At 38.5% G+C, this 273,677-nt stretch overlaps 8 protein-coding genes across 17 annotated transcripts in view; 4 read left to right on the forward strand and 4 right to left on the reverse strand.

Moving 5' to 3' along the window:
- Nucleotides 1-14,333, reverse strand: part of LOC128227513 (methionine aminopeptidase 1D, mitochondrial-like) — a 19,535-nt gene extending 5,202 nt beyond the window's left edge. The window contains exons 1-5 of the mRNA XM_052938137.1: nt 14,298-14,333; nt 7,586-7,745; nt 4,730-4,845; nt 3,198-3,389; nt 1,231-1,394 (exon numbers count right to left, since the gene is read on the reverse strand). Coding sequence (XP_052794097.1) covers nt 1,231-1,394; nt 3,198-3,389; nt 4,730-4,845; nt 7,586-7,739 — 626 coding nt within the window. The 5' untranslated portion in view covers nt 7,740-7,745; nt 14,298-14,333. The remainder of the gene's footprint in view (nt 1-1,230; nt 1,395-3,197; nt 3,390-4,729; nt 4,846-7,585; nt 7,746-14,297) is intronic.
- Nucleotides 14,323-19,368, forward strand: LOC128227512 (uncharacterized). 3 transcript variants are annotated; one of them, XM_052938135.1, is made up of 2 exons: nt 14,323-14,403; nt 16,845-19,368. In XM_052938135.1, exon 2 carries the CDS (start codon nt 16,867-16,869, stop codon nt 19,039-19,041), a length of 2,175 nt encoding a protein of 724 aa, XP_052794095.1. In that variant the 5' UTR covers nt 14,323-14,403; nt 16,845-16,866; the 3' UTR covers nt 19,042-19,368. The 3 variants fall into 3 exon arrangements, with proteins under 3 accessions (XP_052794095.1, XP_052794096.1, XP_052794094.1); XM_052938136.1 differs by having other exon boundaries at nt 14,340-14,425; XM_052938134.1 differs by having other exon boundaries at nt 14,350-14,499.
- A 4,785-nt stretch (nt 19,369-24,153) lies between these two features.
- Nucleotides 24,154-38,043, forward strand: LOC128226375 (prion-like-(Q/N-rich) domain-bearing protein 25). The gene is made up of 15 exons (XM_052936253.1): nt 24,154-24,559; nt 29,288-29,362; nt 32,103-32,234; nt 32,438-32,566; nt 32,755-32,886; nt 33,195-33,326; nt 33,502-33,630; nt 33,825-33,953; nt 34,415-34,546; nt 34,716-34,847; nt 34,972-35,094; nt 37,116-37,223; nt 37,426-37,551; nt 37,650-37,778; nt 37,910-38,043. Exons 1-15 carry the CDS (start codon nt 24,154-24,156, stop codon nt 37,930-37,932), a joined length of 2,037 nt encoding a protein of 678 aa, XP_052792213.1. The 3' UTR covers nt 37,933-38,043.
- A 9,349-nt stretch (nt 38,044-47,392) lies between these two features.
- Nucleotides 47,393-70,435, forward strand: LOC128227106 (conserved oligomeric Golgi complex subunit 1-like). The gene is made up of 28 exons (XM_052937313.1): nt 47,393-47,435; nt 50,421-50,505; nt 50,691-50,735; nt 52,240-52,306; nt 52,742-52,851; nt 53,948-54,017; nt 54,294-54,473; nt 54,768-54,809; nt 55,483-55,569; nt 55,710-55,842; nt 56,027-56,083; nt 56,356-56,418; nt 57,004-57,085; nt 59,067-59,172; nt 62,330-62,434; nt 62,630-62,721; nt 62,959-63,117; nt 63,212-63,388; nt 64,175-64,261; nt 64,713-64,817; nt 65,134-65,247; nt 65,498-65,591; nt 67,605-67,682; nt 67,859-67,935; nt 68,807-68,972; nt 69,179-69,310; nt 69,554-69,754; nt 70,087-70,435. The coding sequence occupies exons 1-28, from the start codon at nt 47,417-47,419 to the stop codon at nt 70,249-70,251; spliced, it is 2,898 nt and encodes a 965-aa protein (XP_052793273.1). The 5' UTR covers nt 47,393-47,416; the 3' UTR covers nt 70,252-70,435.
- Nucleotides 70,436-70,567: 132 nt separating this feature from the next.
- LOC128227107 (thrombospondin type-1 domain-containing protein 4-like) lies at nt 70,568-172,378 on the reverse strand. Of its 4 annotated transcripts, XM_052937314.1 has the most exons (16): nt 171,685-172,378; nt 158,286-158,343; nt 156,412-156,536; nt 156,241-156,298; nt 156,047-156,149; nt 153,556-153,692; nt 123,238-123,442; nt 112,748-112,923; nt 109,647-110,262; nt 83,275-83,401; nt 82,586-82,790; nt 79,888-80,058; nt 77,388-77,555; nt 76,967-77,152; nt 76,646-76,799; nt 70,568-73,606 (listed from the first exon to the last, which is right to left on the reverse strand). In XM_052937314.1, exons 1-16 carry the CDS (start codon nt 171,711-171,713, stop codon nt 73,449-73,451), a joined length of 2,676 nt encoding a protein of 891 aa, XP_052793274.1. In that variant the 5' UTR covers nt 171,714-172,378; the 3' UTR covers nt 70,568-73,448. The 4 variants fall into 4 exon arrangements, with proteins under 4 accessions (XP_052793274.1, XP_052793277.1, XP_052793278.1 ...); XM_052937317.1 differs by lacking the exons at nt 156,047-156,149; nt 156,241-156,298; nt 156,412-156,536; nt 158,286-158,343; nt 171,685-172,378 and adding an exon at nt 155,501-155,556; XM_052937318.1 differs by lacking the exons at nt 156,047-156,149; nt 156,241-156,298; nt 156,412-156,536; nt 158,286-158,343; nt 171,685-172,378 and adding an exon at nt 155,467-155,485.
- Nucleotides 172,379-175,328: 2,950 nt separating this feature from the next.
- LOC128229405 (ELKS/Rab6-interacting/CAST family member 1-like) lies at nt 175,329-187,700 on the reverse strand. Of its 5 annotated transcripts, none has more exons than XM_052941316.1 (12): nt 187,502-187,700; nt 187,081-187,250; nt 183,502-183,658; nt 183,216-183,323; nt 182,869-182,947; nt 182,522-182,636; nt 182,106-182,290; nt 181,356-181,511; nt 180,851-181,012; nt 179,210-179,368; nt 178,768-178,935; nt 175,329-178,555 (listed from the first exon to the last, which is right to left on the reverse strand). In XM_052941316.1, exons 2-12 carry the CDS (start codon nt 187,247-187,249, stop codon nt 178,313-178,315), a joined length of 1,701 nt encoding a protein of 566 aa, XP_052797276.1. In that variant the 5' UTR covers nt 187,250; nt 187,502-187,700; the 3' UTR covers nt 175,329-178,312. The 5 variants fall into 5 exon arrangements, with proteins under 5 accessions (XP_052797276.1, XP_052797275.1, XP_052797274.1 ...); XM_052941315.1 differs by having other exon boundaries at nt 183,502-183,691; nt 187,081-187,306; XM_052941314.1 differs by having other exon boundaries at nt 183,502-183,691; nt 187,502-187,699.
- Nucleotides 187,701-187,761: 61 nt separating this feature from the next.
- On the forward strand, nt 187,762-203,751 carry LOC128228678 (vacuolar protein sorting-associated protein 11 homolog). The gene is made up of 25 exons (XM_052940121.1): nt 187,762-187,824; nt 188,461-188,535; nt 188,897-189,076; nt 189,329-189,379; nt 189,492-189,655; nt 193,149-193,296; nt 193,479-193,568; nt 193,809-193,945; nt 195,817-195,964; nt 196,284-196,363; nt 197,268-197,421; nt 197,668-197,814; nt 198,100-198,291; nt 198,444-198,549; nt 198,721-198,854; nt 199,616-199,699; nt 199,920-199,970; nt 200,143-200,231; nt 200,477-200,551; nt 201,420-201,508; nt 201,744-201,951; nt 202,151-202,249; nt 202,411-202,470; nt 202,985-203,117; nt 203,290-203,751. The coding sequence occupies exons 1-25, from the start codon at nt 187,807-187,809 to the stop codon at nt 203,347-203,349; spliced, it is 2,772 nt and encodes a 923-aa protein (XP_052796081.1). The 5' UTR covers nt 187,762-187,806; the 3' UTR covers nt 203,350-203,751.
- A 162-nt stretch (nt 203,752-203,913) lies between these two features.
- Nucleotides 203,914-240,081, reverse strand: LOC128228924 (lachesin-like). Its single transcript, XM_052940483.1, has 10 exons — nt 239,755-240,081; nt 218,582-218,786; nt 214,346-214,455; nt 211,604-211,808; nt 209,323-209,472; nt 208,630-208,758; nt 207,979-208,117; nt 206,339-206,499; nt 205,985-206,146; nt 203,914-205,724 (listed from the first exon to the last, which is right to left on the reverse strand). The coding sequence occupies exons 2-10, from the start codon at nt 218,664-218,666 to the stop codon at nt 205,588-205,590; spliced, it is 1,278 nt and encodes a 425-aa protein (XP_052796443.1). The 5' UTR covers nt 218,667-218,786; nt 239,755-240,081; the 3' UTR covers nt 203,914-205,587.
- Nucleotides 240,082-273,677: the final 33,596 nt, after the last annotated feature.

Below are 273,677 nucleotides of genomic sequence, written 5' to 3' on the forward strand. Positions count from 1 at the left end.
GATAGCCAAGCCAATATCACAGAAGCTTGACCATACCCACCTGACGGCCATGCTAATGTCACAGAAGCATTACCCTACCCACCTGAGGGCCATGCCAATGTCACAAAAGTGTTGACCTACCCACCTGACAGACATGCCAATGTCACAGAAGTGTTGACCTACCCATACCCAGATTGCGGCCATGCCAATATCACAAAAGTGTTACCCTACCCACCTGACTTCCAAGCCAATATCACAGAAGTATTGCCCTACCCACCTGACAGCCAAGCCAATGTCAAAGAAGTGTTGACCTACCCACCTGACGGCCAAGCCAATGTCAAAGAAGCGTTATACTACCCACCTGATGGCCAAGCCAATCATGAATGTCAAAGAAGCGTTACCCTACCCACCTGACGGCCAAGCCAATGTCACAGAAGTGTTATCCTACCAACCTGACGGCCAAGCCAATGTCACAGAAGCGTTATACAACCTACCTGACAGCCAAGCCAATATCACAGAAGCTTTACCCTACCCACTTGATAGCCAAGCCAATATCACAGAAGCTTGATCATACCCACCTGACCGCCATGCCAATGTCACAGAAGCATCACCCTACCCACCTGAGGGCCAAAACCAAGGTCACAGAAACGTTACCCTACCCACCTGATGGCCATGCCAATGTCACAGAAACATTCACCTACCCACCTGACAGCCATGCCAATGTCACAGAAGCATAACCCTACCCACCTGACAGCCAAGCCAATGTCACAAAAGTGTTGACCTACCCACCTGACGGCCATGCCAATGTCACAGAAGTGTTGACCTACCCACCTGACAGTCAAGCCAATGTAACAAAAATGTTATCCTTCCCACCGGACAGCCAAGCCAATGTCACAAAAGTGTTGACCTACCCACCTGACAGCCAAGCCAATGTCACAAAAGTGTTGACCTACCCCCCTGACGGCCATGCCAATATCACAGAAGCGTAACCCTACCCACCTGACCGCCATGCCAATATCACAGAAGTATCACCCTACCCACCTGACAGCCAAGCCAATATCACGGAAGTATTACCCTACACACCTGACAGCCATGCCAATGTCACAGAAGAGTTACCATACCCCACTGAAAGCCAAGCCAGTATCACAGAAGTTTTGACCTACCCACCTGACATCCATGCCAATATCACAGAAGCGTTACCTTACCAACCTGACAGCCAAGCCAATATCACAGAAGCGTTGACCTACACACCTGATGGCCATGCCAATGTCACAGAAGCGTGCCCCGGGTCTACAAACACTGATCCCTCTGTGGAGACACTCTTTCCCAACCTTCAGTAGACGCTTTGCATCGTCATCAATAGTCCCTACTGCAAACGTCTCAGATGTGTCACCATGAAACCCACGGAAGAAGACCTAGATTTATAACATCCAAAGATCTGTCCACTTTTCTTTTATTCAAGGACTTTTGCTATGTATTTCAATGATTTGAATAAAAATCAGAATCCTAAAAACTGTTATATTTAAACATGTTTAAGTTTGTCTTGACAAACAAAGTGAATGTTTTTCTGTACATATCAATATTAGTTTAAAAACGGCTGGTAGCTAATTCTTGCTTTCAATACAGCTGAAAAGTAACCTGAGAGTGGTCTAGTGGTATAGATGTCCTCCTCTCACCCAAGAGGTCATAGCCTCTCAAAGTGAACACCAGTACTGGTTTATACCCAGAGAACTACCTCCAGCATGATTCTATAAGCTTTCAGCTTTCAGCTTTCCCGACAATCAAGCTAAAGGAAATTAGTAAAAACTAGGGATGGAAGCGATTAGCCGAGTATCCGAGTATCCGGATATCACGCAAGTATTCGGATACCAAAATGGGTATTCAAATATTTGTTAAGAATTAAAATTTCAATGAAATAGCTTAGCAGAGACATAGCAATTGTTATAAAACTTTTCAGATGAAATATTTCAGGTGATCAACAGTGTCTGTCGTGAAGTGGGTATGTGTCACAAATCGTCTGCTAATTGGGTGTTTGCACAAGACGTGATATTGTGTCCTTGTGCAGCACCGTGTGAATTTCTATGACCTTGTTTACAATGACAAGTGTTGTTTAATGATCTCAGATGTACTTAATTTACACTAATTGGCACTAGTTGGTATTAATGGGATTGATCATTAATCCGTAGGAATTGATCGTCCAATCACAAGATAAGGGTCGTGCAATAAAAGCTATTAATGACTAATCTTATTTTTGATGAATATGCATGAAGAAATTATTGCTATCTGAACAATAAATACAAAAACAAATTTGTTTATCTTTTCACTTTTCAATCAAATTTCCATCATTTTGCATCTTGTAATTGTGTTTTGAACTATTAATCGTTATTCCTGTATCACGACTACGGAAATATGCCTCCAACATCTGTTCCATCCGAACGAGTGTTCTCATCCGCTGGTCTGGTACTGAGCAAACTTAGAAATATTTTATTTTTCATACGATATGTAAACATGTTTAGTTTATTGATAAATAAAAAAGAACATGCATGTAAATAAAGAAAAATCAGATCGGCTTTTTGTCTTCTTATCTTTTCCACAATTATATCCTTCATTACAAAACACCGCAGAAATTGTAGGTATTGCATTAAATCAAACAATGTAATGAAATAAAATTACAATCGACTATCAAATAATCAAAGAGTCATTTAACCTGAAACCTGCTGATAAATAACAAACTCGAAAGCACGTGGCAGTAACCAAGCAACCGCCTCGGCCGAAGTGACTATCAAATTTGCGAGGTGTTTATGTGGTATTCATCATGAGTTTTATGATGTAAAATGCGTTGTTTAGCTTTGATTATAACATTATAAATTATTAAGATTGAGAAAGAATGAATGAAAAAGTGAAATTGCCATATGACGAATTATAAATTAAGTGGACAATTATGTCAAATGACAGAAGGTGGGTGACATATAATAGGAAATTTACTTATTATGAAAACAATTTGATACGAGTATCTGGATAGTATTCGAATACTTGATACGAATATCCGGATACCGATTTGGTATCCGGTTTCCATCCCTAGTAAAAACTAAAGGAGTTTAAAGGTTCCGAAAATGATTTGAATTCAACATTGACAGCAAACCTCTTCCAAGCAGCAGCTATTAAGAGAAGAAGCAGCTATTAAGAGAAGCTAAGAGGAAGACAAAGTTGCCACTTACACTGATATCGACATTAACAATGTCTCCATCCTGCAGAGGCCTGTTGTCCGGTATCCCGTGACAGGCAACGTTGTTCACGGAGGTACAAACTGATTTTGGGAAGCCCTTGTACTTAAGGGGTGATGGGTACGCCTTGTGGAATAGGCACAGCTCATGGACAATACGGTCTATCTCGTCCGTCGTAATACCAACCTGCAACGAAACAACCCTTCATATCAAGTACACATTAATTTTCTAATAAGGTAAAACAAGAGGCCCAAAAGGGCCTATGCTCTACTGGCATGGCTTTTGTGGTCATATCAATCCAGAGCATGTATGTATGGGTAAAAGGCAACAGACGTATAGTTTATGTTTTGTGTTTGGGTTACCTGAAAACGTAGCACGTTCCACATCTGAGCCCAGAAAGTATTTTAAGCAGATAAGTTGCATGAACTATTTTAATATGTGCCAAGTAAAAGTCATCTGACCAAAAAAAAATGCTTTCAAAACTGTACTCATAGTAAAAATTTCTGTAGTTTTAAAAGTTAAAAAAAGTTGGTCAAAGTCAAGGGCATCCTAGGACAACATTGATCAATTTGAACAAACATTCACAATCAATTGTGCTGAGATGGATGCACGAACACACAAAAAGATTTTCAAACCTTTCCAGATTTATGTTTACCAAACCTGTGAACCCTGGGTGTGGCCAGTAATGACACCAGGTGCATAACTTAAACATTCACAACCAATTTTGTTAAGATGAATGCGCAAACTACAGAACTTAAAGCTAAAAAATGGCCATTGGGCTTTCAACAAGAACAAGGCAGAGTATTTCACAAAATCAGCTGCAGAAGCAAAAAGCAAATTGTCTCTCAAAATCCTAGACTTGCAAATTGTCTCCCTTAACTCTAGACTTGAATTTACATGTACATGTAAACTTGGCTAAAAATAGAATTCGCTCATGCAGACCTGGCTAAAAATAGAAAGGATTTCTTTGAAACTTTCATGGCCCATAATCTAGGCATTCATGGGCGGATCTGGCAGGTTTTCGAAAGGAACCAAGCTCTAATTGATATCTAGATACTGTACAAGTTTCATCGAGATACAATCAAAACTGAAGACTGTATCGTGTTCACAACCAATTGTTTACACAATAGCATTTTTTTATACTATCAAGGGCCATAATCTAGACATGCATGGGCGGATCTGGCTGGTTTTCGAAAGGAACCCAGCTCTAATGGATATCTAGATACTGTACAAGTTTCATCAAGATACAATCAAAACTGAAGACTGTATCGTGTTCACAAGCAATTGTTTACTGACGCACGAACGCACGACCGCACGGATGCACATACTACGTACACATTACCATCGCATAAGCTCTTCTGGCCTTTGGCCAGTAGAGCTAAATACTATATTAATTTTTTACAAAAAAATTATCAACAAATTTGGTCAACTCATTGACACTGTCTTTAACATAATTGCTTTGAAAATGTTTCTACGTTTCATTGTGTTTAGGGTCTTATATAATAATGTTCTCATTGATCTCTCACCTTAATTGACTTTCCAACCCTGTTGAGTACTTTCCTGGCCAGTTTACAAGCTGACCACATACCATTGATCTGTGACTGGGTTTTTATCTCTGGCTCTGTGATTCGTGGTAATTCCCCTAATTAAATAACCAATATTTTGTAACTACATTTATAATTACATTTTAAAGTTTGTCATGAACAGCACAGACAAGAGTAAGGGAAAAGAAGGACCTTTTTCCTTCACTTGGCATAAATATCAATTTTAACAAACATTTTCAAACATTTTGACAAAGTTTCATGAAGACTTAAGAATTTGACTGCTTCAGTTGAATCCTGCATAACGGTCTTGAGTTGTCCAGATGATGAGAGATGGATAACAAGCAATCAGAATAGCTCACAGTGCATACATTGTGCCCCAGTAAGTGTCAAGTCTTCTAAACTTATAACAATGATTGGTCAATAACATACAGAATTAATGTTTGTTTCAGTGTAATTTCATGATAGAGTACCAAGAGTTATTTGTCATGAGCGGCGTAGCCACAAGTCAAATATTTACTTTTGGTATTCACAAGGTGATATGCTTTGTAATCTTACACTAAAACCACATATTATATATATATATAATTATATATACATATGCCTAAAAATAATACAAGATGACATTTAATTGTAGTTTTTTCAGAAAAGCAAGTCAATTTGAATGCGAATGTAGCATCATTTCAGAAATTATGTCGTTCAATTTGTGTCCAAGCCTTGTGTGTGCTGATGTTTAATTTAGGGTTTGAAAGCAGGTAACAATTTCTTAACAGTGAAAAATATCAAATTGATAATTTCACTGTTTCATACAGTGGAATATCATTTTTATTTCACTTTCAAACCACCAGAAAGCATAATTTTATAATAAATGTGGATACTTTAATGCGTTAAAATTTACTAAAGGAAAAATAATGTAAGAACAAAAAAGAGTGCCATGTGGTGAACTCAAACGCTCAAATGTTGTATTATAATTCAATATTGATTTTTGGTCAAATAAATGTCAATGTAAAAAACTGCTGCCAGTCAGCCATCTTGAATATATATGGCAAAAAAACATAAAAAACAACAACAACGTATACTAGTATTACTTAAAATTAATTGATAGTCAAAGTAATTTGAATACAAAACTAGGCTTGACACTTATCTTTGCTGTGTAGTTTCATCAAAATCTTTCCAGCAGGTTTGGAGATTTTGAACCGACAAACTTAACGCTCCATGTGCAATATGTACAAGATGATAACTCTGTGAAAATTTACCCTGGCAAAAATGTCAAAAAATGTAAAAGCTTAACAAGGGTTGAAACTTATTATTCCTGCGAAGATTCATCAAAACCCAGGGGATAATTTTGGATATTTTGTGCAAACAAACTTATGATATATGTTGACAATATGTAAACAAGAGATGTTTGTCAAATATTATGCCCCCCTCACCACCATTTTGTCATAAATATTTGGACAATTTAATGAATGCATGGACCAAAATGACAGCTGATTTGTCATTGATATTGGATGTGTTTGAGGAAGTTTTAAGATTATGACTATTCAAAGTGTGAGGATAGTAGGTACAAATTTTAATGATGTTCAGATGATTACGGATATTTGCAGATAAACATGAATCCTCTTAGCAGCAGGGAATATGTAAATATGATGTAAATTTTATTGACCTATATGAGTTATGACCTTGACCATTGACTCTATGACCTCAAAATCCATAGGGGTCATCTACTGGTCACCCCACACCTGAATGTCAAGTTTAAAGGCCATGGGTGCAGGCATTGTTGAGTTATCACACAGACAAGCTTTTTGCTTTCAATGTCTATCATCTACTGGTCAGGCCCAGCCTCAAGTCAAGTTTCAGGGACATAGTCTTAGGAGAAGAACAACCTTTTCATATTCAAGGTCACTGTGACCTTGACCTTTGACCCCTAAAATCAATAGAGTTCATCTACTTGTCATCTACTGGTCAGGCCCAGCCTCAAGTCAAGTTTCAGGGACATAGTCTTAGGAGAAGAACAACCTTTTCATATTCAAGGTCACTGTGACCTTGACCCCTAAAATCAATAGAGTTCATCTACTTGTCAGGCCCAACCTTCATGTCAAGTTTGATGGTGACCTTGACCTTTGACCCCTAAAATCAATAGGGGTCATCTACTGGTCAGGCCCAAACTCCAAGTCAAGTTTGAGGGCCATGGGTGCAGGCATTGTCGAGTACCAGATGACCCCTAAACTCAATAAGGGTCATCTACTTGTCAGGACTAGCCTCCATGTCAAGCTTGATGACCATAGGTCTAAGCATTGTTGAGTTATCACTGGACAACTTCGACAACCTTTTCCCATTACAGGTCACCGAGACCTTGACCTTTGACCAGATGAACCCTAAAATCAATGGGGGCCATCTACAGGTCAGGCACAACCTTCATGTCAAGTTTGATGACCATAGGTCCAGGTTTTGTCGAGTTATCCCTTGGACAAGCCTTGGTCTACAGATGGACTGACAAACCAACCTACTGACCGACATGTGATAAGCAATATAGCCACTCTTCTTTGAAGGGGGGCATAAAAGTTAGAGGGCAATATCTCACTGAAAAATAACTTGAGCAGAATAATTATGCAAGTATTAATGCACATCTAAGCTTGGTACTTATCATTCCTTTGAATTTTTTTTATCAAAATACCTACAGCACTTTTGGAGTTTTTGCACGAACAAAGTTCATACATCCATACAGACAGACAGACAGATGGCCAGCACAACATGAAAAAGAATCCTATCCCTTATGTGAGTAGACATAAATAGTAAAAGTATTGTTATTACTAACTTTTATTATATAGTTATTGAATATACCTGAATCTGCATATGGAGGTTTTGTGATGATATTTGGTACAATCCTCAGAGGACTGACATTTGCTGGCCTTACAATGCTGTACTTCGGCTTGGCAGGCTTTCTAAAGCTGGCCTTGATATGTTCGAAGAAACACTTAGAGCAAGTGACCCTCATCTTTTTCTGAAAATAAGTAGAGACAATCATTAAATTTTGAAGGTTCAATATTGAAAACAGATACAGGTACTAATACAGTGATAAAGAAATAACATCTGAATTAATCGCATTATGAATCCAATTATACAAAAGCTTAAAACAGACTTATGCTAGCGTCACAATTGCTAAATACCGCCGGCCGATTTTAGACATCGGCAGAGTCGTGATGTTGGCTGCCGCCGGTCGATATTTTACACATCGCTGAGAGAAGTCACATATAACTGCCAACAAAATGCCGCCGACAATTTCAAAGGCTCGCGGGAAACGTGACACCCCAAAATATCCGGCAACTGGCAGTTAGGTGGCAGGGCAGCGGCAGCTAGAATTAAACTGCCACCGCCCTGCGACCTGGCGGGGGACAGCCCATTTACAACTGCCGCCGGCCGGCGATTGAGCGATCTAGCTACCACCGCTCTGCGAAGAACAGCAAGAACAAACTGCCGTCATCGTTCATTTCTTCGAAGCCGCCATCTTAACTCCGCTATTCTTAAGTCTCTTAGTCGATCTGGTGCAATTAAGAACGCCATGGAAACTGTTATGTATGGTAATAGTCAATTCATTATAAACTAATGTCTGGTAGTCTGAAATCGGCAGATCGCAGTCCTGCCACCTACCGACATTGACTGCCACCTCCCAGCCTCCGCGCTGCCACCGGCCGATATATTGAAATCGGGCGGTGGCATGTTGGTGGCATGTCGGTGGCAGAGCGGTGGCAGGCCGGGTGCTGGAGAGTGGCAGTTAGTTTCTAGCAGTCACCGGCCGATTTTTGTAGACTCTTGAGGTCTCGATCGCGGAGGAAAAATCGCCCTGCGACCCGCCTGCCACTTGCCTGCCATCGCGCGAACAAAAAATGCGCCCGCCCTGCCACCTGCTGATTTGCAAAAATAGAAAAAATCGCCACGACGTCGCCAGAAATTTAACTTTTTCTTAAAATCTCGGCTGCTTGCTGGCAACGTCTAAAATGCCGACTGCCGCCGGCCGATCGTAACTGCCACAGTCCTGCCACTGGCCGATATTTAGTGAAAACTGGCATTTACAACGTCGGCCGGTGGCATTTAGTGATTTGTGACGACAGCATAAGTATATGACTCAAGAGTAGACCAAATATTGATCTTCATCACTAATTGAGCTGGCATCTTCTGAATCTGTTGTTTTCAATTAATTCTTCACATTCAAAATTCTGACTGACATGACAGATGCTGACAAATTATTGATGACATTTGGATTTTTTCATCTTTTCACATACATGTAAATATTAATAGTTCCATACAATACCAGCTGTGGTTGTTTTTACTCTATACTGTTAGTAGTCTTCTGAACACAGACATCAGAATTAGACATTTGGATAAACAAGCTCGTTATTCTTACAATCTTAAAACTTGCCATTGTTTTGTTTTATCAAGCGCAGCTTTTTAAAATCCAGATCTTGAGAAAGCCCAAAAAGCATTTAACATCTGCAGGACTTTCATTCTTATGCTTATTTCGACCACTGTAGACATTTCTTTGAAAAAATTTCAAAACTTTTCCCTAAAATTGGAATATTTGGGGAAAGTGGACCATATGACCTATTGCTGATATGGCCTAGATAGGCAGATGTTCCAGCTCAGTTTGGCAACCCTACAAAGCAACATGGAAGTATTATGCCAAGGAGGCGTATGTGTCCCCAGATGCCATGTACCTCAGCGTAATCGCAAGCTTTAGGCCAGCAGAAAGGGCATTACGGAACTTGGTGTTCTTTTCTGAATGCGAGGTGTTAGACGCTGGAGTATGTCGTCAAACATTGTTGGCGTGATCCTGAAAACCGAATACTGAAGCCTTCTGTTGTCTGTGAGCCAGGGGCGGACCCACCATCGATGACGACTTCTTCTTCTCTATCTCAAAAAACAATGCAATGGCAAGCAAAGCATCCAAATCAGCTTGGATTTGAAACTGAAGTACAAGGTGAAGGCCTCAAACATCCATGCCCCATGGTGTGCCACTAGCAACTGATAACAAGATAGTTTGTTTATTTGAGCTTATCAAGGTCTGCCCGCACCCATTGGCTGCATTATGGCTTGACCCTGCCCTGACTCCATCACAACTTAAATTGTGTTTAAATGTCATAAGTGACGGAATATCATAATAAATGCACATCTGCCTCCTTCAGCGGACCGTTACACTATGAACGCACATCCGCCGCCTACAGCGGACCGTTACATTACTTTCCCCTCCGAGAAGACTCGTCCCGAGTCTTGGTCTGGGAATCTTAAGGGTAAGGCACCTCCGTTCCGGCAATTGTCATAATCCCACTGCTCCGACCATTTATAACGTGCGGCGGCGTCTAGATAAACACCAACAGATCCCTTCAGAGAAAAGCATGCTCGACCCTGAAGGGGTCCACTGGTCTTTATATACACTAAATTCTCTATTCACACAGAGCCCGGGTTTTGCTAATTTGCATAATACCAAGTTTACATACGTACTACGAACGTACTTCTGTTTATAACGGAATATCATTATAAACGCACATCCTTGGCCTTCAGCGGACCGTTACACTATGAACCCACATCCCCAGCCTACAGCGGACCGTTACAATAGTTAACTGATGGCAAGGAGGTGTGTCAGCCGTATAACTGGGTGCTTAGCTGCTATTGTAATGTTTGGCTGATCAACCAGAAGGTGTGTCAGGAATATTTCGCTTGACACATCATCCAATCACATTTGTGGCTCTCTCCAACTCCTCCCATAATAAACTGGCATTAGGTGTGAAATGCAATGGATCTTCATCTTTCCAATCAAGAACATTATTGGCCTTTGATTTCAAATTAAACAATGATGTGTTAATTGATGGGAAACTAGTACTCCATTTGCGAAAAATTCACGCCACACACAGCCTGCATTGTTCAACAGAATTTCCATCAAGTTGAAATTTTGGCCAGATTGCATCTTTCAAATACAAGCAAATCTTAATTTTCACACATGTAGAAGCAGAAAAATAGCTTTTTAATAGACCGAGAAATATTTTCATATCTAAACTGTCAAAAAGTTCTTTAGAATTTAACGTCAAACGTTTCTTGTTTGTTCACATCAGTTTGACCATTGTGGTCCATGTGAGAACCCCGTTGAAGCCACGTGACTCCTCACCCTGACATTGCAATTGAGTATCAGAACTCAAGAATGCCAATTTAAGTTAAAGGGTCGATTGAAAGTTTACAACAACAAAAAAATCATTCTGTTTAAGAATTTCAACATGTCTAAATGCAAACTCTTCATGCCTCCTATGAGTCTGGATATCTCATCATTATTCAAGCAAATACATGCGTGTGCGGGTGATGTTAGCCAGCTTGAAGGTGACACTCGCAATATTGTCGCCGTAATATAATTGAATATAGAGGTATTTTTTTCAACTTGATAGGTCCTTGTTCAATATTCATTGACTTTCATTCAATTATTATTTGCGTACAATCGCACGATTCACATGATCCCCGGTAAATATGTTAAAGGACAGTAGACTCCAGGGAGGCCGTATTTTACACATTTCAATGGGTACATCACCTGTGTCAATATAAACATTACCGGTACTACTCACTACCTTGTTAAATTGTTTAGTAAATAACTTAAACTTCAAAGAATACAAAAAAATTATGAAAAACAGAAATTTTATAGTTGGACTATATAGCAAATTAGTTCAGCTAAAAATGCAGCAAATTGCACCATTTGCACTACAATTAAAAAAAATATCTTGACTGCAATTATAAAAAATATCTAGACGAAAGGAATGGGACATCCCTCCCACCTTTCCAAGAGTGAAACAGGTATAAAAATTGGTCAATTAATTTAGGAAATATATGATGTTGTTTAGAATAATGTGCTAAGGGGAATTTCTGGACATGTTTACCTGATCTATATATAGTAATAATAGACGTGTTATATGGGATTCTTTCAATCCCTAACGTCTAAATGGGTTTGTGCAAAAACTGGGTAGGTTTGAAAAATATTGAAATTGTATTTAGTGAAGTATTTTATGTTTGAAATGGATAATAAAGGTTTATATTCATATTTTACCATGTAAGTACAAAGCTATTTTGCAAACAAGCATTAAACACATGATCTACCGTTCCAATAAAACGAAACTTGGCTGACATAGACAACAATTATGCCAAGCAGAACAAATCGACCCAAAAGTAATAACTTGGCCACCTCCGACAAGCTTCGTGATAGACCTTGTAAATACAATAGTTACAACTCGGCCAGGACCGAAGTGCTCCGATTGTTGTAAAACTGTGAACTCCAGTCTTGCGTTATGTTTTGACAGAATAAAATGAAGAAAACCCCATCAAACTCATAATTATTCCTTGAATATTTATTTTTAGTGTACAAAAAAAATATAAAATAACATTATCTAGTAATATTTCTTGTTTTTATGATATTTTATGGACGCAATATGCTTTAACCCGGAATCCCGATCGGAACAACTACCCACTATTGGTTCAAAACAATTTCTATCCCAGAACAACCTGTTTTCGACCGGCTAAGGATTATTTACATTTCAATCATAAATAAGTGATAATAAAAGATAAATGTTTGTGTGTACCATTTAAAGCAATCATTCATCTTTAAAAAAAAATAAAAAAATAAAATCTGTTTCAATTGTCTGTTGTTTACATTTTGAATCCAAAATGGCGGCTGTCACATGTTGTATTTAACCTAGATACCTGTTTTTGACCATGACCTTTAATTATACTTCACAATAAAAGTTTGTGCACAATATTTTTCATATCAATTTGTATAACTTGTTTTAACTGTTTAAAGTATTTTATATTTTTGAAAAGTAATTAAATGTTTACATATTTGCCATACAGTCATTTTATAGTTACTTATCACCACAAGTGGGACAAAGGAATGCATCATCCCTTCTAATGGCTTTCACATGGGTACAAAATGATAAATTCACCCATCATGAACCCTGGTATCACTGGTCCAACTTTAAATGAGACTCATATGACCTGCCTAGGCTGCAATATGTATAATTTTATTCAATATAGTTAGTTACCTGTAGATAAAATTTCATTGATTTTAGAATAAGCAATATACCATTTTGATGCGCTTTTAATGTTTTGCACTATATACTTACTAAACTATAAGGCATAGGTTTTAGGCTCTGGTAGAAAACTTAAAACTGGTCAACAAAATCAATACGATTTTAAAGAAGTATTTTACACTTGAATTCATTCTAAATGAAGGGTTTCATTTGGCATTAATTAAAAAGGACTAATTAGTGTTGTTTCAAGTAAAACTGATTTTTTTTTTAAAAACTAGCATTTCCATTCTTTTTCAAATGAAATTTTCTGACAGTTCTACTGTTATGGTTAACAATTGGAGGTTATTTTTTACCGAAAGTGACGCAAAATAGAAGTGTTTTACCTATGTTCAGGGGGCGTTCGAAAATAGGTTGTGGTCGAAAAAAGGTTGTTTCGGAAGGATTTGCCATATCAAAAATCGTAAAAAAATCTGCCAATGTACATTTTTTTTTACTAATCTGTCTAATGATTATTTCATAATATCACTTTTATAGCAATATCAAAGGACTGAAGGTCCATGTTTTAGTGTCCAGGCTATGCAACAATCACCTCTGCCAAAAACTGTTGGCTGCCACCAACGTAGTCCAAATAATTGTACGTTGACGGATTTTTTTAGATTTTTGATATGGCAAATCCTTCACGTACAAATTGTTTAGTATCAAAAGTGGGTAGTTGTTCCGATCAGGATTCCGGGTTAAAGCATATAGCATCTATAAAATATCATAAAAACAAGAAATATTACCAGATAATGTTATTTTAAATAATTTCCGTACACAAAAAATAAATATCCAACTTATAATTATGAGTTTGACGGCTTTTCTTCATTTCATTCTGTCAAAACATAACGATATATACATGAAGGGCACCTGCAAGGCTTCAGGGCACAGTTTTAAATCGCTCGGAACATTTCGGCCATGGCCGAGTTGTTACGATTGTATAACGAGGTCTTTCTCGAAGCTTTGTCGGAGGAGGCCGAGTTCTTACGATTGTAAAGAGTTGTCCCCCTTCGCATAATTGTTGTCAGTGTCAGTCAACTTTCGTTTTGTTGGAAAGGTAAACAACTTGTTTTAATGCATGAAATGCTTGTTTAGTGCAAAATAACATTTCACTTACATGGTAAAATATGAAAATAACTCTTTATGATCAATTTCAACCATAAAATACTTCACTTAAAAGAATTTCAATATTTTTAAAACACCCCCGTTTTTTGCACATTCCCGTTTAGACGTTAGGGATTGGAAGAATCCCGTATAACACGTCTATTATTTTAGACTACCACCAACGTTACCGCGAAAATATGTTACGAAACGCAAAACTCTGACCAATATCTGAAGAAACATATTTTAAGTTCATGTTTTTTAAAGATAACTGTAAAATTAAAGATACGAATTAGTTCTCATCTTTCGCAATTAACTAAACGGTGATAAAACAACCGTTTATTGTAAAATGATTGTATTACCTTGGGACACCCGGAAGTAATAGGAGCGGTGTTGACATAAAATTTACGGCTGTAGGTACTGACAGGGAGAGTTCGCTAATACTGACATGTAAAACTTACACTTTCTGTGAGTCCTGTATTTATCCATAGTAAGATTAATAGTTACCTAATTTAGTATATATCGTTTATAAAATCAGACTCTTCATACAACCAAGGACCAAAGGTAATAGAATAAAAATTTAAAAAAATATTTTTTTTGCCAGTTATCACAAGTTACAGTTACCACATCATATTCTTACTAAAAATGATAAAAAAACGGGCGGGGGAAGGGTGTGTCAAAACAATGCAACCTGTCCTTGTGATCAGACCTCATTTGACATCAATTCATGAATACGTATAATGTTATTAACATTATTTTTTTTAATGTATTCATTCCAACTGATGTTTAAAACTGGCAATTTCTTTTGCATTAATCAGTGTGAATTAGTTGTAATTGTGGCCCATAATTATCGGCGGTATATCATAAAAGAAACAAACATTATACTGACAACCTTTAATTGGCAATCATGAAAGTGTGAAAACCCAGTGTGATGGCGCACTTTCACTGAACCATTCAATTAAAACAAATGTAACGGAAAACAAACAAATATGACAAACCAAGGTTTATTTCAGAAAGCAATTGATCACCTATAAGTACAAATAAATATTCACATTCACAAATTTACAGAAGTTGTATGTAAAATGATAAATCATTGCCCATAATGACCTAAAATATGGCATTTCATAAATTTAGTTCTCAAACAAATTGTGAGTGATGTATAGTTCATGGTTCATAATGTCCCGAAATATGGTACATTCTAAAGTAAATACAAGCTGTGAGTTAAATTATATATCATTGTCTGCAAATATGGTATGCGATAAAATTAAAACAAACTGTGAGTAAAATTATATATCATTGTCTGTAATGTCCCCAAATCTGGTCCGTTGTGTCTGGTCCGTAATGTCCATGGTCCGTAATGTCTGTGACCCTTCATCAGCCATGCACCTTTCTTCCAAACGGTTTATTTCCTCTGAATCTGCTAACTTTTTTATTTTCAAAGGATTTTTTTAATGGTTGTATTTGTATGAAAATTATGGATTATTCATTTCTTCTTAAAGCTGCCCTCTCACAGATAAACGTTTTAACATTTTTTTTTATTTTTTGTCTCGGAACAAGCCATTTTCTGGCGAAAGTCCATGGAAACCAGTCATATAAGACTATTGACAAAAAATTGGATCGCAGATGATGGTTTTATCCATAAAACATTAATTTTTGAACGAAAATATGAAAATCTGCGATCAGATCTTTTGTCAGCAATCTTTTATCATTGGTTTGCAAATTTTTACGCAAAAATGTGTTCTTTCCAAGACAAAAAATAAAGAAGTTGTAAAAATGGTATATCTGTGAGAGTGCAGCTTTAATGCATGTTTAAAGTAAAAGAATCTATGCAGGTTAAATAAATATAACACTCTAAAACTCATTCTGGCAGTGGTATTATTCTGGTATAATTATGCAGATGACAATTTGCTTTCTGTGTTTGATAAAATCCTGATGTTGTTAAGACCACTCTTGAAGAAAGTAACATTTGGATAAACTGGTAAACTTGCAATCAAATGCAGGCTTTTTCAAGCAATAATTCAAAAAAGATACTCTGAAACACTTTTCAAATATAGTATTTTTTTTAGAAGAATGCCCTTCCAGCAACAGTGATAACAGCACCATCAAAAACTTGCTAGATAGCTACATGCAGGATGAAATATGCATGTATACACAGTTTTCCGGATAATACCTGTGTATCTGCTCATGAGGGAGTTAGATAAGTTTAACCAACTTTCAACCCTAACTGCAGGTGATGATGAAGTAACTAAGAATATCAATAATGTTAAGATGATATAACATGGCATTATATCACATTGGAATGAAGCTATATGTAAACCAATTTTCATGTGAAGGGACTACCCATTCCCGACCCCCCATTTTACCCTATATCTGTGGCCAGTTTTTCAGTATTAGCAAAGATTTTTAATAATCTTTAATTGCTATGTCTTATCAGATGTTAACAATGTGCATAAAGCATGTGCATTGTTAACGTAAACATGTATACAATGTATGTACATTAACATACGGTATATATTCACAAGATGATATTACAGGGGTATAGCTAGTGATATGATACCACTAGCTATACCCCTGTTTTATCATTTTGTGAACATATACATGTATACAGTGTATGTACATTATGTATACTACTATACATGCCCCTGTAATGTCATCTTGTGAACATAAACATGTACACAATGTATGTATATACCACTAGCTACACCCATGCAATGCCATGTTTGAACATATACATGTATACAATGTATGTACATACCACTAGCTACGCCTCGGTAATGTCATCTTGTGTACATATACATGTATACAGTGTATGTATTTACCTCTAGCTACACCCCGCCCCTTGTGAGGATATACATGTATGTCAGAGAGCAGGTCCTTCTATTAACATGACATTGTTTCTTTATTTTCAGGTTTTGGTGACTTGGGGATGAAATGGACTACATCAAGTTTAACCTTACACTTTTTAGATGTGAGGATAGCTCAAAATTAGAAATTTCACCCACATTGGAAACAAGCAAGGATGACGTTGTTACAGTGGTATCCAGTGAGGCACATGTGATCAAGAATGTTTTGGGTGATGACTTATATTCTAGTCTCAGAACCTTCTTTAGGTTTGAAGGGCAGAATGAAGCGGAATCAGACTTTGAACCAGAAATTGAAGATATACAGCAAAATCATGTAGAATTACAAAAAGACCCCTGCAGTGATATCATTTCAAGTGTAGAACTATACTTAACATGGAATACTGTTATAGTGATAATCTCAGTGTTAATAGGACTAGTGTTTTTTGTTCTTTTGGCGTGTCAAAGCAGAAGGATATTCAAGGCTTTGATATCCAGATACAAACATTCCAGCCAAGTTGAATACACTGATATAAACCAAGATTCCACAGTATTCGTCTCCAATGATCATGAAGGCTTGCAAACATGTGATCTAGCATCTTCGCTAGCACAACAAACAGATGATATACACAAGGCTGCGGGTGTAAAACTGTTCTACCAACCTTATATCAGACCAAAGACTGGTCTTGTTGAGACAGATTTATCAAAGTTTCTCGAAGAAACTACTGCTAAGCTTTTCTCCAAGTTGGACCGGCTGCTTCTGAAAGGTGGTACAGCTGACCAGACCCAGTCAGCTCTCGCCACACCCCGACTGGCCCGCCGTACCCTGGTGCGCAGACAGAGGGTGGGCAGCTCACCAATGCTGTCCAACACAGCCACTTTACAGGAGAATGATTCTGGCACAGGACAGCGATCAAAAACATGGCAACAGTTCAGAATGTTTGAATCTCTAATGGGTTGGAACTTGTCAAGACAGTTTTCTTTTGATGAGACGAATTCTGGTAGAAGTTCTATGAAATTGATGCAGTTCTTTCAAAGAATTTCATCCCTTACAGAGGATCATATTAGGGCTTCTTCCTTAGTTGTGAACTATGTCTTGTATCTGGTTAAGTGTGAGTTAGAAAACATTGGTGCAATTCATTCTGATGTGTATAGATTTGTGAAATTCATTCCATCTGGGTCCACCAAATATGGAACTAAAGTGTCAAGAGTTAACACATGTGATTTTCTTATGTTGCTTCAATCACCACTCAAGCTTGATGGTGCCATTCATGAAGTAAACTGTGACCACCAGCTGGTACCACCTGGAATGGTGGTCATTACATTAGATAAGGATGCCACAGTGAAAGGGTCACAGAGAGACATGGTCATTCACTGTGATATAAATGGTGATACCCTACAATGTCTTTCTTCAAAACATTTGCTAAAGTTCTCTGAGGAGGTTATTGACATATGCATTCAGAATCTGTATACAAGGTGGAGATCTGATATGGATAAGTTACCATTTACTGTAAAACGATCAACAACAGCCCAACTGCAGCTCAGCATCGACACCCGAGCCATTGTTGGCCTGGGAGAAGCAGAGGTCAAGGTCGATCTAATCCCTGTTGTTGCCATGGCAACAGAAGGACCTCTTCAGTCACCATTGTTGTATGGGACACCTAGAATGGAAGACAGTGAGCCTAAAACACCTTTGGGTAGCAACTCTGGATTTGTAAATCCAAATTGTTTATGGAAGGTCCGATATGATGACTTTGATTCTGCTTTTGCAGTTGCCGTGGACAGACGAAATGCAGAGAGCTATAATCAGTCATGCAATAAAGTGTGCTTGATGATAGTGAAGGCTATATTGACAGCCTGTGACCGGAAAAACCTGCTAGACCGGGGCATATTTCCCAGCTACCATGTTGAGACTGTCATGAACTTTCTCCTGTCTGAGAGCGAGCCTTTTCAGTGGGCACCTGATTGCTTGGCTGACCGCTTCTCTGACACAGTCCACTTCCTGCAACAGTCGTACACGAATGGCCGCCTCCCGGCATTCTTCATGAACAACCAGCACCTGAACAAGAAGATGCCACAAGTTGGGGGAAACAAACTGTTGACAAGGAGAAGGCAGCACAACCTCCTGGCTGAGACATCATGTGAAGGCCGGGAGAAGTGCCTGGTTTACATGAAGGAGCGAATACGAGAAGTGGGTCTAACTGACTGCCTCAATGAAGAATACTCCCCAGATATGTGGGAATATGAATTCTTCCTGTTCAACTAACAGTAAATGATGAGATGAAATTTTAAACAGAACTCATGTGTTTATATATATTGATTGTGTGATATGGCTTTAGAATGCATTATTTTTAAGCTTTCAAATAGTTACTTCATTAAATTGTTTCATCAGTTTGATGCTGTAATGCTTAAAGTTTAAATATTAGTATAATGTGCATGCTGTAACATGTTAGTATTTTTTTCACACACATATATATTGCTAGATCTATAGATGTCACACACCGTGTGATAATTGGTTGAAGTGTCTATTATATGGATTATTTTTTTTACATATGTTGTAGTCTTAAATAATTCATTAAATGAACAAAAAACATGAAGTACAGTATTTACTTGTATTTACAATAACCAGTTGATAGTAACACTGGCTAATATCAGGATTTACAAATGAGCATTTGGTCAACACCTTTTAGAGTGTAGCCTCAATGTTCAGCCAAAGAAACAACCCATCAGCCCATACTAAGATCTCACGTAACTTTTCTAATTGATTACAATTTCAACGTCTAGCTGGCTTTTCCAGGTCTGCCTCCTCGGAATCTGTGTCAGCAATTACATACTGTTCTAGTTGATGCCCTTCTTAAATATGTTGGCTTTCATAGTAAAACTAAACCAGAAGGACATGGAGGAAAAAGGTGCTTCAAAGTCTAAATTGTCACAAAAATCCTTCAATTAAACCTGCAATATTTATTTATTTATTTATTTATTTATTTACAAGAATTTAGGTTGATTAAATTGGGTATCCTGACAAGTAATTAAAAATTAGACTTCTGATAAACATGCCTTAATCCTCATTTAAGGCTTGCCATAAGAAAATCAAGAAGATGTGCTAGGCCAGATATGTTTTTAAGAACTTGAGCCAGCCCAGAAAGTGTTCTATCAGTGCAGGGCTTGGGGGCTTGTGCCAGTTTAGTTCACTACTCATGTCTAAACAAGTGTTCTATCAGTGCAGGGCTTGGGGGCTTGTGCCAGTTTTGTTCACTACTCATGTCTAAACAAGTGTTCTATCAGTGCAGGGCTTGGGAGCTTGTACCAGTTTAGTTCACTACATATGTCTAAACAAGTGTTCTATCAGTGCAGGGCTTGGGTGCTTGGTGCCAGTTTAGTTCACTACTCATGTCTAAACAAGTGTTCTATCAGTGCAGGGCTTGGGAGCTTGTACCAGTTTAGTTCACTACATATGTCTAAACAAGTGTTCTATCAGTGCAGGGCTTGGGAGCTTGTGCCAGTTTTGTTCACTCCTCATGTCTAAACAAGTGTTCTATCAGTGCAGGGCTTGGGACCTTGTACCAGTTTAGTTCACTACTCATGTCTAAACAAGTGTTCTATCAGCGCAGGGCTTGGGAGCTTGTGCCAGTTTAGTTCACTACACATGTCTAAACAAGTGTTCTATCAGTGCAGGGCTTGGCAGCTTGTGCCAGTTTAGTTCACTACACATGTTCACTACTCTTGTCTAAACAAGTGTTCTATCAGTGCAGGGCTTGGGAACTTGTGTCAGTTTAGTTCACTACACATGTCAAAACAAGTGTTCTATCAGTGCAGGGCTTGGGAACTTGTGTCAGTTTAGTTCACTACACATGTCAAAACAAGTGTTCCATCAGTGCAGGGCTTGGGAGCTTGTGCCAGTTTAGTTCACTACTCATGTCTAAACAAGTGTTCTATCTTTGCAGGGCTTGGGAGCTTGTGCAAGTTTTGTTCACTACTCATGTCTAAACAAGTGTTCTATCAGTGCAGGGCTTGGGAGCTTGTGCCAGTTTTGTTCACTACTCTTGTCCAAACAAGTGTTCTATCAGTGCAGGGCTTGGGAGCTTGTGCCAGTTTAGTTCACTACTCATGTCTAAACAAGTGTTCTATCAGTGCAGGGCTTGGGAGCTTGTGCAAGTTTTGTTCACTACTCATGTCTAAACAAGTGTTCTATCAGTGCAGGGCTTGGGAGCTTGTGAAAGATTTGTTCACTACTCATGTCCAAACAAGTGTTCTATCAGTGCAGGGCTTGGGAGCTTGTGCCAGTTTTGTTCACTACTCATGTCTAAACAAGTGTTCTATCTTTGCAGGGCTTGGGAGCTTGTGCAAGTTTTGTTCACTACTCATGTCTAAACAAGTGTTCTATCAGTGCAGGGTTTGGGAGCTTGTGCCAGTTTAGTTCACTACTTATGTCTAAACAATTGTTCTATCTTTGCAGGGCTTGGGAGCTTGTGCAAGTTTTGTTCACTACTCATGTCTAAACAAGTGTTTTATCAGTGCAGGGCTTGGGAGCTTGTGCCAGTTTAGTTCACTACTCTTGTCTAAACGAGTGTTCTATCAGTGCAGGGCTTGGGAGCTTGTGCAAGTTTTGTTCACTACTCATGTCTAAACAATTGTTCTATCAGTGCAGGGCTTGGGAGCTTGTGCCAGTTTTGTTCACTCCTCATGTCTAAACAAGTGTTCTATCAGTGCACGGCTTGGTAGCTTGTGCCAGTTTTGTTCACTCCTCATGTCTAAACAAGTGTTCTATCAGTGCACGGCTTGGGAGCTTGTGTCAGTTTAATTCACTCCTCATGTCTAAACAATTGTTCAATCAGTGCAGGGCCTGTGAGCTTGTGCCAGTTTAGTTCACTACTCTTGTCTAAACAAGTGTTCTATCAGTGCAGGGCTTGGGAGCTTGTGCCAGTTTAGTTCACTACTCTTGTCTAAACAAGTGTTCTATCAGTGCACGGCTTGGGAACTTGTGCCAGTTTAGTTCACTACACATGTCTAAACAATTGTTCTATCTTTGCAGGGCTTGGGAGCTTGTGCCAGTTTTGTTCACTACTCATGTCTAAACAATTGTTCTATCTTTGCAGGGCTTGGGAGCTTGTGCCAGTTTTGTTCACTACTCATGTCTAAACAAGTGTTTTATCAGTGCAGGGTTTGGGAGCTTGTACCAGTTTAGTTCACTACTCTTGTCTAAACAAGTGTTCTATCAGTGCAGGGCCTGGGAGCTTGTGCCAGTTTAGTTCACTACTCATGTCTAATCAAGTGTTCTATCAGTGCAGGGCTTGGGAGCTTGGTGCCAGTTTTGTTCACTACTCATGTCTAAACAAGTGTTCTATCAGTGCAGGGTTTGGGAGCTTGTGCCAGTTTTGTTCACTACTCATGTCTAAACAAGTGTTCTATCTGTGCAGGGCTTGGGAGCTTGGTGCCAGTTTTGTTCACTACTCATGTCTAAACAAGTGTTCTATCAGTGCAGGGTTTGGGAGCTTGTGCCAGTTTAGTTCACTCCTCATGTCTAAACAAGTGTTCTATCAGTGCAGGGCCTGGGAGCTTGTGCCAGTTTAGTTCACTACTCATGTCTAAACAAGTGTTCTATCAGTGCAGGGCTTGGGAGCTTGTGCCAGTTTTGTTCACTACTCTTGTCCAAACAAGTGTTCTATCAGTGCAGGGCTTGGGAGCTTGTGTCAGTTTAGTTCACTACTCATGTCTAAACAAGTGTTCTATCAGTGCAGGGCTTGGGAGCTTGTGCCAGTTTTGTTCACTACACATGTCAAAACAAGTGTTCTATCAGTGCAGGGCTTGGGAACTTGTGTCAGTTTAGTTCACTACTCATGTCTAAACAAGTGTTCTATCAGTGCAGGGCTTGGGAGCTTGTGCCAGTTTAGTTCACTACTCATGTCTAAACAAGTGTTCTATTAGTGCAGGGCTTGGGAGAGTGTGCCAGTTTAGTTCACTACACATGTTCACTACTCTTGTCTAAACAAGTGTTCTATCAGTGCAGGGCTTGGGAACTTGTGTCAGTTTAGTTCACTACACATGTCAAAACAAGTGTTCTATCAGTGCAGGGCATGGGAACTTGTGTCAGTTTAGTTCACTACACATGTCAAAACAAGTGTTCCATCAGTGCAGGGCTTGGGATCTTGTGCCAGTTTAGTTCACTACTCTTGTCTAAACAAGTGTTCTATCTTTGCAGGGCTTGGGAGCTTGTGCAAGTTTTGTTCACTACTCATGTCTAAACAAGTGTTCTATCAGTGCAGGGTTTGGGAGCTTGTGCCAGTTTTGTTCACTACTCTTGTCTAAACAAGTGTTCTATCAGTGCAGGGCTTGGTAGCTTGTGCCAGTTTAGTTCACTACTCATGTCTAAACAAGTGTTCTATCAGTGCAGGGCTTGGGAGCTTGTGCCAGTTTAGTTCACTACTCATGTCTAAACAAGTGTTCTATCAGTGCAGGGCTTGGGAGCTTGTGCCAGTTTTGTTCACTCCTCATGCCTAAACAAGTGTTCTATCTTTGCAGGGCTTGGGAGCTTGTGCAAGTTTTGTTCACTACTCATGTCTAAACAAGTGTTCTATCAGTGCAGGGCTTGGGAGCTTGTGCCAGTTTAGTTCACTACTCATGTCTAAACAAGTGTTCTATCAGTGCAGGGCTTGGGAGCTTGTGCAAGTTTTGTTCACTACTCATGTCCAAACAAGTGTTCTATCAGTGCAGGGCTTGGGAGCTTGTGCCAGTTTTGTTCACTACTCATGTCTAAACAAGTGTTCTATCTTTGCAGGGCTTGGGAGCTTGTGCAAGTTTAGTTCACTACTCATGTCTAAACAAGTGTTTCCAATGCAACAGAATTGAAAGATCCAAAATTCAAACACACTAAAATCTTGTTGTCAAGGTTATGCTCTAAAGTCAGCGTCCAATCAAAATATTATATTGTTAGTCAGAAGTTATTAAGTACAATTTAAATCCTTAAGGTTAGGTTTAAGGGTTAGGGTTAAAGTCCTAAGTTGAGCTTGGCTCCCTCATGTATTTTGGCCTTTCCAGGTGCCATGTAGTAATCATCATGTCTCTCCGTCTGTCTATCAATATTTTTTTCTTAAAAAAACTTTAAAACTTTTCAAGATATTATAGTCTAACTAGATAAAAGGCTTGGTTCACGAACGTTACAATGAGGAATATCAACCTCCAGTATCAAAGAAAATCTCATTTGCTAGCCCTCCATCCGTTAGACTGAATATCCCCTCAACACCCAAATCTCATTCACGGTGCTTTATTTGTAAGAGATCTGAACCCAAGCTTATAGTTGTGCCATCAGAGGCAAGATTCACAGCTTTTGTTTGAGCGGAATGTAATCATCAAAAGTGGCACAAGATGCTGTCCGGTCCACATGGATGAATCCCAAATAAAAGATGAAGCCCTCCAATCTGTCAAGGCATCTGAATCTGCATTTGTAAACCGTGCAACTGTGTTGGAACTATTGAACAAGTTGAGGGCATCATGTAATCTTCCGCCACTTTCATCTTCATGCTCTGATGATGACAGACTCGCACAACATATGCTGCAGTTAGCAACTCAAGAGAACTCTCTGAAAACTGAGATTAAGGAGAGCAATCTCGACAAAAGTCGAGCCGTGTGGGTTCCAGTTTCTGACACTGATCTTGAAGACTTTCCTCGTCTCACTGAGGACATACTACGGACCCTCACATGTGGTGTCTATCAGTTGAAGCTTTGCCATGGATACATTCAAGAACACCTTGAGGGCGATGAAGACATTCGTGTACATAAAGAAAGAAGTGGCTGATTCGTGTGCGTTTACAAAGTCGTCATGTCTCGGCGAAACAATACAATCTTTGGATTAAATTCAACAATTATGAAATTCTTGGTTGGTATTGCAAATGTAGATCTGGTTCAAGGATAGTTGGAATGTGTGCACACTGTGCAGCAGTGATTTGGTACTTGGGTTATGGAAAGCACAGATTTTTGGTGTTCGTGACTGGAGTGAATATGTTGATGATGCTAGTGTTGTTCCACCAACAGTTGATAGTTCAGACTCGGACAGCGATTAAATGGCGCAGCATTTAAACAGCCAACAAACATATGCTAATGTTCTTTTGAAGGATAAACTTTATGACTTAGTGTTCATGTTTCAACAGTTGTTATTTTGCATCAGAAATGCTTAATGGTAATTTATATGAATAGACTATACAAAGTCCATATTGGGAATTGTTAAGTTGTTTTTATGTCCAGTTAGCTTGCCATTTTTAATGAATTAGTACTTTAAAATATGTTTTTTTTCTAAAAGGTACTCTAAATATTCATTACCAATATAATTCAAATGCTTTAGTTTGTTGTTTATATAATTATATTTACACAGAGTAAAATGAAAACTATGAAACAAATTTTAAAAAACATGTATTACAACAGCTTTTGTCATACTCACAAAAATCCATATATGAACTGTAAATTCATATTGTTACCATAGCAATCATCATACAACTATGTTGTAAATGACATGAAATATTATCACTTCATCTGAAGTAACAATTTATGCAAAATATCAATATAAAATTACATATTTGATTAATTTAACATATATAAAGAATGATTTTACTGCAATTGTATCCATGGTAACATCCTAATTCTTAATTGAATTAAGTACAGAAATCTGGTATATAACATTTTTTTATATATATGTTGCAATAATGCTTTAGAAGTAAAATGTATCATCATTCATGTTCAGGGTATTGTCATTTATATATTTTAACTGAAAAATACCCCTTGATTGATATGTTGCCATGGCAACCGAAATGTTGATAGAATCATCATATTACATTTCATTCTTTAACTGCCATTGGTTGTTCTACCAAAATTCACGGGAATCAAGCACATTACAGATGGGGCCATTTTTTACCTTTCGTGAACCAAGCCCTTTGGACACAGTAACAGTATTCCTATTTTATGGCGAGTTATCAAGCTCGTGACACCTTATTCAGCACACCAATTTAAAATTACTTTCATCAGAACTTTTCTTGTTTTGTTTTGAAAGGAGCTTGAAGCATCAACATACACATTTAATGATCGCAATATGAACTTGGAGTGTAAAGGGGATTTGCAAGTGGATTTACTTTTCACCAGAACAATGTTAGATGGGAGTGAACGACACTTGAAGCATCAATTGGCGGCAATGAGATCGTGTTGGTTGTACAAGAACCGTAATTCGTTAACGTAACAACCAAAACCTCTCCTTCAATGTGATAATACATGCGTTATTTAAATATTTCAAAGTGAAAGAAAAGTGAAATATTGCTTTACAGTAATATGCAGTGACTTGTGAACGGTTAAAAAAAACAACAACAACAAAAAAACTGCCCCTTCTTAACAGACAAGTATGTTATATGAAAAAACAAACAATTTAATTTCTTTTTATAGTAAAAAAATGCGCATTTTCCGTTTGTGTATAGATGATTATGATTCGAGCAAATATCACAAAATACATAATTTTGGTAACTTTAAATTTTTGAACAGACCACTCTTCGTGACGTTTTACGCGTTGAAAATCCGCCCACTGCAATAGGTCTAAACATTTTGGACACTGGTTTCTATATAGCACCCGGTTCAACGTTTACTTGCCGAGTGTAAACGACACCTGTTTGTCAAATGTTTGACCGATATGTATTTAGCTGATACACTTTGTTTGCTATTGCACAGACATAAATAAGTACACTGATACTTGGTACATGTATTCATTTATGATTGGGTCTCGGCATAAGTATTTTTCGTTTTCCTTTCCTTAAACTGTTCCCTTAGCCCCAAACTATTGTATATTATGATCCATTTAAAACTCATTCGTTTGCGGCTTTCCACGAACAAATCTTTCCTCAATCAACGTGGGTGATTCAGTATTGATCTTCATGTGAATGTAAGTAAATTCACAACATTCTTTCTTGGTCACGGGTGTTCAAAGTACAATTCAGGTCACTAATGTCCACCGTTGCCTTGTCGTAGTTAGGACTATAAGTAATAAGTAATCAATTTGTAGAAGAATTGACGTAGAAAACGCACTTCTGTACATTTCAACATAAAGCGCGTGCGACGTTGCTTATTGACGTCATAAAGCGCAGTAATTTAAAATTAGCATTCACGGGGGGGGGGGGGTAGGGGGGGTTTTCCAGCACTGGTAACATGACCGGAAACACGCGTTCTGTATACAAAAATACCAACAACAATAAATACTTTTTTGCAAGTTACTCTGTAGTGTGTAACTTGTCTGTGCGTATTTTCCATTCAGTATAAATTTGACCGTAATCCCAAAATAGGCAAAATAGGACGTATTAATATCATTTAATATCGAAGATGTAAGTACAAACTATTCATAATATCAATATAAAAATGCAATGTTTCGGTAGCTGAGTTAATTGTGTTTACATTTAAATCTGTTTGCGACTGTACTATAATTAACTGATCGAAATATTTCTGTTCACTGCCCGGCAAAGGGCGAATCAAAATCACTGAGAGGATGGCGACATGCCTCGAGCTGCACATGATTCAGTAGGGAAAATGCCCTTAAACCACACAACTTTTCGTAACTTCTTATTCGCTGGCATATATAAGGATCTCTTTCAATATGGATAGCATTTCTAATTTTCCATTTCGAAAAGACAAGATGGATTTTACGAAACGCGCCGTGTACTTGTACGTTACTCTTCTGGTGTTTAGATTTTCTAGTGGTCAAAGTAAGTTGCTTCGTTCTCTAAAACTGTTGGTACTTTTTCAACATTTTAAAATCTAATGTTATCTTTCTACAATATCTGTTTGTCTTGTCAAATAATTACACAATCCATGTATCTGTTACTCGCGAACAACAGTCATAAGATAAAATTTGTGTTTGATTTATACAAATGATATTGTTCTTTCTTCTGCCATGGGATTCAACCCTGCTAAACTGCTCAGCATGAAAGTGAATGAGCACTTCAAGAACATTGATGCGAACAAATGAACAAAGCTTGTATCTAAACACTTGAATCCCTGTGTGTATACCACGTTGCGTCATAAATGCTACGTTGGAAGGCAATATTTTGCTCCAAATGAAGACTTAAAACAAAGATAACTTTAATTTCTTCACCACTTTAAATGAAACGTAACGCAGTCTACGGCGTTTACGGAGCCCCACCTTCGGACTTTTACCAGAGTTTGATTGAGAGTTTAGTTTCTTCAAACACTTCGACAAAACTTTTCACATTACGGCCGTCTGACGGAGCACTGTCAAAACAGCATTTGGAAACAGGTTTGTGGAAGTGTTTGGTGAAACTAATCACTTTATCAAACTTCAGTAATAACTTGAAACGAAGGCGGGGCTATTAAAGCTGCATAGACTGCCCTTTGTTTTATTTAAAATGGTGTAGTAAAGGAAAAAATATCTTTGATTTAAGTCTTTATTTTAAGCAAAATATTGCCCTCCAACGTAGCATATATGACGTAATTTATCACGCGGTATACACACACTGAATGTAATTTGGAAAGAAAATATGTCAATATTGTTGTGAATGAAACATTAAAAGCGTGACATTTTTATGAACTTTCATTTTTGGTGAACCATATTATAAAACAATACATTTTATCACAATGAGGTTTAGAAACAAGTCTGTAAATTTAAATCTTTTTCAGAACAAACACACAACAGTCTTAGTTAGGACAGTGGTTATTTTTAGTTACGGCGCCGACTTGTTTTTTGTCTAAGTGTTCAGTGGGAAATTTTCCGCGAATTCCTTTATATTAGCCAATGCGCATGTGCGAGCTTATACATTTATAACAACTTATAAACGAATTAAGTCGTGATGGCGTCACGGCGGGGTCAAGCCATAATTCAGTAAATGGGCGCGGGCAGACCTTGATAAACTCAAATAAAACGAATTATGACCAAATGAAAATGAGACGGCATGAAAACCCATAACCTATTTATGATTTATTTGGCATGATAATCCCCTGCTGGCAATTAGATTAAGATCAATACACAGTTTACTATACACGTATGTTTGTCTGTCTGTTTGTTTGTTTGTTTGTTGTTGTTTTTTTGTGTGTTTTTTTGTTGTTGTTTTTTTTTTTGGGGGGGGGTCACTTATAGAAGGATTAAACTAGGCCTTTAAACGAGGTCATGTTGAAAAGTCGCGAGTGTAGCAAGATGTTGCAAAATGTTATTTTTTTAAATAAAATGGAATTACGTAAGATGTGTTTTATTTATAGTTGAATTATTGAAGAATACTTTATGGTCATATTTAGCGTACGGGGCTACATTTAAGTGTTCTTTCATCGATAACAAGCTCGCTTGGTTAAAAAGTTTGGCTTTAACATTCTTAAAATGGCCAAAATCAAAGTCGCTTTTATAGTGATCTTTTTTAATCACACATAGTAATTAATTAGCAAAGAAAACATGCACGACACTTTGTTAAATAAGGTAATACAGTTATGATGTTCTGTTGGGTCTTGTGTGATGTTCATACGCATTGATGTGTGGTGTGCTTCAGTGTGTGAAAACCCGTCCGACTGTCCAGCCAGCGTGCTTTGTGGTCAGAACGGCGAGTGCCAGTGTGAGCCGGCAGGTACGTTAAATACATGTTCTCAGTGTTAGTATGTTACAATTCTTATTGTGCAATTGTGCTTTGCCGTTATCGACCACATACTTTGTCGTAATCGACAGTATACTTTGTCGTATTCGACAGCATACTTTAGCGTAATCGACATCATACTTTACCGTAATCGACAGCATACTCTACCGTATTCGACATCATACTTTACCGTCCATCAATAGCATACTTTATGGTGTATCAACAGCATACTTTACCGTGCATCAACAGCATACCTTATGGTGAATCAACAGCATACTTAACCGTCCATCAACAGCATACTTTACCGTCCATCAACAGCATACTTTACCGTGCATCAACAACATACTTTACCGTGCATCAACAGCATATTTACCGTCCATCAACAGCATACTTTACCGTGCATCAACATCATATTTTACCGTCCATCAACAGCCTACTTTACCGTGCATCAACAGCATATTTTACCGTGCATCAACAGCATATTTTACCGTGCATCAACAGCATATTTTACCGTGCATCAACAGCACATTTTACCGTGCATCAACAGCATACTTTACCGTCCATCAACAGCCTACTTTACCGTGCATCAACAGCACATTTTACCGTGCATCAACAGCACATTTTACCGTGCATCAACAGCACATTTTACCGTGCATCAACAGCACATTTTACCGTCCATCAACAGCATACTTTACCGTGCATCAACAGCATATTTTACCGTCCATCAACAGCACATTTTACCGTGCATCAACAGCATACTTTACCGTGCATCAACAGCATACTTTACCGTGCATCAACAGCATATTTTACCGTGCATCAACAGCACATTTTACCGTGCATCAACAGCATACTTTACCGTGCATCAACAGCATACTTTAACGTGCATCAACAGCATATTTGACCGTCCATCAACAGCATACTTTAACGTGCATCAACAGCATACTTTACCGTGCATCAACAGCACATTTTACCGTGCATCAACAGCACATTTTACCGTGCATCAACACTATACTTTACCGTGCATCAACAGCATACTTTACCGTGCATCAACAGCATATTTGACCGTCCATCAACAGCATACTTTAACGTGCATCAACAGCATATTTTACCGTGCATCAACAGCATACTTTACCGTGCATCAACAGCATATTTGACCGTCCATCAACAGCATACTTTAACGTGCATCAACAGCATATTTTACCGTGCATCAACAGCATATTTGACCGTCCATCAACAGCATACTTTAACGTGCATCAACAGCATATTTTACCGTGCATCAACAGCATATTTGACCGTCCATCAACAGCATACTTTACCGTGCACCAACAGCATACTTTACCGTGCATCAACAGCATATTTGACCGTCCATCAACAGCATACTTTACCGTGCACCAACAGCATACTTTAACGTGCATCAACAGCATATTTTACCGTGCATCAACAGCATATTTGACCGTCCATCAACAGCATACTTTACCGTGCATCAACAGTATACCTTATGGTGCATCAACAGCATATTTTACCGTGCATCAACAGCATATTTGACCGTCCATCAACAGCATACTTTACCGTGCACCAACAGCATACTTTAACGTGCATCAACAGCATATTTTACCGTGCATCAACAGCATATTTTACCGTCCATCAACAGCATACTTTACCGTGCACCAACAGCATACTTTATGGTGCATCAACAGCATATTTAACCGTGCATCAACAGCATACTTTACCGTGCACCAACAGCATACTTTATTTAACGTGCATCAACAGCATATTTTACCGTGCATCAACAGCATATTTTACCGTCCATCAACAGCATACTTTACCGTGCACCAACAGCATACTTTAACGTGCATCAACAGCATATTTGACCGTGCATCAACAGCATATTTTACCGTCCATCAACAGCATACTTTACCGTGCACCAACAGCATACTTTATGGTGCATCAACAGCATACTTTACCGCCAATCAACAGCATACTTTACCGTGCACCAACAGCATACTTTAACGTGCATCAACAGCATATTTTACCGTGCATCAACAGCATATTTTACCGTCCATTAACAGCATACTTTACCGTGCACCAACAGCATACTTTAACGTGCATCAACAGCATATTTGACCGTGCATCAACAGCATATTTTACCGTCCATCAACAGCATACTTTACCGTCCACCAACAGCATACTTTATGGTGCATCAACAGCATACTTTACCGCCCATCAACAGCATACTTTACCGTGCACCAACAGCATACTTTAACGTGCATCAACAGCATATTTTACCGTGCATCAACAGCATATTTTACCGTCCATCAACAGCATACTTTACCGTGCACCAACAGCATACTTTACCGTGCATCAACAGCATACTTTACCGCCCATCAACAGCATACTTTACCGTGCACCAACAGCATACTTTAACGTGCATCAACAGCATATTTTACCGTGCATCAACAGCATATTTTACCGTCCATCAACAGCATACTTTACCGTCCACCAACAGCATACTTTATGGTGCATCAACAGCATACTTTATGGTGCACCAACAGCATACTTTATGGTGCATCAACAGCATACTTTACCGTGCACCAACAGCATACTTTATGGTGCATCAACAGCATACTTTACCGTGCACCAACAGCATACTTTATGGTGCATCAACAGCATACTTTACCGCCCAGAAACGTAAAATTTATGAACCAACTTGCAGTAAAATACCACCTATTTACAGCTGAGTTTTTCGGTGGAACCTGTGCGGGAGCCGCAAATTCCCCGTGCGCCGGGGACATTAACGCCATATGTGTTACCGGCGTGTGCGTGTGCAAACAGGACACGAGCCCCTTCAACGGATTCTGTGTCTCTGGTACACCATATGTTCACGTAGATATAACTTCTTATATGTTCTGTCCAGATTGTTTTGTATTGACTTCAAAAGTAAAGTGGTACTATATATGACTCAACTGTTGAACGTGAATAGTTATAGCGGTTTGCATTTTTCACGTAAACATAGTCAAATGTGAAAGAAAAGGTGAAGTTTGTGTTAATCGTATGCATATAAATGGACAGATGAGAGGCTGAACGGACTGTGTGTGAGCGATGGTATGCCGTGTGAAAACGACAAAAACGCCGTGTGCACGGCGGGAATATGCATCTGTGGCGCGAACACCACCCCGTTCGAAGGGTTCTGCATCAGAGGTATGCGACATCTGTAATATCCGGCGAGGTTGTATTTTCTCTTCTTTTTCTTTATTTAAATCTGTCATGACATAGTCAAATTCTAATCAATTCGATGCTTTGAATGTATGGTTTCAATGTGCATGTTCAATATGAGTTTTAAAAAGGTTGTTTTTTTTTCGTTAAAAAATACGTCTCTCATGTTGCAGACGGTTTTCTGAACGGTGCGTGTAATTCGGCTGACGGCACTTTCTGCACGGGGGATAAGAACGCCTTGTGTATGAACGGGAGATGCACATGCGACGACCCCGCAAAGCCCTTCAACGGCATGTGCTTTCTCGGTGAGAGCTCTGTACCGGTATTCTTTGCATGTTTTCCCAATAAAGACCACGCAATTACGCGTTTGAGGAACATCTACCCTATAGAGAATACGTCAGTTTCGTTATTAAATGTGGCATTCAAACGATCAGCAAAAGATATTTGACGTTTTAGGAAATTTAATAGTAATTGGAATTCTTTTAAAGTTTACGTCAACCTATTCTGAAAATAAATTGTGTTTGCAGTAATAGTATTAGTACTCGTCGTAAAATACAGATTCAGTACTCATTCAAATGTGTAACTGAATGTTTATTAATGTTGTTTCCGGTAGATGAAACGCTGGGCGGGCAGTGTACGGGTGCGAACGGTACTCCCTGTGACGCCGACATAAACGCCGTGTGTATGGGCGGCATGTGCATGTGCGCTGCTGGATTCAGGGGCTTCCAGGGCGTCTGTGTCAGTGGTGAGCTACAGTTAATACACCACCATCGTTCATGTTATAAAGGAACGTTGTAGCAAACATGTCTATTCAGGAAAAAGTTGGTTACTTTCTTGTTATGAAAAGAAAATTAAAAATATTTGTATCAATTTCAATATTGAACTGTTTGTTTTTGTTTAAGCCGATTGTTTCATTTCAGACGGGACACTGAACGGATTCTGTGCTGTTGACGGCATGGAGTGTGTGGGCGATCAAAACGCCGTATGTGACGAAAACGTATGCGTGTGTAAGCCTGGGTTCAACCCATACCAGGGCGCGTGCGTGCAAGGTATGAGCACTTCCTGTTTCATGCCATTCGGACTGCCATAGCTTTACATGTATCTGTCTAGCTATGATTATCATTTTTCCACTGTCTTTACTCAACCAGTAATTTCTGTACATTTGCCGTAAAATCATCAAAGGTGTACACCAGTACATATAGTAGCAAAACTAAGTCTAGTCAATGAATATTTACTATTGCAGATGAGACGCTGAACGGCCAATGCGCCATACCCGGGGCCCTTTGCGAAGTGGACATAAACGCGATGTGCTTGAACGGCATGTGCATTTGTACCGGAGGGTCTGTCCCCCTAAACGGCATGTGTATCAGAGGTCGGCATCAGCTCGCTACATCCGCCTTAATAAGTTACTTTTTGAAACTTGCGAATATTGCATGAGAAACTCTTTATACCCCTTCATTTGTACGGGGCATGGAAAACATGTGTACATGTATACAAGTTCAGCAGAAAAATACAATGTAGAACATTGAAAATAGTTATGATGGTAACCTCCATAATCAATTTTATAAAGCTATCATGCATCTAAACAGTTTTCGTATGATAAATAATCCATTTCCAGACGGTTCCGTGTACACTACATGCCTCTTGAAATGTATGAGAGTTAATTAAATAAACATATGAATGCGGCATAAATATGTTATTTCGATTCGCGTATTTATGTTCAAAATTCACTTTCCTCCTGCCTCTCTCATTTCCTTGGTATTTCCATTTTTCATGTACTGTCACGCTGTATACATGAATAATGTAAGCACTTCAGCTTATTTTCCAATTCAGACGGCACATTAAACGGGCTTTGCACTGGCGCAAACGGCACGATATGTTCCGGCGACATGAACGCCGTGTGCATGGGCGGCATGTGTATGTGTGCACCAGATACTTCTCCCCGCAATGGTGCTTGCGTTAAAGGTAAACGAAGCCTTGTAACAATCCAACAAAATTATAATGCTAAGACAATGTGTTAATTTAACTTTCGGACTAGGTAGCAATTTTCGATTGCAACTTCATGAAGGGACAAAGCATAGTATTCTGTGTACATGTGTATATCTAACACTTTACCTTATGATCCTGGTTTCAGACGGGACAGTGCGTGGCCGCTGCAGCGGCGCGGACGGGACGCCTTGCAATGTGGACATGAACGCCGTTTGTATGGATGGATCTTGCCGCTGTCCTGGGGGATTCGGTGTCGTAAACGGCGTCTGTATGAGAAGTACAAATGAAGTCTTCTATATTTATAAGACACTACATTCATTTGCGTTTTGGTTGCCACATACTTGTATTTTATTGGGCGCCCTTCTCACTTATAAACAATAATGACATAGTTTTTGTTTCAGGTGAGAGTCTAGGTGGGAAGTGTTCCGGCGCGGAAGGCTCAATGTGCACGGGATTCTCGGGCGCTGTTTGCATGGGTGGAGTGTGCAGGTGCCCCGGAAATACAATTTCCATGTGCAAACCTGGTCGGTATTTGTTGTTTATACAGTTCATTACGATAAATCAAATATAGTTTTTGAACAGGGTTGTTTTCAACAACAACCCTGTTCAGTGTAGCCACAAACTCGACACTCACACCATAAAATGCCTATTAATAGTAACAAGTGTCGTCTGCCTCTTTACCACCAAAAATATAGTTTGAGAAAGTGCGGACTATATAAATTACAAGCTATGTTCCCAATAACCGAGCTATATTTGACAAAGCAAGAAGCATTCATAACGCAATATCTACTTAAATAATTTAATTTGTTGAAATTTAATGAAGATAATATTAAAGTAGTATCCCTGCGCCCAAAAATTAATGAACATCGAAACGTAAACAAATAATTACTATCCACTCAAAGCGCATCATTCCATCACGTGACACAATTATCTCATTGATCTCAATGGTCGCACAGTTTCCACAGGTGTTCGTCACATAGCCTGGATACAGTAATACATTCTTTTTTAAATATTTTTTTATATTTTTATTTCGGTCAAGATAGTGAATACATGTCATTTAAAAAATTATTCCACAATTTTTCATGAAAGAAAATTAGTATAATAATATATAAAAATATATTTTATTTATATATAATACTAATTTTCTTTCATGAAAAATTGTGGAATAATTTTTTAAATGACATATATTCACTATTTTGACCAAAATAAATAATAATTAAAATTTAATTTTTTTTTTTTTTTTTTATAAAAAACTGTAACCAGGCAATGTGACGAGCACCTTTGGTTTCCACGGTTAAAACATCACGTGATAGCCCACGTGGGAATAACAAACGCACGCCATTTGACATGACCTCCCCCGACACCCAAGTACTAAAGTGCCGACGAGTTAGCTGACGATATAGAAATAGAAGAGAGTTGCTGACAATGAAGGAAAAAGGTTTTGAAATGAAAGATTTTCAAGACTTATTGTTAAATTTATTGTATATACTTTTTTTAGTGTACGTATAGACGGATGTTTGTGTATTTATTTTTGAAAATGGCATTTCATTGAAATAAATTGAGTTATATGTTTTGCTGGTTTGGTGTAAATATGAAATAATATCACGGATTTAATTACTGTTTTAGGTGTTTCATCTACAATTGTTTGAAATCAATTATTTAATTTTGATCATTTTAATTAAGAAATTATTTCTTTTTAATTTGTTGTATTTTCGAAGTTGTTTTGTGAATAACAAGGCAAACATAGGCAAACTTTTGCTAATGAGTAAAGTTTGATTAGTATATATTTCATTTTCTTGGTTGGGAATAGCACAAGTATTCACCCTTTTTTATATTCTCATTTTCTATTATTAAACCCCACACATTTACGGGGAGGAAGGCTTCGTGGAGTTTGTTTCTATGATGTTTCAATAATTCACCAGCCGTTGCATATTATCTTTTAATCGTTCCTCCCGGCTGAGAATCCATTTTTTATTCAAATAATGTATATTTATATCATTTTAGAACACTATTTAAAATTTCAACAGTGGCCCTGAAAAGGATCGTTTTCAATTTCATAATTAGTATAATCTGTGTTAATGCCAACATCTAATTACCAACCGGAAACGGTGTTAGTGTATATTTTAAATTCACCCTGGATGATCAACCAATTTCTTTTTTATTTCTTTGGCAAACCTAACTCATAGTGTAACACCATATGATGAAGCTATGCTGGGATTGGTTACATTCTCCATCCTGGTTTGCCTGCTTACACAGCGACATTAACTTTATTGTCAATTAAATATAAATTTGTCATTTACCATCATGCTTAAATAAATCTGGGGCGGCCCCTGTGGTTATTTTACACGGGAACTCTTAGATTCACTTTGCTACATATCAGCACCTTATTAATACACACATGATCGTGAATCATAGTGGTGAAAACCCTGTTCATGCAGCGCTATCAGCGCTTTGATTCAGTGTGTTGGAGAAAGCTTCCATAGTACTTATACCGGTTATTACTTTAACAGTACATGTTTAGACTAGAACTTGTTTCGTTATTCAGAAGAAATGTGTATGGTGGACAGCGATTGCCCAACAATGGCGACGTGTGTGTCCGGAATGTGCATGTGTCCGCCTGGGTTTTCACTCGTCCACAACACGTGCAAAAAAGGTGAACTGATTAAATTCTTCTTTCCTCTGTTTAGTCAGTTAAAAGGCACTGCTTTTGCCAACGGGAGTACCAATTTCATAATGTCCCTGCGCTGTCACGTCCGTTTCTATGCCAGTGAAAACAGTTTTGTCTTTTTATGTATTAAGCAGCATTATTTTAATTACATAAAACATGTCAATTGATAGTGCCTTTTTTATATTAGTGGGCAAATATGGCGGTGAGTGTTTTAACGGAAGGTGCGCGGGAAGAGATGTCGTCTGCAACCAAACTTCCCGTATATGCGTCTGCAAGTCCGGCTCCGTCGGTGTGAATGGACGATGCACTAAAGGTATGGTTATTTTTATATATTAATGTTAAAAAGTACATTCAAAGATATCTAAAAAAAAAACACTAGAAGACAAATTGCTAGTACGTATTTTATTTCAGTGGGCAGATATGGCAGTGAGTGTTTGAATGGTAGGTGCGAGGGAAGGGGTGTCGTCTGCAACAGAACTTCCGGTATGTGCGTCTGTAAGTCCGGCTGTGTCAGTGTGAACGGACGCTGCATGACTAAAGGTAATTTTATTTGATACATAAGTTTAAAATGCTTTCAAAAATATCGAGGAAAACACAGTTAGACAAATAAAAATTCACTTGTTAGTGCCAAAAATGCTGTACCAATGTTAATGATGTTTGTTTCATTTCAGGTGAACGGCGTCGCCCGTATTAGAATGTGCACTATTCGTTCCTGGGCCATGCGTGCTTTGACACCCTGAACCACCCTCGATTGCACTGCGATATTAAAATGTACAGAATGTCCTGATTGCGACCATAGATGGCGTCTGTTGTTAATGGTCGATTTATAATGAAGGCCTGATGTATCGTAATTCTGCAGGGCAAACAACCTTAACCACCATTTTGTGTTGTATAACTGTTTTGATTAGAATATAAATAAAAAGAGTCTCACATGCATGGTACTTTTATATCTGTATTCAATCGTGCGTAAAATGAACATAAGTAGGACGTTTTCAAACGTCGCAGTCGCCGCGAACTACGGGCAAATCTCAAAGGTTTAGTTTAAACATGTTTTATTGCATGACGAGATTTACACAGTCTAGGATGATGATAACAACAAAGAAACAGAAACAGTGCAATGTAACAAAGCTTGCGTTCATTTGAAAAGGACATGCAAAGGGATTGGGCCAAGAGTTTTTCCAACATCAGTTACGGCCCTTTCCCAATCGCAAAGGTCATATTATAGCAAAACTAATACATATTTAAATAAGTATTATCCGCATGGGACGGGACGATATGAACGTGCGGCACGTCAGTAATCGCAAGGTGTTAGGTACCGTCGTACGTTCTTTAGAGGTCGTAGGTTTAGGTCAGAGATGGTGACGAAAATATAAAAGTAAACGTGCTTTTCGCTGATAAACATCTACATTTATTGTTTAAGCAGTGCAATAATCCACGTTTATATAATCCACGTTTATACAGTTGGCTGTGTCATACTGTTTTGAAGCGTTTTCTTAAAACTAAATGAGTGAAGATTTGATTTCGTATACATGTATAACCATAAGAAATAAAAGCAAATGCTCGATCATAAATTCGAAGATATATCATCTATCTAGGCCTAATGCACTTACAAACTACATGTCGAACTTCATATTACGAACAATTAAAGGGGCTCTACGCCGTATGATAAAATAGCGGAATAAAATAGCGGAAAAAAAGTAATTTGTCGAAAACTGACATAAACTTGGCATCGATGTGTACAATGCATTGAAACTTACTAACTGAAGTACCACATAGTTTACAATTAATTTATATTTCTCAGTTTTTTCGTATTTTTCCATTAAAAAAGATTACTAGGTATGACTATCTAGTAGAATTCATTCCTTATGCGTGATTGGCTAGTCGATGTTATCACGTGATATTACCAAGTCAGGTATATAGCTTAAATATACCTACTGTTCAGGGCAAACCTCCTCGCAACACTTTCTTGTCAATGAACTGACCGCGAGTCTTGCCCATCCTTTAAAAAAATACGATTCTTACACGTAAATGTTTTTAAAGATACAACGCAATATCAAATTTACAACTGAAGTTAAGACTAGAGAAATGAAACCATATCCAATAGTCAGAGCTATGGGACCACTCTAGATGTCATTCAGCGCAGGTTTCGCGGCATTTTGGGTACAAAATTACTCCCTTGGCGAATATCCCTTCAACCGATGGGGGTAAAACTCCCCCTTTGGCTTCAACATTCTGTTTAAGTCACACTTTGGGATGTGACGGGGTCAAGCCATAATGTAGCCATTAAAGAGCGCGGGCAGACCTTTAGAAACACAACAACAACAACAGGCAAGCCTTCGTAGCACAGTGGGTACAACACTGGACTGCAATTTTGGCGACACCGGTTCAAACCCGGTCTCCGATTCGATTGTTTTTTTACATTTTGGCATTTTTTTTACAATTATGATATCAAAGAGTAAAACATTTTATTTAATTTATTTAATAATTGTCCTGAGATTCCTTACAGAAAAAAAACTCCTTTTTTGGTGCCAATCTGGTGTACAGTCCCTTTAAAGGAAATACCCACGACAATAAACTGACCCTAGCGTAATCTGAAACATGTCTAGTGTAAAGAATGAAGCGTGATGTTCACTTCGACCCATCTACAGGAGTGAGCAGTGGCATAGCTACATATATGCCATGTATGCCTGGACCTACAACTTTTTTTAATCAAAGCACTGAAGGACGCTGATGAACGGAGGCCCCGAGAGTAAATCTATATGTTAATTACCATTACCCTATATGATGACAGAATATCGCAGCAATGGTTTGATAGGGATACACTTGCGAACTGGGGAGGAAGGATTCATATGTTTCACGACAAACAGATGTCCGAGTTTGAGGACTTCAAATATGCATGTTTTTCCTTGTACAAGGTGAAGATCATTAGCGCATCATTTTTTAACATAAATATTTGGGTAGCAGGTGCAATTTTTAATCATGTTGATATCCAAAGCTAACCGAGACAAAAGGAGGGGTCTCTTCAAAACATCTATACTGAGAAGCTTATATTTAGTGTTACATAATAAATGGATGACACCATATGTTCGGCATATTTCTCACATTTCAAATACCCCTAAGTTAAGCGGAAAAAAATACTTTTTAGTATTTTTCTGTCTTTTTATAGATATATGCATATAGTACTTTCTAATTTGCAGCAGGTTTAAAGCTAAAAGAAATAAGATAATTTTAACTTCTGTGCTCACTTTCAACGATTCTAAAGCAGGCCTCTGGTTGGCTGACGGAAAACCAGATCGTCCCAGGGTGACTTGCTAAACATCAACCTCAGATCTTCGTGCAGAGCGTATTGTAGGTTACAGTGCCTCGGCGCTGGCATTTGAAGCTGTGTCTTCTGTGAGTTATTAATATACTTCGGGATTCCAATATAAATACATAATGAATATTCTTCCAAACAATGACAAGCTTTACACGTACAATATTGTTGCATCAAGGTTATGTGATTTTGTGTAATGAACATCGACCCAAGCATCCATGTGTTTTGGGAATGTCATAGTTCGCAGGCGTTTTGGGGGTGAATTTAGTACATTCATAAGTGAGCTTTAGAAAACTATCATATAAAACCATAACCTTTTGTGATTTAATGCCAAACAAAGAAAATTTTGGTTATCAAATAAATTTATGATACTTTTAGGAAAATATTTCATTTTTAAATCAAAATGTGAAGGGAAGATACCAACATGTGCCATGTTTGACCAATATCTTAGTAAACGACTAAAAAATAGAGAAAACAATAGCAACAATGAATAATAAAATCAACACCTATAAAAGACGATGGCAACAGTTAGAACACTTATCATCTTAGTAAAACAGTTAGTATATATAGTAGTATTTAAAGCGCATTTGAATGGAATATCCACCAAAGTACTGTACTTTATAAGATCCTTGTTATTAAAGTCAGTAATTTTTTTTTCATTTTTAGATTTAACATTTTTATTAGGAACACTATTCCGAAACAACAAACACACACCATTTCTCCCATTTGTCTACCTTATATACATGTATATATAATGTTTTTAAATTAAAGCCAACTCTCAATTCCAAATCAATCGTCAGTGCGCACAGAGCCCGGCTGAGACACAAATTCAACAAAGTTCCGAATTCCGAACGTAATTGTTGATGACACTGTTAATTACTGCTTCTGTATCTCTGAACGCGGATATGCAAAAATATCCCAATGGGCTGCGCAATAGTTAGTTTCGTTTAACCCACACAAAACAGAATCCCTCATCATATCTCGTATACATAACAAACCATTTCATCCTCCTGTCTTAATGAATGAAAATCACATACAAGAGGTTTCCCCGCACAAACATCTTGGGCTCACTTTTTCAAATGACGCCTCATGGCAAAACCATGTTCTAGCTATTGTAGAAAAGGCTTCGAAGAGAGTACATGCTCTTAGATCACTCAATTTCGCCCTTGACAGGAAATCCCTTGAAAAAATGTATAAGACGTTTATAAGGCCGACTCTTGAATATGGTGACATTGTATGGGGAAACCTCACCATTCGAGATGAAAATCTACTCGAACAAGTTCAGTTAGAAGCACTCAGAATTACTTGTGTCACTAAGCTTGTAAATTCTGATAAGCTTTATATACAGACTGGGTTCAAACCACTTAAGTCACGACGAGAGCAACATAGACTCACACTGTTCTATAAGATGATAAATTCCATGAAACCAACTTACCTTTCAACTCTCGTCCCGAACTTAGTACAGAATGTTACGTCCTATAATATACGGAATTCTGCTTCTACAAGAAATTACTTTTGTAACAGACAAGTTTTCGCTAAATCATTCATCCCATCCACTATTGCCTTATGGAACGCTCTTCCATCCGGGAGTCTGAAACTGTGTCGATTTTTAAGTCACGACTATCCACACTTTATCAAATATCAAACCAACCAACCTATTATTATAAAGGCAATCGTTTCGACAAACTTTTCACAATACTGCCCTCCAGGACGGAGCACTGTCAAACCATTAATTTGGAAACAATTTTGTCGAAGTGTTTGATGAAACTAATCACCTTAACGAAGGCGGGGCTCTTTAAGCGGCATAGACTGCTCTTTCATTTATTTAAAATGGTGTAGTAAAAGAAAAGTTATCTTTGATTTAAGTCTTTATTTTAAGCAAAATGTTGCCTCCCGACGTAGCATATAGACGTAATTTATCACGTGGTATACACACACTGTGTCAACCGAGATGGATATTTCCGGGATATGTAGGTAGAGTCATGCATTGCGCATGCCTATTCTATATAGTCTAAATAATAGACGTGTTATACGGGATTCTTCCAATACCTAACGTCTAGCCTGGGTTACCTGCCCTTACCATTTCATTATTATTACTCTTGTTGTGCAGAGTACGCTGGGAACCAGACAACCCTAACGTCGTTAAGGATTTGCCATATCAAAAATCGTAAAAAAAATCCGTCAACGTAAATTATTTGGACTAGCTATCACCCCACTGCGGCTCAGGATGAAGAACGTGGTCAGCCAGATTCCAGGTGAGGAAAAAACTTTCTTTAGAGATGGAAACGTGCATTGTATTTTCAAAAAGAAACATTTTAAGCTTAGTTCGCCCGATGACATTTTCAAGGAGTTAGGTGTGGAGATGACGGACGGTACGCTGCGTGACCTTGACCTTGATAAGTATGTCTAGGATGGGTCGGAGAGTGATCGTGCCACGGTTGTGAAAGAAGTTGTCAGACATTTTCAGCCAACAGAGAGCTGCATCACTACTTCTTGTACTGGCTCTAATGTTCACAATACTAGTGTTGATGTTCAACTTGTTGAATCTAATAATCTTACTAGTCAAAATTTTAATTTAAATGATGATATTGATGCTTCTAGTCATAATTCTAATATTATTTTAGAACATAACTATTGTCATTTGTCAAATAATAATATATTAATGTTATTAGTCTTGCATATGTAAATGTTTGTGGTTTATGCTCAAAATTGAACAATCCAGATTTTAGAGCATTTGTTAAGCAGTTTGACATTGTTCATTTTGCTGAAACTAAGTTAGACTGTTTTGATAGTCCTTCAGTTGATGGCTATCCTTTTTTTGGCAAAAATCGTGAAGTATTTAAAAGGAAATCTGGAGGTGTTGGTATTTTGATAAAAAATAGTTTACTTAAGCATTTATCTGTACTCATGTTAGTAATGAAAATACTTTATGGTATAAGTTTAATTATGCTGACATTATTTTTGCAGTTGTCTATATTCCTCCCGAGGGTCCACCCTATAGCTCATTAGAGATTTTTGATAGCATTGAAAGTAACATTGTTGATTTACTTACACAATATAACAATGCATCATTTACTATTTTTGGTGATTTTAATGCACACTGCAGCAAGCTGTTAGATTATGTTGAATTTGACCCTTATGTAGCAGATAATAATTTAGATGATATTGCTAGTCGACAAATGTCAATTAAGAATCTTTTGGATCTGGGTATTTCATTAGAAAGATTTTCATTGAATCAGAGTAATATTAATAACTATGGTTATTGCCTGTTGGATCTGTGCAAATCTGGGTAAATATGTACATGTAAAAACACGAGTTTGGTTGACTATTTGTTATTGTCACATTGTAATTTCCCAAATGTTAATAACTTTGTTGTAAATGACTTTGATCCTATCTTATCAAATGCACACTCGTCTATTTCTTTAAAGTTTTGTTGTCATAATTTATCAGATATTACTGATAGTCAAGAACATGATAATGACTTTGATGTTGACTTTATAGAAGATGAAGTTCAAAAACCGATCTGGGATAACACTGCAAAAGAGAGATTTTTGTCTAGCTTTGATGAAGATACCTTATTAAATTTACAATCAGAAGTTGATTCTATTTTTAACAATAAAATGTATTCTGAAGATAGTATTATTAGTTTAACAAATAAAATATCGGAACTCTTTGTTAATGCTGCTGATAACAGTAATCTAATTTTTGCTAAGAAGATCTCTATGTACAAACCACATACTTTTAAGAAGAAACCTTGGTTTGATGCTGACTGTGATACTGCTAGGAAAAGATATTTACATGCTAAGAATTATTATAGAAGGATAAAAACTGTGGATAGTTATAATATAATGGTTAATAGTAGTAAATGTTATAAAAATACAATTAACAAGAAAGTAAGATTGTTTAATAATGATGTAAATAAAAAACTTACTAATTTACGCTCTAATGATCCTAAAGCATTCTGGAATTTGCTAAACAAGTATTCTGATGATAGGAAAGATACCGTTTCAAAGATTTCTAGCCAGGTATTTTATGAACATTTTATCAAATTGAACCAGTCTGTTGTTGATGGTAATGATGTTGCATCCGAAGACTTTGATGATACTTCAGTTGAATATAGCAATGAGTTTTTAAATGCTGTAATAAGCATTAAAGAATTAAAAAAGTTGTTAGACTGTTGAAAAATAACAAATGCCCTTCTTTGTTTGATAATGTTCTGAATGAGTTTATAAAACATGCAGACAGAGATGATATTTTATCTATCATTTGTCAATTTTTTAATGTTATTTTGGATTCTGGTATTTTTACCGATGACGGAGCCGCGGAGTTATATTACCTATATATAAGAATAAGGGAGATGTTAAAGATCCAAATAACTATAGAGGTATTACTATTTTAAGTTGTTTTGGCAAATTATTTACAAATATTATTAATGAAAGATTAAATTGTTATTTAGAAAGTCATAATTTACTTTGTGAAGAATAAGCTTGGTTTCGTAAAAAGTATAGCACAGTAGATCATATCTTCTCATTAAAATTACTTATTGACTTTTACCTAGGTACAGGGAAAAAGTTACACTGTGCTTTTGTTGACTATAGAAAGGCCTTCGATTCTGTGAATCGCATTCATATGTGGCAAAAACTCCTTGCACATAATATTGATGGGAAATGTATTAGAATCATTCGTAATATGTATGCTAAGGCAAAATCATGTGTTAAGGTGAATAATACATTGTCTAACTTTTTTAGTAGTCATACTGGAGTACGTCAGGGTGAGAATTTGTCTCCAATTTTGTTCTCTATATTTTTGAATGATTTATACCAATTTATGTCTACAAAATTTGAAGGATTGGCCACTATGTCTAAAGTTAATTTTGAATGCCTTAGTGATGATGATGTTGAAGTTTATCTTAGAATTTTTATATTGTTATATGCAGATGACAGGGTATCAATTCCTGAAAGTAATCATGACTTACAAAATGCTTTAAATGCTATGTTTGATTACTGTACGTTATGGGATTTGCAAGTCAATGAGGATAAAACAAAAGTTGTTCTGTTTAGTAAATCAAAAGTTGAAAATAATGTAGTATTTTTCTATAACAATAAAATACGAGCTTGGCTTGTCTGATTATTTTAGAAGTCAAACAGTCATTAGTCCTGTTAATTTTAAGTCAATTGTTAAAAGTAGACTGTATGACCAATTCTTACAAAACTGGACTAGTACTGTTGATAGCTCTTCCCAATGTCGTGTATATAGAATGTTTAAAAGTAATCATTGTTTTGAAGATTACCTTGACTTGTTACCTAGTAACCTTTGTAAAATACTTTGTAAGTTTAGGACCATAAACCATTCTTTGCCAATTAAAAAAGGCAGGCATTTGAACATGGAGAGAAATCAAAGATTATGTCATTTATGTACTAAGAATGTTATTGGTGATGAATTTCACTACTTACTTGAATGTAATCATTTTTCAATCATACGTAAAAAACTTATTGTTCCTTATTACATTCATCACCCAAACTCTTTTAAATTAGATGAACTTATGAACTGTAACAATATACCTAAATTAATTAAGTTGGCGTTGTTCTGTAAAATCATCTTACTGAAATTCAGATGACTCACTCTCCATTCTCCTGTAACGTGTAACGTAATGAAACAAACACCAAAAGATACCTTAAGGGAAAAGCATGCTCGACACTGAATGGGTCCACTGGTCTTTATATACACTAATGTCTCTATTCTAACAGATCCCGGGCTTTGCTAATTTGCATACTACTACGAACGTACTTCCGTTTTATACGGATTATTATTATGAACTCACATCCGCCTACAGCGGACCTTTACGTAATTTTCCCCTCCGAGAAGACTCGTTCCGAGACTTGGACTGGGAATCTTATGGGTAAGGCAAGTCCGTTCCGGCAGTTGTCATTATCCCACGCAGTTGTCATTATCCCACCGCTGCCACCATTTGGAACGTGCGACGCCAGACAGCCGAGCAGAAATTTCTGGCGTAATGAAACAAACACCAACAGATCCCTTCAGGGAAAAGCATGCTCGAACCTGAAGGTGTCCACTGGTCTTTATATACACTAATTTCTCTATTCTAACAGATTCCGGGCTTTGCTAATTTGCATACTACTACGAACGTACTTCCATTTTATACGGATTATTATTATGAACTCACATCCGCCTACAGCGGACCTTTACACTCCGATTAACCAAAGATCTATTGATAAGTACAATACCATTCCATTGTGCCTTATTACTTCATATTTTCACTGATGTTGTTTAGTAAAGTTTCTTTTTTTCCTGTGTTTGACATGTTTGTTCACTGTTTTATTTGATGTTAATTAATATGTGTTTCATTGTTTTGTTATGTCACATGCATATTACTGTATACTGTATATGCCTTGACGAATAAAAACTTGAACTTGAACTTGACTAGCCTATTCTATAGTTAAGATTTACCAAAGAAGCGAGAGAATGAATGTAACGTGAAAATGCTCCTTACATATAATTACAGTAAGTTTGATCAAGACTGATTCAATATTTATTCATATAATACTGACACGTAAGTATAATATGGATTATAATTTTGATGATGATGATGATGATGATGATGATGAGGATGAGGATGAGGATGAGGATGAGGATGATGGTGATGATGATGATGATGATGATGATGTTGATGATGATGATGATGATGATGATGATGATGATGATGATGATGATGATGATGATGATGTTGATGATGATGAGGATGATGATGATGGGTGCTTTCTTTGATACTTACTTGTAAGGGATAGTAACTGCATCGATAGTCTAGAACCGTTTATTTTAATTCGAGAAAATAACGGCTGCCAACATGTCAACAGACGGAAAAAGTAAACCGATTTGTATCCTTTTCATAGTTGCTGTTTTTGTCATTTAACAAATGTTAAGAGATAAAGGACTGTATGGTTCTTATATGTATGTGTTCACACCGGTTTCGCAAAAACACTTGTAATATCTTAGTTTTACAGTTGTTGTTTTTTTATCCGAATAATGTGTCCGAATGGTCCAAACTATAATAAACACTTCGATCAAAACTATGTTAAATACTGTTTTGCAACTATTTTTACGTATGTTAAGAAAAAAAATAACAAAACATTTAACAAGAACATAACAACTACTGTTTCGTAATCAGCAGAGGTCGAAATTAACACAAGCCCGCAAGCAAACAAAATTGTTGTTGCTGTTGACAGTGTTGTTGTCTCCGATGGTCTAAATGCAGCCCTTTTTCCCCAAAGTATGGCGGGCCTTTTGACAGGGGAAATTTAACTTGTATATTGCAAAATTAGGGAATTTACAAAAATTATGTTACCATCATGGGAGCTAGATTATCGATTGTTTGAAACTTAACATGGTGCCCACCTGATCTTTACCTGTTTTCACAGTTTGACAATGAAAATATGACTTCTACAAATAGAAGTAAAATAAAATTTCCACAATGGGGGAATTTTTGACACAACCTGGGGAAAAATATATACTTTACTCCATGGGGAATGGGGCCCAATATCGGCCCCAAATTTGCCATAAAAAAGGGCTGAAATGTGCTGTCAACTATAATTTTTGTTAATGTCTCTGTGCAGTTTTCTCTTATAGTTTTGTTATGACATCCAAAAGTTGTCATTTCATATCAGCTCTTACTTTAAATGCCATTTTAAATGTCATCTTTTTCCAAGTCAGTACCTTTTTGTGATGACAGAGCTTGAAACATTGTGCCAACCAAGAATTTCATTGGTGCAAATTTGTAGTCTTTCTTGCTACAGTGTACTTCAAGCAATATGATATTCTGATGTGTATGAGAATTGACATATTTCACAGCAGATGTCTGTATGTTCAGGAGTGATAATTATGTGAAATCATTTATAAGATAAAGGAAAACAAGTCTGACAGATAATTAGAAATATTATTCAAGATTTAGGCATACAGGATCACAAAACATTTAAAGAATAGAATATATCAAGTATCCCGATATCTGTAAATCTGGGACAAGTCTGACAGGTTATGTACATGTAAAAAATGGTATTCGTGAGGCAGAATATATTAAAGTAAAAATAACAACTCTGATGACAAATTCAATCCAGGTTAGATCACTGTCGGGTGTATATTGAACAATTTTGTCATTATTATTCAACATCGATGCCTAATATTACTAAACATTATTTCGCCTGGTGTTCAATGGTAGAGAGTTGTAGCATTACAGGGATAAATAAGAAATGTCAAAATAATAAAAAAGTATTCCTGATTGCTCATTATTGTAGCTAGGTTATTATCATTTAGGGTATTGCCAAATGTTGGTGTTTTTGATAAAGCAAACAGAAGGAACAATATGTATGGCTTGTGAAATCTTTTAACTGGCTTTTAGAAGAGCAGCTGATAAATTAATCATACTGCCAAAAAAGGTCTGATGCAGTGTAAGTGCATACGATGGCAGATTTGTGTGCATTAATTGTACACCAGATTGGCACCAAAAAAAGTTTTTTTCTGTAACGAATCTCAGGACAATTATCTAATAGAATGTGTTACGCTTTGACATCATAATTGTAAAAAAAGGTACCAAAATGTAAAAAAAAAAATTGTGTCTTAGACCGGGTTCAAACCCGTGTTGCCAAAACTGCAGTCAAAGAGTCGTATCTACTGAGCTACGATGGCTTACTCTTATTGGGTGACATAATTAAGCTATACACCTACCTCGGTAATATCACCTGATAACACCGACTAGCCAATCACGCAAAAGGAATGAATTCTACCTGGTAGATATACCCAGTAATCTTTTTTTATTGGAAGATACGAAATAACTGCTAAACTTGAATAAATTGTAAACTATGTGGTACTTCAGTTAGTAAGTTTCAATGCATTGTACACATCGATGCCAAGTTTAAGTCAGTTTTTGACATTTTTTTTTCGCTATTTTATCATACGGAGAACAGCCCCTTTAACATTTTAAACATTGAACAATTTTTATCTTACTCCCATATTAAAGATAATTAATAATAATTTTGGAATTTATTTCATTATATTTTTTAAGCATTATGATTAGTTTTTAGATTAACAAAGAATACTGAATAGTAGGATGCCAATTATCAAATATTGCTTATCAGTAGGATGTCTGTCGTTTGTGCCGTAACTTAGCAATGATCATGGTCAAGGTGTCAAGACATTTATTGCACCATTTTCCTGAAAGTGACAGATTATAGGGTATTTAAGCATGGTTTTTAGATTTTTATTTTGGGTTATTTTAGCATGGTTGTTAGATTTTTATTCTGGGGTATTTTAGCATGGTTTTTAGATTTTTTAAGGTTTTAAAATTAAATTTAAAGGCCAAAAATAGTTTTGAAGAATTTGGAAATTTTGGAAAGATTGAGACGGATAAAAAACCTGACCAATCAAAGGGTTATACTGACAATGTTCTAAGGAGAAGGCTAAGTCTCACAAAACACTGAAGGAATCTGATTTAGGCTTGCATTTTTTTGGACTACCAGAATTTTTGCTGGACTACCTGAATTTCAGATCTAGTAGTCCGAGGGACTACCTTGTGAAAAATGTTATGGTCTAACCCTGTAGACCTATGAACTTTTCACTGTACTGAAACAATAAATCACAATTATATTTCATCTTTTCGTCAAAGTATTGATTCACACTGGATTCTACGAATCAGCTGGACTCATGCATTATGAAAGTATGAATCCATGCCAAATCTGGTTGTCTCCAAATACCTGACTACTGGTAGCACACTGCTGACATACATGTATACTAGGAACTTGTAGGAAGCATATGAAAAACTATTTAATACTTTTTGAGTAAACTACCCATGTATATACCAGGTCTGCCCCTGGCAGAGATGGACACAAACCTGATGTTTGAGCAACACACGGTGGAGGAAATCCGGGGCATAGAGAAGAGGACCAGGTAAGGGTTATCTCAGAAAAAATATGTTTACAGAAAATGACATGTGGCTTGCTCTGTCAAGTTTGTCAGTCGTTTTTAAGAATTTTGAAGTACAAAAAAAATGTTTTATTTGTGAAAATAATCCTTCACTTGAATTTCAGATGTCTTTTATCCCATATGACATCATTATGTAATTGTGCTTTCAGGGCTGACATTGAAAGAAAGAAGGAAGATCTAAGGACAATGGTTGGGTGAGATTTATGATTGTATTCTTTGCCTTTTGACATCCACATTTGAATAGCATGCAAATGTCTCCCTTTACGGTCAAAGTGTAAAGTTTGCAATATTATTATGCCCCTCCCCCCCCCCCCCTTCGAAGGAAAGGAGGTATATAATGCTGGTCAGTTGGTCAGTGGGTAGTTTGGTATACCATAGCTTGTCCGAGTGATAACAATGCCTGAACCTATGGTCCTCAAACTTGACTTGGAGGTTGGGCATGACCAGCAGATAACCCCTACTGATTTTAAGGTCATCGACTCGAAAGTCAAAGTCACAGTGACCAATTAATGTTAATGGCTTTTCCGAGTGATAACTCAACAATGCCTATTGTCCTCAAACTTGTCGGAAGATGACCCCTATTGATTTTGAGGTTATCAGGTCAAAGGTCGAGCTCACAGTGATCTTGAATGTGGAAAGTTTGTCTGAGTGATAATTATACAATGCTTGCACATATGACCCTTAAACTTGACATGAAGGTTTTGGGTGTGACCAGTAGATCACCCCTATTGATTTTGATGTTATCAGGTCAAGGTCACAGTGGCCTTGAAACTTGGCATGAATGTTGAGTGTCACCAGTAGATGGCCCCTGATTTTGGGGTCATTTGGTCCAAAGGTCAGGGTCATTATGTTCATAATGACCTTGAACATGAAAATCTTGTTCTAGTGGTAACTTGACAATGCCTGCTCGGATGGTCCTCAAACATGACGTGGAGGTTGGGCTTGACAAGTAGATGACCTTTAATGATTTTGAGGTCATCAGGTCTAATCAGTTTCAGTCCTTTCAATATTCATTTGTCCAAATAATCCTGACAACTTGGCATAATGTTTGACTAACAATTCTTGTTCATTTTGAACTAAAGTCTTCTTAAGGGGTTATCCTATGAATAAGGATATGACAGAATATTGTCTGTCAGATGAATTAAAGTATTATGTCCATGTTACAAATTATCTGCAAAATGAAATAAACCTTATCTGAACTAATGAATCAAACAATTATTTTGAAAATGGATAAAACCACTCAGAAATATTCATTTAAAAAAGTGTATGTAGGATACATTCATTGATAAGATGTGGCCAAGGGGACTGGTCGCTGTTACTACAGGTCCAGGCTTGTACTCATAATGTATTATTGGTCTGCAGTATTACTCCCAAATGTTTTGAGGATTTTCTATACAATATTACTTTAATATTGATAGCGTTGAAAGCATTGGAATTATGAATCAATTTTTGCCTTCACGCATCCCACGGAAAGTGTGGTTGGATAACTTAATATACACAGACAAACTCACCTAAGGGTTAAGAAAATGAAATAGCTAGTGAACACATGCATTTTTGAATGTGGCAAGTCTACCACATTAACCTTGTTTTAAGTTGAGGTATACAAGCAGCAGACTCAATAAAATGAGCTAAGTGGAGATACTTTTACCACTTTAAACATGGTTGGAATGTCAGGTAAAACATTAGAACACATTTTAGGGAGAGATACCGTGACTTGATAGAGGCAGCTGACACAATTGCGGATATGAAAAACAGTGCTCTCAATGTAAGTTAATAAGATTAAATCCTCCTGTTTCTGCTCTGCAATAATACTGTAAATATATTACAAACATGTAAGAATGTTTATGTCATATCAACTATTGTATTGACTAGGGAGTTCCATTTCAATGTGCTTGTGATTCATCACTCCCTTTAGGGCAGCTAAAAGTCAAATTGGCTTTACAATGTACATTTAATATAATAATTAGTGGTTGATTAAATATCCAGTTACATAGATGTTCCGAGTTTGTTCAGTCCATTGTATGTTTTTATACATTGCAACTGATCAAATATTTTCAACTTGTCAAATCAGTCCCTAAGTAAAGTTTAATTGTTAAATATACCTAAGATGCCCATTCAGTACTCTAATTAGAGTATCTGTTATTTGTAGGTTTTGCTGTGACATAAACAACATAGTTTAATGATTTGTATGTTGTCGCAGGTGATGTCTACAATTGGTCGTATAGAAGGCCTGTGTGCGGACCTGCGTTCAGCCCAGCTGGCCCCTAACTCTGGGGGCCCGGCACGGAAGAAACAGGAGCTGGACAACAGGTCCGTCCCACCACCCGGTCATTTGGACCGCCATCTACAATAGGGTCTAGAATAGATTTTAGGACTGACATTATATTGAGAGAATAATCTTTCAAAAACTTTCTCGTTTAAAAAAAGTAACTACGGTTGAACACCGCTATTCTGAACACCGTTTATCCGAAAATATTTTTTGGTCCTGATATTACTCCTTCTTTGTTTAACTAAGTTTTCAATCTTCAATCTGTATTCGCTAGTCCGAAATTATCGCTAGTCCGAAGTAAAAATTACGGTCCGGATTTGGTATTTCACACCTAGTTATCAATGATTATTTCGAACTTGATCATGTCATAGTTTTTCACACCATACTGCGATGGCATTCGGGCATCGGATTGAGGTGACAATGGAGCACAGTTAGCGTTTGTTAAAAAATGATGTTGAGCACGCGTATGTTACAAACATCAATGTCAGAAAATGAGCGATTCATTTGGGTGATGTAGTTTACAACTTTATTAACAAACTGGATGGATACGTGACTGAGGAAGACATCAACCGAATAAACAGGGTTCAGCGAGACATCAGATCATTCTTTAGAAAATAAACCGAACAATACTGATTAAACAACATGTTATTTCAGTGCTATTTAAACATGCTTTTTTATATATTGTGCTATGTTTCGAATGCATAAATGTGCTGTCTTTTTGTTTTAAATGTTGTTTTAATAAAAATGTATTACAAATTATTTCTCATTTATTAAACAATAAATTAACAAATAATTTTGTATACGAAAGATCACTCAAACCCAATGTATCATATTGGAAACGTGTAACTGACAATGCAATATTTACGACTTAATATTTCACGTCATCTATAATTCGCGAACGCTGTCATTTTCTGACAATTGTTAATCCGAAATATCGCTATTCCGAAATAATATTTTTCGGATTAACAGTGTTCAATTGTATTCTGTTTTCACTTAGTTAACAGTTTTGAAAATACATTCATTTGAGCATTCATTCCCAATTGAAATGTTTTAAACACGTTATGTATAGGTTCTAGCTTGATGACAAATGAACCAATTTTAACCATTTTAATCTGAAAACAGTTTTTTTTTATTTAGGCGTAAAGAGGAAGCAAGGTTCCATGAGGTGTCAGCCCAGATTAAATTGCTGCTTGATATCCCGGAAAAGGTAAGCTTTTTTACACTCCTTCAGTGCCTTAAGGCCAAGTACACACTGACAGTTTCTCATAGTGAACAGCTAAACCAATAATCATAGTCCAAAGTCCTTTATATTTGTGAACATGCCTAGATGGAGAGATCAGCCTGTCTGCCAGCTGCCTATTTCTGTTGGCCTTGCACCAGTCTACACATGGATTAACTTCCTGTTAGCCAGCTGTATGTTTCTACTAACCCAGCACAACAAAACCAGTCTGCACATGCATTCACTTCCTGTTCTATTTTGCAGGTGTGGACATTCCTCGATGGGCAGGATTTCCTGTCAGCCAGTCGCCTGTATCTGCTGGCCCAGCACATCAACACCAGCCTGCACCTTCACTCCCAGGGCACTCCAAACTTCCTGTATTGGTTCCCCGTACTAAACAGACAGTGGGCGGCCATCTCACACTTCAAGTTCACCATTCTCCAGGTAGGGTGTGATATGTTAATATTTTACAAATTTATTGTTATCAAATTTTCATTGTTTTAAGTCACATACGGTAAGGATGATTATTTTGTTTTATTTATTCAAATTCTATTTCCATATAACTCTTCATGTTTGCAATTGCTTGAACACAATTTATTGATGAGCCCATTACTACACCTGTCTGCAAAGCATATTGATTTTATTCTTAGTGAACGGTTGAAATGATTCACCTACATGTCATTATGCTAGTGTGAGAATTTGAAGTATTTCAAACCAACTATGCATGATATATCACAGGGTTGCAGACAGCTCATCAAGGAGGCAGCTGTCACAGACCAGGTACGCAAATTAATACTTATTTTCTTTATGCCTTTCACAACACTTCATCTAGATTATAGATTTTGAAGGCATTACAAGTTACTGTAATACAAAGGGGATATTATGCCTGGATGCATTTTTGATGTCCCGTATCATTTTGAGTTTAGTGTGTAAAGGGGTATGCATGTTTATACATCCACGTGATACAAGTCCTCAGGAAAGCACCCTATCATAATGTTCCTTTTATTATATGTTTCTTTTGATTATTTCCATGTTAAAGGCACTGCTATTAATTTAAACCAATGAATTCAATTAGATTTTACACAAATTTCCTGGAATTTCTGTGTCTGAAATGTGTCATGAATCGATCAAATTAATGAATTGGAATACTTGTATTACACAATTTTAGAGAACTTTTTGAAGGTACCGTGTTGACTTTTGTAAAGGCAAATGTTTGGATTGATAATGTTTATAAGTACGAACATTCAACACAAAGTACAGATGAAAACAATGCAGTCATTAAAAACAAAGAATAGAAACAGCAATTGACAAACATCAGTTCATTGATAATTTCAAATGAATTTTTTACAAAATAATGAATAAGTTTTAAACGAATGCCACAATTTTAATTTCCAATTAGAAGTGTTCTGAATTCTTTGCTTGTGAAGTACATGCCATCCTGTATTAACTACAGAAAGTAGCAGAAAGCCTGTGTGTCATCCTCCTGCTGGAAAACTCAAACCCTCGACAAGTCTTCAATGAATTTCTTCTCGCTAGAACAGTGAGTTGTCATTTACTGTTTTGCAGATTAAATTTTGTTAGATAAATGATTGAACTCAATACAACTTATATCCATGGTAACTGTTGATTAGGCTACTCTGTATGTTGCATGTGTATAATACTATCCTCACTGTGTTACAGTCAGCGATCCAGGGCGTGTTGAGCTCGGGTACGGAGAGCACGAAGGAGCTGGTGTGCTCCGTGGTCCACCTCATTACCACCACAGTACACCAGATATACTCCGTCTTCTACACGCCACAGGACGACCAGAATGGTGATACACATACATACCTATCCCTGCATCTTTGAGTTGAGCCTGTAGCAGATCACTCTATAATTGTCATGCATTTATTTTGAGACAATAACTTATTGTTCATAAATCTTTGTCTTCTCAGTACTGTTTAATGACGTATTTTGCATTTCTTGTATATTGTAAGTGAATATGTGTTTGTTTGCAGATGACACAAACCTATTACTGAAGGTCCTTTCCAGAGTCACATCAGAGAAACAATGTGGTATGGAGTAACAGTTTCAACATTAACATTTCATTTTCAACTTGGTATCCAGATAATTTTGAGAACCAAAATATTCTTGTGAACCGGACTATTGTTGCGAACCAGAATAATGTATTTTAGCTATTATAGAAATGTAATATTGTGTAATAACACATCAGAATGAAAAGAAAGTATTTTCTTCTTGGTGAAATCGGATGTTTACACAATGATGTAGTGGACAGTTCATTATTGATGTAAGATGTATGAGAGTTATATATATTTGGTTGTTACAGACACAGGTCTCATGGATCTCCACAGCTCCGTATCCTCCAGATGTCTCCCAAAATCTATCAAGGGTCAGAATTACATCAGCTATTCTATTTTACATAGACAAGACTATTGATTTTTCTTCATGTATGTAAGATAGTGTTTGAAAATTGGACTCCATTTGCTATCGATAATCAAATCGAATCAGACCAAGTATTTCGATTTACTATTGGAAAATAATCAAAAGTTCATAATATCATTTAAGAATACATTCTTTATACATAGTATACTCATGATCATTTAAATGGTTTAACTTGGAATCAGTACGTGTGATACTATAGTCATGCTTTTTGCAACAGTAAGTAAATATCCATAACCTTTTTCTTCTTTAATAACTTAACGAAAAAACATAACAACAAAACACATACTTAATGATTGCCCATCAATTGCAAAATGATGTACACCGCAAGCAAGTTATTTTAGCATTTTATCCATGTAAAAGCAAATTAAATATTTGTTAACCAGCTTAACATTCAATAACCTGTTATATTGATGATTTCATTAAAATATCTTACTCAACATATTGTACTAAAAATAATTAATCATATTGAGGCAATGAATTGCTACTCACATCAAGAGAAGCTGATGTAGCTTTTTCCCTATGTATTTTCTAGAGTTTTGTCCGAGCCACAAGTCTGTCACCGTAGGTGTGTCCCAATCTCATCTCCATGACAACTGCACACAGTGGATACAGACGTATGTATTAGGCTTGTTGTATAAAATGATGTCATGTGTTACACAATAACTTGTATGTAAGTGGTACTTTTCATCACAAAATATTTATCTGTACTTGTCTATGAAAGTACACAGCTCATGGTTGTTATATAATGGTAATGTTCATATTTCTGTTATCAGACAATTACTATCATGTTTTATAAACCCACATGCTCCTATCTTAATTTGGTATAACCATGTATTGTAAACTCCTAGTGTTGGCAGGCATTGTAAACTCCTAGTGTGGTAGGGGTTGTAAACTCCTAGTGTGGCAGGGGTTTAGGGGTCATAAACTCCTTGTGTGGCAGGCGTTGTAGGGGTTGTAAACTCCTAGTGTGGAAGAGTTGTTAACTCCTAGTGTGGAAGAGTTGTTAACTCCTTGTGTGGTAGGCATTGTAGGGGTTGTAAACTCCTAGTGTGGAAGAGTTGTTAACTCCATGTGTGGAAGTGTTGTGAACTCTTAGTGCGGAAGTGTTGTGAACTCCTAGTGTGGAAGTGTTGTGAACTCCTTGTGTGGTAGGCATTGTAGGGGTTGTAAACTCCTAGTGTGGAAGAGTTGTAAACTCCTTGTGTGGAAGAGTTGTTAACTCCATGTGTGGAAGTGTTGTGAACTCTATGCACGGAAGTGTTGTGAACTCCTAGTGTGGAAGAGTTGTTAACTCCTTGTGTGGTAGGCATTGTAGGGGTTGTAAACTCCTAGTGTGGAAGAGTTGTTAACTCCATGTGTGGAAGTGTTGTGAACTCTTAGTGCGGAAGTGTTGTGAACTCCTAGTGTGGAAGTGTTGTGAACTCCTTGTGTGGTAGGCATTGTAGGGGTTGTAAACTCCTAGTGTGGAAGAGTTGTAAACTCCTTGTGTGGAAGTGTTGTTAACACCATGTGTGGAAGTGTTGTGAACTCTTAGTACGGAAGTGTTGTGAACTCCTAGTGTGGAAGTGTTGTGAACTCCTTGTGTGGTAGGCATTGTAGGGGTTGTAAACTCCTAGTGTGGAAGAGTTGTAAACTCCTTGTGTGGAAGAGTTGTAAACTCCTTGTGTGGAAGAGTTGTTAACTCCTAGTGTGGAAGAGTTGTAAACTCCTTGTGTGGAAGAGTTGTTAACTCCTAGTGTGGAAGAGTTGTTAACTCCATGTGTGGAAGTGTTGTTAACTCCATGTGTGGAAGTGTTGTTAACTCCTAGTGTGGAAGAGTTGTAAACTCCTTGTGTGGAAGAGTTGTAAACTCCTTGTGTGGAAGAGTTGTAAACTCCTTGTGTGGAAGAGTTGTAAACTCCTTGTGTGGTAGGCATTGTAGGGCTTGTAAACGCCTAGTGTGGAAGAGTTGTTAACTCCTTGTGTGGAAGTGTTGTGAACTCCTAGTGCGGAAGTGTTGTGAACTCCTAGTGTGGAAGTGTTGTGAACTCCTTGTGTGGTAGGCATTGTAGGGGTTGTAAACTCCTTATGTGATAGGCATTGTAGGGGTTGTAAACTCCTTGTGTGATAGGCATTGTAGGGGTTGTAAACTCCTTGTGTGATAGGCATTGTAGGGGTTGTAAACTCCTTGTGTGATAGGCATTGTAGGGGTTGTAAACTCCTTGTGTGATAGGCATTGTAGGGGTTGTAAACTCCTTGTGTTGAAGAGTTGTAAACTCCTAGTGTGATGGGCCTTGTAGAAGTTGTAAACTCCTTGTGTCGAAGAGTTGTAAACTCCTAGTGTGGAAGAGTTCTAAACTCCTTGTGTCAAAGAGTTGTAAACTCTTTGTGTCGAAGAGTTGTAAACTCCTTGTGTGGAAAAGTTGTAAACTCCTAGTGTGGAAGAGTTGTAAACTCCTCTGTGTGGAAGAGTTGTGAACTCCTTGTGTGATGGGCATTGTAATGGTTGTAAACTCATAGAGTGGAAGAGTTGTGAACTAGTGTTGTAGGGGCATTTCGGTTACATAATCATATTTAGTAATTATATAATGTCACATAATTATACATATTTTGCAGATGTAGCTGTGATGTGCAGTCTGGTGTGGGAAAGCTTCTACACTTTGTCAACACCGTCAAACATCTTGCCACTATTCGCAACACTGTCTGGGATATCATGGCACAGGTATGGAAATATCAAAGTATAGTTATGGCGATATTATGGGACGGGTATAGGAATTTCATGGGATATTATAGCACCGGTATGGAAATATCATGGGATATCACGGCACACGCAGGGCTCTCACTAGGCTGAAAATTTTGGGAGAAGTCACTTCTCCCTCCAGTCAACTTAGGGAGAAGTAGGAAGACTTTTGGTAGAAGTGATACTTATTTTAAGACCTGATACAAATACTATGCCATACCACAGATAATATTCACATTCAAATTGATTGCTTTTACTATATGAAATGTTCATAAAAGAATGTATGATTTTTGGCTCAGCAAAAGTGTATTTGTCTATGTCACATAGTTTATCTCCAAAAAGCATTTAAAATGAAACAAAAACTAAGACATCTAAGCATTTGGAACAATCAGAATGACCTCATAAATGAAAAAAATGTGCAGGGGGAATCTTTTTTTGGTACAATTGGGATAGGGTATGAATGTCACAATTCAGCTCTGCTGCTATTTACTTGTCTTTGCTTAAATAATATTCAATATATTAACATTTTAGAACCAAATGACATTTAAAATCACTGACCTTGATGAAAAATTTACCGATACATAGTAGAAGGTTGAGAAATAAACTCTGAAAATTGTTTTGACAGAATGGCGATTTTGCCGTATTTTATGACATCGTTAACATGAGGAAATTTCCATAAATAAACTCTACATAAAGCAAAATAAAAATATTTATGTGATGACTAAACAATTTTTTTTTTCATGAACATTTCACTAAAACCAATCAAATATTTGTAAATACATCCTGTTATTGATTTTCTTAGAGCCACCTTGCCAATGGCCAGATGGCAATTTCTGTGTTCTTCAAAAGCAACAATGTTTAAAATGACTTGCCATGTTTGTACAATACATATATCAATTTTTTTTTAAGTTGGTTAATGCTTGACAAGTTATTTCGCTTTTTCTATCACATTTTAACAAACTTATGTCATTTGATCACGGTCTTCTCAATGTACATTCTGAATGATTGGTTGACTTTTAATAGCTTCGCCTACTGGCGATGTTTCGGTAATTGAAGGATAGACGGCTCAATTATCGGATTAGGAGATTACCCATTATGATTGGCTTATTGCGATATTTTGACTGATGTGCCAGTGACCAAATACTCGCTGATTGACAGATGTACAATGTACTAAAATTGTTGGCGAAATCAATGTCGCTTTGATGACACAAATGGGCTAGGTCTGAGAATTTAAGGCGGTCACTTCGGCCAAGTCGCCCCCTCGCGAGAGCCCTGACATGTATGGGAATATCATATGATTTCATGACACAGGTATGGGTACATCATGACACAGGAATGGAGATATCATGACACAGATATGGGGATATCATGACACAGGTATGGGGATATCACAACACAGATATGGGGATATCATGGCACAGATATTGGGATATCATGGCACATGTATGGGGATATCACGACACAGGTATAGGGATATCATGGGACAGGTATGGGGATATCTTGACACAGGTATGGGGATATCATGGCACAGATATGGGGATATCTTGACACAGGTATGGGGATATCATGGCACAGGTATGGGGATATTATGACACAGATATGGAGATATCATGGGAACAAGTATGGGGATATCATAGTACAAGTATTGGCATATCTCGGCACATGTATTGGGATATCATGGCACATGTATTGGGATATCATGGTACAGGTATTGGGATATCATGGTACAGGTATTGGGATATCATGGCACAGGTGTTTCATTTCTTTCACAGTGAATTTACCACATATTTTAATATGTTATAGATCTATCGTGCACGATGTGTTTGAGCACATAAATGAAATGACACTGTTTCACTATTAAAACCACAGTACAGAAAAATATTCAGTTTACAAAATAAAACTTTTTCTGTTGGATATGGCGTTCAGCTTTTTTGCAAAAAACTGTACAGTAGCCCGGGTTTTGGACTTTTATCAAGGGAGATCAGTGCGTTGGAGATTGAATTTTAAAGCATTCACTGACAAGGAGCGAAATATAAACAACTTCGTCATGACTGATAAAAATAATAATAAAGATGAATACAAAATGGTCCAACCAATAAAAATTGAAATGGATCCTCTTGTTTGGTGGAAGGAGCATTGCTTCTACTATCCTTTACTTGCCAATCTAGTTAAAGCTCGGCTTTGCATCCCAGTGACCATCCGGAAGCGTGTTCAGCACAGTGGGAGATATAGTTACCGTCCAGAGATCTTGCCTATCTTCAGATCTTGTAGACATGTTACTCTTTTGTAAGAAAAACTGTCAGAAATGTGACTAAGTCACTAAGGACTTGAGACAGTCTAATTACTATGTGTGGTCTTAGTGTTAATTGTTTACATATTTGTAGTCCAAAGTTAAAGACTGAAATGATGTAGAAGTTTTGAACTCCAGGATGGTTTTATTGTTGTGTTTGGTTCATTTGTTTTTAGTTAGATATGTTCTAGTCAACATATGGTATCATCATATCTATGAATTGTTTAAGCAGTTTGCTGTTTTGAATAAAAATGTTCCAATTCAAAACAATATTATTAATACACAAAAATATCGCAGTACGTATCGCGATACGCTGCTCTTGTATCGCAATATACCACGATACGGTCTTGGCGTATTGTGGCAGCCCTAATTCTAGGAATCATCATGGAATGGCATCTGTTACCTGGGTTATCTTGTCTCTTAAATATACACTCTTTTGATATCTTAGCTCAGATACATTACTTATTTTTCACTGATTATCTAGGCTATCATGACATTGATACCTTCAAATGATAGCACATGTTCAAAGATGGACTTGTAAATAATGACAAATATATGTTCCAAATGATATCATAAGTTCAGTTATGGTCTAGAATACATACCATGGTCTATGGCATGGATGTTTGGCCAGAGATTACTTGCCTTTGGTACATTTTTTATTTTGAATCAAAATATTCTATTCAGTTTATGCTAATTTGCTCAATTGTGATAGTCATTTTACATATGTGTATTTGAATAAAAAATAAGTCTTATTGTATTGATTCATGACATAACTTACTATCATGAATGAATAATATCCTATATGCTATAAATGGTAATTAACATTGTATGTATGTGTGTGGTTTGTAGGATGAGAGCCTGGAGCATTGGGAGGAGGTTTGCCAGCAAGTGTTGAACGGACCCCTCCACATTTGGCATGACTTGCTAAGGCCATTGTTTGTTGACAGAGTTAAGGTATACCATCCATCTAGCTTTATGAGAAATTATTCTCATTCTCATATAATATTTACTTGAAACTCCTTTCAAAGTCCCCAGAATCATTTGAATTTGATAGAATAAGTTTCAATTGTGGTTTTGAAGATTTTTTATGAGTATGACTTTGTTCTGGTCACCATGCCTGATATTCCTCCTGTCCGCTGGTCACTTCAGGCCCTGATCCAGTATCAGCTGAATGCCACTGTGGAACTGACCCAGAGACAGGTCAGCAAGGTCATTATAGAGATGGACAATCCCCACTCCAGGTATACAGTTATGCCTTGTCCTCTTTGTTTTCATGGATGATGAAACACATATTTGTGCCAGGATTAATTTGTGTTAAAGCATTTCTCTTCCATTGTGTGGTTCATTCAATTTGAGCAAATAATTACCCGGTAATAATATTGCTGATTAAAGATCTTCTCCAGGAAAAGCTTAATGTTTCCAGAGGATAAATAAGTTGAACGTTATTCAATCTGACAACGCTTCCTGTATTTTTGCAGCCCACTGGTGTCAGAGATTGACCTGGGCTCTTATGTGTGGTCAGAGAGCCCCGGGGACATCGCGCCCCACACAGCCTGGAGCCCTGCAGGCACCCGGTCACTCGTAGAGAGTGGGGGCCTCATGATGAAAGCCAAGGCTTACACACCCATTGTGCAGAGGTAGGACTGATGCTTCCATTGTGTGTCTGTTGTTTTTTTCGGGTTGTTGGTGACAAACCACTATATTTTAACACATTAAACAACTATATTTTAGTTTCTGCAAAAACTTTGATGAGAAGTTGAAGAGCGTGAGTGAGGACTACAAGTTCTACATGTTCTTGGACCCCGAGGGGTTCATTGTTCCCTTGGAGACGAAGCCCTTCAACCGATGGGCAGACTCCGCCAGCCTCCTCACTTTTATACAGACCTCCTGTGTTGCCAGTGTCAACAGGTGTGCTCTCTTTGATATGTTGCTCAACATTCCTCTTGCCAAGTATTGTTTTCCAATAAACATGTTAATGTGTTTACTTCAAAACATATATATGTACTATTTTGCTTATGTAGCTGGTTTATGAAACAATTTTAATGAAGAGATGTATTGTGAAAAGCTTTACAGTGAAATTACTGTATGTTTCACATGTATGATTGAAACCTAATAACCACTATATAATGTCTAATTCATTATTCCCTTGCAATTTAAGTGGAAATGATAATTTTATTAGTAAAAATGATCAAAAGCAAATCCTGAATGAATATTTGGGAAATGGAAGAAAGAAACAATATAATATTTATTTTATTCTGAAAGTCATCATTTTTGATAGTAAGCAGAATTTATTAATTGACTTTGGAGGATAGTCAACCAATTAAATTGTCTTGAATATATATTTTTTCTATGACATATTTTGTTCTGCAATTGCATTACAGTAAATGTACAAAAATTTGCATTTGACGTCGTAGTGTCTCATAAGAATATGATGATTTATATAGAAGCATAAATAAAATACTTCTGGGTGAACAAAGGTAAAATGATGCTTGCACCATAGCACCATTAATTGGTCCAAATCCCCTTGTCTAATGTCAAAATTCCCTGGAATTCAGAACAAAAATGTCAAAGTCCCCTGGAATGGTATCCAGAAATATGGCATGGACGAGGTCTTTACTTCCATTTCATATCTAAGGGGCTATAAATTTGAACAACTTGATGGCCCCTTGTGATATTTCCGTGTGAATGTTTCAGCCTGTTGGAGTTTCTGGGTAAGATGAGAGATGAGTGCCAGTCTGCCCTCACCACCTCAGAACAACGCCTCAGCAACATAGGAAACAAGTAAGGGCTCACGGAAGTTAGTTGGATTTCAAAACTAAACTGTCATTGACCATTACAGCCAACATGCTTATATAATGTTATGCAGAAAAAATACAGCAAAAGTTAGCAGTAGGTTCTTGTGATAGTTTATCTAAAAGTTGATGTCAGCTGTAAGTGTAGAGCTTTCTGGAATACTTAAATAGTATAGTAGACATTGATATGAAAGAATCAATTACAATGAATGTAGTTAAACAATAAGATGGCCTTATGTTTCTAAACAAGTCACCTGATATATTCTATTTTGCTTTGCAAATTATTGTAATGGCAGTTCAAAATAATTCATATAACAGTTGTTCATTTATTTAGCTTGAAAGATGATGATCAAATCACCAGACGGGAAGGTATCTTTCACCATTAGGTTATTTCTCCTTGTGTTAATGTAAATTAATGATGTTTACTTCCTCGTGCTCAGGTTGTTGTTGTCTGGGCGACTGTGTGCAGCCATGTGTGACCTGACCCCGCACCTCCAGCAGTCCATGCTGGGTAGGGAGCAGATTGCCAGGGCAGATGGAGCCAGGTACAGTATCCATACACTGAAGCCATGTCCGGGTATGGGAATGAAATATTAATGTTAAGAAGTAGTACATGGCTCTTTGCATGTACTTGATTTCCCAACATACATGCACCTACCGGGTATATATTACCAGTTGCTTTACAATGACACAATATGACATTTTTCATTGTGAAAATACCAAGTCCATTAGAGATAAGACCACACAAGTACAGATTAATATAATTGTGCCACTGATTTAACCTGACATTTTTAGAACTGAGAATGTATCCAATTTCAGCCACTGTACAAGCCTGTCTCACTCTATGGGGCTTTATTGCAGGTCAGTGTTGAAGAAGTCTAGCAGTGGGCGACTCACTGCAGGGCGGCAAGAGGTCAATTCTGCCTGGGAAGAAGTGAAGGCTCAGCTCACAACTGTCCAACACTCTGCTTACAGGTACTCAGTATAATGTGGGCCAGGTTTATAGACTCATGAACTGTTGTGTGGTTTAATGCAATGAAAGTAAAGGAAAAAGTCTTCTTGCAAATACATGTACACACTTTCCAATAGAGTTCTTCATCATATCCAAATAAATGACCCTTTTAAGTTTTCAGTTTTTTTAATTACATTGAATTATAAGAGATATTTTTCCAGTTTCTATTTATTTTGTAACAATCATATGACTACAGATATGTTTTGATGACAGATTGTGGATAGACCACCTAGTGAAGATAACCCTGGCGAGTTTCTGTGTAGCAGTAAATTCCAGCTCGCCTGCTGATACCATCAAAACATGCTCTGTAAGTCCTTATAGAAATGTGCTCATTTCTTGTTGTTTTATAATTGGTTGATGATTTGGTATTTTGTTTAAATATAAGGGGGAAGGGGCAAATGGATTTAATCCTATCCACCTGTCTGTCCAACGTATAGGGTTAATGGGTTTTACTGTTATAAGGATTTGGGGCTTTGTTGTATAGTTTTCTATATGAAATGCTCATTAAAACTCCTGCTTATACGAGCTATTTTTAAAGTAGAAATCTCATAAACTGTAAATCTGTCCATCCAAGCCATGGTGATTACAGGAATGTTTAGCAGCATGTAAATTTGTGCACCTGGGATTTTGTGTGTGGTTACACCCAGTAATCGCAGAGTCATGGCACTTGACTTAAAAAATACCCTATAGAGCTTGGAATCCTGTGTCACGTGCATCTCCATAAGTATAGAGTGATAAAACTTGATGTTAACCAACATGTGCAGATGTGCACCAATGGTTTTGTGTTTGGCTGCACCCAGTAAGCGCAGAGCTATTTTCCTTGACTTTGTGAAAATATGGCATATAGAGCATGCAACCTTGTGCCACACATTTCTCCAAAAATATGAAAGCAATAAAACTTCACATGAATATTAAGCAGCATGTGAAATTATGTACCTGGTGTATAACGTATGGCTGCCTCCAATAAGAATAGAGTTAATTCCCTTGACTTTAGTGAATAAAGAGTTGTATTCTCTTCCCAACTGTGATCGAATGTTGAGCATATACAAGAGTTGTATTCTCTTTCCAACTGTGATCGAATGTTGAGCATAAACAAGAGTTGTATTCCCTTCCCACCTGTGATCGAATGTTGACCATAAACAAGAGTTGTATTCCCTTCCCAACTGTGATCGAATGTTGACCATAAACAAGAGTTGTATTCCCTTGCCAATTGTGATTGAAAGTTGACCATATACAAGAGTTGTATACCCTTGCCAACTGTGATCGAATGTTGACCATATACAAGAGTTGTATTCCCTTCCCAACGGTGATTGAATGTTGACCATATACAAGAGTTTTATTCCCTTGCTATCTGTGGTGGAATGATGACCATATACAAGAGTTGTATTCCCTTCCCAACTGTGATCGAATGTTGAGCATATACAAGAGTTGTATTCCCTTCCCAAGTGTTATCAAATGTTGACCATATACAAGAGTTGTATTCCCTTGCCAACTGTGATTGAATGTTGACCATATACAAGAGTTTTATTCCCTTGCTATCTGTGGTGGAATGATGACCATATACAAGAGTTGTAATCTCTTGCCAAGTGTGATTGAATGTTGACCATATACAAGAGTTGTATTCCCCTGCCAAGTGTGATTGAATGTTGACCATATACAAGAGTTGTATTCCCTTGCCAACTGTGATTGAATGTTGACCAGATACAATAGTTGTATTCCCTTGCCAAGTGTGATTGAATGTTGACCATATACAAGAGTTGTATACCCTTGACAACTGTGATTGAATGTCGACCATATACAAGAGTTGTATTCCCTTGCCAAGTGTGATTGAATGTTGACCATATACAAGAGTTGTATACCCTTGCCAACTGTGATTGAATGTTGACCATATACAAGAGTTGTATACCCTTGCCAAGTGTGATTGAATGTTGACCATATACAAGAGTTGTATACCCTTGCCAACTGTGATTGAATGTCGACCATATACAAGAGTTGTATACCCTTGCCAACTGTGATTGAATGTCGACCATATACAAGAGTTGTATTCCCTTCCCAAGTGTTATCGAATGTTGACCATATACAAGAGTTGTATTCCCTTGCCAAGTGTTATTGAATGTCGACCATATACAATAGTTGTATTCCCTTGCCAACTGTGATTGAATGTCGACCATATACAAGAGTTGTATACCCTTGCCAACTGTGATTGAATGTCGACCATATACAAGAGTTGTATTCCCTTGCCAAGTGTTATTGAATGTTGACCATATACAATAGTTGTATTCCCTTGCCAACTGTTATTGATGGCGTTTGTGTGTTGCAGCGTTGGGAGGAGGTTTCCATTGAGGAGGAGACAGAGGAAGGGAGGAAGATCATGTCCAAAATTGCTGTACCCATGCAGGTATTAACATACAACACCACACTGGAAATATTATCTGGTACTGCAAAGATGTTGTTTATCAAGGAAGCATTATTGAGTTGGTTATTTAACCAAGAAATTAAAAATATGTAGTTTCAATGTCAGCTGATGTGTTATTTGTTGAGTGTAAGTAAGATAAAAACATTTTTTTAAAACAGGCGTCCTGGTATTTGATGTCAGCGCTGTATGGTTTGTGCTGTGACCTGAACAATATTGGAGGACATGCTCTCGCAAGGTAAACACAACATCTGCATTTAACCCCCTCCCCCCACCCCCACCCCCAATCAAAGATTGAAGTGGGGTATATTGGATTCACCATATGGTTGGTCGGTTGGTCATGTCTTCATAGAGATATGTATTCTTGAATACGAGTTGTTACATATTAGTGTGCCAAGGGTAATAACCAAGGGAAACAACAACTGATAAAATTAATGTCAGAATAAATACAAGTTCTTTCCCCTTGATATGAAAACACTTAAAACTGTAAATATGCATTTTAAGTTATTCAGCAGAGTGCAGAACAAATTAATTCTTTTTGAGTTTAATACATAGAAGATAGAAGTATGTGGGTGTATAGTATACTACAGCATTTACACCAGAGACCTGCTGAATTTCAGCAAGGGCTATCATTGATGCAAATCCGTTATATCTGTTAATCCTCTATTAACATGACCTATCTATCAGTCCCCTACCTGGGCCAATGGGCCATATGACGTCATGTTATCACAGTAATTAGTGTTGTCTATACCATGTACTTGTGATAGATCTTTCTTCTCAGATTTTATTACAGACTGTACTCTTAACATTTATTTGTGTACACTTGCAGACTCATAAAATGAGTTTCATACCTTTGTACCTTTAAACGCAAGACTGTTTCTTGACAACATAGTAAATCCCTTTGTTAGCCCCTTGCTGTTTTTACAGCTAAAAGGAGTTTCAGGCCCATATACTTATGGCCATGGGGTAAAAGCATATTTTAGTTGATGGACAATTTGGCAGAAATAAACTGAATTTTTAATGAACCTAATATGTAGAAACTGAAAAATCAGTATTCATATATTCTTTGACATTCCTAATGCAGATTTGTACATACATCTCTTGTTTAGGAGTGTGTTGGAGCATTTGGTGGTGAGTGTGTCAGATGGACTGGTATCGGCCTATTGTGGTGTGGTGACGCAGTCTGGCCCTGCCCTCCCCCAACAGCGCGCACTACAGCTCCTGTTTGACGTCCGCTTTCTCCGTCTTATCATTCCCAGGAAGGACGACACTAAGGTCAGCACTGACTGCACTGACCTACTAATCTTGCTTAACACAATTTGAAAGTATGTAAATCATATTTATTATCTGTTAGTTAATTCAGTGTGCAGATTGAGGTCTTAATTCATTAGTTCTATTGTGCAATGGTCAAAGGGAGGCAAATCTTACTATTTACTATTGACTAAAATCTTGATGCAGGTCCTACTGTTTCTGTTCTACAGGAAAGTCGGGAGTATGTCCGTCAGCTGGAGGTTGTGATATCGGGGCTGGAGGAGCAGGTAGACCCGTTTGACCTCGACGTCTTCTCCCCCTACATGCAGGCTAACCTCCACAAACTCCTTACCAGATCTGCAGTAAGCCTGAACTATAGTTCTCAAATGCAATGTAATATTGGGATAATTTATAAAATATTCATCCTTAGAGAATGTCATATTTAATGTCAAACAGCTTTTGTATGAATGTGTTTAATATAGGCTAAACTAACATCATGTATGAAGATTTGATTTTGGTTTAGTAGTTATTCAGGCTTTCGACAATGTTGAAGATATCTAAGTACCAGGTATTGCAGTCTCCATTTGTGTGTTGATGTGTTGCAGGTGTTACTGGGTGGGTTGACCAGCCTGGACCGTATGGGTGTGTACGGGGTGACGTCACGGCCAACCGCGGGGCCCCAGCAGGAGCAACACAATGTGCTGCTGTTGTCAACATGTCATAGCCGTTTCTCCCTGCTTCCCCTCTCCACCCAGCAGTCCCGCCTCCCGCCGCCACAACCCGTCATCTCCCAGACACTTTATAGGGTAACATTGCAAAAATTTCAGTTTTGCAGAGCTTTAAATAATCTATTGTTTTTTTGATGAAAGTTGTAATTTCATAGCTATTGGCAGTGGGATTGTGCAAAACTTTAACATTGGCCTCAATTAAAAAACTGTTCAAGATATTGAGATGAAACTTAAAACGCATGTTACCAGTGACAATGTGCATATTTGTAGCATGATATATGACTCAGGATTTAGTAATTGTCAAGGAATGACACATGCTAAGAATGAGTTGTATTTATTTTTTGTGAAATCCTTTTCTGCATATATACCGGGTCCAAACTGTCTTAATCTATGCACTGTTGTTATCCCAGGGTGTTGAGAGCGGATCCAGTCTGGTGGAGACAGCAGCAGCAGTCATCCCACAGCACTCCCAGACCAAGGTTGGAACCAGCTCATCATTCTACGACAAACTTGGCACAGGCCTCGGATCAATGACTGAGATCTCCAGCTGGTTTTCCTCTAAGGGGTCAAAATAGTAGTGAAAATTCTGGTCAGTGTGAGGGCTTTGAATTGACTGATGTGTGTGTGGGTAGATCAGTCGCAGACCGGACATATTGCCCTCATTGGTGAATGAAACTGTGATTGTTTTTCTGAACAGAAATGTTTATATAAATATGGGATGAATGTTATGGGCTATTTATTAAATTGATGTAAATTAAAGTTATCATTATTTTTTAAATAAATGGTGAAAAATTATTCTCTTACATGTTAGTTTGGTTGAACCAGCAACCATGTTTATATTGACACTGGAAGAACCAATCATCATAATTGAAAAAAAGAAAAATCATAACACCTGTTTTGAAATGTTTATTTCTCTATTTTAAGCCATATAAGCCATATCTCTACATTTTTATCAAGCATACATTTTATAAAAGATTAAAAAAAAATCACATTTATATACACTTTAAAAAAACACAAATGCCATTTAAATTAGTACGCAATATTATCTATTCATTCAAAATACCATACACTCTATATTTATGTACAATTTTGCTTTGTATTGTGGGTAGGGTTACATATGGAATCCGACTCGCTGCATTACAAAACCTGAATGTAACTACCGGTATTTAGTACAAAAAACAGGAATGGTTTGGTTCTTGAAATTCATTCTGTATAACCTATTTTGTTAGACAAAATTGTTGTAAGAAACTATGTTGGTAGGTTTTTGGAAAAATGCTAAAATGTGACAATACCGTAAGGACATTCACACATACTATGAATGTAGGAATTGTACCTTGCAACATGTTAACTATCAAACTGCTATAATGAGCACAGGTTGGGAAAATGCTGTTAAATATTTACCCTGTTTCTGAAAGAATGAACAATTTCTTATCATTGAAAAAGAACTCAAGTCTCTTAAAAATCCTCTGCTAAATGCATCAAAACATTCATTGAATTTTTCAAAATGGTAGCTAATATTACTTATTCAATAACCTTGTATTTTTAGTTTGGTTTTGACTGAATACATATATATTTATATAGAAATATCAAACAAAAAGTCATTCTTGACTGAGTTAAGTCAAAGTGCAAAATCGTAATGGTAACTGTTGATTATTTAGAGAGTAAATAGAGGATAATTGTTTGATTCAGTGTAAGATCATAATATATTTTACCAAGTGAGCACCCAAAAGCTATATTTCACCAGTGGCGTAGTCGGGAGTGAAGTATATACCTTTGGTGTTCACAAGGTGAAATATATTGCAATCTTACACTTTCTCTTTTTATTTATTGCCTAAAATGGATATAAAATTACAGTAAATTATTGTTTTTCAGAAAAGAGCACCAAATTATATGCAAACATCATTTCGAAAACCTCGGGAATTTTTTGTCCTAGCCTTATGCGAGCTGACGTTCGATTTGGAATTGAGAGCAGGCTAAAAGTTGTTAGAAATGTTAAACAGTTTTTTCTCTGTTTAAAGCAGTGAAATATCATTTTTATTTCACTGATAAATCTCTAAAAAACACCAGAAAGCCTCTAATAAATACTGTATTACATGAACCTAGCTTGATATGGCAGTGGTCCACTTACAGTAGATAAAGAGAACGCATCATTCAAATAGCAGGGAAAACACAGTTCACTAGACCCTTACTAATACAAAACACTTGGAATATGCAAATAGGTGGAACACATATATTCTTACGCTGTTCAACATATTTACCGTAATCACATTTTGAGTTTAAATGTTATAAATTCATACTGTTTGCCATTTTTATAAATATCCTGAATGTATATGGATTTTAAAGGTTACAAATCCACAATGTTTGCCATTTACAACTATATGGTGTATGTACACCACAAAGCTGCCAGTACCAAAGGAAATTTAATAATTAAACAAGAATGGCATTAGCAGGCCTCCTTAGTGGAAATTAAGGTTAGTGTAAACATGACAAAATAAAGGTATTTTAGGTTGATATCTGTCAAAATAAAAAAGCAAATAAAGACTTATATTTGTTGTTTAATGGGTTTATAACATAATATATTATTTGACAGAATTAGCTATTTTTTCGCTGTGAATCAAGGTTTTTTAACCAGGCTTTATGATCAAGTCTTCAGAATGCTGTATTTTCACCAAACCATTTTAAGTATGTAGCTCCCGGATGACACATGTTCAATGGTCTGGTAAGCACATGAGCAGCTTTCTAAAATACTCTAGACGATATATTGAAGCAGCTTCATAAGGCTGCAGTTTTCAAGAGTGAATAGAACAATATAGATTAAATATTATTGCTCCATGGACACACTCTCACTGTGTGAAAAAAAACTAAAGGTTTTGGGAATGAATTACAGGCTTTTATAATTTTTGAATTAAAAATATAAAGGTCACTTAGGTTAATACTGGTTTTAAAGGTTCACTAGGAGGCCTGTGTCAGCAGTTAATTAACAATAAATGGGAAGCAATTAGAAGATTGTACCTTTAAAAAGGTATCCGATTTGTCAAAGACACATTTTTAAAAAGAAAGTAAAACAAAACAATATTTCTATAGTCTGTAACATTGTTTCTTATAAATTTGCTTTGAACAGAAATTCATAAGACTCGCACTGTGTTTGAAGTATGCAAGTAGTTCAGATGTAGAGATAGTAATAGATCTTTGAGCCATTTGAAAAAATCTACAACTTTAATGAAAAGAAGTTTCACCATTTACAAAATACATACTTAACAGTAAAACATCTGAAAGACTGATACCGTCACCTATTCACAATCTAAGATCGTCAACATGACTTCCTAGTGGCTGCACCGGTAATGCCGGCACAGGCACCATGATCTGTATTGGTCAAAATACATAAGACTACCCGCTACCCATTGTTGTCTGGGCTTTCCAGCCACTGGCCAGGTAGGACTGGAGGTTGATATTGCAGGCTTTATACACACCTGCCTATACATGAAACATGGTAACACACAGCACAGAGGTTTGTCATCACAGAATGGCGACTTGGAAGTCATTCATGAACACCAGCCTATGTACAAACTCATAACTAAGTGAGTTAACAAACTCCTACTAATGTATTTGCAGTTTCAAATGTGAAAAATGTCATGACTGACATTGAAATGCAGAAAACGCCAGTTTGATACTATGAATATATCACACATGAGTAATAGGATGACCCATGTACACGTGGTGGACTTTGGCACTAAACTGTTAACCCTGCTGGACAGATCCATTCAGGTGTGTGTTAGGACCCCTGGGCTTCATCCTGCTGTTGTTGCTGATGATGAAGGTGGTGCAGGCGGCAGGAGTGGCAGCATTGGTCCTTGAAGTACTGGTACGGACACAGGCGAGACTGGACGATCTTCTGACAGTTTTGACTCACATTGTCCTTGCATGCTGGATCTGAAAAACACAACAGCAGTGAATATTGACAAATAGCACACTATGACCACACATTTCTGTGGGTAGGAGAAATAGCACAGTATGACCTCACACTGTGTTTGCCTTTTACACTTATTCTCAAGTGCTGAATAACTTTTTATATTCACTCAAAAATGCATCCTGTTTTGAATCTGATTAATAGATGTGTTAAATCATGTTTTGTTGTATGACCAAACTTTGTCATTTCCATGCTTTTAATGAAATTTCATTTCTCCAATCCATGATAATCAGAAAATATAATTAACCATGGTAACACGTGCACATTTTATAGTTCATAAGTATATTGATATTGTTCAAGATAATACCTAGAATATTTTCTGATTAAGGTTACCTTTGCAGCTTCAGCATTATGTGAAAAATGCCAACATTGCCAGCATGTCTATGGCAATGATGTTTTCTTGAAAAATATTTACTCATACATATGTTTAAACCAGTAAAAAATATATAGAACAGCCATATTATTACAAAAAAGTTTTGATAACCTTGTTCTGATCCATATAAAAGCATTGAAACATTTTTTCACATGAATGTAATGCAACGGAAACCAACATTCATGGCCAAAAAAACACAGTTAAAGCTGAAGTATGCTAATTTAGAGCACATTCAAATGCATTAAATGACAAGCTTAATCAATTTCTCCCCTCAACTACAAGCCAGCTTAGCAAATATGAGAGCACCATTCATAAATCAGTGTTTTCTAACCCCGTACAAGCTGACAATGTCGGAGCAATTCTTGCAGAAATAATTTCATCATTTCATAAACATAATTACTTTCTTTCCTCTGATGATGCAGTGCAGACTGCTTTGTAAATATAATGGAAGTTTGGAAGTAATTTATTCATCTTCATTGTACCAAACAAAGGACAAAAAAATACACTCATTCCCTCTTATAATTAATAGAATGCACACATGCCTTGCACCTTTGAAAACATCATTTACCTGAAGGATAACTGGTATAATAGATATTATAGACAAAGTTCCCTGTACAAACTTGTTTTCTGACTCAACATGATTGTTATTTAAATTGCCTACGCACTGTTTACGCACATGTTTCGGCCATCGGACGGATTTTTGTTTATTAATTTCAAAAGCTTTGTATGGCCACTAATGTTCCATTTAATCATTAATAGGTCTTATTAAGTAGACAATTCAGAGGTTTGTGCATGTACGCTGGCCAGTATTAGGAAATTGTTTTAGCTCGACTATTCAAAGAATAAGGAGAGCTATACTATTCACCCTAACATCAGCGTCAGCATTGGTAACACACCTTGGTAAAGGTTTTGCATCTTTTGCAAGTGTAAGCACCTTCAAGTCATTATCTCAGCAAACACATCAAGTATTGCATTCAAACTTTATATATAAGTTCCCAACTATCTAACTTACTTAATTAATAAAGCTAAAAAACACTTTTTTGAAAACTGAAATGCAAACCATGGGCCTTTATTATTCGACTAAGAAATTCTGGTGAAGGTTTTTCATGTAGGCACACATAGGTCAATATGTCAGAAACTTAGCTACCGTAAATGTATTGTATTGACACTCTATACAACAGTAGTTAACCATCCCACCTACTTTAATTACCAAGTAAGATAACTCTATTTTGCATATAATGCCAAAAATGGCCCATTATTATCATACTTGGAAATTATAGTAAAGGTTTGCATATAACCACATTTAAAGCTGCACTCTCACAGATTGAACATTTTGATAAAATATTTTTTTTTGTCTTGGAACAAGCCAATTTTTGCGAAATTCCATGGAAACAAATTTTATAAGACTGCTGACAAAAAATAGATCCCAGATTTTTATAATTAATTTAAAAAAAAAGGATATTTTATGCATTATTCTTAAACTGTTAGTAACGGTTTAAGCCATAAAACATTTTTCGAATGGAAATATGAATATCTGCGATCTGATCTTTTGTCATCAGTCTTATATCACTAGTTTGCTGATATTAACGCAAAAATTGGTTCATTCCAAGACAAAAAATAAAAAAGTTGTCAAAACGGTAAATCTGTGAGAGTGCAGCTTTAAGTCAACATTTCAGCAAATACATAATGTATGGTAATGAAACTTTATACAAGGGCTCCTAACCATCCAACCTTCTTAATTAATCAAGTTAGATAACTCTTTCTTGCATATAATATAAATTTTGCCCCTTAATTATTTGATTTAGAAATTCTGGTTAAGGTTCATGTAAGCACATATAAGTCAATAACTGTGCAACTATATATATACTCCATATATTGCATTGAAACTTTACACAATCAAGTAATATAACTCTATAGTGCACATAGTGCAAATTATTCCCCTTTATTTTTTTAAGTAGAAATTCTGGTTAAGTTTTGCACGTAATCTAATTTTACAGTGATCCGTGCATGTTTCACCAAAACTTTGCAATCCTTAAACTCAAAAGTGGTGGAATAGTCAATCGCACTGTCCCTGTGACAGTTAAATAACTAATACCTTTTTAATGATTTAGTAAGGCAAAAATAAACTTCCCTTAAATTAAATTTAATAATTAAGAAAACAAGCGTAATTATGTTACGACTGGTGTACATCCTTTCTAATAATTGACAGGTGACACCAATGACGCTTGAAGGATTGAGGGCCTAAACATGTAAATGACTGTTTTTTGTATATCAATTTCACTCCATCACAAATTAATGGTTATTTTTTACCATGTGGTTTGTTAATTTGACCTATAAAAGATCAATGTGCAACAGATCAGTAATTAACTCTTTTCTGCTTGTTTATTTCTGTACAGACTGATTTCATCCATTTCAATAAATAACACCCCAAACAAACAATATATAACTTGGTCCAACTTAAACTTGTAGCAAAGGAGATCACTGTACATACTTTGAAATCTCACTACTCATATCAACATCAGACTTAATGTATTAATCTGTTGGCAAATTTCGTCAAGTGGGACAACTTTATCCTTATGATGCAATCAGTGAGCATCTGTGTTGGCCTTCTTAAACTGAGCACCTATACCTTCATCAAGCTGAGGTAGACTGCAGTCCTGAGTGTTGCACGTGCGCCGGAGGCTTGGTCTTTTGTTGGCGAGGCACGTGGAGCTAGGCCGGGCATCTGATCCCATACATTTGATGTCCCGTGTCTTCAGTCCTGTACCACACGTCTGAGTGCACTGTTGGGTGGGAAATGGCATGTTGACATGGAATAAAACATCATATCAAGTATCTCTAAATAGAACAGTATATCTTACAACTCATTAGTGTTTAAACTTGTTAACAAGATTCTAAGCAGCAATAATTATTACAAAATATTCTTCTATATTGCTCTTGGCTGACCAACCTGTGTCCAGTGTGTCATATGCCACTGAGCAGGGCACTCAGGGAGGCCCGGACAGGGACGCGAGGTATCCGGCTTACTACTCCTCTTACAGTTCACAGCCTCAACAACCGCAAACAACTTCTTGTCCAACTTCTTAATGCACACAACATCCCTGGACTGAACAGCGGTCCCACATGTGGAGGAACACTGGAATGGTAATATTGTTTCCAGCTTGCAATTCTAAATAGTAAGCTTAAGACATACTTCAGAGCTAATCTAGGAATATAAAGGTTAATACTCTTTTCGCACACCTTTAACATGAATCTCTAGCTAGTTGTATAGTTCAGCTAGGAAAACATTACTGCAATACGAAAGTCTCCCCACATCTCCCATTCAAAGATACCTACAATTGAGGTTGTCCCTCTAGAGTCCCTGTACATACCTCGGACCAGGGTCCCTCAAACCAGGAGCCCCCACATGGCCGGTTGCTTCTGCATGACTTCTTTGCTCGAGGTTTCTTGCCACACTTGGTCTCTGGAAGCTGAGAACCATCCTCTGCCAGGCAATACAAGGACCGTGTCACATACCCCCGGCCACAGGAGCTGGTACACTGGAAAATGATATGCTTTCTTGTGACCAATATTTTATAAATGTATTATATATACATAGAGTAAAATAAAACACTTTTGGAACCTGCATACTTATCTATTAATAGACTTGCCGAAATCAAAACACAGGATAACTGCAGACTAACATTACATGTCTATCAATAGATTTGAGGTGACCCAAACACAGGATAACTGCAGATTAACATTACATGTCTATCAATAGACTAAGGGTGACCCAGACACAAGTTAACTGAACACTAACATTACATGTCTATTAATAGGATTGGGGTGACTCAGACAAAGATTAACTGTGCACTAACATTACATGTCTATAACGTAAATAACATAGATTAATGGCAGACAAACATTACATGTCTATAACGTAAATAACATAGATTAATGGCAGACAAACATAACATGTCTATAACGTAAATAACATAGATTAATGGCAGACAAACATTACATGTCTATCGATAGACTTGGTGGGACCCAAACACAGGTCAACTGCAGAATAACATTACATGTCTATCAATAGATTTGAGGTGACCCAGACACAGGATAACTGCAGACTAACATTAAATGTCTATCTATACATTTGAGGTGGCGCAAACACAGATTTACTGCACACTAACATTACATGTCTATCTATACATTTGAGGTGGCTCAAACACAGATTTACTGCACACTAACATTACATGTCTATCTATACATTTGAGGTGGCTCAAACACAGATTTACTGCACACTAACATTACATGTCTATACATAGACAACACAGGTTAATGGAAAACAAACATTATGTTTCTATAAATAGACTTGAAGTGACCTGACATTGGTTTATGCAAGGTATACCAACTTTAATTATTTAGTTATTTAATTTAAAAATTGCATATCATAAATTTGCAAATATACACCTCAAAACACACGTTTCTTGCAGTGCCATAATTTTTCCTTACTGCAGACATTTTCTGTTCAATCTATTTTTCACGATACCCAGTATTATAAGCATATTGCATGCTGTGTTCATTGTTATAATTTGGCCCACATCCCCGGCGTCGAGTCAATGCTATGCGCGGTGCTGCGAAGTGTTTTCACAGTAATTAAGGAAGCTGTTTATTGATTATGATGGCTACAGTAAATCGCTTTTATTGTTTTTCAGATCCACTTCCGAGAAAATATTTGATAAACTTTGGAACATTACGTTTTGTATGAAGTTTAAGCTTACCACAAGAATTGCAGTCTCATAAATTTGCCAATGAATATCAGAACAAGACTTTTGCTTTTGTTGACAATGTTTGATTATTACATGGCTGAATAATTGCATTTTATTTTTAACCACCAATGAAGAATATATATATCATATAATTATAGCTACATTGTCGTCTGTTTTATCATGAATTACAATCAGAGGCAATATATTAATGATTCAATGTTTACTATTAACAAGTCAGGACAATATTCACATGGTGTTTGGACACAAATTGCTGTTTAGAACTTTATGCGACTTACAATGTGTATAAGGATAAAAACGAATAACTTCTAATCCAGTTTATCTATATGTGACACTTTAACTATAATTGTGATATTCGTAAAGAAGTAGATGAATTTTAACAAATCACATAAATTATAAACAAACACTTTGTGCAATGAACTTAATTCAATTTTGTTTTATTGGTTTTGACACTTGCAGAAACGTACAATTACCTCTGCTCTCCCAACAAAAACGCATGAAAAATGAACAGAGCTACTGGTGCAAGCTCTTCTTAAAGGCACGAAAGCCCTTTCACAGGTATATTATTGTATCAATTAACTTATTTCCAAAATGCTCTAACAAACACTATTCCAGCAATCTTATTAAGATAAGATTAAACACAAACACCAAAAAGATTGAACCTTTTCAAATGTGTGAGATGAGATATTTTACCCTAGCAATTGAGTGAAAGCCATGCTGCTAGCACAGCACATTTCACAAACTTCTTTTTGTACTTGTGGCACCTGTTAAAGTACCTGCATGTCGTGGTAAGCCACATGTCGCCGTAAGCCACATCGCAGCAGTATGCCGCATGCAAAGTTTTTGGAAGTCATACGTGGCAGCTGCAGATGAATGTGGTGGTACAAGTACCACCATGTCAGCATCCGTGGAATATATACGACAAAATCTCTCACGCTTTTATTTGCAAAAAACGTGTGGTTGGTAGCTTTATTTGAATAGTGTTACTGTTTTTGCTTCATACATATTATATGTGATGCATGTATGTACACTAGTACATCACATTTCAGGTACAAAATAAATTGATGTAATATCTTTCAGTTGTAAATGCCACCAACTACTGTACCTTCTTCACCCAAGGTGTGTGGAACCAGCCTTTAGCACAGGTGCCCATATCACACGACTGGCTGGCCTCGGGCTTGGGGCCTGCACATTCCTGGTCAGGAACCTGCTCTGCCTCTGTGTTGGCACAGTCCACATCCCGTGTCAGCTGGCCAAGACCACACTCTACTGAACACTACAAAGAATACAGGCTCTCAGTATCAACAATTTGTTTCTCTTAATGTGAAAGAAAACAATGTTCCTTACACATAATCTACCAGTTTATACGTTTTTGATTTTGACCTCTATGTTAGTGTAAAGCTGTAAACAAAACAAAATCTGATTTATTCATGATAATGAGTTTAGCAGTCATGAAGGCCATTATTCATAGTTTTTCAAGCAACTCTTTGCTTGATGTTTCTGAGATATTCGGTTAAAAAAAAATCCACGTTTATTGAAATGAACAAACTAATATTAAGATTAATTACAACATAAATCATTTCCGATTTAGAATGATGCATTGGGAAACCAACCAGTCTTAGATATGGTTTGAACATAATTATTTCATGAAAATATACAAATGACAACATACATTTCATTTTGAATATTTAAGAATTTGATCAGAAGAAAGCAGTTAAATATATTTCATTTGGTTGTCTTCGTAAAGATAAGTACATGCAAAATACTTCAAGGTATGTAAGATATATATATATGTCATAATGGAGCTAAACAAGTGTATTGATATTTCAATGGGAAATCATTAATATGAAAATCTTTAAAATTAATAAAGTATATATTATATAATTATGGAGAGAAAAAAATGTGTCTGTGTCTAACAGTAAACTGATGAAATTTGAAGTCACTCACATGTAAATCAGCTAAGTCAGTATTTTGGAATAATAAAATCTGACTAGAAGCGCCGCAATGCGACGAAACCAGGTTTTTGTTATGGGCAAGCAGAAATTATAGCCAATTAATTTGTTGTATGAATTTATCTTTACTTTTATCAAAAAGAATCGTAACTGAAAATTACTGTTGGCGGAAACCATTTTTCTATATTTAGTAACAGTGACCTTGACCTTGGCCCCTCCCCACTCAAAAGCAATTCCAAGTTAGCTCTTCCCATAATACCTATATAATAAGTTTCATCAATATCTATCAATGCTAACTTATGTTATTGGGCAGAAACCATTTTTCTATTTTTAGTAACAGGTGACCTTGACCTTAGCCCCACCCCCCTCAAAAGCAATCCCAAGCTAGCTCTGTACATAAGCTACCTACACACCAAGTTTCATCAATATCGGTTAATGCTAACTAAAGTTATTGGGCAGAAACCATTTTTACTATTTTAAGTAACAGTGACCTTGACCATTTTTCTATTTTAAGTAATAGTAACCTTGACCTTAGCCCCTCCCCACTCAAAAGCAATCCCAAGCTAGCTCTTCACATAAGCAACTTACACACCAAGTTTCATCAATATCGGTCAATGCTAACTAAAGTTATTGGGCAGAAACAATTTTTCTATTTTAAGTAACAGTGACCTTGACCTTAGCCCCTCCCCCCTCAATAGCAATCCCAAGCTAGCTCTTCACATAAGCAACTTACACACCAAGTTTCATCAATATCGGTCAATGCTAACTAAAGTTATTGGGCAGAAACAATTTTTCTATTTTAAGTAACAGTGACCTTGACCTTAGCCCCTCCCCCCTCAATAGCAATCCCAAGCTAGCTCTTCACATAGGCTACCTACACACCAACTTTCCTCAATATATATCAATGCTAACTAAAGTTATTGGGCAGAAACCATTTTTCTATTTTTAGTAACAGGCGACCTTGACCTTAGCCCCGTCCCCCTCAAAAGCAATCCCAAGCTAGCTCTTCACATAAGCTACCTACACACCAAGTTTCATCAATATCTGTTAATGCTAACTAAAGTTATTGGGCAGAAACCATTTTTCTATTTTAAGTAACAGTGACCTTGACCATTTTTCTATTTTAAGTAATAGTGACCTTGACCTAAGCCCCTCCACACTCAAAAGCAATCCCAAGCTAGCTCTTCACATAAGCAACTTACACACCAAGTTTTGTCATATCAATGCTAACTAAAGTTATTGGGCAGAAACCATTTTGCTATTTTTAGTAACAGTGACCTTGACCTTAGCCCCACCCCCCTCAAAAGCAATCCCAAGCTAGCTCTTCCAAGGAACTACCTACACACCAAGTTTCATCAATATCTATCAATGCTAACTAAAGTTATTGAACAGAAACCAATGCTTGACGCCCGCCCGCCCGCCCGCCCAACGACAACCTCATTCTAATAACCCGGTTTTCGTTAAAAACCTGGTTAAAAAGCATACACTACCACTTCAAGAGTAAAGCTAAGGTGATTATTAGCTGTTCCAGTAAGTGTATTGTTGTAAGCATCTATGTTCTATTGATGTTAAATTGATAGAAGACAAGTAAAGACAACTTCCCAGCAAGGAATGATGTTATTAAGACATAGATCGTAAATTAATGAACTGCAGCCAAGTCTTAACCTGGTATGAAGAATATGTATGTGTCTAGGGACAATATTAAAAAATACATAGGCAATTTAGGAATATTGCAAAGTAATCTTTTTCATTGTTGTACTGAATCAGCTGACTGTATAGCAGGGATGGAGGAAGACATTAGAGAATTGTTAATATTTTATTTGTGTAAAGAATTAGACTACATTCACAAACCTTTGTCCAATTGCTAGTTCTCCATTGAGCGCATGGTTTTGCCTCACATGAGCGGGATGTTTCTGGCCTTGCCTGGAAGTTGCAGAGGCTTGCCGTTATTGGGACGGACATATTCTCTGAGTACCGCTGTCGACACTCGACCTGGCGAGTCTGTACGCCCACTCCACATGTCCTGCTGCACACTGACCATGGCTCACCCTCCCAGCTGACAATATCATAGCAAACATGAGACCATTGCTTTAAGCTCACTTCATGGAGGACATGGATATCATAGCTTGAAGGATACATGCATCATAAAACAGGAGCTAAACAAAAGTGTGGAGCAAACACCAATAATCATCTGTTTTTTCAACAGACATAATTATGGTGAAATATATTAAAACCATAGTTATGGGCCTTGCTTTACAAGTGTGTTTTGTCTCCATCAACATTTGTACGCTGTTTCATTTTGAATATGGCCAAGATTCATGATTTTGCAGAATGCTGAAGTGCCACCGCCACCAACAACAACAATAATACCAAGGCTATGACAATACCTGAACTTCTTTTCTTGAAAAAAACAACTGACAAGCTTAAATAATGAGTGCCACAAAGAAGCTTAAAATAACGTTAAAAGAGAAAGTTATGTGTAATGATTTTTTCAAATTCAGCAAATGATAAGTATGGTGGACCAGTTGAAGGAGACCTACTCCGGTGGGCATGGTGACTTGTTACACACAACAGTCTGCACATTCTTCTTGGCTGGGTCACAGTTCTCATCCGTCACAATCAGATTGCTCTTTCGCTTCATACACACTACCTTCGTGTCCTGCATCCCTGCAGCAAAATACAAGTAGATATGTTATAATACTGTATTGAATGCTGTGTAAATGACTTTTGTAGGCAATTTAACAGCAACAATAAATATTATGCCCCAAATTTTTGTTACATAAATTAAATATAAATTTATGTAAAAATGATAATTGTAAATTACACATATTTATTTTATTTGGATAATATGTATATTTTGTTAAATAACTCAGAATTACTTATTTAGATATAGTTTAAGAATAACTATTATGACTAAAACTCCTTTTCGAACTTTGCATGTCTATACATCATGTAAACATATTAATGCCTGCAGCCTGTATAATATTTTTGGCAGTTAATAAATATCTTTTTAGATTCTTAACTTGTTTTTAAGTTTAATAATTTGGCCACCTTAGGCTAAGTGGTTTCCTTTAATTACCTTAATTGATGTCAACCTATCATATATTTTTCTTCAAAACAGTAGCACAATCCCTCAGGATACTCAGCTTCAATTTTAGATTTTTGTACTGACAAGTTAATGATTTAATGATGCTTATCAAATCTGAGATCTGTATCATATTGTTAAAAACTTAGTATTTAAGATGAAGCCTGTGTCCTGAAAATCATAAAGGACTTGATTTTCAAATAAACTTCATCTTCATTATTCAGGTATGTTGTCATTATTTTTATATATTACTTTTTGTGGTTAACTCAATTTATTTTATCAAAGTACTTTAAAATATAATAGTTTTAATATTTTGTGAATTTATTGTTAAAACATTTAGAAGTTATATTCATATAATAAGAAGTTTGAATTATGTGGAAATTATGTTATTCAATTATTTGTCTTAAAATATGAACTCACTTAGAAATGTACAGATGTTATTTCTGTTTGCAAGTATTTATAAAGTTCATTTTATTAAAGTTATTAAGCAAACAATTATTAAATTAAACTAATTGTAATATGAAATGTTGTCAACCAGTTAACCTTTCACATGCATTTTTAAAAGCGAGTTGTATGCTAATTTCCCCAAATTAGTTTAAGTATTTGTAACATCTATTTGTACTTTGTGTTTATTGATATATATATATATATATATATATATATATATGTGTGTGTGTGTTTGCTTTCAAAATAAATAAAGGACTTGATTTTCAAATAAACTTCATCTTCATTATTCAGCTCAGTCAGTGAAGCTCCCATTTTCGGGCACAATCTCCTCAGCGACCCGACAACTCCCGCGACCTCCTATTTTGACAACTCTCGACAGTCGCACTAAGCTCGTCCCGACCGGCATAAAAGATTTGGTGGGGAAACCGGCGATTAATGACAACGCCAGCAAATCGACAGTATTACCTGCGCAGTACAGTCAGTGAGCAACAGCCACCAGACGCTGTGACAGGAACTGCCTACGAGGATTCACTTAACCTAAGTGATATTAGTGACTTGGCCATCGAAGAGACTATCGTCTTTGAGGTAATTAGGGAAGAGGAAACCGAAATGGGAGCAATCACATTGCCAAAGTTTTCTGGAAACCCAAGGAACAGGGCAGAAGACTGGCAAGTGTGGTGCACTGAATGGGCTGAAGAGAAGATGAAGTACGAGCATAAATTTCTTCAAATGTATCATAAGAATGGTAAGCTCAGATGAAAAACAATGTTGCATTAAGATTTCAATATACCGTGATGTTCTGTAAGTTTTCAAATGACTAGGTACCCCTTTATTTTTTATGCGCGCTATTCTGTCTTATCTTCTTCTTTCTTAACTCAGTAATGATTCTGATTTGACAAACCTATTGCAATATATAGGTGCTTTTGACAAGCTTGTTGAAACAAGAGATGTTAGTGAAACATTTATGCCCCCTTGGGAGCCAAATTGTTAGTAGGATTTGGACACTTAAATAAAATATGGACAATCAGAAAACCTTTTTTCAGCTTACAGTCACACTGACCTTGACCTTTGACCCACTGACCTCAAAATCAATAGGGTTCATCTGCTGGTCATGACCAATAAGCCTACCTAGTATGAGGTCCCTGGGTCAAAGCGTTCTCAAGTTATTGATCAGAAACCGTTTTTCATGTTAAGGTCACACTGACCTTGACCTTTGACCCACTGACCTCAAAATCAATAGGGTTCATCTGCTGGTCATGACCAATACACCTACCAAGTATGAGGTTCCTGGGTCAAAGCGTTCTCAAGTTATTGATCGGAAACCGTTTTTCATGTTAAGGTCACACTGACCTTGACCTTTGACCCACTGACCTCAAAATCAATAGGGTTCATCTGCTGGTCATGACCAATAAGCCTACCTAGTATGAGGTCCCTGGGTCAAAGCGTTCTCAAGTTATTGATCGGAAACCGTTTTTCATGTTAAGGTCACACTGACCTTGACCTTTGACCCACTGACCTCAAAATCAATAGGGTTCATCTGCTGGTCATGACCAATACACCTACCAAGTATGAGGTTCCTGGGTCAAAGCGTTCTCAAGTTATTGATCGGAAACCGTTTTTCATGTAAAGGTCACACTGACCTTGACCTTTGACCCACTGACCTCAAAATCAATAGGGTTCATCTGCTGGTGATGACCAATACACATACCAAGTATGAGGTCCCTCGGTCAAAGCGTGTTCAAGTTATTGATCGGAAACCGTTTTTCATGTTAAGGTCACACTGACCTTGACCTTTGACCCACTGACCTCAAAATCAATAGGGTTCATCTGCTGGTCATGACCAATAAGCCTACCTAGTATGAGGTCCCTGGGTCAAAGCGTTCTCAAGTTATTGATCGGAAACCGTTTTTCATGTTAAGGTCACACTGACCTTGACCTTTGACCCACTGACCTCAAAATCAATAGGGTTCATCTGCTGGTCATGACCAATACACCTACCAAGTATGAGGTTCCTGGGTCAAAGCGTTCTCAAGTTATTGATCGGAAACCGTTTTTCATGTAAAGGTCACACTGACCTTGACCTTTGACCCACTGACCTCAAAATCAATAGGGTTCATCTGCTGGTGATGACCAATACACATACCAAGTATGAGGTCCCTCGGTCAAAGCGTTCTCAAGTTATTGATCGGAAACCATTTGGTATTCCGACCGACCGACAGACAGACCGACCGACCGACCGACATGTGCAAAACAATATACCCCACTTTTTTCAAAAGGGGGCATAATAAATAAGTGCTCTAGCTCTCTCTCTTCTTTCTCAGAATCGTTGCTGGTGTTTTAAAACCCTTTCTAACTTTCAGGGATACCAGGTGTTGTATGAATCTTACCAGTTCTCATGTTGACATTATTGTTTATCTTGTGCTATTGTTATTTCTTCACTACAGTAATTATATACTAATAGATATTTTACATTCCGACATATTTCAAAACTGTTTAGAAATCACATGCAGACGTCAATATGTCCTCATTGTTGAGGTCACACTACAATATACCTAGTTTTCTTCAACTTTTATTATGCCTATAACAAATGAATAAAAGAAAGTTGGACATTTTCATGACATGATATACTATACCAACAACACGACATGTCATACTCATCGATTTATATATAGTTATTATTATTTTGTTTCCCTACATATATGTCACTGCATACTTGTTTAAGGTAATTTGATTTGCGGTTGCTTTACTATGTTTATGTTTAATATTATAACCTAAATATTCAACCCTTTTCAAACTTTGGGGACCAAAGTCTCCGTAGTAGGGGGGAATATTATGCCCCAAATTTTTGTTACATAAATTAAATATAAATTTATGTAAAAATGATAATTGTAAATTACACATATTTATTTTATTTGGATAATATGTATATTTTGTTAAATAACTCAGAATTACTTATTTAGATATAGTTTAAGAATAACTATTATGACTAAAACTCCTTTTCGAACTTTGCATGTCTATACATCATGTAAACATATTAATGCCTGCAGCCTGTATAATATTTTTGGCAGTTAATAAATATCTTTTTAGATTCTTAACTTGTTTTTAAGTTTAATAATTTGGCCACCTTAGGCTAAGTGGTTTCCTTTAATTACCTTAATTGATGTCAACCTATCATATATTTTTCTTCAAAACAGTAGCACAATCCCTCAGGATACTCAGCTTCAATTTTAGATTTTTGTACTGACAAGTTAATGATTTAATGATGCTTATCAAATCTGAGATCTGTATCATATTGTTAAAAACTTAGTATTTAAGATGAAGCCTGTGTCCTGAAAATCATAAAGGACTTGATTTTCAAATAAACTTCATCTTCATTATTCAGGTATGTTGTCATTATTTTTATATATTACTTTTTGTGGTTAACTCAATTTATTTTATCAAAGTACTTTAAAATATAATAGTTTTAATATTTTGTGAATTTATTGTTAAAACATTTAGAAGTTATATTCATATAATAAGAAGTTTGAATTATGTGGAAATTATGTTATTCAATTATTTGTCTTAAAATATGAACTCACTTAGAAATGTACAGATGTTATTTCTGTTTGCAAGTATTTATAAAGTTCATTTTATTAAAGTTATTAAGCAAACAATTATTAAATTAAACTAATTGTAATATGAAATGTTGTCAACCAGTTAACCTTTCACATGCATTTTTAAAAGCGAGTTGTATGCTAATTTCCCCAAATTAGTTTAAGTATTTGTAACATCTATTTGTACTTTGTGTTTATTGATATATATATATATATATATATATATATATATATATGTGTGTGTGTGTTTGCTTTCAAAATAAATAAAGGACTTGATTTTCAAATAAACTTCATCTTCATTATTCAGCTCAGTCAGTGAAGCTCCCATTTTCGGGCACAATCTCCTCAGCGACCCGACAACTCCCGCGACCTCCTATTTTGACAACTCTCGACAGTCGCACTAAGCTCGTCCCGACCGGCATAAAATAAACAACAGATAAGTTACTGAACAAAGACACTAAAAACCACTTGCTGAACATTGACAATTCTAACTAGATGCAGATTATTTATTTGCAACCTCTGACAACCCAGTCGCCACATTTAATGGTGCTAAATTTTGGTGATCGGTGGTAACACTAGTGCAACTGTGACCTAATTGGTTTGTTCACACATTTATGGCCACTGGTATTTCATTAGAGCCACTCATCTCAATGGGAAATAGACGACCTCAAATAAATAACTATGAATAAACACTGAGGAAAAGGAAAGAAATATAAGCTTGTTTAAATACTCATGACCATTTGTAAGATGATCCACAATCAGGCTTAAGGTATTTAGATCTTTCAAACATTACAAATTTTAATTAGTATAAATAGTGTTACCAGCAATATGCCAGGTGCTTGTATGTAATCAAATTGTTTAACTGATCTCAATGAAGGTGATTTTTGGAAAAGGCTTTGAAAGCTGCCTGTCTTTGATGTTGTACTTCACTGAACACTTCACTGACACTCGCGGCTTTCAAGTCAACATGTAGTTCTATAATCAAATTATAACTCACTCTCCATTTAAATAATAATCAGTTGAGCACAGAAGGATTATTTATTATGGAGCATAGACACATGGATGTCAGATTATGAGCTTGACAGAAAATACTTGTATAACTATATGATTTATAATTATGTATATTTAACTAATATTGGGCTGACAGAACTTTGTTGAAGTGAAGACCAATGTTAACGTTATTGTTGTTTTCATTCAAATCTTTACTGCTCTTGAAGCTTATTTGATACACTTGTGATATGCAGTAGTTCTATCACAATTTGAAACAAGTGCTTCAGCTTTACTTGTTTTATTCGAATATATAAACACTTCATTAAATTTTTCAGTATAAAATAGACCAACAATCTCGTAAATAACATAAGCAAAGTTTTAAACAATTGGCATTTGGCAACATTGGTTCAACTGTCAATTAACGGGTAGCAAAACTTGTCAAGATTATATGACTACGGTTTCAAATAATCAATGTGCATTGATATATTTTACAAAATATGATCTTATTATTGGTTAACTAACATTTTGAACGACTGGTTATTGGTCCATTAGGCAAAGAGAATCAAAACAGTGCTGATAGTCATCAACCCTTCCTCTGAGTACTCTTAATATACTTTGTACTCTAGAATACCCCCCTACATCTCACCATCCTCTCACCAGCCTTATATCTGGCTACTCTAGTATACCCCACAACATCTGACCATCCTCTCACCAGCCCTTCCTCTGGCTACTCTAGTATACCCCACATCTGACCATCCTATCACCAGCCCTAACTCTGGCTACTTTAGCATACCCAATACATCAAACCACACTCTCACAATCCCTTTCTCTGGCTACTCTAGTTATACCCCACTTCATCTGAATGAACTCTGACCAACCCCTTCCTCTGATTACTTTAATATACCCCAATACATCTGACCATACTCTCATAAACCCTTCCTCTGGCTACTCTAGTATACCTCACAACATATGACCATCCTCTCACCAGCCCTTCCTCTGGCTACTCTAGTATACCCCACTACATCTAGCCATCCTCTGACCAACCCTTCCATTGGCTACTCTAGCACACCCCAATACATCTGACCACACTCTCACCTACTCTTCCACTGGCTACTCAAGTATACCCCACTACATCTGACCAAACTCTGACCAACCCTTCCTCTGGCTACTCTAGTATACCCCACTACATCTGACCAAACTCTGACCAACCCTTCCTCTGGCTACTCTAGTATACCCCACTACATCTGACCACACTCTGACCAACCCTTCCTCTGGCTACTCTAGTATACCCCACTACATCTGACCAAACTCTGACCAACCCTTCCTCTGGCTACTCTAGTATACCCCAATACATCTGACCACACTCTGACCAACCCTTCCTCTGGCTACTCTAGTTATACCCCACTACATCTGACCACACTCCGACCAACCCTTCCTCTGGCTACTTTAGTATACCCCACTACATCTGGCCACACTCTGACAAACCCTACCTCTGGCTACTCTAGTATACCCTACTACATCTGGCCACACTCTGACCAACCCCTTCCTCTGGCTACTCTAGTATACCCCACTACATCTGACCACACTCTGACCAACCCCTTCCTCTGGCTACTCTAGTATACCCCACTACATCTGACCACCCTCTCACCAACTCTTCCTCTGGCTACTCTAGTATACCCCACTACATCTGACCACCCTCCCACAAGCCGTACCTTTGACTACTCCAGTATACCCCACCACATTTGACCACACTCTGACCAACCCTACCTCTGGCTTCTCTAGTGTACCCCACTACATCTGACCACACTCTGACCAACCCTTCCTCTGGCTACTCTAGTATACCCCACTACATCTGACCACACTCTCACCAACCCTACCTCTGGCTACTCTAGTATACCCCACTACATCTGACCACACTCTGACCAACCCTACCTCTGGCTACTCTAGTATACCCCACTACATCTGACCACACTCTGACCAACCCTTCCTCTGGCTACTCTAGTATACCCCACTACATCTGACCACACTCTGACCAACCTCTTCCTCTGGCTACTTTAGTATACCCCACAACATCTGACCACACTCTGACCAACCCTTCCTCTGGCTACTCTAGTATACCCCACTACATCTGACCAAACTCTGACCAACCCCTTGCTCTGGCTACTCTAGTATACCCCACTACATCTGACCAAACTCTGACCAACCCTTCCTCTGGCTACTCTAGTATACCCTACTACATCTGACCACACTCTGACCAACTCCTCCTCTGGCTTCTCTAGTATACCCAAATACATCTGACCAAACTCTGACCAACCCTTCCTCTGGCTACTCTAGTATACCCTACTACATCTGACCACACTCTGACCAACCCTTCCTCTGGCTACTCTAGTATACCCCACTACATCTGACCACACTCTGACCAACTCCTTCCTCTGGCTACTCTAGTATACCCCACTACATCTGACCACATTCTGACCAACCCCTTCCTCTGGCTACTCTAGTATACCCCACTACATCTGACCACCCTCTCACCAACCCTTCCTCTGGCTACTCTAGTATACCCCACTACATCTGACCACCCTCCCACAAGCCGTACCTTTGACTACTCCAGTATACCCCACCACATTTGACCACACTCTGACCAACCCTACCTCTGGCTTCTCTAGTGTACCCCACTACATCTGACCACACTCTGACCAACCCTTCCTCTGGCTACTCTAGTATACCCCACTACATCTGACCACACTCTCACCAACCCTACCTCTGGCTACTCTAGTATACCCCACTACATCTGACCACACTCTGACCAACCCTACCTCTGGCTACTCTAGTATACCCCACTACATCTGACCACACTCTGACCAACCCTTCCTCTGGCTACTCTAGTATACCCCACTACATCTGACCACACTCCGACCAACCTCTTCCTCTGGCTACTTTAGTATACCCCACTATATCTGACCACACTCTGACCAACCCTTCCTCTGGCTACTCTAGTATACCCCACTACATCTGACCAAACTCTGACCAACCCCTTCCTCTGGCTACTCTAGTATACCCCACTACATCTGACCAAACTCTGACCAACCCTTCCTCTGGCTACTCTAGTATACCCCACTACATCTGACCACACTCTGACCAACTCTTCCTCTGGCTTCTCTAGTATACCCAAATACATCTGACCAAACTCTGACCAACCCTTCCTCTGGCTACTCTAGTATACCCTACTACATCTGACCACACTCTGACCAACTCCTTCCTCTGGCTTCTCTAGTATACCCCACTACATCTGACCACACTCTGACCAACTCCTTCCTCTGGCTTCTCTAGTATACCCCACTACATCTGACCACATTCTGACCAACTCCTTCCTCTGGCTTCTCTAGTATACCCAAATACATCTGAACACATTTCTTACCAACCCTTTTTCTGGTTACTCTAGTATAATTATCTTGTTAAAATGTGTCAATGAGCAGGATTTATTTAATGAGGTAATAATTTGTACCATTTTGGATAATATATTAATTATTATACAATTCCTTAACAAAAAATGACCATTAACGTATATCAAACTGTTGAAGCTATGTTAAGGTTATGCTAAAAGAAATGGATTTAAATGCCAGAGATATGATTTTTATTCAGTTTTTTCAACAAACCTGGGACCAGAGTTCACTTTTAATAGCTATGAAATTTGATTGTTATTCATATATTCATCAATAATTTGAACAAGCATATTTTGAATTCTTTTGAAGTGTTTTTGCACTTTTTCTCATTTGAAACTGGAATGTTGACGCCCCAGTTCTTTACAGACATTAAAGTGGGAGCAGTTCATATTTAACCAGGTGTACCCTTTCAGGTTTGCAACGCCCACTTTTTTTTGACAGGTTGGGGAATGAGGGTGTATTAATATCACACTTTGTGTATTTCTTTATGGCATTATACTATCCTTCTCAACTAAATTCATTACAGATATTAATTTCAAGAGCTATATAGCATTGTCAGTCCCTCCTCTGTAAGTTTATTATGTCATTAGTATAAAAGATCTCTTCTGATTTTTGAAAGACCTCTAGACAGCACATCAGATTTATATTAGATTAATATGGGACTATCAAATAAGAAGTACAAACATAATTTAACATGATGGGTGGTCGTGGGACAACATGACAAATGCCTTGCCTTCATAAATCAGTAAATGCACACAATGTCATGAAACATTAGGAAAAACACCATCACTGGTGTCAGATGACAGCAGATCTGTCAAAAACAACACATATATAGATGTGGGCCTAAAAGTGTTGTTACCTTTGAGGTGGCTTCTGGCTAAATTCATAATAGAGGTTAATGAGTGGCCAATTAGTTTTCCTGATCCCCCTGACAAACAATGTCTTCTGTACATCACCAATGTATGTGAGGTGGTGTGTTCTGTACATCACCAATGTATGTGAGGTGGTGTGTTCTGTACATCACCAATGTATGTGTAGTGGTGTTTTCTGTACATCACCAATGTATGTGTGTTGGTGCATTCTGTACATCACCAATGTATGCGAGGTGGTGTCTTCTGTACATCACTAATGTATGTGAGGTGGTGTCTTCTGTACATCACCAATGTATGTGTAGTGGTGTCTTCTGTACATCACCAATGTATGTGTGTTGGTGCATTCTGTACATCACCAATGTATGTGAGTTGGTGTCTTCTGTACATCACCAATGTTTGTGATGTGGTGTCTTCTGTACATCACCAATGTATGTGAGGTGGTGTCTTCTGTACATCACCAATGTATGTGAGGTGGTGTCTTCTGTACATCACCAATGTATGTGAGGTGGTGTCTTCTGTACATCACCAATGTATGTGAGGTGGTGTCTTCTGTACATCACCAATGTATGTGACGTGGTGCATTCTGTACATCACCAATGTATGTGAGGTGGTGTCTTCTGTACATCACCAATGTATGTGAGGTGGTGTCTTCTGTACATCACCAATGTATTTGAGTTTTTGTCTTCTGTACATCACCAATGTATGTGACATGGTGTATTCTATACATCACCAATGTATGTGAGGGGGTGTCTTCTGTACATCACTAATGTATGTAAGGTGGTGTCTTCTGTACATCACCAATGTATGGGAGGTGTTGTCTTCTGTACATCACCAATGTATGTGAGGTGGTGTCTTCCATACATAACCAGTGTATGTGAGGTGGTGTCTTCTGTACATCACCAATGTTTGTGACATAGTGCAATCTATACATCACCAATGTTTGTGAGTTGGTGTCTTCTGTACATCACCAATGTATGTGAGGTGGTGTTTCTGTACATAACCAGTGTAAGTGAGGTGTTGTCTTCTGTACGTCACCAATGTATGTGACGTGGTGTCTTCTGTACATCACCAATGTATGTGAGGTTGTGTCTTCTGTACATCACCAATGTATGTGACATGGATCTGTACGTCACCAATGTATGTGACGTGGTGCCTTCTGTACATCACCAATGTATGTAAGGTGGTGTTTCTGTACATCACCAATGTATGTGACATGGTGCATTCTATACATCACCAATGTATGTGTGTTGGTGCATTCAATCCATCACCAATGTATGTGAGGTGGTGTCTTCTGTACATCACCAATGTATGTGATGTGGTGTCTTCTGTACATCACCAATGTATGTGAGGTGGTGTCTTCTGTACATCACCAATGTATGTGAGGTGGTGGTTCTGTAAATACCAGTGTATGTGAGGTGGTGTCTTCTGTACATCACCAATGTATGCGAGGTGGTGTCTTCTATATATCACCAATGTATGCGAGGTGGTGTCTTCTGTACATCACCAATGTATGTAAGTTGGTGTCTTCTGTAAATCACCAATGTATGTGAGTTGATGTCTTCTGTACATCACCAATGTATGTGACATGGTGCATTCTGTACATCACCAATGTATGTGAGGTGGTGTCTTCTGTACATCACCAATGTATGTGAGGTGGTGTCTTCTGTACATCACCAATGTATGTGATGTGGTGTCTTTTATACATCACCAATGTATGTGAGTTGGTGTCTTCTGTACATCACCAATGTATGTGAGGTGGTGTCTTCTGTACATCACCAATGTATGTGAGGTGGTGTCTTCTGTACATCACCAATGTATGTGAGGTGGTGTCTTCTGTACATCACCAATGTATGCGAGGTGGTGTCTTCTGTAAATCACCAATGTATGCGAGTTGGTGTCTTCTGTACATCACCAATGTATGTGAGTTGGTGTCTTCTGTACATCACCAATGTATGTGACATGGTGCATTCTGTACATAACCAATGTTTGTGAGGTGGTGTCTTCTGTACATCACCAATGTATGTGAGGTGTTGTCTTCTGTACATCACCAATGTATATGAGGTGGTGTCTTTTGTACATCACCAATGTATGTGACATGGTGTCTTCTGTACATCACCAATGTATGTGACATGGTGCATTCTGTACATCACCAATGTTTGTGAGGTGGTGTCTTCTGTACATCACCAATGTATGTGAGGTGTTGTCTTCTGTACATCACCAATGTATATGAGGTGGTGTCTTTTGTACATCACCCATGTATGTGACATGGTGCATTCTGTACATCACCAATGTATATGAGGTGGTGTCTTTTGTACATCACCAATGTATGTGACATGGTGCATTCTGTACATCACCAATGTATGTGAGTTGGTGTCTTCTGTACATCACCAATGTATGTGAAGTGGTGTCTTCTGTACATCACCAATGTATGTGAGGTGGTGTCTTCTGTACATCACCAATGTATGTGACATGGTGCATTCTGTACATCACCAATGTAAGTGAGGTGGTGTCTTCTGTACATCACCAATGTATGTGAGTTGGTGTCTTCTGTACATCACCAATGTATGTGAGTTGGTGTCTTCTGTACATCACCAATGTATGTGAGGTGGTGTCTTCTGTACATCACCAATGTATGTGAGGTGGTGTCTTCTGTACATCACCAATGTATGTGAGGTGGTGTCTTCTGTACTTCTGTACATCACCAATGTATGTGTAGTGGTGTCTTCTGTACATCACCAATGTATGTGTGTTGGTGCATTCTGTACATCACCAATGTATGTGAGTTGGTGTCTTCTGTACATCACCAATGTATGTGAGGTGGTGTCTTCTGTACATCACCAATGTATGTGAGGTGGTGTCTTCTGTACATCACCAATGTATGTGTGTTGGTGCATTCTGTACATCACCAATGTATGTGAGGTGGTGTCTTCTGTACATCACCAATGTATGTGAGGTGGTGTCTTCTGTACTTCTGTACATCACCAATGTAAGTGTAGTGGTGTCTTCTGTACATCACCAATGTATGTGTGTTGGTGCATTCTGTACATCACCAATGTATGTGAGTTGGTGTCTTCTGTACATCACCAATGTATGTGAGGTGGTGTCTTCTGTACATCACCAATGTATGTGAGGTGGTGTCTTCTGTACATCACCAATGTATGTGAGGTGGTGTCTTCTGTACATCACCAATGTATGTGAGGTGGTGTCTTCTGTACATCACAAATGTATGTGAGGTGGTGTCTTCTGTACATCACCAATGTATGTGAGGTGGTGTCTTCTGTACATCACCAATGTATGTGAGGTGCTGTCTTCTGTACTTCTGTACATCACCAATGTATGTGTAGTGGTGTCTTCTGTACATCACCAATGTATGTGTGTTGGTGCATTCTGTACATCACCAATGTATGTGAGTTGGTGTCTTCTGTACATCCCCAATGTATGTGAGGTGGTGTCTTCTGTACATCACCAATGTATGTGTAGTGGTGTCTTCTGGACATCACCAATGTATGTGTGTTGGTGCATTCTGTACATCACCAATGTATGTGAGGTGGTGTCTTCTGTACATCACCAATGTATGTGAGGTGGTGTCTTCTGTACTTCTGTACATCACCAATGTAAGTGTAGTGGTGTCTTCTGTACATCACCAATGTATGTGTGTTGGTGCATTCTGTACATCACCAATGTATGTGAGTTGGTGTCTTCTGTACATCACCAATGTATGTGAGGTGGTGTCTTCTGTACATCACCAATGTATGTGAGGTGGTGTCTTCTGTACATCACCAATGTATGTGAGGTGGTGTCTTCTGTACATCACCAATGTATGTGAGGTGGTGTCTTCTGTACATCACCAATGTATGTGAGGGGTGTCTTCTGTACATCACCAATGAATGTGACGTGGTGCATTCAGTATATCACCAATGTATGTGATGTGGTGTCTTCTGTACATCACCAATGTATGTGAGGTGGTGTCTTCTGTACATCACCAATGTATGTGAGGTCGTGGTTCTGTAAATACCAATGTATGTGAGGTGGTGTCTTCTGTACATCACCAATGTATGTGACGTGGTGCATTCTGTACATCACCAATGTATGTGAGGTGGTGTCTTCTGTACATCACCAATGTATGTGAGGGGTGTCTTCTGTACATCACCAATGAATGTGACGTGGTGTAATCAGTATATCACCAATGTATGTGATGTGGTGTCTTCTGTACATCACCAATGTATGTGAGGTGGTGTCTTCTGTACATCACCAATGTATGTGAGGTGGTGGTTCTGTAAATACCAATGTATGTGAGGTGGTGTCTTCTGTACATCACCAATGTAAGTGAGGTGGTGCCTTCTGTACATCACCAATGTATGTGAGGTGGTGTCTTCTGTACATCACCAATGTATGTGAGGGGTGTCTTCTGTACATCACCAATGAATGTGACGTGGTGTAATCAGTATATCACCAATGTATGTGATGTGGTGTCTTCTGTACATCACCAATGTATGTGAGGTGGTGTCTTCTGTACATCACCAATGTATGTGAGGTGGTGGTTCTGTAAATACCAATGTATGTGAGGTGGTGTCTTCTGTACATCACCAATGTATTTGAGTTGGTGTCTTCTGTACATCACCAATGTATGTGACATGGTGTATTCAATACATCACCAATGTATGTGAGGTGGTGTCTTCTGTACATCACTAATGTATGTGTGTTGGTGCATTCTGTACATCACCAATGTATGTGAGGTGGTGTCTTCTGTACATCACCAATGTATGTGAGGTGGTGTCTTCCATACATAACCAGTGTATGTGAGGTGGTGTCTTCTGTACATCACCAATGTATGTGACATAGTGCATTCTATACATCACCAATGTTTGTGAGTTGGTGTCTTCTGTACATCACCAATGTATGTGAGGTGGTGTTTCTGTACATAACCAGTGTATGTGAGGTGTTGTCTTCTGTACATCACCAATGTATGTGACGTGGTGTCTTCTGTACATCACCAATGTATGTGACATGGATCTGTACATCACCAATGTATGTGAGGTGGTGTCTTCTGTACATCACCAATGTATGTGACATGGTGCATTCTGTACATCACCAATGTATGTGAGGTGGTGTCTTCTGTACATCACCAATGTATGTGACATGGTGCATTCTGTACATCACCAATGTATGTGAGGTGGTGTCTTCTGTACATCACCAATGTATGTGAGGTGGTGTCTTCTGTACATCACCAATGTATGTGAGGTGGTGTCTTCTGTACATCACCAATGTATGTGAGGTGGTGGTTCTGTAAATACCAGTGTATGTGAGGTGGTGTCTTCTGTACATCACCAATGTATGCGAGGTGGTGTCTTCTGTACATCACCAATGTATATGAGGTGGTGTCTTCTGTACATCACCAATGTATGTGAGGTGGTGTCTTCTATACATCACCAATGTATGGGAGGTGTTGTCTTCTGTACATCACCAATGTATGTGAGTTGGTGTCTTCTGTAAATCACCAATATATGTGAGTTGGTGTCTTCTGTACATCACCAATGTATGTGATGTGGTGCATTCTGTACATCACCAATGTTTGTGAGGTGGTGTCTTCTGTACATCACCAATGTATGGGAGGTGTTGTCTTCTGTACATCACCAATGTATGTGAGTTGGTGTCTTCTGTACATCACCAATGTATGTGAGTTGGTGTCTTCTGTACATCACCAATGTATGTGACGTGGTGCATTCTGTACATCACCAATGTTTGTGAGGTGGTGTCTTCTGTACATCACCAATGTATGTGAGGTGGTGTCTTCTGTTCATCACCAATGTATGTGAGTTGGTGTCTTCTGTACATCACCAATATATGTGAGTTGGTGGTTCTGTAAATACCAGTGTATGTGAGGTGGTGTCTTCTGTACATCACCAATGTATGCGAGGTGGTGTCTTCTGTACATCACCAATGTATGTAAGGTGGTGTCTTCTGTAAATCACCAATGTATGTAAGTTGGTGTCTTCTGTACATCACCAATGTATGTGACATGGTGCATTCTGTACATCACCAATGTTTGTGAGGTGGTGTCTTCTGTACATCACCAATATATGTGAGGTGGTGTCTTCTGAACATCACCAATGTATGTGAGGTGGTGGTTCTGTAAATACCAGTGTATGTGAGGTGGTGTCTTCTGTACATCACCAATGTATGCGAGGTGGTGTCTTCTGTACATCACCAATGTATGTGAGGTGGTGTCTTCTGTACATCACCAATGTATGTGAGGTGGTGTCTTCTATACATCACCAATGTATGGGAGGTGGTGTCTTCTGTACATCACCAATGTATGTGAGTTGGTGTCTTCTGTAAATCACCAATGTATGTGAGTTGGTGTCTTCTGTACATCACCAATGTATGTGAGTTGGTGTCTTCTGTACATCACCAATGTATGTGACGTGGTGCATTCTGTACATCACCAATGTTTGTGAGGTGGTGTCTTCTGTACATCACCAATGTATGTGAGGTGGTGTCTTCTGTACATCACCAATATATGTGAGGTGGTGTCTTCTGTACATCACCAATGTATGTGAGGTGGTGTCTTCTGTTCATCACCAATGTATGTGAGTTGGTGTCTTCTGTACATCACCAATATATGTGAGTTGGTGTCTTCTGTACATCACCAATGTATGTGAGGTGGTGTCTTCTGTACATCACCAATGTATGTGAGGTGGTGTCTTCTGTACATCACCAATGTATGTGAGGTGGTGTCTTCTGTACATCACCAATGTATGTAAGGTGGTGTCTTCTGTAAATCACCAATGTATGTAAGTTGGTGTCTTCTGTACATCACCAATGTATGTGTGTTGGTGCATTCTGTACATCACCAATGTTTGTGAGGTGGTGTCTTCTGTACATCACCAATGTATGTGAGGTGGTGTCTTCTGTACATCACCAATGTATGTGAGGTGGTGTCTTCTGTACATCACCAATGAATGTGACGTGGTGCATTCAGTATATCACCAATGTATGTGATGTGGTGTCTTCTGTACATCACCAATGTATGTGAGGTGGTGTCTTCTGTACATCACCAATGTATGTGAGGTGGTGGTTCTGTAAATGCCAATGTATGTGAGGTGGTGTCTTCTGTACATCACCAATGTATTTGAGTTGGTGTCTTCTGTACATCACCAATGTATGTGACATGGTGTATTCAATACATCACCAATGTATGTGAGGGGGTGTCTTCTGTACATCACTAATGTATGTAAGGTGGTGTCTTCTGTACATCACCAATGTATGTGAGGTGTTGTCTTCTGTACATCACCAATGTATGTGAGGTGGTGTCTTCCATACATAACCAGTGTATGTGAGGTGGTGTCTTCTGTACATCACCAATATATGTGAGGTGGTGTCTTCTGTACATCACCAATGTATGTGAGGTGGTGTCTTCTGTTCATCACCAATGTATGTGAGTTGGTGTCTTCTGTACATCACCAATGTATGTGAGTTGGTGTCTTCTGTACATCACCAATGTATGTGAGGTGGTGTCTTCTGTACATCACCAATGTATGTGAGGTGGTGTCTTCTATACATCACGAATGTATGCGAGGTGGTGTCTTCTGTACATCACCAATGTATGTAAGGTGGTGTCTTCTGTAAATCACCAATGTATGTAAGTTGGTGTCTTCTGTACATCACCAATGTATGTGACATGGTGCATTCTGTACATCACCAATGTTTGTGAGGTGGTGTCTTCTGTACATCACCAATGTATGTGAGTTGGTGTCTTCTGTACATCACCAATGTATGTGAGGTGGTGTCTTCTGTACATCACCAATGTATGTGAGTTGGTGTCTTCTGTAAATCACCAATGTATGTGAGTTGGTGTCTTCTGTACATCACCAATGTATGTGACGTGGTGCATTCTGTACATCACCAATGTTTGTGAGGTGGTGTCTTCTGTACATCACCAATGTATGTGAGTTGGTGTCTTCTGTAAATCACCAATGTATGTAAGTTGGTGTCTTCTGTACATCACCAATGTATGTGACGTGGTGCATTCTGTACATCACCAATGTTTGTGAGGTGGTGTCTTCTGTACATCACCAATGTATGTGAGGTGGTGTCTTCTGTACATCACCAATATATGTGAGGTGGTGTCTTCTGTACATCACCAATGTATGTGAGGTGGTGTATTCTGTTCATCACCAATGTATGTGAGTTGGTGTCTTCTGTACATCACCAATATATGTGAGTTGGTGTCTTCTGTACATCACCAATGTATGTGAGGTGGTGTCTACTGTACATCACCAATGTATGTGAGGTGGTGTCTTCTATACATCACCAATGTATGCGAGGTGGTGTCTTCTGTACATCACCAATGTATGTAAGGTGGTGTCTTCTGTAAATCACCAATGTATGTAAGTTGGTGTCTTCTGTACATCACCAATGTATGTGACATGGTGCATTCTGTACATCACCAATGTTTGTGAGGTAGTGTCTTCTGTACATCACCAATGTATGTGAGGTGGTGTCTTCTGTACATCACCAATGTATGCGAGGTGGTGTCTTCTGTACATCACCAATGTATGTGAGTTGGTGTCTTCTGTAAATCACCAATGTATGTGACATGGTGCATTCTGTACATCACCAATGTATGTGAGATGGTGTCTTCTGTACATCACCAATGTATGTGAGTTGGTGTCTTCTGTACATCACCAATGTATGTGACATGGAGCATTCTGTACATCATCAATGTTTGTGACATGGTGCATTCTGTACATCACCAATGTATGTGAGGTGTTGTCTTCTGTACATCACCAATGTATGTGAGGTGGTGTCTTCTGTACATCACCAATGTATGTGACATGGTGCATTCTGTACATCACCAATGTATGTGAGGTGGTGTCTTCTGTACATCACCAATGTATGTGACATGGTGCATTCTGTACATCACCAATGTATGTGAGGTGGTGTCTTCTGTACATCACCAATGTATGTGAGGTGGTGTCTTCTGTACATCACCAATGTATGTGACATGGTGCATTCTGTACATCACCAATGTATGTGAGGTGGTGTCTTCTGTACATCACCAATGTATGTGACATGGTGCATTCTGTACATCACCAATGTATGTGAGGTGGTGTCTTCTGTACATCACCAATGTATGTGACGTTGTGCATTCTATACATCACCAATGTATGTGAGGTGGTGTCTTCTGTACAACACCAATGTATGTGAGGTGGTGTCTTCTGTACATCACCAATGTATGTAACATGGTGTCTCCTGTATATCACCAATGTTTGTGAGGTGGTGTTTCTGTACATCAAAAATGTATGTGACATGGTGCATTCTATACATCACCAATGTATGTGAGGTGGTGTCTTCTGTACATCACCAATGTATGTGAGGTGGTGTCTTCTATACATCACCAATGTATGTGAGGTGGTGTCTTCTACACATCATCAATGTATGCGAGGTGGTGTCTTCTACACATCAGCAATGTATGCGAGGTGGTGTCTTCTACACATCAGCAATGTATGTGAGGTGGTGTCTTCTACACATCACTAATGTATGTGAGGTGGTGTCTTCTGCACAACACCAGTGTATGTGAGGTGGTGTCTTCTGTACATCACCAATGTATGTGACATGGTGCATTCTATACATCACCAATGTATGTGAGGTGGTGTCTTCTACACATCACCAATGTATGTGAGGTGGTGTCTTCTGTACAACACCAGTGTATGTGAGGTGGTGTCTTCTGTACATCACCAATGTATGTGACATGGTGCATTCTATACATCACCAATGTATGTGAGGTGGTGTCTTCTACACATCACCAATGTATGTGAGGTGGTGTCTTCTGTACAACACCAATGTATGTGAGTTGGTGTCTTCTGTACATCACCAATGTATGTGACATGGTGCATTCTATACATCACCAATGTATGTGAGGTGGTGTCTTCTACACATCACCAATGTATGTGAGGTGGTGTCTTCTGCACATCACCAATGTATGTGAGGTGGTGTCTTCTGTACATCACCAGTGTATGTGAGGTGGTGTCTTCTGCACATCACCAATGTACGAGAGGTGGTGTCTTCTGTACATCACCAATGTATGTGAGATGGTGTCTTCTGTACATCACCAATGTATGTGAGGTGGTGTCTTCTGCACATCACCAATGTACGAGAGGGGGCACTTTGAGTGATTCTTAATAACTTTTGATGCCATTAAATTTAATGAGTTGAGACTGAGATTGAGATTTGACTGAAGTATTTTTGTGATATTGGGGCCTGGTATCAGTTCACAGACTATCATTTTGTAACAATGTTCATGTGTGTACTTTTTTAAATGATATATTTCTTAGAGTGGAGTTACTGCATCGGTATAAATTATGATAAAATTACACAATTTATAATTTAATTATATTTGAGCCATGCAATGAATTTATTTTTCATCAAGACCTTAAGTGGTATGTAATATGCTTATTTATTACACCTAAAAGTCAGACATCAAGATTTGATAATTAAGACGTTTGTCATTGAAATGCACCATTTTTGGCTTGACAGAAATGTCTAATTAAATGTTACAACATTAATGACTTTGTAGTAAATGCCATAATTAAATTAAAATTAACAACCATAACTTTTTGTTGCAAATTCACAACAGTACTTTCCTTATACAGTACATTGTTTTAAATAGTTTGTATCATCAGGACTTTTTTGATGAACCTTAAAATGAATGAATGATATTTTCATTATTTGTTTTAATTTTCTTAAGTTAAATGTCTGAACAAGACACCGCTTAAACTTTGTATGGAGAGCATAATTTGTATCAGCTATAATTTTAACTCCATAATCCAGTACCAGTCAGACGATCTCAATTACTGGCAAGTTATTTGAAAAAAAAAAGTATGAGTCTGGGTAATGAATGGAGAAAGCAACGTCTTAAACTTAGGGAACTGTAAAACTATATATTTGAACTAATGCAGGAAAATATGTATCTCTTTATTGCTGCAAAATATGATATTTATGAAGTAGAAATTACAGTAACAAAAAATAAATGAATACATCATGTAAGGCAATAAGTGTCATATTGGCATGATTTCTATTTAATATTTTTTCGCCCTGTCTGGGTGACATATTATTGGGCCGTAATTACATTGCAGAACTTTTTCACTGACAAAATGAAACCATAAGGGATATAATATTATTCATGAATGTTTTTAGAAATAAAATTAAGCGTAAAAATTTATGACCTAGCGTGTCCTCAAATCCCTACTTTCTATCATTTTAATACAAAATCAGACGTACTCAGCTGATAATGAAGATGGGGATTTATTACCTAATAATTTGAATGTTGAGTCTATCCCCTGCACAGTGCACGCATTATGAAATGGCTTCAGTACAATGGCCTTAAATCCCTATATATTTGAAAGGAGACCAACTATGGATGGGCCTGAAGTGCCAGCCACAAATCTTAACCCATAAAATGTTTGCAAACTGAAATTTATGCTCTTTCCAAAGATGCATTTGATTGATTTTGTCTTAAATAAGTTTATAAATGCTGCAGACAGACGTAATCTCCAAATGGGATTTGAGAGCCTCTTTAACTCACTTAGAGAGCGTCCTTTATGTAACTGTAAGTTGTTTATCTGTAATTCTTAACACATTCCAGTTTTGCTTATTTCAAGTTCATATTTATGGCACAAATAAAATATTAGTGCATTTTTTTATGCTTTTGGTACTCTGTTTCAAAATGACAATATGGCATAATGATGACAACAAATTACAAATAATATTTTCTAAGATCCTAGGTTGTAACCACTAGTGACTAGTGATGAAACTGATGAGGCTGTAATCACTAGTGACCGGTGCTAAAACTGATAAGGTTGTAATCACTAGTGACCGGTGCTAAACTGATGAGGTTGTAATCACTAGTGACCAGTGCTAAACTGATGAGGTTGTAATCTCTTGTGACCGGTGCTAAACTGATGAGGTTGTAATCACTAGTGACCGGTGCTAAAACTGATAAGGTTGTAATCACTAGTGACCGGTGCTAAAACTGATAAGGTTGTAATCACTAGTGACCGGTGCTAAACTGATGAGGTTGTAATCACTAGTGACCAGTGCTAAACTGATGAGGTTGTAATCTCTTGTGACCGGTGCTAAAACTGATAAGGTTGTAATCACTAGTGACCGGTGCTAAACTGATGAGGTTGTAATCACTAGTGACCAGTGCTAAACTGATGAGGCTGTAATCACTAGTGACCGGTGCTAAAACTGATAAGGTTGTAACCACTAGTGACCGGTGCTAAACTGATAAGGTTGTTACCACAAGTGACCGGTGCTAAAACTGATGAGGTTGTAACCACTAGTGACCAGTGCTAAACTGATAAGGTTGTTACCACAAGTGACCGGTGCTAAAACTGATAAGGTTGTAACCACTAGTGACCGGTGCTAAACTGATAAGGTTGTTACCACAAGTGACCGGTGCTAAACTGATAAGGTGTTACCACAAGTGACCGGTGCTAAAACTGATGAGGTTGTTACCACAAGTGACCGGTGCTAAAACTGATGAGGTTGTAACCACTAGTGACCGGTGCTAAAACTGATGAGGTTATAACCACTAGTGACCGGTGCTAAAACTGATAAGGTTGTTACCACTAGTGACGGGTGCTAAAACTGATGAGGCTGTTATCACTAGTGACCATTGCTTAAACTGATAAGGTTGTAACCACTAGTTACCGGTGCTAAAACTGATGAGGCTGTAACCACTAGAAACCATTGCCAAAACTGATAAGGTTGTAACCACTAGTGACCGGTGCTAAAACTGATAAGGTTGTAACCACTAGTGACCGTTGCTAAAACTGATAAGGTTGTAACCACTAGTTACCGGTGCTAAAACTGATGAGGCTGTTATCACTAGTGACCATTGCTAAAACTGATAAGGTTGTAACCACTAGTGACCATTGCTAAAACTGATAAGGTTGTAACCACTAGTGACCAGTGCTAAAACTGATAAGGTTGTAACCACTAGTGACTAGTGCTAAAACTGATAAGGTTGTTACCACTAGTGACCATTGCTAAAACTGATGAGGTTGTAACCACTAGTGACCATTGCTAAAACTGATAAGGTTGTAACCACTAGTTACCGGTGCTAAAACTGATAAGGTTGTAACCACTAGTGACCGTTGCTAAAACTGATGAGGTTGTAACCACTAGTGACCAGTGCTAAACTGATAAGGTTGAAACCACTAGTGACCGGTGCTAAACTGATAAGGTTGTTACCACTTGTATCCGGTGCTAAAACTGATAAGGTTGTTACCACTAGTGACCGGTGCTAAAACTGATAAGGTTGTTACCACTAGTGACCATTGCTAAAACTGATAAGGTTGTTACCACTAGTTACCGGTGCTAAAACTGATAAGGTTGTAACCACTAGTGACCGTTGCTAAAACTGATGAGGTTGTTACCACTAGTGACCGGTGCTAAAACTGATAAGGTTGTTACCACTAGTGACCAGTGCTAAAACTGATGAGGTTGTTACCACTAGTGACCATTGCTAAAACTGATAAGGTTGTTACCACTAGTTACCGGTGCTAAAACTGATAAGGTTGTAACCACTAGTGACCGGTGCTAAAACTGATGAGGTTGTTACCACTAGTGACCGGTGCTAAAACTGATAAGGTTGTTACCACTAGTGACCAGTGCTAAAACTGATGAGGTTGTTACCACTAGTGACCATTGCTAAAACTGATAAGGTTGTTACCACTAGTGACCGGTGCTAAAACTGATAAGGTTGTTACCACTAGTGACCATTGCTAAAACTGATAAGGTTGTAACCACTAGTGACCAGTGCTAAAACTGATAAGGTTGTAACCACTAGTGACTAGTGCTAAAACTGATAAGGTTGTTACCACTAGTGACCATTGCTAAAACTGATGAGGTTGTAACCACTAGTGACCATTGCTAAAACTGATAAGGTTGTAACCACTAGTTACCGGTGCTAAAACTGATAAGGTTGTAACCACTAGTGACCATTGCTAAAACTGATGAGGTTGTAACCACTAGTGACCAGTGCTAAACTGATAAGGTTGAAACCACTAGTGACCGGTGCTAAACTGATAAGGTTGTTACCACTTGTATCCGGTGCTAAAACTGATAAGGTTGTTACCACTAGTGACCGGTGCTAAAACTGATAAGGTTGTTACCACTAGTGACCATTGCTAAAACTGATAAGGTTGTTACCACTAGTTACCGGTGCTAAAACTGATAAGGTTGTAACCACTAGTGACCGTTGCTAAAACTGATGAGGTTGTTACCACTAGTGACCGGTGCTAAAACTGATGAGGTTGTTACCACTAGTGACCAGTGCTAAAACTGATAAGGTTGTTACCACTAGTGACCAGTGCTAAAACTGATGAGGTTGTTACCACTAGTGACCAGTGCTAAAACTGATAAGGTTGTTACCACTAGTGACCATTGCTAAAACTGATAAGGTTGTTACCACTAGTGACCGGTGCTAAAACTGATAAGGTTGTTACCACTAGTGACCGTTGCTAAAACTGATGAGGCTGTTACCACTAGTGACCGTTGCTAAAACTGATAAGGTTGTAACCACTAGTGACCGTTGCTAAAACTGATAAGGTTGTAACCACTAGTGACCGTTGCTAAAACTGATAAGGTTGTTACCACTAGTGACCGGTGCTAAAACTGATGAGGTTGTTACCACTAGTGACCGGTGCTAAAACTGATAAGGTTGTTACCACTAGTGACCGGTGCTAAAACTGATAAGGTTGTTACCACTAGTGACCAGTGCTAAAACTGATAAGGTTGTTACCACTAGTGACCATTGCTTAAACTGATAAGGTTGTAACCACTAGTGACCGTTGCTAAAACTGATGAGGTTGTAACCACTAGTGACCGTTGCTAAAACTGATAAGGTTGTTACCACTAGTGACCGGTGCTAAAACTGATGAGGTTGTTACCACTAGTGACCGGTGCTAAAACTGATAAGGTTGTTACCACTAGTGACCGGTGCTAAAACTGATAAGGTTGTTACCACTAGTGACCATTGCTAAAACTGATAAGGTTGTAACCACTAGTGACCAGTGCTAAAACTGATAAGGTTGTAACCACTAGTGACTAGTGCTAAAACTGATAAGGTTGTTACCACTAGTGACCATTGCTAAAACTGATGAGGTTGTAACCACTAGTGACCATTGCTAAAACTGATAAGGTTGTAACCACTAGTTACCGGTGCTAAAACTGATAAGGTTGTAACCACTAGTGACCGTTGCTAAAACTGATGAGGTTGTAACCACTAGTGACCAGTGCTAAACTGATAAGGTTGAAACCACTAGTGACCGGTGCTAAACTGATAAGGTTGTTACCACTTGTATCCGGTGCTAAAACTGATAAGGTTGTTACCACTAGTGACGGGTGCTAAAACTGATAAGGTTGTTACCACTAGTGACCATTGCTAAAACTGATAAGGTTGTTACCACTAGTTACCGGTGCTAAAACTGATAAGGTTGTAACCACTAGTGACCGTTGCTAAAACTGATGAGGTTGTTACCACTAGTGACCGGTGCTAAAACTGATGAGGTTGTTACCACTAGTGACCAGTGCTAAAACTGATAAGGTTGTTACCACTAGTGACCAGTGCTAAAACTGATGAGGTTGTTACCACTAGTGACCATTGCTAAAACTGATAAGGTTGTTACCACTAGTGACCATTGCTAAAACTGATAAGGTTGTTACCACTAGTGACCGGTGCTAAAACTGATAAGGTTGTTACCACTAGTGACCATTGCTAAAACTGATAAGGTTGTAACCACTAGTGACCGTTGCTAAAACTGATGAGGCTGTTATCACTAGTGACCATTGCTAAAACTGATAAGGTTGTAACCACTAGTGACCGTTGCTAAAACTGATAAGGTTGTTACCACTAGTGACCATTGCTAAAACTGATAAGGTTGTTACCACTAGTGACCATTGCTAAAACTGATAAGGTTGTAACCACTAGTGACCATTGCTAAAACTGATAAGGTTGTAACCACTAGTGACCGGTGCTAAAACTGATGAGGCTGTTACCACTAGAAACAATTGCTAAAATTGATAAGGTTGTAACCACTAGTGACCGGTGCTAAAACTGATGAGGTTGTAACCACTAGTGACCGGTGCTAAAACTGATGAGGTTGTAACCACTAGTGACCGGTGCTAAAACTGATGAGGTTGTAACCACTAGTGACCGGTGCTAAAACTGATGAGGATGTAACCACTAGTGACCAGTGCTAAACTGATGAGGTTGTAACCACTAGTGAACGGTGCTAAAACTGATGAGGCTGTAACCACTAGTGACCAGTGCTAAACCTGATAAGGTTGTAACCACTAGTGACTAGTGCTAAAACTAATTCAATGTAACTGCTAGTGACGGGTGCTCAAACTTATAAGATTATAACTACTAGTGGCTGATGAAGTGGCTGCTGCTAAAAGTAAATAGAATACCTCCTCCGCAGGTAGTTGAACACTCCGTGAAGCCTGATATTGTCCAATGGAAGTTTACATCATCAAACGTGTTTGGCACCTCAAGCTTCTGTTTCTGGGATGGAATGGTGTTGCCATTATTTCCATAGTAAACATTCCTGTTACTGTCATAGTACCCACTGTTATAGCCACTGTCAGGGATGGTGTTTACCCTGTTTGGCACCTGACCATATCGAACCCCACTGCCAGCCACTTGCTGTGATGAGTGTGTCTCATAACTTGGTAGACGAGCATTAGAGTCTTGCACCAAATCAGAACTAATAGTATTAGTATGAGCAGTATAGCCCTGTCTGTACCTGTCTATAGCACTTTGCGTGTCATATGACTGCCCATTACTCTTGAATGCCTGGTACGCTGTGCGTTGGTTCTCTGAGGCCACATACTCGGGCTCCTTCTGAAAGTTTATTTGTGGACCAGCAGATCCTACACCTACACTTGGCTTGTGGTCCTGTCCAATGCCACTTGTAGGGTGTCGACGGTTCGTTGAAGGAGATATTCTAGTCATGATCTCCTCCAACATGTCTTTTGGTACTGTGAAGAAATACTTGATACCAGTGTTTCTTCTGTAGGTAAGTAACTGAAACATTACAATAAACTCCAGAAACTGATTTGAAAGAAATTAGTAAAAAAACAATTAATTTTGCTAAATTAATTTTGTAACAAGAGATGTTTGTCAAACATTAGGCCCCGCCTGAGTGCCATGTTGTCAGGATTATATGGACAATTGAATGAAATATTCATGGACCCAAATGATGCTGATTTGTCACTGACATTGGCTGCTGTTGAGGCAGTTTTAAGATTATGACCATTCAAAGTGTGAGAATAGAGTGTGTTATGACCATGACCTTTGACTCTATGACCTCAAATTCCATAGGAGTCATCAGCTGATCACAAAAAATTTAAATGTCAAGTTTGAGGGCCATGAGTGCAGGCATTGACAAGTTATCACACCGACAAAGCTTTTTTTGCTCAAGGTCACTGTGACCTTGACCTTTGACCCGATGATCCCTAAAATCATAAGGGGTCGTCTAGAGGTCAGACACAACTCCAAGTCAAGTTTGAGGGCCATGGGTGCAGGCATTGTCGAGTTATCACTCTAAACATCTTCGCATTCAAAGTTACTGTGAACTAGACCTTTGACCCAATGACTCCTAAATTCAATAAGGGTCATCTTCTGGTCAGGCCCAACTTCCATGTCAAGTTTGATGATCATAAGTTCAGGCATTGTTGAGATATCACTGGGAGAAGATTTGTTAACTTTTTGCGTTAAAGGTTACTGTGACCTTGACCTTGGCCTGATGACGCCCAAAGTCAAGAGGGGTCATCTACTGGTCAGGCCAAACCTTCATGTCAAGTTTGATGACAATAGGTCCAGGAACTATCAAGTTTGCTTTCAAGGTCACTGTGACCTTGACATTTGACCCCCTAGAATCAATAGGGGTCATCTACTGGTCAGGCCCAACCTCCAAGTCAAGTTTGAGGGCCATGGGTGCAGGCATTGTTGAGATATCACTCAGACAGACTTTTATCATTCAAGGTCACTTTGACCTTGACCTTTGCCCCAATGACCCCCCCCCCCCCAAAAAAAAAATAGGAATCATCTACTGGTCAGGCCCAACCTCCAAGTCCATATGAGGGCCATGGGTGCAGGCATTGTCGAGTTTTGACTCGGACAACCTTTTACCATTCAATATCACTGTGACCTTGACTTTGGCCCAATGACCCCCAAAATCAATAGAGGTCATCTACTGGTCAGGCCCAACTTCCATATCAAGTTTGATGACCATAGATGTAGGCATTGTTGAGTTATCACTCGGACAAGCTTTAAAATTATTTTACCATTAAAGGTCACTGTGACCTTGACCTTTGACCAGATGAGCCCTAAAATGGATAGGGGTCATCTACTGGTCAGGCCCAACCTTCATGTCAAGTTTGATGACCATAGGTTCAGGAATTGTTGAGTTATCAGTCAGACAAGCTTTGGTCTACCGACAGACCGACATACCGACCGACGTGTGCAAAGCAATATACCCCTCTTCTTCGAAGGGGGGCATAATAAAGATGATGATATGATTTGATATGGTTTCAATTAATCTTGTTTAATTGAGTCATTGAGGCAATCTTTTTCACATAAAATTGCCCAATAATATTAAGCAATGGTTGGATGCAGTGCTTGACAAGCAATGTGCTTCATTCCCACACAGGCTTCCAATATCAGCCCAAAATGTAACATTATAGGAAAGAAACAACAACATAATTACAATGTAGAGTTTTTGACAAATAAAGGATTTTATCTTTATGACACATGAATCAAAGTGTATTTTGTTATCTATATGCAAACAGGAAAATTACCACAAATTTCTCATTTCTTTTGCAAGCAGCAGAATTCATCTCCAAACTCTGTCATTTCAGCAGTTTGGTCTAATTTATCACAGGTAATTGAATTTTCCTCTGTCGACAGACAAGAGCAATTACTGCACAAGATTATTCACACAAGTAAACATTATTGAAACTATTTCTGTCAAGAAAGAAAAGGGCTGGCAATGTTATTATATCTTTTCTTTTTCTTCATAAAAAGGAGCGATTTTTCTTAAAAAACTCAAGAATAACCTTAGTCTAGTCTGTGACATATTAAGGTTGCACATGCAACATTGTATGCATGCACAAGAGAGGTAGGTTCATAATTATAATACGCTGCCTGAGAGTCTTTTTGCAATTGTTGATCTGTATACTGGGGTTGCAAACAATCAAATTTGAGCTAAGAAGCAAACCCCCTAATGTACATAAAGGCTTCCTGGTGAGGGTGGTACCTACCTGTTATCCATATTCTGGGTGAGAAGACCTGCCGTGTGAGCCAGGCCTTGCTCTTGCTCAAGGGTCGTACCTACCTGTATATCTACATCCTAAGTGAGAGGCCCTGTTGTGTAAGCAGCCTGGCCCTGCCCTCTTGCTCAATAATGGTGCCTACCTGTATATCTTAATCCTGGGCGAGACGCCCTGCTGTGTAGACAGACTCCCCAGGGCAGCCTGGCCCTGCCCTCTTGCTCAATAATGGTGCCTACCTGTATATCTAAATCCTGGGAGAGAGGCCCTGCTGTGTAGACACACTCTCCAGGGCAGCCTGGTCCTGCCCTCTTTCCATAGGAGAATGTGGTCCCTGCTCCCTTATACAGCCCTGGGCCCTTTATCATGCTCCGGTCGCTGTTCAGAATTCCTGTTCCATTGGTATACTTCAAAACTGAAATAATAACTCTTTTTGGTGAGTATCATATGCAAGGTCATTATGTATTAACCACTGCTCTACTGGTTGGAGAGCAGTATCCAGCAGTTTCACAGGTTTCTCATTAGAACAGGAAATGACAGATATAAAACTTACACCAGCTCAAAGTAAGGTTGCATATTTGTTTATCATTAAAATTTGTGATATCATGAATCTCATTCCAAATAAGGGGCCAAATAGGCTATCAGTATGGTTCATTTACTCTCAGAGAGAGTCTTAAGTTTCACCCCCAAAATGATTTTCTATCTGATTTTTCTGCTATCCTGACTTGAGCACAAATTCACTCATTCTTAGTAAAATGTGATGATTATAATGTGTTTTGTCAAAAATATTCTGTCAATTTCCTTGTTAAAATATAAAAATACAGCACTTTTTTCTAATTTTGAGCTTTCCATGGAATTTACCAAATTAATTCCTTGTAAGGAACCTCGCCTTACTAATCAAAATGGGCGAGCATGTGTTCATACGAGATGGAAAATGAGATCATCACTGAAAATCAATGTAAAAATTTTGTGTTCAGGATATGAATGTTGGATATTGATTTTAAACGTTTTTTAAATCAAGCGATTTAATAGAAATATGTCCCATGAGTTTATCACACAATAATTTATACAAAACTGATTAAAAGTTTTTGGAAAACCGAGCGCAATTATAAGAAATACAAATCCATATAAGCATGCGCAGTCAAACTCAAAGGACAATCCCCACATTAGATTATGTGGATTTTATGACAAATCTGTACTTTTTGACACTGACTATTCTTAGCTCTATTATTCAACATGAACAAAACAACTTATTCAAATTAAGGAGCATGCTGGCAACTGCTTTCCAACTGCTATTGCCTCCCACCGCCATCTACTGCTTAATGCTGCCAACTGCTTCCCACATGCTTTTGCTTCCAGCAGCCATCTACTACTTAATTAATGCTGGCAACTGCTTCACACATGCTTTTGCTTCCCGCAGCCATCTACTACTTAATTAATGCTGGCAACTGCTTCACATATGCTTTTGCTTCCAGCAGCCATCTACTACTTAATTAATGCTGGCAACTGCTTCCCACATGCTTTTGCTTCCAGCAGCCATCTACTACTTAATTAATGCTGGCAACTGCTTCCCACATGCTTTTGCTTCCAGCAGCCATCTACTACTTAATTAATGCTGGCAACTGCTTCCCACATGCTTTTGCTTCCAGCAGCCATCTACTACTTAATTAATGCTGGCAACTGCTTCCCACATGCTTTTGCTTCCAGCAGCCATCTACTACTTAATTAATGCTGGTAACTGCTTCACACATGCTTTTGCTTCCAGCAGCCATCTACTACTTAATTAATGCTGGCAACTGCTTCCCACATGCTTTTGCTTCCAGCAGCCATCTACTACTTAATTAATGCTGGCAACTGCTTCACACATGCTTTTGCTTCCCGCAGCCATCTACTACTTAATTAATGCTGGCAACTGCTTCACACATGCTTTTGCTTCCAGCAGCCATCTACTACTTAATTAATGCTGGCAACTGCTTCACACATGCTTTTGCTTCCAGCAGCCATCTACTACTTAATTAATGCTGGTAACTGCTTCACACATGCTTTTGCTTCCAGCAGCCATCTACTACTTAATTAATGCTGGCAACTGCTTCCCACATGCTTTTGCTTCCAGCAGCCATCTACTACTTAATTAATGCTGGCAACTGCTTCACACATGTTTTTGCTTCCAGCAGCCATCTACTACTTAATTAATGCTGGCAACTGCTTCACATATGCTTTTGCTTCCAGCAGCCATCTACTACTTAATTAATGCTGGCAACTGCTTCACACATGTTTTTGCTTCCAGCAGCCATCTACTACTTAATTAATGCTGGCAACTGCTTCACATATGCTTTTGCTTCCAGCAGCCATCTACTACTTAATTAATGCTGGCAACTGCTTCACACATGCTTTTGCTTCCAGCAGCCATCTACTACTTAATTAATGCTGGCAACTGCTTCCCACATGCTTTTGCTTCCAGCAGCCATCTACTACTTAATTAATGCTGGCAACTGCTTCACACATGCTTTTGCTTCCAGCAGCCATCTACTACTTAATTAATGCTGGCAACTGCTTTACACATGCTTTTGCTTCCAGCAGCCATCTACTACTTAATTAATGCTGGCAACTGCTTCACATATGCTTTTGCTTCCAGCAGCCATCTACTACTTAATTAATGCTGGCAACTGCTTCACACATGCTTTTGCTTCCAGCAGCCATCTACTACTTAATTAATGCTGGCAACTGCTTCACATATGCTTTTGCTTCCAGCAGCCATCTACTACTTAATTAATGCTGGCAACTGCTTCACACATGCTTTTGCTTCCAGCAGCCATCTACTACTTAATTAATGCTGGCAACTGCTTCACACATGCTTTTGCTTCCCGCAGCCATCTACTACTTAATTAATGCTGGCAACTGCTTCACACATGTTTTTGCTTCCAGCAGCCATCTACTACTTAATTAATGCTGGCAACTGCTTCACATATGCTTTTGCTTCCAGCAGCCATCTACTACTTAATTAATGCTGGCAACTGCTTCACACATGCTTTTGCTTCCAGCAGCCATCTACTACTTAATTAATGCTGGCAACTGCTTCACACATGCTTTTGCTTCCAGCAGCCATCTACTACTTAATTAATGCTGGCAACTGCTTCACACATGCTTTTGCTTCCAGCAGCCATCTACTACTTAATTAATGCTGGCAACTGCTTCACACATGTTTTTGCTTCCAGCAGCCATCTACTACTTAATTAATGCTGGCAACTGCTTCACACATGTTTTTGCTTCCAGCAGCCATCTACTACTTAATTAATGCTGGCAACTGCTTTACACATGCTTTTGCTTCCCGCAGCCATCTACTACTTAATTAATGCTGGCAACTGCTTCACACATGCTTTTGCTTCCCGCAGCCATCTACTACTTAATTAATGCTGGCAACTGCTTCACACATGCTTTTGCTTCCCGCAGCCATCTACTACTTAATTAATGCTGGCAACTGCTTCACACATGCTTTTGCTTCCCGCAGCCATCTACTACTTAATTAATGCTGGCAACTGCTTTACACATGCTTTTGCTTCCAGCAGCCATCTACTACTTAATAAATGCTGGCAACTGCTTCACACATGCTTTTGCTTCCCGCAGCCATCTACTACTTAATTAATGCTGGCAACTGCTTCACACATGCTTTTGCTTCCAGCAGCCATCTACTACTTAATTAATGCTGGCAACTGCTTCACACATGCTTTTGCTTCCCGCAGCCATCTACTACTTAATTAATGCTGGCAACTGCTTCACACATGCTTTTGCTTCCAGCAGCCATCTACTACTTAATTAATGCTGGCAACTGCTTCACATATGCTTTTGCTTCCCGCAGCCATCTACTACTTAATTAATGCTGGCAACTGCTTCACACATGCTTTTGCTTCCCGCAGCCATCTACTACTTAATTAATGCTGGCAACTGCTTCACATATGCTTTTGCTTCCCGCAGCCATCTACTACTTAATTAATGCTGGCAACTGCTTCACACATGTTTTTGCTTCCAGCAGCCATCTACTACTTAATTAATGCTGGCAACTGCTTCACACATGCTTTTGCTTCCCGCAGCCATCTACTACTTAATTAATGCTGGCAACTGCTTCACACATGCTTTTGCTTCCCGCAGCCATCTACTACTTAATTAATGCTGGCAACTGCTTCACATATGCTTTTGCTTCCCGCAGCCATCTACTACTTAATTAATGCTGGCAACTGCTTCACACATGTTTTTGCTTCCAGCAGCCATCTACTACTTAATTAATGCTGGCAACTGCTTCACACATGCTTTTGCTTCCAGCAGCCATCTACTACTTAATTAATGCTGGCAACTGCTTCACACATGCTTTTGCTTCCAGCAGCCATCTACTACTTAATTAATGCTGGCAACTGCTTCACACATGCTTTTGCTTCCCGCAGCCATCTACTACTTAATTAATGCTGGCAACTGCTTCACATATGCTTTTGCTTCCCGCAGCCATCTACTACTTAATTAATGCTGGCAACTGCTTCACATATGCTTTTGCTTCCCGCAGCCATCTACTACTTAATTAATGCTGGCAACTGCTTCACACATGCTTTTGCTTCCAGCAGCCATCTACTACTTAATTAATGCTGGCAACTGCTTCACACATGTTTTTGCTTCCAGCAGCCATCTACTACTTAATTAATGCTGGCAACTGCTTCACACATGTTTTTGCTTCCAGCAGCCATCTACTACTTAATTAATGCTGGCAACTGCTTCCCACATGCTTTTGCTTCCAGCAGCCATCTACTACTTAATTAATGCTGGCAACTGCTTCCCACATGCTTTTGCTTCCAGCAGCCATCTACTACTTAATTAATGCTGGCAACTGCTTCACACATGCTTTTGCTTCCCGCAGCCATCTACTACTTAATTAATGCTGGCAACTGCTTCCCACATGCTTTTGCTTCCCGCAGCCATCTACTACTTAATTAATGCTGGCAACTGCTTCACACATGTTTTTGCTTCCCGCAGCCATCTACTACTTAATTAATGCTGGCAACTGCTTCACACATGTTTTTGCTTCCAGCAGCCATCTACTACTTAATTAATGCTGGCAACTGCTTCACACATGTTTTTGCTTCCAGCAGCCATCTACTACTTAATTAATGCTGGCAACTGCTTCCCACATGCTTTTGCTTCCCGCAGCCATCTACTACTTAATTAATGCTGGCAACTGCTTCACACATGCTTTTGCTTCCAGCAGCCATCTACTACTTAATTAATGCTGGCAACTGCTTCACATATGCTTTTGCTTCCAGCAGCCATCTACTACTTAATTAATGCTGGCAACTGCTTCACATATGCTTTTGCTTCCAGCAGCCATCTACTACTTAATTAATGCTGGCAACTGCTTCACACATGTTTTTGCTTCCAGCAGCCATCTACTACTTAATTAATGCTGGTAACTGCTTTCGGCCTGCTATTGCCTCCCACCGCCATCTACTGCTTAATGCTGCCAACTGCTTCACACATGCTTTTGCTTCCCGCAGCCATCTACTACTTAATTAATGCTGGCAACTGCTTCACACATGCTTTTGCTTCCAGCAGCCATCTACTACTTAATTAATGCTGGTAACTGCTTTCGGCCTGCTATTGCCTCCCGCCGCCGTGTACTGATTAATGCTGGCAACTGCTTCCTACTGGCTACTGCATTTAAACCAGTAACTATGACATTTTGTTTAAATTGGAATAGCACATTTTTTAAATGGGAACAATTATTTGCAACACACCTACTGACCAACAGGCAGACTGAATAAAGGACATGACAAAAAATTATGTCTCCAGCCCACAAAACCGGACACAGGTGTGTTTACATTAACATTGTCCATAAGGGAACCTAAAGTCCTTGCTAAAGTTCATTTAGAGGCATTATCTTAGCCAAAGATTTAACCATCGTTGAAAATTAACATGAGATTAATCACAAAACCTGTATGATGAAAACTTAAGATAACAGAAGACACTCAAGGAGTTGTTTTTCCTCAGGTGGGTAAATATCAATCACCAATGACTGAACCAGTAATTAAACTGATAATATTTTTATTATAGGCTTGTATAATAAGGGATCCAACAGTGTATTTTGTGCTTCTTTCACCTAATCCAATGATAGGTGGTCAAATAAATCACCAGGTAATAACAGGTGTCAGGAAAAAGGTCAACCTCTAAATACAAATAATCTGCTTGATCTAATATAGCATTATTTAAAGCAAATAACAAATAATCAGATTTTTTTTCATAACTCAAATTAAACTAGCCGTCAAGTGAATCTATACACTTTCATATTTGGCATGTCTGCAAATGTTTGCCCATGTCTGTATTTATCTTTCCAGTTTTATACGCATGTCGAGACCACTTATTAATGAGTCAATTTACTCCGTATGTCAATATTTATATTTTGATATATCAGAATTACAGGGTAATATTTGACCCAGTGATTCCATATATCAAATCGTTTTAGCACATACTTGTCACGGCAAGATTGATCGGGCACTAAGAACCTGATTTCATAAAGTAAGTGTATTGAACCACTTTTGGCAATACAAACATGGGACGTGAGCTGGAACGCTACAATCTCCATGTGAGTAGAACACGACAAGTGAGAACTCTTGTAGGCTCCTATGGGTCACAGCGATCAAATACCAAATCACCCCCTTTGTTGTCACCTACATCAGTATTTCGTCAATGACTAAAAAAGACAAGAATAAGAACTTAAATCTTCAATGAGGTATTGAATGTTTCAACTGACTTTTAAATAAATGCACTCTGATATAATGCTCAACAGCAAGAATATTTGAATGAGCATAATATTTTTAATAACAGGGCAAAAGATGGAAATAACTTTTACTATTCATGAAATGAAATGGCTCTCCGGATATCGCAAGCAATACAACAATGCACAAAAAACAATGCCAAAACTCACCAATATATCGAGCCTCATCAATATACTGAGCCTCCCCAAAATAGCCTCACCAATATATCGAGCCCAACCATTAGAGACTCACAAACATACATAAACATACATAGGGAGCCTCGTACTAAAGCCGCATTGATATACTGAGCTTCACAATTGACTGAGCTTCACCAATAGAGGTTCACCAATATGTTGATCCTATTTGATCCTATTTAGTCTCACCACCATTTTACTGATCCTCACAAATATACCTAGCATCACCAATAGAGCCTCACAAATATAACAAGCCTCACCTATAGAGCTTCACCAATATACCAGGCCTCACCAATATATTGAGCCTCACCAACATACCGAGCCTCACAAATAGAGTCTAACAAAGATACCAAGCCTCACCAATATATTGAGCCTCACCAACATACTGAGCCTCACAAATAGAGTTTAACAAAGATACCGAGCCTCACCAATATATTGAGCCTCATCAACATACTGAACCTCACAAATAGAGTCTAACAAAGATACCGAGCCTCACAAATATACTGAGCCTCACCAATATACGGAGCCTCACAATTAGAGTCTAACAAAGATACCGAGCCTCACCCATATGTCGAGCCTCACCAACATACTGAGCCTCACAAATATACTGAGCCTCACCAATATACCAAGCCTCACAAATAGAGTCTAACAAAGATACCGAGCCCCATCAACATACTGAGCCTCACCAACATACTGAGCCTCACAAATATACCAAGCCTCACAAATATACCGAGCCTCACAAATATACTGGGCCTCACCAATATACTGAGCCTCACAAATATACTGAGCCTCACCAATATACCAAGCCTCACAAATAGAGTCTAACAAATATACTGATCCTCACCAATATACCAAGGCTCCACAATATAGCCTCACCAGTATAATGAGCATCACTAATATATCGGGCCCCACCCATGGAGTGAATTTCAAAATCTGCACCAATTTACTGAGTTACACCAATATACCTAACATTACCATAAGAGCCACACCAAAATACCAAGTCTTATCAATTTACCATCACCAATAGATCCATCCAAAAAACAACAACTCAACATTAGAACCTCACCAATACACAGAGCGCCACCAAAATACCTAGCTGACCAATTGCCTTACAAATATACCGAGCCCGACAAATACACTGAGCACCACCAATATACCTGGCCTAACAAATAGAGTCTCACAAATAGAACTCCATCAACCAAGCAAAATTTAAAAATAAATTTTAATATATTAGTTGCCCCTCTTGTTAGTTTTTCTGAAGCCTGTTCAATTCCCATTCACAACTACCAAGCCCACACTAGATCAGACACACTCAAATTCCCATAAATTCTAGCCTTTCTCAATCTTATCAAAAATGATAAATGTTGCCCTGTAGAAGTTCAAACACAGTTTTCAAACTTCATGACTTTCTTCAAGGGATTTTCAGGTTAACAGTGATCTATATTAAGTAGTAAATAAACCTCACTGTGTCCATTGGAGTAATTCACAAAGATAACCTAAACACTTACACTGATAATTAATGTCTACAATGAGAAATGCATGAATTTACTGTTGCTATCCAAATAACATTGGAATCAGTCATAATTAAAGAAGGAAAGTTTGCTCTACTAAACAACAAATACACTTTACTGGCCATATCAGGTATGCAAGCTGCTCAGTAACCTTATTAAGGCAGTAATTTCAAAACAAATTAAAGCCTGACATTATTTCTGTCAAAAATATGTAAAAAGTAAGAGTTGTTCATTATGCCAAGGGCATCAACATGCAATAAAACTAAAACAAGAGTTATGGCCCTTCATAATTGTGATATTGCTGATTTTGTATGACATGCCAGGTTCAGTTTTATAATAGGATATGATAATTGTGATATTGCTGATTATGCATGACAATTACCAGGTTCAGTTTTATAATAGGATATGATAATTGTGATAATGCTGATTTGCATGTCATACCAGGTTCAGATTTATAATAAGATAAAATAATTGTGATATTGCTGATTTTGCATGACATACCTGGTTCAGTTTTATAATAGGATATGATAATTGTGATATTGCTGATTTTGCATGACATACCGGGTTCAGTTTTATAATAAGATATGATAATTGTGATATTGCTGATTTTGCATGACATACCTGGTTCAGTTTTATAATAGGATATGATAATTGTGATATTGCTGATCTTGCATGACATACCGGGTTCAGTTTTATAATAAGATATGGAATCCTTATTTTTATCACATTTAACAACCATATATCACCAAATTTTGTTCAAATTGGAATGCATAATATCATTGTACAGAATGTTAACTGTTACATGATACCCATTGCAAACATCTGTACAAAAGAAAATCATGTGCTAAGCCTATAGCATTTTAGAAAATTTATGAGCTTATTTGTTCAGATTAATGGCCCTTAAAATTTACATATTATCTTAACTTAAGTCAGGATTATTCTTGATTCGCCATAATCATGTTAAATATTAGTTTATGCCTAAAAAATATGGATATACGAGAGTTTTTGCATGCTTTTTATAGGCACTTGACATCATATATATATAACTGGATACCCCCATAACAATGATAGTTAAAATCTTGAAGATCTAATACAGCCCACGTATCAGACATCAGAATTTAATTAAATCAACTCAAATATACAACTTTCTATACAGTTCTCACATTGTTTCATTCCAAAAATGACCCCTTAAGGTAATTAAACCAAGAATGAGGCCCAGATTCTGTTACATAGTGCAGTAAAATTGACTAAAAACCTTCTTGACCTTAACTTTATTAAACTGGGCCAGTACTGAATGCAAAAAACATATTAAGCCATTTCTAACTTAAGATGATTTCCTAAAATGTTCATAATCAAATTAAAAGAAATGTATAACCTGTTCAACATAGAAGTATGTATTTTCGATCAAATCAATGGAAAAGAAGTATTTCAGTTATTATTAAGTTGTTATACAGTATAATCAGTGAGATACTTAACTTAAGAAAATGACTTTAGTTAGGAAATGACTTAGGATGTTGTATGAATACAAAATCAAAACAGCCATAACATTAACTGTCTTTTTCAAGCAAATAAATATCATAAAAAATACTTTCTTTCTCATCTTTTTTGTGTGTTTTAATAAACCCAAATATAAGTAGAACTGTACCTTATAAATCAGCCTATGGAAACATAGTGAGGGGTATATGAGACATTTTAAGTTGGGGACTTGCCTTCCAACCAGTCATCATTGTCAACTGGTCATGTCCATTTGTCATTTATTCCAGACCCAGCCGAAATTTATGGACAAGGTGTTTGCTTAAGTCTCAGCCTATCACTAGACCTTGTTATTTGTACAGATAGCTATTATTTTAGTGAATTAGCTCAGGAAGTATGAAAGCATACATTCATTGCAATATCTTTGAACCAAGTTAATTGGACTTCCTCCAAAATGTTAACAAAAATGGCTTTCATAATTGTATATAAATTTAATATTTGCTTTCCATTTGAAACTTCATGTGAAATATGAAATCAAACAGAATCCTATTTAATTATGTCAATTAACAACTACATGAAATTTCAGCCAGGTCATTAACCATTAACATATGCTTTACTACTACATCTGAATAAACGATTGTTAGCAGATGGATACAAATTTAAAGGAAAATAATATTCTAGAAAAGGTAATTCTTAAACTAAGATATGAGTTAAAGAAATAATTTGGAAGTGATAGAGACTAGGGACCATGAAGTCTTACCGAGGTAGTTTCTGCTGTAAGCAAGCTCAGTGACGTTGACATGGCAGGCACCCTGGGGTATCCGTGTGATGTGGTTGTAGCCATACTCAAGGTGACTCCGGGTGAAGATTCCAGCAATCACACGACATGAATCATTGTCTCCCCCGCACACACCACAGTGGTCCTCCCTCAAACCAGATCCCACCACGCCATCACACCCAACCACCTGAAACACATCTACAACATGAAAACATGTGCACTCATCAAACAAATACCTCAAACAACAACATTCTAGACCAGCTTATATCACCTGATACACATTTATTAACCTCAAACAACAGCATTCTAGGCCACACTAATATCACCTGATACACAATATGAACCTCAAACAACAACATTCTTGACAACACTAATATCACCTGATACACAATATGAACCTCAAACAACAACATTCGAGGCCACACTAATATCACCTGATACCCAATATAAACCTCAAATAACAAAATTTTAGACCACACTAATATCACCTGATGCACATTTATATAAACCTCAAACAACAACATTCTTGACCACACTTATATCACCTGATACACATTCATATAACCTCAAACAACAGCATTCTAGGCCACACTAATATCACCTGATGCACATTCATATAAACCTCAAACAACAGCATTCTAGGCCACACTAATATCACCTGATGCACATTTATATAAACCTCAAACAACAACATTCTTGACCACACTAATATCATCTGATACACATTTATATAAACCTCAAACAACAACATTCTTGGTTACACTTAATCATCTGAAACACATTCATATAAACCTCAAACAACAACATTCTTGACCACACTAATAGCACCTGATACACAATATGAACCTCAAACAACAACATTCTAGGCCACACTAATATCACCTGATACATAATATAAACCTCAAACAACAACCTTCTAGGCCACACTAATATCACCTGATACATAATATAAACCTCAAACAACAACATTCTAGGTCACACTAATAGCACCTGATACACATTCATATAAACTTCAAACAACAACATTCTTGGCCACACTAATAGCACCTGATACACAATATGAACCTCAAACAACAACATTCTAGGCCACACTAATATCACCTGATACACATTCATATAAACTTCAAACAACAACATTCTTGGCCACACTAATATCACCTGATACACAATATGAACCTCAAACAACAACCTTCTTGGCCACACTAATATCACCTGATACACATTCATATAAACCTCAAACAACAACATTCTAGGCCACACTAATACCACCTGATACACAATATGAACCTCAAACAACAACATTCTTGACAACACTAATAGCACCTGATACACAATATGAACCTCAAACAACAACATTCTAGGCCACACTAATATCACCTGATACACAATATGAACCTCAAACAACAACATTCTAGGCCACACTAATATCACCTGATACACAATATAAACCTCAAACAACAACCTTCTTGGCCACACTAATATCACCTGATACACATTCATATAAACTTCAAACAACAACATTCTTGGCCACACTAATATCACCTGATACACAATATGAACCTCAAACAACAACATTCTAGGCCACACTAATAGCACCTGATACACATTCATATAAACCTCAAACAACAACATTCTAGGCCACACTAATATCACCTGATACACAATATGAACCTCAAACAACAACATTCTTGACAACACTAATAGCACCTGATACACAATATGAACCTCAAACAACAACATTCTAGGCCACACTAATATCACCTGATACACAATATGAACCTCAAACAACAACATTCGAGGCCACACTAATATCACCTGATACCCAATATAAACCTCAAACAACAACATTCTAGGCCACACTAATATCACCTGATACACAATATGAACCTCAAACAACAACATTCTTGACAACACTAATATCACCTGATACACAATATGAACCTCAAACAACAACATTCTTGGCCACACTAATATCACCTGATACATAATATAAACCTCAAACAACAACATTCTAGGCCACACTAATATCACCTGATACACAATATGAACCTCAAACAACAACCTTCTTGGCCACACTAATATCACCTGATACACAATATGAACCTCAAACAACAACATTCTTGACAACACTAATATCACCTGATACACAATATGAACCTCAAACAACAACATTCGAGGCCACACTAATATCACCTGATACCCAATATAAACCTCAAACAACAACATTCTAGGCCACACTAATATCACCAGATACCCAATATAAACTCAAATAACAACATTCTAGGCCACACTAATATCACCTGATACCCAATATAAACCTCAAACAACAACATTCTAGGCTACACTAATATCACCTGATACCCAATATAAACCTCAAACAACAACATTCTAGGCCACACTAATATCACCTGATACCCAATATAAACTCAAACAACAACATTCTAGGCCACACTAATATCACCTGATACTCAATATAAACCTCAAAGAACAACATTCTAGGCCACACTAATATCAACTGATACTCAATATAAACCTCAAACAACAACATTCTAGGCCACACTAATATCACCTGATACCCAATATAAACTCAAATAACAACATTTTAGGCCATACTAATATCACCTGATACTCAATATAAACCTTCAACAACAACATTTCTGACCACACTTATATCACCTGATACTCATTCACATAAACCTAAAACAACAGCATTATAGGCCAAACTTATATCAACTGATACACATTCATATATACCTAAAACAACAACATTCTAGGCCACACTAATATCACCTGATGCACATTTATATAAACCTCAAACAACAACATTCTTAACAACACAAATATCAACTGATACACATTTATATTAACCTCAAATAACAATGTTCTTGACCATACTGATATCACCTGATACACATTTATATAAACCTCAAACAACAACATTCTTAACAACACAAATATCAACTGATACACATTTATATTAACCTCAAATAACAATGTTCTTGACCATACTGATATCACCTGATACACATTTATATTAACCTCAAATAACAATGTTCTTGACCATACTGATATCAACTGATACACATTTATATTAACCTCAAATAACAATGTTCTTGACCATACTGATATCACCTGATACACATTTATATAAACCTCAAACAACAGCATTCTAGGCCACACTAATATCACCTGATGCACATTTATATAAACCTCAAACAACAGCATTCTAGACCATACTAATATCACCTGATACACATTCATATAACCTAAAACAACAACATTCTTGGCCACACTAATATCACCTGATGCACATTTATATAAACCTCAAACAACAACATTCTTGACCACACTTATATCACCTGATACACATTCATATAACCTCAAACAACAACATTCTTGGCCACACTAATATCACCTGATGCACATTTATATAAACCTCAAACAACAACATTCTAGACCACACTAATATCATCTGATTCACATTCATATAACCTCAAACAACAACATTCTAGGCCACACTAATATCACCTGATACACATTTATATAAACCTCAAACAACAACATTCTAGACAACACTAATATCACCTGATACACATTCATATAACCTCAAACAACAACATTCTTGGCCACACTAATATCACCTGATACACAATATGAACCTCAAACAACAACATTCTTGACCACACTAATAGCACCTGATACACATTTATATAAACCTCAAACAACAACATTCTAGACCACACTAATATCACCTGATACACATTCATATAACCTCAAACAACAACATTCTAGGCCACACTAATATCACCTGATACACATTTATATAAACCTCATACAACAACATTCTTGACCACACTAATAGCACCTGATACACATTTATATAAACCTCAAACAACAACATTCTAGACAACACTAATATCACTTGATACACATTCATATAACCTCAAACAACAACATTCTTGACCACACTAATAGCACCTGATACACATTTATATAAACCTCAAACAACAACATTCTAGGCCATACTAATATCACCTGATACACATTTATATAAACCTCAAACAACAACATTCTAGACAACACTAATATCAACTGATACACATTCATATAACCTCAAACAACAACATTCTTGACCACACTAATAGCACCTGATACACATTCATATAAACCTCAAACAACAACATTCTTAACAACACAAATATCAACTGATACACATTTATATTAACCTCAAACAACAACATTCTTGACCACACTAATATCACCTGATGCACATTTATATAAACCTCAAACAACAACATTCTTAACAACACAAATATCAACTGATACACATTTATATTAACCTCAAATAACAATGTTCTTGACCATACTGATATCACCTGATACACATTTATTTTAACCTCAAACAACAACATTCTTGACCACACTAATATCACCTGATGCACATTTATATAAACCTCAAATAACAACATTCTTAACAACACAAATATCAACTGATACACATTTATATTAACCTCAAATAACAACATTCTTGACAACACTAATATCACCTGATACACATTTATATAAACCTCAAACAACAACATTCTTAACAACACAAATATCAACTGATACACATTTATATTAACCTCAAATAACAACATTCTTAACAACACAAATATCAACTGATACACATTTATAGTAAACTCAAATAACAACGTTCTTGTCCACACTGATATCAACTGATACACAACAAACACCAGACATACAACATAAAAACACAAAACAATATTGCTTTATGTGTACCTTATTTAGGTAAAGGTACCATCTGCCTGGATTTTACATCTTCATTTGGTTTTCGCACATATTTTTGGACCAATGACAATGGAGGATTTACCCTATTTACTGTAGCTCTATATCATGAGGAGCAGAATTGACACTGAATATAAACATTTATTTTCGTAGAGAGTATTTTGTCAATCTATATGATTAGGTAATGTCGTCTATTTTTCATAGAACGCTCGATCTACCCTCTGTGCATGTGCAATGTAACTATGATTGACACTTAAAGGTTTCTGTTTTCTTGAGGATTACATCATGAATCCGAATACGAAAATAGATGTATAATCAGCTATCAAATCGTATTGACATCTTTTCAGTGCTCAATTAAAATATTTATGTGACAATATTCAAATTTATTTACATTTCTTCTTTCAAAATGCTCTTAATAATATACAATCGAACAAATTCAGTGCCAAAATGTGCAATCTTTTGTTGATCATTATGAATAAAAAACTTAATGAGGTCTTCCAAGCAAAGTTCTGTACTATACAAACAAACCTAGGTAATTCTAATAACCTAATTATCAACATTTTGTTTATTTTTAAACGAAAAATATTATAAACTTCATGTTTTGGTGCTTTTCCATTTTTGTACAAACATCAATCAGTTTTATTTGCTTTTATAACATGTTCACAAAGTTGCCACAATTTACCATTACTGACACTCATTTAATGAAGCTGACGCCTGGGCAGGTATAACTTTAGCTCCAAAATACCACATGACTTAACCAAGGGGGAAGCTAGTAGGTCTGTGGCCTCACTGCCATCGCTCCATGCATTTTCTGTAGATCGCCAAAATGAACTCTAACATATACTTGGAAGGAGTGTTTGCAACAACCACACTTGAAGCAATACCATTGAAGTCTATAATGAAACAAGTTGAATTACATCCATATGGAACCAAACAAGATGAAACAGCCGATATTCTTCACTTCTGGTAGTAGTTGCAAGTGGGGTGTTAAACTCTGTCAATTAATTGTATCCACTGCTAATATATTTACTGCTATCTCCCAGCCAGCCCACAGACTTACATTGCCTTCAGCTGCTAACAGTTTTCATCACTACATTATTGGTTGGCAGCTTCTGAATTTTTTGAGAAGTGTTAAAATAGAATTGGGTGATTTTCTGTCTTTGACAGCTTAATTGCTAAAACTATTAGTGTCTTTGAAAATTCCTGAAGATTTCACGAGGGGAATGTGAGGACAGGTTCAGAGTGCTCATGTGGAATGATTATCAAACACAGAAATTAGAAACAAGAGAGCTATCAAACACTCTCGTCTGATTGTTCAAATACTTCTATCTGAAATTGCCCATAGCCAATTGTGGCTAAACACTTCATATTATAAACATTATTCTTGTAATTAAATGTTAAGTCAACATTGATTTTTAACAATTACTTGAAGCAATTCTCAAACTATTTGATGAATTGTGGGCAATGACCTGAAAATAAGCATACTGGTCAACATACTTATTAATATTACACTGAAATTCATTATAGTGAAAGATAAATGAGGACAGAATCAAGAAATCATTGAACTCAATTGATCCTTTAAAACGCAGTAATTACACAACTCATATAAAATAAACAGGGTATTCCATACATAGCCATCTCAACAGGGTATTAGGGTATTCCATACATAGCCATCTCAACAGGGTATTAGGGTATTCCATACATAGTCATCAAGACAAAATAAAATGATGACTTGTGGGGGAGGGGGTGTAGGTGTGGTCCCCAGATATGATGCACATATCAATTTTTGTGATGCCAGCTAGACAAGCAATTCTTCCCAAGGCCAGTGTGTGTGCTTGCTCCTGGTCAAAAGGCATGACAGGATGGTACTGTAACCTTTCCTCACACATCTGCCACCAGGCTGTGCAGTAACAATCGCCACAAGGAAGGACTAGCCACCAGGCTGTGCTGTAACAATCGCCACAAGGAAGGACTAGCCACCAGGCTTTGCTGTAACAATCGCCACAAGGAAGGACTAGCCACCAGGCTGTGCTGTAACAATGACCACCAGGAGGAACTAAGTCACCAGGCTGTGCTGTAACAATGACCACCAGAAGGGACCAAGCATCCAGCTGCCATCTACCATCTAAATGACTACATTGTATCAAGCTTATATTTACCTTTATAAAGTAAGAGACATATACTTCGTCTAAGCTTTACTTAATATATATAACTTTTCACAGAAAAACAACAAGCAAATTGCTTTTACCAGACGTGTAATTGTGAACTTAGCCGGCATGGTACCATATACAATGAATATGAATATAACAGTATTCATGAGACATACAGAGCCAGTTACAGTACCTTACAAAATGATATTCAGCTGTGACTCGAATCGCCCACGAAAAACCAGAGATAAAAACAATGAAAAAATTCGCTCTGGAAACGTGTACCCATTTGTCCCTTTCTGCCGGTGAAAGGTTACGAGTCCCAATGTCGGGCCTCATCTACTGAATATCTTAACAAAACCGATGAAAAAAATTCAACAAATAAACATGATCAATTTCACATAAGAAAAATCAATAACATTTTATAAAATATTTCTTGGAAAATTCGATATGAACGGTATGCAATCGTCAGGTAGAATGACCAAATTATTCAATATAATACTGCACGAAAATTTCGTGCATAAACCAATCAATATAAACCAGTACCGCATTAGACAATTTTTACTTCGCTATTCTACGAAACGCTCGTAAATACACTTCTCAAAACCACATTTTTGCTTTTGTGAGTAAAATACAAAATAAAAGTACACATACATTTTAAATAAGTTGTTTTGAATCACATTCTCCCAAAATACTCATATTAAATTGCAAGCCATTCATTGGGTTTTGCTACACTTCTGTTTGCGGAAAACTGAAAATTGCTTCAAGTAAGCTAATATGCCAGTGTTTGATTAAAGTTATATGTCATATTCAATTTGACCATGGATATAAAGTTCATGTTGGTTGCATGCTGTGCCTGCCTCCAGAAATATGGGACATCTGTGCTTAGTCAAATTACTAGGCTTACCTCTAACATAATCACCCTCTAAAATAATAATGGCAAATGATAATGGAACAATGTACACTTAGGAAAAATGAAAATTTGTTGAAAAAATGGGTTGGCAAGATTGGAAACTAAATTTGAAATAAGTTATGGTTGAAGATAATTAGTAATTGCATTTCATTTTAATACGAAAATAAATTAGTCCTGCATCATCGCAAAATGCTCGCCACATTTATTTGCTTAATGCATGCTAATATCCAGTGTTAGGGAATATATTTTTGACACTGGCCCAGCCATTGTTTAATTTTATAGATTCACCTGATTAAAACCAAAAGGCGCTGACTGCTGATTTACCCAAATAAATATGCAACATAAGATAACAAAAACACTGCCATCAAATTAAAAAATATATAAATTTCGAACAGTTATGCTATCTAATGATCAAGATATGTTTCACTCTAAAATAATAGCATTATTTCATATTACTTTATTTGGACAGGTTATAAAAAGTACACACTTTTTTCTATTTCACCCCCATAAACAAAGCTGCCAACCACTCCTCTGCTGTATGTAAGATAACACCAACATACTTGCCAAAGTTTTTTTTACATGAACCAAATTGTTTGTTTGATCATCTGTAACCCAGCTTTTTCCCAGTGACCTAGATTGTCAAAAGTCCCTTTTATGTCCTCTCCCCGTTCACCCTGCAGGTCGAGCTCACTGATTCAGCCTTTATTTACATTCCTAATGTTCCAGCTTAGCAAAATGGGTATTTTATGCCCTTGGTAATGCTGATAAATCGGGGGCACACTTTTGGAACATGCATTATCAGCAAATTGCATATTATGTCCTTAACACCTTTAATCCATGTGTCACTCAACCTTGAGTTTCACACACAAAGGCCAGCATTGTTGGATGGCAGAAGGTAAGCAACAAGGTTAGCACTGCATTGAAAAATATACAATTAATCAGCTGTTAGGGTTCACCATGTTGGACATTTATATGATAAACATCATTACTTTATCCCCCTGTTAACACAAATGTTCTAGCTCAATAGTGTAGACAAGAGACCAAATTTGCCACACAATTCCACCTCATTGAGCAATTAGAATAATATCACCAGTCACCAAGTAAAAAACAGGAATAAAAGATACTTGGCTTACTAGTAAAAAACATATGCATCATGTGGACGATTAAATAAAGGTGTTCTTAAAAACAAGCACTCTCACAGAGACAGCACGCTTGACTTTTAAGCAGCTTTTATTGCACCAGTCAATTGTAACCAGGTCCGGAGAAAGGCGGGGACTTTGACTTTCGGTCCAGCCAAGTCCGGGCAAAGTACCCACCCTGTAGGGACGAACTGCTGGTGAAACCCCCGCCAAATGCCCCCGCACCAAAGAGACTCTAGGTAAGGCCCATTCCCCACAATATTTGGCACAAAAACAAAACCACCGCATTCACCCAGCACTGCGGGGCCACCTGGAAGGTAAAAACACAGCCCATTTCCCCTGGTATCCCCGGTACACCCTCAGACCTGGGTGAGCCGTGGTTACAATTGACTGGTGCACAAGTTTAAGAATTGAAAAATTTAGTGAAACATGCACAGATCATTGTAAAATGATATTACATGCAAAACTTAAAAATAAAGGGGCCAAATTTATATAATTTGTAAGATAGAGTTATCTAACTTGATTAATTAAGAAGGAAGGATTGTTGGGAGCCCTTGTATAAAGTTTCAATGCAATAAATGATGTTTTTGCTGAGATATTGTCTTCAATGTGGTTCATTACATGTAAAATCTTAATCAGAATTTCTAAATCGAATAACAACATATGAAGTAGTTGCTGAGATATAGCCTACGTGTGCTTCCATGCAAAACCTAAACCAGAATTTTTAATTTAATAAAGGCCCATAATTTGCATTAATTCAAAAAAGTGTTATCTAACTTCATGAATTAAGTATGTTGGATAGTTGGGAATGCATATCTAAATTTTCAATGCAATACATGATGTTAACTGAGATAATGACTTACAGGTGCTTACATGTAAAACCCTAACCAAGGTGTTATGCCGAAACCCACGCACCCGTAATTCTTCAAATAGTAGAGCTAAAAATGCAGTGATTTTTTATAATGCTTCTCCAAAAAATTTATGAAAGTGAAGACAAAATTTTTAACCTTGAACTGCGAATGTTGGCATGACTATGACATTTGACCTTGAATAAAATAAGGGTCAGAGAATTATTGTTATAAAATCCACATATTAACAACATTGACCTCCAACTGTCACACTGAACTTTGAGACAAAAGCACAACTTTTAGGGTTAGCTAGAGTAACACACCCTCTCATGGTACTCTACAATTCTGTGAAGTTTGATTGAATTTCCATTAAAATTCAAAAAGACAAGAATTATTGCTTTGAAATCCATATAGTATAACATTGACTTCCAAGTGTGACATTGACCTTTGAGATAATAGCACATATTTAGCATGTTAAGTGTGTAACATTTGCGATGTTTGATTGAAATCTCATTAACAGTTTAGAAGTATTGGCTAAGACACAAATTATTGCTGTGAAATCAATATTGTATAATGTTTATCTCTAAGTACGACCTTGAACTTTGAAATAAGAGCACATTTTTAGGCATCATCTTCCCATGGTTCTCTACAATTGTGTTGAGTTCCAATGATTCCAATAAATAGTTAAAATGTGATCCCTGAGACACAAAGTAGACTGTACAATTGTGTGAAGTTTTAGTAACACACTACCATTAAAATTCCCTTTAAATAAACATTTTAGACCAAACATTCAGGTACATTTTAGCAGACAATGACAACCATACATATCAAAATACAACATACTTATGATCAAGGGAGGTCATATGTAATTCCAAAGAAAAATCTCTCCACTTCAAAATAATCTCAAAAATCCATATTGCTGAATTTGAAATTCTATCCCAAATTACCTATATTTTGGCAGCAGTCAATGTTTTGATATCCACAGGGTCACAGAGAATGTTAGGAAGAATATAATGTTAAGGATTACTTCTTACAAAAATAATGACATATTTTAATTAACAGTGTACTCTTCATGTAACAATATATCAACATTTGACACCAACAGTGTTTTCATATAGAGATGTTTACAGAAGTAGAATGACATAATGTTGACATCACTCCTTGAAGGGAATTTGACTCTGAATTGTTAATGAAAACTCTTGATTGGTGATACAAACATAAATACATCCAAAACTAGCTCAATTTGAGTCTGTGTCAGTTTTCCCATTCTCTGAGTGACTGGCCGACTGTCTCAGCTTGCAAATTTTAGGCGTTTGGGCTAAAAAGTATAATTTTAAGTCTTAAATCAGGACCCAGACTGCCATATCTCCCACTAAATTAAGAACAGTATCAACTTCACCTTAGGACAAATGATTTCCATTAAACAATGGACACTAATTAAAAACATACTGCACTAACAGTTGAGTTTCTTGTGCACTTCACTTCCCCTCAATGTGATATATCCGTATATGAAGTCAACACCTCAAAGACCTTTCCAAGTTATGCTTTGGACATTAAATAAGTATTAACAAAGAGCAATAACGCAAAACCTTCTGCACAAAGTGTTACGGTTCTTGTGCACTGCACTTCCGCTAAATGAGATCTATCTGTGTATGAAGTTTGAAGACAATACCTACAAAAAAGGGTTATTCTCTGGATGCACACAGACCCCGACAATTTTGTGAAATCGAAATCTGGCCTGCGTTATAAAATGAAAACTAGCCACGCCACCTCGGCGATGTCTTTTTATAAACCAACATGGCTTGAAGGAATTTGATAAAGGGTCTCCTAAGGAACATTGCCGTAAAATACTGATGAAATCTGGCCAGCGTTTTTTGAGAAGAAGATTTTCAATGTTTTTCCTTTTGGTTTTCATGGCAACCAAAGTTCTATACGGAACCATTTTAATTAATGGAACTGAAAGAGGACCATCCAAGAACATTCCTTTGAGTGTGTGTGTGACTGCCAACATAATATGAACTGTCAATCCTGGTCAGAGTGCCACCTGCTTTAAAAGGCCACCTCCCTTTTGGGACCACTCCAAATTCTCCTTGTACATTTTCAGTATATAAGGTATGTGCATTAAGCGGCCAACTGTCTAACGAGGCTGTAGTCATTAATTTTTGACCACATGCAGCCATATAAACACTTATTAGCGGCCACTAATCTCATGTATCTGAGACTTCTGCGAATAAATTTTCCCATACACAGCTTTAATTACATACTGAAGGTAATGGAAAAATATGACGGCCTCGCAAAATCTTGTCAACAAATCAATGTGCATATTACACAATTGCCCTACTTATTGACTCCTCTACAAATCAGGTTTTTAACATGTTGGCGAATGTTTTGACATCTTTAATCAATTGATACCTGAAAAAACTTTATTAATTACGAAGTTTATGATCAAATACTGACAAAGAACACAGTTATTATAAATTCACAGTTTGCATTGTTACTTGAAGGAATGAAACTCTTAGTTACGATTTGTATTAATTTCAAATTTAATTTTGAAAGTCCACGGATTTCTATTTTTATGAACAAATATTTACATTGCATTGTGCGTGATTATCTTTTTAATTATGATTATGGGTGACAGTAAGAAAAAATCGCAAATGCTTGATTCTGACTCCATGTTCAGTGTATTAATTTATTAGAAAATGGTCGTAGTGCAAAACCATTCAAAAGTTCATGCTTTATTTAAAGAGAAAAATAAACCTCCTTTGCAACATGTTTTGGGGTTATTATAAGAACTGAACAAATTGTGAGAAAGAAGGTTTTATCAGAATTTGGACCAAAAATCATTTACATTTTTCGGAAAAGTATGTCTACAATATATATCTATGTTCTGAGCCAAAATGGTCCAGACCACCTAATCAACAAAGTCTTGTGAGTTCTTGAAGATCTGTTTATAATTAAGAAGAAAGATTTTCAATAAAATAATTAAAAATAGTAGATTAAATTAATTTCCTGGATACAAAAATGATTAACTTCTTTCTTATAATTACTGCAATCACCACAAAGCCTCAAGACAATGTTTATATTTGATAGTACTGACTTACAATCTTGACATTGATATTCATTTTGTTTAAAGACATTGCCGGAAAAATGCAAATTCTTTCTGATTAGAAATCAAATAAAATCTTCTTTCATAAAATGTTCTCAACTCCAAATTACAACAGATATAGGTATTATGTTTGTTAAATATTTAACCTCAAAACTGAATGGAAAATTAATATCTGAAACATTTTATGTTTTGGTCCTTCAAATGACATTTGCACTGTGGAAGGCCCTTAAGTGTTCGCTAAACTTGTAAAGGAATATGAGAGCAGTGGTAAACCAAATGCTAAAAGCAAAGAAAAGTTACAGGAAATGAGGAACTCAATAAATTGTGTATATTCATGGTTTTTGGATGCTTGTTACTCTTGTGTATATATATGTGGACTTGTTTATTTATTGTCTTTCCCATTTATTGCAAACATGTATGTGAAACATTTATCTACTAGAATGAATTTATGATTTTGAAGTAAAGTTATTTAATGATGATGATGATAATGATGGTGGTGTTCGATGGTGGTTAAGATGACCAATTGTCATTTAGAAGATATATAATAGGACCTCTGCTTAAACAAAGCATAAGTGGAAGCAATTTCCAACCTGCATAAATTGCCACTTAATTCAGGTTTGACTGTACCTTGAAAAAGTTATGGATGAGTTATCCTCCTTATATATATATAGTCATTGTTATATGCATTTAAATTTAGGGGGCAGGGGGAGGGGGGGGGGGTCTGAGTGTGTGTGACAGTGAGAGGGTAGCAGTAGGGAAGAGCAAGGAGTGTTTTTTTGCACACCTGCATCCCCCTCCCGCTAAAATTCAATATGGTGGAGAAATTATGCATCAATTTCACAAGTGCAACATTTAAGACTAAAATTATCAAAATGTGCCTCCCCTCTTAGGTCAGTTTCTGAACACGCCCCTAATGTATACATACACTAAGACGAGAATATTTACAATTAAGCAACAACCTCTGAGAATAAATCAACCTTACTACTAACAAACTAAGCAAATGAAATAGAACTAGAATTTAATGTAGCTTAACACAATACAATTAGATCATTGTCTTGGGTCTTAATTAAATCAGATTCAATAGATTAGTAAAGTGACTTACTGATATGTAAGCCAAACACAATACATTATATAAGATCAGAATACTGTACCCGCTTGAACCCTAGCTGAACCCTAGCTGCTAGGTAGAACATATAACATATTTTGTTGCTCTATTAACTATTTTTAAAGTTTGCTTTTTAATTAATTTATTTTTTAATGATGAATATCTTACAATAAACATCATAAACTTATATTCTGACATGCTTTGTTTTTTCTTACAAAATGCACCATTTTACCAAGAACATATTAATGAATGAGTGTCATGTGATTAAGGTGATAAGCCCATTTCCAATGAGGTCCATTAATTAGGGAGTACGGTTTAGTACCCTAGCCTTAATTTCAAATAATGTCTTTGCTTGTTTTCCTGCAGTACTACCCTCTAATCCCAGCATCAGGAGAGGGAGCCAGTGGAAACCATTCATATATTCATCTTTGGTAGGATGCAGCTGGGGATTGAGCCTGCAGAGTCCCGCTTTTAGAGCGGTAATTTTAAGAATTTTGATAACAGCACATTTTATTTTTGTTTCTTGATCTCATTTAGATTTCAACTATCACAAAATCACAAGTAAATGTTGACACCTTTCCATCTTTGATGAAAGCACTGGCACATCCTTTAACTAATGGGCATTCCAACCACTGTAACACATACGTCTAAATGGTGCAATAAATCATTACAGACCGTGCATATCTCAACCATTATGCAGTTCTTCAAATGTCTACATAAAAGTTCTGAATTTCTTTTTCAGGAAGGATTAATTGATATTCAGTGCATTGCAATACATTCATTTCTGATAATAAAGGGGCATAAAACATGTCTGCATCTGATGATTGATTTATTTCAGAATTCATCAAGCTAAATTTTACAACTTAAAGAGGGATTGTCTACAGTAAATAACAAACTTATATGATTCCATTTATTCACTCCATTAGTTTAACAGAATTGGAGGGAAAAAAAGCATGATTTACGTTTTGTATTATTACATACATTCACAAAGAAACCTTTGTCACTTCCAAATTGTCTCGGGATTTGTTTGATAAGGCATAAAAAAATGATTGTATGTTTCCACTAATATTATTCCTACCACCCTACACTTCTTTTGCCATAGTGTCAATTTTTTCCATACTTTCCAATAAAAGGGGATATTGTTTTAGTGGACATGTTAATTAAAATTTGACCAAATTTTATCTAAAATTTTCAACAAAAGCGATATACCCTTATATAATAGGTCAGTGCTGTAGAGAATTTTCTAAAAAAAAAAAAACAGTTATGCCTACCTGCCTACCATATTTTATTGGAGATATTGCTAGAAACAAATACCCTTTTTTTGGCCTAAGCAGAGTGCCATACAGGCACTGACAACTGCGGTAGACAGCCATCCACATCAAGTGGTGGAAGTTGGAACAACAGCATTATATAGGCAGTAGTGCAGTCATCAACAATAAGTATATTCAAAAATATAAGAATGTTAATGGAATGTATTTATGGAGTTGATAATATCTCGAAAGGAATAAAAGATGTTTGGTGAAGGTCAGACACTAATTCAGTGGTGTAAAATGGTAATAAAGAGCCGATTAACCAATTGTCTGAGAATTAAGTCACATTACAATATGTTTTATACTTAAACAAAAACAACCACTTATCACACACTGTCATCTTCTCTAAACTACTTAATTTGATAAGTTTTTAATTTTATTTTCCCTTCAGATCAGAATAAAGCTATCTCTAATGTTTTGGCAGAACAATATTTATTTTTCCCAAACCTCATGTTGACTTATGACTTTGATTGTTGACTTTTAAATCATACAAACTATACTGTACAGGCCAGCTGCCCAGGAGATTAATAGAATTTAATGATATTTAACTTATTGATTGCAGATCTATTCAAAAGGTATTAAAACTTTTTTCTCAAATTCTTCTTAAATACACTCTCAGAAAGTGTGATGTATTCTCATTTTTCATGTTTGAATGAGAGTTTAATATTACTTATGCCATGCAGCGGTATGGCCGATTTAATTTGTTATATTTCCCATCATCATAATTAACTAAACACTCTGACACAACCTGTGAAATGCTGTGAAATGCTTTAAAAGCCATTTTTCAGGGTGGAAATGATGGTGACGATATTATTAGGTTTCATTAAAACCATAAACCCGAAACAAAATTAACACTTTGAATAACGAATAATAAATGGCAAAAATAAATAAATGTTCAAAATGCCACCTGTCTAAAGAAACCAGACACAATGCAAGGGTTTACAAAAACATGTAACAATTTTTTTACTTCAATAGCAAAAAAGAATTTCAATTAATGATAAAAGAAAAAACAGTCACAATGTGTTTACCCAGATTGCATAATTATTATGTTTTATATGACAAATCAAATGGTTTCATTTTCATTAATTGTTGCGAGGCCTGAAGGCCAAAATTGAAGTGTTTCCTTTGTTTTCGTCTGGACATTAACTTCCATATTGTAACTGTAACAAGTCGGCTGAGTTTAATCATGCAATTACAAGCATGAGGATAAATTACAATGATATTCACTTAAAGGCATGCAAGTTATTAAACGTCCTTGACAACATGGTACAAACAGTTTCCTCACAACGTTACCTACCCTTCTACCTATTATGCTCTATAATATTATTTTTTGGTCACAAAAATGTTGTTCAAAGAGCATGAATAGTATAAGCTGCATGCTGTTTCGAAGGACAGCATGAATAGTATCAACCAGGGGCGGATTCAGGATTTCGCATTAGAGGGGGCGCAGTTTGGAAGTGCAACAAAGAAAGTACACTTGCTTTCCAAAGAATACCAATAATACACAGCTGTTATTAGTAAATTGGGGCTTGAAGTCGTCCTGAAGCAAAAATTGAGACATTTTAGTCTGAAATATGCATTCAAGTGCAATATTTTCATATTGTTCCTCGGATATTGAAATTTAAAAGTCAACTTGAACCATTTTAGAGAGGGTGCGCCCCGGTCTTAATCCGCTAGTGTCAACAACATGTTTCTAATAAATAAGGACAATACTTCCTCTTTGCCAATGACTAATTGAAAGAAAGATATATCTTGCATTGCTGCTTATCATACTAGTTACTTTAACACAGTAATACAAATTCATAAAGGAGTTTTGAGTTATAATATGGTCACCAAAAGAGTATAAATAGCTATAAAAAAGTGAAATGACTCTCCTGAAAGGCCAAGATCAACATGAATAGATCAACATGAATATATCTTTAACAAAAACGCTAGATCATGGATCTAGGTTTGTAAGGGTCAGACAAATGAAGGAACAGATGTACTTGTACTAGTGTATAACTGACTGTGACTCCGGCCCTCTTCAAAACTACACTAGGCTAGTTAAACATGTAATTTTGTATCATATCTCATCAATGGGCAAACCTCACATTTTTTTATTTATATATTATAAACCAAGATTATTCTTTTTACAAATGGGTACAAATTAATTGGATTCTATTTTGGAATAAACAGAGTAGGTTGTAGAAAAAAGCTCCAATACATTCAAGATTCTACGTATACCACATGGTGAATCTACCCCTTGGTTCACCTACCACATGGTCCCCCTACCCCTTGGTTTACCTACCATATGGTTCCCCTTCCTCCTACCCCTTTGTTCACCTACCACATGGTCCCCCTTCCTCCAACCCCTTGGTTCACCTACCACATTGTCCCCCTTCCTCCCACCCCTTGGTTCACCTACCACATGGTCCCCCTTCCTCCTACCCCTTGGTTCACCTACCACATGTTCCCCCTTGCTCCTACCCCTTGGTTCACCTACCACATGGTCCCCCTTGCTCCCACCCCTTGGTTCACCTACCACATGGTCCTCCTTCCTCCTACCCCTTGGTTCACCTACCACAGGGTCCCACTACCCATTGGTTCACCTACCACATGGTCCCCCTTCCCCCTACCCCTTGGTTCACCTACCACATGGTCCCCCTACCCCTTGGTTCACCTACCACATGGTCCCCCTTCCTCCTACCCCTTGGTTCACCTACCACATGGTCCCCCTACCCCTTGGTTCACCTACCACATGGTCCCCCTTCCTCCTACCCCTTGGTTCACCTACCACATGGTCCCCCTTCCTCCTACCCCTTGGTTCACCTACCACATGGTCCCCCTTCCTCCTACCCCTTGGTTCACCTACCACATGGTCCCCCTACCCCTTGGTTCACCTACCACATGGTCCCCCTTCCTCCTACCCCTTGGTTCACCTACCACATGGTCCCCCTTCCTCCTACCCCTTGGTTCACCTACCACATGGTCCACCTTCCTCCAACCACTTGGTTGACCTACCACATGGTCCCCCTTCATCCTACCTCTTGGTTCACCTATCACATTGTCCCCCTTGCTCCTACCCTTGGTTCACCTACTACATTGTCTCCCTTGCTCTTACCCCTTGGTTCACCTACCACATGGTCCCCCTTGCTCCTACCCCTTGGTTCACCTACCACATGGTCCCCCTTCCTCCTACCCCTTGGTTCGCCTACCACATGGTCCCCCTTCCTCCTACCCCTTGGTTCACCTACCACAGGGCTCCCTTCCTCCTACCCCTTGGTTCACCTACCACATGGTCCCCCTTCCTCCTACCCCTTGGTTCACCTACCACATGTTCCCCCTTCATCCTACCCCTTGATGCCCAGGAGTTCCATTCCCTGTCATTGCATCTTACATGATTAACTCAACTCCTACAGTCCAACCAGTAATAAAGGCAGTGAGGACTTTCATCACTTTAACTGTGTATTTTATAAAGAGCACCAGTCCTCTTTCAGAGAGCTCAGTCTTCTGTGGATGGAGTCAAGATAACCAACGACCCTCATACAATACCAGTTACAAGAAAGCAAATCAATCTTGGTAAATAAGTAAAATGGATATTTGAAAATCAAATGGAGAGGATAGAGACCCACTCTTTGCAAACTATGTAAACATGTCAAATTGATATAACAATCAGTTTAGTGATCTTCCTTTTGTAAAGAAGGCATGGATATAAAAGCATGTCAAAGTTACTTGGAGACTGGCTGACTGAAGAATTTTATACACATTTTTCATGGACAATCTTCTGATGTAGATAACCGCAGTTTCTTGCTTATTGCAATCCACTCCCTCCTAATGTCAACTTCAAACTGTGTTTTGAAAATCATTTATTTCCAAATATTTTTTGCCATAACCTGCAGCGTAGAAGCTCATGTCATATCATCCTATCTCTTATATGACTTAACATCAGAAGATTTCGTTAAACCAGTAACTTTTCAAAATAATAATACATTAAAACATTTAGATTAAAATAAAATAAAAAGTTAGTTTTAAAACAGAATTGCATACCCAATACTTACATATAGCAGCACAGCCAAATATCCAACTGTTTTCCACAAAGCCATTTTAAAATGTGATGTCTAAGCGCTTCTTTGATTATTTTTTTATCCTACTGTATATAAAATCCTGTAATCTTAAAAAGAATACAAACTTGTTTCATGTTCATAACACTGCAGCCTTTTCAGTAAAACAAGGTTTAAATCATGTCCACACCCCTCCGTCACAATAACTGTTCTTCCTTCAATATTTATTCCTATAAACTAGTCTAACATATTATTGTTCCTTTTTCAGTCACACAATTCTATATTAAACAAAAAATAAGAAAATGTTATTTCACTGAGAGAAATAATTATTTATTTATTCACCCATTTAAATGTGCTAGTATTTACACATATTACATAAATAATAAAAGTTGCAAGTGTAATCACTTTAATCCTGTTCAAGAGTTGATCCTAAAGGTTTTGGTTGAAGTAAACGGGCAGACATTACGTGGATAAAGCAGGTACACTTCACAGTGGAGTTGACAGCTGCCGACTGCGGCCTTATATAAGTGACAGGCCCCGAGAATTCAAACTATTCCGGTTCCCAATCAACACTGATACCAGTTGTGAACAGCAAATATTGCCCACCTAGAAAACATTTCTGCACTTAGAACACTTTTACTTTCCTTCCCTGGGAAATCCAAACTATTTCTTCTAAATATTTCATCAGTTTAATTAATGTTTTCGTGTTAATAGAATGTATATAATATTTGAACAATCTATAAAGAATATGACAAAAACATTATCTTTTTATTTATTCAACACATTCCTTTATTTGCCATAAATCAGTGAAATGTTCCAGGTTTTGTAAATTGGTTATAGCAGCAGGGTTCAAGAATTAATTTGAGAAATGGAAGTCACCTTAGCTCTCACAGCCTCTAAATACATTCACCAGGATTGTTTAGTGAAACAATGGATTCTTGTTAATGTTTTTAACAATCAAAAATCTAAGAAATAATTAATATTTTAATACATTTTGTAGGCGGAGAGTTGTCTATGATTAAGGTGTCTGCCTCTCACCCAAAAGGTTGTGGGTGTAATCCCCGCCAGGGCTTCCTTCTCATGGCCTCTCAAAAAGGACACCAGTACTGGTTTCTACCAAGGAAACTGACTTGAGCATGATTCTTTAGATTCTAGCTTTTATCACAATTGAGCTAAAAGAAATTATTATAAACACAATATATTTTGTTCTTAATATTGATCACTCATTTGTAACAATATTATACAATATCATAGTGTTTCTGTTCCATTTCAAAACCTAAAATGTCAAAACATATGCTCATTCAAGTTAAATCTGTTGAGATATATAGGACCAGATACTTGCAAGACAACATACTAACGAGACAAGATACCTGCAAGACAAGATAACTCTGAGAAAAAATACCTGCAAGACAAGATACCTCCAAGACAAGATATCTCTGAGAAAAAAATACCTGCAAGACAAGATACCTGCAAGACAAGATACCTCCAAGACAAGATATCTCTGAGAAAAGATAACAGCAAGACAAGATACCTTTGAGACAAGAAATATCCAATACAAGATACTGGTACCTCTCTGAGACAAGATACCTCTGAGAAAAGATACCTCCAAGACAAGATAACTACATGACACTATACCTCTGATACAAGATAATTACAAGACAAGATACCACTAAACCAAGATACCTACAATATAATATACCTCCAAGACAAGATACCTTGAGACAATTAACTCTGAGACAAGATACCTCCCAAGACAAGATACCTACAGGACAACAAACCTCTGAGACAAAATACCCAACAAGACAAGATACCTCCCAGACAAGATGCCTACAAAACAAGATACCTGTAACGCAAGATACCTCCAAGACAAGATACCTGCGAGACAAGATACCTCCAAGACAAGATACCTCATATTCTAAATAATGTCTTGTTAGTTCAATTTTTGAGGTACAAAAAGAGAATACTAATGTATTTTACATAAAGACATGAATTCTCTCAAAACAGACTGTTTTTTTCCTATTGAAATATCTCAAAATTTTAACCAGGGTTTTCAAAATGGCTTTATATTGTTAATGGACAAAAAGAAAGTATTTGATGTACCGGTATGCAAGTTTACAGAAGACTGCATCAAGATGTTATAACAATTCAGAACTGTACAAGCCGCACTGAAGTTTTATGCTCTTTCTTACTTGCCTTACACATAGAGTCATATCTTATATAACAGAAAAAATGAACTTCTCTCCATTAAGTTTAATTCACATTTTGCCAAATAAATGCAATTAGAATTTTCTCATAAATATCAAAACTTAATAACATGTCTGATGTGGCAATTTCCATTTACAGCAATAAAATGAACATTATTCATTTCTGTGACACATAGTTAAAGCATATACTAATTTTGGCATTTGTGTCACCTATAACCATTGAAATGTTGTTTGAAATGTTGTTATTCACAATCAGAAAACAGGTAACTCTCACAACTACACCTTCGAAATACTGGAGCTGTAAGCCTTTCTATCATTATTGAACAGAAATTTCATGACTCAACTAATATTGTACAATAATGTTTTCTTATAACCTGACAAAATTTCTACATTAACAGCTTTTGTTTGTGAACACTACTATATACCAGATTCTTAAAATATTCTAACTAGAGCTGTCACAGGAGTGACGATTTTCCAGAAAAAAAAACATAACTCTTTCAAAAAGGGGGATTGTAGCCAAAGTCGAACTTGAACTTTATTCTAAAGTGTTAAACCTGTGTACCATTTTATTTTTTATATCCCTTGGACATTTTATAAATTATTGTCCAGACATTTTTTTTGCAAATTCTAAGTTGAAAAGGGGACATAACTATGCGGAAGTTTAGTGACACCATCTTTTGGGCAAATTCAAAGTCAAAAAGAGGAAATAAATCGTCAAAAATTGGAAGTCAGTTACCAAAGGCAAATTTTACCTGTATTATTATTATGGTATTAAACATGTACCAAAAATTATTTAAATCAGTCAACCCTTCCATGAGTTATTATGCAGACACTGTTCAACCAACAGACAACCCAGGGTCTTTGTTTTGTGAGGGTATAAAAATCCGATTTTGGCGTCACTGTGCCTGTATATCACTGCTCTATCTGTAAAACAAAGCAACATGGCAGGATATGAAAAATTATATCCTGTCATGTTGTTTTGTTATACAGTTTATTTAAGGGATGCTCTGGTTGCTTTTGTAAATGGCGAAAATTGTGCAGTGTTCACTGATGGCATACTATTTGAAGTGTTTACTGTCATCATGGCATACTGCTGGAAGTGTTCACTGATAAGTGCTTACTAATGGTATACTGCTTGAAGCATTTACTGATAGCATACAGCGGGAAGATGTCACTGATGGCATACTGCAGGAAGAAAACACTGATGGCATACTGCGGGAAGTTTTCACTGATGGCATACTTCATGAAGTGTTCACTGATGGCATGCCACTTGAAGTGTTCACTGATGGCATACTGCGGGAAGTAAACACTGATGGTATACTACGGGAAGTAAATAATGATGGCATACTGCGGGAAGTCAAATCAGATGGCATACAACGGGAAGTAAAAACTGATGGCATACTGCGGGAAGTCAAATCAGATGGCATTCTGCTGGAAGTCAAATCTGATGGCATCCTGCAGGAAGTCAAATCTGATGGCATACAGCTTTAAGTGTTTACTTATGGCACACTTCATGAAAAGTTAACTGTCAGCCGACTGCTTGTAGTGTTCACTAATGCATACATGCCATATTTTCTGGAGACCATTCAGGCGGATTTGTTCAAAAGGCTGAAAATTCAGGGGAATTTTGGTTGTATTCAGGGGGATTTTTTTAGCAGGTCTAAGTTGGCGAAATTTGAAAGTATTTTTAGACGCAAGTATGAAAAAATGTATTCACATATAGTTTGCTTTGAAAACCTCTTAACTTTTTCATTATACAGAATTATTTTATGTCATGATTTATCATATTCTTATGATACACTGTCATGTCATACTGTAATGCACTTGCAGAACAAAATAAGTCATTGGAAAAATATGTTTTTGAGACAATTAAATTAAATTTACCTTCCTCCAAAGTCTTTTAAAAATTTGTGCTTAATTCTATCAGCTTTGATGACTTTCAGACAATAAGAGAATAGAATAAATATTATTAATTTCTTCCTTCCAAAATAGTAATATTTCTTTGCATTTGATAATTACTACAAATCAATTGATCACTTGTTGTAAAAGTTTCCTTTTGGCATTTCACCCTTGTGGAGTTGTTTCTTTACATTCAGTTTTACTCACATACTGTGGTTTCACTTTGTTATTTTTGCCTGATGTAAAATTTCAAAAAAAAATAAAAATTAAATTCCGGGGGATTTTTACCTCCCGCCGGGAGACCGGGGGATGGATCGAAATTCCAGGTTCCCCCCGCCGGGGGATATGGCATGTATGCTAATGGAACACTGCGTGAAGCGTTCACAGATGGCATACTGCATGAAGTATTTACTGATGGCATACTACATGCAGTGTTTACATTTGGCAGACTGCTTGAAGTGTTCACTGATGGCAGACTGCCTGAAATGTTCATTAATGGCACACTGCATGCAGTGTTTACAGTTGGCAGACTGCTTGGTGTTCACTAATGGCACACTGCATGAAGTGTTCACAGACAGCATACTGCATTAAGTATTTAATGATGGCACACTTCATGAAGTGGTTACAGTTGTAGACTGCCTGAAGTGTTCACTGATGGCAGACTGCCTGAAATGTTAATTAATGGCACACTGCATGCAATGTTTACAGTTGGCAGACTGCTTGTAGTGTACAATGATGGTCGACTACCTGAAATGTTCATTTATGGTACATTGCATGAAGCGTTCACTGATTCCATACTGTGTGGAGTGTACATTGAGGGCACACGTAACAAGTGTACACTGATCGCATACTGTATTACATGTTAACTGACAGCACACTGTAAGAATTCACTGATGGCTCACTACATGAATTATTGGAAAAGGTTTTGGATAATGTTGTATTCAGTATGTTCACTGATGATATACTTGTTCCAGTGTTCAGTGATGGCATACTGCATAAGTATTCAGTGATAGAAATGTTTACTGATTGCATACTCAAAGTGTTGTCTGGTGGCAACCTTGATGATGTGTTTACTGACAGATTTCTTGACAAGGTGTTCCCTGATGTCTTACTGGAAGAAATGTTCATCGATAGCCTACTCAATAGTGTTCACTGATAGTATGTTTTTGCGGACCAATTTAGGAATGGGGTTGGGGCCTTATTCTGATTTGAATCAATGCACCTTTTGACATGAATTGGGAATGCCAATTCTGTCTAGATATGAACCAAAACGCTTTATAAAATAGGCAGAAAACATAAATTAATATGATAAAGTTTGTTTCTTTAAAAATACACAAACTACTCTTCCATACGAAAATGGTTTGGGGTCCAAATCACTGCACTTGGTCATGTTTTTCACCATGGCACACTGAATGAAGTGTTCACTGATGGCATAATTGATGAAGTGTTCATTGATGGCGTACTTGTGAAGTGTTAAATGATGGCTGAAGTTAAACTTATATCTTTCCATAAATGAACATGCTTTAATAAAAAACAGCAAGTACCGGTAGTCACTCTGTCAATAACTATAAATAGTTTTATATACCAAATGAAATGGTTGCATCAACTGTCGTATCATAACAAGAGAGATGACAGTGGAGAAATGGACCTTGATAAAGTACAGTACACTTCTGTGTATCAAACATTGACTGCGAAACAGCCTGTGTCACTTTGAGCAAAAAGAATGTAAGCCAATATGTTTGTGACAAAAGTGTAAACTATCTTCAAGGCATGTGGTTATTAATTACATTAGATCATAAAACCAGAATAGAAGCAAAATTTTGAGAGGCAAGTAATTAACAATAACGACCACCCAAGGATTTTGAGACAGGAAGGAGAATGCCGGATAGTCACGGTTTAATTCAATCATCAGCAGAAATTATTTAAAGCCAAATTTGCTGACATTGGAACTGCAATAACTGTTTTCACGATTCTATAAATAATGAAATTGTGGATAAAGATGGGCCCTGAGGGTGTGCAGGAGGTTCGAGTGTCACCTGAAACTACTGTTGTGCACACACCTGGCACAACGAAGGCCTGATGGCTGATCATGCATACGGGCACACATGCAAATATCATGTATATAAATTCATAGAACATAAATAAAATGTCACATATACAGCAAAAAAAGTGTGAGATGTGTTATCATTTCATTACAACCAAAATTTTACAGCAATGGACCTACTCTTCAGCCATCTGGTTGAATTCCCCAAATGTCTGCGCTCAATTCAACATCTTACAACTGCTTAAGGGAATGGCCTTGCATGATTTAAGTAAATAGATGTGAACTTGCATTAATCAAATAAATTCTTCATTACGATAACATGATAATGTTCATAGAAGGAATGGCAAAAACTTTGTGTTGATTGCCGAACAAAATGCAAGTAGGCGAGAATACAGGGTGTTGACAAACATTGGCACGTGGCATACACCTGACGGACATTATGGTCATAATTATCTACAAATGTGTCCAACACTATATTTTTATGAAAATAATAAGCAAAAAAAAAAAAAAAACATAAAAAAGTAAGCATAATAAAAATAAGCATATTTCACTTTCTTATTGATTTGAAGAAGTACAAAATTCCCTCTTATTACATGCACTGGAGTACTCAGATATAGTTACGTGCACAAGAGTACTCAGGTATTCATATAATTTCATGCACTGGAGTACTCAGGTATTCATTTAATTTCATGCACTGGAGTACTCAGGTATTCATATAATTTCATGCACTGGAGTACTCAGATATTCATATAATTTCATGCACTGGAGTACTCAAGATATTCATATAATTTCATGCACAGGAGTACTCAGGTATTCATATAATCTCGGGCACTGGATTACTCAGGCGTTAATATAATAACATGCACTGGAGTACTCAGGCATTCAGATAATTATTTGCACTCGGGTACTCAAGCATTCATATAATTATGTGCACTGGAGAACTCAAGTGTTCATATCAGATTATATGCACTGGAGTTGTCAAGCATTCATATAATTACGTGCACTGGAGTACTCAAGCATTCATATAATTACCTGCACTGGAGTACTCAAGCATTCATATAATTACCTATACTAGAGTACTCAAGCATTCATATAATTTCATGCACTGGAATACTCAAGCATTCATATAATTACCTGTACTGGAGTACTCAGGCTTTCATATAATTTCATGCACTGGAGTACTCAGGCGTTCATATAATTACGTGCACTGGAGTATTCAAGCATTACGTGCACTGGAGTACTCAAGCATTCATATAATTACGTACACTGGAGTAGTCAAGCGTTCATATAATTACGTACACTGAAGTACTCAAGCATTCATATAATTACATACACTGGAGTAGTCAAGCGTTCATATAATTACGTGCACTGGAGTACTCAAGCGTTCATATAATTACGTGCACTGGCGTAGTCAAGCGTTCATATAATTACGTGCACTGGAGTTCTCAAGCGTTCATATAATTACATGCACTGGAGTACTCAAGCATTCATATAATTACGTGCACTGGAGTACTCAAGCATTGATATAATTATGTGCACTGGAGTACTCAAGCGTTCATATAATTACGTGCACTGGAGTACTCAAGCGTTCATATAATTTCATGCACTGGAGTACTCAAGCATTCATATAATTACGTGCACTGGAGTACTCAGGCATTCATATAATTACGTGCACTGGAGTACTCAAGCGTTCATATAATTACGTGCACTGGCGTAGTCAAGCGTTCATATAATTACGTGCACTGGAGTTCTCAAGCGTTCATATAATTACATGCACTGGAGTACTCAAGCATTCATATAATTACGTGCACTGGAGTACTCAAGCATTGATATAATTACGTGCACTGGAGTACTCAAGCGTTCATATAATTATGTGCACTGGAGTACTCACGCATTCTTTTATTTTTAAAGCACATTCAGTCAAAACAAATTCAATGAATACTAGAAATATCAAGACTGTGAAGTCGTATTTCACATGATCCTTTGTACACCTAAAGTTTCTTAAAAAATGCAGTGTAATGCAATGAACAGTGTCAGGTAATTAGCACTTTTTTATTACGTATGAAAAATTATGCAAATACAGTTATCATATCTTTAACAAATGTATAATATCTTTCATGTCATCACTATTAATGTTCACAGAAATATGAAGACCCTTTTAAATCCAGCTTTTCAATATTATTAAAGAAATATCACATTTCAATTTTTAGGCAAATAAAATTTCCTTTATCTGTAATGCCAAATCTGCAATCAAAATATTACCTTTAAATAGATTTTCAACAAATGATGTCTCTCACTTTTCATGAAGACAAGACAGATTGGAAAAAAGGTGATTTCTGTATATTATGATAGAAAATTAACAAGACAAGGTGGGGAGATGCTCTCAGCTATATTTCTATACAACCTTTCATATGAAAATTACATCAACTATCACAGCTAAAGGCATGAGTTTTTTTTCCAGCAATGTCAGGTCCAGCAACAAATACTGTTGTGGAATACTTTTGGAAGACTTCACTGCTGTAAGAGCTGTATGAAATGGAGGCAGGTCCCAATCCTTCATCCCCGTCAGCCTTATCTACCCAGGGAAACAATGGGTCCTCTCAGGCGCACACAACTCCCATAACACCTATATCAAATACTTGGAATTCCTCTCAGTCATTAGAAGGTTTATTTCTACAACAATTAATTCTGGTAGCAACCAGCAAAACCTGCCAAGGAAAACATCAACAATCTTGAATCAGATTTCTGCACACTGTAATGATCAGTTACATAAATTCATCCACTTCATTCATGAGAAAAATGTTATGATCAGTTTCATAAATTCATCCACTTCATTCATGAGATAAATATCAAGGAGTCTTGCTCTGAAATCAACATCATGTAAATGCATCCAACAGGGAATCAAACCCTTGACCTCCTCAAATATCATGGACACAGAATACTAATTAAATAATCATACATTCTCCATTTGACCTTAAAAAACTTCATTACTTTTGAGGTCTTTGAAGATTTAAATTGTTTATGTAGCACGTCATCAATGAACAACGTGAAACATGTACCTCATAGCTATGAAACCTCAACTCATCACACCATATGGTGACAATAAAAGTTTTCAAAAACAGTACAAGTTTAATAGCATGTTGAAATGTTAACACAGATGCCTGGGAGTATTAATGCTTAGACTTGCATGTGGGTCATTTTCAGTAGAAAAACAGGCAACCTCACTAATTGGCTTGAGTTATAGGCCTTGATTTGCATGTGTGTATTTTTTTGGTCAAGGTTAAAGTTTTTGCACTATAATCCAGATAACACTAAAGCAAAATGGAAATAAACACCAAAGTAAGAAACTCAATGAGCGAGCTATAAATGTGACAATTTTAAAGACAACCTTATCTTTATTATTGAAGCTGAACATTTTAATGGCTGTTGTTTTCACGAAGACAAGACAATTTCAAAATCACTTCCAGTTATGTATGCGTTGGAGTATCAACTTTCCATGTATCAGCATAAAGTCATTTTCGCATTTCCTAATTATATTTTCTGAAGATAATCTACATATCATCTCACCTCTGCAAGTTAATGTTACCTATATAATGGCAGAATTAAATTGAATACCCAGCTGGGTCATAAACCATAAAATAAAAAATAAACATAATTATATGAGTTATCAAATATCAAGTTTTCTGCAATAAATCATATATTACACAATACTGGCCACTTTTATTTCACTGCCAATTAGTGAAATATTTGCCAGTTATCAGAATTTTTAGCAACATTCTTAAACTCATATCATAAATTATAGATTTTCTTCTGACAATTATTTCCCTCAATAGGGTCTTATCAACAAATGAAAACACCCATTAGCTCACCCCACCTAAATATAAAACACATAATTAATTCCATAATACCAGAACCTGTCTGAAATGCAAAGTTTATGAAATGCAGAGACTTTTATACAAGCGCCCTGCACACAATTCTCCGGCACTACATTACATACTTGCAGTGAAAATGATTCATTATTATAAACAATTCACATGGTGCAAGATCTTCCCTTTTTCTGAATTTGCAAATAAAACCATTGATTGGACATACAGCATTCGTATTTTTAGAGTATTGGTATTTTTCATTCAAATCCTTGAAACAAACGAAATTCATACTCAAGGTATACCAATCAGGGGCATATCCAGAATTTGACATTTGACGGGGCTTAACTTAGAGGCGTTACCTTTTGACTTTTCCCTTTCCCTCAGAACCTAAATTTAATTGATTTAAAGTGTTGGAAGGGGGGGGGGGGGTCGGCATACTTAAACAAATTATAGTCCAAAATCGTGCATTTTGAATGTATTTTATTCCTTTTATATCCTTTCTTAAAATAAAATTTAGCTAATTGGACAATTTAGGTAGGGGGGTGCACTGAGTGCGCTCCCCTCTCACCTGGATATGCTTGTGCCAATGAACAGATGAAAATTTCCAAGTTATAAAGACATCAAATCGAATCTGTATATCTTTCAATCACAGGAGTTAAATGAAAATGAGGTCACATTTTTGGGGTCTCATATCAGTTTGAAACGAAGATGTTTAATGAAATGCTGTGCAAACAAATGATTTGAAATAATTCAATAAATAAAAGTTATACACACAGCCAAAGATATAATTAATGAAGTTCAGAAGATTGGTAACAGCTCAACACAGTGCTGGTTTACATATATGTTCAACATCGTTCTAATCAATTCCAAATACAAGTTTCAATTGCAAACCTGGCAGCGTCCATGCAGGCAGATTTTGTTGGATTTAGAATCCATACTACAGGCGGTGCCATCAGCCAGTGGACGACCAAACTGCACAATGAAGCCATAACGAGCTGCCTCACACGCCACTTCACATTCACCCTCCGCTGTGACAATGTACAAAAAACTTTTGTCTTTTAAACACATTTATATAAGAATTACTAAACAACTTTATTTTTAACTTTTAAGTTTGAAATATTGTTTAGAAATGTTAACAAAATACAACAATCAAAACCAAACAAAAAAATTATCCTTTCTTTTGCACAGAAGTTAAATCACTTGAACATATTTTTGTACAACTTTTGGAATTTATTGTTCTTTCTAACAACATAAACTTTTGCCAAAACTATTCACATTAATTATGTTGAATTGTGACTTCATGTTCATGTAGATAAAATATCTTTGCAAATAAAATATATATTATAAGAATGATTATAAGAGCACCACAAGCATGGACGCAAATGCTCATCCATTGTCTCCAATTTGGCCTAGGGTCATAACTCAACAGTTCAGTATTTTAGTGAAGACCTTGACCTTTGACAAAAGTTTGTGGTTCCAGTGAAACTCAAACCTATGATGCAACATTAATTACAGCAGACAATCAGTGGCACTACCGATTAAGCTACCATGAATTACATAATTTTATCTTGAATAGGCTTGCCAAAATTTCTGAATCAATTTATATTCCTGAAAGGAAAATAAGATATTTCATTGAAATGTCCCATGGAACATGGAGAAGACTGATAGTAATCGGTAACAGGGTATCCAACAATGGTATATTGTGCTTTATTGTTCAGACAGCACATTTTTTCAACCTGTTTTGGGGCCGTAATTTCCACCTTCAAAAAAGAAACATTTTCCAATCTTTCCCTTCAAAAACTTTATCACAATTAAAGAAACATAATTTGATAGTGCATTTTTTTAGGTGTGCTAGGCTGCTTATGCACCAGTCATTTCTAACCACAGCCCCCCCAGGTCCGGGGAATAGCCGGGACTTTGACTTTCGGTCCAGCCAACCCCGGGTAAAATCCCCGCCCTGCAGGGACGAACTGATGGTTAAACGCCGGCCAAATGCCCCCGCACCCTAGAGACTCAATATAAGGCCCAATCTCGGCTTAATTTGGCGCTATGACAAAACCACCGCGGTCACCCAGCCCTGCGGGGCCACCTGGAAAATAAAAACACGGCCCTTTTCCCCGGTATACCCCCGGACCTGGGGGGGCCGTGGTTACAATTGACTGGTGCATTAACTTGAACTTTTAACACGGATGTTTCCTATATTAAAAAGTAAGAACATGGTTATGTCCAATACAAGGTACATGGATTTCGGAATATTTCATGTGAAATGTCTTATATTACAATGTTTGGTTGACAGTTGAGGAATTTTGAGATGTTAGTAAAATGACTACGAGTGATGAATGATGGCTGTCTTGATAGCGTTTAGACAGTTTTTTTAAAACTGTCTTGAAATAATGCACCAGTCAATTGAAACACCCCAGGTCCGGGGAATAGCGGGGACTTGACTTTTGGTCCAGCCAAGCCCGGGCAAAATCTCCGCCCTGTGGGAACGAACTGCTGGTAAAACCCGCGCCAAATGCCCCCGCACCCTAGACAAGGCCAATATCCCGCTATATTTGGCATGAAGATAAAACCACCGCATTCACCCGGCACTGCGGGGACACCTGGAAGGTAAAAACATGGGCAATTCCCCGGCTATCCTCGGTTTACCCCCGGACCTGGGGGGGGGGCGTGGTTTCAAATGACTGGTGCATAAGAACCTTGTGACTGACTGTCCTAGACTTGTCCATTTTACTTTCATGATTTCGATAGGAATTTGGATACAGGTTGCAAACTATTTTCAATTACAAGTTTAGGCTGTACTGTTTAATTAATTTGGTCCATTTCCAATACAAACTTTGTTCATATTGTTTACAACTCTATGATTCTAAGGGCCTAAACTTCTAACGGTTGAATGAAAATTATCTTGCAATGGCGATTTTTAAATAAAGGGAAATAATATAAAAATTATGTCGGTATCAACACGTTTGCATAATCCGTATTGTGTGCGTACATGTTAACTGTTATGTATGTGAACACGAACTTCATCATCATAAGCCCGCTATTTTCAGAACTCTGGAAACCTTTTCTTGGTCCGTACACATTACTTTTCGGTTATAAGCTTTATTTATTAATAGTCATCGAAATCAGATTTTTGGATTTACAAGCCGGAATACTTATATTATTGCTTAATACCAATTTTACGAACAAGCCCTGTCACTTAAATCCAGAACTTGAGCACGCCCGAATTGCATTTTTAATTTGCGGGGCTAGCGGGCTTGTGCTAATTTTGACTAATGTAATAAGTTTGGGTAAAGATGATTTTAATACCCATCAAAACTATGCTTGCAATATGCTTGCGACACACACTTTCACGGATACTGATTGCAATGCCCAAACTTACGATGGATGTACGGAAGCCAGTGATAATTCCGTCCTCTGAACGGAACCCTCGTTTGCCGCTCACATTCTGTCCGCCGTGTGTCCACCGCTGCCCCTATACAGTGCTGCAAATCAGACAATGAGGAACACAGTTAATGTGAGTCAAAATCAAACAAATGGAACTACAAGTCAACGAAACAGGGGAGAGAAACATACCTTCTTATCGCAGACTTTATATTGCTTTTGAATCCCCGTGCATTTGTCGGCCACCGAACTGGAAGTAATAATATATAGGTACATTGTATTTATGTTGCAAAAAATGTAAAGCAGTATGATAAATTATGAATTCCACTTCAACGCAGAGTGCAAACGGGAACCATGACATACCTGAGGCACGACCTTGACCTGGACGCGAGTTGGGGCTGGCACGTGCTCATGCAGTCCGTCCACATGGACCACTCTCTCCAATCAGCTGACTCTCCCAAATCCCGGCCCGTCGACCCGCCTGCGCCCTTTTAATATACACAGGTACAATTTGTAACAAATACTCAAATGTCAGTATGGCAGTAAAGATACCTGTAGCTTCAAGTCACTAAAAGCATTTAATCAAATAAGTTTATACCAAGGGGGAATGGTTGGGTGCGAAAGAAATGTAATAAGATATACGGTACCGACGTTTCAACAGTAAGTTTTTATCATTACAAACTAGAAATAGAAACTACATAAAACATTCAACAGGCTGCTAAACACTCCGCAGATGCACAGTCTTCAATTTTGATTGCCAAAACCCAGAACAAATCGAATGTGAAATCTATCAGACGATTTTTGTCGTCGGTCTGCTCCAGAAAATGTAAACGAATCTTAGAATTTTAAGTTGGCATTTCCTAAGGCTGTAGAGTATAATTGCTAGTAATCTTTTTTTAGCTAGCATTTTTTGTCATTAATTTATAAAACAGAATGATATATTTCCTCCACGATGCAGATGTAAAGCTATCGCACATCATTTCATAAATTCCTATAAATATCCCTGGCTAGGCAAATACGTTATCGTTTGGTCAAATGCTTCTTGTATTCGTTTCACCGACTTTAAATTAACAACACTAAATAAGTATCTTAGAATTCAGCCTTCATTTACAGCCAATGAAGTAATAGTTAGATGACCTGAAGTAAATTCTTAATGAATAAGAATGGGTGGAGTAAGCGAAGCGAACGAGCCCTTCTTATTTCTTAAGAAATTACTTAAAAGAGGTCATCTAACTGACTTAGAATACTAGCTCATTGGCTTATACATTGACAAGGCTAAATCTGACGCAGGGGGTGTGTATCGGATGAGTGGCAGTATACGGACCTTTAAATACCCGCGAAAGGAGATTCTTAATGATTAAGTTTAGTACGTAATGGTTGCCTATCTGCAATTTCATTGGCTTTAAATGTAAGCTGAATTCTAAATTGACGTTCGCTACGCTCACGCCGCCCATTCTTATTAATAAAGAATTTACGTCATGTCATTTAACTATTACATAGGCAATCATTAAGTACTAGGCTTAATTATGAAGAAGTTATACTTTCGCGGGCGTTAAAAGGTCCGCCTACTGCCATTCATCCGATACAGACTTCCTCCGTCAGATTTTACGCTGATATTGTATCAGCCAATGAGGTATTCTAAGTCAGTTAGTTAACCTGAGTTAAAATCTTAATGCTTAAGAAGGGCTCTTTCGCTGGGCTAACTGCGCCAATTCTTAATCATAAACATTTTAATTTAGGTCGTCTATCTATTACATCAAAATGCATTTAGAATACAACCAATATTTTAACAGATATGCAATCATTAAGTACTATGCGTTATCATTAAGAATTAAACTTTCGCGGGCGTTTGAAGGTCCGCCTAATGCCACTCATCCGATACACACTCCCTGTGTCAGGATTTGCCTAATAAAGTGTCGCCAATGAGGTTATTATTTTTATTATTATTATTATTATTATTATTATTATTATTATTATTATTATTATTATTATTATCAACGAGTCTCTATCCTTTTTGTAAAGTATAATTATTATTATTATGTTAGTTATGAAATGAGCACGTAATAATATTGTATTTTATTGATTGCTTATAGTTATTCTTAATTATTCTTATTATTTGTTGGCGCTTCTTGACGCGTTAAGAAATCTGTACTAGGATCGGTCAGCATGGTTGTGTACTTTTCTACCGTTTCTATATTGACGAATAGGAAAATGAATTCATTGCATTGAATACTCACCTGGGCACGGACATGATGGCGATAAGATGGAACAATTAAAAGCCATCCGACAATTGCCCTGAAAATAGAATATGTAAAGATTAAATCCTAATAATAAAAGTGATACGATTACAATTAACTGGAAGCTAATATGTCAGCTCTAGGGTACAGTGCCATCTCGTCCCTGATCGTGTGCTGAATGGAGTTTTGTCATGGTTTGGCGATGTAATAAATTAGTTTTTTATTACTATAACTTAAAAGTATAAGTTTTGCTGATATTTGAGCAAGTACTGTACTGTGCAGTGGCATTATTGCATTGTTTCATCATACTGTACAGTTGTTATCTTGATGGTTGATGCTGTTATCACACAGTATATGAAATTCTGCCATTTTACCATGAAACCATTATAAGTAAATCATGAAATCGGCGTTCAAGTTCTCAAACGCATTTCTGAATGTTTTTCGCCTGCACAAAATGCACGTGTGATGAGGTCTGATAAGAGCCATAGATTTCAAGCAAACATATGAGAATCCCATTACCCGCGCATAAATGACTTGCTGAAATTTTATCTCTCAACACCTATTCTTGTTGATACAGGTTTTACATCGTTTTCTTTTACGCAACCAGACTCTGATATGTGTGTCTCTATGATTAATTCAAGTAGATTGTGAACAAACGACACAATTCGGACACGTGTAGTGGTCCACGTGCCACAGTGGCACTCCGTGTAGTTGGCATGCATGCCAGACAAGATGGTAATAATTGTCACTTGGATTTTTTTCGTTATTAAACTTGCCTTATTTACCTTTCGTTACGTCAATATCGATACTGACAAATGGAGTTTTATCATAAACAAGTCCTTTCTATATTTTAGAAAATGAACAAATTATGTCAAATATATCTTTAATTTATTCATCCATTTATGTTACGGTTCGGTATGTGCATTTATCAATTGCAACTATTTCCCCATGTCTCTATTACTGGTGGTTTAGTTTATCAACATATCAAAGCGCATTGAAAACGTAGATTGAGCGATATTTGGCCATAAGGTCGCGATATAAATCAAAATTTACTTTTATGAAAAATGACATAGGTCATGGTTGATGAAAACAATATTTTATGACCGCATTTACATTTATTATACAATTCCGTACGGAGCACTTGATTTAGTGAATACGAGATTGTAGATTAGATATTCCGTCAGAAAAGCACAGAGCGAAGTGATGTACGGCTTTCGGCTTCAAGCTACTCCACGGTTGCTCTGGCATCGGACACTTATCCACAACGACCATGACAACAGTCCTCGCGCCAATATTCTATTTGTATTACCAGTGATTCCGTCCTTGAACAGAGTCTGATCAAACACCGTCCTGTAACATAACAGCTGTCGTTACGTGCGCGGTCAAATGCAATGATGAATAGTAGACGAGTTCGGGGACGAATATACAGTGTCCTTGTTGAATATGGCTGCATGATATCTCTGGTACTGTTCATGGGGATCGGTAGTGTGACCCATGCCCTTGTTAGGTATAGTACGAGGGGTGGGGGAGAGTTCTTGTTGACTTGTATTATGTTATTATTGAAACAGTACATGGGGAGTGGGAAGGTGTCCACAGCGCCCTTGTTAGCTTGCACTAGGTTAAAACTGGTATAGTTAAGGGGTAGAAAGGACTGGTGAGCCCAGAGTCCCTGGTGGTTTGCATGGGGTAATAACTGGTACAGTTGAAAAGAAGAAGGTAAACCCAAAGTCCTTGTTGGTCTGCATGGGGTTATAACTGGTACAGTAGGGAAGAAGAAGGTAAACCTAAAGTCCTTGCTGGATTGTACGGGGTTATAACTGGTACAGTAGGGGAGAAGGTAAGCCTAAAGTCAATGCTGTTTTGTACGGGGTTATAACTGGTACAGTAGGGGAGAAGAAGGTAAGCCTAAAGTCCTTGCTGTTTTGTACGGGGTTATAACTGGTACAGTAGGGGAGAAGAAGGTAAGCCTAAAGTCCTTGCTGTTTTGTACGGGGTTATAACTGGTACAGTAGGGGAGAAGAAGGTAAGCCTAAAGTCAATGCTGTTTTGTACGGGGTTATAACTGGTACAGTAGAGGAGAAGAAGGTAAACCTAAAGTCCTTGCTGGATTGTACGGGGTTATAACTGGTACAGTAGGGGAGAAGGTAAGCCTAAAGTCAATGCTGTTTTGTACGGGGTTATAACTGGTACAGTAGGGGAGAAGAAGGTAAGCCTAAAGTCCTTGCTGTTTTGTACGGGGTTATAACTGGTACAGTAGGGGAGAAGAAGGTAAGCCTAAAGTCCTTGCTGTTTTGTACGGGGTTATAACTGGTACAGTAGGGGAGAAGAAGGTAAGCCTAAAGTCCTTGCTGTTTTGTACGGGGTTATAACTGGTACAGTAGAGGAGAAGAAGGTAAGCCTAAAGTCCTTGCTGTTTTGTACGGGGTTATAACTGGTACAGTAGAGGAGAAGAAGGTAAGCCTAAAGTCCTTGCTGTTTTGTACGGGGTTATAACTGGTGCAGTAGAGGAGAAGAAGGTAAGCCTAAAGTCCTTGCTGTTTTGTACGGGGTTATAACTGGTACAGTAGAGGAGAAGAAGGTAAGCCTAAAGTCCTTGCTGTTTTGTACGGGGTTATAACTGGTACAGTAGGGGAGAAGAAGGTAAGCCTAAAGTCAATGTTGTTTTGTAAGGGGTTATAACTGGTACATTAGGGGAGAAGAAGGTAAGCCCAAAGTCTTTACTGGATTGTACGGGGTTATAATGGGTACAGTAGGTAAGAAGACAGTAAGCATTAAGTCCTTGCAGGTTTGAACTGGGATATTACTGGTAGGGTAGTGGAGAAGACGTAAGCCCAAAGTCCTTGCTGGTTTGTACGGTACAGCACATGGGAAGTAAGGATATTACTCAGAGTCATCGTTAGCGTGTATGGGGTTATAACTGGTACAGAATTGCATGGGTTTATACCTGGTACAGTACATGGGGAGAAGGAAGGTGGCCCTAGAGTCCTGGTTGGTTTGCATGGGGTTATAACTGGTACAGAACATGGGGAGTAGGAAGGTGACCCCAGAGTCCCGGTTGGTTTGCATGCGGTTATAACTGGTTCAGTAAATATGGAGTAGTAAGGTGACCCCAGAGTCCTTGTTGGTTTGCATAGGGTTAAAAACTGGTACAGTACATGGGCAGTAGGAAGGTGACCCCAGAGTCCTTGTTGGTTTTCATTGGGTTATAACTGGTTCAGTACATATGGAGTAGGAAGGTGACCCAAAAGTCCTTGTTGGTTTGTCTTGGTCATAACTGGTACAGTACATGGGGCGTAGGAGAGTGACCCCAGAGTCCTTGTTGGTTTGCATGGGGTTATAACTGGTTCAGTACATGGGGAGTAGGAACGTGACCCCAGAGTCCTGGATGGTTTGCAAATGGTTATAACTGGTACAGTACATGGGGAGTAGGAAGTTGACCCCAGAGTCCTGGTTGGTTTGCATGGGGTTAGAACTGGTTCAGTACATATGGAGTAGAAAGTGGACCCCAGAGTCATTGTTGGTTTGCATTGGGTTATAACTGGTACAGTACATGGGGAGTAGGAACGTGACCCCAGAGTCCTTGTTGGTTTGCATGGGGTTATAACTGGTACAGTACATGGGAAGAAGGAAAGTGATCCCAGAGTCCTTGTTGGTTTGCCTTGGTCATAACTGGTACAATACATGGGGCGTAGGAGGGTGACCCCAGAGTCCTTGTTGGTTTGCATGGGGTTTTAACTGGTTCAGTACGTGGGGAGTAGGCACGTGACCCCAGAGTCCTGGATGGTTTGCATGAGGTTGTTACTGGTACAGTACATGGGGAGTAGGAAGGTGACCCCGGAGTCCTTGTTGGTTTGCATGGGGTTATAACTGGTACAGAACATGGGGAGTATGAAGGTGACCCCAGAGTACTGGTTGGTTGCATGGGGTTATAACTGGTTCAGTACATATGGAGTAGGAAGGTGACCCCAGAGTCCTTGTTGGTTTGCATGGGGTTAATAACTGGTACAGTACATATGGAGTAGGAAGGTGACCACAGAGTCCTTGTTGGTTTTCATGTTGTTATAACTGGTTCAGCACATGGGGAGTAGGAAGGTGACCCCAGAGTCCTTGTTGGTTTGCATGGGGTTATAACTTGTTCAGTACATGGGGAGTAGGAAGGTGACCATAGAGTCCTTATTGGTTTGCATGGGGTTATACAAGTGGTAGAGTACATTGGGAGAAGGAAGGTGATCCCAGAGTCCTTGTTGGTTTGCCTTGGTCATAACTGGTACAGTACATGGGGAGTAGGAAGGTGACTCCAGAGTCCTGTAAGGTTTGCATGGGGTTGTTACTGGTACAGTACATGGGGAGTAGGAAGGTGACCCCAGAGTCCTTGTTGGTTTGCATGGGGTTATAACTGGTACAATACATGGGGAGTAGGAAGGTGACCCCAGAGTCCTGGTTGGTTTGCATGTGCTTATAAATGGTTCAGTACATATGGAGTACGAAGGTGACCCCAGAGTCCTTGTTGGTTTGCATGGGGTTATAACTGGTTCAGTACATGGGGAGTAGGAAGGTGATCCCAGAGTCCTTGTTGGTTTGCATTGGTCATAACTGGTACAGTACATGGGGAGTAGGAAGGTGACCCAAGAGTCCTTGTTGGTTTGCATGGGGTTATAACTGGTTCAGTACATGGGGAGTAGGAAGGTAACCCCAGAGTCCTTTTTGGTTTGCATGGGGTTATAACTGGTACAGTACATGGGGAGAAGGAAGGTGATCCCAGAGTCCTTGTTGGTTTGCCTTGGTCATAACTGGTAGAGTACATGGGGCGTAGGAGAGTGACCCCAGAGTCCTTGTTGGTTTGCATGGGGTTGCTACTGGTTCAGTACATGGGGAGTAGGGACGTGACCCCAGAGTCATTGTTGGTTTGCATGGGGTTATAACTTGTTCAGTACATGGGGAGTAGGAAGGTGACCATAGAGTCCTTATTGGTTTGCATGGGGTTATATAAGTGGTAGAGTACATTGGGAGAAGGAAGGTGATCCCAGAGTCCTTGTTGGTTTGCCTTGGTCATAACTGGTACAGTACATGGGGAGTAGGAAGGTGACTCCAGAGTCATGTAAGGTTTGCATGGGGTTGTTACTGGTACAGTACATGGGGAGTAGGAAGGTGACCCCAGAGTCCTTGTTGGTTTGCATGGGGTTATAACTGGTACAGTACATGGGGAGTAGGAAGGTGACCCCAGAGTCCTGGTTGGTTTGCATGTGCTTATAAATGGTTCAGTACATATGGAGTACGAAGGTGACCCCAGAGTCCTTGTTGGTTTGCATGGGGTTATAACTGGTTCAGTACATGGGGAGTAGGAAGGTGATCCCAGAGTCCTTGTTGGTTTGCATTGGTCATAACTGGTACAGTACATGGGGAGTAGGAAGGTGACCCCAGAGTCCTTGTTGGTTTGCATGGGGTTATAACTGGTTCAGTACATGGGGAGTAGGAAGGTAACCCCAGAGTCCTTTTTGGTTTGCATGGGGTTATAACTGGTACAGTACATGGGGAGAAGGAAGGTGATCCCAGAGTCCTTGTTGGTTTGCCTTGGTCATAACTGGTAGAGTACATGGGGCGTAGGAGAGTGACCCCAGAGTCCTTGTTGGTTTGCATGGGGTTGCTACTGGTTCAGTACATGGGGAGTAGGGACGTGACCCCAGAGTCCTGGATGATTTGCATATGGTTATAACTGGTACAGTACATGGGGAGTAGGAAGTTGACCACAGAGTCCTTGTTGGTTTGCATGGGGTCATAACTGGTTCAGTACATGGGGAGTAGGAAGGTGACCCCAGAGTCCTGGTTGGTTTGCATGGGGTTAGAACTGGTTCAGTACATATGGAGTAGGAAGTTGACCCCAGAGTTCTTGTTGGTTTGCATGGGGTTATAACTGGTACAGTACATGGGGAGTAGGAAGGTGACCCCAGAGTCCTTGTTGGTTTGCATGGGGTTATAACTGGTTCAGAACATGGGGAGTAGGAAGGTGACCCCAGAGTCCTTGTTGGTTCGCATGGGGTTATAACTGGTTCAGTACAAGGGGAGTAGGAAGGTGACCCCAGAGTCCTTGTTGGTTAGCATGGGGTTATAACTGGTACAGTATATGGGGAGAAGGAAGGTGATCCCAGAGTCCTTGTTGGTTTGCCTTGGTCATAACTGGTAAAGTACATGGGGCGTAGGAGGGTGACCCCAGAGACCTTGTTGGTTTTTATGGGGTTATAACTTGTACAGTATATGGGGAGTAGGAAGGTGACCCCAGAGTCCTTGTTGGTTTGCATGGGGTTATAACTGGTACAGTACATGGGAAGAGGAAAGTGATCCCAGAGTCCTTGTTGGTTTGCCTTGGTCATAACTGGTACAATACATGGGGCGTAGGAGGGTGACCCCAGAGTCCTTGTTGGTTTGCATGGGGTTTTAACTGGTTCAGTACGTGGGGAGTAGGCACGTGACCACAGAGTCCTGGATGGTTTGCATGGGGTTGTTACTGGTACAGAACATGGGGAGTAGGAAGGTGACCCCAGAGTCCTTGTTGGTTTGCATGGGGTTATAACTGGTACAGTACATTGGGAGTAGGAAGGTGACCCCAAAGTCCTTTTTGGTTTTCATTGGGTTATAACTGGTTCAGTACATATGGAGTAGGAAGGTGACCCCAGAGTCCTTGTTGGTTTGCATGGGGTTATAACTGGTACAATACATGGGGAGTAGGAAGGTGACCCCAGAGTCCTGGTTGGTTTGCATGTGCTTATAACTGGTTCAGTACAAGGGGAGTAGGAAGGTGACTCCAGAGTCCTTGTTGGTTTGCATGGGGTTATAACTGGTTCAGTACAAGGGGAGTAGGAAGGTGATCCCAGAGTCCTTGTTGGTTTGCCTTGGTCATAACTGGTACAGTACATGGGGAGTAGGAAGGTGACCCCAGAGTCCTTGTTGGTTTGCATGGGGTTATAACTGGTTCAGTACATGGGGAGTATGAAGGTAACCCCAGAGTCCTTTTTGGTTTGCATGGGGTTATAACTGGTACAGTACATGGGGAGAAGGAAGGTGATCCCAGAGTCCTTGTTGGTTTGCCTTGGTCATAACTGGTACAGTACATGGGGAGTAGGAGAGTGACCCCAGAGTCCTTGTTGGTTTGCATGGGGTTGCTACTGGTTCAGTACATGGGGAGTAGGGACGTGACCCCAGAGTCCTGGATGATTTGCATATGGTTATAACTGGTACAGTACATGGGGAGTAGGAAGTTGACCACAGAGTCCTTGTTGGTTTGCATGGGGTCATAACTGGTTCAGTACATGGGGAGTAGGAAGGTGACCCCAGAGTCCTGGTTGGTTTGCATGGGGTTAGAACTGGTTCAGTAGATATGGAGTAGGAAGTTGACCCCAGAGTCCTTGTTGGTTTGCATGGGGTTATAACTGGTACAGTACATGGGGAGAAGGAAGGTGATCCCAGAGTCCTTGTTGGTTCGCACGGGGTTATAACTGGTTCAGTACAAGGGGGGTAGGAAGGTGACCCCAGAGTCCTTGTTGGTTAGCATGGGGTTATAACTGGTACAGTATATGGGGAGAAGGAAGGTGATCCCAGAGTCCTTGTTGGTTTGCCTTGGTCACAACTGGTAAAGTACATGGGGCGTAGGAGGGTTACCCCAGAGACCTTGTTGGTTTTTATTGGGTTATAACTTGTACAGTATATGGGGAGTAGGAAGGTGACCCCAGAGTCCTTGTTGGTTTGCATGGGGTTATAAATGGTACAGTACATGGGAAGAGGAAAGTGATCCCAGAGTCCTTGTTGGTTTGCCTTGGTCATAACTGGTACAATACATGGGGCGTAGGAGGGTGACCCCAGAGTCCTTGGTGGTTTGCATGGGGTTTTAACTGGTTCAGTACGTGGGGAGTAGGCACGTGACCCAAGAGTCCTGGATGGTTTGCATGGGGTTGTTACTGGTACAGTACATGGGGAGTAGGAAGGTGACCCCAGAGTCCTTGTTGGTTTGCATGGGGTTATAACTGGTACAGTACATGGGGAGTAGGAAGGTGACCCCAGAGTCCTTTTTGGTTTTCATTGGGTTATAACTGGTTCAGTACATATGGAGTACGAAGGTGACCCCAGAGTCCTTGTTGGTTTGCATGGGGTTATAACTGGTACAGTACATGGGGAGTAGGAAGGTGACCCCAGAGTCCTTTTTGGTTTTCATGGGGTTATAACTGGTTCAGTACATGGGGAGTAGGAAGGTGACCCCAGAGTCCTTGTTGGTTTGCTAGGGTTATAACTGGTTCAGTACAAGGGGAGTAGGAAGGTGACCCCAGAGTCCTTGTTGTTTTGCATGGGGTTATAACTGGTACAGTACATGGGGAGAAGGAAGTTGATCCCAGAGTCCTTGTTGGTTTGCCTTGGTCATAACTGGTACAGTACATGGGGCGTAGGAGGGTGACCCCAGAGTCCTTGGTGGTTTGCATGGGGTTATAACTGGTTCAGTACATGGGGAGTAGGAAGGTGACCCCAGAGTCCTTGTTGGTTTGCATGGGGTTGTTACTGGTACAGTACATGGGGAGTAGGAAGGTGACCCCAGAGTCCTTGTTGGTTTGCATGGGGATATAACTGGTACAGTACATATGGAGTAGGAAGATGCCCCCCAGAGTCCTGGTTGGTTTGCATTGGGTTATAACTGGTTCAGTACATATGGAGTACGAAGGTGACCCCAGAGTCCTTGTTGGTTTGCATGGGGTTATAACTGGTACAGTACATGGGGAGTAGGAAGGTGACCTTATAGTCCTTGTTGATTTGCCTTGGTCATAACTGGTAAAGTACATGGGGCGTAGGCAGGTGACCCCAGATTCCTTGTTGATTTGCATGGGGTATATCTGGTACAGTATATGGTGAGTAGGAAGGTGACCCCAGAGTCCTTGTTGGTTTTCATGGGGTTATAACTGGTACAGTACATGGGGAGAAGGAAGGTGATCCCAGAGTCCTTGTTGGTTTGCCTTGGTCATAACTGGTACAGTACATGGGGCGTAGGAGGGTGACCCCAGAGTCCTTGGTGGTTTGCATGGGGTTATAACTGGTTCAATACATGGGGAGTAGGAAGGTGACCCCAGAGTCCTGAATGGTTTGCATGGGGTTGGTACTGGTACAGTACATGGGGAGTAGAAAGGTGACCCCAGAGTCCTTGTTGGTTTGCATGGGGTTATAACTGGTTCAGTACATGGGGAGTAGGAAGGTGACCCCAGAGTCCTGAATGGTTTGCATGGGGTTGGTACTGGTACAGTACATGGGGAGTAGGAACGTGACCCCAGAGTCCTGAATGGTTTGCATGGGGAGTAGGAACGTGACCTCAGAGTCCTTGTTGGTTTGCATGGGTTTATAACTGGTACAGTACATGGGGAGTAGGAAGGTGACCCCAGAGTCCTGGTTGGTTTGCATTGGGTTATAACTGGTTCAGTACATATGGAGTACGAAGGTGACCCCAGAGTCCTTGTTGGTTTGCATGGGGTTATAACTGGTACAGTACATGGGGAGTAGGAAGGTGACCCCAGAGTCCTTGTTGGTTTGCATGGGGTTATAACTGGTACAGTACATGGGGAGTAGGAAGGTGACCCCAGAGTCCTTGTTGGTTTGCATGGGGTTATAACTGGTTCAGTACATGGGGAGTAGGAAGGTGACCCCAGAGTCCTTGTTGGTTTGCTAGGGTTATAACTGGTTCAGTACAAGGGGAGTAGGAAGGTGACCCCAGAGTCCTTGTTGTTTTGCATGGGGTTATAACTGGTACAGTACATGGGGAGAAGGAAGTTGATCCCAGAGTCCTTGTTGGTTTGCCTTGGTCATAACTGGTACAGTACATGGGGCGTAGGAGGGTGACCCCAGAGTCCTTGGTGGTTTGCATGGGGTTATAACTGGTTCAGTACATGGGGAGTAGGAAGGTGACCCCAGAGTCCTGGATGGTTTGCATGGGGTTGTTACTGGTACAGTACATGGGGAGTAGGAAGGTGACCCCAGAGTCCTTGTTGGTTTGCATGGGGATATAACTGGTACAGTACATATGGAGTAGGAAGATGCCCCCCAGAGTCCTGGTTGGTTTGCATTGGGTTATAACTGGTTCAGTACATATGGAGTACGAAGGTGACCCCAGAGTCCTTGTTGGTTTGCATGGGGTTATAACTGGTACAGTACATGGGGAGTAGGAAGGTGACCTTATAGTCCTTGTTGATTTGCCTTGGTCATAACTGGTAAAGTACATGGGGCGTAGGCAGGTGACCCCAGATTCCTTGTTGATTTGCATGGGGTATATCTGGTACAGTATATGGTGAGTAGGAAGGTGACCCCAGAGTCCTTGTTGGTTTTCATGGGGTTATAACTGGTACAGTACATGGGGAGAAGGAAGGTGATCCCAGAGTCCTTGTTGGTTTGCCTTGGTCATAACTGGTACAGTACATGGGGCGTAGGAGGGTGACCCCAGAGTCCTTGGTGGTTTGCATGGGGTTGGTACTGGTACAGTACATGGGGAGTAGGAACGTGACCCCAGAGTCCTGAATGGTTTGCATGGGGTTGGTACTGGTACAGTACATGGGGAGTAGGAACGTGACCCCAGAGTCCTTGTTGGTTTGCATGGGGTTATAACTGGTACAGTACATGGGGAGTAGGAAGGTGACCCCAGAGTCCTGAATGGTTTGCATGGGGTTGGTACTGGTACAGTACATGGGGAGTAGGAACGTGACCCCAGAGTCCTGAATGGTTTGCATGGGGAGTAGGAACGTGACCTCAGAGTCCTTGTTGGTTTGCATGGGTTTATAACTGGTACAGTACATGGGGAGTAGGAAGGTGACCCCAGAGTCCTGGTTGGTTTGCATTGGGTTATAACTGGTTCAGTACATATGGAGTACGAAGGTGACCCCAGAGTCCTTGTTGGTTTGCATGGGGTTATAACTGGTACAGTACATGGGGAGTAGGAAGGTGACCCCAGAGTCCTTGTTGATTTGCCTTGGTCATAACTGGTACAATACATGGGGCGTAGGAGGGTGACCCCAGATTCCTTGTTGGTTTGCTAGGGTTATAACTGGTTCAGTACATGGGGAGTAGGAAGGTGACCCCAGAGTCCTTGTTGGTTTGCATGGGGTTATAACTGGTACAGTACATGGGGAGTAGGAAGGTGACCTTATAGTCCTTGTTGATTTGCCTTGGTCATAACTGGTAAAGTACATGGGGCGTAGGCAGGTGACCCCAGATTCCTTGTTGATTTGCATGGGGTATATCTGGTACAGTACATGGGGAGTAGGAAGGTGACCCCAGAGTCCTTGTTGGTTTGCATGGGTTTATAACTGGTACAGTACATATGGGGTAGGAAGGAGACCAACTGACCATGCCAGTACCTTTATCGGCCAGTGAAAAAACACATGTCTTCAAGTGCACAAATATAATATGGCCACTCTTTAAATAGATTAAATCAGTTTTATGTAATGTTATTGGTATTACATATTGGAGATTGAATTTCTTTATTAACTTAAAACGTCTTAAACAGTACTTGAACTTGTCTTATTTTCCGCTTGGTGGTAACCAGTGGATAAAGGAGAGCGCAGAACAAAGTGACCGTAAACTACTCATGTTAAGCCACAAAAGCCTTTAGCATGCTTTAACGCCCTGTGTCAAAGGCAAGGTCTTAAGCCGAGCACCGGTCATTCTACAACATACAAAAGACTAATCAGTTGTGTTTGATTTACAGCCAATGAAGCCCATGCGTGGTTACTGTGAGCGTTAATCTTGATGCTGATCTTAGGAAATTGTGCGTTACCATCTATCATGAGCACGTGTAGCACTCACATGGTACGTATTAACGGGATATGTTTTTAGTCATAAATTCGCAAAACCTAATATTGTAAAAAGTCTCCACCAAAGCTAATAGAAGATGTATGCAATTGCTGGAACCATTTCAAAAGAGATCACCTAAATGGGTACATATAAACATTGGTGCAGACTAGACTACACTTGCATAAACCATTCCAACAAGCTTGCTTTCATATTCACTTATCTGATGACAGTACTCGGTATATTTGGGGATTTCTAATTCATTAAACGGCCCATGTTCAGGAACTTTAATTGCTCGTTTGGAGTTTGTTATTGTCGATTCTAAGGGCTTTACGTAAACAATAAAAACTCTGGTCTCTGTCAGTTTGAGGCACGGATTCATTTAAGTTATTGTATATTCAGGTTTAGGTTAATGGAATTCGGTCGGAACTTAAGTTTAAGCATTAAAGACGGAACGGATATTTCATGACTCATATATTTTCTAAGTTGATGGATTGCATATCATAATTGATCAATCAAGACTTAGTTTGATTGAATGACTGGCCAAATAACAACTTATCGCAATATCGAAATAAAACGATAAACGAACAGCGAAAAGTCGACTGGAAATGGTAACGGAAAAAAACTTAGTTCACGTGCTACAGAAAGGTTCGTTCCTGCCTCACCAACACCGCCTCAGCAGCAGCAGCAGCAACAGCAGCAGCATGAGAAAGAGCAGCAGCAGCATTAGTAGTAGTTGTTGTTGTAGTAATAGTTGTAGCAAAAACAACAACAGCAGAGCAGAAGCATCACACCAGCAGCAGGTGCTTTGGCGAGATGCCTCTACCACATTATAGGTTTAGTAGTATGCGCCTTGCTGAGTTTGACATTTATTAATATTAGAGAAATTTGCGGCGACATTCTACTTGTAATGCGTGTATGCAGACAAATGGCTACTTAACCAGTTTAAAAAGAGTAACAGTGACAAACGAGATCCAGGCCCCTGAGGCCAGCAATCGACATTTAGGCCCCTGTGACCGGAAATCGACATTCAGGCCCCTGTGACCAGAAATCGACATTCATGCCCCTGTGACCAGAAATCGACATTCAGGCCCCTGTGACCAGAAATCGACATTCATGCCCCTGTGACCAGAAATCGACATTCATGCCCCTGTGACCAGAAATCGACATTCAGGCCCCTGTGGCCAGTTGATGTTAAGGGTAGTTGTGAAAGCAACATAAATCTTACTTTAAGTTCAGTTTTAGCTCGAGGACCCACGCGTCCAAGAGAGTGTCTGGTATGACAATCGGTCACCCTTCCATTACCCTCCTACATGAACAGATCTTATATTCTACGTTCTTTGCCAGAGTAGATGGATTCAAGAGAATACATTATTATTATAAATCATTGCAATATTATAACCGAGATTTATGTAAAGTCACGTTCAGAAAGCACTCTGAACCCTTGCATTAGCTGTCCCGTCTGGCGACTCCAACTGCAATGACCATGTTAAATAGCAATGCTAAAAATTCTAAAATTATGGTTGTGTGAACAATGTTTGAAATGCGTCAAAACAACCTAAGGTATATTTGCAAATTGATTTTTTTATCTTACCAGAGCGCGTGCAGAGATTGCCTTTCCATTGTTTGTCAAATGTAATTCCAAATTATCCTCCGAAAGTCACAAGAGAAATCACATGACATCCTTAAATCATATTCCATTGGTGAAAGAATGGAGAGATGAAGGATGGTCCTTTCACCTTGCGATAGAGTTAAAGAACTTTTTTACATTTTACTACAATTGTTAAATGACTCGGATATGCTAATACCTGTTTACCGAGGCCGAGATTTAAATAGTGTTAACGTATGAATTGAATTCTATCAGCTACAGCAGTTATTTAACATGAAGAATATAGGTCTGCTACACCCTTTACCAAATATTACATTTATAGTTATACTTTGAACAGCTCTAATGTCAGTTCGTCATTTGTATTGGAATAAAATAACACTATACAGCAGAAAAAAATGGCGATTTTTTTTCAGCTTATCGGCTTAAGTGCCAAATAGCTGCTTTATGACAACACAGCTGTAAAATATGCATGGGTAATTTATATTCCAATTTATATTAATACTTAGACTCTGATATACAGGAACTTATTTGCTTAGCCTCGAAGCACTTCGCGTACAAAACCTTTTTTTTTAATTATTCTATGAAATGACACAATTAATCCGCGTAAAATTATTAAGTATTTATGAATCGTTTAAATACTAAAGAAGGAAATTGGAATAAAAGCAAATAATTCACAGTTGAACTTTTGGCCAAAGTGTTAAATTAGTTCCAACAGAGTAAACGAACAAGATATAATGTTGTTAATATTAAAAGACATTAATCCTTCGTGAATGGTTTTTGCTCTATTGACATTTCACTGCCTTACGTTCAAATCACACAAGCCAATTTGTTCTTATTAGCGTATACAACCCAGCCATCCTTCTCTGGTTAAGAGCTCGCTCAAGTTATATTCAAGTTTATTGCTTTTAGAAAAAAGGCAAAGCGAACAAACATCGGTTATTCAACAAGGGTCCTGTATTTGACTTTAAAATTTTAAGCATTTTTCTCGACCTAAATACATAAATTTCCAACTTTATCAATTTTGAACTCATATCATGCAGTGCGTTTTGAAGGAAAAGCGCAGGAGGATTTTACAATGTTTGTATCCTGGTATGATACTTGCATATTACTTATTTGTGGATTCGATAGCAAACTGTGCGGATAAAAAGGCTTATGTTCATATCGGTTCAAAAACAATTTCATGCCACTCAATAAAAACGCCGAGGCGGTCGGCTTAAAGGGTTGAAAGGATGTGTGTTTTTTTTCCTTCGATTCGTTTTAAACTGAATTAAACACATTTCTATGTTTATAGTGTGCACCTTAATTGCAATAAATGTAGAAACAGACGTAAGGAATCTGCTTAATGGGTTGATGGTTGTCGGTGATACCATGTGAATCTGTCCGGCGACACCATTGGCGGAAACATGAGCCTGATCAGTAGACTAAACAATGGACTGTCATTACCTTTAAATCACCAAAAAAACATTTCATTGAGAGGAGCACCCAATAATTTGTTTGAGGATCCCTTTGTCCGTGCATCATACATTCTTATGCACATAGTCACGTATGACACAGCCAGGTCATATCTGTTTATTTACAAAAAAATAGAGCGAGCTTCTGAGAAAGTTTCAAATCCACGGGGCGTCACGAATTTTACAGCTTAGCAGCCGCCCACGCAAGTGCCGCCTCATGTCATGCGGAAGGCTATCACGAACTCGGTCACGTGCTAGAGACAGACCGAAGTACTTCAACCTACGACTGTGTTAATAGGGGAAATGTTTCTTGAAGACAACGGTAGTTTATTATCAAGTGACATCAAAACAGAGCTAAACTGAAATGAGCATGTATACCTGAATAATGGACTATAAAAGATGATAAAATTCTATTCGCACGCACGTCTTAAGTACATAGCAGACGTGACTCGCCAAAGGCAATGCTTATCATAAATGTTTATCTCTTTTGCAAAATACCTCATTATTTTAACCAAGATATGGCTGTTGACGCTCTATGTTGAATTGAATAAACGCGCAGCAAGTGTTTCATCATATTTTCAGTTGAAGCAACGCATATAAATCTTACTTGCATCTAGTATATTTAAACTGAATATGTGATAGAATCACTCGTTTTTTTTTGCATTAACAAATTGGACACCCGCTAGCATTAAAGATATAATTATTGTATCATTTGCCTCACGCCTATACGAGATAAGTCAATTTTATTACAAAGCGAGAAATTCTTCTCGTAATTTAATTTAGATAAAAAGTATTGATACAAAACTTTCTTAAAGTATCGTAAAGACTAAATGCATTACAAGTCACATTTGCTCACGACGCATCCTGTGAAAGTCAATAAATATGCGATATTTGTCATTCAATACCCTTACTGCACATTCGTCTCATAATCCAATAACCTTGAACACTATATAATAACAGTTATTTCTTTCCATGCTGGTAGTAATTGTCAAAATGGAAACTGTAATTTTCAGAGGAAATGTTATTGCAGGTTGCAGTTGCAATTTAAAGTGGGCCCCTTTGACAACGCATGCGGAAATGATTGCCTCTTGCAAACACTGCCGATCCCATGTCAGTGACTAAAGGATTATTAAAAAAATATAACTAATATTTACCAATGTTGCCTTTGCCAGACATGGGGGGGGGGCAGACATAGCATAATCATTTCACGTTCTATATTGACCGTAAAGGGTCGAATACTATGGTAATTGTATCATCAAATTCTTGTAATCTTGCTGTTTTTGCATCCTACAATTAAACTGCATTTCTTGATGATATGCAGTATTATTAAATGAAGCAAGCTTGATACATAACCAGAAATCATTGAACTTGCACTTAATGTCATACTACAAAGACATCTTTACACTAAGTTGAAAGTTCACTGGAGTGGATTAAATGGAAATGACAGGAAGACAGTTTGTAGTCAAGTTAAGTTCAATGGAGCAATCATCACTTTGAAATCAGACCAAAACTTAAAGGACAGAGGCAATCAATTGGCCACAGCTGATACTTGGGTAACAAGTGAGGGCATGTAAGAGCCGTTATACCATCTCCGTGTTTGAAACGATACTTTGTCCAATCGGATTGCAGTATTTTTCAAATCTGCAGTACGGTATTTTGATAAATCAGCAGTCGGTGATTATTGATTTTAATCAGGTGAATCGGTAGGTTTAAACAGTGGCTGGAATAGATCCAGTCCAATCTATTTTGGTAAATGCCCACTAATAACCTTTACGCAAGTACTGCAAGATTTATAGGCCCCAAAATAAACAATAAATTCAATAACTACTGACAATAATAAGGTGATAATACCCTGTCATGGTGATACTGAACACCACCATGCCACACTAGAGGACCAGCTGAGTTGATCCTAGTGTGCTAAGAATGAGACTTTCCATTCAGAACTACATGTATATTCATAGAAAACTGGTGCTTTAACAATAATCATTAGTAAATTGTATACAACTTGGATAACTCTGGTTTGGTCAAAGTTAGCTAAAATGTTTATTGATTGGTCAATATTTATCCAAAAATTACCTGACAGATAAAATACTCTAAATGTGCAAACTAGCCATAAGCTAACCTGTTGTCAACTTAACAAAGAGGACTATACAAAAACACAGCACAGAAATAGTGTAATATAATTATTATCATTTATTGACCGGATACATTATGAAATAATGTTGTGGTTCTATCACAGTTTTGGAATAAAAGACGATAGTTTTAATGATAAAAACAACAACAAAATATACACTAGTAAAACAGATCTTTTAAACAAGGAGTTATTTTAACATTGTTTTGAGATATTGTTGTGTGTTATATAGCTTCTGTACTTTAACTAGAGACAAACAAACTGAATCAATGTAAAGGAGAATATTTCATAGCTAGCATGTAAATGCAATTCTGATTGGTAGATAAGTGTCACATAAAGAGGCAGCCAAAAAGAAATAGACTCAAGAAATGCTAAATCCAGCATAGAAAGAGAAGACCAGGAGTCATCATTACTTTTTTCAGAGTCTATATAAATGATTTCTGACTATTCAATCAATCAGAGTGGCAATTTCATGCAACATATGTAATATAATACAGTTATAGTCTATTTAGGTCAATATCACTTGCAAGCTCAACAAAACTACTTATTGACTTTACAGAAGTCTATGAATGTATAATAGGATCTACATTCATGAATAGCATACTTTATTATAGTTTATTATAACATGTAACACTATCCCTTTCAAACTCCTCAAATAAAATGTGGATGGTTCAACAGAACTATTTAAGAACACTCAATCTACATATTATACACATTATAATCTCTTTAAAACATCTAACTACAACTAATTTCCCTGTGGCAATAACAAAGTTCAGTGTAAAATAGATAAATAAACTACATAACATGAGCCATTCTACATAAGTGAGAGATATCTTACCTAAATATGGTGAAAACAGCAAACAATAACTTTATATAGGAGTTTAAAAATATGTGAGTTTTTTGTATTCAAAAAAATCGGATAACATCTCAAGCTATAAAATGGATTATCACTCAATCTCTCCAATAAAATTCCCACCAAATGATGATAACCACATACCATATAATATACGTGGAATAAAATTTTAATAATTAACATTGACACCCATTACCTTCTAATAATCAGCCACGCAAGTTTATTTAATTTTCATGGCAAATATTCAAATTCAACAAATTTGTAGGCCTAGGTTTTTTATATGGCTATAAAGAGGTACATATAACAGCAATATAGATGTCATTTTCAATTAGATTGTCATGTAATAAATATGCTCTTTAGAATTGAACAGCCATTTCATTGCAATACATCCGTTTCAAGGTAGTAAAGTACAACTCTGGTTCAAGCCAAGGTCAACCCTCAAGTCAAGGCAAGTTCGGAATCCTTCAAACATGCCACAAGCTATCCTGGCCCTTTCCATATGTTCATCTGTTACGTTGTGTAAGCTGTCCTGGCCCTTTCCATATGTTCATCTGTTACGTTGTGTAAGCTGTCCTGGCCCTTTCCATATGTTCATCTGTTACGTTGTGTAAGCTGTCCTGGCCCTTTCCATATGTTCATCTGTTACGTCGTGTAAGCTGTCCTGGCCCTTTCCATATGTTCATCTGTTACGTCGTGTAAGCTGTCCTGGCCCTTTCCATATGTTCATCTGTTATGTCGTGTAAGCTGTCCTGGCCCTTTCCATATGTTCATCTGTTACGTTGTGTAAGCTGTCCTGGCCCTTTCTATATGTTCATCTGTTACGTTGTGTAAGCTGTCCTGGCCCTTTCCATATGTTCATCTGTTACGTTGTGTAACGAGTCATCTATTGCAAGCATTGAGACGACAAGTTGAAGTTGAGAGCATGAAGAAAAACAGGTCAGGAATAAAATATTCACATCGCAAATATCAGCAACATAGGATCAGATCATGGACTGTCTACATGTAGCCTGGAAAGGCTGCCACTAGAGTAGAAAAACATCAACTGTAAAGTGGAAGCTTAATGTAGGTTGTGGATAAGTCGTTGACAAAATAAAGGAATATTTGCTTGTAGACCTATGACATGTGTGGGCTGAAATAAGGCAAGTAATATCTGGTGAAGAACATAGGAATGACAATGGGTTTCAGAACATTAAATAAAGATGTCTGTTACATGCCTCCGTGGATGACATTGCCTATTACAAACAGTAATAATATAAGTCGTAAGCAGCAAATGAGAAGAGTTTGACATTTGAAAAGATGTCTTGGGTCGGAGGCCTATAGCAAATAAATGCATCCAATTGAATTGAATACAAAAGAACTGCTAACACAAATTTGTTAAACCTATAATGGACCAAACCAATTATTTTTTCATTTCAAATTTACTTGGACAGACTGTCAATATGACTGTGTATGCAACATTAGAATAATAGATCACAATAACTGAAAAACATGATTATGCTAAGTTATTTCCTGAGATGAACAACTATTTTTATTTTAAATAAAAATGAAAGTGCTATGAACATTGTTGCTGAGTATATAATGCAGCTAACAAGATGATAAAACATTAACTATTAAAACTGGCAAGCAATATTCTTTAAATGCAAGTGTGAGATTTATGCAACTAAACCCACTGAAATGTTCGTGCAAATGTAATCATACATAACACAGCTGTACAAACTTTGTACTTGAAGATAATTCAAGGCCAATAACAACTACAAAAGGTTTACCAAACATTTAAGTATTTTTGTTAATGTATCTTTGTAAAAATATAATGGGAAATTGTGCAAATATAAAAATAATAACCAAGATCAAACAAGTACTTTTCACTCCATGAATACTATTTCAGGGCTGAAACTAGCACACCGTCTTCGTTGTTCATGCCTGTCCAGTGGTGTCCACATTTTCAGATCTAATGTCCATAAAAGGTAGGGAACTAACTTTTAAAGCAGATACAAACAATCAAAGCGTCAATGACTAACAATACAATTTCCCCTACATATCTCCTAGCGTACACAGTACAGAATTCATACACAGACACTTTTATCAGAATGCGTTCTACACTTGAGCTTTAATGGTGGAGATTTATCTCAAAGATCTCCTATAACCATATGGTTGCCAACACAACTGTCTTTATGGCCCCTAAAACTGTAAGGGCCTGCTGGCGGTGGATGAGAGTGTGTTGCCAGGACTCCTGGAAGGGCGAGAGGTAGCCATGGTGTGCGACAGGGTGCGCATGCTCTCCGCCAGCTTCTCAAACTCTCCCCATTTCTGACTCTGTGATGAGAACTCATGGGTGGTGAGCTGCTCCAGCTCCTGTACGCGGCTCTCCAGGCTGATCACCTCGCTTCGTAGACATACAGCCTCCTCATTCTTTGACTCCAACTAAAGCACATGAAAGTCACAGCTTAAATATGATCAGTGTTTTCCTTATATTCATAAGTAAATATGCTAATAGATTCTATAAAAAGTTAATGTCTTTCTCTTCACAGTTTTGAAATAGAACAGTCAAAGGGAAATAACCTAAAAGATAAAAAAGCGAGAGAGAAATTATCCTGTTATGAAGTTACCGGTAACTGAGAATGCAGTGTTGGTACCTTTTTCTGTATATCAGCGACATGGTCTACAAGGAGAGCCTTGTCTTTTCGGAGATGTGTGTTCTCTTTCTCCAGAGCCTCGTGCATCGAAGAGATCTCTGTCACACGACTTCGCGCTGTGTTCAACTGTAACTCCTGCTGCGTTGATGTTGACTCCTTGAAACTCAGCTGAAACAGGGAAAATGTATCACTAAGTAACCATAGCAACATGAAAATAAGCACATTTAACAGTCTACTGTTAATGGGATTATAATTTTTTTCTAATTTCTAGCTTTTCCAAAATCTAAAGCAATGTTCATAAAATATGCATGTTTATACATGCTAGTAAATTATTTAATTTAGCAACACAAACCAATTTTAACAGTAAGATCAGTTTGCAGTTGTCATACAGCACAGACATTGTGGGGTCAAGTATTTCCACTGCCTTTACAGGAAGCCATACCTGTTCCTGGAGGTGCTTAATACGCTCAGCTTCCTTGTTGAGCTGTTCCCGCATGTATTCTATCTCAAAGCGTAGCTCCTTTTCCCTTCCCTTCCCAGATACCATCTCTGAGATGTCAGCCTGGTGGCGGGACTCTATCTCATCACGAAAATTCTTTTCCTGAATAGAAAACAGACAAATTTTTGTTGGTTCTACAAGTGCCTGATGCATGCCAACTATATATATATTAATGAACTAATCTCGACACTGCTCTTACTTATTGACCCCTTACTGAAAAACTGCTATCAAGTGATATGTATCAGTCAGTACTGGTGTCAATTATTATAACGTTTAAATCCAATTACAACTGCCCTTGATATTTACCCACTTTGATTAACTTAAAAATATATTGGATCCCAGTGCAACATGCCTTTGTTTGTCCAGGGTTATTATGTGACTAGCAGATGTCAATCTTGAGAGATCCAGAAAAGAATCTGTGTTAGTTTATACCATTTCTGTTGATCAATTGTGAAGACAGCTGATATAAATAATATTCAAGTCTATTTCCTAGATTAAAACCAGGTCTGGGTACTAAAGTGTATCTTTGGAGAGGGCAACAGAACAGAGATATACTTACTGCTGACCATGTCAGTAATTCTTACTGATGACCATGCCAGATATACTTACTGCTGACCATGCCAGTAGTTCTTACTGCTGACCATGCAAGTAATACGCACTGCTGACCATGCAAGTAATACACACTGCTGACCATGCCAGATATACTTACTGCTGACCATGCAAGTAGTTCTTACTGCTGACCATGCAAGTAATACGCACTGCTGACCATGCCAGTAATACACACTGCTGACCATGCAAGTAATACACACTGCTGACCATGCAAGTAGTTCTTACTGCTGACCATGCAAGTAATACGCACTGCTGACCATGCAAGTAATACGCACTGCTGACCATGCAAGTAATACTCACAGCTGACCATGCAAGTAATACTTCCTGCTGACCATGCCAGAAATACTTACTGCTGACTATGCAAGTAATACTCACAGCTGACCATGCAAGTAATACTTACTGCTGACCATGCCAGTAATACTCACTGCTGACCATGCAAGTAATACTTACTGCTGACCATGCCAGAAATACTTACTGCTGACTATGCAAGTAATACTCACAGCTGACCATGCAAGTAATACTTACTGCTGACCATGCCAGAAATACTTACTGCTGACTATGCAAGTAATACTCACAGCTGACCATGCAAGTAATACTTACTGCTGACCATGCCAGTAATACTTACTGCTGACCATGCCAGAAATACTTACTGCTGACTATGCAAGTAATACTCACAGCTGACCATGCAAGTAATACTTACTGCTGACCATGCCAGTAATACTTACTGCTGACCATGCCAGTAATACTTACTGCTGACCATGCCAGTAATACTTACTGATGACCATGCCAGTAATACTTACTGCTGACCATGCCAGTAATACTTACTGCTGACCATGCCAGTAATACTTACTGATGACCATGCCAGTAATACTTACTGATGACCATGCCAGTAATACTCACAGCTGACCATGCCAGTAATGCTGACCATGCCAGTAATATACATACTGCTGCCCATGTCAGAAAGACTGTACATACCCTTTCCAGCTGCTTGGTCACCTCAACGACCTGCTGATGGAGGGTGGCATTCTCACGTATGATGGTAGAACTGTCATCAGACATCTTCGTACGTAGGTGTCTCTCTTGTTCAGCTGTCAATTCAGCTTCTTTCATCTTCTGGCGCAGGTCTCGAATCTCATCCTGAACACATCATTTATATAAATTCAAGGATTACACTCATGGTTATGTTATTAGTTTGTACACTAAGCTAAGGTTACAGATTTTTACATTTTATTGCAATGATTCAAACAAATTGGAGGTATCAACATCCAGTAGTTGTGTCTATTTGAACTCGTAGTTTTTAAGAAATTTAATATTATTACATGAAATCTTTATTTGTATACTAAAGTTAAATCCTTCAGTTCAGAAATGGATAATGTATTAAATTACATCATCAACATCAGTCAGAGCAAAAATAACAAAATAAAACCCTGCAAGAGCCTGTATATTGCAGGCATACAATCATTCCTTGACACATACTTACCCTGAGGTCAGCTACAACCTTGTCCTGAAGATTGACAGTGCTGTTGTAGTATTTCTCCTCTGTCGTCCTCAGCTGGGTCTCAAGACTCAGCTGCTCTGAGCGCTTCTCATCCAGGCTGATCTGGGTCATCTTGTGCTGCTCTATACGCTGCTCCAGCTACAAATAATACACAAGTATCTGGTTGGTTGGAGAATATAATTATCTTTCATGTGTATGCGGGTGGAGCGAGATACCAGACCCGATGGCACATGCAGTAGCCAGTTAAAAGTCTTGCTGAGTTACCAGTCATGCAACATTCTCAAGGGTCAGATTGTTCAATCCATCCACCATGCATGAAATATTATGTTTGAGTAAGAATTTGATGATGTTAATGCTTTTTTCATACATTAAACCGGACAGCAAGTGTGTAGTTGTTTAATGCAGTAAACTTCATTAGGCTCAATTATTTAAAGTTAGGGCCAACTAGTTTCTGAAGAAAAATTTCAAGGTTCTTAACTAACCTTATAGATTAAAATGTTATTCTGATATCACACGTTATTGCAATCAGCACATTTCAATATAAGATGAGGTTAATAAAAGTTAATGAATTTATTAAATTCATTTACCTTATGACAAAGCTACATTTCAATCTGCTTGAGAAGCAATGAAGATATGTACAGTAACATTGCTTCAAATTAAAATTAGAATAATAACAAATGTCAGACTGGTTTATTTCTTGTCTTTATTCTATGAAGAAAACTTCCTGTTTACCTGACTTTTCAGTGTGACAATCTTAGTTTCCGCATTTTTCAGGGCTGTAGCACTCTTGTCAAGCTCGTTCCTGGCATCCAGCAGCTGGCTGTCCTTGTATGAGACATCTGACTCGAGCCTAGCCATAGTCTTCTTCAGCTCAATAACTTCATCCATCAACATCCGCTTATCCCGTGCACGTGCCTCTGTGCATCAAAATTACAGGACAATCAATGAAAAAGTAGTATTTAATTATATAATCAATTTCTATCAAAACTAAGGTACTTCTACTGATAAAAACTTTGCAGTATTCTTTAGTTTTTAAAAATATTGATTTTAACATTCAGATTTTAAAATAACTGCCAAAATTGACTGTCTGCGACTCATGGTCCAAAACCCTTATAGTAAACCATAAGCCAACAAGTAACACTGTGTACCTTCCTCCTCCCTTAGTTTTTCGGCCATGTGTTCCTTCTCGCGGGAAACAAGGCCGATGCTGCTCTCCTTTCGACGATTCTCAACCTCCAGCCCTTCCATTTCTGACTGCATGGACTGCAACATACATTTACATTATATATACACAATGGTGGAAATATGAACGCAGAAGCAACAAAACTGTCTCAGCTAAACACACTATTGAAAAAATAAATATCTTCGTTATTTGTTGTTTTATGATACGACAGCTATTTTACTTATTGTAAATTGAAAATAAAATATAAAAATAGTTATCTATTGTTATTGTAAATGAAATAGGAGTAAAAACTGTGTTCTTCATTCAGCTCACCCTAAGTTTGGCAAGCATCCTCTCTGCCTCTGCAGACATCATAGGGTGCATATCTGTAGCCTTCTTTGCCTGCTCACGCGTTCAAAGTAGGTTAAGGAAATATGACTCAGCCTTACTACACACAAAAACATTAGGGGAAATAAATGTTGATTTAGTGTATAAAGAATTACTGCATTAAAATTAAATGAACTTTAAAAATGCTCTGGAACAAATGTCATAAAATTATCACATGAATCTCAATTACATATGTAATCTTGTACTTTAACATTACAATTCCAACTTAAAATCATACTACATTAAGGTAATTTTAGAGGTAAATGCCCAAATGTGTATTTTGCAGAGGATATAGATAGTTGGTTTCCAGCTCAAGAAAATAGATCTGTTGCTGCAGGTTTTTAATGTATTCTGCCTCGATTCCCTCTGTTGGTCCATTCTGACTCTTCGACACAGATTTCCTGCGAGTTACAGTACATTATTGTGAATATCAAGCAAGGAAACATTGACATGAACAATTTCTTTTTTTAATTTCATTGATTTTTAGCTCATCATCACTGACAATTTTAGTGAACACATTCTTGAAAAAGTACAAATGTAGTTACAAAATAATAATAAATATCAACTGAGAAAACTTACACAGTGAGTGATGATGCCACGCCACCAGTGGACCTACGTAGGGCATTATCTGACTTTCGTGTCGAAGACAACTTGGCGGACTGCGACAGTTTCTGGGACTGGGACATCTTTGGGACTTTGGAAGTTTTTGGCTTGGGGATCTCCATCATCAACACGCCTGGAGAAGATGGCACGGTTCCTGAGAACACCTCTTTGAAAAGAGAATGAAACAGTGGGCACAATCAACCCAGTAGGTAAATCACTCCTGACATGAAACAGGATGCATGTGAATCACCCAATACACCCACCTGTATATTAGAAAAGTTTGTGTTATGATGTACATGTTCAAAATAAGCAAAAGTCAAAGAGATGTTAACCTTGATACAAATTAGGCAAGGTCATACTTTGCAACCTTGAATCAATACTTAAAATATCAATTAACAGAAGAAAAAAAAGTACAAAGTGATAAAACAACAACAATTAAACTTCTTTAAGATACATATTTAAACAATGTCTAAACTATAGGGTTTTAACAAGGTTTTAGAGAGGACAGGGTGCTGCAGAAGAACGACAGGGTGCTTAGGGTGGAAAGAGCACATAGTATCAAACTGTGAAGATAAATACAACTAGAGCTGTCACAGGAGTGACGAATACTCCCAAATGCCGCCTGGACACAGGAATGGCAAACCATTCCTTTGAAAAGAGGCCATAACTCCAAGGTTACTGCACACTTTTATCATGCATGTATTGTTTTATTTAAATCTGTTGAGTAATTTAGAAGTTACACTGCTAACAAGAAAAACTAGCTGATGCTCTAGCTGATCTCTTCTGGAATAAGACATTTAGAGCATTCACAAGCTTTTCTTCCAACACGATCATCATCAAACCGTTTTTCTTTTTTTAGTAACAGTGACCAATATCGAACTTGACCTGTATCTTCTGATGTTACACCTGTGTACCAAAATTTTCCAATCTGTCAAGCCTTTCATGAGTTATCGTCCGGAAACCGTTTTTCTATTTTTAGTAACAGTGACCTAGACCTTGGCCCCACCAGCCCAGTATCGAACTTGACCTGTATCTTCTGATGTTACACCTGTGAACCAAAAAATTTCCAAATCTGTCTAGCCTTTCATGAGTTATCGTCCAGAAACCATGAAAACCGACAGACCGACCGACAGACCGACCGACAAGCTCACTCCTATATACCCCCTCAAACTCCGTTTGTGGGGTTATAATGAATTTAATAACAAAATATTAGGAAGTGTGTTTTATTTAAGTAATATTGGGTTTTAACTGCCAATTATGTAAAGTTGGTATGTTTTTATAAGCACATTGTGAGATTTTATAAAAAAAAAAAATGATTTCCTAAGCATTCTATGCTTGGCTCCATGAGGGAAGAAGGGTGCTACCAAAAAAGGACAGGGTGCAGCACCCTTCGAAATGTATTATAACTCTTTAGCTAATACTGTAAAACTAATTACGGTACAACAGTACACCGAAAAAATCCCATAAATCTGTAAAGTCAACAGCTAACTACTGTTACTAATTCAATGTAATATGGTTACTAACAGTTATACAAACATGCAAACAAGTACACACTTTTTATTTGTCAAAGACACATGAGGAGAAAGCAGTGAAATAAATGTAGGTTAATTAAATGAATTGTATGAATTGTATTATTATTATGGTGTCTCAAATGCAATCATTTACAATCACAGGGACAGTGAAACAGACCAAAGTGAAAAAGTTTTTCTTGTAATTTGTAACTTTTTGAGCTTTTACTACCAATGTCACAAGGACTAACCTGTTCTGTAACACTGACATGAATTACAGAAGGATAATGGATCATAAATCCTTTTCTGACAAAGCATACAAATATGCTGGTACTGGGAATAAGCATAAACATATTTGATCTAGAATGCTGACAAAGATTTTTAGTAAGAGTGGGTAATTGATCTTGACCCCAAAATTGCCTTCCATGGGATGGACATATGATATACGAAAGAGCGCCATGGAGCAAATGCCTGTATTCGCCAGATTTTTAAGTAAAAAAGGTGCATTACTCAACAGTTATTAAAGCCATTTTTACTTGCTATACATCTTGGTATTGTCTTTGGCAAGATTTTTACCAAGTTTTATTTGAGTATCTCGAAAGGGTTTTCATTTATCACCAAAGTTAAAGTTTTTTCACAATGACCATGATGATGCCACTGCCACTGACAACCACAACACCAAGTCATTTTTTTTCTTTCAAAAATAACAAAGAACTGAAACACGTAACAGTTTGTCACATAATGTAACATGTCACATCATCTCTGAGTGGAGAAAATGTGTGGTTATTTTAGAATCTCAAGAGCAGAAAAAAGTCCAGAGGTTCTGGTATATCTTTTGATATAATAATTCTTTTAGTTGTGACATATTTTTTTAATAAATATTTTACAATTATAGCAGTGATTCATTTTGCTACATATCCCGAGTAGTAATAAGTATACACCTGAGGATCAATTATTCCTAAGCATATATTTCAGTAGGATGCACAACTCAAGTTTGTTTTATTTTAAAATATAATTCCATGGAACTAACGGTTATTTTGCTAAAGCCAAGGGAATCATTTCAAAATCTAAATGAATCACTAAATTTTACATTTTGTATTTTATTCAAATATTGTTTCGAAATCGTTCAGTGAATAACTTTTATTGGTATTGTAAGGAGTTCCAGGTTTAATTTTTGTATTCAAAATAATTACACAGATCCTTAAAAGTGTTAAGAATTGCATTTTTGCTTGAATGCTTTGACTTTAAGCTTGACAATGACCTTTCATGAGCCTGGATCTTCAATGCAACACCCTATATAAAATTATTTCAGTATGGATAACAATTGTGACAAACTATTTAAAATTCCTAAGCCAAGCAATTTTACTTGTTTTTGGATAAGGTAGGTAGGTCATTGGTGTATAGTGCATCCTCTGTTCATCCAAAAAGTATATGGGTGTATGCCAGGTTATCATCTCCAGGTCAGATAAGAAGTTATTTTGCGGGTACAACTTCATGCCAAGGGGTGTGATAAATGTAGAGTTATAATTATGTGTTTCATAATTGCTGGTACCTCATATTTGATGGATGATGACAGGGAAAAATGGCATCTTAGTGAATAAGAACTGTTTGTGGTTTTGACAATTCATGTAAAGTCTTATCGCATTACATTATTAAAAAGCCATTCAACAAGTCAACAGCCCAATGATGTGCCAGAAAGAGTTTATGTGCAAAATGTGAGATCACAAATATCTGATTTCATGTACATGTATGCAAAATACAAATGACTTACTGACTTGTTGCATGGATAGTTGTTTAACAAAACAATAACACAGTACCATCTATTTTGTAAAAGTATCAACATACAAATTAGCTACTAAAATGTATCTAATATCCAAAGTATAAAAAGCATCTATAATGATTAATATAAACCCAAACATGCAATGGAGTAAAAATTATTATTCACACAAAAAATAAAGATGCTCTATGAGTATACATGTACATGTATAGCTGTTAATTCCCAGACTACAATGTAGCTGACATGGCATGTAGGCAGTCGCTCCATTACCTTTTCTAGGAGTTCTGCTTCTTGCACTTTTATGTGCAGGGGAAGGACTCCTAGATCGCGCCTTTGCTCTACCAGGCGATGGGGTTCTATCGCGTAGTGATTTTGTCCATCCCAGAACTTCAGCAGATTGCACACCAATAGGTTCAGATATTTTGTCGACCTCACTCATTCTTAAGAATTATGATTATGCGTGGTAATGCAATAAGTCACAACATTAGAAAACAACCTGTGAAAAAATGGAAATGAGGTCGTGACACTGATAGGGTGCCAGACTGAGATACAAATGTAGGGCCCCCTCAGACCTGGGACCAAGATATAGATGCAGACTTTTGAGTTGAATGTTTTCAAATATTATAATGCATTGATGAAATGTTTCAATAACGGTTAAGTCGAAATGAAATAACGGTTTCTATTTAAATACCTTTTTAATCTCAACGCAATGACAACCAGGCTTAGAGGTTGAAAAATGACACTCTACTCTGTGTACAAGTCAAAACGCGTCATCTGTTGAGAGGCAACGAAACTTTCACAGTTTCGAATTTGGATAAATCCACCCAAATATGCGTTAGCATATTATATCTATATTCATATTTATCTCATTATCCATCTTTAAAATTACAATACATAATAAAATAAATTAATTGAAGCGAAAACATTAAATTCTTTTTTTTTCCGAATCTACGACAAGTTGTGAACTAGTAAAGGTGAAGGTCGTTGACGTCAAAAATGGCAGCCTTCCTACAAGTAGGCGTTATTTTTATTTTGACGTCTTTTAAAATGATTGGATAATGTCAGTTGAAAAGCAAATAAAAGTTATTAAATATTTTGTATGGATAGTCTCTTCTTATTGTCATTTTGATGCATGTTTTTGATATATCGATAATTATATACACGGAAGTAGAATGAGACAATTTTACTGTTTAGTTTAGGTTACACTCCACTAAACTAGACGTTGGATTAAAGCTGCACTCTCACAGATTGAACGTTTTGACAACTTTTTTTGCTCTTGGAACGAGGCAAAAGTTCAAAAATTGAGATTTTAATTTTACTCCCAGATTTTATGCATTTTTCTTAAGTCGTAAGTAACGCTTTTAGCCATAAAATATTAATTTTCGAACAGATAAATGAAAATCTGCAATCTGTTTTTTTTGTCAGCAATCTTACATCACTGGTTTGCAGATATTTACGCAAAAAAAATTGGCTCATTTCAGGACAAAAAATAAAAAAGTTGTCAAACTGATAAATCTGTGAGAGTGCAGCTTTAAAATTTCCTAGTAATCACTAGTGTCATAAGCATATCCATATTTAAAATCACACTGCCTGGTCTGTTTTACATAATTTTATTAATTTTGTATTGATTGTTTTTTAAATACCTTTAAGTGGAGAAAATTCAACTTTTTTGACCGAGAGCCAGTGAAAGATCCAAACACAAATGAAATTTTCAATGAATTGAAGGTAAGTTTTTGACCAAATCATTACATGATACATATTTCAATTTGCATGCCAGTGGTTTTTTCTGACCACTTTGGGCCTGAAATGAAAATAAAACTTTTCTCATTCTTTTTTTATCCATCTATTATTTACACCTGCTGATTTATTTCATTATAGAGCCATAACTTTAAATGAACCTGCAGCATATGCATGATATTTATAATTGGAGTCATGAATAATAAATTTAGATTTTGTGATTTTGAATGAGTGTTTAATATAGTTGATTTCGAATGCTGAATAAAATTGGTATAGAAAATTAAATTTTAAACAGTAATTTAGAATAAACAATGTATATATTGTTATCTAAACATTGAACATTGTTAAGGATGTAAACGTGAGCACTTGTGCAAGTGGCAGAGGTCAGCTGATTGTTGGCGACTGCGATGGAATCATCCACTTTGTGTCTCGGTCTCTACAAATCACAAAATTCACTGCCTACAACATCCGCGTCACACATCTTTTCCAGCTGAAACAGAGCCAGAGTAACCTTCTCATTTCTATTGGGGTTTGTATTTTTGTTTCTATTTGATATCTTCAGCCTTGTTAGTTAAAATAACTTTGTCAATATATATATGATACCTTGAAAAATTAAATATCTCTCAGGAGTGATGGTTCTTTAATTGTTTGATTTTATAGCTTACATAATTTATGTACCATGTACAGATGGCTTATATGACTACAATGCATCATCTGTTGTTGCACTTGTTCATAGTTTGTAAGAGTGAATAACTATGGATCTCTGATATATTTTTTTTAGGAAGATGAACAAGGAACTAATCCTCTCATTAAAGTGTGGAATCTTGACAAGGCAAGTCCATTGTTACACATTATTTCACATACAAATTTACTAATATATTGTTTAAGTATTTAATGAATAATGTCTTATTATTGAGCAGTAATTCCTACTAGTCCAATTTTAGTTGGACAAGGGTGTACCTATATGCACAAGGATCTGCCGTGCCATTCCGGCCAACAAGCCAACCCCTGTAACCTGCATCACTGTGCATGAGAACCTCAACTACATGGCTGTTGGTTTCCAGAATGGAAGTGTGGTGATGTTTAAGGGCGATGTGAAATCTGACAGGTGTGTATGGGTGTAATTTTAAGAAAATGATGTGTATTTATGCCCTTTTTTAAAAAAAAGGGCAAATAGGCCAGTAGAGAACGGTTTAACCTAGGACCACAAAACTTCAGCGGTAGGTTCACCTTGTCCAGTAGATAACCTGTATTGTCTTTCAGGCAAGTAGGTCAAAGGTCGAAGTTTGAAGTCTCTTAAAACTTTGTATGCGCAATAATTTGAAAGAGGTTTGACCTAAGACCAAGAAACTTTATTGGTGACTTGTCCTTGAAAGTAGATTACTTAGGTACCCCTATTGTTTTTAAGGTCAAAGGTCAATGTCAACAGTCTTAGCACAACTTTATTCTCAGAAATAAATTGAAGGGTTTAACCAAGGACAATGAAACTTCAGTGTTAAGTTCCCTTACAAGTAGATGACCCCTATTATTTTTGAGCTCAAAATATCAAGTTCACAATAATTCAGAAGACTAGTTGAAAGTTTTTTTTATACCTATTATAGGGACAACTTTGAAGATATTTTTGTCTGAAACCCAGAAAGTTGATATTTTGTATGAAGGATCATAAAGAGTCCATCACTCTGCAGCCATATTGCATGTTTGGTTGGAATATTTCAACAACACTCAATTTCCATTCCAACTACTTTGCCTAATCAGGCGGGGAATATAGATTGAACGAATTTGCTTGTTAACTCTGTGTCCACAATAATCCCAAACCGTTTTATCGGAGGACCGTTAAACTTTAGTGGTTGGTTCCTCTTAACCAGCTGATGACCGTACTGTTTATGTGTTAAGCAGGTCAAAGGGCAAGGTCATCAACAACAGTTTTATGGAAACTTTGTCCTCAAAATAACTTATGTGACCTAGGACCATCAAACTTTAGTGGTTGGTTGCTCTTGATGAGTTGATGACCCTTCTTTGAGGGTGGATCTCAATTGATCAGCCGTCAAGATCACAGTCAATAGTATCATGACTGCAGTCCTGAGTTTGAAATGTTTGTCTTCCCTTTCATAAAAACTGCAATAATCGCAGCATTTGTAGCTCAACTACTCAAAGAACAAGCAGGCTTTCCTACTCTCCTTAGCGTCGGCGTCTGGTAAAGTTTTAGGGTAGGTTGGCATGTTCACTTATAGCTCCAACACCCTTCATTCAATTCACTTAAAACTTCACACAGTTGTTCTGGACCACCACACAATGAAATTACATAACTCCATTTTAACACTAAATACAAATTATGGCCCTTGATTGACTTCTTTTTTACTTTATTTTTTTCCTTTTGACTGGCACGTTCTTATATTTTTTTGATCAGCTTTTCTCAAAGGGAGAAATAGTAAATAGAATGACTTGCATCGTTGTCAGGGCATGCCTGTGGGAGGGCGGTGTCTAACTCACCTATAGTATCAAGTGATTTTAGTTAGATTTGACATTTAGTGACCAAACTTGGTATCTAGGAAGAGTTTATGGAGACCTTTCATGGGATTGTGTTTTGGGTTAAAAGATTAAGGTCAAGGTCACTGTTACTATAAATAGAAAAATGGTTGGTATTGAATAACTTAAGTTAGGGTTTACATATTGCGACCAAACTCAGTATATATGAAGAGTAAATAGAGACCTTTGATGGGATTGTGTTGGGGCCCCAATAGTCATGGTCATGGTCAAGGCGCTGAAAAATGGTTAGTACTGAATATCTTAAGTAAGGGTTGACATATTATGAACGAACTTGGTTTATAGGAAGAGTTTATGGAAATCCTTTGGGACCCTAGGGTCAAGGTCACTGTTACTAAAAATAGAATAACATTTGGCACTTAAATAAATTTTAGTTAGAGTTGACATATTGTGACCAAACGTGATATGTAGGTTGAGTTTATAGAAGACTTCAATGTGATTGTGTTTGAGGACCCTAGGGTGAAGGTCAAGGTCACTGTAATTAAAAATAGAAAAAAAGCAGTTGAAACTGAATCTCACAACAAAGCCTGAAATTCTATCAATCATTGAATCCCGGTTTTGTCACATCACGGCGTTTCTTGTTAACTTTTCAATTTGTCTTTTTATGCCCCCACCTTCCCGAAGGTGGGCATATTAAAATTGCACCGTCCGTCCGTCTGTCCGTGTGTCTCAATAACTCGTGTCCCGGCTGTAACTTTTCCTTGTATGGACAGATTTTAAAATAAAGTGCCACATGTGTTCCACATACCAAGATGATGTGTTGGGTGCAAGACCCGTGCCCCTACCTCAAAGGTCAAGGTCACACTTAGTGTTTATTCACAATGGAGTGCTGCATATAGGACATAGCGTATAGATTGTCGTGTCCTGGCTGTAACTTTCCCTTGTATGGACAGATTTTAAAATAACTTGCCACATGTGTTCCACATATCAAGACGACGTGTTGCGTGCAAGACCCGTGCCCCTTCCTCTAAGGTCAAGGTCACACTTAGTGTTTATTCACAATGGATTGCTGCATATAGGACATAGAGTATAGTTTGTCGTGTCCGTGCTGTAACTTTCCCTTGTATGGACAGATTTTAAAATAGCTTGCCCATGTGTTCCACATACCAAGACGACATGTCGCGTGCAAGACCCGTGTCCCTACCTCTAAGGTCAAGGTCACACTTAGTGTTTATTCACAATGGAGTGCTGCATAAAAGGACATAGAGTATAGGTTGTCGTGTCTGGGCTGTAACTTTCCCTTGTATGGACAGATTTTAAAATAACTTGCCACATGTGTTCCACTTACCAAGAAGACGTGTCGCGTGCAAGACCAGTGTCCCTACCTCTAAGGTCAAGGTCACACTTAGTGTTTATTCACAATGGAGTGCTGCATATAAGGACATAGAGTATAAGTTGTTGTGTCCGGGCTGTAACTTTCCCTTGTATGGACAGATTTTAAAATAACTTGCCACATGTGTTTGACATACCAAGACAACGTGTCGCATGCAAGACCCGTGTCCCTACCTCTAAGGTCAAGGTCACACTTAGGTGTTTATTCATAATGGAATGCTGCTTATAAGGACATAACAGTGTCGGTTGTGAAGTATGGGTGGTATTTTTTTATGTTTAGAGGCAATTTAATATAACTTGCCATATGTATTTGACATGAAAAGGCAAGATAGACTTTTCATGTACTGACCTTGTTCATAGGTCAATGTCACATTCGGGGGCATTCGTCACATCCTGTGACAGCTCTTGTTTTTATTGCTTTTGACAGGCACATATTGCATCATAATTGTATTCATTTAGAAGACAAAGCGGTAAGTCCAGCGTGATGTACTAGGACAGCTCTAGTTTCTTAAAAAACATTGATTCAGTTGTTCACATGTGTCTGACAAAGCAGATCTTTGAGGGCATAATGTTTGACAAACATCTCTTCTTCTTTTTTGGGACAAAATTATGTGTAAAATATTAACATTAAGTGAATGCAATATATGACTTCTATAATAAATTTGATGATTGTGGATATTGTTGTCAGTATTTGCTAGTTACACTAGCTGTATCTTTGTTTTCAGACACAGCAAGCAGTCAGTTGTGTATGAGAGTAGCAAACCAATAACAGGGCTCTCTTTCAAAACTCTTGGCAAGAATATTGTGCTATTTGTTGCAACAGAGACAATAGTGCTGTCAATAAATATCAGCGGAAAGGATAAAACTCCAACTGTAAGAATATAATTGATTAATTGTAATAAGCATATTTTTAAAAGTGAGAGAGATATAGATTTCACCGATGTTTCTTTGTTATAACAAAAAGCCCATTCTCATTATGAGATTTATATTACTGATTCTGTTATTAACTTATAATGGATTACGGCTGATGACTTGTGAACCCTTCTTTGTCGTAGCTTGTCTTAGATGACTTTGGATGCCGTCAGGGCTGCTGTGTGATGAGTGATGTAAGCCAGGATAACCAGTTTGTAATTGGCAGAGATGACGTAAGCTCATAGCTCTTCCTATATTCCTATTATTTCCTCTATTTTAAAGTCTATGGCATTTATTGCTACATGCATCTTTGATTTTTCTAAGAAATGGCCAGTTTTATGTTAAGCCTGTTTTGTTTCATGCTAATATAAATTATCTTCTACGCTTCTAATTTTGGGTTTTTAATAATGTGTAATATGACATGATTACCAGTAGCTTTTAACCCTCTATATGTGAGAGTACTTGTTCTGCAGGCAGTGTACTTCTACCAGCCGGACGGTCGTGGGCCATGCCTTGCGTTTGAGGGTGAGAAGTTCCAGCTGCACTGGTTCCGCAACTACCTCGTTACCGTTGGCAAAGATACCAAGTCATTTGCAAAGGCCCCTATCATGTACGTAAACAGAAGCCAAAACATGTGACTATGATATCAAAAACACACACAAAGTAGATAAGATCGAAATATGTTTGATGAATGTCACTGTTATTTTTAGCTCACCTGAGCACAAAGTGCTCAAGGTGAGCTATTGTGATCAGTCTATGTCCGGCGTCTGTCGTCCGTCGTACGTCCTCTGTCGTCCGTTGTTCGGCGCCAACAATTGGCTATAATCATCTTCTTCTCCTAAACAGCTTAGACAATTTTGATGAAACTTCATAGGAATGATCCTTGGTTGGTGCTTTTTCAAAATTGTTCAAAGAAATGAATTCCATGCAGAACTCTGGTTGCCATGGCAACCGAAAGGAAAATGTTAACAATTGGTTATAATCATCTTCTTCTCCTAAACCGGTTGGACAATTTTGATGAAACTTCATAGGAATGATCCTTGGTTGGTGCTTTTTCAAAGTTGTTCAAAGAAATGAATTCCATGAAGAACTCTGGTTGCCATGGCAACCGAAAGAAAAATGTTAACAATTGGTTATAATCATCTTCTTCTCCTAAACCGGTTGGACAATTTTGATGAAACTTCATAGGAATGATCCTTGGTTGGTGCTTTTTCAAAGTTGTTCAAAGAAATGAATTCCATGAAGAACTCTGGTTGCCATGGCAACCTAAAGGAAAATGTCAACAATTGGTCATAATCATCTTCTTCTCCTAAACCGGTTGCACAATTTTGATGAAACTTAATAGGAATGATCCTTGGTTGGTGCTTTTTCAATTTTTTTCAAAGAAATGAATTCCATGCAGAACTCAGGTTGCCATGGCAACCTAAAGGAAAATGTCAACAATAGGTTATAATCATCTTCTTTTCCTAAACCCATTGAACAATTTTGATGAAACTTCATAGGAATGATCCTTGGTTGGTGCTTTTTCAAATTTGTTCAAAGAAATTAATTCCATGAAGAACTTAGGTTGCCATGGCAACCTAAAGGACAAAATTACAAAACTTTTTTTGGAAATTCGATTAGGCCTAGTGCTTAAATATTTGGTGTGTTACATTGTCTGTTGGTTACTTACCATGTTTATTTATATTATGCCCCTGAAGAAAAATTGGCCTCACTCAATGGGTTACAAGTTCATTATAAATACATTTTGTTCAAATTTGATAGTTTGATTTTTAGTAACAAGGGAATAGATTTTAAAGTCTATTAAGTCTTCAACATAGTCACTTATAAGGTAATTATTGTTCTTTTTTTAGGATCATAGATTAAAATAATTATTATACACTCTATTTCTTAGAAGAAATTTCATTTTTACTTAATGATAAATTTAATAATCAGTCTTTTCCATTGAACTTCATGTATATTATTGTTAACTTCATGTAGATTATTCAAAACAACAAAACAACAAATCTCATTTAATATTATTTGAAGGATGGTGATGTTGTCCTAGATGGAAGAAGCAATAATAGAAAATATGAATGTGTACTGTTCATTGATTTTTAGAGCTTAAGGCAGATTATTGATTTTATTGGATGGTGCAATATTTGTTGTTTGTGTATCTATACTAAAAGTTATTTTAGTGTGCAAGCAATTGAACATAGTAATTGTCAGTGTGCAGGCAATTGAATGAAGTCCTGTCAGTGTGCAGGCAAATGAACAAGTCCTGTCAGTGTGCAGGCAACTGAAAAAAGTCCTGTCAGTGTGCAGACCATGTATCTGTACCAAGTGCTGTCAGTGTGCAGTCAATTATCAAGTCCTGTCAGTGTGCAGGCAACTGAACAAAGTTCTGTCAGTGTGCAGGAAATATTTGTACATGTATTTTATGTAAGTTAAAAAAAGGATTTGTTGTATGACCTACTTATTCCTGATGTTGTATCCCTGCAGAAGTCGCGGTGGTCAAAATGTGGACATGCACGTTGTTACTGTGTACGACATTCAGAACAAGTTTATTGCGTACAGTGCCCCCTATCCTGATGTCATTGACATTCTCAGTGAGTGGGGCTCCCTCTACATCATTGCTGGAGACAGAAAGGTGAGCATAAACTGACCGGCACCGACCTTTATTCTGACCATGTATTTGATTTACCCTACCTTTCTCCACAGTTCCTACTTTGTTCCATATTTTATTAACAAATGTTTGAAAATACATTTTTATGGAAAATGAAGCACTGTGCATATGCAGAAAAATTGATGACTTGCTTTTATGGCAAGGCTGTATGAATATGCATTTTTTCAACGTTATTGGTATAGGCAGGATGAAAAATAAAGGGTTAATTACCAGTGAGGGAAGGTGGCAAATAAAGGCTATATTGTGTGTGTATGTGACAAAGTGATTTTGCTCTTTATTTCAGTTATACCAGCTACAGGAAAAAGACACCCAGACAAAACTGGAGATGCTCTTTAAGAAGAATAACTACACTCTGGCCATAAGGTCAGTTCTAAAATATTACTCTGTGATAAACAATACTTTTTAGCTCCCATGCACTATTAATAGCACAAAGATAAAAAGCAATATAGTAAAAATGCCATAACCCAAAGAGGCTTGGGCCTGACCTAAGACTAAGTTATCCAATGATTTGAGCTACCCATTTCTGTCCAAAACATGTTTATTAGTATTATACCATAGTTTTATTATTTTGTTTTTTTAATTCTTTACTTTCATTTCAATTTCCAAATGCAAAATGACATCAGCTACTTAATGATGTTTCATGTTATTGAATAATTTACTTTTCTTGTTCAGCCGAAACAAGCTACATGCAGGCTTTGTCATACCAGATGTAAAAAATTTCGCGTCGTCAAAATTACTCTAATGTTCAAAGGCTGTCTTTTACTGAATGTCAAAATAAAACAAAACTGTGAATGAATAGCACATAGTTTTTACAAAAAAGCACATTTTCTAAACAAGAAACATTTGAATATGACATGGCAATTCATGGCGTTAGTCAGGTTTAAATTTCGCAAAATCAAGCATGGATGTTCTTTCACATTTGCCATTGCACAGAAAAGTGACAAAAAGGATTTTTTAAATAGATTTCAATGTTCGGGTTTAATTCATATGTTAATATCTCATTTACTTTTCTTACAATTAAATTCTCACTATTATATTATAACAATTTATATTGGTCACGTGTAAACGATGATGAGCAATTTTCCTTTTGTCTTTATGACCTCGAGTTAATCATTAGCTTTTGTGTATGATTTGTGTATTAGGGACCAACAAAGGTGCTCGACTAATTTAGGTTTTGATAAGTTGAGCTATGATTTCTTTTTTTCTACAGTAGTTCATTAAACAGGATGTGTCTGACATTTTGCCTAACTGCCATGTATTATTTTAGCCTTGCCAAGAGCCAGCAGTATGACCAGGACGGTCTTATTGACATATTTACACAGTATGGGGATCATTTGTATGACAAAGGGGATCATGATGGCGCCATTGACCAGTACATCAAAACTATTGGCAAACTGGAGGCTTCCTACGTCATCAGAAAAGTATGGCAACATCTTGACCTCTTGTTGACCTCATGATTGGCTTGTCAAAGTGTTACACATACAACAGGCTATAAGTGAATAAAGGCTATGTTTGGGATAATGATTGTCACTACTTGCGTTATTCAATGACAGATGAAATATGTACTAGTACATGTATATGAAATTATGTTTATGTATATAACTATATATTGAGTCATAGATCTAGATATAAAACTGTGAGACATCGATGACATTATTTGTATGTAGTTCCTAGACGCCCAGCGGATACACAACTTGACCAAGTACCTGCAGGCGCTCCACACTGCCAAGATGGCCACTGAGGAGCACACAACACTCCTCCTCAACTGCTACACAAAGCTCAAAGATGTATCCAAGCTTGATGAGTTTATCATGGTGAGTTAGGCCTAGGATGTAATGCATTTCATAATCTAATAGTAGCTTTAGTAATCCATCTCTGATCTTATTATAAATCGTTATGCTATTTAGGTTGCAACAAATATATTTATGCATGATATTGTATCTATAGAGAAAGTATTAAGCACTGACCATAAAAAAAGTTAAAAGTTTATTGTACAAAAGTCCTCTGGCCCACAAACAAACACAATAGCATATATATATATGATACAAACATGAAATATATTATGTTTATCTGCTCTGATTAATCCCTATAATTATCAGACAAAGGACCGTGAGGTTGATTTTGAGGTGGAGACAGCGATCCGTGTGTGTCGGCAGGCTAACTACTATGAGCATGCGCTGTTCCTGGCTAACAAGCACCACCTTCATGAGTGGTACCTCAAGATCCAGCTGGATGATATTCGTGACTACTGCAAGGCACTGGAATACATTGGCAGGCTTGAGTTTGAAGAGGTGGGTACATTTATTTAAAATGTATTAGCATCTTGTAAATGCTTTAAAAAATTAATATTGTTAGTGTTGCCAAAGTTTTATTTTCATAGTTTGCATTCAGCTGTAGTGTATTTATAACAAAAATGTGTAACCTAGTAATTTTGCTGTTTCAGGCAGAGTGCAATGTGATTAAGTATGGCAAGATCCTGATGGCTGAGAGACCAGAAGAGATGACGGAGCTACTCAAGAGGCTGTGTACAGACTACAAGCCCACTGATAGTAGGTCCCCGCTGGTAGCTTTCACACTGGTTCTTGTAGTCCTGGTCACTGTTTAAAAAAAAATGTTGATATTAATATACTCTCTAATAAGGTGACTTTGATCTAATCAATATGGTTTGATTTAAGTCCTTGATATGTGCAGAAAATTGTGACACAATGTTTCCCTTGCAGGGCCTTTGGTTGATGCCACAGAGTTAGAGGGGGCCTCTCCACACACGAGTCAGCGCGCCCCCGCAGAACAGTTCATACACATCTTCGTGAACAATTCGGCTAAACTCACTGAGTTCCTCGAACATATGATCGCTGTAAGAACACTTCCACTACCATTCATGATGTGGCAGCGGTTGTCATATGTTGCATAGTTATTGAATGATTATATCTCCTCAAAGGGGGAGACATACCCTAGATATTGCTTTCGCCCTGTCAGTTGGTTGGTCGGTCGGTCAGTTCGTCACACTTCGTTTCCGCTCAATAAGTTGAGAACGCTTAAACCCGGGAACTTCATACAAAGGTTAAGGCTATGGTGACCTTGAGGTGAAAAAATGTTTCCGCTGAGTAACTAAAATATGCTTGGGCCCAGAAATTTTATACTTGGTTTGCTAGTTGGTTGTGATAAGTAGATGACCCCTATTGTCCCAAGTCACTGACCTTCAGGTGAAATCAATTTGTTGGTCACCTGTCGATATGTCACACTTCTTATTCGCTCAATATTTCAAGAATGCTTTGCCCAGGAACTTCATTCTGGTACGCAGGTTGGTAATGACCAGTAGATGACCCCTACGTTTATTCCTCTCCAGTCCACAAGTACAAATTCCATGTCCATCATTGATTATTTCTCACCTATGACCACACAATGGGGTAGACGAGCACTTTTTAAAAAAAGCAACCTCTAGTTTGATTTTAAATATCTTTGTATCCAATCATGGCCTGTTCATGGGATGATTTGATGTCAAAAGATTACTTTTCTTCCATTATTATCTTGACCAATGTATTGTTATGAAGTATGCTTATTGGTAGTGGTGAATTATCTTTTGTGCCCAAATAGTGATACAGTGTGTATTTTCAGCTGAACAGCAACTCCTGTTGTCTGTTGTACAACACGCTGCTTGAGCTGTATCTGCACGATGTCACGCACCAACAAAACCAACAGGTGAGTGGGCAACCAATATTACTTTGGTTTATTGGTTTAAGCTCAACTTATTTCGTAAATGAAGACTACTTCCAGTGAGGAACATATTCTGCAATATTTGTTTGAACTGAACATACTAAATGTTACATGCAACATGAATAACTCACTATGTAAGATTAAGTTTTGTTTGTTCCCATGTTTTAAATGTTGCTGAAAAATAATTTCTTATGATGTATTTTAGGCAAAAGATTGCAAACAGAAGAAAACTTTGGAGCTGCTTAGAAACCCACAGGTATTAAATGTGCAGTTGTTATTCCGTTTAGTTTCTCCATTACCAAAAATCATTGGCTTTTGTAGGATTCTACTGTTTGAATAGGTGTTGTATATAAATGTTCTGAATGTCCATGATATGTGTCGTCCGTGGTATACTGCTGGTATTACAGGACATGGTTCGTAATTTTCAGGCCAACTATGATCTGGACCAGGCCCTCGTTCTGTGCCAGATGAACAACTTCAAGGAGGGAATCCTCTACCTCTATGAGAAGGCGCGGCTGTACGTATATAATTCCTCACTATCTCTCTTCTGTTGGATTCAAAAGCAGATTTACTTACTTATAATTTGTTCAGTCTAGTCTTTTTAAAATAGCGATTCTTTTTCATGACTGGATACTATGGTCATCATGGAGATTTGGCTCATTTTGAAAAAGCAGCTGAGTTTGTGTCTGTAGGCTTCCATATTCTTGAAGTTATGTTTGGTAGATTACTTAAGTTTTGAACATGTCGACCCTTTGTCTGCAGGTATCAGCAGATACTTCGTTACCACATGGATAATGATGCATATGACCTCGTCATACAGACCTGCAACAACTTTGGGTATGTTAAGTCATTGCTTCTATGAATCTGTTATAGCATTTTTAACCAGGTTTTCAACGAAAACCAGGCTTTTAGAAGCGGAATGTCGTGGGGGGGGGGGGGGGGGCAGGCATGCGGGCGTCAAATGTTGGTTTCCGCCAAATAACTTAGGCAAGCACTGATGGATAGTAATGAAAGGTGGTGTCTAGGTTGCATGTGTGAAGAACTCGTTTTGGATTGCTTTTGAGAGTGGTGGGGTCAAGGTCACTGTTACTAAAAATAGAAAAATGGTTTCTGCCAAATAACTTTAGTAAGAATTGATGGATAGTGATGAAAGTTGGTGTGTAGGTAGCTTTTGTGAAGAGCAAGCTTGCGATTGCTTTTTAGGGCTGTAGGGTCAAGGTCAAAGTCACTTACTAAAAATAGAAAAAATGTTTCCACCAAACAATTTTAGTTAGAATTGATGGCTTTGATGAAAGTTGGTGTGTAGGTAGCTTTTGTGAAAAGCTAGCTTGGAATTGCTTTTTAGGGGGGTAGCATCAAAGTCAAAGTCACTGTTACTAAAAGTAGAAACTGTTTCCAACCAACAATTTTAGTTAGAATTGATGGCTAGTGATGAAAGTTGGTGTGTAGGTAGCTTATGTGAAGAGCTAGATTTGGATTGTTTGTGTGTGTGTGGGGGGGGGGGGGGTCATAGTCACTTTAACTAAAAATCGAAAATTGGTTTTGCCCAATTTTTTTTAGGCTCTTTTACCTTAATCATACAAGAAATTAACAGGCTATAATTTCTGATAACCCATATTAAAAACCTGGTTTCATCGCAGTGCTGCATTTCTAGTTTATTTGGTACAGGCTCTCTCACTAGTGTACATGTGTTTGTATGTTTCAGGAACCAGGACCCCAGCCTCTGGGTACAGGCTCTCTCCTACTTCTCGAAGAAGGAGAACCTCAAGCAGCAGCTTGGTGTTGTTCTACACAGTATCCTTCTGTCAGCATTTTCTTCACCACATTTTCAATAAATATATACCTCGTCCGGTCTCTAATACTTACATTCAGCCAACTTTTTTGATGGGCATAAATAATATCACGTTTGCAAATTTCATTCCTTTTCTTTCTATATTCATTCACATGGCCCATTTAGCAGGTTACACAAGTGTGGACTGGACACATTCTTGTTAGATAGAAAGATGTGTTTTTCTTAAATCTTGTTTAGATATTGACAAGAAAAATTTGTTACCACCATTACTGGTGATTCAGACACTTGCCCACAGCCCAACTGCCACCCTCTCTGTTATCAAGAACTATGTGATCCGCAAGCTCCAGAGTGAGACAGATCAGATTACAGAAGATGAACGCTTGATCAAACAGTACCAGGAAGACACAGAAAAGAAACGACAGCAGATCGAGGAACTCAAAACAACGTACATATGCTACATTTATTCTTGGATTTTTGTGCACATGCACAGCAGAATGACTTGTTAACATATTTGCTAATATTATTCATGTGCTTTGATATTTTCCTATTACTGCTTGCTGATTCAATAGAATGTCTTAAGCTTCATTTTTGTGTGTGTTTTTTTACACTTTTTGTGCATTTCTTGAACCAGTCATGCATTTCAGAGCCAAGATCTTCCAGAACCAGAAGTGTGCAATCTGCAACCACCCACTGGACCTGCCATCCGTGCACTTCCTGTGTGAGCCACACTCTTTCCACCAGCAGTATGTACACTTGTCATATCTCCAGGAATAAACTCTTTGAAATTGGGATCCCTCTTGACTTTATTCTTTTTTCTGCTGACAAATTGAATGCTAATGACATTGTAATTATTCCTTACAATTAATTTTTTGTCTTGTGTAAGTTTGATTTTCCTATTTTTCAGCTGTTTTGAGAACTATGCTGACAATGAAAATGAATGTCCAGTCTGTATGGCAGAGAATAGGTGAGCCAACTTCTCTATTTGTGGAGATTTTTACCTGCATATTTTACAAGCTGATATCACCTTCATGGCATATTGGATCAGTTTATACATTATGCAAGACTAGTCCATGTTCGTGCTAATATATTTTAGCTTGATTATGAAGACAGCTTAGCTGATTTGAATCAAGTCCGTAACCTGAGTAGAAACCAGTACTGATTTCCTTTGGATAGGTGGAGAGAATTTCCCCTTGTGGGGCATCAACCAATGAATTACCTCTTGGGCAAAGGGCCTTTTATACCACTAGACCAAACTATTTTATGTGCAAGATTGTCCCTAATTCAAATGTTGTCAGATAGTCCCTCAATCAGAAGTCATTATCCTACATCAATTTAGGATGAACTTCATTGGTTCAAGCATTGATACAATTTTTTTGCTAATTGTGTCACTGTGCTGCTTAATATTTTTAAATGATGGCTTCTTTGGATTTCATGTGATCGAAGCATTCTATAAAGAGTTTTGTTTGTTATGTTTTCAGGAAGATAATGGACATTATTCGAGCCCAGGAGCATGGGCGTGACCTACATGAGACATTCCACAACCAGCTGGAGAGAGCCCAGGATGGATTCTCTGTAGTTGCTGACTACTTTGGCAGGGGCGTGTTTAACAAGGTTCATACTTTTCAACATTTGTGCTTACTTATGGCAGTAAATTTATAAGAATTCATAAAATAGTTGTTGTTTTTTTTAGTGTTTTTCATAGTGCCATCATCTAAAATATTCTTGAATTGATGTTATGTACTATCAATAACCCCATCTGACTTAGCTTGTGTTTGGACTTCAGGTGACGCTCATAACAGACTCACCAGGCAGACTTGCTGCCCTACAACCAAAATACCCGTAACCAAGGAAACCAGTCATGAAAATGCATGATCATCAAAATAAACCCAATTTGTGTAGCATTGGTCTAAAAGAATCATTGGATTGGGTTAGAATATATTGGCTCTTATCTGACTTCTGATGACTGTGCTGTTGTCACAGTGAAATATAAAATGGAATCAATGAATAAGCGAAGACATTGAATGTGGTATATGATGATTATGGAATTGTTCGTTACATGTATTTTAAAAGTACAGCTGAGATGAATATATCTCCATCACTTTTATAATCTCTTGTAACAGCTACTTTGTAGCAGCGCCATTTAAAATGTTTACTGCTTCATTATGATCATGTGTTTTCATTTTATGCATCTACAATGTATTTATTATTGACTTCAAATCATGTGCAATAAATTGTTATGATCATATTCTGTTATTATTGATTTAATCCAATATAGATTTTTTTTCAAAAAGTCTTGTCCGCAAGGATGCAGGATATCTAGATAATTCTGTAATTCAAACACGAACATAGCCGATATGTTCAAGAAAATCTACCTAGACCGTTACAACAAAATATTAAGGTGTTCACATTTTATTCCATGTATACTATTCCAGTATATCAATATCTACAAAACATTCAATCATCAAAAAAAAGTTCAACACAGCAATGCCAAACATAACGACAAAGAGGTCATTTCGCTCATTTAAATGAGCATATGTTTTAACAAATGTAAAATCAAACTTTAACTGAGGAGTAATCCCTTTTCATAAGGAGTATTAATAAATGCTTTAATCATAAATGACTTCGACCTTGAAATTTATGTCTATACATATCAAACACATGTACCAAAACACATACTCAAACACATGGACCTTAGCACATTGACCCAAACACATGAACCCTAAAAAATGGACCCAAGCACATGAGGCCAAATACTTGGATCCAAGCATATGGTGCCCAACACAGTGATCCAATCACATGGTGCCAAACACATGGATCCACATGCATGGTGCTAAACACATTGATCCAAGCACATGGTGCCAAACCCATTGATCAAAGCGCATGGTGCCAAACACATTGATCAAAGCACATGGTGCCAAACACAGTGATCCAAGCATATGGTGCCAAACACATTGATCAAAGTACATGTTGCCAAACACATTAATCAAAGCGCATGGTGCCAAACACAGTGATCCAAGCATATGGTGCCAAACACCGTGATCCAATCACATGGTGCCAAACACAATGATCCAAGCACATGGTGCAAAACACAAGGATCCAAGCACATTGAACCAAGCTCATGGTGCCAAACACATTGATCCAAGTTCATTGTGCCAAACACACTGATACAAGAACATGGTGCCAAACACATTGATCCAAGTGCATGGTGCCAAACACCTTTATCAAAGCGCATGGTGCCAAACACATGGATCCAAGTGCATGGTGCCAAACACCTGGATCAAAGCGCATGGTGCCAAACACATGGATCAAAGCACATGGTGCCAAACACCTGTATCAAAGCGCATGGTGCCAAACACATGGTGCCAAACACATTAATCCAAGCACATGGTGCCAAACACATTGATCAAAGCGCATGGTGCCAAACATATTGATCAAAGCGCATAATGCCAAACATTGATCAAAGCGCATGGTGCCTTGCCAAACATATTGATCAAAGGGCATGGTGCCAAACACATTGATTCAAGCACATGATGCCAAACACTTTGAGTCAAAAACATAGTTTCAAGTACATCGACCATAGAACGTGGACCCATGTACATTGACCTAACCACATGTTGTACACGTAATAACATAGCTGAGGAAATCACTAAAGTGACTTTCCCATATACATCCAGAACATTTAACTGTTTATAGAATGGAACAGCACAAATAGAGTATATCTTATACATGTTTTATAATAGCCATAACGTATATGGAAGAACACATTCATTGAAAATGTCAAAACATACATGTAATGTTCGTTATGAACACATTAATTAACGTAGATTGTCAATATGAAATCATATTTCACACTAACTCCTGTAGCTTTACAACGGTATTTGGCGCCAGTTGCATTTGCAGCGGAGTATTATTTCATTCCGGATGTATTTACACAATTCTCGAGTAATTCACGTTTAACTGCCCAAAACAAGCCTCCGAATTGTTTGTATCAGTATGGTGACACCGAATATCCCGTCCGGCAGGGTGTCTGTTGGTGAGCATGTCTCGATGGCGTCGGGATGCTGTCTTGGCGGTGTCCGCGTCACGAGGCGGTGCGGGACGCCATGACGAGGGCGTGCAAGCAGGTCAGGGCGGCGTACAGGACCGGTCCCCAGTCAGCACTGTTCTGGTATCCCGCATTCCGACCCCGTATCGCTCCCGGATTTATTAAAACAGTTTCTGCAAACCAGTCAATTGAATGCAACGATTGGATTATTTCTTAATCAATCTCACATGTATTAAAGCGAAGCCTCAACTATGCCTTAATTCAATGGTGGCACATTTACTTGTCAAAGGCCCCCAATCAGATTGGTTCTTATAAAGTGCGGAAAAATTCTTAATTTCATTGTAGTTTAGGATATCAGCTTTTTTGCTTTGTATAATATATATATAAAAAGGAATATTAATTGGCGAAATGCCCAGTAAGACGTCGCACATACTTCTACTGAAGCCCTTGTTCCTCTTCTGGTCGGTGTTGTTGTCCTCTGACGTGTCCTTATTCCATGCCTTGGGACGCAGGGTCGTGTGCAAGTTCCGGGATGGTATCAGCACGTCAGGCCGCCGCGTCGTCGACGTCAGCCGGTTCAACGTCAGAGAATAATCTTAAATGTGGAAAATATCTTTTAATATAACTATGACATTGATCTATGTGGTTATATTCATTTTTTTCTCTTAACTGACGCGACCATAACTTTTTCAGAGTTTAATATCTGTTAGAATTTAAATACAAACTATCTCTATTTGTGTATACATGTTCCGTGCTGCATAGCAATGACACACCCCTTCCAACCCACCATAGAGGATCATGGACTCGGAGTCACGTGCTATGAAGTTCTCCGCGCTGCACGTGTAGCGACCAAAGTCCGCGTCCTGGATGTCACGGATACGGAGACTAAGCGTCTTCTTGTACAAGTGGTAGTTTGTCTCGAATATCTCAACCTGGTACTTCCCGCTCCTGAAATAAAATCAGTCGGAAATTCCTTTTACGGGTCACTCCATTGTTTATTAGTACGGGTGTTATTCGTCATTTCATAACACATATGACAGTATTGCTAGGCTAACGTAATAATTTATATTATGGTATAAGACAGTTAAAACGTACATGTAGAATGGGCATAACTGTTCTATAATTACCGTGCGGATAAAATAAAACGCTATTCACTTCTACCGAACGCTATTTACTGTTGAACGTTGTCGTTAACAACATGGTACAAAACAGTTGAAGCTAAAACGCACGTGTATAATCTCAATAACTCGAGCTGTGGGTGCCGTAACTATAACATGTACGACTTACGTGTCCGCGGCTATAACATGTACGACTTACCTGTCCGCGGCTATTTCATGTACGACTTACCTGTCCGCGGCTATTACATGTACGACTTACGTGTCCGCGATTATAACATGTACGACTTACGTGTCCGCGGCTATAACATGTACGACTAACGTGTCCGCGGCTATTACATGTACGACATACCTGTCCGCGGCTATTACATGTACGACTTACGTGTCCGCGGTTATTACATGTACGACTTACGTCTCCGCGGCTATAACATGTACTACTAACTAGTCCGCGGTTATAACATGTACGACTTACGTGTCCGCGGCTATAACATGTACGACTTACGTGTCCGCGGCTATAACATGTACGACTTACGTGTCCGCGGCTATAACGTGTACGACTTACGTGTCCGCGGCTATAACATGTACGACTTACGTGTCCGCTGCTTTAACATGTACGACTTACGTGTCCGCGGCTATAACATGTACTACTAACTAGTCCACGGCTATAACATGTACGACTTACGTGTCCGCGGCTATAACATGTACGACTTACGTGTCCGCGGCTATAACATGTACTACTAACTAGTCCGCGGCTATAACATGTACGACTTACGTGTCCGCGGCTATAACATGTACGACTTACGTGTCCGCGGCTATAACGTGTACGACTTACGTGTCCGCGGCTATAACATGTACTACTTACGTGTCCGCGGCTATAACGTGTACGACTTACGTGTCCGCGGCTATAACATGTACGACTTACGTGTCCGCGGCTATAACATGTACGACTTACGTGTCCGCGGCTATAACGTGTACGACTTACGTGTCCGCGGCTATAACGTGTACGACTTACGTGTCCGCGGCTATAACGTGTACGACTTACGTGTCCGCGGCTATAACGTGTACGACTTACGTGTCCGCGGCTATAACATGTACGACTTACGTGTCCGCGGCTATAACATGTACGACTTACGTGTCCGCGGCTATAACGTGTACGACTTACGTGTCCGCGGCTATAACATGTACGACTTACGTGTCCGCGGCTATAACATGTTCGACTTACGTATCCGCGGCTATAACATGTACGACTTACGTGTCCGCGACTATAACATGTACCACTAACGTTTCCGCGGCTTTAACATGTACAACTTACGTGTCCGCGGCGAGGTCCTTGCCGTCGCGCTCCCAGATCATGACGCCGTGCGGATGCGCCATGACGTCACACTCCAGTATTGTTTCCTTTCCCCGAGACTGGCCCATCCTCGTTGTCTTAAGATAAACCTCCGGGGCATCTGGCGGATATTAATAATGCAAATGAAATAACATGTAATTAAAATGTTCTCTTTTTTTCGATTTCTATTACACGTACTAAAGTACTCCATCTCGGCATCCCAGTGTATTCATAACATATATATATATATATATATATATATATATATATATATATATATATATATATATATATATATATATACATATATATATATATATATATATATATATATTGTCCAAGGTCAAAGTTACTATGTACAGGCATAGTAAAGGTTGAATGAAAAACGGGCATTTATTTAAAATGCCATAAATATTGTTATTTAACAAAGAAGGTATTTTTGAAAAGTATTCAGAAAAAAACATAATCATTTTTGTTATGGATACGCTGAGATGCCGAGGATGTTCACGGTACTCTTATTCGACCTTTATTGTCGTAAGCGCGCAACCTATTCCTATTATGGAAACACAATTGAAAAAAGTATTTTCCTAAAATGTCATTTTTAGGTCGCATGCATTATTTTTTTTTACTCACAGTTGACGGTTATCTCCATCTCGCGGACTGCCTCGTCACCTACGCCGTTGTCCGCGATGCAGACGTACGTACCGCCACAATCACGTGACACATTGTATATCTTCAACATCTCTCCATCCGAACCGATACCTGCAAAAGAGGTTTCAGAATATCGCATTGGCATCAAGTAGAATGGACGCTACTGTTCTTTTACTATATATTACAAGTGTATCCGCTTATACCCCACGCTATTTATTGAACGTTGTCATTGACAACATGGTACAAAAAAGATACGTCATCCGCAGCCCTCGTGATTGAAATTATACAATACAAAATTTTGATATTAAACTTAGTTTGTGGTTGCCGTAACTTACTACAGGTATATAGGCCTAGTTTAAGTCTATGTTTCATTTAGCCGAATTACTTGAACAAAAACATAGTAGAGTATCATGGTTATATATGAAAGGAGTTCCGAAGAAAGCTTTAACTCTTAACTTAATGACATTTACATATTTTATACCAAATAGATAGTGAGCTAAGCTATATTCTGTTTAATGAGAATTAAGATTTTGGGAATTGGAGCCAGATGTGTACATTTTGTGTTTTTTCTTACATAATTTAGTAACACATGAAGTCCCAGACAGCCGCTCAATGTTGTTGTTTTTATAGAAGTTTGACGAGTAAGCTTACTCAAAGAACTTATTATAAACCTACGTTCTTTGCTCTTTGTTGCGCTGTTGTATGCACGGAACCACGTGATTTCCGGCGCTGGTTCGCCTGAAGCATTACAGGTGAGCGTCACCGTCTCCCCCTCCATGGCGGTAACGGCGTCGCTCGAATACATGTCAATGATTTTTGCCGGAACTGGAAAAAACACACACATGTGAAAATGTACGACGCTAAACATTGTGGCTCTTAACGTAAGAGACGTCTTAAGCGGAATGGAACCCAACAATATTTAAACTATCAACTTTTAATTACAAACAAAATTGTGATAAGCTCGGTATTACATCAACACGCCAGATTGATCTGTACCATAAACACACCGGATGAATCTCATTTCCAAGAAAGCTGCACTTGCGTCATTAGCGAAAAACTCTCTTTCATTTCATCTCCAGATGGATATTGCTGACGCTATAAAAACAAGATTAAGATGACAAACCTTCACTGGTTTCTGAAATAATTTAATATTCTGATCTAGGTCCATATTCAAATGCTCATTGGCTATATCACATGCTCCTCAAAAACATTGCGGGTGATATTTAAATTATTGATGCGTCCACAAGACGATTAAAGAGTGTGAGCTTGTTAACTTAACGTAAAGTATGACCTCCAGGACCTTGAGTTACCCTGGACGTAAAGCATGACCGCCTTGACATTCACGTACATAGGACGGACGATCCCTCTTCCTTGAGTTTGACTTTCCTGTACGTAAAGCATAACCGCATAGACATTCACTTACCCTGGTACAGCATGACCACTTTGACATTTATTTACACTTTTAGTAAAGCATAACCGCCTTGACATTGATTTACCCTGTAAGTAAGGCACAGCCGTCTTAACATTGACTTACCCTGTAAGTAAAGCATAACCGCCTTAACATTGACTTACCCTGTAAGTAAAGCATAACCGCCTTAACATTGACTTACCCTGTAAGTAAGGCACAGCCGCCTTAACATTGACTTACCCTGTAAGTAAAGCATAACCGCCTTAACATTGACTTACCCTGTAAGTAAAGCATAACCGCCTTAACATTGATTTACCCTGTAAGTAAAGCATAACCGCCTTGACATTGATTTACCCTGTAAGTAAGGCACAGCCGCCTTAACATTGACTTACCCTGTAAGTAAGGCATAACCGCCTTAACATTGATTTACCCTGTAAGTAAAGCATAACCGCCTTAACATTGACTTACCCTGTAAGTAAGGCACAGCCGCCTTAACATTGATTTACCCTGTAAGTAAAGCATAACCGCCTTAACATTGACTTACCCTGTAAGTAAAGCATAACCGCCTTAACATTGACTTACATTAGACGTAGATCATGACCTCATACTGGTGACATTGACTTGCCCTGGACGTTTAGCATGACCGCCTTGGCCTTGCCTACACTGAACGTAGAGCATGACCGCATAAAAGTGACATTGACTTACCTTGGACGTAGAGCATGATCTCATAAAAGTGACATTGACTTATCTTGGATGTAGAGCATGACCTCCTTGACCTTGACGTAGATCATGACATCATACTGGTGACATTGACTTGCCCTGGACGTTTAGCATGACCGCCTTGGCCTTGCCTACCCTGAACGTAGAGCATGACCTCATTGGCCTTGACTTACCCTGGACGTAGAGCATGACCTCATAAAAGTGACATTGACTTACCTTGGATGTAGAGCATGACCTCATACTGGTGACGTTGACTTGCCCTGGACGTTTAGCATGACCGCCTTGGCCTTGCCTACCCTGAACGAAGAGCATGACCTCATAATAGTGACATTGACTTATCTTGGACGTAGAACATGACCTCCTTGGCCTTGACTTACCCTGGATATAGAGCATGACCTCATTGACCTTGACTTACCCTGGATATAGAGCATGACCTCATTGACCTTGACTTACCTTGGATGTAGAGCATGACCTTCTTGACCTTGACTTACCCTGGATATAGAGCATGACCTCATTGACCTTGACTTACCCTGGACGTAGAGCATGACCTCCTTGACCTTGACTTACCCTGGACGTAGAGCACGACCTCATTGATCTTGACTTACCCTGGACGAAGAGCATGACCTCCTTAACGTTGACTAAGTCTAGACATAGAGCAAGTATTTTTTTACATTGACTTAGCCTGGACATAGAACATGACCTAAGACCTTGACTTAGCCTGGACGTAGAGCATTACCACCTAGACCTTGACCTAGCCGGGTAGTAGAACTTGGCCTTAATATTGACTAATCCTGGACGTACAAAAAGACCTCATTGACCTTGACTTACCCTGGACGTAGAGCATGACCTCCTTAACCTTGACAGGGTCAGTGCTGATCTGGCAGACGTACTTGCCGGCGTCCGCAGGGCGCGTATCCCTGATGTGGAGGTTCCAGTACTTCTTGAAGGGCCGCTCCACGCTGAACCGCGTGTCCTCATAAACCCGCTTCTCATTGAGCGACAGCAGAAACCCCTCCGCGTCCGTCCATACAACCTGCATTAAAACAGTCATATAACACAGGTAGGCACGGTTTTAATAATTGCGTATACAGTATATTGTATAATAATACTCATGGAGCCAGTAAAATATACCGTGTATATTTGAACATTTCAAGACGATAACGACGCTACTGGTGGGATTTCTAGACTACTTCTATTTTTAGATGAAACTGCCTTATATATTGACGTCCTCAAGGCAATGGATAAACATTTTAGACGTAGTAAGCATGTATTTGAAACATTCACGAGATGCCCTCTCTTGCAATCATGACAACAAGACCCAACACCGCAGAGCATATACTTATAATGCAAAGCGACATTGAATTATTCAAAATGTTGAGTCTCATCTAAAATGGCTATGCTTTTAACAAACCTCTGGCTGTAGAAGGGATGTATGTCTTAACTGTTTTATTATGTAAAATACAACTATTCTGTTCATAGCAATAAATATGAACACAAGTCACCAAAGCTTTTTTCGCGCCTCGATCACATGATTTAGGTGCCGTCTGAGAAAATATCTTGAATACACCATTAGCGCGTGACACTTTGCAAATTCCATCACCTTTGCGTTGGATAAGATGAATATCATCCAGAATCAGAGCTGATCTCTGCACTTAACATCTGATGGGGCTTCGATCATCGTCAAGCACCTAGGGAGATGCAGCAGTGTCCGTACTTACGCTGCTAGAGTCGACCTTGTATTGGTCTCCGGTTACAGATTGCCCGTTTGTTTATGCCCACAGCCCAGTCACGAACACTCATGCTATTCATGTAAGTATTTCTACGATGGGAAACAAAAATGATTTTGGAATGTGGATAATCAAGACCCGAGGTACCGGTAACATTACATTCCACAAGCTGTAAACGTGTTGCCATATACAAGAAACAAGCAGTGGCGATATTTATTAAAGCCATGTCGTGTCTACAGAATGTTCCCAAGAACTGCGGAGGAAAACGATATTACTCAAAGGACTCTTTTACGTAAATACCAACTAACACGTACCCTACGCTTTCTGCCTGAACGGAAAATGCTTCAAGAAAGAAATGTGTAGATTTATTGCTTCAGTCTCATAAGGCGGAGATCGCTATTATATCCTGTAAATTTGCTACAGTTTTCAGCTGAAATATACCACAATTACAAAGCTAAAAAGGAGGATTTGCCATGCATATTTAACAAACTTTATAATAATAACTAAATAATACCAATTATACTTTGTGTACGCAGAATCAAGTATCCTTCCTTTCTCCACTTGTTTCATACTCCATATAGCAAGCGTGGTCGTTGACTTTATGTTGTTAATGACTGACGAAGAATCTTTTTTCATGATTTTAAAAGAAAGTGTTCTTGACATAAGTTCGTAAATATGGTGGGATTTGAACCTTCAACAAAACGTCCATAGAGCGACCCCGACTAAGCCGGGAGAATGAGTGAAACTCAATTCTTATTGGTCCGTGACAAATAGTTGCATCCACTTAACATGAAGCCTTCGTTCCGAGTAAAGCAAAAAACATATTTAACAATATTGTTAAATTTGACAAGAAAATAATTATGATGAAAGTGTGCTACATTATGTAAAATTAACCTGTCTAGGAAGAATATAAACATAGAATATACACATGTACAACTCATGTACAACTCGATATCTCATCAACATGAATCATATCAATTGATCTGTTTTCTATAGATGCTTACGGAAAACGAATCAAAGGTCCTGAATAAGAGGGTTATATCTCAGGTCGACAACGTCTCTGTCAAGCACGTTGTAACCTAGACTTGCTCATAGTGCAAGTTCATGATGAGTTCGAAATAAAAACTTAATTATGTTAATGTTTTTAGTTGTTTTCTATTAGAGGTTATAAAATGATATTTAGAGAACTATATTTTACTGATCAATTTACGTTATAGATGGGAAATGGCTTTTACGGTACATTAAATGGTTTTCTTATATTTCTTGTAAATGAATCAAGTTAGCGTTTAATTCAGTATTAGAATGGAATGCACCACCCACACAACATTGGTACCATTTGAAAGCTTTTCACGCCTGATAAATAATATGAAATCAAAATAATTTTACAAACTGCATCTTATATAGGCAACATTTATTTTTTGCAAAGTCGGCCTTTCACGTTTGATTATAACAAATACGAATTAAGTCACCAACATCTTCATGTATTACCGATATTATAGTTGTGAGCATTTAGTTTAACATCCTTTATCACCAATCAACACCAGGATCCCATGTTGTATGGTATGGAAATCAACATTACAACCAATAATGGACTGAGTACCTTTAAGTCTCCCTTTATAACAAATGTTACATATTTTTCATTTTCTCAATTTTGACGACTTTTGCAAGTTATTCATTGTGTACCATTAAGATGACCATGCAGGCACACCGTAGCGAGTCGTGTTCTTCCACTTGACGGATAGTAAGACAACGCTTAGGGAAACCATCATTTAGATAAGAAGGGGACATGATAGAGAGGAAAGCAATGAGAGCATGAACAGAACGCCTCGTCGACATTAATTACCTTGTGTTCGGCCGTCAGGTGTATTATTGAACAGGGGAGCACGGCCAGCCCGCCCGCTACAACCGTCACGTTCTCTGGAGGCACCCGGAAACTAGGCTCCGCTGCCAACACTGAAAACATATATATTACTTGTATTTCCTGATAAGAGTATGGTCATATTATTACCATAACAAATAATAATTAACGAAGGGCAATGGCAATCGATTTCAATTAAGACATATTCGAAAAATGGTATACAAGGGTCTAAAACTATACTCAAACGTTTCGCTTTCAGACTTCTTAATGCGTCACTTAGCAACGTAATAATGCCCTTCGTTTGTGACGATATCGTACCATCAATTATTGAAAAGTCAACTAAGACGGCGGGCAACAATAGCGGAGCGTCTCATATCTTCACGGGATCTATTCGCGCTGGCCCGGAGGTTGGACCAAGTGATGCCAGCATCAAATATCGCAGTCAAAATGCCGATACAAATTAATTGTTTCCTTCCAAATTATACACATTTGTGAGCAGCACATGACTGTTTTTGAAATATGATTGATTAGGGCATTTTCGAGGGCAAAACAATCATTCCAGCATGCAATGCGCTGGAAACTCAGACTATTCAACGTTTACTACAAGAGAATCATATTTTTCATACACTGGAAAAAGTTCATACCAAATATCATGTCTAATAATTATTCCAAACTGTTATGAACCGTCTTTGGTCAATACGTTCTCGTTGTTAACAGTATGTCAAAGCAGAATTCATTGAAACTTCGGATACATAAAAGTCGCGTGTCTTTTTCTGACGGGCCATTGTTGGATGGCATGTACATGCAGCGGAACATAAATCACTCCTCTGCCCTCGCCGGTCGCCAATCAGCGGATACGTCCCTGCCATCAACCAGGGCCTTCAACCAGTATATTCACAGTGAGCAGACCCCGCGGTCTCCCGGCTGCCAAATTATTCCACAGTCATGACTCACTAACAAACATTGGTCTCCATGTCCATTTCTCTGAACAATGGAAAAATGGTAATACCAAACGAAATTCCATATACACAAGGGACGAACCAGAAGTTATGAAAGAACGATTATATTTTCTCGTCACTTCATTAATAACCCAGAAGGCAATAGTAATCAATCTTAATTAAATGCGATTTTAATTTATATTAAACATGTTCATCTTAACATGCTTTAAATGTTAACATTTAGGAGAATCAATCAATCAATCAATCAATCAATCAATCAATCAATCAATCAATCAATCAATCAATCAATCAATCAATCAATCAACAAGTCACTCAATGATTTGATTCAATCAAACAAATTGAATAGATTCACACTCGATTGATCGTTCTTCAAAGGTTCTATAATCTATAGTATACGATATTTTAACAACCTCTTATATGCGCACGTATAGCAGTGTTGTGGTTGCATGTCTCACTCCCATTACGTGCGGCCCCCTTCCCGTCAGTAGCGCCCCGCTACCTCGGCACAGCGCTTGTAACCCGAGCCCCCGGGGACCGCAAACAGAATTAGCAAATTCGGAATTTGAATATTAGAAATCAGGAACTCATTAGGGATACATTTATAGTGTCTCATTTACAACATTCTGTCAGTCAGATCCACCATACAAATATCATTTTTTGTCTTTATCCGCTGAAACAATAATCGTTTTCATGGCCGACATAATGGGATATGTAGATAAATATATCTGTTCGCGCTTAGTTCATAAACTGTAATGACAGACTTTAAAACGTCATGTTATACTTAAATGGTAAAAGTTAATCGTGTACAGAAAAAAACGTAATATCGTCCTATACAGTTTTTCCGGTGATCGCTTGGCAGACTCCCGGACCCGTGGCAATCTTCTGGATATGGTGTGGTTGCAGCTTCTTTAAGATGTCAGGGGCGTAACTAGCCGTCTATTCATGTGGACTCATGATTGTGCTCGGGGGTCTGGGGACATGCACCCCCTCCCCCCCCCCCCCCACCCACCCGCCTTAAAATTTAGCGAACAATGGCGCAATGTGGTGCATTCTGGGCGTTCTGAGGTGCTGTATTTAGTACTGGAAAATGGACAGTTTAAGGATAAACAATCAACAAAATCCCTTTTCTCGGCAGATTTCTTTCTCTAAAATTGCATAACAAATAAGCACCGATTATGTTAATAATTTCTGTCCCTTTTGCCATTGAACTGATACTGTATGATTACATTTTTAATGTCAATGTCCATGTCTGTAACAACGTGTATATGCAGCTACGCACCTGGATTATAAATGAATTATCATAGTTTTATGAATATGAATAAGACTACTAGCAAGCTAACCCCTTTTTAGTTTCAAATTAATACATCTATACCCACATATCAAAATGCCGATGACTAGTAACTAACGCGAATAACACGGTCTATCTCAACACAGGTCGTGATGTAGGATCATTTAGTACCTGTCGAATACAAATAAACCTAACTCAATCATGAGTATCTCTGAACTGCGGATTCAGTTCCACACTGATTTATGCGCCGTGGCCTTAGAGCACGATAATCGGCCGCCTGGTTTCCGGTATCACCGGGTACACTTATGGCTCCTCGCCTCGACACAATGCCTCGTTAGCACAACAACAGTGTCGCCTTCAATCAATCATAGTCCATAGTGTTGTAATACTGACGTCAAATCACTATGAAAGGAGCAGATTTAGAACCAACCTAGATCCAGATCCTTGTCAGCATGATTGTGTTGTATAAAGCACACGTATACAGACAATGATGGATAAATTGAACAATAACCTACTGATTCACTTTATGAATTCAGTTTATCAACGTATTTCTGATGCCATATTAGTATATAGAGCGTCGACCTTGAGTGTGTATATATGTAAAGTTTAATTGACATAATTAAATTGAATTCGTCAATGAAAATCAATTTACTCGAAATTCGAGGCCGAATCCTTGAGAGGTACATCGTAGTTTCTTTCTGAAACTGCCATACATCCTAATCCATACTTATACACAGAATGTACCCTAGAGAAACAATTGCATTTAATAAAGAGAAAGTTAAGACACAACAAATAAACAACATGGAAAAAGAGAGGAAGGCCGTGGTTGTGTAAATAATCTGAGTTGATCCCAAGGCATTTGTAAAATACGCCTGTCCGGGGAGAAGCCCGGCGGGGCCTATCATTGTCGGCTTCTATAAGTAAATCGAGCATCGATGCGGCCAAATCATGATTAATACCAATGTTGTTATGCCAAGCCTTTTGATACGGAAACTGTTTACATATTGTCCGTTTTAATCGACATCGTTTCCTATTGTATGGTTGTAAAAGTTTCAATGTTTTACAGCATTGTCCTTCGCCAACGGACCACTCATTTTGTAGCGTAACTGTTTGGAAGTCACTTGTTTCTTGTTTTAAGAAGAAAAAAGAACATTGTATCAATGTTTCTTTTAATTGATAGCTTTCAATTCGAGCATGACGTGCACGTGAAATAATTCCTGCACGTGTCCGTGAATCCTAATTACCCCGATCCTACCTTCCTTACCAGCACGTGTGTTTTTATGTTTCCAGACGTTCCGAAAATGCAAGTATCAAATATAGATTTCCGACGGTTGGCTAACTCTGGAGTGTACATATAAATATATTGCAGTATTTGTGTATGAAAGACATGCAGCCTGGCTTCCAACAACCTCGACAGCATGACAGGCCGGTGGGAACTGCCGGGGAACTATAAGTCACTCAATTATTAGACAACAGATGGAGAAAATGGTATTAATGTTTGGATAACTTGTCAAAATTTGGCTTTCTTCAATTAAAGAAATGTCAAAGAGAAGTGATAGAAAACATTAAAGATGCATTAGGAGGTCTTCGTCGGTAACAGAACAGAAACTGTAATTTATTAAATACCACCGGTTTCAAACAACTTCTTGACCGAAACTACCGTTTCCATGCATGAAACACATGGCCGCATGTATCTATTTAACAAAATTATTATTCATATATGAATAAACAATCTGTCTTTGAAAAGTGGCACATTTTGTTCGGTCAAATGCTCCCTTTTTAAATACCTAAAAATACAATTAAACCTTAAATGCTTTCCATTCATGTGTAGAATGGAGACAAATGTCATCACCACAAGTTAATCAAAGATATATAAGTCTTGAAGCCTCTGACAGCTAAATAGCAACCATACTCTCCTCATCCAGTGTCCCTGTATGCCCCCCCCCCCCCACCACCACACACAAACACACTCACCTCTCCACTCCAAGAGCCAGGCTAGGAGGACCCGGCCCAGCATTCTCATCCCAGCCGTCCAAAGGGCCGACTCTCGCTCACGCATCGTCCGCAATCCGGTCTCTAAACCGACCCCCACCAAGTCCTCTTCCCTTGGTCAGCGGTTATTTTGACCTCAAGCTTTGATTTGGGAGATACACTTACATTCCCATGAACATGACGTTCCCTGAAAATGGAAAAAACCGCGTCCTTATTTACTCTAAATATGATACTTTCTCATGAAAATCAATCAATAGACTGGACATTGACTGGATATATGAGTGTCACACTCAGATTGGCTAAAACAGAACTACGAAGTTGCCTCAAGTTTGCCATTCTACATTTCAAATGTCTTTCAGGTTTTATGTCTCTAGAATCATGTATATATATATATATATATATATATATATATATATATATATATATATATATATATATATATATATATATATATATATATATATATATATATATATATAGAGAGAGAGAGAGAGAGAGAGAGAGAGAGAGAGAGAGAGAGAGAGAGAGAGAGAGAGAGAGATTATAAACGGGCCATGACTTGTTAACTAAATAGTTCCACATTCAGATCCCCATTCAATATGACAGTGTCCGGATGTCTAACAATATATGCAAATGCTATGTCCGAAAAGAAGACATATTTTCTAGTATTCTTTACAACTCAAAACATATATATCAAGTTTAATTATGTATTAAAACATTGCACCCCACCCCCTTATAAACATCAAAAACCACGAACTAAATGCGATGAAATATTGAATCAGTAATTTTAAGTCCTTCATATGCGCTTTTAAGGAATTGCTTTATAATCTAAACTGTTGTAATGAGTTGCTTTGAAATGCCTTGATTTTACAGCCGTTTCACGCACTAGATTACGATTTGCAACACAAGAATATCTGCGAACTATAAATCAATTAGATTAAATTGTGTTTCCAAAAGAAAGTAGTGTGTACATGTGGAACAGTGTCGCGTGGTCTGGTGGTTTGTTACCAACTGAATGTCTTTTATGTCAATTCAAACATATCGGAGGTATTAGTACACTTTCACTGTCATACGTATACATGCATCAAAGTGATCGAACGTAATACATATACATGCATCAAAGTGATCGAACGTAATACTGAGAACTCTTGTATACATAGATACGATTTATAATGTACGACCAAATGTGATTAAAATTGTAAAATTATTCACTTCTTAAAATATCAATGGAAATAGAAAACCAGCGATGTGTCAGTTTTTTATGGTTATAATATTAAGATGTTTTTAGTATTACGGATAAATATTAATGCTATCAAGTAACAGGTTGTCTTACAGCAGTAATAGGCCACCATACTATAGTCACACTCTCCTTACGTTTTATTTGATGCGTGTATGTTAAAAATTGTACTTACATAACTTGATATTTGGGTGACCATTTACTATGAAATATCACATGAAATATATGTTTTACTGCTTGTGGACGCATGGGCATATTGCCTAATGCATTAGAAATAAACTGTAAAACAAATCAACATTTACCCATGTGTACTGTTGTTGTGCGTATACTTACTTTAGACTGACGAACACAATATTAACTTAAGGAATTGAAATTTGGTCTTGGAGAGTCTGGCGGTAAATTGAAAAATTATGGAGAACAGGGGCGACCAAATGGCTGCCATACATCAGGCAAATCCGGTTGTTTTAAACTTAAGTTGTTTGTTAAGTCATCGTGTTGACAGCATACAGTAGCGCGTGTGTTGCCGGGACCAATTCTGGAACAGGGGATTTGAGAAACTAATTTTATTCCATGAGCAGAGCAAGTGGCAGTAATTTCCACGTTAAAGCAACATTCTCGGCTTGTTTTGGTCTATAGTCAAGAATAAAAAGAACACAAGTGAACAGAACAGAACATATTTTATTACACGTTAATTTTACACTTCTTTTTTTGTGTTACATTTACATACAAAAGTATCAACATTACATCTATAATATATACAATATAGTGAGCGGCATATATAATTGACACATAAAGAATGAACTGAAAATGGTATATTGCAAATTATTAAAGTATAGTACAAGAATATTAGTTGATTATCGTATACAAATACCGATTGGAACTGTCATTTTCACTATATTACCTACTTGCATAACACAGATATTCTTAAATATCTAAAATGAAGGTAAAATACAAGTCTAATAATCTAAATGTTTATATAACAAAAACTTATTGCGTCAATAAACTATAACGAATTTTAAATGCTTCTTTTTTAAACATACTATAACTTTATCAACGTTAAATATAGTTTTGTCTTAACAGAACATGTGGTTAACACTTAAACACATTGTGATACTTGTCCCCAAATTCATTAAAACCACACATTTGACAATGGCGCAAGTTTCTTTATACTCTATCATATATACCAGTATGTAAATTTAAATTTTGAGAACATATACGTGATTTTGTTGTTGCAATTCTAAGATTTCTTCACGCGATATTGTCTAAATAAATTAAAATTAAAAAGAAGTTTAAGTTCAGTTTACACAGTTAAAAAAACATTCCTTTGACATAACCTTGCCATAGTTGTTGATATTCGTATATATTTACACCTCAGCTCCTTCGGCCTTTCGGCAATGTCGAATATTTTCCGATTAACGCAACATCTTCCTATATGTTTGGATTGCGAATTGTCGCTTTTTAGTATACATTGAAAACTTTGATATTGTTTGTGTAAGCAGGCCGCGAAAAACCTAAATCCACATGTTGAATGTGTTAATCTATGATCTGTTAAATTTATTGTTCATTCCTTAAAAAGACGTGTTTTAAAGATGTTCGTTTATCTGTGAATCATTACACGATTCACAATAAAGGCATATCGTTGAAAAGATTCTTAACGTTACTAAACCAGTTCATTAAATCATTATCAAAATCTAACATAGCATCTTCTACAACCTTTGAAATAACTATATTTTCATTTTTCTCTAATTTAAACACTAATCTAAAATACGTACGTATCTTTTTATATGTAACGGGTATCTACCCAATTAACCATATACAGCAGCGTTTGAAGTCGTAGACATTAGCAAACTCTGAAATGTATCCTCTCCGACTGTGCCGATTTTGTAAATCCCCATATTTCAGACCCGTATGTAATTAAAGATGAAACAAAGACATCAAATGACTGCAAAGCTACCTTTGGTTTACATTTCAAAATAAATCTTTTTAAATCTGACAGCCAAGTGTTCAGTGCTTTTAAACCTTTACCATACGAAATTTTGAGTATTAAAATAGAACTATCTGTGTAATTCAATGTTACACCTAAATAGTAAAAAAATAAAATTGTCAATTAAAATTAATATTTATAGTTAAAATTGTCAATTAACAGTAACTGTTTTCATTTACATTTTGCATATAACCAATTCTCATTTCGTTTTCAACCATCTCTTTTATGAAAAAAAAAACTACAACCTTTATTTTAGCAATGATTACCTCTAATAATAAAGACACAATGTCTTGGTTTTATTAGGCTCCGTGCGTGAATGCTTCTGATTAACAGCCTGCCCCATATTGCGATAGTGTCCATGCTGGTCGACATTTAATGTGCCGTACTTTTAGGTTCAAATTTGAAACAACATGTTAAAAACTAGACGTGCTGAAATGATTGAACGTTTCAAGGGCAAAGATAAGTTTTCATAAAGATCTCCAAATGAACAATAACGTCCAGCGGTAACAACATCAGACTAAAAAACAAGATATCCTGGGATCGAATCCTGACGTGGGTCGGAATTGTTCTTCTTTTTTGATATTTTTAGATTTTGAGATATATTTTATTTCTTACTTTCATGCTTGTTAATGTATTTCAAAACGTTCACAAATGTTTTATATTTGAGTACTCCAATATCGCAGGCGACTCATATCCTAACCTTCACTAGTTGTTGAAGGTAATTAATATGAATACAAACAAGCGAACTATGTTTTAACCAAGCTGCTTTACTTCATTTTTGTATGTTGCTTAATATGTATAGTACATGTGTTTTTGTAATACTTTTTGTGTGAAGGCCATGCTGGAAATAAGTAGTATGTCTGTAATGATTGTACACTTAGTATGTAACCTTCGTTAAATAAAGTTGTTATTATTATTATTAAAACGTCATTAACATATCACTTTAATTATTAAATATCTATCAACTTACTGTATTACCTTTCAAGTGCATACAGCATAAAAAGTATGCATTCAATGTATTTTAACGTATAATTATGAATGGAAGGCATAACTGTATTACCGGTGTCAGTGCTTACTACCTAAAACAAGAGTAATAAACTGCACAAATTGTTGTGTGCAAATGTCGAGGATCGAACCCACGGACTCCCGCTTTGCAGGCGGACTCTACCCCGTCGCTATAAAACCAAGCTCAATAGCATTATAGAATAACTGCCCATATATATACAAATGTCCACATAATATTATCAATGTTGTGTTATTTCACATGTTTGTCGAAAAACTATGAAATAACGCAACGGTATCGGTACATTGTATATAGACCTACATACTCTGTTATAATTTTGTATTTTAGCCCAAACATTTTACAGGAAAATCGGATGGTCCTAAGACTTTTCCATACTATTAGCAAAATATTCAAACGGATGCCTTAACCACTCGGCCACAAGGACTTATTCAATAGAATATTTTGACCTCACAACAATACATTGATAACATTAAGTGGTAATGTCAATCAACCAATTACGCAACAACGAAATCGCTGTACTCCGTTAGTAACGCTATTGAAAATTGTGGTCTTCAAAGGCGATATTTGAGCAAATATCAACATTTGCTGAAGTTTTCCGGCTGTAAGTAATTTAGTTTTAACACACTTAATATTTTGCCACACGTTTCGTAATAAAAAGTGCCTTTATGCAAACTATGAGCGAGTCCCTTAAAGAACAATTGCATTCAATATTGAGTTTAAGGGTACTTTCGTTGACGTGCGTTTTCTGTTTATTTTACTTTCGTTGTTTGGCTGTATGTCCACAATGTAAGTACTGAAATGATGCTTAACTGTGAATCTGTGTTATATATCGTCAGCGCCATGTCTGATATCAGCTGTGATGTTGACAATGCTCTGCTACTTCTGGAATTGTCATATAATATGTGTATTATATGTTATGTACTGTCTAATGCATATGCCAAATTACGCGTCTTACAAGCCCTTAAAGCTGCACTCTCACAGATATACCATTTTACAACTTTTTTTTGTCTTGGAAAGTGCAAATTTTTGCGTAAATATCTACAAATCAATGATATGAGATTGTTGACAAAAAATCAGATCGTAGATTTCACATTTTCGTTCGAAAATTAATGTTTTATAGCTTTAACCGTTAGTAACGGTTTAAGAAAAATGCATAAAACATCAATTTTTGAACTTAAATTTAAAAATATGCTACTTTATTTTTGACAGCAGTCTTATATAACTGGTTTCCATGGATTTTCTCAAAAATTGGCTCTTTCCAGGACAAAAAATAAAAAAAAGTTGTCAAAACGTTCAATCTGTGAAATAGCATGCGTAAATCCGAATATTGCTTGACCAGTAACTTGGGATTTAATCGTGTCCGCCGTACACAAATATAAAAATTACTAGTCGGAAAAATAGAAAAGTTGGTAGCGTAGTTGGTTCGAGCCCTACACATTTATTTCCCATACAGGTTTGCTGTAAAATTATAATTCAATTAACATAAATAAACAAATATGCTTACAATTTGGCTTTCGTGGATTTATAACATACACCGTTCTTTTGCCAAGTTCGTATTTTGAATGTATTCCATTTTGTTAAAAAAAAGTTTATTTGCTCGCAGAATTTAGAACTACTTGGTTAGTGTAGATTTATTTGTTAGTAAACATGATTGCACACAGTCAAGGGAGACGAGTCTGTCTAATCCTAATCTTCCTACATTAAAACACACCAATATATCATAATTGATACAAAAAAATACATAGAAAATTAAGAAAAACAATTAGTAAAACCATCACTTGATTTAATCATTAATTTAACAGACAACTTGCGAGCAAACTCGCGTTTGTCAAACCAGTCTTACCCATTTGGACTATTTTTCACGGGAATATAACGCGGTTGGTTGTCTAGTTATCTGTAGGTAATTTTCCAAGTAATTATATTTTCCATATTTATATATTCGGAAAGTAAAATGGAAATGTCTCTTTTTGGTATTTATCACCCTGAAACACGAAGACAATGAAAACTAACATAGCATAACTTTAATAACTCTGTTTAGTAAGGTTTTTTTATGATTTTTATGAACTAGATTTCAGACCCTGAAGTTACTTTAGGTTGTGTAACTGGTACATGTTTTGAGTCTTTGTTTGTAAAGATTTTTATATATATATATTTGGTAATTAGTAATTGGTGGGAAAGGATACTTGATTTGAATTGGTTTCAATCAAATTATATGTATCTCTACATACCCCACAAGCCTACATACCCAACAATGCTACATACCCAACAATGGTACATACCCGACAAGGCTACATATCCAACAAGCCTACATATCCAACAAGCCTACTTACCAAACAATGCTACATACCCAACAATGCTACATACCCAACCATGCTACATACCCAACAATGCTACATAACCAACAAGGCTACATATCCAACAATGCTACATATCCAACAATGCTACATACCAAACAATCCCACATACCCAACACGTTTACATACCCAACATTGCTATATACCCAACAATGCTACATACCCAACAATGCTACATATCCAACAAGGCTACATATCCAACAATGCTACATATCCAACAATGTTACATACCAAACAATGCTACATACCAAACAAGCCTACATACCCAACACGTCTACATACCGAACAATACTACATACCAAACAAGGCTACATACCAAACAATGCTACATACCAAACAATGCTACATAACAAATAAGCCTACATACCCAACACGTCTACATACCCAACAATGCTACATACCAAACAAGGCTACATACCAAACAATGCTACACACCCAACAAGGCTACATACACAACACGTCTACCTACCCAACAATGCTTCATACCAAACAAGGCTTCATACCCAACAAGGCTACATACCCAACAAGGCTACATATCCAACACGTCGCCATACCCAACAATGCTACATACCAAACAATGCTACATATCCAACAAGGCTACATACCAAACAATGCTACATACCAAACAACGCTTCATATCCAACACGTCTACATACCCAACAATGCTACATACCCAACACGTCTACATACCCAACAAGGCTACATACCCAACAAGCCTACATACATAACATTCCTACATACCCAACAAGGCTACATACCCAACACGGCTACATACCCATCAATGCTACATACCCAACACGTCTACATACCCAACAAGGCTACATACCCAACAAGGCTACATACCAAACAATGCTACATACCAAACAAGCCTACATACCCAACACGTCTACATACCCAACAAGCCTACACACCCAACAATGCTACATACCAATCAATGCCACATACCCAACAAGGCTACATACCCATCAAGGCTACATACCCAACACGTCTCCATACCCATCAATGCTACAAACCAAACAATGCTACATACCAAACAATGCTACATACCCAACAATGCTACATACCCAACAAGGCTACATACCAAACATTGCTACATATCAAACAAGCCTACAACCTATCAAGCCTACATACCAAACGATGCTACATACCAAACAGTGCTACATATCCAACAATGCTACATACCAAACAATGCTACATACCCAAAAAAGCTACATACCCAACAAGGCTACATACCAAACAATGCTACATACCAAACAAGCCTACATACCAAACACGTCTACATACCCAACAATGCTTCATACCAAACAAGGCTACATACCCAACAAGGCTACATACCCAACGCGTCTCCATACCCAACAATGCTACATACCAAACAATGCTACATATCCAACAAGGCTACATACCCAATAATGCTACATATCCAACAAGGCTACATACCAAACAATGCTACATAACAAACAACGCTTGATATCCAACACGTCTACATACCCAACCATGCTACATACCCAACACGTCTACACACCCAACAAGGCTACATACCCAACAAGCCTACATACATAACAATCCTACATACACAACAAGGCTACATACCCAACACGGCTACATACCTATCAAGGCTACATACCCAACAAGGCTACATACCAAACAATGCTACATACCAAACAAGCCTACATACCCAACACGTCTATATACCCAACAATGCTACATAACCAACAAGGCTACATTCCAAACAATGCTACATACCAAACAAGCCTACATACCCAACACGTCTACATACCCAACAATGCTACATACCCAACAAGGCTACATACCCAACACGTCTCCATACCTAATAATGCTACAAACCAAACAATGCTACATACCAAACAATGCTACATACCAAACAATGCTACATACCCAACAAGGCTACATACCAAACAATGCTACATATCAAACAAGCCTACAACCTAACAAGCCTACATACCACACAAGCCTACATACCCAACACGTCTACATACCCATCAAGCCTACACACCCAACGATGCTATATACCAAACAGTGCTACATATCCAACAATGCTACGTACCAAACCATGCTACATACCCCAAAAAGCTACAACACCAAAAAGCCTACAAACCCAACACGCCTACAAATCCAACAAGCCTATACCCAACAAGCCTACATACCTAAGAAGCCTATGTACCTAACAAGCCTAAATACCCAACAAGTCTACATACCTAACAAACCTAAATACCTAACAAGCCTACATACCTAACAAGCTTAAATACCTAACAAGCCTATATACCCAACAAGTCTACATACCCAACAAGCCTACACACCCAACAAGCCTACATACCCAACAAGCCTATACCCAACAAGCCTACATACCCAACAAGCCTAAATAACTAACAGGCCTACATACCCAACAAGTCTACATACCCTACAAGCCTACACACCCAACAAGCCTACATACCAAACAAGCCTATACATGCAACAATGCTACAATCTTAACAATCCCACATACCAAACAAGCCTACACACCCAACAAGCCTACACACCTAACAAGCCTACATACCCAACAAGCCTACACACCCAACAATGCTACATACCCAACAAGCCTATACACGCAACAATGCTACAATCTTAACAATCCCACATACCAAACAAGCCTACACACCCAACAAGCCTACACACCTAACAAGCCTACATACCCAACAAGCCTACACACGCAACAATGCTACATACCCAACAATCCTACATACCCAACAAGCCTACACACCCAACAAGCCTACACACCTAACAAGCCTACATACCCAACAAGCCTACACACGCAATAATGCTACATACCCAACAATCCTATATACCCAACAAGCCTACATAACCAACAAGGCTACATACATAACAATCCTACATACCCAACAAGCCTACATATCCAACACGTCTACATACCCAACAAAGCTACATGTCCAACAAGTCTACATACCCAACAAAGCTACATACCCAACAAGTCTACATAACCAGCAATGCTACATAACTAACAATCCTACGTATCCAACAAGCCTACATACCCAACAAGCCTACATATCCAACAAGCCTTCATAACTAACAAGCCTACATATCCAATAAGCCTATACCCAACAAGCCTACATACCCAACAAGCCTACATATCCAACAAGGCTATATAACTAGCAAGCCTAAATACCAAACAAGCCTACATACCCAACACGTCTACATACCCAATAATGCTACATACCACACAAGGCTACATACCCAACAAGGCTACATACCCAACAAGGCTACATACCCAACAATGCTACAAACCAAACAATGCTACATACCAAACAATGCTACATACCCAACAATGCTACATACCCAACAAGGCTACATACCAAACAATGCTACATATCAAACAAGCCTACAACCTAACAATCCTACATACCACCCAAGCCTACATACCAACACGTCTACATACCCATCAAGCTTACACACCAAACGATGCTACATACCAAACAGTGCTACATATCCAACAATGCTACATACCAAACAATGCTACATACCCCAAAAAGCTACATACCCAACAAGGCTACATACCAAACAATGCTACATACCCAACAAGGCTACATACCCAACAAGGCTACATACCCAACACGTCTCCATACCCAACAATGCTACATACCAAACAATGCTATATATCCAACAAGGCTACATACCAAATAATGCTACATATCCAACACGTCTACATACCCAACACGTCTACATACCCAACACGTCTACATACCCAACAAGCCTACATACCCAACAAGCCTACATACATAACAATCCTACATACCCAACACGTCTACATACCCAACAATGCTACATACCCAACACGTCTACATACCCAACAAGGCTACATACCCAACAAGCCTACATACATAACAATCCTACATACCCAACAAGGCTACATACCCAACACGGCTACATACCCATCAAGGCTACATACCCAACAAGGCTACATACCAAACAATGCTACATACCAAACAAGCCTACATACCCAACACGTCTACATACCCAACAATGCTACATACCCAACAAGGCTACATACCCAACAAGGCTACATACCCAACACGTCTCCATACCCATCAATGCTACAAACCAAACAATGTTACATACCAAACAATGCTACATACCAAACAATGCTACATACCCAACAAGGCTACATACCAAACAATGCTACATATCAAACAAGCCTACAACCTAACAAGCCTACAACCTAACAAGCCTACATACCCAACACGTCTACATACCCATCAAGCCTACACACCCAACGATGCTACATACCAAACAGTGCTACATATCCAACAATGCTACATACCAAACAATGCTACATACCCCAAAAAGCTACAACACTAAAAAGTCTACAAACCCAACACGCCTACATACCCAACAAGCCTATACCCAACAAGCCTACATACCTAACAAGCCTAAATACCTAACAAGCCTACATACCTAACAAGCCTAAATACCTAACAAGCCTATATACCCAACAAGTCTACATACCCAACAAGGCTACACACCCAACAAGGCTACATACCCAACAAGCCTATACCCAACAAGCCTACATACCCAACAAGCCTAAATACCTAACAAGCCTACATACCCAACAAGTCTACATACCCAACAAGCCTACACACCCAACAAGCCTAAATACCCAACAAGTCTATACACGCAACAATGCTACATACCCAACAATCTCACATACCCAACAAGCCTACACACCCAACAAGTCTACATACCCAACAAGCCCACACACCCAACAAGCGTACATACCAAACAAGCCTATACATGCAACAATGCTACATACCATACAATCCCACATACCAAACAAGCCTACACACCCAACAAGCCTACATACCCAACAAGCCTACACACGCAACAATGCTACATACCCAACAATCCTACATACCCAACAAGCCTACATACCCAACAAGCCTACATATCCAACACGTCTACATTCCTAACAAAGCTACATGTCCAACAAGTCTACATACCCAACAAAGCTACATACCCAACAAGTCTACATAACCAACAATGCTACATAACTAACAATCCTACGTATCCAACAAGCCTACATACCCAACAAGCCTACATATCCAACAAGCCTACATAACTAACAAGCCTACATATCCAACAAGGCTATATAACTAGCAAGCCTAAATACTTAACAGGCCTACATAACCAACATGCCTACATACCCAGCAATGCCTACGTACCCAAAAGGCATCTTGTATGGGTGGTAGTGCCTGTTTGTTTTGTAGTACCAGTATGTTTTCAAAGCTATGGGCTTAAAGTCAGACAGTTTGCTAAAGGTTTTCTGCTAGGTGTGCTAATTTTTCGACAATACGAGTGTCCACGAAAATGGTATAGCATTCCTAGAATTCCTTATACAATATCTATCTGAATGAGTAAAGTACTTGTATAACAGAACACTTTACTTATCCATAACTCTCACTGGTGGCTGATTTCTGCCCTTTCGCGAATTCTCATTTTGCTGCGAAAGGGTGAAATTGCGAAAAACACCGCCATATGACGGAGCGAAGATGAGCGAGAATGCACAGGGTGGTGGGGTGAAAGAGCGGCAAGTGGCCTTTTCGTCCCGCCTTGGCACATTTTCGTGTTTCAATTCGTTGCAAATACAAATATGTGTAAACTATTTTGCTTATAACCTTTTGAAAACAGATGGAACTGTTAGCGTACGCACATGCATTTTCAAAATTATTTTAACAGACCCCTTCCAAGTGAGAGTTTTGACAAGCATCTTTGTTATAACGAATGTATTTCCAATGTTTAAGAAATTGTTGCGTATCAAAGAAAGCCTATTTATATAAGGAAGGTGGTTTTGTCGTTCTGAATTTGGTTTGTTTTTATGTAGTTAACAGGTCCAAGAAAACATTTTCGTTGCACATCTGTTTTTAATTGAACAAATCCAGAACCGGCAAACAAAACAAACAGCACTCGAGAAAACGAGTCTTCAAAAGTTTGCCGAATGTTTTCTTTTCTTGTCGTTCTTTTCTCAATACAGTAGTTCTATCAAAAATAATAAACACTCTTTGGCAAGTTTTTAATGATCTACAGGCGTTTTTAGCCAAACAATGTCAGCCATCTTTTCTTTAAACAAAACAATACACGCTTCATTTACACCATGGCCTGTCATTGCACTACACTGCATGGTTGCGATTATGTTCATGTAATGCTGCAATTCATTTCATGCACTGCATGGTCTTTATTATCGACCTCAATATGAACATATTGTATGTGAATTTGATAGAATATGTTGACTTAACTGGATAATGTTTAACATCGACAAGAGTTATGTAAACTTAGATTGTCGTCACACAATCTATTCATAGAACAAGGACGATATACGAACATGAAATGATCGGCAGTGCATTATTTGCGAAAAAAATGACATAAAAAACGAATTTCATTCCGTTCATATTTGTCCAACATAAGGAAATGACGGGAACAATATATTCCTTTGTAGTATCGGAGAACACCGATTATGTTCAAATTTGTAAACACGCTAAACACAGCGAAAACACTCTTAACTACATAAAATAGCAACGTATTTGATTAACAAGTGCCACAATGAAATAAAATTGCAAATAAAGTAAGACTATGCAAACATGTTTTCTGTGTGATATGTTACATTTTGTATTATACACTCTCATGTCAAAATTCACGTATTATTATACATTCTAATTTGTATCATTATTTATGTTATTAATTGATTGTATCTCAGTTACATACACGTGTGCTTGAAAATATTGTAGTTGATAATAAGCTGTACATGCTGACATCAGAATATATAGACTGTATGTTATGCTATGATATAAATCTACCGTATCGTTGTTTGTGTTTAAAGTATAATCTGTTTGTTGATCACCTTCCTGATAGTGAAGTGTTTGCAAATGCAAAAAACAACAAAAACACTTGAAATAATGATCATTAATTACGCATTGACTGAACTTGCTTACGTAATCGTAAGTTTTCAACAATCTCAATTTGCAAAAAAACAAAAACTAAACACATTGTAATAATAATAATAACAATAACAACAACACCAATAATAATAATAATAATAATAATAATAATAATAATAATAATAATAATAATAATAATAATAATAATAATAATAACAATAATAACAACAACAACACCAATAATGATAATAATAATAATAATAATAATAATAATAATAATAATAACAATAACAACAACAACAACACCAATAATGATAATGTTAATAATAATAATGATAATGATAATAATAACAATAATAACAACAACAACACCAATAATGACAATAATAATAATAACTAGAGATTGCTTTTTTGAAAAAGCGCTTGTCTCCCCTATTGTGTGGTCGTAGCTGAGAAAAAATAAATGATGGACATGAAATTTGTAACTTTGGACTGGAGACAAACCAACAGTGAAGTTTGGTTTATTCGATTATATTAAATAGTGAAGAGAAGAAAGTGTTGTTGATTAATCATGGAAAATGTAAACGAAGTTTGCATTGTATGAAGTTCCTGGGCGCAAGCGTTATTCAATTATTGATCGGAAACCATTTTTCAGCTCACAGTCATCGTGACCATGACCTTTTACCTACTGATCACAACATCAATAGGGATCATCTACATAACCAACTTGCATACCAAGTATTAAGTTCTTGGGTGCAAGTGTTCTTTAGTTACTGAGCGGTAACCATTTCTTCAACTCAAGGTCATGGCAACCTTAACCTTTGACCTACTGATCTCAAAATCAATAGGGGTCATCTACTAGTCATGACCGACTAGCGTACCAAGAATGAAGTTCCTGGGTACAAGCGTTCTTAAGTTATTGAGCAGAAACCATTTTTAAGCTTAAGGTCACCGCCAACGTATCATTTTTTACCTGAAGGTAACCTTGACCTTTGACCTTTTGATCTGAAAATCAATAGGGGTCATCTTCTAGTCATGAACAACTAGCTTACCAAGTATGAAGTTCCTGAAACCAAAGGATCTTTAGTTATTGAGCGGAAACTTTTTCTTCACTTCAAGGTCATGGCAACCTTGACCTTTGACCTAGTGATCTCAAAATCAATATGGGTCATCTTCTAGTCATGACCAACTAGCATACCAAGTATGAAATTCCTGGTTGCAAGCGTTCTCTAGTTATTGAGCGGAAACAGTTTCTTCACCTCAAGGTCACGGTGACCTTGACCATTGACCTACTGATCTCAAAATCAATAGGAGTCATCTACTAGTCATGAACAACTATGAAGTTCCTGGGTACAAGCTTTCTTTAGTTATTGAGCAGAAACCATTTTTAAGCTTAAGGTCACTGCCAACATAACATTTTTACCTGAAGGTAACCTTGACCTTTGACCTTTTGATCTCAAAATCAATAGGAGTCATCTAATAGTCATGAACAACTAGCATACCAAGTATGAAGTTCCTGGACCCAAAGGATCTTTAGTTATTGAGTGGAAACCGTTTCTTCACCTCAAGGTCACGTTGACCCTGATCTTTGACCTAGTGACCCCAAATTCAATAGGGGTCATCTACTAGTCATGACCAACTAGCATACCAAGTATGAAGTTCCTGGGTCTAAGAGTTCTATAGTTATTGGGCGGAAACGAAGTGTGACGTACTGACTGACTGACTGACAGACTGATGGACTGACTGACGGACAGGGCAAAAACAATATGTCTCCCCATGAATGGGGGAGACATAAAGATATTACACGCAAATGATTTTTACATGGAAGGTCACCACGACCTTGACTATTGACCTTGTTACCCCCAAAACAATTGGGATCATCTAGACATCATGACCAACCTCACTTCAAAGTTTGGTGAACCTAGATCAAAGCATTCTCCTGATATTGCACGGAAATATTTTTTTACATTAGAGGTCACAGCGACGTTGACCTTTGACCTTGTGACCCCCCAAAATAAAGGAGTTTTCTAAACCTCATGATCAACCCCCCTACCAAGTTTGGTGAACCTAGGTCAAACCATTCTCAAGATATTGAGCGGAAATGTTTTTTACATTGGGGGTCGCCGCGACCTTGACCTTTGACCTAGTGACCCCAAAAACAATAGGGATCTTCTACACCTCATGACCAACCTCCCTACCAAGTTTGGTGAACCTAGGTCAAACCGTTCTCAAGATTTTGAGCAGAAATGTTTTTTATATTGGGGGTCGCCGCGACCTTGACCTTTGACCTAGTGACCCCAAAAACAATAGGGATCCTCTACACCTCACGACTAACCTCCCTACCAAGTTTGGTGATCCTAGGTCATGCGGTTTTCCAGTTATCGATCGGAAACGAAGTGTGACGTACGGACGGACTGACGGACTGACGGACTACCGGACTGACGGACAGGGCAAAAACAATATGTCTCCCCCAGAGAGGGGGAGACATAATGATAATAATAATAATAACAATAATAACAATAATAATAATAATAATAATAATAATAATAATAATAATAATAATAATAATAATAATAATAATAATAATAATAATAACAATAATAACAACAACAACAACAACAACACAAATAATGATAATAATAATAATAATAATAATGATAATAATAATAATAATAACAATAAAAACAACAACAACATCAATAATGATAATGTTAATAATAATAATGATAATGATAATAATAACAATAATAACAACAACAACACCAATAATAATAATAATAATAATAATAATAATAATAATAATAATAACAATAATAACAACAACAACACCAATAATGATAATAATAATAATAATAATAATAATAATAATAATAATAATAATAATAATAATGATAATAATAATAATAACAACAACAACAACGACTTTATTTTAAGAAGGTAACACATACTGACATTATTATGATAAATCTTGGAATAGGTCTGCGCCCGTACCACTGGTAAATCATGGAATAGCTCTGCGCCCGTACCACTGATAAATCTTGGAATAGCTCTGCGCCCGTACCACTGATAAATCTTGGAATAGCTCTGCGCCCGTACCACTGTTAAATCTTGGAATAGCTCTGCGCCCGTACCACTGATAAATCTTGGAATAGCTCTGCGCCCGTACCACTGATAAATCTTGGAATAGCTCTGCGCCCGTACCACTGATAAATCTTGGAATAGCTCTGCGCCCGTACCACTGATAAATCTTGGAATAGCTCTGCGCCCGTACCACTGATAAATCTTGGAATAGCTCTGCGCCCGTACCACTGGTAAATCATGGAATAGCTCTGCGCACGTACCACTGGTAAATCATGGAATAGCTCTGCGCACGTACCACTGGTAAATCTTGGAATAGCTCTGCGCCTGTACCACTGGTTAATCTTGGAATAGCTCTGCGCCCGAACCACTGGTAAATCGTGGAATAGCTCTACGCCCGTACCACTGATAAATCGTGGAATAGCTCTACGCCCGTACCACTGGTAAATCTTGGAATAGCTCTGCGCCCGTACCACTGGTAAATCATGGAATAGCTCTACGCCCGTACCACTGGTAAATCATGGAATAGCTCTACGCCCGTACCACTGGTAAATCATGGAATAGCTCTACGCCCGTACCACTGGTAAATCATGGAATAGCTCTGCGCCCGTACCACTGGTAAATCATGGAATAACTCTGCGCCCGTACCACTGGTAAATCTTGGAATAGCTCTGCGCCCGTACCACTGGTAAATCTTGGAATAGCTCTGCGCCTGTACCACTGGTAAATCTTGGAATAGCTCTGCGCCCGAACCACTGGTAAATCATGGAATAGCTCTGCGCCCGTACCACTGGTAAATCATGGAATAGCTCTGCGGCCGTACCACTGGTTAATCTTGGAATAGCTTTGCGCCCGAACCACTGGTAAATCATGGAATAGCTCTACGCCCGTACCACTGATAAATCATGGAATAGCTCTACGCCCGTACCACTGATAAATCTTGGAATAGCTCTGCGCCCGTACCACTGGTAAATCATGGAATAGCTCTACGCCCGTACCACTGATAAATCATGGAATAGCTCCGCGCACGTACCACTGGTTAATCTTGGAATAGCTCTGCGCCCGAACCACTGGTAAATCATGGAATAGCTCTGCGCCCGTACCACTCGTAAATCATGGAATAGCTCTGCGCCCGTACCACTGGTAAATCTTGGAATAGCTCTGCGCCTGTACCACTGGTAAATCATGGAATAGCTCTGCGGCCGTTCCACTGGTAAATCATGGAATAGCTCTGCGCCCGTTCCACTTGTAAATCATGGAATAGCTCTGCGCACGTACCACTCGTAAATCTTGGAATAGCTCTGCGCCTGTACCACTGGCAAATCATGGAATAGCTCTGCGCCTGTACCACTGGTAAATCATGGAATAGCTCTGCGCCCGTACCACTAGTAAATCATGGAATAGCTCTGCGCCTGTACCACTGGTAAATCATGGAATAGCTCTGCGGCCGTTCCACTGGTAAATCATGGAATAGCTCTGCGCCCGTACCACTGGTAAATCTTGGAATAGCTCTGCGCACGTACCACTGATAAATCTTGGAATAGCTCTGTGCCCGTACCACTGGTAAATCTTGGAATACCTCCCCGCCCGTACCACTGGTAAATCATGGATTAGCTCTGCGCCCGTACCACTGGTAAATATTGGAATTGCTCTGCGCCTGTACCACTGATAAATCTTGGATTAGCTCCCCGCCCGTACCACTGAAAAATCTTGGAATAGCTCCCCGCCCGTATCACAGGTAAAGCATGGAATATCTCCCCGCCCGTACCATTGATAAATCTTGAAACGAAAGTTCTGACGCGGGCATATATGATCTAATTCGCGAAAAACAAATGCGTTTATGTTATGCAACCTCAAATAATGAATTAAAATCCTTCAATGCATTCAAACCAGCTTTTGTAATGTGGAACGCACCAAATAGTTAGGCAGATTTATGATGTATTTTAGCCAAATCTTGCATGGCGGTGAAATGAAAGTGATTTCTGCATAATTTGGTAGCCTAAACCCTCCACTGCAAGAATCCGACTGATGGCATTGCACCACCTATCGTTATTTGTCTATATCGAAGATGGCGTCCAACATGGCTGCCAAATTTTACGAACTCGACATTGTTCTTTAAATTGTGTGTCTATGCTTTAATTTCTGTGCAAAACTATTCTTCGATGACCATTAAATTCTAATGAAATTCTAATAGAATTCATATCACATTTCAGCCACCATGGCGTCCAAAATGGCCGTTAAAATAAACAAACAAATTTATCCCATCAAACATTTTTTACCATACGAAGATGCACAATGCGTCAAAGATGACCATCTATATTGTACGTGTACTTATTATTAAGTTATTAATATACGCGTTTTCAATGATACAAGAACTGATTTCAGACTTCTATAATTATGATACTAGTACATTGAATTCGTTTTGTGATATTGAATGCAAAGTCGATATTTCCATCATGTTATTTATCAATATTTACCAATTTATATAATATATTCACATATACTCACAACTAACATTGATTCTAAATAAGGTCAATAAGTTAAGGGCTGTCGCAATATAGAAGAAAATAGTTTTGAAATGAACAATATATCGGCTCAAGCCACTTATAATAGCTTTTACAATATGATGTATGCAATTTTCTTAAATAAACTTTTGGTTTTTTTATTCAAAATATTTTCTTTTCAATGTCCACTTGACCCACAGGGCAAATGTTTGCCGTATTGACGGGGTACAGGAGACTGTCCTCATTCAGTGTAACATTTTAGTATAAATAAAGTAGATTAAGGTTTTACAACATTTAAACTTGTTTCGTCTGTAGAAAATTCTGCAATTTCGGAGGACCTTCGGTGGCAGAAATCTTCTGTGGCCGATAACTGCTGCAGTCGCTGACGCCTTTCGGTGGCAGATAACAGTCGCGGCCGTCTTTCGGTGGCAGAAAATGGTCGCAACCGCCTTTCGGTCGCAGAAAACGGTCGCGGCCGTCTTTCGGTGGCAGAAAATGTTCGCGGCCGCCTTTCGGTGGCAGAAAACGGTCGCAGTCGTCTTTCGGTGCCAGAAAACGGTCGCAACCGCCTTTCGGTCGCAGAAAACGGTCGCGGCCGTCTTTCAATGGCAGAAAATGGTCGCGGTCGCCTTTCGGTGGCAGAGAACGGTCGCGGTCGTCTTTCGGTGGCAGAAAACGATCGCGGCATCCTTTCGGTGGCAAAAAACGGTCGTGGCCGTCTTTCGGTGGCAGAAAAATACTCCAGTTGCAGAGGTCTTTCGGTTGCTGTCAACGCGGAGGTCTTATGGTGGTAGGAGCCTGCTGCATTCGCGGGGGTCAAGCTTTCCGTGGCAGATAACTGTCGCGGGGGGTCTTTCGGTGGCAGAGAGTGGTTATCTTTGGCACAGCATATGACTATTAAAACTCTACATGAGCTATTAAACCATTCATCTCACCTAGCGCATCACCAGAAGATAATTGAAATATTTCTGTCGTTTTTATCTTTTGTTTATTTTCAATAAAAATCTTTATGTTCAAATTTAGACGAAACTTACATTTATTATTGTTCACTCTGTATTTCCAAGATCATAACGGAAACTCGTAAGAAACATAATTTTAACTCATCTTGAACAAAAACATAACCAATTACAATATTGAATGTTTTAAAATAAGAAAAAACTTGCGTTTTAGTCAGTAAAACAGACAGCAGCACCTAACCCAAGTCATGCAGAACACTGAAATAACTAGTTTTCAGGAACACCAGGATCACCTGTATCATTTGGAAAACCGTACATTTTCCAAAATTATTTTTGTTTTATTTTCATAAGTGCTTAAGTAGGTGTACGTGAACAGGAGTTGATGGTTCAAGTTGAATTTGATAATTCTTATCCATGATTGTCATAAACCAGAAATTATTCCTGCAGTAAATGCCAAAACATGTTTTATCCCGCTGAACCTTTATCAGTTTCAAATTGATAAGATCATCTTTTCAAGAATATAGTAATTGAAATAGAGAACATTTTTGAAACAAGAAGATGCTTCTATTAATATATAAAAAAGGACAAAATATAATCGCGCTTGTTCCAGCGATACGAATGGATATTTATCATCAACCACGGGAAAATTCGCAGTCAAAACCCCGGGGAAAATGACATGCTTGCTAAAACAAATACAGTGACAGTAATGGAGTCAAATAGCGCGATCCTGTCCCTAAGAATTACTGCGAAATGCTAAATTGCCTCTAAATGGCAAATTATGTGAAAAGGACCACTCATACAATATATATGTGTATGTGTTTACTCCACAAAATAATGAATATCAATATCCGTGTGGTGTTGATATGTTAACAGTATACGTAGATATTTTATAATATCCCGTACATGTACTGCTCTGCCAGCGAAGATTAAACTCAGACGCTAAACCGAATAAACGGTTAATTTTAGAAGTGTGTCTTTTTCATTTCTACTTTATTTTCTATCATGTCAATATAACCATAACATAGAAACAAAATGTTATTCAAATAATAATGAAGTATTCTAAGGAAATATACATACCCGATGTCAAGCCAAATGGTGTATGTGCAGCAGCTGGCAATCAATTTGCAATTATTCCACACTCTTAATAATTTTATACTATCACTCGATCAGGCTTGTTTGATATCACTTTGTCTTGATATCATCCCTTGTCTTCCCTTTATCAGAATGATGCACATATATGACATTAAACACACATAAAAACGCTTCCTCTCTATTTCTACAATCCCAGATAATTGTTTTAAATCTCAGATAATATCACAAAATCCCGTGCTTGAAGACGCTGCTATATTGAATTACGGGAGTAGAAACATGAAAACCGGTAAAAATTTCCACAAGTGGCAGGATCGCATAAGAACAAATGCGGTAACTAACCGCCCCATTACAATGTCAGCCCTGTCACTATGGTATCGATGATGAGCCTCACTTCTTCCCATGCTGTTTAGTAAAATAAAACTATCAGCTAGTGTGCGCTTATGGAATTACTGAACCGTATGCTGATAGATACTGCAAAAACGGTGAACACCTTTATGACAACATCTATACATTCAATATTTAAATTCCAAATGCCAACATAGTTAATGGAAAAAAATAAAATCAAAACATGTTCTTGTATAAAGTACATTTATGTTTACCGCTATTCTGACATTCTGATGTTGTATGAGTAAGTGTTTGGGAAATCACAATGATATTATAAATCAAACATGATATTATAGCGAGCCCTATCTGTGTATTTACATATTTCAGAAAGCATTAATGATATGGTCTGGGGAAGCGTGGCAGCCAGAGCGATATGCTATCAGTGTGCTTATGATGCTGTACAGAGATCCATGGACTCACAAACTTGTCATATCAAGCCGCACGAGTAAAGTCTGGTCTGTCATATACACATGAGTTCGGACTCATAACTAGCTGCCATTTGTATCTGGACGTGTACAATCATGTAGGTCTGTCATACACAGGGGTTTGGAACTTGTCGTTACAAGCTGTCATATCTAGCTGCCATATCTAGCTGGACTAGTACAACCATGTAGGGCTGTAATACACAGGAGCTCGGACTATGTCTTTACTAGCTGCCATATCTGAACATCGAATATGCAGTATTACATATATGCGTTGCTGCGTACATGCATGGGCATATTGCCTATTATATCTTGCGGTACGAGTACAGCCAGGTCCATCATTTGAGGAGGACCTACGCGTTTAAAACATGTTCAATAAAGTAAAGTATGCGGTATGAACATTCGTATGTCAAATAATATGCGTACTGATTAGCAATACTTTGAGTAGCTATAAATCCAGGAATACCGCGTACCAAAAATGTTTCATCTGTGAACATGCGTCAATGGCCAATCTCTCTTGAAGATATAATAAATAAAACTTGATTTCCACATTTCCTGGACCCCTGATCCATCGGTATACTTAAAATCATTCATTGAAGCAAAAATTCTTATTTCAATTGCATACACATATGGTCGTCGTGAAAAATGTATCCGCGAAATGCCAGACATCCAACAGTTTTTTGAGCCTGTTTGATAATGTAGGGAAATGGAATCAATTAATTAGCACTCCCGTGGCACTTGTTCGCCATCATGATTTGAATATTACATAATTTATATTATATTGGCGGGAACAATAATTGTTCAGATTGTGGTGCTAGTTGCTCTCAATGGCCCTCGTGTGAATTACACGACAAGACTATCATGTGTTCCATGACGGACTTTTGATTGTAGAAAAATAGATAAGGTTCAGTTAATTAGTAGTGTAAAGTTAATGGAAAAATGCGATCTCTTTTCCAAAAGAAATATAATTATCATAGTAAAAATGTAAACATGTGCGTATAGAAAAGTACATTTGTTTCTCCCTTTATTGCACATAATCGAAATAACAAGACCTTTTATCGCACGCATTATTCATCAAATTTCGGAAACATTTCAAAACGTTGTTCCAAGAAGTAGACAACGTTTCAAAGAAATGTAAATGTATCCGTGTAGGGGCTGAACGTTGTGGAGTATATTAGCAGGAAGCTGACACGGGGACCCCGGGGACGGCGAATATCGCTCTGATTTGTTGCCGTATTAGTCTCCATTCAATCCCTCCCCAGAGAACCCGCCATGAATATCCTTAAATATTCCACTTGTTACATTTGTTTTGCTCTCAGTGTTTATTGTAGGAGTCATTTATCTCGATTGTTTAAGATGCTTGATGTTAGAGTATGTATCAGCCACATGACTGAATATATGTAAATATATAGCTTTATGCCTATTCAATGTATGGGCGTTTAAAATATTCTTCCGGATTCAGGGACAGTTGTTAAAATGCTTTGATTTGTAACCTAGCATATTGGAGACCTATTTCATTGGTTTGTGTTGGTCACTTAACTCAGCTAAAAGGACTTAACCTTTGAATAATTTTAAGAAACGAAACACGTCTGTAAATCCCGGAATCGCGCAGAAAAAAGATTTGAAAGCTGGATGCCTGTTTAAGCTACGATTTCACTTAAGACATTTTGATCTTGTTTACAAGTTGTTACATTAACCCTAACTAATCCTCAAATGATCCCTAAATTTCCGCCATCTAGTGAACAGATTGTTGTGATGTCGGGATTCCCTGAAGTCTCGGCAGCGTAAGGATTCTATTTATGATGATTGCGTGGCTATTTGGCTCAGGACAAACTCATGTGCCGCTTCCATTAATTAATCAGAGCATCATTAAACAGATCTTACAAGCCGTGCTGTTCCACTTGACGTTGAACCATGTGTGTGTACTTTGTATGGTATTCAACGTACATAAACTCTATGATACTAGTACAATAAGTATACAGCAAACTGGCCCTATATCTATGATACTGGTACAATATGTATACAGCAAACTGGCCCTATAACTATGATACTGGTACAATATGTATACAGCAAACTGGCCCTATATCTATGATACTGGTACAATAAGTATACAGCAAACTGGCCCTATAACTATGATACTGGTACAATATGTATACAGCAAACTGGCCCTATAACTATGATACTGGTACAATATGTATACAGCAAACTGGCCCTATAACTATGATACTGGTACAATATGTATACAGCAAACTGGCCCTATAACTATGATACTGGTACAATATGTATACAGCAAACTGGCCCTATATCTATGATACTGGTACAATATGTTTACAGCAAACTGGCCCTATAACTATGATACTGGTACAATATGTTTACAGCAAACTGGCCCTATAACTATGATACTGGTACAATATGTTTACAGCAAACTGGCCCTATATCTATGATACTGGTACAATATGTTTACAGCAAACTGGCCCTATAACTATGATACTGGTACAATATGTTTACAGCAAACTGGCCCTATATCTATGATACTGGTACAATATGTTTACAGCAAACTGGCCCTATAACTATGATACTGGTACAATATGTTTACAGCAAACTGGCCCTATATCTATGATACTGGTACAATATGTTTACAGCAAACTGGCCCTATATCTATGATACTGGTACAATATGTTTACAGCAAACTGGCCCTATAACTATGATACTGGTACACTATGTATACAGCAAACTGGCCCTATAACTATGATACTGGTACAATATGTTTACAGCAAACTGGCCCTATAACTATGATACTGGTACAATATGTTTACAGCAAACTGGCCCTATATCTATGATACTGGTACAATATGTTTACAGCAAACTGGCCCTATAGCTATGATACTGGTACAATATGTATACATCAAACTGGCCCAATAACTATGATACTGGTACAATATGTTTACAGCAAACTGGCCCTATAACTATGATACTGGTACAATATGTTTACAGCAAACTGGCCCTATAACTATGATACTGGTACAATATGTATACAGCAAACTGGCCCTATAACTATGATACTGGTACAATATGTATACAGCAAACTGGCCCTATAACTATGATACTGGTACAATATGTTTACAGCAAACTGGCCCTATAACTATGATACTGGTACAATATGTATACATCAAACTGGCCCTATAACTATGATACTGGTACAATATGTTTACAGCAAACTGGCCCTATAACTATGATACTGGTACAATATGTTTACAGCAAACTGGCCCTATATCTATGATACTGGTACAATATGTTTACAGCAAACTGGCCCTATAACTATGATACTGGTACAATATGTTTACAGCAAACTGGCCCTATATCTATGATACTGGTACAATATGTTTACAGCAAACTGGCCCTATAACTATGATACTGGTACAATATGTTTACAGCAAACTGGCCCTATATCTATGATACTGGTACAATATGTTTACAGCAAACTGGCCCTATATCTATGATACTGGTACAATATGTTTACAGCAAACTGGCCCTATATCTATGATACTGGTACACTATGTATACAGCAAACTGGCCCTATAACTATGATACTGGTACAATATGTTTACAGCAAACTGGCCCTATAACTATGATACTGGTACAATATGTTTACAGCAAACTGGCCCTATAACTATGATACTGGTACAATATGTTTACAGCAAACTGGCCCTATAACTATGATACTGGTACAATATGTATACATCAAACTGGCCCCATAACTATGATACTGGTACAATATGTTTACAGCAAACTGGCCCCATAACTATGATACTGGTACAATATGTTTACAGCAAACTGGCCCCATAACTATGATACTGGTACAATATGTATACAGCAAACTGGCCCCATAACTATGATACTGGTACAATATGTATACAGCAAACTGGCCCTATAACTATGATACTGGTACAATATGTTTACAGCAAACTGGCCCTATAACTATGATACTGGTACAATATGTATACAGCAAACTGGCCCTATAACTATGATACTGGTACAATATGTATACAGCAAACTGGCCCTATAACTATGATACTGGTACAATATGTATACAGCAAACTGGCCCCATAACTATGATACTGGTACAATATGTTTACAGCAAACTGGCCCTATAACTATGATACTGGTACAATATGTATACAGCAAACTGGCCCTATAACTATGATACTGGTACAATATGTTTACAGCAAACTGGCCCTATAACTATGATACTGGTACAATATGTTTACAGCAAACTGGCCCTATAACTATGATACTGGTACAATATGTATACAGCAAACTGGCCCTATAACTATGATACTGGTACAATATGTTTACAGCAAACTGGCCCTATAACTATGATACTGGTACAAACTGTATACAGCAAACTGGCCCTATAGCTATGATACTGGTACAATATGTATACAGCAATATGTTTACAGCAAACTGGCCCTATATCTATGATACTGGTACAATATGTTTACAGCAAACTGGCCCTATAACTATGATACTGGTACAATATGTTTACAGCAAACTGGCCCTATAACTATGATACTGGTACAATATGTTTACAGCAAACTGGCCCCATAACTATGATACTGGTACAATATGTTTACAGCAAACTGGCCCTATAACTATGATACTGGTACAATATGTTTACAGCAAACTGGCCCTATAACTATGATACTGGTACAATATGTATACAGCAAACTGGCCCTATAACTATGATACTGGTACAATATGTTTACAGCAAACTGACCCTATAACTATGATACTGGTACAATATGTATACAGCAAACTGGCCCTATAGCTATGATACTGGTACAATATGTATACAGCAAACTGGCCCTATAGCTATGATACTGGTACAATATGTTTACAGCAAACTGGCCCTATAACTATGATACTGGTACAATATGTATACATCAAACTGGCCCTATAACTATGATACTGGTACAATATGTATACATCAAACTGGCCCTATAACTATGATACTGGTACAATATGATTACAGCAAACTGGCCCTATAACTATGAATCTGGTACAATAAGTTTACAGCAAACTGGCCCTATAACTATGATACTGGTACAATAAGTTTACAGCAAACTGGCCCTATAGCTATGATACTGGTACAATATGTATACATCAAACTGGCCCTATAACTATGGTACTGGTACAATATGTATACATCAAACTGGCCCTATAACTATGAATCTGGTACAATAAGTTTACAGCAAACTGGCCCTATAACTATGATACTGGTACAATAAGTTTACAGCAAACTGGCCCTATAGCTATGATAGGTACAATATGTTTACAGCAAACTAACCCCATGACTATGATACTGGTACAAAATGTTTACAGCAAACTGGCCCCATAACTATGATACTGGTACAAACTGTATACAGCAAACTGGCCCTATAACTATGATACTGGTACTAAATGTATACAGCAAACTGGCCCTATAACTATGATACTGGTACAATATGCTTACAGCAAACTGGCCCTATAACTATGATACTGGTACAATATGTTTACATCAAACTGGCCCTATAACTATGATACTGGTACAATAAGTTTACAGCAAACTGGCCCTATAACTATGATACTGGTACAATAAGTTTACAGCAAACTGGCCCTATAACTATGATACTGGTACAATATGTTTACAGCAAACTGGCCCTATAACTATGATACTGGTACAATATGTATACAGCAAACTGGCCCTATAACTATGATACTGGTACAATATGTATACAGCAAACTGGCCCTATAACTATGATACTGGTACAATATGTTTACAGCAAACTGGCCCTATAACTATGATACTGGTACAATATGTTTACAGCAAACTGGCCCTATAACTATGGTACTGGTACAATATGTATACATCAAACTGGCCCTATAACTATGATACTGGTACAATATGTTTACAGCAAACTGGCCCCATAGCTATGATACTGGTACAAAATATATACAGTAAACTGGCCCTATAACTATGATACTGGTACAATATGTATACAGCAATATGTATACAGCAAACTGGCCCCATAACTATGGTACTGGTACAATATGTATACATCAAACTGGCCCCATAACTATGGTACTGGTACAATATGTATACATCAAACTGGCCCCATAACTATGGTACTGGTACAATATGTATACATCAAACTGGCCCCATAACTATGATACTGGTACAATATGTATACCTCAAACTGGCCCCATAACTATGATACTGGTACAATATGTATACCTCAAACTGGCCCCATAACTATGATACTGGTACAATATGTATACCTCAAACTGGCCCCATAACTATGATACTGGTACAATATGTTTACATCAAACTGGCCCCATAACTATGATACTGGTACAATATGTATACAGCAAACTGGCCCTATAACTATGATACTGGTACAAAATGTTTACAGCAAACTGGCCCTATAACTATGATACCGGTACAATATGTATACATCAAACTGGCCCTATAGCTATGATACCGGTACAATATGTATACAGCAAACTGGCCCTATAGCTATGATACCGGTACAATATGTATACAGCAAACTGGCCCTATAACTATGATACCGGTACAAAATGTATACAGCAAACTGGCCCTATAGCTATGATACTGGTAAAATATGTTTACAGCAAACTGGCCCTATAGCTATGATACTGGTACAAAATGTATACAGCAAACTGGCCCTATAACTATGATACTGGTACAATATGTATACATCAAACTGGCCCCATAACTATGATACTGGTACAATATGTATACAGCAAACTGGCCCTATAGCTATGATAGGTACAATATGTTTACAGCAAACTAACCCCATGACTATGATACTGGTACAAAATGTTTATAGCAAACTGGCCCCATAACTATGATACTGGTACAAACTGTATACAGCAAATTGGCCCCATAACTATGATACTGGTACTAAATGTATACAGCAAACTGGCCCTATAACTATGATACTGGTACAAAATGTATACAGCAAACTGGCCCCATAACTATGATACTGGTACAAACTGTATACAGCAAACTGGCCAATAACTATGATACTGGTACTAAATGTGTACAGCAAACTGGCCCCATAACTATGATACTGGTACAAACTGTATACAGCAAACTGGCCCCATAACTATGATACTGGTACTAAATGTATACAGCAAACTGGCCCATAACTATGATACTGGTACTAAATGAATACAGCAAACTGGCCCTATAACTATGATACTGGTACTAAATGTATACAGCAAACTGGCCCATAACTATGATACTGGTACTAAATGTATACAGCAAACTGGCCCTATAACTATGATACTGGTACAAACTGTATACAGCAAACTGGCCCATAACTATGATACTGGTACTAAATGTATACAGCAAACTGGCGTTATAACTATGATACTGGTACAAAATGTATACAGCAAACTGGCCCCATAACTATGGTACTGGTACAATATGTTTACAGCAAACTGGCCCCATTACTATGATACTGGTACTAAATGTATACAGCAAACTGGCCCATAACTATGATACTGGTACTAAATGAATACAGCAAACTGGCCCCATAACTATGATACTGGTACAAAATGTATACAGCAAACTGGCCCCATAACTATGATACTGGTACAAAATGTTTACAGCAAACTGGCCCCATAACTATGATACTGGTACTAAATGTATACAGCAAACTGGCCCCATAACTATGATACTGGTACAAAATGTATACAGCAAACTGGCCCCATAACTATGATACTGGTACAATATGTTTACAGCAAACTGGCCCCATAGCTATGATACTGGTACAAAATGTATACAGTAAACTGGCCCCATAACTATGATACTGGTACTAAATGTATACAGCAAACTGGCCCCATAACTATGATACTGGTACAAAATGTATACAGCAAACTGGCCCCATAACTATGATACTGGTACAATATGTTTACAGCAAACTGGCCCCATAGCTATGATACTGGTACAAAATATATACAGTAAACTGGCCCTATAACTATGATACTGGTACAATATGTATACAGCAATATGTATACAGCAAACTGGCCCCATAACTATGATACTGGTACAATATGTATACAGCAAACTGGCCCTATAACTATGATACTGATACAAAATGATTACATCAAACTGGCCCCATAACTATGATACTGGTACAATATGTATACATCAAACTGGCCCTATAATATCAAAAACAAAAGAAATCAAAGTTAATTTAACGGTAGGGTTACGGCCATGAACATGTTTTATTACGTCTAGTAATGAGTTGTTGTCTGTTAGTAACTTGTTGATTGTTCAATTTAAACTTGAACGTGTTATCTTTATTTGACATTTATGAATTCCTCATGTGGCCGTTAAATACAGATCTTAGTGGATTTAGTCGAAAATCGAAATTATCATAGTAACGTTGTGCCTTTATTTTGCTACATATTTGTGTAACTTGTATTTTAGCCAACATTGAAAATGAACAAGAAGTTGAGGAAATATTTGTGTATTGCAATTTGAGGCGTTTATACATATTTAAGACCCCCCACTGGGTAATACTATGCTATATAATATAACATTTGAACTTCATATCTATAAGTTTGAGCAACATTATACATGCGCATTGCACATGTATTTCACATAAGGGTTATTTGTACATTATAAAATAGCAACACTAATGAGAAATTGTCCACCGCATACGTACTTACCTATGTCGAGGTTTCACTGTATGTCGTATGTCACTGCAATGTGTTGTTTTGAAAATCCCATAACTGTTGACATGTTGATACCATAATACGAATATCGAATAATATAATTTGGTCAAAAGGGATGAGAGTATGGCAATGGTTACGGCAGAGTAGCTGGAAGACAGTGTCATCGTCTTTGTATAGTAATACATGTATATATGCTTTTTGTAGTACGGCTGATCAACTGGGATATGCTAGGGTCAAATAAACGTATTGGAAAATGAAAAATTGTTTTTATTTCCTTCATTATTATTATATACTACGCAAAAAATATTAATCTTTAACCCAACCTTAACCGTGATACAATTATAGATGTTGATATAGGTTCTGTAAGGTTGATATGTTGAATGTTGACAACAAGTGAACCCTCTGTAAAACATGAGTGGGAATGAGAAAACGAAAGGCACCAGGAACAATGACAAGCCCGAAAATGATGTCTTGATGAAATAGACAGCGATTTATTCCACATGAATCAAAATGAACCAATCGTATCAATCTCTGTCAATGTCCTACAAAAGCTTGCATTGATTCCAGGCGCTTAGCCAAAGAACCTTATCCGATTTTAATCATCGAGCTTTTGGAAAGATTTTACATAAAATCATAGGCGCTGGTATCTATCATTTTTGAAAGCCTACCATTCAAAGACGAAATTCTTTGATAGCATGTTCGAGCGTTATTTTTTTAAAAAGAAACTGGTCAAGTCATTACAACTATATGCTAGCATTCGATCTATGTATAACCATCGAGGTCAAAGTCAAGTTAAAGCTATCAGAGAGGATTAAAGACTCCAACGCTGATATAATCTGTGTAACACTATGCCAAAGATTCTACCATCAAATCGCATAAGATCATGTTGCAAAATCATTGCGGTGTTCCCCAAACGCCGTTATGTATGGTGAGTGTACCAGTATGGTGTGAGTACCCGTGAGTACCAGTATGGTGTGAGTACCAGTGTGGTGTGAGTAGCAGTGTGGAGTGAGTACAAGTATGGTGTGATTACCAGTGTGGTTTGATTACCAGTATGATGTGAGTACCAGTATGGTGTGATTACCAGTGTGGTTTGATTACCAGTATGGTGCGAGTACCAGTATGGTGTGAGTACCAGTATGGTGTGAGTACCAGTATGGTGTGAGTACCCGTGAGTACCAGTATGATGTGAGTACCAGTGTCGTGTGAGTACCAGTATGGTGTAAGTACCAGTATGGTGTGAGTACCAGTGTGGTTTGATTACCAGTATGGAGTGAGTACCAGTGTGGTGTGAGTAGCAATATGGTGCGATTACCAGTGTGGTGTGAGTCCCAGTATGGTGTGTGTACCAGTATGGTGTGAGTACCAGTATGGTGTGATTACCAGTGTGGCTTGATTACCAGTATGGTGTGAGTACCAGTATGGTGTGAGTACCAGTATGGTGTGAGTACAAGTATGGTGTGAGTACCCGTGTGTATATACCAGCATGGTGTGAGTACCAGTATGGTGTGAGTACCAGTATGGTGTGAGTACAAGTAAGGTGTGAGTACCCGTGAGTACCAGTATGGTGTGAGTACTAGTATGGTGTGAGTACCAGTGTGGTGTGAGTACCAGTATGGTGTGATTACCAGTGTGGTGTGATTACCAGTATGGTGTGAGTACCGGTATGGTGTGTGTACCAATATGGTGTGTGTACCAGTATGGTGTGAGTACCGGTATGGTGTGAGTACCCGTGTGTATATACCAGTATGGTGTGAGTACCAGTATGTTGTGAGTACAAGTAAGGTGTGAGTACCCGTGAGTACCAGTATGGTGTGAGTACTAGTATGGTGTGAGTACCAGTGTGGTGTGAGTAGCAGTATGGTGTGATTACCAGTGTAGTGTGATTACCAGTATGGTGTGAGTACCGGTATGGTGTGAGTACCAATATGGTGTGTGTACCAGTATGGTGTGAGTACCGGTATGGCGTGAGTACCAGTATGGTGTGTGTACCAATATAGTGTGTGTACCAGTGTGGTGTGAGTACCGGTATGGTGTGAGTACCAGTATGGTGTGTGTACCAATATAGTGTGTGTACCAGTGTGGTGTGAGTACCAGTGTGGTGTGATTACCAGTGATTTGATAACCAGTATGGTGTGAGTTCCAGTATGGTTTGAGTACCGGTATGATGTGAGTACCATTATGGTGTGAGTACCGGTATGGTGGGAGTACCAGTATGGTGTGAGTACCAGTGATTTGATAACCAGTATGGTGTGAGTTCCAGTATGGTGTGAGTACCGGTATGATGTGAGTACCATTATGGTGTGAGTACCGGTATGGTGGGAGTACCAGTATGGTGTGAGTACCAGTATGGTGTGTGTACCAGTATGGTGTGAGTACCAGTGTGGAGTGAGTACCAGAATGGTGTGAGTAACAGTATGGTGTGAGTACCGGTATGGTGTGAGTACCATTGTGGTGTGTGTACTGGTATGGTGTGAGTACCAGTATGGTGTAAGTACCAGTGTGGAGTGAGTACCAGTATGGTATGAGTACCGGTATGGTATGAGTACCGGTGTGGTGTGAGTAACAGTATGATGTGAGTACCAGTATGGTATGAGTACCGGTATGGTGTGAGTACCAGTATTGTGTGTGTACCAGTATGGTGTGAGTACCAGTGTGGTTTGATTACCAGTGTGGTGTGAGTACCAGTATGGTGTGAGTACCAATTTGATGTGAGTACTAGTGTGGTCTGTGTAGCAGTGTGGTGGGAGTACCAGTATGTTGTGAGTACCAGTATGGTGTGAGTACTAGTGTGGTCTGTGTACCAGTATGGTGTGAGTACTAGTGTGGTCTGTGTACCAGTGTGGTGTGAGTACCAGTGTGGTTTGATTACCAGTGTGGTCTGTGTACCAGTATGGTGTGAGTACTAGTGTGGTCTGTGTACCAGTGTGGTGTGAGTACCTGTATGGTGTGAGTACTAGTGGGGTATGAGTACCAGTATGGTGTGAGTTCTAGTATGGTATGTGTACCAGTGTGGTGTGAGTACCAGTATGGTGTGAGTTCTAGTATGGTATGTGTACCAGTGTGGTGTGAGTACCAGTGTGGTGTGAGTACCAGTATGGTGTGAGTACTAGTGGGGTGTGAGTACCAGTATGGTGTGAGTTCTAGTATGGTATGTGTACCAGTGTGGTGTGAGTACCAGTGTGGTGTGAGTACCAGTATGGTGTGAGTACTAGTTGGGTGTGAGTACCAGTATGTTGTGAGTTCTAGTATGGTATGTGTACCAGTGTGGTTGGAGTACCAGTGTGGTGTGAGTACCAGTATGGTGTGAGTTCTAGTATGGTATGTGTACCAGTGTGGTGTGAGTACCAGTGTGGTGTGAGTACCAGTATGGTGTGAGTACTAGTGGGGTGTGAGTACCAGTATGGTGTGAGTTCTAGTATGGTATGTGTACCAGTGTGGTGTGAGTACCAGTGTGGTGTGAGTACCAGTATGGTGTGAGTACTAGTGGGGTGTGAGTACCAGTATGTTGTGAGTTCTAGTATGGTATGTGTACCAGTGTGGTTGGAGTACCAGTGTGGTGTGAGTACCAGTATGGTGTGAGTTCTAGTATGGTATGTGTACCAGTGTGGTGTGAGTACCAGTGTGGTGTGAGTACCAGTGTGGTGTGAGTACCAGTATGTTGTGAGTTCTAGTATGGTATGTGTACCAGTGTGGTTGGAGTACTAGTGGGGTGTGAGTACCAGTATGGTGTGAGTTCTAGTATGGTATGTGTACCAGTGTGGTGTGAGTACCAGTGTGGTGTGAGTACCAGTATGGTGTGAGTACTAGTGGGGTGTGAGTACCAGTATGGTGTGAGTTCTAGTATGGTATGTGTACCAGTGTGGTGTGAGTACCAGTGTGGTGTGAGTACCAGTATGGTGTGAGTACTAGTGGGGTGTGAGTACCAGTATGTTGTGAGTTCTAGTATGGTATGTGTACCAGTGTGGTTGGAGTACCAGTGTGGTCTGTGTACCAGTGTGGTTTGAGTACCAGTGTGGTCTGTGTACCAGTATGTTGTGAGTACCAGTGTGGTATGTGTACCAGTGTGGTTGGAGTACTAGTGTGGTGTGAGTACCAGTATGGTGTGAGTACTAGTATGTTGTGAGTTCTAGTATGGTATGTGTACCAGTGTGGTTGGAGTACCAGTGTGGTATGTGTACCAGTGTGGTTGGAGTACCAGTGTGGTCTGTGTACCAGTGTGGTTGGAGTACCAGTGTGGTCTGTGTACCAGTGTGGTTGGAGTACCAGTGTGGTCTGTGTACCAGTATGTTGTGAGTACCAGTGTGGTCTGTGTACCAGTGTGGTTGGAGTACCAGTGTGGTCTGTGTACCAGTGTGGTTGGAGTACCAGTATGGTATGTGTACCAGTGTGGTGTGAGTACCAGTGTGGTGTGAGTACCAGTATGGTGTGAGTACTAATGGGGAGTGAGTACCAGTATGGTGTGAGTTCTAATGGGGAGTGAGTACCAGTATGGTGTGAGTTCTAGTATGGTATGTGTACCAGTGTGGTTGGAGTACCAGTGTGGTCTGTGTACCAGTGTGGTGGGGGTACGAGTAAGGTGTTGTGTAATGCCAATTACGTGTACCATTGCAAAATAGCAATAAACAACCTTTGACTTTTATTTTAAAAGACGGTTATATGAAAGCAAATTCTAATGAATGTCAACAAAAAAAATGACAATACGTTTACTCATAAAACACAATTGTCAGCTAGAGCCGCAATGTTATCTCTGCGCATGACCATTGAACTACTAACGGAAATGGGCAGATTTCAACTATCATTCACGTGTTCAGCTCGTATTCTCCCTGATCCCGTATGGCTATGTAAGCGAAAAGGACAATTGAATAAACTAACTCCAAATAAAATGTTTGCTTGCGAACAAGAAAATAAAAGATTTTCCGAAGTTTTTAAATCTAAACGTGAGTGACAAAATGAGAGAGACGTTTCATCTATTATTAGGAGGCAGATAAATTGGCCATGCATCCACATTAACGTGTTTCATGGGTATAAATTCACTTAATTATGATGAGGCGCTCAATGGCACAAAGACATGATCGGCCATAAAGAAAATTAATCTTTCGCCTGAAATTAACCAGCAGGACCATTTCAGCTGATGTTACCTTATAAGGGTGCCATTCTTTGTAAAATATTCAAAAACAGAGTCGACTCGTCCTAGTTTGCTTCAGTTCAAACCGGAAATTCACTTCAATCAGTTTAAAACATAAAAACGGGATTTCTGGTCGAAAAAATAGTACTGTATTGTAAATTTATATACATATCGAACGAACCGTAGTCCTAATAGGAAGAACTTGAAGTGTGTCTAACGTTTTTTGTAAAATAAAAATATGAAGGCTGACAACAAAGCACTGTAGAAAATTCGCAAATTCACACGAACGTTTGTGTTTCATCTGCATTGTTATGTGCGTGTTGACTTCAAGCCCAATCTTGTACTCATGATAAGCGCTCATGTCACGCTTCAAATCTTGAACCATGAACAGAGAAATAATGATATGAGCAGACCCATAACAGCTTTAAAAGTCCTGATATCATCAATTAAGATAGGGTTGGAATCAGTGGGGTCGGAGGGGAATTCTCTTAAATTCCAAAAACACTTGATTACAGGGGCGCTGAGGTGCTACGAGTCGGACTCGGGCAAATATCAGAATCAAACTGGACAAGATCATTTAAATGTTATTCAATAATTGCCCACTATTGAACACTGGTATTTGAAATATAACATCTTAGATGTAGATGAAAATGGGATTGAAGTCCTTTAATTACACGCAGAAATACAGTCAATCAAAACTGGGAAAACACTCAATCTCGTTGGCGGGCACCTTAACATCAGCCTCATTGTCTATTAGCAGCGGAGTCTCACTGTTTAACCGATCTTCCGTCCACCACTATCTAGACAGCAGGCGGCACAACACTGCACACATATCCACATACCGTAAGAGGGCATTATCAATTAAGTACTGAGGAAAGCAATCCTAACAACTTAAAGCCAAACCTATAAGGTTACACAAATAAAGAGTCATAAACGCAACACATTTTCTTGATTTGTCGTCAAACAGTTAAAACCCCAACACGTCTTCTTGATTTGTCGTCAAACAGTTAAAACCTGAATACGTCTACTTGTTCTGTCGTCAAACAGTTAAAACCTCAATACATCTACTCCTTCTGTCGTCAAACAGTTAAAACCTCAATACATCTTCTTGTTCTGTCGTCAATCAGTTCAAACCTCAATACATCTACTTGTTCTGTCGTTAAACAGTAAAAACCTCAATACATCTACTTGTTCGGTCCTAAAACTGTTAAAACCTCAATACATCTACTTGTTCGGTCCTAAAACTGTTAAAACCTCAATACATCTACTTGTTCTGTCGTTAAACAGTAAAAACCTCAATACATCTTCTTGTTTGGTCCTAAAACTGTTAAAACCTCAATACATCTACTTGTTCGGTCCTAAAACTGTTAAAACCTCAATACATCTACTTGTTCGGTCCTAAAACAGTTAAAACCTCAATACATTTACTTGTTCTGTCCTCAAACTGTTAAAACCTCAATACATCTACTTGTTCATCTATTCCTTCTGTCGTCAAACAGTTAAAACCTCAATACATCTACTCCTTCTGTCGTCAAACAGTTAAAACCTCAATACATCTACTCCTTCTGTCCTCAAACAGTTAAAACCTCAATACATCTTCTGGTTCTGTCCTCAAACAGTTAAAACCTCAATACATCTACTTGTTCTGTCCTCAAACTATTAAAACCTCAATGCATCTACTTGCTCTGTCCCCAAACATTACAACCTCAATACATCTACGTGTTCTGTCCTCAAACATTAAAACCTCAATACATCTACTTGTTCTGTCCTCAAACAGTTAAAACCTCAATACATCTACTTGTTCTGTCGTCAAACAGTTAAAACCTCAATACATCTTCTTGTTCTGTCGTCAAACAGTTAAAACCTCAATACATCTTCTGGTTCTGTCCTCCAACAGCTAAAACCTCAATACATCTTCTGGTTCTGTCCTCAAACAGTTAAAACCTCAATACATCTACTTGTTCTGTCGTCAAACAGTTAAAACCTCAATACATCTACTTGTTCTGTCGTCAAACAGTTAAAACCTCAATACATCTTCTTGTTCTGTCGTCAAACAGTAAAAAGTGCAATACATCTACTTGTTCTCTCCTCAAATAGATAAAAAAGTAAAACCTCAATACATCTGGGGGGTTTCTGGCCTTTAACAGTTAAAACAGTATAAATCTCGATACAACTGCTTGTTCTGTCCCCAAACAGCTTAAACAGTTCAACTGTCAATACATCTCTTTACTATCATATAAAAACTTAAACTTCAACACATCTACTTCTTTTGTTCTCAAACAGTAAAACCTTGATACATATGGTCTGTCCGAAAATAGTTAAAATCTCAAAACTGCTGTCGGTTCAGTGTCGATACTGTCGAGTCAGTGTCGGTTATTCGGGACAGTGTCGCTGCTGTCGGGTCATTGTCGCTTCTTCGGGGCAGTGTGGCTGTTGTCGGTTCAATGTCGCTTCTTCGGGGCATTGTCGCTGCTGTCGAAACAGTGGCGCTTCTGTCTGATCAGTGTCGCTACTTCGTGACAGTGTCGCTACTGTCGGGTCAGTGTCGCTGCTGTTGGGTCAGTGGCACTGCTGTCGGGGCAGTGTCGCTGCTGTCAAGTCAATGTCGCTTCGTCGGTTCGGGGCAGTGTCGCTGCTGTCGGGACAGCGTCGCTTCTTCGGGACAGTGTCGTTGCTGTCGTGACATTGTCGCTGATGTCGGGACGGTGTCACTCCTGCGGGTCAGTTGCGCTGCTGTCGGTTCAGTGTCGATGCTGTCGGTTCAGTGTCGGTTATTCAGAGCAGTGGTGCTGCTGTCGGGACAGTGTCGCTTCTTCGGGACAGTGTCACTGCTGTCGTGACATTGTCGCTGCTGTCGGGTCAGTGTCGCTTCTTCGGGACATTGTCGCTGCTGTCGGGTCAGTGTCGCTGCTGTCGGGTCAAAGTCGCTTCTTCGGGACAGTGTCGCTGCTGTCGTGGCAGTGTCGCTAAGTCGGGGCAGTATCGCTGCTGTCGGGTCAATGTCGCTTCTTTGGGGAAGTGTCGCTGTTATCCTGACGATGTCGATTCTTCGGGGCAGTGTCCCTGATTTTGGTTCAATGTCGCTTCTTCGGATCAGTATTACTGCTGTCGGATCTGTGTTACTGATGTTGGGGCAGTGTCGTTTGTGTCGGATCAGTGCCGCTACTGTCGGATCAGTTTCGCTACTGTTTGAAAAGTTTTGCTCTTTCGGATCAGTATTGTTTTAGTCAGACAGTGTCGCTACTGTAGGAGCAGTTTTGCTGCTGTCGGGTTAGTGTCGCTGCTGTCGGGTCAGTGTCGCTGCTGTTGGTTCAGTGTCGCTGCTGTCGCGTCAATGTCGCTTCTCTCGGGTCAATGTCGCTTCTTTGGGGCAGTGTCGCTGCTGGCGGGACAGTGTCGATTCTTCGGGACAGTGTCGCTGCTGTCGGGTCAATGTCGCTTCTTCGGCTAAGTGCCGCTGTTATCGGGACAGTGTCGTTTTTCGGGGCAGTGTCGCTGCTGTCGGGTCAATTTCGCTACTCGGATCAGTATCGCTGCTGTCGGATTTTTGTACTGATGTTCGGGCAGTTTTGCTGCTGTCGGATAAGTGCCGCTGCTGTCGGATCAGTTTCGATACTGTTGGAAAATTGTTGCTGCTAGCGGATCAGTATTGTATCTGTAGGATCAGTTTTGCTGCTGTCGGGTTAGTGTCAAATCTGTTGGGTCAGTTTTGCCGCTGTCGGATCAGTGTCACTGCTGTCGGGTCAGTGTCGCTGCTGTTGGTTCAGTGTTGCTGCTGTCGGGTCAGTGTCGCTGCTGTGGGGTCACTGTCGCTGCTCTCTGGTCAATGTCGCTTCGTCGGGGCAGTGTCGCTGCTGTCGGGTCAATTTCGCTTCTTCGGATCAGTATCGCTGCTGTCGGATTTTTGTACTGATGTTCGGGCAGTTTTGCTGCTGTCGGATAAGTGCCGCTGCTGTCGGATCAGTTTCGCTACTGTTGGAAAAGTGTTGCTGCTAGCGGATCAGTATTGTATCTGTAGGGTCAGTTTTGCTGCTGTCGGGTTAGTGTCACATCTGTTGGGTCAGTTTTGCCGCTGTCGGATCAGTGTCACTGCTGTCGGGTCAGTGTCGCTGCTGTTGGTTCAGTGTTGCTGCTGTCGGGTCAGTGTCGCTGCTGTGGGGTCACTGTTCTCTGGTCAATGTCGCTTCTTCGGGGCAGTGTCGCTGCTGTCGGGTCAGTGTCGCTGCTGTCGGTTCAGTGTTGCTGCTGTGGGGTCAGTGTCGCTGCTGTCGGGTCAGTGTCGCTGCTGTCGGTTCAGTGTCGCTGCTGTGGGGTCAGTGTCGCTGCTGTGGGGTCAATGTCGCTGCTGTGGGGTCAATGTCGCTGCTCTAGGGTCAGTGGCGCTTCTTCGGGACAGTGTCGCTGCTGTCGGTTCAATGTCTCTGCTATCGGGTCAGTGTCACTGCCGTCGGGTCAATACCGCTTCTTCGGGGTAGTGTCGCTATTGTCGGTTCAGTGTCGCTGCTGTCGGTTCAGTGCCGCTGCCGTCTTGTCAGTGGTGCTGCTGTCATTGGTGCTGCTGTCGTGTCAGTGGTGCTGATTTCGGGTCAGTTGTGCTGATGTCGGGTTAATGGCACTGATGTCGGGTCAGTGGCGCTGATGTCGGGTCAGTGGAGCTGATGTCGGGACAGTGGTGCTGATGTCGGGTCAGTGGCGCTGCTGTCGGGACAGTGGTGCTGATGTCTGGTCAGTGTCACAGCTTTCGGGTCAGTGTCGCAGCTGTCGGGACAATATCGCTGCTGTCGGGACAGTGATGCTGATGTCGGGTCAGTGGCGCTGCTGTCGGGACAGTGGTGCTGATGTCTGGTCAGTGTCACAGCTTTCGGGTCAGTGTCGCTGCTGTCGGGACAATATCGCTGCTGTCGGGTCAGTGGTGCTAGTGTCAGGTCAGTGGTGCTACTGCCGTGTCAGTGGTGCTGATTTCGGGTCAGTTGTGCTGATGTCTGGTCAGTGTCCCAGCTATCGGGTCAGTGTCGCTGCTTTCGGTACAATATCGCTGCTGTCAGGTCAGTGGTGCTAGTGTCGGGTCAGTGGTGCTGATGTCGGGTCAGTGTCGCTGCTGTCGGGTCAGTGTCGCTGCTGTCTGGTCAGTGTCGCTGCTGTCGGGACAGTGGTGCTGATGTCGGGACAGCGGCGATGATGGCGCTGCTGTCGGGACAGTGGTGCTGATGTCGGGACAGTGGTGCTGATGTCGGGTCAGTGGCGCTGCTGTCGAGACAGTGGCGCTGATGTCGGGACAGTGTTGCTGATGTCGGGACAGTGGTGTTGATGTCGGGTCAGTGGCGCTGTTGTCGGGTCAGTGGTGCTGATGTCGGGTCAGTGGTGCTGATGTCTGGACAGTGGTGCTGATGTCGGGACAGCGGCGCTGATGTTGGGTCTGTGGCGCTGATGTCGGGTCAATGGCGCTGCTGTCGGGACAGTGGTGCTGATATCGGGACAGTGGTGCTGATGTCGGGTCAGTGGCGCTGCTGTCGAGACAGTGGCGCTGATGTCGGGACAGTGTTGCTGATGTCGGGACAGTGGTGTTGATGTCGGGTCAGTGGCGCTGTTGTCGGGTCAGTGGTACTGCTGTCGAGTCAGTGGTGCTGATGTCGGGACAGTGGTGCTGATGTTGGGTCAGTGGCGCTGCTGTCGGGTCAGTGTTGCTAATGTCGGCACAGTGGTGCTGATGTCGGGTCAGTGGCGCTGCTGTCGGGTCATTGGTGCTGATGTCGGGTCAGTGGCACTGATGTCGGGTCAGTGGTGCTGATGTCGGGACAGTGGTGCTGATGTTGGGTCAGTGGCGCTGCTGTCGGGTCAGTGGCGCTGATGTCGGGACAGTGTTGCTGATGTCGGGACAGTGGTGCTGATGTCGGGTCAGTGGCGCTGTTGTCGGGTCAGTGGTGCTGATGTCGGGTCAGTGGTACTGCTGTCGAGTCAGTGGTGCTGATGTCGGGTCAGTGGCGCTGCTGTCGGGTCATTGGTGCTGATGTCGGGTCAGTGGCGCTGCTGTCGTGTCAGTGGTGCTGATTTCGGGTCAGTTGTGCTGATGTCGGGTTAATGGCACTGATGTCGGGTCAGTGGCGCTGATGTCGGGTCAGTGGAGCTGATGTCGGGACAGTGGTGCTGATGTCGGGTCAGTGGCGCTGCTGTCGGGACAGTGGTGCTGATGTCTGGTCAGTGTCACAGCTTTCGGGTCAGTGTCGCAGCTGTCGGGACAATATCGCTGCTGTCGGGACAGTGATGCTGATGTCGGGTCAGTGGCGCTGCTGTCGGGTCAGTGGTGCTGATGTCTGGTCAGTGTCACAGCTTTCGGGTCAGTGTCGCTGCTGTCGGGACAATATCGCTGCTGTCGGGTCAGTGGTGCTAGTGTCAGGTCAGTGGTGCTACTGCCGTGTCAGTGGTGCTGATTTCGGGTCAGTTGTGCTGATGTCTGGTCAGTGTCCCAGCTATCGGGTCAGTGTCGCTGCTTTCGGGACAATATCGCTGCTGTCAGGTCAGTGGTGCTAGTGTCGGGTCAGTGGTGCTGATGTCGGGTCAGTGTCGCTGCTGTCTGGTCAGTGTCGCTGCTGTCTGGTCAGTGTCGCTGCTGTCGGGACAGTGGTGCTGATGTCGGGACAGCGGCGCTGATGTTGGGTCTGTGGCGCTGATGTCGGGTCAATGGCGCTGCTGTCGGGTCAGTGGTGCTGATGTCGGGACAGTGGTGCTGATGTCGGGTCAGTGGCGCTGCTGTCGAGACAGTGGCGCTGATGTCGGGACAGTGTTGCTGATGTCGGGACAGTGGTGTTGATGTCGGGTCAGTGGCGCTGTTGTCGGGTCGCTGTTGTGGTGCTGATGTCGGGTCAGTGGTGCTGATGTCTGGACAGTGGTGCTGATGTCGGGACAGCGGCGCTGATGTTGGGTCTGTGGCGCTGATGTCGGGTCAATGGCGCTGCTGTCGGGACAGTGGTGCTGATATCGGGACAGTGGTGCTGATGTCGGGTCAGTGGCGCTGCTGTCGAGACAGTGGCGCTGATGTCGGGACAGTGTTGCTGATGTCGGGACAGTGGTGTTGATGTCGGGTCAGTGGCGCTGTTGTCGGGTCAGTGGTACTGCTGTCGAGTCAGTGGTGCTGATGTCGGGACAGTGGTGCTGATGTTGGGTCAGTGGCGCTGCTGTCGGGTCAGTGTTGCTAATGTCGGGACAGTGGTGCTGATGTCGGGTCAGTGGCGCTGCTGTCGGGTCATTGGTGCTGATGTCGGGTCAGTGGCACTGCTGTCGGGTCAGTGGTGCTGATGTCGGGACAGTGGTGCTGATGTTGGGTCAGTGGCGCTGCTGTCGGGTCAGTGGCGCTGATGTCGGGACAGTGTTGCTGATGTCGGGACAGTGGTGTTGATGTCGGGTCAGTGGCGCTGTTGTCGGGTCAGTGGTGCTGATGTCGGGTCAGTGGTACTGCTGTCGAGTCAGTGGTGCTGATGTCGGGTCAGTGGCGCTGCTGTCGGGTCATTGGTGCTGATGTCGGGTCAGTGGCGCTGATGTCGGGTCAGTGGCGCTGATGCCGGGACAGTGGCGCTGCTGTCGGGACAGTGGCGCTGATGTCGGGTCAGTGGCGCTGATGTCGGGTCAGTGGCGCTGATGTTGGGTCTGTGGCGCTGATGTCGGGACAGTGGTGCTGATGTCTGGACAGTGGTGCTGCTGTCGAGACAGTGGCGCTGATGTCTGGACAGTGTTGCTGATGTCGGGACAGTGGTGTTGATGTCGGGTCAGTGGCGCTGTTGTCGGGTCAGTGGTACTGCTGTCGAGTCAGTGGTGCTGATGTTGGGACAGTGGTGCTGATGTTGGGTCAGTGGCGCTGCTGTCGGGTCAGTATTGCTAATGTCGGGTCAGTGGTGCTGATGTCGGGTCAGTGGCGCTGCTGTCGGGTCATTGGTGCTGATGTCGGGTCAGTGGCACTGCTGTCGGGTCAGTGGTGCTGATGTCGGGACAGTGGTGCTGATGTTGGGTCAGTGGCGCTGCTGTCGGGTCAGTGGCGCTGATGTCGGGACAGTGTTGCTGATGTCGGGACAGTGGTGTTGATGTCGGGTCAGTGGCGCTGTTGTCGGGTCAGTGGTGCTGATGTCGGGTCAGTGGTACTGCTGTCGAGTCAGTGGTGCTGATGTCGGGTCAGTGGCGCTGCTGTCGGGTCATTGGTGCTGATGTCGGGTCAGTGGCGCTGATGTCGGGTCAGTGGCGCTGATGTCGGGACAGTGGCGCTGATGTCGGGACAGTGGCGCTGATGTCGGGTCAGTGGCGCTGATGTCGGGTCAGTGGCGCTGATGTCGGGTCAGTGGCGCTGATGTCGGGTCAGTGGCGCTGATGTCGGGACAGTGGTGCTGATGTCGGGACAGTGGTGCTGATGTCGGGTCAGTGGCGCTGATGTCGGGTCAGTGGCGCTGATGTCGGGTCAGTGGCGCTGATGTCGGGTCAGTGGCGCTGATGTCGGGTCAGTGGCGCTGATGCCGGTTCAGTGGCGCTGATGTCGAGTCAATGGCGCTGATGTCGGGACAGTGGCGCTGATGTTGGGACAGTGGTGCTGATGTCGGGTCAGTGGCGCTGCTGTCGGGACAGTGGTGCTGATGTCTGGTCAGTGTCACAGCTTTCGGGTCAGTGTCGCAGCTGTCGGGACAATATCGCTGCTGTCGGGACAGTGATGCTGATGTCGGGTCAGTGGCGCTGCTGTCGGGTCAGTGTCGCTGCTGTCGGGTCAGTGGCGCTGCTGTCGGGACAATGGTGCTGATGTCGGGACAGTGGTGCTGATGTCGGGACAGTGGCGCTGATGTTGGGTCTGTGGCGCTGATGTCGGGTCAGTGGCGCTGCTGTCGGGACAATGGTGCTGATGTCGGGAAAGTGGTGCTGATGTCGGGACAGTGGCGCTGATGTTGGGTCTGTGGCGCTGATGTCGGGACAGTGGTGCTGATGTCTGGACAGTGGTGCTGATGTCGGGACAGTGGCGCTGATGTTGGGTCTGTGGCGCGGATGTCGGTTCAGTGGCGCTAATGTCGGGACAATGGTGCTGATGTCGGGACAGTGGTGCTGATGTCGGGTCAGTGGTGCTAGTGTCGGGTCAGTGGTGCTGATGTCGGGTCAGTGTCGCTGCTGTCGGGTCAGTGTCGCTGCTGTCGGGACAGTGGTGCTGATGTCGGGACAGTGGTGCTGATGTCTGGACAGTGTTGCTGATGTCGGGACAGTGGTGCTGATGTCGGGTCAGTGGCGCTGCTGTCGGGTCAGTGTTGCTGAAGTCGGGTGAGTGGTGCTGATGTCGGGCCAGTGGCGTTGCTGTTGGGTCAGTAGCACTAATGTCGGGACAGTGGTGCTGATGTTGGGTCAGTGGCACTGCTGTCGGGTCAGTGGCGCTGCTGTCGGGACAGTGGTGCTGATGTCAGGTCAGTGGCACTGCTGTAGGGACAGTGGTGCTGATGTCTGGTCAGTGTCACAGCTTTCGGGTCAGTGGTGCTGCTGTCGGGTCAGTGTTGCTAATGTCGGGACAGTGGTGCTGATGTCGGGACAGTTGTGCTGATGTCGGGTCAGTGGCACTGCTGTCGGGTCAGTGGTGCTGAGGTCGGGTCACTGGCGCTGATGTTGGGTCAGTGTTGCTGATGTCGGGTCAGTGGCGCTGCTTTCGGGACAGTGGTGCTGATGTGGAGACAGTGGTGCTGATGTCGGGACAGTGGTGCTGATGTCGGGACAGTGGCGCTGACGTTGGGTCTGTGTTGCTTGCTGATGTCGGGTCAGTGGCGCTGCTATCGGGACAGTTGTGCTGATGTCGGGTCAGTGGCACTGCTGTCGGGTCAGTGGTGCTGAGGTCGGGTCACTGGCGCTTATGTTGGGTCAGTGTTGCTGATGTCGGGTCAGTGGCGCTGCTTTCGGGACAGTGGTGCTGATGTGGAGACAGTGGTGCTGATGTCGGGACAGTGGTGCTGATGTCGGGACAGTGGCGCTGACGTTGGGTCTGTGTTTCTTGCTGATGTCGGGTCAGTGGCGCTGCTATCGGGACAGTGGTGCTGATGTCGGGTCAGTGGCGCTGCTGTCGGGTCAGTGATGCTGATGTCGTGACAGTGGTGCTGATGTCCGGACGGTGGCGCTGATATCGGGACAGGGGTGCTGATGTCGGGTCAGTGGCGCTGCTATCGGGACAGTGGTGCTGATGTCGGGTCAGTGTCGCTGCTGTCGGGTCAGCTACTGGTGCTGCTTTATGGAATAGAGACAGGATGAATATTCATATCTTAAGCAGTGTGGCAACCGAAGCAGAATGATAGATGATTTTATGAGATAGACATTTGCTGCAGCGGTACCATATACATCGAAACACATTTTCAAAACTTAGCAAGAGACACAATCTATAATATATAATTACCATCGCGTCTTAGCGAATCTTTTGGTCTGTAATCAAGATGAAGTTAGTCTCGCACGATTACCTTAAATGACTATTTAAGTAACTAGATACGACACACAACGGCGAATCAGATGATGTCGCTTGGTTAATAAGACACATTCATGTGGCTTCATTCGGTCTCTTTTTTATTTGTTCATTCGTAAATATAATAAAATAAACTAGCAAAAGCCGAGAAATATCCGTTTATGTCGGAACGCTGCATGGCACGTGCACGGGTCCTCGGTTAGAAGTTTTTATCCGGACCGGAAACAATAATATATATCATTAATTTCAATCACTCAATTGCTGTGATCAAGATCACTAAGGTCAAAACAGAGCATTGAATTGAAATGCCCTGAACAGATCTGGATGAAATAAATTAGATAACATCAATTGTATTTCCAATCACGGATCAAGTTCAAGGAAGACTATCATTCAACTTGAGATATTCGCTTTATATTTAATTGAAATTGTTGATATAACTTGTTGATAGGATGACCCCATAGCACTTAAATAGTGATAGCATATTAATAAATAAATTAAATATAGTATAACTATAAACTAAGGTATTCAATAGTATTACATTCAGGGAATAGTTCAGTTTTAATGGGTAGCATGCTTAAATTAACCCTTAGAATTGATTACGCCGTCAAAAGAGGGTGCCAACTACTGTAAGCTCGTGTGATGAGGTGACAAAAAATCATGAAGTAAACTAAATTTACACGTTTATGATAATAACGCCGTGTGTGTTATACGCCTGACATTATTTCTTAAATCAAAACGCAGAGCTGTTGCACATTATTAATTTTTATACCATGCACATATTAAGTACAGGTAGTGGACTGTTAAGATATTTATTTTCCTATTTATTCTGGCAAAACTGATACACCTTTGTTCATTTGACGTCCAGGGAGATAACTGCGAAAAAGTTGGACGAAGACATAATAGTCGTTCCTCCCCTTTGTTTTAAATGTCGAATTTAGAACACCAGCTGGTAATTGTATTTTTCGCCCAATAATTTTCACATTTTCAGAAAAAGCTGCTTTAGACCTTAAAAAATGCGCAATTATGGCATTTCACAAATGTCATTATCATAATATTAAAACACCGAATCAGATCAGGTATACGCCTACAGTATATTGATTGCACTCAACGATACTGTAGGTACTTCATAATGTCATTGTCATTTAACCATTGACACCAAAACTGAAACTGGTTTGGTATCAACAAAAACGCCCTGAGTTAACTGAAGTAAAAACAACTTGACAACAAATTCCAAAAAGGGTTACAAATAAATTATGTATTAATTTACAAAGGTTCTAGCATAATTCCGAGAACTAGACGATAATAAAGGCCGAAATGGAAAGTTTCAAGGCGGCAACGTTTTGAATTTAAACTTTTTTTAAATGCACGTCATTCATGCACACACACATATCTTGTTGACACACAATGACATTATTAAAAGCAATGACAAACATATAATGTGCACATGTTAACAGTTTAAAATGACTTATATTTCTGGTATTTGATATATTCTGAAAACAGTAAACTTACGCGTATAAATGCAACCATATTTGCCTACTTTTGATCAGCTGTCTGTGTAAAATGCGGCGCCGATTTTTCATTATCGAATGTTCGGGCCCCGTTGTCATTTGCAAGAGACTTTTCGTGTCGTATACTATAAACTATAATATACTCGATAAACAGGTACAATTGTTTATTTGCTCAAATGCTTAAATAAAATTTAAATTGGGACAAAACAACTAATTTGTACAGTTAAATCGATAAAGATGTGCCCCCCCTCCAAAAAACAACAACAACAACAACAACAACAACAAAACAACAACAACAAACAAACAACAACAAACAAACAAACAATAAAACACTTTCCGGCCCGCTGGGGGGGGGGGACACGGGCCCTTTGTACCCCCGGTAGAGCCGCCACTGTTGATATGTATATTTAATATGTTTGCCTATCAAAAGTTCCGGAAAGCATATACTATCCACGAGGTATGTATATTCATACAAATGAGGCTCAACTACTATATAAATATGCGTTTTTGTATGTTCTTATAACGAAAAGAAAAAGGTTTTGGTTATAGTAAAGAATAGTTTTGGGAGTTACAATGACCAACCTCTCTCCTTCAAGCCGTGGGCCCAATTAAAACATGTTTTCCAATAAATATTTGCTAAGACAGTAGATGAGCATCGGTTATGTTTTACAGCCAGCAAAAGACATATTAATAACAGAACACATGTTTATTTACACACATAACATCACACAAATATACATCAATGAAGTACGAAGATTCATTTTTACTAAAAATAGTAGCACATTTTAATCAAAAGAATTATTACGTACACGTCTTTTTACAACTATTTAACTAAAACATACTAAAACATATAATAATCATGTATCATGTAGAGTTATGATATTCTTTCTCTAAGCAATTTCTCTATAATACACGTAAATAGAGAAATTCTTTAACAAACCAGTATGATCTGTTCAGCAATTCTATGGTTTTAAACATGTTTGGATGAGTACGATAACATCGTGGAATATATTTAGATCTAATATTTCAGTACAGGCTGTATTCGTAAAAATGAAATTCGTCTTTACATTACAATGTGGGCAAAGTCTTTGTTCCAAAATTATATTATTCCACCTACCAACTTCTATATTTAATTGATGCGATGGTAATCTAAACTGGCTTAAAGCAATTCTGAAATTCTGTACATTAACACACTTAAGATAGGGTTTTAATTCTAAAATAGAAATGTTTCTATAAAATAAAGCTCTTGAGGAGTCTGACAATCTGCTGTTTAAATTTTGAACATAAACGTCTCGTATTATTTGCTTCAAAAATGACAGAAAACTTGAAATATCACCAACTCCTTGTGCAAGCCACACATGATGAAACCCCATATCACTCAATATTGTTTAAACATTTACTTCCCAATTTGTTTTATTTGTGATTTTTACAACATCATTTACCATTACATTAAAGATGATTCTTACGTATTTATCATTCAGCATACTTAAAACTATAAGCCAGTATTTAATTATATTTATAATGCAATGCGACAGTAGATCTAATCTGCCCGTCTCTGCATATACAAAGTTATTTTGTGTTGTGGTTGTTTTAACCGAAAGTACATATTTCATGAATTGGGTTTGTATCCTTTCAACTGGCCATCGTTTTGAAAATCCCCAAACTTCTGAACCGTATAATAGGATAGGTCTAATAAGTTTGTCAAAAAGTTCCAATTTATGTTCAAATGTTATATTAGTTTAATTGAATTTTCTTAATTTAACAAGAGCTGTCACAGTATGTGACGAATGCCCCCGAATGTGACATTATTGACCTATAAACAAGGTCAGTACATGAAAAGTTGATCTTGCCTTTACGTGTCAAATACATATGGCGAGTCATTTTAAATTTTCTCTGAATATAAAAAATACCACCCATATTTGACAACCTACATTGGGTCTTGCACATGACACATCATCTTGGTATGTCGAACACATGTGGCAAGTTATTTTAAAATCTGTCCATAAAAGAAAAAGTTACAGCCAGGACACGACAACCTATACTCTATGTCCTTATATGCAGCATCCCATTGTGAATAAACACTTAAGTGTGACATTGACCTTAGAGGTAAGGACACGGGTCTTGCATGCGACACGTCTTCTTGGTATGTCAAACACATATGGCAAATTATTTTAAAATCTGCTCATAAAAGAGAAAGTTACAGCCCGGACACGACAACCTATACTCTATGTCCTTATATGCAGCACTCCATTTTGAATAAACACTAAGTGTGACCTTGACCTTAGAGATAGGGAAACGGGTCTTGCACGCGACACGTTGTCTTGGTATGTCAAACACATGTGACAAGTTATTTTAAAATCTGTCCATACAAGGGAAAGTTACAGCCCGGACACGAAAATTTATACTCTATGTCCATATACGCAGCATTTCATTGAAAATATACACCTAAGTGTGACTTTGACCTTAGAGGAAGGGACACGGGTCTTGCACGCGACATGTCGTCTTGGTATGTCGAACAAATGTGGCAAGTTATTTTACAATATGTCCATACAAGGGAAAGTTACAGCCCGGACTTGACAACCTACACTCTATGTCCTTATATGCAGCATTCAATTGTGAATAAAAACTATGTGTGACCTTGACCTTAGAGGTAGTGACACGGGTCTTGCACGTGACACGTCGTCTTGGTATGTGGAACACATGTGGCAAGTTATTCTGTCAATACAAGGGAAAGTTACAGCCCGGACACGACAACCTATGCTCTTTGTCCTTATATGCAGCACTTAATTGTGAATAAACACTAAGTGTGACCTTGAACTTAGAGGTAGGGACACGGGTCTTGCACACGACATGTCGTCTTGGTATGTCGAATACATGTGGCAAGTTATTTTAAAATATGTCAATACAAGGGAAAGTTACAGCCCGGACACGACAACCTATACTCTATTTCCTTATATGCAGCACTTAATTGTGAATAAACACTTAAGTGTGACCTTGACCTTAGAGGTAGGGACACGGGTCTTGCACGCGACATGTTGTATTGGTATGTCGAACACATGTGGCAAGTTATTTTAAAATATGTCAATACAAGGGAAAGTTACAGCCCGGACACGACAACCTATGCTCTTTGTCCGTATATGCAGCACTCCATTGTGAATAAACACTAAGTGTGACCTTGACCTTAAGAGGTAGGGACACGGGTCTTGCACACGACACGTCGTCTTGGTATGTGGAACACATGTGACAAGTTATTTTAAAATATGTTCATACAAGGGAAAGTTACAGCCCGGATACGACAACCTATGCTCTATGTCCTTATATGCAGCACTTCATTGTGAATAAACACTAAGTGTGACCTTGACCTTAGAGGTAGGGACACGGGTCTTGCACACGACACGTCGTTATGGTATGTCGAACACATGTGGCAAGTTATTTTAAAATCTGTCAATACAAGGGAAAGTTACAGCTCGGACACGACAACCTATACTCTATGTCCTTATATGCAGCACTTCATTGTGAATAAACACTAAGTGTGACCTTGACCTTAGAGGTAAGGACACGGGTCTTGCACGCGACACGTTGTATTGGTATGTAGAACACATGTGGCAAGTTATATTAAAATATGTCCATACAAAGGAAAGTTACAGCCCGGACACGAGTCATTGAGCCGGACACACGGACGGACGGACATACGGTTCGATAATAATATGCCCAACTTCGGGGGCATAAAAATTGCATTATGTGCTTGATCAGATAACGTTTTGGTAGTATATGCATAAGTGACCCACTTGAGCTAAAGAATAAACCTATATATGTAAATTTATTTACAATCTCCAATGGTGATCCCTGATAGAAAAACTGAAGATTTAAAGGTAATCTACCCTCTATCCTTATCACATTCAATTTATTTTTAGAAATCTCATCCCAACAACACTAATTTTTTTATTTACTCGTCTGTTTTCGACTTTGTCATTACAATTCAATGCCACTGACTTTGATCAGCTGAGTGATTGAGACTAATAATGTTTGTATTTATATTTCCGGTCCGTTTAGAAACTTCTAACCGAAGACCCATGCACGTGTCACGCAGCTGGACGTTAGTATATTTAGAGAAGTGGGAGAGGATCGGATTCAGGTAGCCTGTCTATTCAGAGATGTGGGCAACAACTGGATTCTGGCCTATTTAGAGATGTGAGAGGAAAATGAATTCTGCATGTTAGTCAATTTAAAAATATGGACAAAAGCAACATTATTATGGATGCTGGCTTATTCAGAGATGTGAGCGAGAACTGGAATCTGGTTGCTGGTCTATTAAGAGGTGTGGAAGAAAACTGGATTTCGAATGCTGGTCTGTTCAGAGATGTGGACAACAACTGGATTCTGAATCTTCTAATTAAGAAGCTTGGGAGGCAACTGGATTTTTAATGCTGGCATATCAAAAGATGTTGGAGAGAACAGGATTGTGTATGCTGATGTAGGCAACAACTGGACGCTGGATGCCGGGTAAGTAAAAGATGTGGAAGACAACTGGATTCTGGATGCTGACTTATTAAAAGATGTGGGAGAAAACTGGATTCTGGATGCTGGCTTATTAAAAGATGTGGAAGACAACTGGATTCTGAATGCTGTCTTATTAAAAGATGTGGGAGAAAACTGGATTCTGGAGCCTGGCTTATTAAAAGATGCGGGGAAAAACTGGTTTCTGGCTTATTAAAAGATGTGGAAGACAACTGGATTCTGAATGCTGTCTTATTAAAAGATGTGGGAGAAAACTGGATTCTGGAGTCTGTCTTATTAAAAGATGCGGGGAAAAACTGGTTTCTGGCTTATTAAATGATGTGGGAGAAAACTGGATTCTGGCTTATTAAAAGTTGTGGGAGAAAACTGGATTCTGAATGCTGGTATATTTAGAGAAGGTGAACAAAACTGGCTTCTGGATGCTGGTCTATTTGGAGATGTTGGAGACGACTGGATTTTGAATGCTTGTAATTAGGTGATGTGGGAGACAACTGAATTCTTAATGCTGGCTTATTAAAAGATGTGAGGGAAAACTGGATTCTGGATGCTGGTTTATTAAAAGATGTGGAAGACAACTGGATTCTGAATGCTGACTTATTAAAAGATGTGGGAGAAAACTGGATTCTGGAGCCTGACTTATTAAAAGATGCGGGGGAAAACTGGTTTCTGGCTTATTAAAAGATGTGGGAGAAACCTGGATCCTGGCTTATTAAAAGTTTTTGGAGAAAACTGGAGTCTGGCTTATTAAAAGATTTGGGAGAAAACTGGATTCTGAATGCTGGTATATTTAGAGAAGGTGAACAAAACTGGCTTCTGGATGCTGGTCTATTAGGTGATGTGGGAGACAACTGAATTCTTAATGCTGGCCTATAAAAGTTGTGGGAGAGAACTAGATTCTAGATACTTGTATATAAAGAGAAGTGGGAGAGGATCGTATTCTTGATGCTTGTCTATTTAGAGATGTGGGCAACAACTGGATTCTGGATGCTAGCATATTTAGAGATGTTGGAGACATCTAGATTTTGGATGCTCGTCAATTAAGAGATATGGGATACAAATGATTTCTGAATGCTAGTCAATTTAAAAATTGGACAAAAAACAACATGATTATGGTGCTATTTTATTCAGAGAGAACTGAATAATTGATGTTTGTCTGCTTAGAGTTGTGAAAGACAACTCGATTCTGGGTGCTGGTCTATTAAGAGATGTGGCAGAGAATTGGATTCCGGATGCTGGTCTATTCAGAGATTTGAGAGACCGCTGGTTTCTGAATGCTGGCCTATTGAGAGCTGTGAGAGAGAACTAGATTCTAGATGATGGTCTATTCAGTGAACTGAGCAACAACTGGTTTCTGGATGTTGGCCTATTTAGAGGCGTGGGAAAAACTCGATTCTTGATGCTGGCCTATTAAAGATCTGGGTGAGAACTGAATTCTGGATGCTGGTATATTAAGATCAGTGGGAGAGGATCTAGATGCTGGTCTTTTTAGTTATATTGGAGAGAACTTGATTAAAGATGTGAGTTTATTCGGAAATGTGGGAGATTCCAGAGCTGGTCTATGTAGAGAGGTTGAAAAGAACTAGATTCTGGATGCTGGTCAATACAGAGACGTGGAGAAAAAATAATTCTAAGTGCTGGTCTATTTGGACTTGCTGGAGACAACTGGATATCGGATGCTAATATATGGAGACAACTAGTTTTTGGATGCTTGTCTATTCAGAGATGTGGGCAACAACTTGATCCTGGATGCTGGCCTATGAAGAAATATTGGAGCCATTTGGAATCTGGATGCTGGATTATGAAGAAACATCTTGGTTCTGGATGCTTGTCGATGAAGAGACACATTGTTTCTAGTCTATGTTAAGATGAAGGGGACAACTGTGTCCAGAATTTATGTAGAAATAAGTATATGTATGGATGTTTTGAAAATGTTGAAATGTAGACAGAACTTCAGGAATATGTTCATGAAATAATATAGAAGTTTGAAAATGGTTTACATGGAAACTCTGAATTGTGCATATGTATGTGTTCTAACATGTCATGTATGCATACATTGATGAATCAAACATGTTTAAACTAAATAGAAATAAGAGCGGTCACAGACAGCTATATCCCCCGCCTCATGGGGGCATTTTTTGTAACGAAAGCCAATCAATGGTAAGGGTAGTTTCTCAGGAACATAAGAAATGCGTAAAATTAAGAAAGAGCAATAACTCTTTCAAAAATGGTTGAATCGCAAAAGCCCGACAATATGCGCTGCGTAACTATATAGTCATCAATCTGTGAAACTTTGGTAGAAATCGCATGAAAAACGTAAGAGGAGTTGCGAAGAAACCAATTTTAAATGTAAAATAAGCAAAGGGCAATAACTCTTTCAAAAATGGTCAAATCGCAAAAGCCAGACAATATGCGCTGCTTCTCTTTATGATCATCAATCTGTAAAGGTTTGGTAGAAATCGCATGAAAAACGTGAGAGGAGTTGCCAAGAAACCAATTTTACTGTGACTTTGACCTTTGGCCCGATGACCCTTAAAGTCATTAGTGGTCATCTAATGGTCAGGCCCAACCTTCATATCAAGTTTGAGGACCATAGGTCAAGGAATGGTCGAGTTTGTTTTTAAGGTCACTGTGACCTTGACCTTTGACCCCTTAAATCAATAGGGGTCATCTACTGGTCAGGCCCAACATCCAAGTCAAGTTTGAGGGACATGAGTGCAGGTATTGTTGAGTTATCACTTGGCCAACAT

The sequence above is a fragment of the Mya arenaria genome, chromosome 3, assembly GCF_026914265.1.
Source record: "Mya arenaria isolate MELC-2E11 chromosome 3, ASM2691426v1".
Lineage (NCBI taxonomy): Eukaryota > Metazoa > Mollusca > Bivalvia > Myida > Myidae > Mya > Mya arenaria.

Bases quoted from the DNA above. Each gene is read 5' to 3' on its own strand.
- LOC128228678 (XM_052940121.1), top strand. The intron at 193,946-195,816 runs GTACGTAAACAG...GTATCCCTGCAG, and splicing joins TTTGCAAAGGCCCCTATCAT to AAGTCGCGGTGGTCAAAATG. The intron at 200,552-201,419 runs GTATGTTAAGTC...TGTATGTTTCAG, and splicing joins CAGACCTGCAACAACTTTGG to GAACCAGGACCCCAGCCTCT.
- LOC128229405 (XM_052941315.1), bottom strand. From the start codon at position 187,249: ATGAGTGAGGTCGACAAAATATCTGAACCTATTGGTGTGCAATCTGCT. The intron at 181,512-182,105 runs GTAAACAGGAAG...TATTATTTGTAG, and splicing joins TTGTCACACTGAAAAGTCAG to CTGGAGCAGCGTATAGAGCA. The intron at 178,936-179,209 runs GTATGGCTTCCT...TCCCTGTTTCAG, and splicing joins TTAAGCACCTCCAGGAACAG to CTGAGTTTCAAGGAGTCAAC.
- LOC128227512 (XM_052938135.1), top strand. From the start codon at position 16,867: ATGGACTACATCAAGTTTAACCTTACACTTTTTAGATGTGAGGATAGC.
- LOC128226375 (XM_052936253.1), top strand. From the start codon at position 24,154: ATGGATGAATCCCAAATAAAAGATGAAGCCCTCCAATCTGTCAAGGCA. The intron at 32,235-32,437 runs GTACACCATATG...ATAAATGGACAG, and splicing joins CAACGGATTCTGTGTCTCTG to ATGAGAGGCTGAACGGACTG. The intron at 37,552-37,649 runs GTATGGTTATTT...ATTTTATTTCAG, and splicing joins GAATGGACGATGCACTAAAG to TGGGCAGATATGGCAGTGAG.
- LOC128227107 (XM_052937314.1), bottom strand. From the start codon at position 171,713: ATGGAAAGGCAATCTCTGCACGCGCTCTG. The intron at 153,693-156,046 runs GTAAGTTTGGGC...ACATTGTCACAG, and splicing joins CTGGCTTCCGTACATCCATC to CGGAGGGTGAATGTGAAGTG. The intron at 112,924-123,237 runs GTAAGACTTCAT...TTATTATTTCAG, and splicing joins TTACAGCAGAAACTACCTCG to TTTTGAAGTATACCAATGGA.
- LOC128228924 (XM_052940483.1), bottom strand. From the start codon at position 218,666: ATGCGTGAGCGAGAGTCGGCCCTTTGGACGGCTGGGATGAGAATGCTG. The intron at 208,759-209,322 runs GTAGGTTTATAA...CCTCTTTTGCAG, and splicing joins CGCAACAAAGAGCAAAGAAC to GTATCGGTTCGGATGGAGAG. The intron at 208,118-208,629 runs GTGAGTAAAAAA...AATATCCGCCAG, and splicing joins GATGGAGATAACCGTCAACT to ATGCCCCGGAGGTTTATCTT.
- LOC128227106 (XM_052937313.1), top strand. The intron at 65,248-65,497 runs GTACTCAGTATA...TTTTGATGACAG, and splicing joins GTCCAACACTCTGCTTACAG to ATTGTGGATAGACCACCTAG. The intron at 67,683-67,858 runs GTATTAACATAC...TTTTTAAAACAG, and splicing joins AAATTGCTGTACCCATGCAG to GCGTCCTGGTATTTGATGTC.